Source organism: Bos javanicus, chromosome 7, assembly GCF_032452875.1.
Source record: "Bos javanicus breed banteng chromosome 7, ARS-OSU_banteng_1.0, whole genome shotgun sequence".
Lineage (NCBI taxonomy): Eukaryota > Metazoa > Chordata > Mammalia > Artiodactyla > Bovidae > Bos > Bos javanicus.
In genome coordinates, this window is record NC_083874.1 from 102,287,444 (window position 1) to 102,575,801 (window position 288,358).

At 38.8% G+C, this 288,358-nt stretch overlaps 1 long non-coding RNA gene across 1 annotated transcript; it reads left to right on the forward strand.

Moving 5' to 3' along the window:
* The first annotated feature begins 10,946 nt into the window (after positions 1–10,946).
* LOC133251725 (uncharacterized) lies at positions 10,947–182,347 on the forward strand. Its single transcript, XR_009737759.1, has 3 exons — positions 10,947–11,090; positions 127,975–128,083; positions 179,036–182,347. It is a non-coding gene; the product is annotated as an uncharacterized LOC133251725 (long non-coding RNA).
* Positions 182,348–288,358: the final 106,011 nt, after the last annotated feature.

Sequence of the window (288,358 nt, forward strand, 5' to 3'; positions counted from 1 at the left end):
TTTCCTGCTAATATGATTACCGTGAGGCACTACTATTATACTAGGGAGAATAAGAAAGTCTAATAAAAACTGTTGGGCCAAATAAGATATCTTGTCAATAGTCAGTTGTTTTTTTAAAGTTTTGTACAAAGATAATATATACAATATTTTAAATTTGTTTAAATACCCTGGAAAAGTATTTTTCCTATGCTTTATGTACTTCTACTATTTATCCTCTAGATTTTTCTACAAAAATTCTTGTTTTCCCATTCTTTATTCTCATACTGTAGCTAGATTCCATTCCTTGTGCTTCTGTACTCTCAAATTGCACTAGCATGGAGTTTCAAACAAATGTCTTTAAAATTGTAATTTATGTTAGGTTTTATAGTCAAAGATAATCTGCATAAACAGCAAAGCTTTACTGTATATTGCTTTTAATTCTTTTAGCAGATGACATAGAGTTAAGACGGATAAAGAATGCTTGGGAATCATTTACCTTTAATTGTTCAGCTATCCTATCTCTACATCTCTCTAACTGGTGTCAGAACCTAAAACGTTAGGGAAAATACACACCTTGCTAAAGACCAGAGAGACACACACTGTGCTGGAACACAAAAGTTTTGCACAGATGTGGAGAACGTGTTCCAGCTAACTAGCTCTCATAATCCAGAACCAGATCTTTAAAAACAGCAACAAAAAAAGACGATCCAAAAGTGTGTCCTTGGCTTCTTAGAGATAATTTAAAGTAGAAGCAGAGAGAGACAAATGTGGGGAATACAGAGAAGCATTCAATTTTTCTTTGAGTTAATTCTTATCTTTGTTAGGAGATGCCTTTGTAATAGCAATAAATTGATTGACCCCTATTGCTTTAATTTCAATCCTGGATGAAATTCAGGACCATGAATGAAAATCAGAATTATTTAGAAAACATTCCATGTATGGAAGAGTTCTTTTGGTACTTGTATTTTTGTGTTGGAATATGTTTGGAGAGTGCTTGGATTTGCAGACTCTGCGGATATGTAACCATTTCCTGTGCCACAGTATCTGACAATATGTTGCAGACAACATCTGTGAGTTAGTGACTATTCCCCCATTTGTGGTTTTGAGGTTGAGGATAGAAGAGAAGCTAAAATGATTTATAATAATTTTATGTACCTATGATTTTTCTTGGGTGGAGGGCAAATGCTTATCTACATAATTGGGTGACATCATTTAGGGAAGAGAAATTAGCACACTTTAGAAAAGAAAAGACTATTCCACGGGCAAACAAACCTTTAATGAACATTCGCTGAAACTTTTTAGAAAGTACTTTAAAAAGTATTTTTTTAAAAAGATACTTTAAACGTCCTTGGGTGGACATGTGCGCATTTTCAGACATAGGCTCCTCTCTGGCCTCATTATATCAACACTAAAGGACCATCAGAGCCACTCTCAGGGGAACAGACTTGAGCTGAAAAAAGTGAACACGTATCTCTACTCTAGGGAAAATTTTGTTTAAAATCAGATATTTTTATGCTTTATTGGCATAAAACAAAATTTCAAAGTTTGTGTCTGCCGTGAGTTTCTTTACATAGTTTCCCCCCACACTGCACTTTGATTGTAGTGTGCAGATATACAGTAGTAACTGTATATTTGCATAAATTAGTATTTTTCTGTATTTATTCTGCAAACCCAGATTTAGATATGACACAGTAAAGGAATGAATATTGGTTAATATACATTAGCTGCTCAGATGGAGAATCATTGTGTGTGTGTGTGTGTGTGTGTGTGTGTGCGCCCGTGACTGCTATATTTTCCTAAACGTATTTACAAGAAAACGTATTTACACCACCCTTTTGGCAGAAAGTGAAGAACTAAAGAGCCACTTGATGAAAGTGAGAGAGGAGAGTGAAAAAGTTGGCGTAAAGCTCAACATTCAGAAAACAAAGATCATGGCATCTGGTCCCATCACTTCATGGCAAATAGATGGGGAAACAGAGCAAACAGTGGCTGACTTTATTTTTCTGGGCTCCAAAATCACTGCGAATGGTGATTGCAGCCATGAAATTAAAAGATGCTTGCTCCTTGAAAGGAAAGTTATGACCAACCTAGATAGCATATTAAAAAGCAGAGACATTACTTTGCCAACCAAGGTCTGTCTAGTCAAGGCTATGGTTTTTCCAGTGGTCATGTATGGATGTGAGAATTGGACTATAAAGAAAGCTGAGCACCAAAGAATTGATGCTTTTGAACTGTGGTGTTGAAGACTCTTGAGAGTCCCTTGGACTGCAAGGAGATCCAACCAGTCCATCCTAAAGGAAATCAGTCCTGGGTGTTCATTGGAAGGACTGATGTTGAAGCTGAAACTCCAATACTTTGGCCACCTGATGAGAAGAGCTGACTCATTGGAAAAGACCCTGATTCTGGGAGGGTTTGAGGGCAGGAGGAGAAAGGGATGACAGAGGATGAGATGGTTGGATGGCATCACCAATGGACATGGGTTTGGGTGGACTCCGGGAGTTGGTAATGGACAGGGAAGCCTAGCGTGGTGCCATTCATGGGGTCATAAAGAGTTGGACAGGACTGAGTGACTGAACTGAACTGAACTGATTTACAGAGAAAACAATCGTGAATGTGTGTAATAATTTGCATAAAAGAAAAAGAGAGAAGGACTCCAGGTATAAAGAAGTGTTCACTTGCAGTAAATAGTCAGGGACTCTAGTCAGAGATTACTTTATGATTCCATTAAGTTTGAACATTAATTCAATATCGATTCAGTAATGATTGAACAAGATAGTACAAAATGGAAGAATTAAAACAAGTGGGCTGCAACCCATTTCTCTTCTGACAAATAACTACCAGAGTACCAGACCGGCTGATTCTCTCACAGTGAGAGGAAGCCGGGGACCAACTTCAGGATTATTATAGACATGCCGACAACTCTCCTGCTGACATTACTAGCAGGAGAGTCCTTATCTATGCAATGCTAGGAAGCTTGATGTCCTTGTTTTCAGATTACTGAAGGCACACAAATGCAGAGTCTGGATTTACAGGGCATCCTCTCTGGGTTCCCAACTTACCCTGAGTCAGAAAGTTCCTGGGATTTAGAAAGAAAGGGCTAGTAGAGCTGCCTGGGGTACCCCACAGTTCTCCCTGCTTCGCCCTTGCCTCCTGATTCTGGGTGAGATCTCTAATTCGTTCGAGGGTGATTTGACAGTCTAGACTTTTGTGTCAGTTCAAAAATCATTTTCATTTGTTAAACAGCTAAATTGGACAGCACGTAGTAGTTTTATATACATCCATTATCTCCTTGGACTGGCACAAGGGCTGGTTCATTGCCCTCATTTTACAGAGGAGATAACTGAAGCTCAGAGCGGTTACTAATTTGTCTTAAATTACACAGTGAGTAAGTGGCAGAGACTGGTACCGTGCTAGGTCCCTTGAGGGCAAATGAAAATATAAAACCTAGGCTCTGTTTTCTGCAGTAATCTCCTACTCTCCCTTCAGACGGTGTTCCTGGTTCCTGCCGATGACACGTCAGACTTTTCATGAAAAAGAAACATGAGTATAATGTTACAACAGTAGTAGCAAAAAGGCTATTTAAATCCATGTATTAAAAAAGTCTTGTTGAGAAGGTTTAAGTGGAGAGGAGACTGAGAATACTGTGTAATTTCAGGGAATTTGAGAAAATTTGAACTTTGAGTAGTTAAAGACTAACTAAAGAGTGGCCAACCTCACTTATATTCTGAGACGTATAAGAGGCTAGAAGTGTTTAAATGGAGGTTCGAAATAATTTTTTGCCATCTACTTGGTAGAGGTGTAAGTCTCAGTTTACAAAATCAGGTGTGCTGGAAATGTAACTGCATTTTATTACTTATTTTAATCTACTCCAAGCCTCCCTTTTTCACTGGATAATAGAAAATCTAAGTCAATGAAGTTTTCATCTCTCCCTGGCATGAGTCTGAGTGCTAGGGGACTTTGAAGAGTCCAGACAATGTGTTAAGATTGGAGCCTTTTGGTGCTCAATATCTGCTGATCTGTACCTCATTTAATTGGGTCATTGATCTTTGCATTTTTTCCCAAGATCATTACTATGCCTGTGCCGTGTTGCTTTTGGCTAAGAGGTCTCTTCATGGTCAGCTGAGTCCCCATTTGAATCTTCATTTTTTTCCCTTGCTGAATCATTCTGGTGGACAGCAGAAACTATAAGATGATCTGAGGTCGAAGCTGGTGGGTTCAGGCAGCCTCTGCTCTTGTGCCATGTCTCGTAAGCAGGGAAATTCTGAGGTCTTTCCACCTCTCTGCACTTTCCTGGGAAGCGAGGTAGTTCTCTGTAATCTAGACTTCCTCACAGTTCTTTGGAATTGGTTGTTCCCCTTCTGTATATCTGGTCCAAATTAAAGGGCATGGTTAGTGTACAGGTAACTTTCTTAGGGACACATCAATGTCTCAGCTATCTTTGCTTCTCTTCTTCATGGAGATAGAAAGCTTTATTTTTATCTTCTATATTCTTTATATCCTTGAAGCCGCCTGCACCTTAGATTTTTGACACTTCAAAGCTTATTCTATGTTCTGCTCTCCCAAACTTTGCATGTATGCCAAATGTTTAGGTGCCCAAATGGGAAAAGTTTTAAGAAGTAACATAAAGTAGAAGAAATATCACAATTAGTATTCTTTTACCACCTCTCATGTAAGATGAGAAATAAAAGCTGTGCAGATGAAAGAAGGGAGTGAAGTCAAGAAGCAGAGCCAAGACTGGTAGGTAGAGAGTTCAACTTTCCTTTCTTCCATGGTGACATTGTCCCATTCAGACTCCAAGGACAAGAGAGAAATGTTTTATCAACAGTAGTAATAATGGCTAAGTTTTATTTAAGGCTTCCTCTGTTGGGACTTCCATGGTGGCTCAGACAGTAAAGCATCTGTCTACAATGCGGGAGACCTGGGTTCTATCCCTGGGTTGGGAAGATTCCCTGGAGAAGGAAACAGCAACCTACTCCAGTACTCTTGCCTAGAAAATCCCATGGATGGAGGAGTTTGGTGCAGGCTACTGTCCATGGGGTCACAAAGAATCAGGCACGACTGAGTGACTTCACTTCACTTCACTTCACTTCTGTTGGGAACTCCTCTAACAAGCATTTGTGAACTGTCCACTGAATACTCACAGCAGCTCTAGGAGGTATGTATATATTCTTCATTTTATAGGTAAGAGAATTCATCTATAAATGAGGCACAATGAGGAATACTGAGGTACAAAGAGGGACAGCAACTTCCTCCTGTGATATGATACTAAGCTGATTGTGTAGACAATATTATTGTTCTAGTCATACGTTATTTCATAACAAGCTTAGCAGCTAAACTCAGGAAAACATCCTACAGAGTTTCTATTGGTCAGAGATTTGGGAGCATCTTAGCTAGGGATTCTGACTCAAGGTTTTTCAGCAAATTGCAGTTATGGAGTAGGCATGGTCTGCAATTACCTGATGGCTCGACTGGGACTGGTGAATTTGCGTCCCAGGTGGGTTACTCACGTGGCTGGCCAGGTTGTTCAGGCTCCTGTCAGGGGACCTCAGTCCTTTGCCTTCTGGACCTTTCCCCAGAGCTGCCTGAGTTGTTTCCTCCTTGCATGTTAGTCGGCTTCCAGAGAGAGTGAGTGGAAAGGGAGAGGGAGCAGGAGAAAGAGAGAGACCTTATATGCCCTAGGCTTGAAAGTCTTACTCTTTTACTTCTGCCATGTTTATCTATTAATATCTTAGTTTCATTTCTCTTGTTTGAAGGCAGTCACGAAGTCCAGCTCATATTCTAGAGCAAAGCAATTAGTCTCTGCTGCTGCTGCTGCTGCTGCTAACTCACTTCAGTCATGTCAGACTCTGTGCAACCCCATAGACAGCAGTCCACCAGGCTCCACTGTCCCTGGGATTCTCCAGGCAAGAACACTGGAGTGCGTTGCCATTTCCTTCTCCAATTCGTGAAAGTGAAAAGTGAAAGTGAAGTCACTCAGTTGTGTCTGACTCTTCGCGACCCCATGGACTGCAGCCCACCAGGCTTCTCCGTCCATGGGATTCTCCAGGCAAGAGTACTGGAGTGGGGTGCCATTGCCTTCTCCAATTAGTCTCTACCGATTCTTTTTTTTTTAACTGAAGTATGATTGATTTACAATATTGTGTCAGTTGCAGATGTCCAGCAAAGTGATTTGGAGATATATATTATATTTTCAGATTATTTTCTATTATAGGTTATTACAAAATGCTGAATATAATCTTCACCTTTTAAAAGGAGGCATGTTGATGTGGAGGCATGTTTTAAAATCACAAGGGTATTCCACATTCATGAATGTTATAATTTAGTCCAGTTTGACTTTTAAATTGCTCTTTACACTTACATCTGGTAAAATAGTCTCCTCATAAAGAAACACATCCAAGGCAAAATTGAATCTGCCTACACCTTGTGCCAGAATTATGTGTATAAAACTATCATAGATTTGATGTTTACCTCACTGTACTTGGGAAGATAATTTTTAATTTATAAAAATGACACATTTCTATGAATTGTGCTTTTGTTTGTGTCTCTTCATGATATGTTTTCAATTTTCCCCTCATTTTATTGAAGCTAGTCTCAGTGACACATTCCCTGGATTCAAATCCCAGCCTCACCAGTTATTAGTTTTGTGATCTTGGACATATTGATAGTCTAAGTCTCAATTTCTTCCTCTGTAAAATGGAGCTAATACTAGATAGAATACATGTAATATGGTTGTGATGATTATGTGATATAATTTCATGTAAATTATTTATTGTATTGCTTATAAAGAAAACTGAGCACCAAAAAATTGATGCTTTTGAACAGTGGTGTTGGAGAATACTCTTGAGAGTCTCTTGGATTGCAAGGAGATCCAACCAGTCCGTCCTAAAGGAAATCATCCTGAATATTCATTGGAAGGACTGACGTTGAAGGTGAAACTCCAATACTTTGGCCACCTGATGCAAAGAGCTGACTCACTGGATAAGACCCAGATGCTGGGAAAGATTGAAGGCGGGAGGAGAAGGGGACGACAGAGGGTGATGTGCTTGGATGGCATCACCAACTCAATGGACAAGAGTTTGGGTGAACTCCGGGAGTTGGTGATATACAGGGAGGCCTGGCATGCTGCAGTTCATGGGGTCACAAAGAGCGGGACATGACGGAGCGACTTGATAAATAATTGATCTGTGTAGTTTATTGTACTTTTTAATTGAAGCCTAGTTGATTTACAGTACTGTGCTAGTTTCAGGTGTACAGCAGACAGTGATTCAGTTATACGTGTGAGTGTGTATTGCTTTTCAGATTCTTTTACATTATTGGTTATTACAAGATATTGAATATAGTTTGCTGTGTGATACAGCAGGTCCTTGTTGTTTTTGTCTATTTTACATATAGTAGGATATATCTGTTAATCCCAAACTCTTAATTTATCCCCTCCCCACCCCATTGTTTTTCTAATCGTCTCATAACACAACTGGCATAATGTCTGCCAAAAGATACACTGATACTGCCTTTTCAAAAAATATTTAAATGACAGATAAGATATAACCAACCTTTTTATTATGGGGGTTACAATAATTAAAAAGTGCCCCCTTTTTACGAATAAAGCTTTAGATCAATCGGTTATCAGACACCTGACTTTCAAGCACCTGATTTTCAGATAATTTATCCATATTCTCATACAGTCAGGCCAAATGATTTAATTGACTTCGCCATGCCCCTTTAAGGTCACTTGGTTAATGACAATAAAACACTTTCAACTGTGGCAGAGTCACAGGGTGGACTTCCCGGGTCACCCCAGCTTTATTGAGAGTTTGCCTCTTGTTCTGTCTTCTCAGCCTCTTCTCTATTAAGTGGGTCTCAGATGACTGTGTTATCAATCACTGGCTGCAGCTGTTCTCTGTGCCGAATAATATGCTCAGAAAATCATATATTTTCCTTCATGATGCCGTTCTGTAGTTGTTTTCATTGTTCATGATAAGCAGAGCAATATGCAAGTTTCTATGCTGAGAAATGGAATGTACCAACACATGGAACTGAGTCTCTTTTATAAATTCAGGAATTTTTCAAAGTGGTTAGTTCTCAGACTTTTTAAGATGATGATTCATGAATTGACTCTCAGGAGAAGTAAATAATTTAATTATCTGAATTCACATGTGTGGGCTAGTCTTTCTTATGACGAACATCACTGTCTGATGATGGCATTGGAATATTCTGTTGCATAGGATGTAATAAATCAACCAGCTGTCTTTGAAGGCAGGGTATGATGGATGTGACAGTCCACAGAAGATTCTGTCAGGTAATTTGACTTCAGTTGACCTCTACCAGCCCAGGCCAGTGCATAAAACTACATACCTTTTTAGTATATAAATGGGTATTACTGTCCATGATGGGCTGTGCCGCTTTTGCATACCAGCTATTTTTCCAGGATAAGTCGTGGGAGGGAAGAACACTTTTGAAAACTTTTTCCTTGGGCTGTCGTATAGAGATTCTTAATTCTGAATGTGAGTCAGAATCACCTACTGGGCTTCAAAAAATCCAGATGCCAAGACTCCATCTATGACTTAGTAAGTTATTGATAGAAAACCTAAAGGTAGGGAACAGGGATATATAAATTTAAAAATCTCCATGGTTCATTTTTATGTACTTTTAAATTGAACAGTAATCACATATGCTGAAGTTTTATTGGGAAAAAAATACCAGCAGTCACTTTGCAATTTTCTTTTTCCGAAAGCAAAGAGTAGGAATTAATGTAGTGTCCAGCAACAAACTCTGACATGGGTGGGAATTTTTGCAGAGATTCAAAGCCAAGTTGAGAGAAATAAGGAACCTCTCTCTTCCCATTGCTTGGGTTAGAGTAATTCCTTGGAAAAGCTCAGCTCTTACAGGAAATCTAGTAAATCAATTCCGAGCTATATTTCACTTTTAATTTTGGCAAACTGATTAACATTCCAATTTTTTTGTCCTCATGTTTGGTTTTATAGACAAATCATGTTTGATTCAAAATAAGGTTGTAAATGATTGCATTTGTGTGATATTTATTCTGTTTAGAATCTACTGGATTTTATCATCTTGCATGGGTTATTTGGTAATCTCAAGATTTGACGTCTCAGAATGAATCCTCTGTTCCAGTCGTCTTACTTTCGATTGTAATTCTTAAGGGTAGTTACCGTGCTTTGCTCACAGCTCTGAATCTAGTTGCGTTTCTTTAGCTCACTCTTTTGTCTCTACCTCCTGTGTCTTAGCACAGTGTCTGGCACATGTTTGGACGTTAATATCTGTCAAGTGATTAAATCTTCCAAATCGACTCAGCTTTTATGGTTACTCTGCTTCTTTGTCGCTGTCTAGTCATGCAGTCGTGTCTGACTCTTTGTGACCCATGGACTGCAGCACGGTAGGCTTCCCTTTTCCTCACGGTCTCCCAGTTTGCTGAAACTCACACTTATTGAGTTGGTGATGATGCTGTCTAATGATCCCATCCTCTGTCAGCCCCTTCTCCTCCCGCCTTCAATCTTTCCCAGCAGCAGTCTTTTCCAGTGAGTTAGGTCTTCATAGCAGGCAGCCAAAATATTGGAGCTTCAGCTTCAGCATCAGTCCTTCCAATGAATATTCAGGTTGATTTCCTGAATATTCTGATTGACTGATTTGATCTCCTTGCAGTCCAAGGGTCTCTCAAGAGTCTTTTCCAGTGCCACAGTTTGAAAGCGTCTGTTCTTTGGTGCTCAGCTTTCTTTATGGTCCAACTCTCACATCCATACATGACCACTGGAAAAGCCATAGCTTTGACTAAATGGACTTTTGTCAGAAAAGTGATGTCTTTTTAACAAGCAGTCTAGGTCTGTAACGGTATTCCTTTCAGTTAGCAAGCATCTTTTAATTTCATGGCTGCATTCCCCATATGCAGTGATTTCGGAGCCCAAGAAATAAAATCTGTTGCTGTTTGCACATTTTCCTCATCTATCTGCCATGAATTGATGGGACTGGATGCCATGCTCTTCGTATTTTGAATGTTAAGTTTTAAGACAGCTTTTTCACTCTCCTCTTTCACCCTCATTAAGATGCTCTTTAGTTCCTAGTTCTTCTGGCCTGATAGAAATGCATGACATGCTTTATTATAGTAGGTTTTTGTTTTTTTTTTTCTTGTCATACCTGCTATGACTATATAGTACTTTTGGGAACATGAAGAAACATACCCACTGAGAATTGAGTCCCTCACTCTGTTCCCTTTGCTGTTTCACATGACAACACTTCTCAGAGATGTAGTTTTAAGCATTGAACTTGATATGTTAATTGGTGTATATTTATGAACTGCACAAATTCCTTAAAATCATCACCATCCTGCTCCTTAAAATACAATGAGTCATTTTCCCCTTACCTTTTCTGGTGCCAGAATGCATTTATGTTACTCTGGAAACACATTTTGCCTTTTGTGAAAGATAGTTTGGGAGAATTAAATGTCTGCAAGGTGAAGGAAAGTGACAATAAAAATTACTTTTGGAACACTTTAAAAACTAGTTTTTGAATAGAAAATGAGACACTTTATATTCCTTAATGGTAGAATATATGTAGGTTTTTTATAATTTTTCAATGATTTTGCATATATTGTCATGTTTAATATCTTTAATGTTTAATATGTTTAATATCATTTAATCTTAAAATAACCAGGGATAAACTTGAAACCTTACATTCAAAAGATGAAACAATGGAGAAAGCATTGTGACTTCATTACAGCCGTTCATAGTTTTAATAATATCTATTATTTAATAAAAATTATAGTGCATCAGGAGCTCTACTGATTGCTTTATATATTTTCTCATTTACTTTCACAAACCCCCAAAAGTAGGTGTTATAAATGGGGAAAGTGAGGCTTAGAGCAATTACCTTAGTAATTGATTAAAAACCGTATCACTCAGTTGTGTCCGATTCTTTGTTATCCCATGGACAGTGGCCCACCAGGCTCCTCTGTCCATGGAATTCTCCAGGAAAGAATACTAAACTGGGTTGCCATTTCCTTCTCCCAGCGGATCTTCCTGACCCAGGGATTGAACCCAGGTCTCCTGCACTGCAGGCAGATTCTTTACCAACTGAGCCACCAGGGAAGCCCAAATGGCACAGTAAGTGTGTGAAATTAGCCTCAAATCTATTGGAGCTGAAAGTTCTTGTTCTTAACCACAATAACATACTTTGAAGTGTTAATGAAACTTTCCTAGTAATGAATTAATTTCCTCCATTATATTTAATATCATACTTTCCTTTTATCACAGCTACTATAGATCCCAAATCAATGAAGGCAATGTACTGGCCACATTTATAAACTGCAGATTTGTTTTAAACTAAATAAAGCTGCTTAAAATTTATACAATAATGTATAACGAATTTTATTAATGATGCTAAAATAATTATTATTTGATTTGATTTTACAGTTTTACTGCTCTCTAGTTTGCAAAAACAGTTTGTTGTTTACAGTGAGATTTATTGTTTTATAAACTATAATACTCAGAGGACAAATATTCAAGTATCCCATGCATACCATTATTCACAGATGTATTCTAAAGAAATCCTTTCAGATTATGGTGATTTAAGTAGTGCATTAGAAAATTCACAGAAAAGCATAGCCATGGAAAGGCCAAATAGGCTGGTTTTGAGAAAAATCCATCTTTTTTTTTTTTAGAAAACAGATCCTCACAGTCACCCCTTACCATTGCATGGTGGAATTTGCAGTGCTCCTGTAAATGTGCTGTTTCTCTTTGTCCAATTTACTGGCCAGATGACTGTGTCATAAAACCGGCATCGCCACGTCCACTCCTGGTACTAATTAGCACCCTGCTTGGCAGCTTCAGTCCAGTGGTGAGGACTTGAGTGGCTATAAATACTGTAATACTGTTTCACCTGTGAAAGTAGCTCTTCCAAAGACAAAGCAGAAAGCACAGCAGGTGAGAAGGCTGCATTATTGCCACCTGAGCTGTTCCTTTCTCTGGACAATTTCAAGCTTTAACATCTGTTCTGAACGCTGCATTTATTAAACTAAATAACAAAATACATTCATCTGTATATAATAGTCCTCCCGAGGGAAAAAGATGGGATTTCCCTCTTTTTTTCTATTTTCAAAAAGTGAAACACAGTTGACAGAGTCTCGTGTCTGTTTAATATCAAGAAAAGCTGCCTGGGAAGTAGGAAAGGGAACATGTAAGGAAAGATTTTTCCCCTCTTTGACCGTGGTCAGAGGATATGCTGAGGATATGCTTATGTGTATTCTCCTACAATTTTTAATTACTGGGTTTAATTGTTGGCAGGTGGATAAGAGTTCTGTTACATGTTATGTTTAATTGTTTATCCTTTGCTCTTTGTTGGAAAATGAATGCATTAGTTTGAAAATGATACTCAAGAGGTCTGTTGTGGTAATGTGTTCTTTTTTCCTGCTAGAGGACAAAGTAAATTCAGGTTATAAAGTTCTAATTCTTGCAAGGTCAAAACTTTCCTCACAAATAGAAATCACGCGACTACCAAGTCATATGTAGGTCCCACACTTAACATTCTTAATGAAAGTAAAAAATGCGAGGAAAATATAGCCATTTTTACATGGATAGAAAAGTCTTTTTCTGAAACCAATATATAGAGAGCATTAGTAAATATTCCACCTTTTCTTTCTCTGTTATCTCAGCTACAACTTAGACCTTTATCTTACCTTCCCCTCTTCCCCCCAGCCTCCTAAAGACTTCATCTAGAATAAAGTCTATTAATTAGCACTTCCTTGCTCTAAAGCCTCAATTATTTGTAGACTCTAACCTCTAGGAGGCTGTGGAGCTCAAATCAGGTGCTTGACTTTTAGAAAAGGGACTGAAAAAGTGAAAAAGTCTAAAGGGTTTCGGAGAAGTAAAAACAGGCTGGTTATAGATGTATCAAGAAATCTCACGAAAGATGTGATTCTAGATTATGAATAATCGTGAAGTGTTGGGGGTAGTGGAAGGTAGCACTTAAATAGGATCAGAAGGCTAGGGGGTAAGAGTGGGGAATAGGACTTAACAGAAGATGAGAAATAGTTTTGTGAACCCTAGAAGAAAATATGTTCTGAGGAGGTCGGTGAAGCATTCAAAAAATGAGGGTAAGAGTGTTCAGTCAGTACTTACTGGTCTTGTACCCAGTTGAATGCCCAGGATGAATATCACATGATCCATAGCTACATTATTTTTCACATGACTCATATGATTATACATTTATGATCCATTCATGATGACTGGCTCACCTGTCCAATATCTGTCTAAGTGATAAATGAGAGCTTAACCCTTTGTGAAATTGCACCTGTGGTGTGAAATGCAACAAAACTACCGAGTGGTTTGAATTACTACTTTGACAAAAAATGCCTTGTATATAGCTGAGCTAAGCAAGAAGTGCTGTTATTTCATTTGCAAAGAACTTCTAACTCTGGGTTTTATGAACCCAATGGAAATGTTTAGTTTGCCTGCAAAACACTTATTTGTTATTAGTGATTTGGATTGCTAACCTATTGTAAAGCATCTTCTGTTTGTTTTCTATAAGAAAAAAACTTAGATCATCTAACTAGATTTTTCTCTGTCTAGCCAACACTGATCATTAATTCACATTCTCACATAGTTCATCTTATTCAGTTTGAAATGACTCAAACTGATTCCTTTGGTGTCTGCCTCCATTATCTTTAAAGAACGTCTGTATATTGTGCTTCATTTTAAGACATTATTTAATTGACTTTTCATGAGTAAAGGTAAGGATTTAGTTTATTTTACCTATCACACATGCTTGTTATCATTCCTCCATGTTCCTCGATATTATGGTATAAATTTAGGCATTTTCTCTCATTTTTTCCTTTTTTTGATTTATTATTCCTAGAATATTAATATAAACATTCTCACACTGGACAATAAGGGGAAAAAAAATCTCAGAACATTTACAAATGCAGCTGCCCCTCTATATAACTCTGGTTGTTTAATATTCACCTAACCTTACATTTTTACCCTGGATATATATATATTTTACATGTTTAGATCTACTGTATTTTTGGAGTAGCATTAAAAGAAAAGGTGAGTTGGTTTCAAGATAGCTCAGGCAAAGCTAAGAAATCTGGTATAATTCTTCTAGCATAAAGAAACAAGTTGCGAAAATGATAATTGCCAACAACTCAAGAGGAAAAAATAGTTTAGATCTTAAACATAACAACCATAGTATGCAGAAATCAGTAATAACATATTATTTTTGAAATGAGATTTTACTTAATGAATGTCAACAAGAATTTAATCCCTATATTTCACTGAAAATTTTTTCATCCATTTGAATACATAAGTACGTTTTTTTCTTAATTTGTGGCTTTAAAAAGATTTTGCAGGCATTAAAACAGCTGCCAGTGTTTTAAATTATGATGTACACTAAGTAGAATTGCACTGAATATTTAAAAGGAAAGAAAAAAGAAATATACATACACCTTTATTAAACTGTTCATAAAAAAGCATTCTTCTTGTTACCCCCAAATACATGTAAAATTTCAAAAATGCTGCATGAAGTTATTGTTAATTTGGTTACCTTGGAGGGAAACTTGAGAATAGTTGAAAGAAGGCATTTTCTATCTTGTTTGCAAGATGCTTCTCTATCATGCCTGCTCTTATTAAATAGCTAGTTTTTGTATGTGATGTGTATGTGAATTAGTGATACTTGAAAGATTAGAGCTTGTTCAAAGACATAAAAGGAAAATTTTTTCAGGAATTGATGTTGAAATAGCCTGAAAACTCCTGAGACTGATATTTTTCAAGAACCTTTTTCATCATTTTGGAATTTTGAGCCAGTATATCTACACAGAAAAGCAATCACTCCTAAGTTTGGTTCTCCACGGCTTTATCCTCTATCTTCTTGGTTCTGATGCTGCTGCTGCTGCTGCTGCTAAGTCGCTTCAGTCGTGTCTGAGTCTGTGCGACCCCATAGATGGCAGCCCACCAGGCTCCCCCGTCCCTGGGATTCTCCAGGCAAGAACACTGGAGTGGGTTGCCATTTCCTTCTCCAATGCATGCATGCATGCTAAGTTACTTCAGTCGTGTCCAACTCTGTGTGACCCTATGGACAGCAGCCCACCAGGCTCCTCTGTCCCTGGGATTCTCCAGGCAAGAATACTGGAGTGGGTTGCCATTTCCTTCTCCATCTCCTTGGTTCAGGGGGACAAAATACTTCTTCGTTGATACAAATGGATTATTATGAATCAACTAGAGCAACTGTTCTGCTTAAGACAACCCTGAAATGGAAAGAGCTAGATTTCACTTTTTAAAGAAGTTTTTCTACTTAGTAATGCTGTTTTGTGCATGAGTGGAATTCAGTTACAACTACAGAAAGAGTTTGATATACAATATTTGGAGCCTAGTGGGGACCAAAGCAGACAAGCAATTATCCCCCCACTTATCAAGGAGGTAAAGGATCTTTGCACTTCCTCTATGTGGATCCATTAAAACCAAGAGATGAAAAAAATAAGGCTTGTATGTTGCCAACATATATGCTCATGTACTAAAGCTCATGAAGTGTATTCATGGGAAGGCTTCTTAGATTCTCTCATAGCTTTCATTGTTTGAGTTTCTATTATTGGATTATTAACAATCCAATAAGTTATTTTCTGATTACCTGACTCGTACTCTTTCAAAGACATTTTCAAAGAAGAGGAAGAGCAGTTAGAGCGCTACCTGCAGGTCAGCTGGAAGGACACTGACGACCTGCAGGTGAAGGAGGCCTCGGGCTGAAGAAGCTCTGTGACCTGTGAGGCTAGCACTGCACAGCCAGAAAAATGCTGCTGCTGCTGCTGACAGTAAGAAGGGTGTTAGTGATAAGATAACAGTGGTGACGATGAAAATGGGAGTCCTTGTAATGGCCTTAACTTCCTGAGACGTTTCTATGAACCAGGATATGCTTTTTGTGAACTTTCCTATCTGATCTTTCTGAAATCTATGGAATACATACTGCTGCTTACTCCATTTTATAAATGATGTAACAGAGGCATAGAGAAATAAGTCATTTGTATGAGGTCACACAGGTAAATGAGGCAGAGGTAGAATACACACTCCTACAGCTGGTAAAGAGTCCGCTGGCGATGTGGGAGACCTGGGTTTGATCCCTGGGTTGGAGAAGATCCCCTGGAGAAGGGAAAGGCTACCCACTCCAGTATTCTGACCTGGAGAATCCCATGGACTCTATAGTCCATGGGGTTGCAAAGAGTAGGACATGACTGGGTGACTTTCAGTTTGTTTCACAGATCTATTATGCTCTACTGAATAGCTGTCATTTGACGACTGGGTTCCCAAGAAAATGTTAAATTGTGTTCATCATTTTTGTTTAAGATAGAAAATACTGTAGCTTGATTAGAGGTTAAGTGTCAGTGGTAAAGAACCTGCCTGCAAATGCAGGAGATGTGAGTTCAACTGGGAAGATTCCCTGGAGACGAAAATGGCAAATCCACTCCAGTATTCTTGCCTGGGAAATCCCATGGACAGAGGAGCCTGGTGGGCTACAGTCCATGGGCTTGCAAAAGAGTTGGGCATGGCTTAGCAACTCAACAACAAAGTGTGTGTGAGAGACAACTAAACAAGGCCTGGCAAGGGGTCTGACGAGTGACATTTGGGAAGCCTGAGACAGGGTAGACGTGACTGCAAATGCATTAGGGTTTGATATTGAAGATTTATTTAAGGATGTGCTGTGCTGTGCTAAGTTGCCTCAGACTGACTCTTTGCAGCCCCGTAGACTGTAGCCCTAGTGAAGCCTTTCAGAATTGTCCAAGGGAAAGTTTGTAAAAGGAAAAGCAATCTTGTAAGCATACATGAGTTAGAATGAAATTCAAATGTAGGAAAAATACTTGAACCTTTAAAGTTACTCCTACCACTGGGTGAAGACAATGACACCGTTTTTTCCTCCTGTGAGTGCGTACCGTCTTGGATAATTAAAGAAAAAACGTAGTCCACGTGCCCTATCACGTGTCAGTCTCTTAGTGTGGATGGGTCTGCTTAGGATTAGAAAACACACATGAACAAGTTGTGCTATTTCAACCTCAGAAGTAGGGCTGATTTTCTTTGAAATAATTGATTTTTATCAGTTAAAAAAATTAATAATTTACTAGATGATTTTTGGTGCATGTGAATCAAGATGTACATGATTGTTAAGTAGGATGACAAATGTGTTAAGTCGAACAGATCATAAAAAATGAGGAAGATAGCCAACAAAAGTTAAAATTAAGTCAATAGGAAGTAGCTTCTTGCAAATATATTAATAACCAAAATTTAACAATATGTGTATCATTAGAAAAAGCCTGGCTTGAAAGAAATGTGACTGACAGAGGACTATAAAGAGAAATAAGAATCCCCAAACTAAATCTTAAGTACATACATGGATTTATAATGTTAAGCTTATTAAAAGTTAACTTGGTTCTATTTCTGATAGTTTCGTCGATTAAGTTCGTCCAGAAGTGAAAAAAGTCCCCAGTCAAATGTTCAAATAGGTGTCAAAATAGTAGCTGAATTAGAACACAAAAGAACAGTGTTAAAATTCCCAAGTATTCACACTTCCTCAAACATTTTTTAGAATTTTTTTACTATGCATCTTTTCCATGACCTTAATTTAAATGATGATTTTTAAAAATGACCTAGTGTTCCTGAATGCAACATGGAAAACTTAAAGTCAGCTCTTTGAGGTAATTACATGTTCAATTTTTTTTTTTTTTACATATTGTGGATGAATTTATACAACATTTCTTTCATATTTTATGCCTTCTCCTCATTTTCACTTTATATGCAATGCTGTGGTAGACACTATTCTTTTTTAATGTTCTCAAGTAGAATTGTAGTGATTTATCTTCATAAATAGGCCAAAGTCATAAAGGCATGATTTAATACATTTTCTAAATAACATATGACATTATATAGTTCTATCTGAAGTAAGTTAATGCATAAACAGTGTGATTCTTGTGTGACAGAGTCTTTTATGTAAAACAATGCAACAAAGACTTATTAAAATCTATATAGTTTAGTTTGGTTCCAAGTGTCTTAAAGCCCAAAATTTATTTTACAGTAAATATACTTAAAATATTACTTTTGAAAGAAATTTAGATGTACTTAATAATATTCCAAATAGTATCCAGAGTTGGAAAACAGGTGTTTGAAGCTTGGGGATTGTTGGAGTCTTGAAACAAGACTTGACACACGCTTGGGCACACATCTCCCTCTGTCTCACACTCCTTGTTTTATGACAGGTGATTTATTTGTGCTGGGGATGTTTATCACATGCGGCTCTAACAAAGGATAGACAGTATAGGGAATAACTAGAGGGAATGCTTTTCTTGTGGAAAGGAATTTTTAGGGGGAAGTATGTTGATAGTATATCAAAAGGTTCCTATTATTTTCGGTGAAGTTAGATTTGAAAATAACATATATATCTTGGATTTAGAGCATACCTTTCATGTTTGGATTTACAAATGAAATAGATTATATCCTCATCATAGACAACAAAATTAGAGTTGTGTTCCTCAGTTTCATTTAATCCATGCTTCCCCTTATTGTCTGTGTTCCCCATTTATGATCATAAATTCTGATCCACCAGATTCTGCTACACCCGTCCAACCTATCTTGTGAAATATTGATTTAGAATGTGACTCTGAAAACAGTGACTCAGTTTTTCTTTTGGGAACCACCTTCCCTTCTTTTACTTTATGCAGTTTAGCTGATTTGAATCTAACCTAGCGAGTCAGGAGCAGCTCATGTGGGTTTTTTATTCCTCGTTGCAGTTCAGAGATTGGCACATGAAGATGGTGGATGCACACAATTCAGTTCCAGGAAGAACTCTGCCATGACCTAGAATGAAGAAGCTGTTTTATTTATTTATTTCTGTGGGATTGCTTTTCACAGGGATAATGCAAGACTAGAAGTGTCAGTGCTCAGACAATATATAGAGAGGTCATGCTTAAATTACTGCCACCTCAAAGCAAAACTGAGCCGAAAATGATGAAACTGAGGAAAATGATGAACTACTGATCATATCATTTGAGCCTCTGGGTCCAGCCATGCCTGAAGCTAACATCTACTCTGAAATTTTCAGTCACAGAAAATGGCAAATTAGTGCCTCCTCCATTTTTTTCTTAGATTTCATGAATTGAGTTGACTTTCTTTCCATTGCAAGCAAAAACATCCTAATACAGAAATGACTTGTGGGAATATGCACATTCCACTAATTAATTATTTACTTATCATGTGGGTATAAAATGCAATATAATTTTCCTCCAGCTCGTTACATCTCTTATCCACAAACGCCCTAGCACCATGAATACTGATTACATATTCAATAACCATAATATAAATTATACTTGGAGTACAAACAATCACTTTCTTCAGGTTGGATGCTGAAAGTCATGAACTCTTCCGCCAGTATAGTTCGCTTATTACCCTGTTCACCTGCAACCTCTTTATCATTGAAGCTGGCACTGTTCTTTGTGCTGTTTATGTTTCTCCTTTCAATTAATAGTGTAACTGTGGCTTGACTATTTTATTCCTTATTCTTTCTCTCTCTTTTTTACAACTGGGTTTCTGGTTTTGATGTGTTTTTTTTTTTTTTTTTGGCTTATAGCTCCCTTTCTCATATCCACTGTAGCCCTCACTGAAAAAAGTGAAAGAAAATGTCACCACTGCATTTTTCTGATCTCCTTCCCCCCTTTTCTTTTTCCCTCAACTGGTCTTGAAGTATCTATAAGGAGATACATGTATCGAAGGAGTTTTGTGCATTAGGCATGTTTGAATTTCCTAGCATGGTCAGCTGAAGAAGGCAATGGCACCCCACTCCAGTACTCTTGCCTGGAAAATCCCATGGATGGAGGAGCCTGGTAGGCTGCAGTCCATGGGGTCACTGAGGGTCGGATATGGCTGAGCGATTTCACTTTTACTTTTCACTTTCATGCATTGGAGAAGGAAATGGCAACCCACTCCAGTGTTCTTGCCTGGAGAATCCCAGAGATGGGGGAGCCTGGTGGGCTTCCGTCTATGGGGTCTCACAGACTAGGACACGACTGAAGTGACTTAGCAGCAGCAGCAGCAGCATGAACAGCACATAGTAGACATTCAATGAATGTTACTGAATTGATATAAACTAGGCTTCCCTGGTGGCTCAGAGGTTAAAGCGTCTGCCTCCAATGCGGGAGACCCAGGTTCAAACCCTGAATTAGGAAGATCCCCTGGAGAAGGAAATGGCAACCCACTCCAGTATTCTTGCCTGGAGAATCCCATGGACAGAGGAGCCTGGTAGGCTACAGTCCGCGGGGTCGCAAAGAGTCGGACACGACTGAGTGACTTCACTTTCACTTCCACTTTACCTTATTAAAATAGCATTGTAGAGTTCTACGACAGTTAAAGCTGTGTCATAGCTGCCTGATTTATGCCCAGAAGGCAGATTAGACAAGGAGAGAACTGAGTTAATAATCTTACCTGCAGCGTATTGTGAGTTTTGATGCCTGTTAATTACTCACTACTGTTTGGAAGGTAGCAGACACGTCTCTTTTTTAGTGAGGTTAGGTCTCCTAACAAATGCTCTACGAGCTAAAAAGTGAGACTCCAAATGGTGGTAAGCAGTTGTTTATGTTTCAGTACAAGTCCCTGTATTATTTCATTCATTTTTTAGAGTTTACGTGACTCTGGGGAGATTATTAAGAAGAAAGGGCAGCCGGCCCCTTGTATGGTAAGATGGCTGCGCTCCGTGTTTTAGATCCTCTCCCCGGCTTGTTGACTGGGTTCTGTCCTATAGACACCTCTGATGGCCCAGCTTCTCATTTCCCTCAGTCACTGTTCATTCTGCCTGCACTTCAGTCCTGGCTCAGGTGAGAATTTTGATCAATCACCTTTATACAGTCCTAATACCCTAGCTTTTCCAAATAGCGTTTTTTTTTTTTTTTCCCCAAATGGCCTTACAAATAGCTGTGAAAAGAAGAGAAGCTAAAAGCAAAGGAGAAAAGGAAAGATATAAGCATCTGAATGCAGAGTTCCAAAGAATAGCAAGAAGAGATAAGAAATCTTTCCTCAGCGATCAATGCAAAGAAATAGAGGAAAACAACAGAATGGGAAAGACTAGAGATCTCTTCAAGAAAATTAGAGATACCAAGGGAACATTTCATGCAAAGATGGGCTCAATAAAGGACGGAAATGGTATGGACCTAACAGAAGCAGAAGGTATTAAGAAGAGATGGCAAGAATACACAGAACTGTACAAAAAGATCTTCACGACCCAGATAATCACAATGGTGTGATCACTGACCTAGAGCCAGACATCATGGAATATGAAGTCAAGTGGGCCTTTTCACTATGAACAAAGCTAGTGGAGGTGATGAAATTCCAGTGGAGCTATTTCAAATCCTGAAAGATGATGCTGTGAAAGTGCTGCACTCAATATGCCAGCAAATTTGGAAAACTCAGCAGTGGCCACAGGACTGGAAAAGGTCAGTTTTCATTCCAATGAAATTAAAAGATGCTTACTCCTTGGAAGAAAAGTTATGACCAACCTAGATAGCATATTGAAAAGCAGAGACATTACTTTGTCAACCAAGGTCCATCTAGTCCAGGCTATGGTTTTTCCAGTGGTCATGTATAGATGTGAGAGTTGGACTGTGAAGAAAGCTGAGTGCTGAAGAATTGATGCTTTTGAACTGTGGTGTTGGAGAAGACTCTTGAGAGTCCCTTGGACTGCAAGGAGATGCAACCAGTCCATTCTGAAGATCAGCCCTGGGATTTCTTTGGAAGGAATGATTCTAAAGCTGAAACTCCAGTACTTTGGCCACCTCATGCGAAGAATTGACTCATTGGAAAAGACCCTGATGCTGGGAGGGATTGGGGGCAGGAGGAGAAGGGGACGACAGAGGATGAGATGGCTGGGTGGCATCACTGACTCAATGGACATGAGTCTGAGTGAACTCCGGGAGTTGGTGATGGACAGGGAGGCCTGGCGTGCTGCGATTCATGGGGTCTCAAAGAGTCGGACACGACTGAGCGACTGAACTGAACTGAATATCCTATCTTACATTGTAAGTTAAAACCTATAGCCAGATCTGCTGTGTCTGGATCACCCCTGGCCGATTTATTGTGTTTTATGCTCCCAGGCTAACAAACAGCTGTGTTGATTTGACTTGCTGCGACCTCTCATTTACCTTTAAACTCACCGTGAATACCAAGACTTTTTATTCATGTATCACTTTTCTAACCAGACTTTTCGTCAGTTTCTGTTGCTTCAGTCCTTTCATCTCATTTCACCAGACCCAGTCCTGTCAGATAATCTTACCCGCAAGTTTCGCAAGAAGGACAGAGGTCACCACTTTAGCCATGACTTTGCCCATCTGCCCTCCTTCCTGCTCATCTTTCTTCCTTGCATCCTTCCTTGTCTGAAGAAGGTGTGCCCTTGTCTTCTTTTTTTAGGGCTAGTGACAATCCATTTGCTCCGCAGAGACCCTGCTCACTTATGATCTAGAGCAGCAGTCCCCAACCTTTTTGACACCCAGGACCAATTTTGTGGAAGACCACGTTTCCATGGACTGGGGGCTGGGGGAATGGTTTAGAGATGATTCAAGTACAGTACTTTTATTGTGTACTTTATTTCTAATCTACTGCTGCTGCTGACCTGACAGGAGGTATCTACCAGTCTGTGGTCTGGAGGCTGGGGACACCTAACCTATAACATCGTCAATCTTTCTACCTCCGAACTTTTCTTCCCTATAACCACAAATGTACAAAGGTCTCACCTCCCTTTCACCATTGCCAAAATTTGGGATTCAGAATTAGCAACCATTGTCTCTTCATACTTATAGTTCGTACTCTAAGCCCCTGTTTATTTAGCTTCACTCTATTGAGTGTACTGAAACCCTTTCCTTAATTCATGACAGGAATCCTGTGCTCCTTCAACTAATTTGCTCACTTTGCAAAGGTAGTTCCCATGGTTAGAATTCCTTTTCATCACCTGATGTTTCTGTGACTGGCTAAAGATATCCAAAAGCTTCTGCTAAAATTTCCAAGCACCTGTGAGGAACAGAAATATTAACTCATTCCTGCCTACTTTAAAAGATTTCCTGCCTTTGAAGGGGTAAAGGTGATATTCATTAACTTCTAGATGACTTATAACCAGCATATTGGTCTGTGCTATTGAATATTTAAAGTGTGTCAGAACTGAACTAGGCTGAGGCATCGCCTTAATGAAAAAAACTGTGCCTGTTCAAAATGTCTCACAGCTAGCCTGTGCATTAGGGCATTAAACTGAGCTTCAGCTCATATCTGAAAACTTTAGTTTGAATTTGGTTACTTTAAAAAAAATTAAAATACTCCTACTCATGAAAGTTAAGTAGTTGTTTTATTAGTATTTTAAGAATCATGGCAAGCATTTTTTTTAAACCAAAATCACTGACTTGTGACTCAGCATGTGAAATTTAATCATTTTCCAAGATGTGTTGTTCCTTATCTAATTCTAGAATATGGAAAAATTCACGTTAGTGAGTTTATAATTACCGTATGACTTACTAATATACTCAATCAAAGTCATATGCATTCCTATTTGAAGGTTTTCAATAAGAGAATCATGTATGCTATAAGGAAAATATGTTAGATAAATATTCATTTACCCTAAGCCTGATGAAAGTGCAAAAAATGTAGGATCCTTCAGGTGAAGTGTGTTTATCCAAATGTACAGTTATCCTGTTTCTATATCTTTAATAGATTATTGTTGGTTACAGGTATTATAGTAGGTTAAATATGTAATAAAATCATATTCAGGGCAGCATATTCATGGAAAAACAGGAACACTAACTGTATGTGTACCAGGCACTGGACTTTTGTTATAAATGCCACATCTTGTACACCTGTTTAAAATATGTATGTGCTGTCATTTATGAGTTCTCCGTATATTGTAGTTTATAACCAATACTAAAATAAATACAGTGAATAGAGAGACAAATTTAATTTTTCCCCTTGTAATTCAGCTACACCTAACTTTGTGAACAATTATTGGTAATTTATCTGGTTACTTCAGTTGATTTAAAAAGCTATTTTTGGTATAATCATGTTTTATATACAACAAACTAGCTGTCCTAAATTTTATTGCATTCAAACAGGGATATGAAAATACTGTTTTTATATATTATATATTTAAACATATATGTCTATATAATTTGCTTTCTCTTATATACTCTTTAAAGTTATGACCAACCTAGACAGTATATTAAAAAGTAGAGACACTACTTTGTTAACAAAGGTTCATCTAGTCAAGGCTATGGTTTTTCCAGTTGTCATATATGGATGTGAGAGTTGGACTATAAAGAAAGCTGAGCACCAAAGAATTGATGCTTTTGAAGTGTGGTGTTGGAGAAGACTCTTGAGAGTCCCTTTGACTGCAAGGAGATCCAACCAGTCCATCCTAAAGGAAATCAGTCCTGGGTGTTCATTGGAAGGACTGATGTTGAAGCTGAAACTCCAATACTTTGGCTACCTGATGCAAAGATCTGACTCACTGGAAAAGACCCTGATGCTGGGAAAGATTGGGGGTGGGAGGAGAAGGGGACAACAGAGGATGAGATGATTGGATGGCATCACCCACTCAATGGACATCAGTTTGAGTAAACTCCAGGAGTTGGTGATGGACAGGGGGGCCTGGCATGTTGCAGTCCATGGGATTGCAAAGAGCCGGACACGACTGAGTGACTGAACTGAAAAATTGTCAAAGTTAGTTTTAATTTTTTAAAGTATTCATATATTGATTAGCTGTGTTGGTCTTAGTTGCGAGGCATGTGGAATCTTCTGTTGTGGCTCATGTGGGCTTCTCTCTGGTTGTGACTCTTGAGATCTGTGGTTGAGACATGCAGGCTTAGTTCCCTGCAACATGTGGGATCCTAGTTCGCTGACCAGGGATGGAACCCGTGTTCCCTGTATTAGGAGGCAGATTCTTAACCACTGGACCACCAGGGAAGTCCCTCCGGTTAGTTTTAAATGAACTATGTCCTCCCATAGGAGGGTTTAAGAATATTAGTCTGTTTTGTAACTTAACTGAAACACTTTCCATAATAACCCCAAAATGAACAAAACTTGAAGAGTTACAATATTATGGATCCTAAAGAATCTGAAATATGGGTTCTTCTTATTTCATACTCTTTCGAGAGTGATGTGCATTAATGTACAAGTCACAAAGCTTCTCTGTGGTTAGGATTCTTTGTTGCCACTTAGTGAGAATGTTTATGGGGATAATGAAGTCATATCTTCCACAAAAATCTTCCACTGGTGTTCATTTTAAGATTGTGAGGCGTTGTCATTGTGGTTGGGTTTGGACTTGGAACACATGCGAACTGTGGCCTTTATCAAGTCTAAGGTTTCAGTACTTAAGCCTTCTTTACCAGTCCGTGGTCCTCTGGGGTATAAACCTGACTTCAAAAATAGGTTGGCACAGGAGTGAGGCAAAGTCTTTATGTACTGCAATAGTAACTCTTGCCTAGATGTCTCTGCCTCCCTAGAAATCTGATTACTTGCCTTGCATACTACAGAAATGTTTTTTTAAAAATTTTAACTGAATCACTTTCCGTTGAACTCCTTTGGACAACGAGTCCTCTGAACTAAACCCTAATGTCATGTTTTGTATGTTTAGGGGTCGAATGAAGCACTTCCAGGATGTCTGGAAAATCCCTAGCCACATAGCATCTTTGGAATTACTGTTTCTCCCAGAGTGACTATACGATTGCCAAGCCTGGTCCAGTCTCTGAGATATCTAAATGTATATGGAGGGTCGGCAAGAAAGTGGTTTTCAAGGAAAACTCTCTATTCTCCCTTGTGCGCTTAACCAGTTCACCAGGATAGCAGGCGCTCTCCATTCTGTTCACAGCATGCTGTCCTCTGCCCGGGGCCTGCAGAGCACGGAGGGCTAACAGTCTGCTGACCTGCTCGGCTCGTCTGGTGTGTTTGTACTGTTCCACTATCAGCTGGCTTATATGCTTACCACCGTGCATTCCCAAACCAGTTGTGTCAATGATTATTATAATTACATAATTTGCTTGATAATCTGTGAATTAATGTAGTCTGAGTGTGAAAAGAGGTGTTTCCATGATAACTAATTAGAATGCTCTACGAAAGGCTTGATAAAGGTAAATTGCTCAAAATACTGTGTCTGCCGTCAAATGAGGTGTGAGCAAACCAAATATAAACAATTGGAGTAAAGTTATTATAATGTAGGCTTTTCTGATGGCATTTATAAATTCCTGTCTGAGAGACACTAAGGAATTACATATTATGGTTTATATGTATGAGTAGTGGAAGAAGGAAGATGGGGGATTAGAATCAGACCCATGCTTTATTAAGAAAAGACCTTGTCCTGTATCAAAAGTAGTAGATAATGATTGTGTCTTATGTGGCATAAAGTGAAATATTTAAGGTATTACGTGTGTTTTCCTTGATTTCCTACTTTTTCAGTTATCTGACCAATCACTGTTGTAGATAACTAACATAAGACCCTGTCTCCTGTAACTGCTTTGGTCCTGTTTTTTGCTGCTTATTTAACCTTGGAATCCCCAAATCCCCACAGTAGGAAGTAGATTTTTTGCTCAGTCAGGTTGAATTTCCTTAGTGTACTGAACCCTTCCTAGTTGAGTTTCTACTCTCTTCGCAGCATCCGTCTTTTCTCCATACGTCTCAAGCTGCAGCCACGTCTGACGTCTGACTGTTTGCTAATCATGTCATGGACTTTTTGTCTCTGAACACACTGTTTGGGATTCCATCAGGCTCTTGACTCACCTCATCCATCTGCTTTGGTCACTAGCAAAGTCCTTCTCAAATATTCCAGCTCCTGTAATCACATCTGCTGTATAATCATCCCCACAGAGAGCTCCCTGAATTCTACTCCTCTAAGAGTGAGTACTTCGCTTTAGCACTTACCACTCCCATTGCAAGACGATTTTGTGTGCAGCACATGTCTCAGCCAGAGTCTAAGCTCCTTAAAGGGGAAAAGAAACCATGCATTGATTGCTCCTGTGTCCCCAAATCCTAGCAAATACTAGGTATTTGGTAATGTGTGTAGAATGAAGTAACAAAGAGATCGAATTTGTATCAAATTCAACTCACACCTAGAAGTTTCTGAGAATAAGGCCTCCCTCAGAAACTAGTTAACTCCTTGGTCTTTCTACCCTAAATTACCTTTTCTTCTTTTCCCCTCCTTTTACCATGGAATTTATTGTCTCACCTTCTATACCTCTCATTAATCTTAAACCTGCCGTATTTCAATTTCAGTCCCTACAAATTTATGGGTGATTTTTAAGAAAATAGTAAACAACTACTGACAGGGAATTCCAGAAGGAATTAAACTATCAGATGGTGAGCTGGACCAGTTAAATTTAAGGTTCCCTCTTGCCCTGATATTCTGTGAGTTATCTTCCAGCAGGTATTCGTTCCCTCACAAATAATGGTGCCCTTCACATTCCACCATATGGGCTGTCGTCTCTTCTGCTCGGTAACCAGGAGCCTCTTTTGGAGCCTCTCTTTCATCATCTCATTATTGATAAACAAGAGCAAATGGGTGAAGTGTCCACTTACCATTCTACCTAGCTCTTAAATCCGCAGCCAATGGGACTGGCTCTGCGGAATTGGAAGTTGACTGGGCTGAGGGCTGGGCTTGCCTATATATTTGCATGTGGTGCTCTGTTGTCTGAGATTAGCAGAATGATAAAATTGTGTGTTTTTGTGTGTGTGTGCACGTGTGCATTTCCGCCTTCATATATATATACCCTTCTCTATGTATAAAGGAAATAGCAGGAAGGAAGATTCTAGAGACAGATTCAAATACTAGGTCGTGTGCTACTGTCCACTGTATTCAGATGGACCGGGCTGAAGATGGTCCAATGCATCCATCCCAGTTATTCCTGAGCACAAAAGCTGGCAACACAGGTCTGATAGGGTGAGCGGTTCTCAGGGCTTCCCAGGTGACGCAGCGGGAAAGAATCCCCCTGCCATCGCAGGAAATGCAGGTTTGATCCTGGGTCGGGAAGATCCCCTGCAACAGGAAATGACTGCCCACTCCAGTATTCTTGCCTGGAAAATTGGATGGACAGAGGAGCCTGGTGGGCTACAGTCCATGGGGTCGCAAAGAGTCAGACATGATTAAGCACACACGCATGCCCGCATGAGCAGTTCTCTTGGACAAGGTAGGAATGGGGACTGTAGAATATTAAGAACTACAAATTTGTTAAGTTAGTTGCTCATTCCTGTATGACTCTGCAACCCCATGGACTGTAGCCCACCAGACTCCTTTGCCCATGGGATGCTCCAGGCAAGGATACTGGATTGGGTAGCCATTCCCTTCTCCAGAGGATCTTCCTGACCCAGGGATCCAACATGGGTCTCCTGCATTGCTGGCAGATTCTTTATCGTCTGAGCCACCAGGGAAGCCCTAAGAGCTCAAGGAGAATGTCAATTTCTGTCACAAATACTGTCACGAACTCAGAGATTTCCTTATTAGCAAAGAGTAGCAGCTTTTTTTGAGGGGTGGGCGGCCATTTAATAGGAGTACTGAAATCATAGAAATTACCTATATCCCAGTATTTTTAACAACAGTACTCAGTATCATAATGCTCCATAGAGAATTCTGCTAGTTCTGGTCAATGGGTGGATCATTTCATTTTTTTTGTCAATTATTTCTTGCTGCTGCTGCTAAGTCGCTTCAGTCGTGTCCGACTCTGTGCGACCCCATATTATTTCCTGAGGACATACCCTATAATAATATTGTACCACAAATGGTTAAAAACTCTGAATTCTTATTTTTTGTGTGTCTGATTATACGTAGCTGACAAGTTTATTTCTCTAAAGTCATTTCAATTAAATGGGAGTGGTTTGGTTTAAGATTCTAGGGCAAAAGTGGGAATTTAACCATATGATTTTTTAATTATATTTACAGGAAAACAAAGTTACTAAATTACTTTATGCTGGGCTCTGAAATTTTACTCTTAGTGTGACTGTTGCCCAAATCTTGGCTCCCTGTCTACTGATGCAAATAGAAATATGAAGACAGAGTGTGGAGGAAATAGAAAGATGACTTTATTCCTCTGCCAGGTGTGGGGGGAAGACATCGCAGTCCAGCGCTTCGAGAGCTGTGCCCCCCTCCACGGGGAAATGGAGGGAAGCACGTAGGCGGGGCTCGCAGCCTGGGATATTTGACAAGGAGCAAAGTACTGAGTCTTGTGTTCTTTTCTTCTTGTGTTATTTCAAGACAGTCAGAGCTGGTGTCAGGTAGTAGGGTTATTGGGTCTGCTTCTGGTTTATCAACCTGTGACTTTCTTTCTGAAATTAAAAAGCTACAAGGGCTGTCTGTTACAAGGGAGAGCAGGGAAGGTAAGCACCAGGTACAGGATGTATTTTGCATGAAGTTAAGGGGCAGTAGGTGCAGGATGTCATTTACATAGCGTCAGGGAGTGATAATTAAACCAAGGAGTACAAGTCCACTTACAGACTCTACAGATTAGTAACCAGTAAAATAAGCGATTAATTCTTTTAGACCCATTTATGTTTCTTCTCTTGTCTGTTCACTGCTCCCTTTACTTTCTTTGTTCGTAGTAGAGGAAAAACCTAATTTCAATTTTTGCTGCAATAGGGCTAGAAAATAAACATTTTGAAGTAGTTTTCTGGAAATCTGTTTAATGCTGTCATCACAAATTGTGTGTGTGTGTGTGTGTGTGTGTGTGTGTGTGTGTGTGTGTATGTGTGTGTGAAGGGGGAGATATAAAAAGAAACAAAAAGTAGTAGATGAACCATCTACAAAGTGAAACAGGAGCACTTTCAAAACTTAATAAAAGACCCAGTTGAGGGTATGTGGGCTAGAGGTACAGTTATATCTTTTAACCCCATGAAATTGCATTTCATTTCAAGTTCTTGTCTAACAAGGCTACATATATCAAACACTTAAAAAATGATGCTAGCAGCAGCTGTTGGGTGAAGGTATGAAACCATCCTTCTTGTTAAGTTTAGCTGTTAGCTATGTCTATAACCTGCAGTTAACTGTGAGTGATTCAGTGTCCTTGAGTTAAGAGACTGAAACACCCTGGTAGGTAAAATTATTTGATTAAATTTAGGTTCACGATTTAATGCACCCAAAAATAAGTCACAGGGAAGATAGAAATTAATATACATTTATAATGAAATTACCCCTTGGCTCATTGATGGCAGGGAGCAAAATAATTCTGGGATCAAGGGGAATTCAGGTTAGAGCTGAGGGAATTTGCCAGTTACACAATTATCGTGTGGCCTCGAGGGGCCCGTGTCTTGCCCTAGGCAATACTGTCGCTCTCAAGTATTCGAAAGCCCTAAGCAGCTCTCTCAGTTCTGTCCCCAAATTGTATGCGTAGATGATAATCCAGGGGAACTGGAGATCTCCAGATGCCCTATGATTAATTTCTGGCATACAATATTTCATTCATAAAGTAATGACTTTGGTTCCTTGGACCCCTCGGCAAGAAAGTAAAACAAATGTGACTACACTTTATAATAAGTGACAAATGTCTCCATGCTCCCTTTTGGTATTCGCTGTGATATCATTAATCAGTGCTGAACTCCTGATAATAAATCTTGATGTTCCAAGAATGCAAAAGTGCATTATACCTCTGTTGTCCAGTATTCTTTGTTAAAATCAACCCGGAGGTTCTAGGAAAAACATTTCGTAAAAACTCAGATATTCAACTATTTCACTTTTGACACCATCATGATTACCTTGGGATCTCATTAAGAACTACGAAGATTGCTTTGTCGTTTGTCTGTTTGTCCCTGGAAGGAAAATAAAATTCTTTCTTTTAGATTTTGAACCTGTAGTCTAGGAATATTTACTTTTTCAATCTATGTGTTATGAATATAACACGTTCTAGTATCTATTGCAGATGATGGACATAAAAAGGGAGAAAAAATTATGTCCATTTGATCCACTTCCTAATGGAAACATTATCCATCTGTTCTTAATAAACTGTAATCAGCTCTGCTTATTTTCAATTTTTTTTCCGAAATGAAACTGACAAAGACAAAATAAAAATGCATTTAGGATTTGAGAAAAATAGCTTCCTCATTATGAATCTCTACTAGATCAAATTTGTACAATGGCACAGATCACATCATGAAAGCAGTATCAACAGATTAAAATAACACTTGCACAATCAGCAATCAAAGCAGGAGCACTTGGTATTTAATGTCTAACATTCATATTTACCAAGTGTATTTTTAAATCTAAATAACAGTAACATCTACTTGCTAAAAAAAACATCAAATGGGTTTATAAGATAGAGTTTAGAATGAGTTGTCTCTTGTACCACACCCCAAATCTTGTTTTAAGAGAAACTACATTCAGTTCTTCCAGCTGGTTTTATTCTTAAGTGTCACCCCATATTACTTTATTAAATGGATGTGTACATATATGTTCTTTTTCTTTTAATATTGTCCCAGCAAAACTATATCATGGTATTTGACGTGACTAATATTCAGTCTTCACTTTAATGATTACATAAATACTGTTAACTGACATGCCAAGTAACACACTCTACTTGTACATTCTTGTTGTTCAGCTGCTCTGTTGTCCGACTCTTTGTGACTCCATGGACTGCAGCACATCAGGCTTCCCTGTCCTTCATCATCTCCCGGAGTTTACTCAAACTCATGTCCATTAAGTCGGTGATGCCATCCAACCATCTCATCCTTTGTTGTCCCCTTTTCCTCCTGCCTTCAGTCTTTCCCAGCATCAGGGTCTTTTCAAATGAGTCAGCTCTTCGCATCAGGTGGCCAAAATATTGGAGTTTCATCTTCACCACCAGTCTTTCCAATGAACACCCAGGACTGATCTCCTTTAGGATGGGTGAGTTGGATCTCCTTGCAGTCTAAGTGACTCTCAAGAGTCTTCTCTCTTCTCCAGCACCACAGTTCAAAAGCATCAATTCTTCTGTGCTCAGTCTTCTTTATAGTCCAACTCTCATATCCATACATGACTACTGGAGAAGCCGTAGCTTTGACTAGACGGACCTTTGTCAGCAAAATATGTCTTTGCTTTTTAATGTGCCGTCTAGGTTTGTCACAGCTATTCTTCCAAGGAGCAAGTGTCTTTTAATTGTACATGGTGCTCACCTTTCCAGCAATACAGATATTCTTGGTTTTCCTAGAGTTGAAAATTGCCTCACTTTGAAAGCTTTCTTTCTAATGATCACTAATTCCTTACAGACTCTTTCGTGGAACTGTGAAACACCATTGGGTACTTTTTTCTTTATGGTAAGATCAGATCAGATCAGATCAGTCGCTCAGTCGTGTCCGACTCTTTGCGACCCCGTGAATCGCAGCACGCCAGGCCTCCCTGTCCATCACCAACTCCCGGAGTTCACTCAGACTCACATCCATCGAGTCAGTGATGCCATCCAGCCATCTCATCCTCTGTTGTCCCCTTCTCCTCTTGCCCCCAATCCCTCCTAGCATCAGAGTCTTTTCATAATTTTATCAGTTTCTTTCTCTCTTCTTTTGACCAGGAGGCATCTTATTTGGAGCCCTTCCAAGCTTACTGATGCACGAGGTGACTCGTACCGCAAACCTCCAGGTTTGCATTTCCACTGACTATGATGTAAAAGGTATCCATTGCCCCCATTCCAACCAGAGTGGACAATGCAGTAACTCTCAGTTCTCTTGTATACTTTATTATTGTTCCAAATTACAATAGTTGTTCTTTAGGCCTGAAGCACGACTCACCTGGGTCTTCTTTTTGTCTTTATTCTGAATATTCCCTGTATCTCTCAGTAGTTGTCCTGTTTCCTGAATTTTAGACTTTCCCCATTCTTGATTATCTGCCTCATTTTAGTGAACATTTTAGGAATCATGTAAAGACTGTAAAGCTTGCATGCTTAACAATACTTTCATTCTACTCTCAGACTTGCTTGATAGTTTGATTGGTTATATACTTACAATTTGTATTGCTTTCTTCAGAATTTGATGGCATTTCTCCCTGTTGTTGCTGAGAATTGCTATGTCATATTGTATATTGTGTCATCCTCTGTGTATATTCCTTTAAGTTTTTCTATAGAAGCCTATTATACCCAGTTTTTTAGACCTTTATGATAATATAACTTAGCGTGGGCCTTTTTTCAATTCATTGTGCTTGGTATTCAGTGGTCCCTTTCAATGTGGTTTTTCCCTGGTGGCTCAGAGGTTAAAGCATCTGCCTGCAATGCAGGAGACCTGGGTTCGATCCCTGGATCCCCTGGAGAAGGAAATGGCAACCCACTCCAGTATTCTTGCCTGGAGAATCCCATGGACAGAGGAGCCTGGTGGGCTACAGTCCACAGGGTCGCAAAGAGTCGTACATGACTTCACTTTCACTTTCAACGTGGTAACTAACCTCCAGTTGTTGGAAGTATTGTTTCTTGTTGTTGTGTTTAACTTAGAACATTGGTTAGGTATTTCACTTCCTGCTCTGATCTTCTAATTTTCCTATCCTTTCTTCCTATTTTCCCACTCTTTTCTTCTTCTTCTTCTTCTTTTTTTTAAATTACCTTCCTACAAGATGGACTGGGCTTCCCTGGTGGCTTAGGTAGTATAGAATCTGCCTGCATTGCAGGAGACCTGAGGTCAATGCCTGATTCGGGAAGATCTCCTGGAGAAGGAAATAGCAACCCACTCCACTATTATTGCCTGGAGAATCCCATGGACAGAGTGTGAAGGGGTTTAGTCTATGGTGTCGCAAAGGGTCGGACATAGTGATTAACTCTTTCATTTTCTTTCACAAGGTAGACTATTAAGACTTACATTTCAGTTATTCTAGCATTTCCATGTTCTCTTCCTATTTCGTATACCCCATTAAAAACAAAACAAAACAAAACTGTACCTTGTTTTTTTTTGTTTTGAGGATAAAATAACTTCTTTTATATCTCAGAAAATATTTTTTCTCTATTTTGTGAACTTTCTTTAATCCATTTCTTTTGCATGCTGAAGGCCTTTTTTAAAATCTCTTTTGGTTCTTGGCAGCCATTCAAGTTTAGAAGTGAGGACTAAAGACTGATGGGGAACTTTATGGTGTGTGTGTGTGGAGTAGATTTTATTTATAGAAATTGAGTCTAACAGACGTTCAGAAGATTCATTCTGGGACCCCTGAATGTCTTGTTGGCTTTTCCTCTGATCTTTTTCTCCAGAGATTAATTTACTCCACTGTTAGAGTATGTGACTTCTAGCATAATGAGAATTTAGGTGGGAGAGAAGGCTGTAAACTCATTCTTCAATACATAGAATTTAACTTTATTATCCTCTGCACTGCCTCCCCGAGTTTTTATCCTGTCTAGTTAATTTCTTTAAAGACTAAAGCTCTCCATCTCTTTCCAAAGGGCATTGTTCCTTGTTTACCTGTAGTAGGAGTCTGGGTTTGTGTGAGGGGAGGTTTGTTGTGATGGCTACTTCTGCTTCTAGCTTGCCATTCACCAGGTTCTCCACTTGGGGAGGTGTTTATGAGGCTTCCTGCCTTCATCTCACGGGTGTGCCCCACTGCACTGCTGACATTTTCGCTTTCTCTGCACATCTAAGTGTGTTACAACTTATTCACTTACTTTCCATATCCTGACATTTGTTGACATAGATTGCCCACTTTTTTTTTTTCTCATTTCCCTTGTGGTTTAGAACTATATTATCTTGTTATTTTTATAAGGAGGTAAAACATAAATACCTACATATGTAAAATGTGTCATTTGGAACAGAAGATTCTCTAATAGAATGCAATGTATCAAAGAAATTGCCCTATTGAAAATATCAATTTGTTTATGAAAGTAGGAAAGTGTTAGTTGCTCAGTTGTGTCCGACTCCTTGCGACCTCATGGACTGTAGTCCCCCAGACTCCTTCATCCATGGGATTTCCCAGGCAAGAATACTGGAGTGGGTAGCCTTTCCCTTCTCCAGGGGATCTTCCCAACCCAGATCAAACCCAGGTCTCCTGCATTGCAGCCAGATTCTTTACCATCTGAGCCACTAGAGAAGTCTATCTGTTTATATACAGAGTACTTTTATTGCCCTAAAAATCCTCTGTGCTCCGTCTATTCATCCCTCCCCATCCAAACTCCTGGAAACCATTGATCCTTTTACTGTCTCCTTTTCTGTGTCATAGGACCCGGTATTGCAAAAGGAAAGTGGTTTTGACAAAGAGTGGCCCAGAACGGGGTGATTAGAGCATGCTCAGTTCTTTTTAAACGTATCAGGTTGATAAAGTAGTGACAGTTAGTAGCATAGAGTTGTAAACTTAAAGTCTATGGAAATATGAGGCGTGAGAGATAGTTATCCCCTAGTAGTTTTTATTGAAGTGGGAATGAGACAGTTATTCCCACTTTACACTCACTATTCAGTATTGTATTGGAGAACCTGAACAATGCACTAAGATATCAAAAATAAATGAGGTTTAAAGAATTGAAAAAAAAAGTGATAAAGAACTTTTCTTATTTTCAGATAATAAAATTATCTAAATGCAAAATCAAGAAAAGTGTGTAAAGTGTAAGAAGTTTTAAGATAACCTCACAAAGTTGTTGGATATCATACTGACATTTGAAAAAAAATGGAAGAGACTTGTAAAAAGGCATGAAAGAAAACTTGAAAAGTAGATAAATATAATTGTGAATTTTCCAGGATGGGTGTGTTTTCTGGGTTAATGAAAAATATAAATAGTATACTGGCTTGAAGTGAATCCTAGGAATTGTCATTTTGTAGTTCAAAGAATAAGTATAAAAAGAGATGTTGTGGTAAGTAGAATAATGGCTTCCCAATGATGCATATGTCCTACTACACGAAATCTGTGCATATTTACTATGCTACATGGCAAGTGGGAATTAAGAATACAGATGGAATTAAGCTTGCTCATTAGTTAGACTGCCTTAGATTACCCAGTGGGCTCAAGGTAATCACAGAAGTCCTGTAAACTCTCGGAAGGAAGCAGAAGGGGAGTCAGAGTCAGAGAGAGTGTTGAAGATGCTGTGCTGCTGGTTGTAAAGATGGAGGCAGGCTGTAGTCAAGGACTGATGGCAGCCTGTCAAAGCTAGAAAAGGAAAAGAAAGGGTTCTCCCCTGGAGCCTCCCTAAGGAATGCAGCTCTGTCAGCATCCCGAGTTTAGCCCAGGGAGACCCTTTTCAGACTTCTAACCTTCAGAACTTAAAGATAATAAATCTGTATGGTCTTAAGCCATTATGCAGAGAAGGCAATGGCACCCCACTCCAGTGTTCTTGCCTGGGAAATCCCATAGATGGAGGAGCCTGGTGGGCTGCTGTCTATGGGGTCGCACAGAGTCGGACACGAGTGAAGCGACTTAGCAGCATCAGCCAACCATTATGTTTCTGGTAAGTTTCTATAGCAAGAATAGGAAACCAATGCAGACATATAATTGATGTAACACGAAAGATTTTTAATTCTCAGGCTGAAGTTTCTCTCTCCCAAGATAGTGTGTTGGCTTGGTAGTTTGCCTTTGAGCCTTTTGTTGGGGCTTATTATATGTGAGTGCTTTGTTACTAAGTGCTTTATGTATTTCACTCTTATTTCTTCCCCAACCAATTAGGTCAGTTATTATTATACTCTCTTCATGTAAGAGACTGAACATCAGAGAAATGAATCCGTTTGCCTATTTTTGAAAAGCGAAATAGATCTATCTGAATTTAAAAGTTCTTAAGTATCATATTATACTTTATTTTCATTAATGCAAATACCTGATGTGTGAAATATGCACAAAGTTAGAACGAGGTAAGTAATTTTTTAGTGAGGAGGAATAAGTGGTTTTTAAGAGTCGGCAGGTTAAAGAAAATAATGGGAGAACCCTGGGTTAAGAAAAGTTTGCTTGTATCATTTATAATATTAATGCCTGGGTAGACATTTTTAAAGACGTATTTTACATATTTTCTGATATGCTAGTGCCAAAAGAGAAATATTTTACATGGACTCAGAGTTGTGACTTCTCTTCCTTCATGCTAATGTTGGCCTTTTGTTACACATTTAAAAATTTGTTTGATATTAATTCAAATTGTGACCTTAACTTATGTTGGTTGTACTTTGGGGCCTGATCAAAGTATGAATCATGAACATGAAGAGAAATTGATAAGTGTTCTAAGCAGTTCAGAGGAGTAGCCATCATATTGTCCCAAATGAAGTAAAAGTTACATTTGACCAACCTTAATTGTGTTATCAGGGCTTGCTCATGGAACAAAAAATGTGGTATAATCTGCTTTACTAGTTAATTCTAAAAGTCTCTGATAGTATATTTTTACTGTGTGTTATTCTATTCAAGTTTATTTTGAAACAATCAGGGACCACAGATAGAATGTCTTCTGTGTTATTTTTTGCCTTATCTCCTTTTTGAGGATAATCCCTTTGAGTACTGGAAATATGTCCCATCAACTCTGTCAGGAAAGAAGATGAGCCTTTCTTCCTCCTGTTAGACTCTGCTCTTACTGCAGGGCATGAGAACTCTCTCTTTTGGTCTCCTGACTCCATCTAGCTAAGGTTTAAATATTGTGTGTGTGTGTGTGTGTGTGTGTGTGTGTGTATTATGTCAATGATCATGTAAAGGACATCATATCACAGGAAGCAGGGATAGATACTTGGCTACAAAGCCAACAAATAATAATAGATCTTAGTTTTCTCAACCTTGCTTTACAACCTAAATGTCTAAATGACAGAAAACAGTCATACTTCATTATTTTGTCAACTGGCACTGCGCACTCTCTTTATATGGTTAAAGTAAGTTGAGTTTAGTATTTCCTTTGAGGATTATCCAAGTGACTTGACCTTCCCAAGAATAAAAATACCACCACTGACATCAGCTCAAATGAAACTAGTTCTCTATGATTAAGTGAGAAGTTGCTGAACAGTGACCATTCCAACACCAGATTGTATTGAAAGATGACGCACAGAAGAATTAAAGTAGCTGTTAATTTTAGATTCTAGTTTCAGTTATAAGAAAGAACTTAACTAACTTCAGTTTAGATAGATAGCAGAAGAGAACATCTGCTTTCTTGATCTACAGGGAGTTGAAAATCAAAGTTTTGAGCTGTTAAAATAGAAGGGCTGGGAATCCTGACTGAACTTTATAGCAGAGGAACAAATGTAAGAGTATTTTGTATTACTTTTTCAGAGCTCCCGAGGTGACTAGCTTGAGTTTTTTTGGACTGGCTTGATGGTAGAGTGGGTTGGTTATTAATCAAGTAAAACCCTAAACATGTTCAGCTTTATGTGTAAGTGCCGTGTCATTTAAAATTATGAGTGACCGTCTTAGAAAAAGATGTGAGGAAATCAAGTTTAGTCACTTAGGTGACCAAGAAAGTATATTTACTCACTAAAGTGAACTCTTAATCAATTTTTTTTTTTAAATGACAATGACATTGGAATCGAAGGAAATGAATCTCGCTTACCACTCATCCTACTAATTGGATGAGTAAGCTTTTGGTGCTCTGATGTGCTTAGCTCTCTGGTCTGACTTCTAATCCAGAGAACTCATTGATATGGCAACGCACTGCGCTGAGAGTTCAGCTAGCTAAGAGAAAAATGATACACAATGTATAAGACACTCCTCTGAAATCCAGTTCAGTGAAAAATAGCGTCTGAGGCTGCCTGAATGAATTACAGCAGGGAAGATACTGCTATAAAAGCAGCAAAACCATTAGCATAGACAGTAGAGATGCTAGGTTGGAACGCTTTTATATGCCAATTTAATGTTTGTGATTATGCTACACAGATTCAGTCCTTCATAAACCCATTTCTATGGCAACAGGGAAATGTTGAAAGCCCATAGTGTATAACTAAGACTTTTGAAAATTCTGACTAGTCTAAAGAATACATTATCTTCTTTTAATGCACAAATTTTGAGAAATTGAAAATTACTGAATAACACATGAAGCAGAAGATCTGACATCTTATAGTTAAGCCTGCTGAAAGCCTTATTTGATAGCTTATTAAATGCAGCTGGTATGTTTAAAAGTATGACTAGAGCGGGGAAAAAAGAGATGAGTCTGTAAAATGCTTTAGTCCAAATAGGCCTTCAACACTTTGGTGATAGCAGAGAAATGCAACCAATCTTTCTGCTGGAATTTACTTTCAGGATTCCCTTACTGGTTTTGAATGGAATATTGTGAGATGTAACACAGAGATCTCAATAGCAAATAGAAGATAACCCATGGAAACTTTTAATAATGTGATAGCCTTGTAAATGCTTTCTTCAGAAATTAACTTTGGGGACTTTGACATTTATTTTCTTATAACAAGGGTGAATCGATTATTGAATGGTTGAAAGCACACAGTGCATATTGATTTGTTCACGCGTAGCCACTCTCTCCCAGCAGGCACCTTGCTGCCTGAAACATATTTTTAAAGAGGATTGCTGCTCATTAAATTACAATGACCTGAGGCAATGGTCAACAAAATGAGATTGCCTCAGTTCATCATGGTTTGGAGATTACCATGGACTCTCTGTGGCTTGCTTTTCCTTGTGGAACTTGACCTGAAGAATATACATGGTTCACTGCTTTGATGTCTAGGATTTAGTTACTCTAAACCCCTTGGACTGCAAGGAGATCCAACCAGTCCATTCTGAAGATCAGCCCTGGGTGTTCTTTGGAAGGACTGATGCTGAAGCTGAAACTCCAGTACTTTGGCCACCTCATGCAAAGTGTTGACTCATTGGAAATGACTCTGGTGCTAGGAGGGATTGGGGGCAGGAGGAGAAGGGGATGACAGAGGATGAGCTGGCTGGATGACATCACTGACTCGATGGACACGAGTCTGAGTGAACTCCAGGAGTTGGTGATGGACAGGGAGGCCTGGCGTGCTGCGATTCATGGGGTTGCAAAGAGTCGGACACGACTGAGTGACTGAACTGAACTGAAGTCCCAAATATGTGCCAGTGACTGCAACTTAAGTATGGCCAAAGTTTCATATCATTATGATATGTAGTTTAATGGAATCTTTATTAAACACGACACATTAATCAAATTGCTGATGTTTTGTATAGCAATCTATGGGATACTGATGCAAGAGATGGAAGTTTAATTTAAGGAAAAATTTTCCCTTATGTTTTTTGCTTCTTTGAAATGGTGGTTGTTGTTCAGTTGCCAAGTCGTGTCTGATTCTTTGTGACCCCATGGACTGTAGCACACGCAACCTCACTGTTCTGCCATTAAAATGTTCCTGCCAAAATGGTCAAACATAATATATTATCAATTTAAAAGGATATTAATGGAAGTGTCCAGATTAGATGATCGTAGGAGGATGGGAAGAGATATGATGTGAACGTATAAACGTCTTCCCCCAAGTTGTGTATTATAAGTCATTCTTGACCATTAGAAAGAAAGATAAGTGCCTTATTATTCTCTTTCTGTCTGTATATTATTATTCCATGGTTTAACCTATATTTATACTTTAGCTCATAACTTCTACCTTATCAATTCATTTTCTGATACATGGGCACTTGGTATATGTATCAAATCTTTCTCTGAGAAATTCTGAGAAATTTAGGGCCCAGGATATGACAAAAAATTTGGGGAGTCCAAGGCTTTCTTTCAGCTATCTTGTAACCCTATATCTACCAGGCCTCCCCATTACATACATTTAGGCATTGAGGGTTTGCTCTTGGTATAAAACTCATGTAATCTCTTCATTTCCTCTGAGACACTGGGGCCAAGACCCCAAAGCTCCTGCAGCAAAGTGTCAGGACCATAAGATCAGTCAGACATGCTGAATTTGCTTTCCTTTTAGGCATTGTGCATAGCTGCTGTTTACACTTCCACATTTGATTATAGGTCTACTGTCTCTCTTAAGTTCCGTTTCTTGCCAGATGTCTTTATTCTGGCCTGGCCCTGACTGTTTCATATCTTCTTCAACTATGGTGACTCTGGAAGCTCAACGATGTCTTCACAATTTAGTTCATCCCTTGGGGCTTTAGGCTTGGATGGTTAGAAGGTTAGAGTTCCTTGATGCCTTACTTTCCAGGCATGGTCTTAGCATTTGCATCTTGTCTCTGTATCCAAACTATTGCTTTATATGCACTACCTCTGGGGTTCCGTAATACTACCCCAAGGATCATCCTGTATAGACTGGCCACTTCTCGCTCCATTGCCCAGCCCACTCCAGTATTCTTGCCTGGAAAATCCCATGGATGGCGGAGCCTGGTAGGGTACTGTCCATGGGGTCGCAAAGAGTCAGACACGACTGAGTGACTTCACTTCACTTCCTCTCTCCCACATTGCAGGCAGATGTTTTACCATCTGAGCCACCAGGGAAGCCCCTATAAAAACTTTATCTTATAATTATTTTCTCTCTTTTTCTCTTTAGTCGCTAAGTCGTGTCTGACTCTTCAGCCCCATGGACTGTAGCACACCAGGCTCCTCTTCCATAGAATTGTCCAGGCAAGAATACTGGAGTACGTTGCCATTTCCTTCTCCAGGGGATCTTCCTGACCCAGGAGTTGAACCCGGGTCTCCTTCATTGCAGGTAGATTCTTTACCGACTAGGATATAATTATTTTAGCTGAACAGTTTCACGTTCATACCAATTCTCCCGTTCTGATAATTTAGCTCTGCATAAACAGATAATATCTTCCTTCCAAAGAAAAAGGAATAAGTGGAAGATGAAAACTTGTTTCTACAGAGAAAGATGTTCTTTTGGAGAGTTGTGTTAGGTAACACAAGTGACTGGGAATAATAGCTTTGCCTTATTCCTGTGCTGAATTCACTTCTCTTCCCCAGTGGTGTAAGTATTGTTTAGGTACAAAATATCAAGACCTTGATAATGTAATATTTAGAAAACTTAGCATTTTTTTTTAACCATAAATCCCAGGAGAAACTAACTCCTGGTGGTAGGTCCCATGCAGACTCTGCTGAGGAAATAAGTAACATAATCACTTATCAGAAAGAACTGTCACCACAAAAGGGAGATCATTGCTCAGTCAGGGTGAATTTAAGGACTGGAATTTAAAATGCAACAAATAACGTCAGCTATTTAGAAATAATTGGTCAAATGGAACATTCAGTCTCACATGAACGATTTTAGATTATGAGACACGATTTTATCTCAGAAGTTAAATATTGCAAATCTCTGTGAATTTTAAAGTCTAGTAAATAAACCTTAAAAAAAGGAAAACTAAGCTGGTTAGAGTATAAAAAGATGTAAAAAATTAAAGTTCACTTAAGGATATGAGCAGATGTAACATTCCAGAAAATATCTGGACTTGATTTTTCATTCCTCTATGCTAATCATCATTTCCTTCTAGGAATTGTGTTGTTCTTCTTCTTGGAATTTGTCCATCCCAGATTTTTTTATTCAAATCATACCATACTGAGGGTCTTGTCTAGGACACCTTCTGTGTCAGAATTTATGCTGAGAAATCTCTTCTATAAAATCTGGGAGACTTATTTACATGTCAGACCTCCAAGACTCTAGTTATTTCATTCCTCAATAGGATTGTAAGTAACTCGGGGGCACCTTTTCTTTCTCCTTCCTTGGTTTTCCTTCCTCCTCCTCTATTTTATTATGTTTATTGAAATGCAGTTGACTTATGCTTCCTTCTCCTCTTTTTATTTTGTTTTCTTCTTCTATTTCATGTAACTGTTGACCCAGATAGAGTTCAATATGTTTTCTGTTTTAAGGTGCTTAATACAGTTTGGGAAACGTGGTGCAGTCAAAAGGTTTGGAGTCAGACAGACTTAGCTCTTAATTTCCTGCCACCTGCTAGTTTCTTGACCTTTGGCTAGGTTCTTCTCTTTGTTCTTCAGTGACCTCTTTATAACAATACACCTTTTAGTGTCATTGTGAAAATTAAACTTGATAATATATGCGACCTGTCTGTCATATAGAATGTGCTCAACCACGTACTATCTCTTTGTGTCATTAACTTTACGCATTTGACCTTGAAATGACCGTAATTATTTGTTTGGGTCATGTAAACGTCTATGGAGATTCTAAATGAGAATTTTCTGTCTGATCAGTGTGGCGCTTTTTAAAGGTGTTTGGAGAAGTGGAAGATAAAAAGAAATACGTTGTTAAATGAATGGTTATCTGGAGGATATGAAATGTTTTTATTTCTTTCTAGTTTCTTTTTTTCACCTCCCTTCTTTATTTTTTTTCTTCTTTCCTCATTTTTTTTCTTGCCTTCCTTTCAAAAGTATAACATTTATAATTCAGGGTTAAAAAGCATGTAAAATCTTTAATATAGTAGTTTGTAAAGGTGAAATAATTATACAAATTAACACAATTTTATGATATCTTATACCAAAGAAGTGATGATATTTCCTCTCTTCAATCCCTTCCTTTAGTGTAGCAAAGAGTAGTCAGTATACACATAATAAATTACTTTGACTGAAAAAGTATATTTCTTAGAAATTCAGGTTTGTGAATTTGAAACTGTACTTGGTGCTTATTATGTGTATCTTGCTATCATCTCAAATTTTTATCTAGTTCTAGTGCTTCAACTTGGCATTTATTTCTTACATTTCCTGCTGATTGTTTACATTTCTGATAATGTGCAATATTAAATTTCATTTTTCTGGATTGAATATAATTTTATTTCTTGCCCATATTTCTTTTCACTTAGGTCCATTTGTCTAGTTTCTCTGTCCTTACTAGATTTTGCAACACCATCAAATTTATCATGAACTGGAAGTTTAATAATCTTTCTTCCAAATAATTATTTGATAGTATTAAATAAGACAGATTAATTTTCAGTCTTTTAATTTCTTCCTCAGTAGACTCTGTATAGAGCTTCTCCATCTTTGGCTGCAAAGAATATAATCAACCTGATTTCGGTACTGACCATCTGGCGATGTCCATGTGTAGAGTCGTCTCTTGTGTTGTTGGAAGATGGTGTTTGCTATGACCAGTGCGTTCTCTTGGGAAAACTCTTAGCAAATCCCCTGGTTTACTTTGTACTCCAAGGCCAAACTTGCCTGTTACTCCAGGTATCTCTTGACTTCCTATTCTTGCATTGGGGTTCCCATTGATAAAAAGGACATCTTTTTTTTGGTGTTAGTTCTAGGACGTCTTGTAGGTCATCATAGAACCATTCAACTTCAGCTTCTTCAGCATTACTGGTTGGGGCCTAGACTTGGATTACTGTGATGTTGAATGGTTTGCCTTGGAAATGAACCAATGTCATTTTTGAGATTGCACCCAAGTACTCTATTTCAGACTCTTTTGACTCTGACGGCTACTCCATTCCTTCTAATGGATTCTTGCCCACAGTAGTAGATATAATGATCATCTGAATTAAATTCACTCATTCCAGTCCAGTTTAGTTCACTGATTCCTAAAATGTCAATGTTCACTCTTGCCCTATCCTGTTTGAGCACTTCCAATTTACCTGATTCATGGACCTAGCATTCTAGGTTCCTATGCAATATTGTTCTTTATAGCATCGGACTTTACTTTCACCACCACCAACTGGGTGTTGTTTCTGCTTTGGCTCAGCCTCTTCATTCTTTCTGTAGCTATCTCTCGGCTCTACTCCAGTAGAATATTGGGCACCTACGACCTCAGGGGTTCACCTTTCACTGTCATGTCTTTTTACCTTTCTATCCAGTTAATGAAATTCTCAAGGCAAGACTACTGAAGCTGTTTGCCATTCCCTTGTCCAGTTGGCCATGTTTTGTCAGGCCCTAACTAGCAGGGACATGCCCTTCAGCCACTCAGCATAGTTGGATGACATGCCCACTGCCCTGGCTGTCCCACTGCTGGTCCTCGTTGAGCACTTAAACCTTCACTGGCTGCTGGGTGTCGGTCAATCTGTGTCCAGGGCTTGAGGCAAAGGCCCTGCTGGAGTGGCTGGGAAGGGTGTCCCGGGAAGGCTGGGACTGATGCTGTGTGATGCCCAGGAGCGGAGGGCACAGTAGCCTCTTATTTTTATTATTCTTTCCTTTTTTTAGTAGTCCTCCAAATGTGTTTTATTATATATTATAATATTTTTTGGAGGCCCATTTAAATTAATTTTTGATTAAATTCCATGATGCACAAATAAAATATTACTAGAATTGGAATGTGCTATATTTCCCTTACTCTTTTTTTAAACAAAATTAAAATATGAAGAAATTGCAGGTTTCTTTCATAATGGATCAGTGTTGCTTTGTCTTTTTATAAAAATAATTAATATTTTTCATTTTTTCTTTTGCTTTTCATTTGATCACTCCAGAAATGAAAAGTTTTGTACACCAGAAAGTATGGATAGGATTAGCCTAGCTTTATTTCAGTCTTCAGCAATATGTTTAATACTATGTTTCTTGAGAAAAATTTACTTGGTTGATTTTAAGAATAACTACTTGAGTATGAGAGAGAAAGCCCTGTACTTTTGGGACCCTAATATAACCTTGGATAATTTAGAAACAGTGTTTCTAATTACTGAACTTTTGTAACTTTGACCATAATGCTTATATGTCTAAACTTTTTTCATATTCATATGAACATATTTGTGTTTATTATTGATCCTGTGACCTAATTTTTCTCTCTGGGCCATTTTTTTCCATTAGGAAGAAGATACATTTTCAAAATACCTAATGACCAGAATAAATTAAAAAAAATATTTCCAGCATTAAAATTTTAGTTGCAGCTGCAGTCACCTTTCTTTTGGCCCAAATGTTTGGAATAATTTTGCCTAAAGCAAACTCTTTTTTATTGCTTTCTTACTTGGTACTTAAAAAATATTGCCATCTGAAATTGGCATCCTTCCTTCAGACTTAATGTATCTGCTTAAGAGTAACTGTAAAATCTCAGTTTAAAGTAATTGGGGATCTGCTTCCTATACCAACAAACTCTAATGGAAATGAAAACATTTGAAAGGGGGCATACCAAGAATGATTTAAATATAAAGATTTATAGTTTATATGAAATACTCTGTATTTATCATTTTAATTGCTGTATGGTAGATTTCAACCACTCTTTGCCAATACTGATTATTTTTTCATTTGGCTTCTTTTGGTACCAATTTAAGGAAGGTTTTCTAAGAAGTAAATCACTTTTAAGATATTGTGATTTTTAATGATAAGAACAACAAGTATTCAATCAGAGACTTATAGTCAGAGATTACTTTCAATTTTTTAGTGCCTTACTGTAAATGGGTACTTGCTTTTATTTAATAAAGCTTCTATTTCCATTGCTGAGAGCTAGTGTTTTCAGAATTTAAAATTAAACCAAGTTTTCTTTAAGATGTCTATCCTCTATTTAAATTATTCCTTTTGGATGTTTAACAACTTAGTAACCAGCTACTAGGAGTGTTCATCTCTTGTATTCAGTAAATCTGGGAAAGATTCTAGATTGTTCCAAAATTTTCCTTTCTGCAAGAGTAAGACTTTCTTGTGTTATCTTCCTTTGGTTACTTGAACCCTAACTATAGTAGATCGTGTTAAATTATGTGACCTGATTTATATTAATGTATAAACTCGCCAATATATTGTAAATTTCTAAAGAGTTCTTCCGGTGTCTTACCAATAGGGAGAATTACAGAAAATGTGATTTAATGGTAAAAGAGGTAAATTTGGCCATGTTTATATATATATCACATCTCCCATATCATAACATCTTTATCTGCCATTTTTCCCATAATCAGTTCTATTGAGTAGATTTCTGTGTTAGGGGCTCATCTGGGTTAACTCAACCTGATCATGTTTATCTCATGAGATTTTAATTGGTTTTATGTAAGTATGATGCATTATGCATTCAGTCCAAAGTTAATGACAATCTATCTATGGAGTACAGTATAGTTATTGATTGACTTTATTATGTTTTATACCAGAAACTCAATAACTATTTCTAAAATTTTAAAATTTAAAATTTAATACAGTTTGAATAGGGAATCATTTACATGGCTCAGACATTCAAAAACTGTAAAATAAAGGCAGTGAAAGTTGTCTTTAAACCAGTGTTTCTCAGCCATCTGATTTTCCTCCATACAGGCAACCAGAGTTATCGCTTTGTTCATGTCCATACAGAAACATTATATGCATATATAGACAAGCATATAAATACACACACTTCCTTGTTTATCTTTTTAAAACAAAGGGCATTCAGAGAATATTAGAGTCATTTGTATCAGAGATCGTTATTTCATATTAGTACAAAAAGATCTTGGTTATCTTTTTACTATGGACGCAACGTTTAAATGTACCACAGTTTATTTAATTAGTCCCCTATTAATGGATATTTAAGTTTTTTCCTAAACATGCTAATACAAATAATCCTTTGTTGGATAACCCTGTATGTAACTTATTTTTACCCATCTGAGTTGAAATAAGAGGCTGTTGAATGAATGGTATTCTGTTTGATGTCTTGCCTTATTTAGTTAAGTTCAGTTTCCTCTTAACTGAGTCAGATTTTTAAGCATTTCCAGTTAAAACAACTTTTTGTCACTAAAAACAATGGGAAGTTATACTTTTTCTGAACTGCCTTTTAGAGAATGAGGTGTTAAGTGGTTGATTTAGTTAAATTGAAGAATAAGGAAAACTCATTTGATGTTGATTTTACCAATTAAACAAGTGTAGCATGAAAAAATTAAAACACAAGAGATTTCCAGGGCAGTTTTCTGTAGTAAACCAGAGAATCAATGAATGGGGAATAAAAACTTTTATTCTTTGTTCTAAATCCAATTATAGTAGTTGTGAGTCTGAATGCGGCAAAGTTTCTGGTTTTCTTGCTTGCCGGACTCGGTGTGTATTATGAGAAGGAATAGGAGGAGCCCATTTGGGGTTGATCACTTTAGGATACAGGGACAGAATCGCAGCATTTCTCTTCCTGTGATCACATTTTCACCTCCTCATGCGGTGCACACCTGTGCCTTGTTGGCGACTGTACTCAATGGGAAGTCACACATCACCTACTTTCAGTAAGGGAGGAAATTAGTTTTTTTCGATGTGTGTCCTTTCAGATGACACTGGATGTTTCTTACTGAAGATTTGCAAAGTAAATAAATAAAAAGTCAGAAGAGAGGCTTTAAACAGATTTCAGTGCAAAGAGTGTCTGGCATGATGGGTACAGATTTGCATGCTGTGGGTGATGGAGTCATAATGACTTCAGTAAATGCTCGTGTCTCAGTTTATATAAAATTTAATAGCAATTCAAGGAAGAAAGCGTTAGAATAAAATTATGTGTCCTCACTCTGCACTTTACACGAATTTTGAGGCTGGCTCAGCTGAACAATAGGCTGTGGCCGTGCATTCGTTTGCCACATGAGTTCATTGCCTTCCCCCACCCACCCCCTGCCCAGCCTGCTGTGAAAATGTTTTGCAGCTGTGTGACTTTTCCATTGTTGGACTCTGTCTGCATTCCTCCTCTGTTGGTTTTATCTTGGATTCTTGAAACTCTTCTTTTCCCTGATATATTTCAGCTTCCTAGATATTTAGTATTTTTTTCACTTTGTCTTAACAATTATTATCAGCTACATTCCATATTGTGGAATACCACTGAGCAATAAAAAGGAACAAATGTGATTCATGCAAAATTTGGATGAATATTTAGAAAATTGGGCTGAATAAAAAGAGCTAATGTCAAAAGTCGTATGATTCCATTTGTATAACATTTGTGAAAGGGTGAAATAATAGAAATGGAAAATAAATGAGTGATTGCTTTGAGCTGAGAATGGGAGTGTATGTGAAAAGTGAGTGTGGCCGTAACAGGACAGGAGGGGGGGTCTTTGAGGTGATGGAAATGCTCTGCATCTTGACTGTGTTAATATCAATATCCTGGATGTTGTATTATCCTGGAGTTTCATAACATGTAACTATGATGGAAATAGGGTAAAGGGTATATGGGACCTCTTAATTGCTTACAACCTCAGTAATCTACAGTTATCTCAAAACTAAAAAAATTATAGGAAATGAATTTCTGTGTCCATAAATAATGGACGGTACCTTGTTTAGGATTTTTTTCTTTTAACAAATACTTATTAAACAACTATTATTCTAGGGGAATAAATAGTAAACATACAAAGCAAACAAATAAACAAGATAATTTCAAATAATAAAAACTGTTGTGAAGAAAACAAAAACCAGTGTGAGAAGTTAGGGAGGGATAGTGTGGGTGGTTGGACTCAGGCTTGTCAGACAGATATTCTGTCTGTGGAAGGGACTGCTTCACGGTGCCTCCTATGGGAAGGTAGGAGAAAATCCTGGGGAAGAGCATCTCAAGCCTTTTTTCTAGCAATTACTCAAGGCCCAAGTTGCTGTTTGCTTATAAAGTTTAGCTTGATTGAACCCAGGAACGTGGCTGGTGTGGCTGGTGTACGAGATGAAATTAAAGAGGTTACAGAAACCAAGTCAAATGGGGCCTCATAGGCCCTGATGACCTTGAGTTTAGATTTTACCATAAATGCAGATAAACCATTGGAAGGCTTTAAGCAGAGGAACAGCATTAACTCATTTACGTTTTCAAAAGATCACGTCGACTGCTTTATGGAGAAATGGAAAATTTAAAGCCAAAAAATTAGCAAAGTCACTCTTGTAATAATTTGAACAAGAGATGGTGATGTCTACCCGTACCTCTTCAAACTGAATTAATTAAAAGCGCATGTTAAGCGGATAAAGGGATAGAATATTGAAAGTAAGTGTTGGAAGTGGTTGCTTATTTAAGAAATTCTCTGTGGAAACAGGAACTTAAGTCATGGAGCCTTAGCTCATAGTCATTTCATCTGTTGAGGTCTGAGTATCCTGGGAAATCAAAAGGAGAGAAAGGTTCACGCTAGCGTCAAATATCAAGGTTTGCTTCCAGCGTAGTATGGTGTGTAGTGTGTGGTATACTTACCAGTCAGGGTTCTCTAGAGAAACAGAGTCAATAGGATATATATTCATATTTATATTCATAGTCATCTTCATACCTAGAGAGATATGGAAAGAAAGAGATTGATTTATTTTAAGAAATTGGTTTACAGAATTGTGGAGCCTGGCAGGTTCAACTCTGCAGGGTGAGTGGGCTTCAGGCTGTAAACTCAGGGAAGAGTTGTTGCTGTAGCTTAAGTCTAAAGGTAAATGGCAAGCCACCTTCCTTCTTACATAGGAAAGGTCAGTCTTTGTTTTATGGCCTTCAATCGATTGGACGAAGCCCACCCACATTATAATGCTGATTTAAATGCTTATCTCGTTTAGAAAAGTACCTTCACAGAAACATCCAGATGTACTTGACCAAATATCTGTGTACTCTGGCCTAGCCAAGTTGACACATAAAAGTAAGCATCATAGACCAGTTGGATTCTACATAACACTGCCTTGAAAAGAACATGTATGCCATGCATGAGAACCTCAGAAGTCATCAGTTCAGTTCAGTTGCTCAGTCGTGTCCAACTCTTTGTGACCCCATGGGCTGCAGCGTGCCCGGCCTCCCTGTCCATCACCAACTCCTGAAGCTTACTCAAACTCATGTTCACTGAGTCAGTGATGCCATCCAACCATCGCATCCTCTGTTGTTCCCTTCTCCTCCCACCTTCAATCTTTCCCAGCATCAGGGTCTTTTCAAATGGGTCAGTTCTTTGCATCAGGTGACCAAAGTATTAGAGGTTCAGCTTCAGCATCAGTCCTTCCAATGAATATTCAGGACTGATTTCCTTTAGGATGGACTGGTTGGATCTCCTTGCTGTTCAAGGGACTCTCAAGAGTCTCCTCCAGCACCACAGGAACTGAACCCAGGGCTCCCACATTGCAGATGATTCTTTACCAGCTGAGCCACAAGGGAAGCCCTCAGCAGTGATAGGTGGAGACAAATAAAAATGACCAGAGTAACACAGCTTGTCTTTGGGGCTCCACAAGTCTTGTCACAACCATTCTTAAGGTTATGGATAGAGCCTTGGAAATAACTAAGATTAGATTTATCAACTGCCTGGAAAGATGAAGGCTTATAATTGGCTTTAAGTTGATTTGGAGCAAATAAGGAAATGTGATTCATTTCCCATAATCAACTTTGTGGACTAAGTGTTAAACATTATGCACAATGCCAAAGAGGGTAAGACTAGTTCACAAGTTAGGTTTTAATTTTATGAGAAAATGCCCATTTACACAGGCACAAGTAATACCTCTGTTATTTGTCCTGACAGAGTTAGGGCGTGTGGAGGTCTCTTGTTGCTAATTCTACTCAACGTGGTTCCTATTTCTCCTCTGAGACTTAGGGCACTTGAGAATCAGAAAATAAAGAAAATGATTCTGAGAGTTTTTGATGCTTGTCAGAATTCTCACTGCAACAAGTATGCATTGATCTTTACCTATTCATAAAACACTGCGCTAAGAAAGTGCTCAGGGCAACACAGAGAGATAATTTCTGCTCTGAAGGAATTAACGCCGTAGGTGGGAGGTGAAAAAGCAGGCGGTGTAGCTTTTCACCACTTTGACTTTTAGGTCAGACCAATAGGGGTTACAATTGCCCACTTTAACTAATTGCTAACTATATGTCCTTGGGCAGATAATTTATTCTCTTTGAGACTATTTTCTGGCCTGTAAAATGGTGATAATACAGTGGGTCCACATGTTACACTGAGTTACTTTCTAAAGTAAAAGGTAGGATGATAACGCCATATATAATCAACATTATGCTTGAAAATATCCCATTGCTTATGAAATACTACACCCCCAATTTTGCATGTATATATACATGTATATTATATGGCTGTATGGTACCTCTTATACACTAAAATTTGACAGTCATTAAACTGGAGTAAATGAAGAATTAAAAGAAGGCCTGTAAGCAAATGTTTCACATTCAATCATTTATTACTTTTTTAAAATGACTATCAGTTCAGTTCAGTCGCTCAGTCGTGTCTCACTCTTTGTGATCCCATGAACTGCAGCACGTCAAGCCTCCCTGTCCATCACCAACTCCCAGAGTTACTCAAACTCATGTCCATTGAGTTGGTGATGCCATCCAACCATCGCATCCTCTGTCGTCCCCTTCTCCTCCTGCTTTCAATCTTTCTCAGCATCAGGGTCTTTTCCAGTGAGTCAACTCTTCACATGAGGTGGCCAAAGTACTGAAGTTTCAGCTTCAACATCAGTCCTTCCAATGAACACCCAGGACTGATCTCCTTTAGGATGGACTGGTTGGATTTCCTTGCAGTCCAAGGGACTCTCAAGAGTCTTCTCCAACACCACAGTTCAAAAGCATAAATTCTTCGGAGTTCAGCTTTTTTTAATAGTCCAACTCTCACATCCATACGTGACCACTGGAAAAACCGTAGCCTTGACTAGATGGACATTTGTTGACAAAGTAATGTCTCTGCTTTTTAATATGCTATCTATTTTGGTCATAACTTTCCTTCCAAGGAGTAAGTGTCTTTTAATTTCATGGCTGCAGTCACCATCTGCAGTGATTTTGGAGCCCAGAAAAATAAAGTCAGTGACTGTTTCCACTGTTTCCCCTCTATTTGTGACAGGACTGGATGCCATGATCTTAGTTTTCTGAATGTTGAGCTTTAAGCCAACTTTTTCACTCTCTTTCAGTTTCATCAAGAGGCTCTTTAGTTCTTCTTCACCTTCTGCCTTAAGGGTGGTGTCATCTGCATATCTGAGGTTATTAATATTTCTCCTGGAAATCTTGATTCCAGTTTGTGCTTCTTCCAGCCCAGCGTTTCTCATGATGTACTCTGCATAGAAGTTAAATAAGCAGGGTGACAACATAAAGCCTTGACGTACTCCTTTTCCTATTTGGAACCAGTCTCCTGTTCCATGTCCAGTTCTGACTGTTTCTTTCTGACCTGCATACAGGTTTCTCAAGAGGCAGGTCAGGTGGTCTGGTATTCCTATCTCTTTCAGAATTTCCCACAGTTGATGGTGATCCACACAGTCAAAGGCTTTGGCATAGTCAATAAAGCAGAAATAGATGTTTTTCTGGAACTCTCTTGCTTTTACCATGATCTGGCGGATGTTGGCAATTTGATCTCTGGTGCCTCTGCCTTTTCTAAAACCAGCTTGAACATCTGGAAGTTCACGGTTCACATATTGCTGAAGCCTGGCTTGGAGAATTTTGAGCATTACTTTACTAGCATGTGAGATGTGTGCAATTGTGCGGTAGTTTGAGCATTCTTTGGTATTGTCTTTCTTTGGGATTGGAATGAAAACTGACCTTTTCCAGTCCTGTGGCCACTGCTGAGTTTTCAAATTTGCTGGCATATTGAGTGCAGTACTTTCACAGCATCATCTTTCAGGCTTTGAAATAGCTCAACTGGAATTCCATCACCTCCACTAGCTTTGTTTGTAGTGATGCTTCCTAAGGCCCACTTGACTTCACATTCCAGGATGTCTGGCTCTAGGTCAGTGATCACACCATCATGATTATCTGGGTCGTGAAGGTCTTTTTTGTACAGTTCTTCTGTGTATTCTTGCCACCTCTTCTTAATATCTTCTTCTTCTGTTAGGTCCATTCCATTTCTGTCCTTTATTGAGCCCATCTTTGCATGAAATTTTCCCTTGGTATCACTGTTTTCTTCAAGAGATCTCTAGTCTTTCCCATTGTGTTGTTTTCCTCTATTTCTTTGCATTGATCGCTGAGGAATGCTTTCTTATCTCTCTTTGGTATTCTTTGAAACTCTGCATTCAAATGAGTATGTCTTTCCTTTTCTCTTTTGCTTTTTGCTTTTCTTCTTTTCATAGCTATTTGTAAGGCCTCCTCAGACAGCCGTTTTGCTTTTTTGCATTTCTTTTCCATGGGGATGGTCTTGATCCCTGTCTCCTGTACAATGTCATGAACTTCCATCCATAGTTCATCAGGCACTCTGTCTATCAGATCTAGTCCCTTAAATCTATTTCTCACTTCCACTGTATAATCATAAAGGATTTGATTTAGGATGACTATCAATTCCCAGTAATAAACGGAAAGTTAGAGAATTATTAAAGTTGCTGTTTGATTCAAGTATTTTCTCCATATTAAGTCTTTTTACTTATATATTTGTACTTATAGATTTGTTTTTATTGTGAGAATTAAATGAATAGTAGAATATCTACTTTTATTAAGAGGTTGAAGGAAAAGAGGTTTGTGAGGAATATGTTCTGAATCAAGGTGAATTACATTGTCAGTATTGTATGACTGTTATACAGAGTAAATAAAATACTTAGATGAATCACCTATTATTACATCTGACACAGGATGAGCACTCAGATGGTAACTTTTTTATTATTTTAATTAATTTTTTGTTGTATAAGTAATTTGATCATCCCAAGGCTAGTTGGACATGTTTATAGCCCCATTCACCCTTAAATTCTATTATTTTAAACATTCTGAATGTATCACACATGATATATTTTGTCAGTTTCTATGGTTTATAGAGTATTCTGAAAAAGGAAAAAAATAATTCCTGGTGTGGAAGTCAGGAAAGACCTCGTGGAAGAGGGAGTGTTTGACATGAATCCTTGAAGAGCTAGTGATTTTTTGATAGATACAGAGAATGATTTTGGGAGCCAGCTTTTGTAGTATAGTTACTCCTCTCCTCAATCTAGCACTTCCCCACTTCTGCAAATCAGAAGCAGAAACCTGATTCCCAGATCAGGAGCCCACTTCCCCAACTTTCCTTGCAGCTAGGTATAGACATGTGATACAATCCTGTCCAATGAACTGCTGAGTGACTTCTAGGAGCTCTTTCCTTCTAGATTATAAGAGAGGAAGGATAAGGAAGGAAGGAGAGAGGGAGAGGGGGAAGAGAGAGAAAGGAAAATACTAGCTTTTCCCATGGGTACAAAAATAATAGAAAGTATTTATGTAATGCTATTTGCTAGGTCCTATTTTAAGATTTTTGCAGTTTTTCATATTAAAATAGTAAATCTTCATTTTGTATATATTAAGTCATTAAATCCTATATACTATTTTTACCTACATGTTATAGATGAAAAAACTAAAGCTCAGAGAAATTATGTACATTCTGAGGGTTGTAAAACAGAAGTAGATTTTGAACTCAGTCTAATCCCAGTAGCTGTTTCATTTGCTATTATTTTCTCCCATTCTGAAGGCTGTCTTTTCACCTTGCTTGCAAACAACTAATCTCAAAAGTATACAAGCAGCTCCTGCAGCTCAATTCCAGAAAAATAAACGACCCAATCAAAAAATGGGCCAAAGATATAAATAGACATTTCTCCAAAGAAGACATACAAACAAACACATGAAAAGATGCTCAACATCACTCATTATCAGAGAAATGCACATCAAAACCACTATGAGGTACCATTTCACACCAGTCAGAATGGCTGCGATCCAAAAGTCTACAAGCAATAAATGCTGGAGAGGGTGTGGAGAAAAGGGAACCCTCTCACACTGTGGGTGGGAATGCAAACTAGTACAGCCACTATGGAGAACAGTGTGGAGATTCCTTAAAAAACTGGAAATAGAACTGCCATATGACCCAGCAATCCCACTGCTGTGCATACACACCAAGGAAACCAGAATTGAAAGAGACACGTGTACCCCAATGTTCATCGCAGCACTGTTTATAATAGCCAGGACATGGAAGCAACCTTGATGTCCATCAGCAGATGAATGGATAAGAAAGCTGTGGTACATATACACAATGGAGTATTACTCAACCATTAGAAAGAATACATTTGAATCAGTTCTAATGAGGTGGATGAAACTGGAGCCTATTATACAGAGTGGAGTAAGCCAGAAAGAAGAACACCAATACAGTATACTAATGCATATATATGGAATTTAGAAAGATGGTAATGACAACCCTGTATGTGAGACAGCAAAAGAGATACAGATGTATAGAACAGTCTTATGGACTCTGTGGGAGAGGGAGGGGGGGATGATTTGGGAGAATGGCATTAGAACATGTATAATATCATATAAGAAATGAATCGCCAGTCCAGGTTCGATGCAGGATACAGGAAGCTTGGGGCTGGTGCACTGGGATGACCCAGAGGGATGGTATGGGGAGGGAGGTGGGAGTGGGGTTCAGGATGGGGAACACATGTACACCCGTGGCAGATGCATGTTGATGTATGGCAAAACCAAGAGTTGGACTGCGAAGAAGGCTGAGCGCCGAAGAATTGATGCTTTTGAACTGTGGTATTGGAGAAGATTCTTGAGAGTCCCTTGAACTGCAAGGAAATCCAACCAGTCCATTAGGAAGGAGATCAGCCCCGGGATTTCTTTGGAAGGAATGATGCTAAAGCTGAAACTCCAGTACTTTGGCCACCTCATGCGAAGAGTTGATTCATTGGAAAAGACTCTGATGCTGCGAGGGATTGGGAGCAGGAGGAGAAGGCGACGACAGAAGATGAGATGGCTGGATGGCATCACTGACTTGATGGACGTGAGACTGAGTGAACTCTGGGAGTTGGTGATGGACAGGGAGGCCTGGCGTGCTGTGATTCATGGGGTCGCAAAGAGTCAGACACGACTGAGCGACTGAACTGAACTGAACTGAATACAATATTGTAAAGTAAAAAAAAAAAGAAAAAAGAAAAAAATCCCAGTACTGTGTTCTTAACTATTACACTACGTAATGAACCCGATTGGTGATGATGTAACTGAAAGAAGTAAAACACTAGCTCCTTGAAAATTTTTGTGTCAGAAAATTAACCAAAATATAAAGCTGAGTTCCTCTGCATTTATAGAATTTTGGAGTGTTTAAGGTCTTTATTGTTTAGCTCACTGTTAGGTGGATTTTCTATTAAGTGCAAGTGATGGAAGATTACTTCAGGATTGAGAAAGGAGTGTGTCAGGGCTGTCTGCTCTAACCCTGTTTGTTTAACCTATGTGCTTCGCACATCATGAGAAATGCTGGGCTGGACGAGCTAGAAGCTGGAATCAAGACATCAGGAGAGACATCAACAACCTAAGATATGCAGATGCTGCTACTGCTGCTAAGTCATGTCAGTCGTGTCCGACTCTGTGCGACCCCATAGACGGCAGCCCACCAGGTTCCCCCATCCCTGGGATTCTCCAGGCAAGAACACTGGAGTGGGTTGCCATTTCCTTCTCCAATGCATGAAAGTGAAAAGTGAAAGTGAAGTCGCTCAGTCGTGTCTGACTCCTAGCGACCCCATGGACTGCAGCCCACCAGGCTCCTCTGTCCATGGGATTTGCCAGGCAAGAGTACTGGAGTGGGGTGCCATTGCCTTCTCCCAGATATGCAGATGATACCACTCTAATTGCAGAAAGCGAAGAGGAAGTAAAGAGCCTCTTTTTTTCTTTTTTAATTTATCTAGTTATGTTTAATTTTTTACTGAAGGATAATTGCTTTAGAATTTTGTTGTTTTCTGTCAAACCTCAACTTGAATCAGCCATAGGTATACATATATTCCCTCCCTTTTGAACCTCCCTCCCCATCCCACCCCTCTAGGTTGATAAGAGCCTCTTGGTGAGGGTGAAGGAGAAGAGTGAAAAAGCCGGCTTAAAACTAAATATTAAAAAATCCAAGATCATGGCATCTAGGCCCACTTTTCATGGCAAATAGAGAAAAGGTGGAAGTAGTGACAGATTTCCTCTTAATGGGCTTTAAAACCACTGCAGATGGTGACTGCAGCCATGAAATCAGAAGATGTTTGCTTCTTGGCAGGAAAGCCACGACAAACCTAGATAGTGTTCTGAAAAGCAGAAACATTACTCTGCTGACAAACATCCGTATAGTCGAGGCTGTGGTCTTCCCAGTGGTCACGTACAGTTGTGGACTGTAAAGAAGGCAGAATGCCAAGGAATTGATGCCTTTGAACTGTGGTGCTGGAGAAGACTCCTGAGAGTCCCTTGGACTGCAAGGAGATCCAACCAGGGAAATCAACTCTAAATACTCATTGGGAGGATTGATGCTGAAGTTGAAACTCCAGTATTTTGGTCATCTGATGCAAATAGCTGATTCATTGGAAAAGTCCCTGATGCTGGGAAAGATTGAGGGCCAAAGAAGAGGGTATCAGAGGATGAGATGGCTGGATGGCATCACTGATGCAATGGACATGAACTTGGGCAAACATTGGGAGCTGGTGAGGGACAGGGAGGCCTGGTGTGCTGCAGTTCATGGGGTCACAGAGTTGGACACGGCTGGGTGATTGAACAACAATAGCAACAGACTATAATCTTGGGATTTCTTAACCACTGTTGGTGGTTTTGGAGTTAGAAATGAACATTTTAGTCAGGGAGAACAGCATGAACAGATTCAAGGATGGGTTGTGTTTAGAGGATAGCTATTAGCCTCTTCGCTGGAGCAGCGTCCCTGTGATAGAGTTGTAGGCTTTGAGTCCTGAAATACAGAAAGAACCCTAAGGTGACAACTTTTCATCCCAGTTTTCACTAATTTTAGGCAGACTTTCTCTTTAAGATCATTGATCTTGAGAAAAATAAACTTAGAACATTGCTTTAAGAAAAGCAACCAGTTAATACAGAAGGTTTCTCCTCCTAGGGGTATGGACAAAGTGAAAATTACATTTCATAAACGTGGCCAGAAAGAAATTTGTATGACATCTATAACTGAAGAACTATCTCTGGCTTTGAATTCTAGTTACAGCTTTGCAAATCTCTAAGGGAAAAAAAAAAGTATATTAGGAATATATGGTATCCATTATGTTTACATGGAGATGTTTGATTTCTCACTATTAGCTCTTTAATCTGTTGCAAAATATTTTACAGCAAAGTTGCTTCCATTTTCAAGTTCTCAAATCGTTTTTTTCTGAGAAACCATGTAAAGCACTGCTTCATAGGACCCTGTCTAATGAAACACGACAGCAAAGACTAAATCGAACCCATGCTTTACTTCCGTCCTCCTTTTTTGGGAGGACTGAAAGACAGCACGTGTATCATCACAATCGGCTGTTTTCTCTTTTTAACATCGCTTCTCTTCTCCTGAACATTCTTCTAATGCCAGAGGTAGTGTAGTGTGAGGATTAAAGTAGAGGATTTGATTTAAACAGAACTGGTTTCTAATCCGGCTCTAACTTTTCTAGTATATGTCCTTGGATAAATTCTATTTAGGCACTCCAGTCTTCAGTTTTCTTATTTATAACATGGATATAACACTCCCCTTGTGGGGCTTGTTGTGAGGAATAAATGAGATAATGCACATGTTCAGTAAATGCTGGACTTCTTTTCCCATTTTCTGAATCCTAATGAAAAGGCAGAGGTAATTACTAGGATATTTTGGAAAATATCCTTGTAATCTAAAACAGAATTATTTAGAAAAAAAAGAACCGAGTCATTTTGAGGCTCTTTAAATGTTATTTTTTTTTTTCTTCCAATTTTATTTTATTTTTAAACTTTACATAATTGTATTAGTTTTGCCAAATATCAAAATGTTATTTTTTTTTAATTTATTTTATTTTATTTTTTAACTTTACAATACTGTATTGGTTTTGCCATATATCAAAATGAATCCACCACAGGTATACACGTGTTCCCTATCCTGAACCCTCCTCCCTCTTCCCTCCCCATATGTTTCAGCATCAAGTGTTTGCTTCTTTTGAAAATCTTTGTGTCTTTAAAATTCTTATATTACGTTGATTTTAAAAAAGCTTAACCCATAGTTTTTATTTCCGAAAAAATAACTGTTTCTGCTATACTCTTCTGCTGCCAAGACAGCCACCATCAAATGGTAGCAAAATGGAAAACCACATGAAACATGGAAGATTTTCGTTGTGTTCCATCAGTACTTATTAGTTCTTTGAAAATCAAAGAAGATTTCATTATAGGTCCTCAAGCAAATTCTTACTAAATTTGAGTTTATGTCTACAGATTGATAATATCAAATTTATACCTTCTTTTGACGTAAAGCAACCCCACTCCAGTACTCTTGCTTGGAAAATCCCGTGGACAGAGGAGCCTGGTAGGCTCCAGTCCATGGGATCGCTAAGAGTCGGACATGACTGAGCGACTTCACTTTCACTTTTCACTTTCATCCATTGGAGAAGGAAATGGCAACCCACTCCAGTATTCTTGCCTGGAGAATCCCAGGGACAGAGGAGCCCAGTGGGCTGCCATCTATGGGGTCACACAGAGTCAGACATGACTGAAGTGACTTGCAGCAGTAGCAGCAACAACCACATTTAACAGTGATCCACCTGAGAGAGGATCTCAAAGAAATGGAGCAATTGATGAGATAAAAATCAGTCATTGAGTCAAATATAAATCAGATTTACTGTGATACTTAGCTTTCATTTAATTTTCATGAGTATCTCTATGTCTGGAATTTCCAAATGTATCTCCTGAAAGCCTATGCTTTAATGGTTCTAAACTTAGGGATATTCTGAGCATGAAAGTTCTGGAACTAGGGAGAACCATAGGCAAAGTTATGAGATAAATAAATGTACCTAGGAATGTACTCACTAATGTACTATTTTCATAGGACTGATAACTTCTAAAAAGAGGAACAAAGCTAAAATTAATCTTTGGAAATTTAAAGCTGTGTCATAATTTCCTGCTAAAGAGATGTTAATATAATTTTGACAGTGGGTGTCTAAAATTGGTTTCACCATGTGTCATTCACTACCAAATTCAATACCAAAATCAGATTGATTATATTCATTGCAGTCAAAGATGGAGAAGCTCTATACAGTCAGCAAAAACAAGACCGGGAACTGACTGTGGCTCAGATCATGAGCTCCTTATTGCAAAATTCAGACTTAAATTGACGAAAGTAGAGAAAACCTCTAAGACATTCAGATATGACCTAAATCAAATCCCTTATGATTATACAGTGGAAGGGACACATAGATAGATTCAAGGGATTAGATCCGATAGACTGACTGAAGAACTATGGATAGAGGTTTTAATATTCTACAGGAGGCGGTGACCAAAAGGTTCTGAAAGAAAAAGAAATGCAATAAAGCAAAGTGGTTATCTGAGGACCCCTTAATGAGAGAAAAAGAAGCAAAAGCCAAAGGAGAGAGAGAAAGATATACCCAACTGAATGCAGAGCTCCAGAGAATAGCAAGGAGACATAAGAAAGCATTTTCAAGTGAACAGTGCAAAGAAACAGAGGAAAACAATAGAGGAAAAGAAGAGAGATCTCTTCAAGAAAATTAGAGATACCAAGGGAACATTTCATGCAAAGATAGGGACAATAAAGGAAAGAAACGGCAAGCACCTAATAGAAGCGGAAGATACTAAGAAGAGGTGGCAAGAATACACAGAAGAACTGTATGAAAAAGCTCTTAATGACCCAGATAACCATGATGGTGTGGTCACTCAGAGCCAAACATCCTGGAATATGAAATCAAGTGGGCCTTAGGAAGCATTACCATGAATAAAGCTAGTGGAGGTGATGAAATTCCGATTGAGGAGTTTAAAATCCTGAAAGACAATGCTTTAAAGTGCTGCACTTCGTGTGCCAGCAAATTTGGAAAACTCAGCAGTGGCCATATAACTGGAAAAAGGTCAGTTTTCATTTCAGTCCTAAAGAAAGGCAATGCCAAAGAATGCTCAAACTACTGCACAATTGCACTCATCTCACACGCTAGTAAAGTAATGCTCAAATTCTCCATGCTAGGCTTCAACAGTACCAAGAAGTTCCATACATACAAGCTGGATTTAGAAAAGGCAGAGGAACCAGAGATCAAATTGCCAACATCCGCTGGATCATGGAAAAAGCAAGGGAGTTCCAGAAAAGCATCTATTTCAGCTTTATTGACTATGCCAAAGCCTTTGACTGTGTGGATCACAATAAACTGTGGAAAATTCTGAAAGAGATGGGAATACCAGACCACCTGATCTGCCTCTTGAGAGACCTATATGCAGGTCAAGAAGCAACAGTTAGAGCTGGACATAGAACAACAGACTGGTTCAAAATTGGGAAAGGAGTATGACAAGCCTGTATATTGTCACCTGTTCATTTAACTTATATTCAGGGTACATCACTCGAAAAGCTGTGCTGTATGAATCACGAGCTGGATTCAAGATTGCCAGGAGAAATGCCAACAATCTCAGATATGCAGATGTGTGCTTAGTAGCTCAACTGTGTCCAACTCTTTGCGACTCCATGGACTGCAGCCTGCCAAGTTCCTCTGACCATGGGGATTCTCCAGGCAAGAATACTGGAGTGGGTTGCCATTTCCTCTTCCATGGGATCTTCCCAACCCAGGGATTGAACCCAGGTCTCCCACATTTGGGGGATTTTTTTACTGACTGAGCCACCAGGGAAGCCCCAGATATGCAGATACTACTACTCTAATGGCAGAAAGTGAAGAGGAACTAAAGGACCTCATGATGAATCTCTGGGATAAATCCCCACTTGATCATGCAATATGATTCTTTTAATGCATTGTTGCATTTGGTACTGGTGTTCTGCTGAAGTCTTTTGCTTGTGTTCATCAGTGATACTGGCATATAATTGTCTTGTTTTGTGCTGTCTTTGCCTGATTTTGGTATCAGGATTATGGTGGTCATATAGAATGGGTTCGTAAGTGTTCCTTCCTTTGCAGATTTTTGGAGTAGTTTCAGAAAGATAGACATTAACTCTTCTCTAAGTGTTCTGTAGAATTCATCTGTGAAGCCATCTTGTTCTGGACTTTTGCTTGTTGGGAGCTTTTTAGTTACTGTTTCAATGACGTTACTTGCGATTGTTCTGTTCCTATCTTTTATTTCTTTCTGGTTCAGGCTTGGGAGAGTGTCCCTTTCTAAAGATCATCTGTTTATTCTAAGTTGTCCACTTTATTGCTGTACAGTTGTTTGCAGTAGGCTCTTATGACCCTTTGTGTTTCTCTGTGTGTTGGTTGTACCTTCTCCTTAATTTCTGATTTTATTCATTTGAGCCCTCTCCTTTTTTTTTTCTTGATGAGTCTGTTTAAAGGTTTATTAATCTTTTCAAATGACCAGCTTTTATTTCTGTTGATCTTTTCTATTGTCTTTATTCATTTCTATTTCACTTTTTTTCAGCTCCAATCTTCATGATTTCTTTTACTAACTTTGGGTTTTGTTTGCTCTTTTTTCTCTAATTGCTTTAGGTGTAAGGCGAGGTTGTTTGGGACTTTTCTTGTTTCCTGATGTAAGTTTGCATTGCTGTCAGCTTCCCTCTTATCACTACTTTAGCTGTACCCCATAGGTTTGGGATTGTCATGTTTTCATTTTCATTTTTCTCTAGGTATTTTTTTTTTTAATTTCCTCTTTGGTGAAAAGCATTTTAGATTCAGCAAATAGCAGAGTTTAAAAGGGATTGAGTTACCCTACTCCTTTCACAGAAACAGAGACTGAGTTCACAACAATACCAAGTATTATAAAGGTTGTCCAATTAGATAAGCAATCACTGTCATCAAATTAGTTACGTATGAACATCAATTATAGGGAGAAACTTGATAATAATGCTTTCTTCAAATAGTTAACACAGAAAAGACAAGAAATGAGAATGTAAAGAGAGAAGGATGGTTGGCAAATAAGCATATGAAACGATGCCACACATCATATATCATCAGAAAATGTAAAGTAAAACAGCAATGAGATACCGCCACACACCTATTAGAAGGCCCCAAATTCAGACCACTGATGACTCCAAGTGCTGGAGAGGATACGGGGCAACAGGAACTGCCATTTGTTGCTGATGAGAATACAGAATGGCACAGCCATTTTGAAGACAGGTTGGCAGCTTAGAAAACTAATCATATACTTACCATGTGATTCAGCAATTGCACACTTTGGCATTTCCCCCAAAGAGCTGAAAGCTCACATTTCCACTAAAACATGCACACAGATATTTTTAGCAGTTTTATCCATAGTTGCCAAAACATGAAGCACCATGAGTCTTTCAGTAGATGAATGGATAAACAAACTAGGATCCATTCAGATGATGGAGAATTATTCAACACTAAAGAGAGGTGAGCTATCAGACTGTGAAAGGACATGCAGAAATCTTAGATGAATATTACTAAGTGAAAGAAGCCAACCTGAAAAGCCTCCATACTATTTAATTCCAATTATATGACATTCCAGAAAGGGCAAATCTATGGAGACAGTAAAACCCAGACTGCCCGAGGTTTGTGGGTGGGGTGGTGTGAAGGACGGGAGGGTGAATAGGCTGAGCACAGAGAAACTTTAAGGCACTGAAAATACTGTCTGTGTATGATACTGTAATAACGGGTATATGTCATTAGACATGTCTCCAAGGTCATAAAATGTGCAATACCAAGAGTAAGCCCTAAAGTAAACTATGGGCTTTGAGTTATTCTGTGTCAATGTACATCCACCAGTTGTTAACAAATATACCTCTCTGCTGGGGGATGTTGATAACAGGGGAGGCTTTCAGGTGTAGCGGCAGGGAGTATATGGAAAATCAGGAAATTGCCCTTCACTTCCATTTTTGCCATGGACCTAAGCCTGCTCTAGGGCTTCTCTGATAGCTCAGCTGGTAAAGAATCTGCCTGTCATGCAGGGGACCCCAGTTCGATTCTTGGGTTGGGAAGATCCTCTGGGCAAGGGATAGGCTACCCACTCCAGTATTCTTGGACTTCTTCTGGGGCTCAGCTGGTAAAGAATCTGCCCTCAATGCGGGGGACCTGGGTTCGATCCCTGGGTTGGGAAGATCCCCTGGAGAAGGGAAAGGCTACCCACTCCAGTATTCTGGCCTGGAGAATAACATGGACTGTGTAGTCCATGGGGTCACAAAGAGTCAGACACAACTGAGTGACTTGCACTTCACTTAAGCCTGCTCTAAAAGATAATCTCCATTAAAAAAAAAAAAAAAGGCTAGAAAAGTTTGAGAGAGGTTGTCAGGGATTGTTAATCTGATGCAGATTGTCTTGGTGGAGCTCAGTGAGCTCAATTCAAAGGGTCGGTATCTTCACTCCTATGATGTGCTGAAGAAAAATGGCACTGGACAAGGTGAACTGGCACAGAAGATTTTATTCAAGGCTCTTGTGGTTGTGCTTACTGCAGGAGGGGAGAGACTGAGTTCAGTTCTGCTAAAACGAAAGGGGGAAAGCTTTTGAAGATTGGGGTGAATTAATGGAAAAGCCCTGGAGGACATTGGCAAATGTGACGAGACCATCCGTGCTAAGTATTGCTTCTCAGAGTTCAGCTTCTGCCTTCTCACAGGGACTTGGAGATGGGGCACTATCTTTCTTGATGATCACATCTTGAAAGGATGTGCCCCAGGGCCTAGAGGAAAACTCTCTTGGGTTTTAGCACAGAGAAGATTTAGTTCCCAAAGGGGTGGAGAAAAAGCTTACCATTGAAACTTTTCTAAAGTAAACACTCTAAGGAAAGAAAGATCAGGCATATAGTCAGGAAGACCCCTAGATGTTCAAGCTGAGGATAAAGTTCAGGCTGTCTTGGCCTGTTTCTGCTCCTTCAGAGGTAACTTTTTGTCTATATTCACACATAGGTTTTACAGTTGTTTAGATGAGATATGTGATCCTTATACGAGCTTCCCCGATAGCTCAGTTGGTAAAGAATCCGCCTGCAATGCAGATGACCCTGGTTTGATTCCTGGGTCGGGAAGATGGAGAAGGGATAGGCTTGTCACCATCATTTTGCCATGAAGAATGGGATATTCAGGGAAGTAACTGTTTACCCAGAGTTCTAAAATAAGGACTTGAAGGGAGTTACGTTTAAGTTTTTGGCTGTTAGACAACTAGACTCATTCTCCCATTTAGTTATTTCTTTTAAATAACAACTAATATTTGGGTAATATTTACAGTTTCTACATCACTTTCATGTAGATTATGCAGTTTGCATTTCACACCATGGAAGAAGTAGAAAGACTATTTTCAGTGTTAAACTCTGAGAAATTAAATGACTTTCCAAATAATGAGATTGGATCTCAAATCTCATTTCAAATAATAAGATCCAATCTCCTGGTCACGATAACTAATTAATTAGACATGTATTTAGACAAATACACAATATATGTTCAGATTCTATGTCAAGAGCTAGGCATTCAAAAGGAAGCAAGGTCTCTGCCCTCATGGAGCTTGAAGCCTAATGACAAAAAGAGTGGAAAGAAAGCAACGTAAGAATGAGATAACAAGGGAGCGCTGATGACACGAGAGAAACTGCAGCCTGTCAGAGTGGGTGGTTTGCTTTGGATGAGGCATTGGGAAAGGCTGCTCTTCGCAGTAGACATTTGAGCTCAGGACTGGCATAATATGGCTTCTGAGGTGGGGCTAGTGGTAAAGAATCTGCCCGCCAGTGCAGGAGATGTAAGAGACGTGGATTCCATCGCTGGGTTGGAAAGATGCCCTGGAGAAGGGAAAGGCTACCCACTCCAATATTCTGGCCTGGAGAATTCCGTGGACTGTAGAGTCACGGGGCCTCAAAGAGTCTGACATGACTGAGGGACTTTCACTTTCATATGCATATATGCATGTACATATAGGGTTCATTAGTTTTTACAGTTTCAAGCATCCACTGGGGATCTCAGCGTGTACCCTCCATGGATAAGGGGGAACTTTTGTATAGATAAAGCTGATGTGGAAGAGGGGCATTGGAGTCAGACCCTTCAAGGTTTCCAAGCCGTTAGAGGGAGCTGAGATTTTACTCTACCATCCATGAAAATTCACTATAGTATTTTCAGCTGGAAGCCATAAGATGTGACTTACCTACACCTTCTGGCCTTTTTCTTCCTAATGTTTGATATTCATAATTAGGAATTGCTTCTGTGACCTGCTACCATCAACCTTCTACCTGTGAAAATAGGTGAAGGGAGAGAGGAGATGAGCATGGTTAGGAAGTCTGGGACTGAAGCTGTCCCACTCATTGTTATGTGGAAACACTCCTTCAGAACACCAGGCGATGTGATACAGCATCAGTATTGACAGATGTCTGTGTCCTGCCAACAGGGGAGATCTGCATGGGATGTAAATGCCACTGGTACCTTGCTATTCAAAGGTGTTGGCATGTTGCCCTGCAAATTTATTTATTTTTGGAGAGATCATGTTTATTATTAGTGTGTCAAGGTAGTATATCAAGACCAGATTACAAGTGAAAACAGCCAACACCCAGCACAGGAGATTCAGGAGGAAAGTGGCGATTCTTTCTTGAGTCTGAGCACATGGAGTCTTAGATTGAAATTTAAGATGCACTTGGGAAAGAATGTGATAAATATATAGAAAGTTAATGGGAATAAAAAAATAAAAGGTGTATGACCCACAGTATTACAAATGGATTTTTTAAACATTGTTTCAGCAATTTGTATCATAGATTTTTTAATCCCTTTAACATTTTGAAAATAGAACTTTCACAGACATTGAGTGACTTTCAAGTCAAGCAAATTAGTAGATGAAAGGTGATCATACAAGAATATTTTTTCTGATGGGAAAGGCTGAGATGAATAAAGACCCTTAAGATCAAAACGCTAAAACGATTAAGCCAATTGAGTTGCAATCAGCATACTTTTCTGTATACAGAAGAGTATTTTCAGCAGTGTTCAATGAGATTAAAAAAAGTGCTATCTGAATGATGAAGTGACTATGCAACTATTACAATACGGGAAGGAAAGCTGATGGCACTTCTCTCCCTCGTGATTTACTTCCTTCTGTACGGTTGGTGGTCTTGTTACAGGCAGAAGGGCCCACTCAGGACCTCCAGTGTTAAATATTTCCTACTTAGAAAGTAACATCTGGGAAAGATTGGTGATGAATGCGTCCAGAGATCCGAGCGTCACAGGATGACGCTCACGTGAATACAGGTGCGAAAACGTTTTTTTTCCTGGGAGTAAACAGCCTTTTCCCTTTCTCCCTGGACTTTTATAGAATATATTCTCATGAACATCTAGATGAGTTCTGTCCTTGCTTCACAAACCCTGCTTCTAGGCTGTCTCTTTGGTAGATGCTCACAGAATCTTCATCCTGCCAGGCACGTGCGGCTGTTTTTGATTGTCAACTATGAAAGGTACCTCCTGACCCTTGCCTATGAGGGTAGCTTTGGCAGAATTGTTAAGAAGGGAGAGAAGGTGATTCTGTGATGTAGCAACATTTTAATTGATACAGTTCCTTTCCTGCTCATGTAGGTCTTCAAACTCTGCTGGTGAGTCTTCCCTGGGGAAGTCTTGGGCATTTATTCTCTAGAAGTTCTTGGGGCTCTGGTATATTCATTTGACACTGTTTCTCTTTGATGTGATTTTATGTTTATAAATTACTGGGTATTTTTTCCCTTTGTAATGAGGCACAGGACCAGTTACTAGGGAAGAAAGGAGAATAATTTGTGGGGAAAGAGAAATAGAACAAAACTTTCTAGTTTCCGTGGAGCACTGGGACCCACTGCCATGATGTGGAAGCATTTGTGAATCTGCAAAGATCTTCAAGACTAACTGCAGTTTACCATGTTTTTCTTAATGATTTTCAAAACAATTTTGAATTGTTTTGCAATTTCAAATGCTTGAGGCTTAGCTTAGCATGCATTTCTGGACTTTTAAAATTAGGTCTGTATATATCAGTCTAATGGGTTGATGGAACTTTTATGACTTGTTTTAAGATTTAGGCAAAGGAAAAAGTACTTTATCCTTTTATTTGGTAGTCATTTTCTTGATGGAGAATGAGGTGAATACAAGGGAAATGTTTACTGCTAGGGTATTTTGAATATTTTTGAACTTCTTTGTAATACTGGGCTTTGAAGACTTAGATTCCACTGTAAGAGTTAGATCTTGACATTTTCTTTATCCAGTGTAAAAATAAACTTCATGAAATAAAGAAAAGTTAAGATTTTATGTTGTTTTAGAAGAAATGTATGCATTTTTCACTTAATTTTATCTGCTGATAATTTGGTTACTAAGAGGTCCATAAATTCTCCTTTTATAAACTGGAAAATTATATTGCCAGTGAGTCTTCTCTGTGGAAGTCTTGGGCATTTATTCTCCAGAAGTTCTTGGTGATCTGGTATATTCATTTGAATATATGAATATATATGAAATATATTAAAATTATAGGATGATTTACTGAGGGAAATATATGTGGAACAACATCCAAAGGTTTTATAATCTCTACCTCTTCACTGAGAAATATGGTTTAACATCCTGCACCTGGATAATTTTGTTTCCTGTATCAATCAGACATGTCTCATCTTGTTTCTACTCTCATTGTTGTTTTTTTTTTTTCAAAGTTTTGAGCTTTTAATGCAACTGAGAAACATTTCATAGAATTTTTAACTTAATATGCCTTAACACATCACCACTTTATTGTTTTCCTCTGGGATGCATTTAAACCCTCCCTGACTTGTCTCTTCACCTGTGTTCTCAAATGCCACACCCAGCTCACTGCTCATTTCAGGAGAAGGCCAGCTGCGCTCTGGTGAAGACTTGGCCCTGAGTCTGGTTTTTGCAAATAACATTGTGATTATGGTGAATTACTTTGCTAATAGTCTTTCCTCTACATGTCTCAGAGAGTTTGTGATGGGGAGAGGAGATAAAATACCCTGAGATGCTTTTCAGGATAAAGTACCATGTAGAAGTAAAAGCATGATTTCTGAAGGACAGAATGTATTATATCATCCCCTTCCCTCTTTTTTTGGCTGTGCCACAAGGCATGTGGGATTTTAGTTCCCCACCCAGGGATCGAACGTGTGACCCCTGCAATGGAAGCACAGTCTTAACCACCGGACCACCAGGGAAGCCCCATGTCGTTCCCTGACTCCAAACAAATATTCATTCATTCATTACTTAAAGAATCAATTTAAAGTTTCCTATGTTTCAAGGACTCCAATGTCCTGCCTTAACATAGTCCTCACTTACCTTTCTGATCCTGTTTCCCCTCTCGCTTTCTCATGCTCTCTTGATTCCAGTGACGTTTTCCAAATTCTAAGGTTTATGGGGGTCCTTCCCCAGATATTCAAATGAACTGTTTCATTTATGAGGTCTTTCATGGCACCATTCTTCTACATATGGAAGCAATCTCTCATATATTTGAAAAACAATGTCTGTTTTTCTTTATTTCTTCACTTTCTACCTTTTTTATAGACAGGCCTTATCTCCTATACTATACGTTCTTAAATGAGGTCTTCTTATCCCCAAATGCCTAGAACATCCCTTTGCACATTCTAGCTGCTCTATAAATACTGGAATAACTATTAAAAACAAAAAAGGCTATTGTTTTTCTTTGAAAAAAAGTCTTTTCTGACTTCACTGGGGTAAAACTGACAAGATTGTAAGATACCCAATATTGACAGTGGGTTTCCAGGTGGCACAGTGGTAAGGAACCGGCCTGCCAGTGCCGGAGACACAGGGGATGCAAGTTCGATCCCTCCCAGGGGTCAGGGAGATCCCCTGGAGGAGGACATGGCGACCCACCCCAGTCTTCTTGCCTAGAAAAGGCCATGGACAGAGGAGCCTGGCGGGCTACAGTCCATACCTTTGGGGTCAGTCATAACTGAGCGACTGAGCAGGCCGCACGATCCGATGTACTTACCCTCTTTGTGAAGACTCCTACCGTTGAATCTGTTGAATTAGTGAACACATCTGCCACCTGACACATTTACCCTCTTGTGTGTATGTGTGAGGCATTTTAAGTTCTATTATGAAATTTCAGATACGCGATACAGTACTGTCAACTCGAGTCCTTGAAAGCTCCTTGGGTCTTTTGTTACACTTGGAAGTTTGTACCTTTCTAGCAACATCCCCCTGTTTCCCCGTCCTCAACCCCTGACCCTGTCATCCTTTAACTGAAGGTTTGTTTGCCTGTAGCAGCACCTTCTAGAAATCTTCTCCCATTGCCCCCCAGCCCCAGCCCCTGGCAGTTACTCTTTTACTTTCTTTCTAGGAGTTTGACTTTGCTGTTTTTTAAGGTTCCACACGCAAGTGACATCACGCAGTAGGTGTCTTGGTCTGGCTTATTTCACCTAGCATAATGCCCTCCGTTTTTATCTATAATGTCATAAATGATACGATTTCCTTTTTTAAAGGTTGGATCATATTCTTGTCTGTGTGTGTGTGTAAAAACATTTTCTTGATCCATTCATCTTTTGACAAAAACTTAGTTGGTGTCCGTACCTTGGCTGTTTGAGGAATACTGCAGTGAGCATGGAAATACAGATATCTCTGCAAGATAATTTTTTCATTTCCTTTGAGTATATACCCAGAAGCGGTATTGCTGGATCTTGTCGTAGTTCTATTTTTAATTTTTTGAGAAGCTTCTTACTATTTCCCAGAGTGACTGTACTAATAGTTTGCATTCCTATCGTCTGTGTACCAGAGTTCCCTTTTCTCTACATTCTTGCCAACGTTATCTCTCACCTGTTTTTTTATACCAGCTATCCAAACAGGTATCAGGTTATATCTCATTGTGGTCTTAACTTGTGTTTCCGGGATGATACCTGATGTTGAGCACCCTTTCATGTACCTATAGTCATTTGTGTGTCTTCTTTGGAAAAATGTCTATTCAGTGTCTTTGTCCACGTATTGTTAATAATTTGGTTATTTGCTTCTTTTGCTGTTGGGTTGAGTGAGTTACTTCCGTGCTTTGTGTATTAACCTCTTGCCAGATATGTGGTTTGCAAATAATTCTATCATTTCATAGGTTGTCTTTTCATTTTGTTAATGTCTTCCTTTGCTGAGCAGAACTTTTTAGTTTGATTTAATCCAACTTTTTTTTTTATTTTTCCTTTTGTTTCCTTTGTTTTTAGTGTAAAAAAAAAAAAAAAAAAAAAACCTTACCAAGACCAGGGTCCAAGGAGCTGACCCATATGTTTTCTTTTAGGAGTTTTATGGTTTCATGTCTTACATTCAGATTTTTAATCTACTTGGAGTTGATTTTTTTGTATAGTGTAAAGATAGGGGTTCACTTTCATTCTTTTGTATGTGGCAACCCAATTTTCCCATCATCATGTATTTCAGAGACTATCTTCTTCCCATTGTATATTTTTGGCTTTGTCATAAATTAATTGACCATAAATGTGTGGGTTTGTTGCTGGGCTCTGTATTCTGTTCCTTTGTTTCACATGTCTGTTTTTATGCCAGAACCATAGTTTTGATTATAGTAGTTTTGTAATATAGTTTGAAGTCAAGCAGTATGATGTCTCCAGTTTTTTTTTTTTTTTTTTTTTTCTGTCTCAAGATTGCTTTGACTCCTAGGGTCCTTTTGATATCTAACAGATTTTAGGATTGTTTTGTGTATTTATGTGAAAAATGTCATTAAAATTTTGATAGGGCTTTCTTTGAATATGTAGGACACTCTGGATACCATGGGTGTTTTAACAATATTGATTCTTTTAATCCATGAGCAGGGGATGTCTTTCCATTTATTGGTGTCTTCTTCAATTTGTTTCATCAATGTCTTTCACTTTTGAGTGTATACATCTGTCACTTTCTTAGTTAAATTAAATAAATTACATGTTTTACTCTTTTTGATGCTGTAGTATTGGATTGTTTTCTTAATTTCTCTTTCTGAAAGAGACATTTATTTTCTTATCCCCTTGAGTTCTTTTGAAGAGGTTTTTATGCTTTATCAGTTCAGATCAGTTCAGTTAAGCTCATTTCAGTCACTCAGTCATGTCCGACTCTTTGTGACCGCATGAATCACAGCACGCCAGGCCTCCCTGTCCATCACCAACTCCCGGAGTCCACCCAAACTCAAGTACATTGAGTCGGTGATGCCATCCAGCCATCCCATCCTCTGTCATCCCTTCTCTTCCTGCCCCCAATCCCTCCCCGCATCAGGGTCTTTTCCAATGAGTCAACTCTTCGCATGAGGTGGCCAAAGTACTGGAGTTTCAGCTTTAGCATCATTCCCTCCAAAGAAATCCCAGGGCTGATCTCCTTCAGAATGGACTGGTTGGATCTCCTTGCAGTCCAAGGGACTCTCAAGAGTCTTCTCCAACACCACAGTTCAAAAGCATCAATTCTTCGGTGCTCAGCTTTCTTCACAGTGCAACTCTCATATCCATGCATGACCACTGGAAAAACCATAGCCATAGCCTTCTAGTCAAGGACCTTTGTTGGCAATGTAATATCTCTGCTTTTTTAATATGCTGTCTAGGTTGGTCATAACTTTCCTTCCAAGGAGTAAGCATCTTTTAATTTCATGGCTGCAATCACCATCTACAGTGATTTTGGAGCCCCCAAAAATAAAGTCTGACACTGTTTCCACTGTTTTTCCATCTATTTGCCATGAAGTGATGGGACCAGATGCCATGATCTTCACTTTCTGAATGTTGAGCTTTAAGCCAACTTTTTCACTCTCCTTTTTCACTTTCATCAAGAGGCATTTTAGTTCCTTTGTGCTTTATAGGTCATAAAAAACTTTTTTGTTACTATGATAACAGTGGCAAGTATGTAAAGATAGCAAAAATATACAAATTTGATTAGATGTCAACCTTCTTTTTTTAACCGAAAGTTAAGCACTGAGCAAATCCTTCATTTAAAACTATTCTTCCTTTCTGTGAGGAGATTTTCCAGTGAAGGTTGTCAATTTCCTCTGACAATCCCCTCAAGTTAGTAATTTGTCTCGCTTGGACTTTGTCAGGGACAAGGTGCTGGAATGTTGGAGATGAGAGGTAAAGAATAAGAGAGGTGATCTGGCTTGTTATTTGTTTTATCCCTTGGCCATATTAGAATTAATGTGTATGTGTTTGTAGGGGTGGAGATGAAAGTGTCCCAGGAAAAGTGGGGAAAGGATAGATCTTTAGAACTTAATTGGGAAAATTTTGCAAATTTTTTCATTTGATCTTTCTGACAGTTCAGAGTATTTAATAGCCATCATATCATTTGTGTGTTTGGTGGGACATGATATTCTCTTATTTCATTAAAAGAATCTAATCTGATATACAAGTGTTCCACCATTCCCAAAAGATAATAAAGATGGAGGGAAGAGTCAGATTCATTAAATGGAACATTTTCTACAAGCTCAGGCTATATTTCTTGTATGTGGCTCTTTCAGTTCCTGTAGTTGTGTAATAAAACATCCTGAAAATTAATAGCACAAAACATCATTTATTATATTCACAGTTTTATGGGCTTGTCTCTGCTCCACAGTGTCCATGGCCTAAGCTAGAAAGTTTGAAGGCTGGGGCTGGATTATTTGAAGGGTTCTTTGGGTGCCTCCCTCTGCCTCTGTGGTCTCTCTATGTGAACTTGCCAAATTTGGGGCAAGACCCCGGCGTAACTGATGTCTTATAAATTGGCAGAGGGCCGCTCCCAAGGCTCATGCCCAGAAACAGACGGAAAGCCAGTGAAAGCCACACTGCCTCTTTTGACCTAGTCTTAGAAGTCACGCAGCATCTCTTCTCATGTTGTCCTCCAAGGTGATCACAGTGTCCCACCCAGTTTCTAGAGGAGTGAAAATAGACCACACCTTTTGGTGGGAGAGAGGCAAGGATCTGGGAAGCTAAGTGGGACCAGAAATTTTATCATGACCATTTTTTGGAAAATCCTACCAGTGCCTGTCCTAAAATTTCAACTTAAACTCTGATTTAGGAATAATATTTAACTTAAATTGCAGTGCTAAGTTATGGTTGAGAATCTAAGTCTATTTCAGATATTACTATTCTAGCTTTATTGTTACTTTTTGAGGGAACTGGAATTTAAAAATTTTTTCCTTGGTGAGTTGCCCCAGGATTGCTCATATGCTTGAGAGCAAGAAACAAAATTAAATGGACATTCTTAAACAAGTATATGCTCCTGGAATAATTTCTCCAGAAGTAATGACCATTTTGAAATAATTAGAATTTCAAATTGTGTTAAAATGGGTTTCATTTTGCTGACCTGCTTCAGCAGATGCTAACCAAGCTTGGGAGGACTGTTCTAATTTCAGCATATGATATCCAGAAATGTGAGCATGGACGACATCATGACCTTGAGGGATGGAATCATGCCCTTTCTAGCAGAGCCTTTTATTTCTAAAATGTGTTCTACTTCCAGCAGACCTGACTCATTAGTGCCTGTCCCCTTTCCATGTTGTTCTGGATGGCCAAAGCATCATTATTGAGAACCTCTCCTTTGTGCAGGGCACACTTTTCCCCTAATTGCTTTGCATAGAGATGAGTGCTTTTTTAAGGTTGAAGGCTTTGGATCAGATAAAGACTACTATTGAGCTAATCAGAGCATGTGTGGGAGGGTAAAGGGGTCAATGTTTGTCTCAAAACAGAAACTTTTCTCTGCTTTTTTCTCTTTTCAAATACGGATCTATTCTACAAACCTGAACATTTGCTTATTGTTGTTCTGCTTTATTCCCCTCTGCATATTTGCTTCCTCTTTCACACGAATACCTCTTAAACACACATATGCATGCATGCACACTCTCACACCCATTAATTTTAAGAAATAATAAGTCAGTATCTTTATGATATGGGCTGTCTTTTAGAAAATGATTTATTTTGCAAGGTTGTAAATACTGCAATCATTTGGTATATTTCTGTTAACCCACTCTAAATTTATACTTTACAGAGCTGAAATCAGAGAATACATACTTTGTTGTGCAACTTTATGTTTCTGGAATAGTCATGCTTCTAAAATATATCATAATTTATTAGAGCATAATGATCGGCCCCTTTTTAACAGACTTTACCGATAGGTTGATAGCTTAAGCTTATACTTTAAGTGCCATTTTATTATCCACTATAGTTGTTTTTGTGATTTTGATTTAACTTCTTATATTTTTGCCTTGAGATAATTCATGCAAAAAATGCCATTCAGGAAAGCAGACTACAAACCTGTATAATTCTTTATGCATTTCTTTTTATATGGATGAAGAGAACTAAAGTGCAAATGAATCAATACTGTAAATTTAATTATTTTTTGCAATCTTCTATTTCTCTTAATGTTATTTCCTTTCAGAATCTAAGGCTCTGAAGACATAGGCATCTTATCTCTGAGGGTTTTGAACTTTCTTCTGAAGTCTAGGCTATATCAAACATTTAGTTGTTTGCTATGAAATTTAGGTGACTTAATAATTTTTTTATATCTGACAGTAATATCAACAAAACGTTAACTATCTACTCTGAACCTAAAATGCTACCATATATATGAAAAACAGGTAATTTCTACTTTATTATATATATAGTAAAACTTTGCTTCAAAAAATGATTTTTAATGGGCAGACTCCAAACCACATCTTCTTCATAAAAACTCTGTTTTTTTTTTTTTTTCATACTGTCCTGTCAGTTCTGTTGGTCAGAATTAAGTCATAAAATTTAGAATAATAGTATTTTTATTGTGACTTCTGCTTAGTTCAGTTCAGTTCAGTTGCTCAGTCCTGTCCGACTCTTTGCGACCCCATGGATCTTTCCCAGCATCAGGGTCTTTTCAAATGAGTCAGTCCTTTGCATCAGTGGCCAAAGTATTGGGATTTCAGCTTCAGCATCCGTCCTTCCAATGAATACTCAGGACTGATTTCCTTTAGGATGGACTGATTTGATCTCCTTGCAGCCCAAGGGACTCTCAAGAGTCTTCTCCAACTCCACAGTTCAAAAGCATCGATTCTTTGGTGCTCAACTTTCTTTATAGTCCAATTCTCACATCCATACATGACCACTGGAAAAACCATAGCCTTGACTAGATGGACCTTTATTGGCAAAGTAATATCTCTGCTTTTTCGTATGCTGTCCTGGTTGGTCATAGCTTTTCTAATAGCATAGAAGCATAGCATCTTCTAATTTCATGGCTGCAGTCGCCATCTGCAGTGATTTTTGGAGCCACCCAAAATAAAGTCTGTCATGTTTCCCCATCTACTTCCCATGAAGTGATGGGACCAGATGCCATGATCTTCGTTTTCTGAATGTTGAGCTTTAAGCCAACTTTTTCACTCTCCTCTTTCACTTTCATCAAGAGTCTTTTTAGTTCTTTGCTTTCTGCCATAAAGGTGGTGTTGCTCCCAGCCATAAGCGTGGTGTCAAGACTTCTGCATAACAAGAGATAAAGTTATATGTAAGTCCGGACAAATTTTAAGAAGCCATTCCTTTTTAAGTTGAAAAAGGCTTGAGCTTGTGTTCAGATAGTTGTTCAGTGCGGTTACGGTTTCTTGTTTCAGCTTTGTCGTCTCTGTTAGAAACTATCATCACATCCTTTGCCTCACTAGCCATGTTGTAGTGAAAAGGCCTTTGAGAAGAGTACATTACAGGTCAGAAGTTTATGATACAAGCAAAATCAAGTGGGAATTTAATGGTTACTTTAACATTGATAGCAAACAGGTTGTAACCCAAGTGTTTCCTGCTTCTCCCATCCTCTGCCTTTACTAACCATTTGCGTTTCACACGGGCCCTATCCTCCCACTCTCACTACTCAGTTGTCAAAATCCCACTCAGTGCTGAAGACCTAATTCAAATGCAGCTTTGTTTCCAAAGTTTTCCCTAATACCTCTCCTGCTTCTCCAAATGAAGGAACAGTATTCTATTTTCTGTTTTCCTGTAACACTTTGCTTGACTCTTATAACGCAAGAGTAAGTTATAGTTGATTAGTTGTTTGTTACTTACAAAGTGTCTTATCTGTCTTTTAAGAATAGCCCTAGTATCCTCCTAGTATCCTGGTGACCACAGCCATGAAATTAAAAGATGCTTACTCCTTGGAAGGAAAGTTATGACCAACCTAGACAGCATATTAAAAAGTAGAGACATTACTTTGCCAACAAAGTTCCGTCTAATCAAGGCTGTGGTTTTTCCAGTGGTCATGTATGGATGTGAGAGTTGGACTGTAAAGAAAACTGAGAGCCAAAGAATTGATGCTTTTGAACTGTGGTGTTGGAGAAGACCCTTGAGAGTCCCTGGGACTGCAAGGAGATCCAACCAGTCCATCCCAAAGGAGATTGGTCCTGAGTGTTCATTGGAAGGACTGATGTTGAAGCTGAAACCCCAATACTTTGGCCACCTGATGCAAAGAACAGACTCATTGAAAAAGACCCTGATGCTGGCAAAAACTGCCACACAATAGCACTCGTCTCACATGCTAGTAAAGTAATGCTCCAAGCCAGGCTATAGCAGTACATGAACCGTGAATTTCCAGATCTTCAAGCTGGTTTTAGAAAAGGCAGAGGCACCAGAGATCAAATTGCCAACATCTGTTGGATCATCAAAAAAGCAAAAGAGTTCCAGAAAAACATGTATTTCTGCTTTATTGACTATGCCAAAGCCTTTGACTGTGTGGATCACAATAAACTGTGGAAAATTCTGAAAGAGATGGGAATACCAGACCACCTGACCTGCCTCTTGAGAAATTTGTATGCAGGTCAGGAAGCAACAGTTAGAACTGGATATGGAACAACAGACTAGTTCCCAATAGAAAAATGAGTATGTCAAGGCTGTATATTGTCACCCTGCTTATTTAACTTATATGCAGAGTATATCATGAGAAACGCTGTGCTGGAGGAAGCACAAGCTGGAATCAAGATTGCTGGGAGAAATATTAATAACCTCAGGCATGCAGATGACACAACCCTTATGGCAGAAAATGAAGAAGAACTAAAGAGCCCCTTGATGAAAGTGAGAGAAGAGAGTGAAAAAGTTGGCTTAAAGCTCAACATTCAGAAAATGAAGATCATGGCATTTGGTCTCATCACTTCATGGCAAATAGATGCGGGAACAGTGGCTGACTTTATTTTTCTGGGCTCCAAAATCACTGCAGATGGTGACTGCAGCAATGAAATTAAAAGACGCTTACTCCTTGGAAGGAAAGTCATGACCAACCTAGATCACATATTAAAAGGCAGAGACATTACTTTGCCAGCAAAGGTCCGTCTAGTCAAGGCTATGGTTTTTCCAGTGGTCATGTATGGATGTGAGATGTGGACTATAAAGACAGCTGAGTGCCGAAGAATTTATGCTTTTGAGCTGTGGTGTTGGAGAAGACTCTTGAAAGTCCCTTGGACTGCAAGGAGATCCAACCAGTCCATCCTAAAGGATATCAGACCTGGATGTTCCTTGGAAGGACTAATGTTGAAGCTGAAACGCCAATACTTTGGCCACCTGATGCGAAGAGCTGACTTATTTGAAAAGACCCTGACACTGGGAAAGATTGAAGGCTGGAGGAGAAGGGGATTACAGAGGATGAGGTGGCTGAATGGCATCACTGACTCAATGGACATAGGTTTGGATGGACTCCAGGAGTTGGTGATGCACAGGGAGGCCTGGTGTGCTGTGGTCCATGGGGTCACAAAGAATCAGACAGGACTTAGTGGCTGAACTGAACTGAACTTAAATATCCTCCCTAGGTGGGGCAGGGAGGAGGGGACTTGCTTACTGCTTGATTCTTAACAGCATTTCAACAAGAAAAAAATGCTGGAGAACTGAAATAAACATTGCCATTTCTGTGTGACTTCCTTCTCATCCTCATGTAGTCATTTAATTATGTTTTATTGGTGTGGAAATAGCAAATAGCTGATTGGCATTTTTAGCATGTGCTTTGTACATCAGCAGAAGAATATTTTGGAGAAAATTTATTGATGGAAAGTTTGAAAAATAGTACAAGTAGTCATTATGGGAAAAAAATCCATCTCTACAATAATTCTTTATATCAAATTTATAATTATTTGTGAATAGCAAGTGAGGGTTGGGGATGAGACCTTTTATGCTTCTAAAACTACTAACTCCTCCCTGATTTCCATTCACAGATTCGCAAGCGCCCATTTAGTTTATCTCACAGTCAGACCACTCACTCTCTCTCCTGTTTGATTTTAGTGTGGGTTTTCTCCCTCTGCACCGTGAACAAAATAAATGACTTTATTCAGTGAATCCTTGTCCTGTGACATGGCGTTTATTTCCATGTGTTAATCTTTACAGCTGGCTTTGTCCAATGCCAGGGTGCAGGGCGGTTAGATGTAGTTTGGTTCTCTAGCATAGAACTGAAGTGGTCCTGTTGCTGAGGCAGACACGTGGTACAGAACTGGTGGGTGTTCTCGCAGGGAGGCAAGTCCTTCAAGGGTGTACCATCTTCTCTCTAGTGTAGGCTCTGGGCTTGCTATTTTAATCTTGCCACACAGCAGTTATTCTTTTAAACGTATTGATATTTACCATAACTCTTGTATTTTTGAGAAAGACTGACAAATATTTCTGTCTTCTATAATATGTTTAGTTATAATTTTAGTAGGGAAAATACCTTAAATAATTTAATTTGGGATACACAAAAACTAAATGAGTAGGGACAGAGTTTGAAAGGAAAGTGGAGAGCTGCTATATTGGGTCTTTATTCTTTAGGAAGTTGACTGTTGACGTGTGTGTGAGAGAGAATGTGTTAGGATCCCCTGGTGCCTATTAATGGCTTTCTAAGTAACAACCTGACTTCACTGGTCACTGAGTGCTCAGGGTGGATAGATGGCTAAAGCTCAGATTCAAATGCTACTCCTGCCTGAGGCCCTGGTGTTTTGAAATACTGAGATAGCTTGTAAATTCACTGAATGCAAGGGAGGGAGAAAGTGACTGCTATTCACCAATTAAATTCTTTCCTCCCAGTGCAGAAATCAATCCTGTACTTTAGTCAATGGGGGCAATAAAACTCTAGGACAGCAACCAGATGTGGTGGCCAAAGGAAACGCAATGAGAGTTTAGAGGCAGTAGCCATGCTTGGCTAAAACAGGGGAGGAAAATGGGCTCAAATTGGCATTGGTGTTTGCTTAAGGGCATGTATACTCCATCCTTGGCATAAATGGATAGAATCGAAATAGACCACATGGGGCAAGGAGCTGACTTGAAAAATCAGTTCAGACTGATGAGTTGCCTCCTAGAGATGTGAAGGAGCTTTCTGCGGTCACATCCCAAGGGCGGCAGAATGCAAGTCAGTCCCCACGTTGCTGGCAGTGACTGATAAAGAAAGGAGTGACTGATAAAGGAGATGGCTGTTGGAATAATGAAATGGCCATATTATGGGTGAGTGGTGGCCAGCGGACTGGGAGCATTGTGAACTGAATGCAAAGTGCAATAGAATGAATAACCAAGGCAGTGATTATAACTGAGTGAGATTAAATTGGAAAGTTTTCAGGGACAGTGACTAAGGCATCACATTGCCTACCGGGCTAGAAGAGAACATAAGTGTAAATTCATTGAGCAAATGTAGGCTAGAACATCTTTGATCACAACATCTGTATTTCAGAAATGGTCTTTATGGACAATTACATCTTTTATGGATGCTTCTCCATTATTGGTGGTAGAAAGAATTCTTTCCCTGTTCATTAGTGGAAAGAAAAAGCAACCCAGGAGTACCGCAATAGTGAATTGACTGGAATTTTCCCAGTGTCCAGTTCCCCTTTTTTCTGGAACTCTGCCTTATGGAAACAGGAGCTGTGATTCATCCCTGCCATGGAACGTGATGGCTCTAGGTCCTCCGCCTTATGGAAACAGGAGCTGTGATTCATCCCTGCCATGGAACGTGATGGCTCTAGGTCCTCCGCCTTATGGAAACAGGAGCTGTGATTCATCCCTGCCATGGAACGTGATGGCTCTAGGTCCTCCGCCTTATGGAAACAGGAGCTGTGATTCACCCCTGCCGTGGAGCGTGATGGCTCTAGGTCCTCCGCCTTATGGAAACAGGAGCTGTGATTCACCCCTGCCGTGGAGCGTGATGGCTCTAGGTCCTCCGTTGGAGCTGAGCAGTCTCTAACGGTCTTGTCACAGTCTCACTCTGCTTGCCCATGGATTGGCAGGTCTTTCTGGGTCAGCAGTAGGAAAAAAGCAATCCCAGAAATTCCTCTTTTTAAAATGGTATTCTTAGGAAAATCCAATGTTGTCAGTATTTTACATCAAAGGCCAGTGCAAGAATAGCTCACAGGATTGCAGCCTTGAAGAAGCATGGGGCTGAAGCTTCAGAGGCCCCCGCCTTACTTTGAGTTCTTTTTTGTAAGGCCCTGAATAAGCCATATACAGGGAACATCACAGTGGTAACTGTGGCTTAGTGATCACAATTTCCTACTTTGTATTTTTGAAAAGTTTTACTTCTCAAAGGACCGAGATCAGTAAGGCCTTTAGATCAGACTTGAGCAGAGTTTTTGAAACTTGATTTAACCACAGAAATGGAAAGTTGCCAATGACAGTGGTATGTGCAGTATCTCAAAATGAATTATTTCACATGTTGCACGTTGGAGGAGAAAAATAGATTTCTCTATACCCATTTAGGTTCTTGACTGAGACACACCCTCCCTCTGTAAGAGAGAATAAAATAAATGCTTTAGGAGGCTAAAGATTAGTGATCACCAGTTGGCATTTCCCTCAGGCATATGGGGATGTGAATTACTGCCCTTCCCTGGACCTGAGTGCTGAAAATTTATCAGGCCAAGGACACATTCCAGGAATTCCAGTCAGAGGGTATAGGTCTAGGTTAATGGAGCGACATGTTTACTGAAAACAAGACCCAAGTCTCAGAGTCCTACCATGACTCCCTAGCAATTTCTACCTCAACCCCTTAGACTGTAGTCTCCCAGGCTCCTCTGTCCATGGGATTTCCCAGGCAAGAATACTGGAGTGGGTAGCCATTTCCTTCTCTAGGAGATCTTCCTGACCCAGGAATTGAACCTGTTTCTCCTGCATTGCAGGCAGATTCTTTACCACTGAGCTACTGGGGAAGCCAGTACTTTATACATATTTATTGATAAAAACATCCATGTGTAAATAGACTCACACAGATTATCCACATCATCTACCTTTAATATTAAAGGGGAACAGAATTTGCCTCCCCTTAATAGACATGTTTGGAATAAGAATTATCTTGAGCTCATTATTTTTAGGAAGCTGCAGACCCAGGGGAATTCTGGAAGCTGAAGGGAAGTTACCTTTCTGTAAGAGGAATTCACGTTTATTAGGAATCTCTATTTGTCAGGGTGTCTCCCTTGCAGTCCCGGGAAGAGGCAGATAGCCGAAACTCTAGAAACTCTTTATCACTGGAGCAGGCAACTGGCTTAAATCTGTGTAACAACCATACCTTTGTTTGCTGTGCTTTTCTTCATAGCCTCCTGTAACGGGCTCCCTGCCTCACAATATCTCTTTTGTCTTTAACTGGAGATGGTATGTAAGTTGGTGGCTTGGGCCTTTTGGAAGAGTTACTCACTTTTCCTGGGTTCTCCCATGTACATTGGAGATATACATACTATTAAGTTTCTGTTAGTTTTTCTCCTGTTATTTCAAGGGGTTTCTCAACCGAGAATCTAGAAGGGTAGAGGAAAAATTATTTTTCCCTTTTCCTGCATATAATCTTTCATTCATTCCATTCAAAATTCAAAGCCCAGCTCTCCTTCCCATCTTCCTTCCCTCTCTCTTCCCCTTCCTTCCTTCCTTTCTTTTATCACCCCCATTGCCTTGCTTTCCTTACTTAGGTTGAAAATAGAATAATAACGAAAATAACCTTATCAATAAAAATAATCCTTTTTTTTTTTTTTACTGCCCTTCATTTTGCTTGTTTCTTCTTTACGTGTACCTCTGCAAACAGGCTTATGCTCAGGAGGCATGTAACTATGAAGCAGGTTGCATCAGGAATCACATAGTTGACTATGATCATCTGTTTCTTCTTACTTATTTCTTAGGCTTCTAGCATCTAAGCACTGGATTTGCCTCTTAGTGGGTGTAGAGCCAAAAGATACAATCAAGTCAAAGAGCAAGAGAAGGACCGATTTATTACTTGCGGCAATTAAGGTGAACACCGTTGATAGATCTTTCCTAAAGCAATGTTTCCCCAAACAGCAAAACTGCTAAGTTTTAAGCTAAGGGTATATGCATATTTATTAGGTGGCTTAAGCAGAGGAGAATTCGGTAGTAGAACTGGGGCAGAGGTTGACAGAGTTCACACTCTAGTTAAAGTGATAAGGATTAGAAAAGGTTGACAGTAAACAGTCTACAGTCTTAGGTTCCAGTTCATCTGGTGGTTGAGTATTCCAAGAGTCTGAATTCTGTGAAATAGCTCAAGAATGTCCTTCAGGCTGATCTTTACTATAGAAACAGAACTGGGAGTCTTTATAGCTAATTTATTATCTTTGTTATTATTAAATTATCTCCTTAGCCTGATAATAACTGTTTTTACCTTCTTTTGGCAGATCATAACCCACGGGGACCTATTCTTCTACAAGGACAAGTGCTGTGGCCAGGTTTAATTACCTATTTATTTATTGGCTGTGCTGTGTGGCATGTGAGCTCTTAGTTCCCTGACCAGGGATCAAACCTGTGCCCCTTTGCAGTGGAAGCTCAGAGTCCTAATCTGTGGGCTGCCAGAGAATTACCTGTGGCCAGATTTAGATCACAGAACGGCTTAGACCTAAAATGGCTCCTCTTATGTTAAAAAAGTTATGTCTGGTCCTCTTCCTCTGGGGACTCCTTACCTTATCTGCTTACAGTGGCGAAAAAAGAAAAAGAAAACCTGACATGTAATTTATTCCCTTCCTTGGACATAAAGCCCCTGTTGCAGTAACACAGATTTGATTGTCTCTAAATCATTCAAGATTACTAGATGTGAAAATTGTGTCCAAATTTTATTTTGCATTTTAATTTCCTTTAATTTTTTTGACATGCATGCTGTTAAAAAAATTTGTACAACTGCACAAATACATACACATAAATGTTTATTTTCCTTTCTTATTTACTTAAGTTCTTGCCCTTTCTGAAGTCAATTATATAAGTCCTTATTTTTCTGATAGTGCTTTTTAGATTCATCTGAGATTTGTATTGCAGTATGCTGTATAGTGGGGCTTCCCTAGTGGCTCAGGGGTAAAGAATATGCCTGCAAAGGAGAAGACGCAGGAGACACGGTTTCCATCCCTGGCTTGGGAAGATCCTTTGGAGGAGGGCATGGCAACCCACTTCAGTGTTCTTGCCTGGAGAATTCCATGGACAGAGGAGCCTGGTGGGCTACAGTCCCTAGGCTCGCAAGTAGTCGGATACAACTGAAGAGACAGCAGGCATGCACACGCGCTCTGTAGTGGGGCTTACCGGGGGCACAGTGGTAAGCAAAGAATCCACTTCTCAGTGCAGGAGATGCGAGACATGGATTCCGTCCCTGGGTCGGGGAGATCCCCTCAAGTGGGAACTGGCAACCCACTCCAGTATTCTTGCCTGGGAAATTTCATGGGCGGCGGAGCCTCATGGGCCACAGAGCCTCATGGGCTGCAGAGCCTCATGGGCCATGGTGTTGCTGAGTCAGACACCACTGAGTACACACACAGACTGCAGATGCTATATTCTGCAAACAAGAATTTTTTTTTAATAAATAATTAAATTTTCCCACCTTATCTTGAATAGTTTATCGCTTTATTATTGGTCTCCATGGTCCTTTGTATCACATATTAAATTCTTTTTTATACAAAGATCTGTTTCAGAAATATCTTTTATTTTTATGTATGTAAATTCTCCTGCCAATATAACATTTTCTTATAATTGTAGATTTGTAATTGTAAGGGAGGATAATTTATACCCTTAAAATGCATCTCTGGCATATTAATTGTTTTAAGCTGGTTAGTTTTCTAAGAAATAGCAGGCAGGGGGAAACTCTGAAAACCAACTAGGGATGTTACCCTTTTTTTTAAAGACATTTATCTTTATAAGGGAAATTTCCATTTGTTAAGGTGTCAGCTTCCCTGGTGACTCAGACTAAAGAATTTGCCTACAGTGCAGGAGTCCTGGGTCCCCTGGAGAAGAATAGTTAACCCTCTCCAGTATTCTTGCCTAGAGAATTTCATGGACAGAGGAGCCTGGCTACAGTCCCTGGGGTTGCAAAGAATCTGACACAACTGAGCAACTAACACATACTTCTTTGAACTAATAGAAGAAGATGACCAAATCTCTGGAAACTCTTAACAATGGAGAAGACAATGGCTTAATTATGCATAACAATCTTATCCTTGTTCTCTGGGCTTTTCCTGGTAACCTCTCATAAGCACTTTTGTTTTGAGCTGTGGATGGTATAAAAGTGAGGGCTTCTGTCATTTCAGTGAGTCACTTGGTTTTCCTTGTTCTTTCCTGTGTATACGTATTATCAGACTTTTGTTTGATTTTCTTCTGTTAGTTTTTCTCAAATCAGTTTAATCCTTAGACTAACCAGATGAACCTAGAAGGGTAGAAGACCTTTTCTTCCTGCCTGACATAATATATATCTTAGTATTTAACACAACAAATTTTCCTCTATCAAAAATATGTTACCTGTTAGATATGTTAATTCTTGTAAACTTGAGTCATTCTGCTAACTTCAGAAATTATCCATCTGAGTTTTGTTGGCAGTGGCATTAAACCTAGATATTAGTTTGGAAGAATCTGCATTTTTACATAAATCATCTTTATGATTTATAGAAATGGAATGGCTCATGATTTACTCAAATCTTAATATTTTATATGTTTTTCATAAATATATGAAATACTTAAATTGTGTTTCCTATATGATTGCATTTTTTAAGTTATAGTTTATAGTTTAGTGGAGCAGAATTTGCCTCCCTGCAATATGTCACTTTGGCATATTTTTTTAAATTAAATTTATTTATTTTTAATTGAAGTATAACTGCTTTACAGTATTTGGCATATTGTTTTAAGCTGGTTATTTTCTGAGAAATAGACATGGAAGGTCTCTAAAAACCATATGGCAGTTGCCCTTTTGTAAGAGACATTTGTAAGGGGAATCTCCATTTGTAAGGTTTTTCCTTCTCTATACCTGGAAGTGGAGGATGACCAAAACTCTAGAAACATCAGTGGAGAGGGTAGTGACTCAAACCTGCGTGCCTCATAGTCACCTTGCTCACCGTGCTTTCCCGGCATCCTCCAGAAACTGACGCTGTCCACCCTCAAATCCGCTTCTGTCTCTGGCTAAGTGTGGTATCTAAGATGAGGTCCTTTTGATGAGTTCCTTAGTTTTCTTGTATCTCTCCTGGGTGTTCACGCAAGGTCGTGTGCCTGACACACAGTGAGGCCCAACAAATGAAACGGAGTTTGGAGCAGAGAAAAGTTCATTGCAAGGCCATGCAAGGAGATGAGGGGACACAGTGCCCTCAGAAGCTCGAGCCCCCCAAAGGGTTACAGCAAAGCATTTTTAAAAAGCCAGATGAAGGAGGGGGCCCACAGGGTATGTGATCAGACCGTGCACAGTTCTCTGATTGGCTGATGATGAGAGAAGAGGATGGTGTCACAAGAGATAACTACATCAGTCCTTAGACTCCAGGAGGCCTGGGGCTATGTGCTTATGGTCATCAAGTAGGTAACGTCTTCCATTTGGGGGAGGGGAGGTTTATATTTGCAAAACAACTCACGAAATTTGTATCCAATACTGATATCTAGGGGCTTCTGCTGCTGCTGCTGCGGCTAAGTCACATCAGTCTCGTCTGACTCTGTGCGACCCCATAGAGGGCAGCCCACCAGGCTCCCCCGTCCCTGGGATTTTCCAGGCAAGAACACTGGGGTGGGTTGCCATTTCCTTCTCCAGTGCATGAAAATGAAAAGTGAAAGTGAAGTCGCTCAGTCGTGTCTGACTCTTTGCGACCCCATGGACTGTAGCCTTCCAAGCTTCTCCGCCCATGGGATTTGCCAGGCAAGAGTACTGGAGTGGGTTGAAAGAACCCACCTACCAATGCAGAAAGCATGAGGGATGCAGATTTGGTCCCTGGATTGGGAAGATCCCCTGGAGGAGGGCATGGCAACCCACTCCAGTATTCTTGCCTGGAGAATCCCCATGGACAGAGGAGCCTGGTGGGCTATGATCCAGAGGATTGCAAAGAGTTGGAAATGACTGAAGTGACTTAGCACACACACGCTGTTATCTAGGTACTTCAGAGAGAAGCTAAAGCAGGGGATATGGGGGAACCTGTCCACAGAAGGCCCCGTAGGTCCTGCTGGGTTACATGTATATGCTTCTTATTCAGTTTTTATTTGCTTTTCTTCTGTTAATTTGCCTTACATCAGTTTAATTCTTAGACCAACCAGGAAAACCTAGACAGGAAGAGGAAGATTGTTTTCCTCCGATAGTGATAACTAATTATAATTATTTGCTTTTACTACTTTTCTTATAAGGCTACCCTGCTTAACTTAATTATTGATTATAGTTAATTTGGGCTTCCCTGGTAGCTCAGCAGTAAAGAATCACCTGCAGAATATGTGAGTTCGATCCCTGGGTTGGGAAGATCCCCTGCAGGAGGGCATGGCAACCCACTCCAGTATTCTTGCCTGGAGAATCCCTTGGACAGTGGAGCCTGGTAGGCTACAGTCCATAGGGTCACATGTTGGACACAACTGAAGCAATTTAGCATGCAGGCATAATTAATTTTCTGCTACATTTTAAGGATGTTACCAATAAAGAGTTATGCCAATGAGAATATTTGTTTCCTCCTTTCCAATTGCTATATTTTTCTTCCTGTGCCACAGATTTATGTATAGCACTAAGAAAAATGTTAAATAGTATTGGGAAAGCAGTATTCTAGTCTGCTTAACAAAACCTTTAGAATTTAATTGCCAAAAATACTGTTTTTTATACATAATGATGAATTGCTCATTTCTTAAAAATATGTATAAGAAATAAGTATTGATTATCACATGTGCTTTTGAAGTATATCGAGATTGTCAAAAGCGTTCACTTATTTGAATACATTTCTGTTAAAAGAGATTTCCTATGATTATAAAATCTTTGTATTCCTAAATTAAAACCAACTTGATCATGATAGATGCACTGTTGAGTTTAATTTGCTTATGTCTTATTTGCAAATATTCATGTCTCCATTCATAAGTGAATTTCCTCTAAGCCTATTTTCATTTGTCAATATGTAATATTAATCAAATTGAGGGTAAATTTAAAACTGACTCATAAGTGAGTATAGAACCGTGGCACATTTCAGACTCCTCCTTGTGCCTTTCTCTGCTAAGCATCTGACTGTGCTTATCTCAAGGCAGAATAGCTTTGAAAAGTCACACGTTTGCACAATGTCTTTCCTGTCGTTTCTTTGTTCTTTCAGTTGTACCAAACTAATTGCCTTGCAAGGTTTTTTCCCCCAATTCCTCCCACTGGTAACATTAAGGTAAATGAGGCTCTTCAAAGTTAGAATCAGGGACTTGATAGTAATGGTATACATCCTGCAATGTCCCAGAGCAAGGCCAAAGACTGCTAAGAAACATAACATCGAAAACTTCCTCCCACCACCCCTTTGGTTAATGTCTGTTCTGATTAGAAAGGAAGTGGGAGGGATGATGGAACTTTGACATCTGTACCCTGGTGCTGAATTGGATCTCAGAGACAGAATTTTGGGTGAAAAGAATAACTTTATTGCTTTGCCAGGCAAAGAGGAACATGGTGGGCTAGTGCCGTCAAAAACTCTATGTCCCAACCCACGGATTTTGTGAGGAGTTCTGTAACAGTGGTTCAAGGGCAGGGGTGCTGATAAGCATCGGGACGTGTGCAGGGCCTTCACTGCTTTCATCTGGCCTCGGGTGGTCTCTAGGTGAGCTTCTCCGGTCCTCAAGGTTATCAGATTGTGACCCTCTCTGAAATGAAGAATGCTTCATCAAGTGGTTAACATCTTCCATTTGAGGGGATTTAGTACTGTAGAAGAGCTCAAAGATGTTGTTCTGTGTATCCTTTGAGAAGGGGCCAGGATCTTGCCCTAAGGCTGCACTGGTATTTTTTGACTGCTGCATCCTTTTCCCTATATTACCTCTTTTCCCCAGTCAACAACTATTTGAACCTATCCTTTGGACTTCCCTGGTGGCTCAGATGGTAAAGCATCTGTCTACAATGCAGGAGACCTGGGTTCGATCCCTGGGTCGGGAAGATCCCCTGGAGAAGGAAATGGCAATCCACTCCAGTACTATTGCCTGGAAAATCCCATGGACAGAGGAGCCTGGTAGGTTACAGTCCATGGGGTCGAAAAGAGTTGGACACGACTGAGTGACTTCACTTTCACTTTTTGCTTTCTTTGAAACCTAGGAAAAGTCATGGAGGCTGAAGCCTATTTGCTAAAAACTAGAAAAAAGACAGAAAAAGGCTTCTGTGCCCAAGAGCCCCACTGGGTCCTCGTTGGTTTCAGGAGGGAACCAGGAAAAAGGCAATATTGCTGCTAACAAAGTCTTAAGGGAAGGTATTCCTTCGCAAATGGGTTTGGTTGAGAACACTAATTTTCACAAGGAAATGACATCAGACCATCAACAAACTCTCTTAAGATTCTTCCATCCAAAGTGGCTCTTTCCTGTGCCTTTAATGTGTTTATACCAGTTATCTGTTTCTTGAGGATGTGGAAGAAGTTTCTGATAAAATTTTCTGAGGCTGAGGGAGAGTTCAGGGCAAACTGCTCTAAGATGTGCTGCTCTGGCATGTGGATTATTTAGAGCTGAAAAGAAGCAGGACCTAAAAGACTCAGGAAGAACCTTTGAACTTCACCCTCACTGCCTAAAAAAAATTTAGGGTAGAAAACCTGCTCCAGAAAGGAGTTATCACTGTGGATAACTATATTAAAGTATTGAACTAAGTGTGTTAAACAGGGAAGGACCTAGCAACGCCCATATGATCAAAGTCCTCTCTGCATTCTAGTGTCTCTAGGTGGCCCAGCAAACATCTGTTTGCGAAACATTATTTTCATCTTTCTGTGGATTACTGTATTTCCCTTTGAAGTCACAGACTGCTACCTTCTTCTTCTTAGTCCAGAATAGTATATATAACCTCATCTTGCCTTACTATCTTTGAGATTCTTCATGTTTATGTAGATTCCCCAAATGTAAAAAATAAATTTATTTTTCTCTTGTTAATCCACTTTGTATCACTTTAATTGCCAGCCAAAGAGCTAAGAGGGAAGAGGGGCAAATTGTGATTTTTTTTTTTTTACCACAATTCTTTTTTTTTTCCCCTATAACTTTTGTTTTCTTCAGGTTTTCTTCTTCTATTTGAACTAAATATAACTATTCCTCCTTCCTTTTTTTTTTTTTTTTTACTGCCATTGGGGTAGTGTCATCTGTGTATCTAAAGTTACTGATATTTCTCCCTCCAATCTTGATTCCAGCTTGTGCTTCATCCAGGATTTTGCATGATGTACTCTGCATATAAATCACTCTGTGTACAATATATAATGCATATAAATGTACTCTGTGACAATATACAGCCTTGACATACTCCTTTCCTGATTTGGAACCAGTCTGTTGTTCCATGTCCAGTTCTAACTGTTGCTTCTTGACCTGCATACAGGTTTCTCAGGACACAGGTAAGGTGGTCTAGTGTTCCCGTTTCTTGAAGAATTTTCCACAGTTTGTTGTGATCCACACAGTCAAAGGCTTTGAAGTAGTTAATAACGTAGAGGTAGATGTTTTTCTGGAATGCTTTTGCATTTCTATGATCCAAAAATAGAGCCTCTTGATGAAAGTGAAAGAAGAGAATAAAAAAGTTGGCTTAAAACTCAACATTCAGAAAATGAAGATCATGGCATCTGGTTCCATCACTTCATGGCAAATAGATGGGGAAACAATAGAAACAGTGAGAGACTTTATTTTCTTGGGCTCCAAAATCACTGCAGATGGTGACTGCAGCCATAAAATTAAAAGATGCTTGGTCCTTGGAAGAAAAGCTATGACCAACCTAGACAGCATATTAAAAAGCAGAGACATTACTTTGTCAACAAAGGTCCGTCTAGTCAAAGCTATGGTTTTTCGAGTAGTCGTGTGTGGATGTGAGAGTTGGACTATAAAGAAAGCTGAGCACCGAACAATTGATGCTTTTGAACTGTGGTATTGGAGAAGACTCTTGAGAGTCCCTTAGACAGCAAGGAGATCTAACCAGTCCATCCTAAAGGAAATCATCCTGACTATTCTCTGAAAAGACTGAAGCTGAAACTCCAGTACTTTGGCCCCTGATGCGAAGAACCGACTCATTGGAAAAGACCCTGATGCTGGGAGGAATTGGGGGCAGGAGGAGAAGAGGATGGCAGAGGATAAGATGGTTGGATGGCATCACCGACTTGATGGAGTTGAGTTTGAGCAAGCTCTGGGAGTTGGTGATGGACAAGGAAGCCTGGCGTGCTGCAGTCCATGGGGTCACAAAGAGTCGGACATGACTGAGTGGCTGCATTGAACTCAACTGAACTGAACTAACTATTTCCCCAGATAGGAGTGCCTCTCATTGATGCTTTCACATTTATCATTATAGAATTTTTCATACATAATTAAAAAATCTTCTCTGTTTTTGCTTGCATAGGTCCTTTGACAGTTAATCATTAATTTGGTAAATCATTTCAGGTGGCTCCCTTTGGGCTGTTTTTCTACTCTGAAGGTTTTGTTGAGATTTTTTCCATTAATTTCTAATTACAACATTGGAATTGAGTTCTTTTTGTGATTTTTATTGTGCTATATATGGCAGTTATAATTTGGTACTCTTTTTATCTCGCTTGAATTTCTGTGTCTGGCTGCTGTGTGGGTACATATCTTTTCTTCATTCTGAGTTCTAAATTTGCCCTTGGCAGTAAGCTGTCTCTGTTTTATGACATGCTGATCTATGAGCTATGTCTCTCCTTTGTCTGTTGTTATAAACAAACCTGAGCTGACTAGGAGTATTTCTCTAGTGAATCAGTAGTCTGCTTAACATTCTACAGTTTCCAGCACGACAGAATAAGAGACTCATAAATACCCCGGTTGTCTTGCCTCATCCCTGACTTTCAGGAAATCATATTTAATTTCATATCTTTACTTGGGAATGAAACTTTGGAGGTCTTCTGAGAAGGCTGAAAACAATTTCACTGAAAAATGGTGAGATTCTTTGTATTAGCCAGTAATGCAAGTGAAACATGTCTGTTTTCTAATTTTCGATGTTCTTAATATATACCTTTATTGGATATGAAATTTAATTCCCTCTGTCTCCCTATTGTATATGGTAAATGATTAAGAACCAGTGATTTCCATGAATTTTGGGAACATATCATCTGAAAATGAGAACTATTTTTTTCTTTAATGTAATGATTGTCTTAAGCTGCCTTTTCCCCTTATTATCAAAGGCATGGATCCACCAAGAGGCTCATCTCACTCTTCCAAAAGAGCTTTTCTCTCCCAACTGGTGATTAAAACCTGATTGATTGCTTCCTCTTGAATGGTTCTTTAGTTTACATGTGTAGTCATTTTCTCTCTCAGTTTAATCTATTTAAAATAACCCTACTCATTGTTACACTTTTATTTTTTTGATATACTTCTTCAGTGACTTAAGTAATTTTTATTCATATTTAAATTTATGAATTCTACCAAGATATAAGCTACGAGACACCAGTGGCTTGTTTATCTTTGTTGTTGTTCAGTTGCTAAGTCAGTTATGTCTGATTCTTTGCAACCCCATGAACTGCAGCACACATAGCTTCCCTGTCCTTCACTGTCTCCTTAAGTTTGCTCAAACTGACATCCATTGAATCAGTGATGCCATCCAGCCATCTCATCCTCTGTTGCCCGCTTCTCCTCTTGCTCTCAATCTTTCCCAGCATCAGGGTCTTTTCCAATGAGTCAGCTCTTCACATCAGGTGGCCAAAGTATTGGAGCTTCAGCTTCAGTACCAGTCCTTCCAATGACTATTCAGGGTTGATTTCCTTTAGGATGGACTGGTTTGATGTCTTTGCTGTCCAAGACACTCTCAAGAGTCTTCTCCAACACCGCAGTTAGAAAGCATCAATTCTTTGGTGCTCAGCCTTCTTTATGGTCCAACTCTCACATCCATACATGACTACTGGAAAAACCATAGCTTTGATTATACAGGCTTTTGTCAGCAAAGTGATATCTCTGCTTTTTAGGTTTGTTATACCTATTTCAAGGAGCAAGCATCATCTAATTGTGTGGCTTCAGTCACCGTCTGCATTGATTTTGGAGCCCAAGAAAATGAAATCTGTCACTGTTTCCATTGTTTCCCCATCTGTTTGCCATGAAGTGATGGGACTGGATGCCAAGACAGAGGCACTCCTGTCTTTTGAATGTTGAGTTTTAAGCCAGCTTTTTCAGTCTCCTCTTTCACCTTCATCAAGAGACTCTTTAGTTCCCTTTGGCATTCTGCCATTAAAGTGGTATCATCTGCATATCTGAGGTTGTGCACCTGATTCACCACCCAGAAGTCACTGTCTGCCCTGGGGCCTATCCACTACCAGCTCCATGCTGGGAACTGGGGCCTCTGGTCACTACCTGTGTCTCTGGGGAGATCTTTGCAAAGCTGCTTCCCAGGCCACCAACACCTCTTCAGCTGCCATGGCCCAATACTGCTTATCTTACTCTTTACCATATCTCTGTTGCCTAGAAGTGCCCAGCAATCAGGAGTAAATATTCCCAAATTTTCTGATGTACTTGCCCTTTTTATTGGTATGTATTACTATTGGGCTTCCCTGGTGGCTGAGAAGGTAAAGAGTCTGCTGTAATGTGGGAGACCCAGGTTCGATACCTGGGTTGGGAAGATCCCCTGGAGAAGGAAATGGCAACCCACTCCAGTACTCTTGCCTGGAAAATCCCATGGACGGAGGAGCCTGGTAGGCTCCATGGAGTTGCAAAGAGTCAGACATGACTGAGGGACTTCTCTTTCCTTTCCTTTTCCTTACTATTTATATTTTAAATTGAACAGTCACACTTATATGTATGTAAAGCTATAAGCTACATTAAATGTTTTAAAAAGCGTAGTGGAGTATCTATAGATAATAAATAAAAAGCCAACCAACATAATGTAATTGCAGATAAAGTTTGAATTTTCTTTTCTTAAATTATGTTGTTACTTAAATGATGTCAAGAGAGAGGGGAGATAGATACTCACATGAGCATGTGAACTGGTGTAATTTTTTAAAGGGAGATTTGGTAGTATATATAGCCCAGTATATTGAGCTTCCCTGGTAGCTCAGCTGGTAAAGAATCTGCCTGCAATGCAGGAGACCCTGGTTCAACTCCTGGGTTAGGAAGGTCTCCTGGAGAAGGGATAGGCTACCCACTCCAGTATTCATGGACTTCCTTGTGGCTCAGACAGTAAAGAATTTGCCTTCCCGTCTCTGGGTTCAGAAGATGCCCTGAAGGAGGGCATGACAGCCTGCTCCAGTATTCTTGCCTAGAGAATCCCCATGACAGAAGAGTCTGGCTCGTTACAGTCCATGGGGTCACAAAGAGTCGGACATGACTGAGTGACAAAGCACAGCACAGTATACAACAGTGACATCTTGTCATCAGTGTGAGAAATTCCTCGAGTCATGCCAGTGTACAAAGATTTTTATAAATGAATATTTATTTCAATTTGATTTTAGTAACAAACAAAATAAAGAAAAGTAATCCCCCTAACCCCATGGACTATAAAGTCCATGGAATTCCCCAGGCCATAATAGTGGAGTGGGTAGCCTTTCCCTTCTCCAGCTGATCTTCCCAACCCAGGAATCAAACCATGGTCTCCTGCATTGCAGGAAGATTCTTTACCAGCTGAGCTACCAGGGAAGCCCTTAGTAACAAACAAAATAAAGAACAGTCCCCCTCCCAAAAATCTGGAGAAAAAAATCTGATGATTAAGATCCAGTGAAAATGATCGTGGGATATCATATGATATAATACTATGCACTTGTTTAAAAGGTTTTTGTTTTCATATGTATGTAAGAATAGTTTACTAACAGCAGTACCAAAGTAGCTAGATTCTGTATTTTTAAATGATCAAGAATCAGTTTGTCAGAAACATAAGCCCATTAAAAATACACGAACAGTGTGATGACTTAACTTTGGATGAGTGTATCACAGAATTGTGGATGATTTGCAGGTGAGGATCTCAGAAATCATCCAGTGTAGTGGACGGGAGCTTGACTCAGGGACTGTAGACAGGGCTGATGTCTAGCTCCGACCTTTGCTCACTATTGACTTAGGCTTCTTACTCAAGTTCTTTGAGTCCCACTTTTCTAACCTATAAATTAAATCTAACAAGAATAGTTCACGTGTGTTAAGTATTTATTGTATGATTGGATACCTTTTCTGATTTAAACCCCTCACTGCTAAGCCCATAAGGAAAGTAATATTATTTCTATCTTACAGTTGAAGAAACCAAGACACTGACAAATTAAGTAACTTGCTCAAATTATATGATTAAGGAAGTACTAGCCTTGACATTCCAAACCCAGCAGACTGACTCTGCTTCCTAACCACTAAACCAGCACTCCATACTGCTTCTTGTCCGTGTTAATAGCTTGGTTTTCTAGAAAAATGAGTAGTGTAACTGACTACCATAGCAGAAAACCTGACATTCTGTTAGTCACTCAGTCGTGTCTGACTGTTTGTAACCCCATGGACTATAGCCTGCCAGGCTTCTCTGTCCATGGAATTCTCCAGGCAAGAATACTGGAGTGGGTAGCATTTCTTCTCCAAGGGATCTTCCCAACCCAGGGATCAAATCTGGGTCTCCCAAATTGCAGGCAGGTTCTTTACCTTCCGAGCCACCAAGGAAGGCCAGTAAGGTCTCACTAAATGTAGTTATTATTTTCCTTTCCCAGGGATTATTATACTATATTTCACTGCTAGAGAGCAGTCAACATCCAGGCTTCTGTTTAAAATATTGGACTTGGCCTCAGATTCCTTTAAACGTATGGTTGAAAATAAAATTGTACACAACAAGAAGGCTGTGAAAGTAAAGTTGTTGAAAACAAGGATTTACATGTTATAACTGAAGGAAAAATTTGACACCCAGGCAGGTAAGCTTTCTCCCATAATCAACCAGGTGAAGGCAGAGCTTTTCCTTCCTTCCTTCTTCCCCTCCCTCCTTCCTTCCTTCTTTCTCTCTTTCCCCCTCTCTCCCCCTCCCTCCTTCATTCCTTTCCTTTTTTCTTTCCTCCTTATCCTTTTCCCTTCTTTCTTCTTTCTTTCTTTCAGCATATAGGGATGTAAGGATTGTATATACCTGCAACAAGGGTATATGCTACCTTTAACATTAAAATTAAAACACCTAAGTTTATGAACTGTTATTGAAGCTGCTGCAAGTTTGGTGAACCAGTAAAAATAACAACATGATTATGATTTTGATTTTGAGCTTGGTCATAGATAGCTGGAGGGGTTTCCTGATGACTCAGATGATAAAGAATCTGCCTCCAAAGCAGGAGACTTGGGTTCCATTCCTAGGTCAGGAAGATCCCCTGGAGAAGGAAGTGGCAACCCACTCCAGTATTCTTGCCTGGAGAATTCCATGGACAGAGGAGCTGGTGGGCTACAGTCCATGGGGTCACAAACAGTCAGACATGACTGAGTGACTAACACTTACAGACAGCTGGAGGTGAAGATCTGAGTGTGAGAAACGCCACTATATGGCTGCCAACTAGATAACTGTACATCTACGATGAAGCTGAGTGCCCAGTAAGCTAAGATGCAACCCTGGTAGTCAGGGGTGGGAGACAGAACAAATCCCAAACTAGAAATGCACAGTTTAGATTCGGTTACATATTGACGGTAAACTTAAAGTTGACGGTGGCATGTGAGACGGCAGTATGTCATGGTTATCATGCCTCATGACTAAAGGAGGTTAGCAGAGCTGTCTTGCACCGGTTTAAGGATGGAACATTGTAACTACTGGTGATATAGTTTGTAACAGCCCTATGCTAACATAAGCTATTATGTAATAAAAAGCAACTCTGAGAACCCATGCTCGTTCTTAAACTTTGCCCAGTAGGAGAGGTGAATGACTTCTTGGAGTCCTTCAAAAATGCCTTAAGAATTCTCCAGCATGCAGGAGAGTGGTCAGTGATCAGAACGTGGGGTAGTTAACATTGTGACTCTCGCATGGTCAGTGCTGGACCGGAGCAATCCGACTTTATGTTCTGATTCTTATGAACCAGATGGATGATTGTGCACAGACTTCGTGTGACTTCGTGTGACGGTGTGGTAAGCCTAAAATGATGTTTTATTTCAGTTTGGTCCTCTCAGTCTTCAAAACCTTGATATTGTATTATTCCTTTGCCTATGGTTTTCCATTATTTTACTTTTTTGTAATGTTAATACTACTTATGCTTCAGTTCAGTTCAGTTCAGTCGCTCAGTCGTGTCCGACTCTTTGCAACCCCATGAATCACAGCACGTCAGGCCTCCCTGTCCATCACCAACTCCCGGAGTTCACTCAAACTCATGTCCATCGAGTCGGTGATGCCATCCAGCCATCTCATCCTCTGTCGTCCCCTTCTCCTCCTGCCCCCAATCCCTCCCAGCATCAGAGTCTTTTCCAATGAGTCAACTCTTCGCATGAGGTGGCCAAAGTACTGGAGTTTCAGCTTTAGCCATCATTCCTTCCAAAGAAATCCCAGGGCTGATCTCCTTCAGAATGGACTGGCTGGATCTCCTTGCAGTCCAGGGGACTCTCAAGAGTCTTCTCTAACACCACAGTTCAAAAGCATCAATTCTTCGGCGCTCAGCCTTCTTCACAGTCCAACTCTCACATCCATACATGACCACAGGAAAAACCATAGCCTTGACTAGACGGACCTTTGTTGGCAAAGTAATGTCTTTGCTTTTGAATATGCTATCTAGGTTGGTCATAACTTTCCTTCCAAGGAATAAGCGTCTTTTAATTTCATGGCTGCAGTCACCATCTGCAGTGATTTTGGAGCCCCCCAAAATAAAGTCAGCCACTGTTTCCACTGTTTCCCCATCTATTTCCCATGAAGTGATGGGACCAGGTGCCATGATCTTCGTTTTCTGAATGTGGAGCTTTAAGCCAACTTTTTCACCCTCCTCTTTCACTTTCATCAAGAGGCTTTTGAGTTCCTCTTCACTTTCTGCCATAAGGGTGGTGTCATCTGCATATCTGAGGTTATTGATATTTCTCCCAGCAATCTTGATTCCAGTTTGTGCTTCTTCCAGCCCAGTGTTTCTCAGGATGTACTCTGCATATAAGTTAAATAAGCAGGGTGACAATATACAGCCTTGACGTACTCCTACTTATGCTTAGATGTGTATTTTCAGCAAAATGTTAACTGTAAATTATATATATTTCCTTTGAATCTTTGTAGGATGCATTTTGAGTTTTTTAGGTATATTTTGGTTGTTGTTAAATCATTGTCAAAAGTATTACCAAACTGTCAAACCAATTTGTACTTAAAAAAAATTCCAACAAAAAATAAAAAACACAGAAAAACCAAGGTAGTAACAGTTGTTTGTTTTAGTAGAAAAAGTTTTAAAATACCTGATTTGTAATTGAATATTTTAATACAGTCTAGAACACTAATTAGCTTAGTCTGTGGGCTGTTGCTCAGGTATTGAGAGTAAACGTTTCCAAACACCAGGATAAAATAAAATATTGCATATTTGTATTAGAATTCATTTTATTATAAGCTTAATTTCTGTGCAACTTCTTTTAATTCAGAAAGGCATAATAATTTGCTTAGCTGATGATGGAAGGCTTGCTGTGCTTATTTTCCTTATGTGACTTAATTTTTGAGTTGTGTAGGAAAACAGTAAAGCTTTATTATATCTATTTCAGCTTTTTAAAATTGAAATAACATAAAAATAGTTTCCTAAATGTTACAAGATTCAGTCTCTTCCAACCACAGGTGGGTTATCAGACTTTTACAGTAGATTCTTTTGTCCTGAGGGTTTCTAATGAAGACTGTGACAAGCCTCCTTTCCCCAGGTGAGGCTGAACGCTATTTCTAAATAAAACATCTGCTTCCTAGTGCCTAAGGGTCCAAAGGTCTAAAGGTATCATTTTAACTGATGAAACGTATAGAAGAATTAAAGCTAAAAGCTATGCAAATGCAGCAGGATGCCTTTTGTTTGAAATAAAACTAATATATTAAACAATTAGCAAACACGAATAAAATCCTCTCTCAAATTAAATGTTTACCTAAATTTTAGTTATCAACCATGTTGACATCATGAAGAGCTGTCAAGAGAGCTGACATTCTTAGAAGACAGATCTTCACCTGTAACCTTTAAAGAAAGCTGCTTTGTGAAAGCCCCAGAGGCAGAGTGGTCAGACTGGCATTTGTAGAGTGTGGTGGGAGATGTTAAAATAGCAACGCACAGAACCCTTTCAAGCAATTTTTGTGTCATAGAGAGACTTTTGGAAAGAAATCTGTAAGTAGTGATTTGTCACCGCTTATGTAAAGTGGAATAATTTCAGACGGTTTTTTTTCCCCCCCAGATCAGAAAGTGCTATACCCAAAGTGAATAATAAATCAAATTTGAATCTTTTCGTCTTGATATATACATCTCCGAGGATATTATTTTCAGAGCTAACATTTATTTCTTCATTCTCCGTAGAACTGAAGTCCAATTTTATAACTTTGCAAATTTTCTTCAATCACTGTCTTTGGTGTAACAATTACAAGTGCAACATATTTGTAATAAAACTGTCAACCGTGGTTCAGTTCAAGATGTATCATGGGGAAGTCAGACTTCAGAAGGGGCAAACGTGTCTGGTACTTTTCTTTGAGAAACAGTGAAGGTGGATTCTCGGGATGCTTAAGAATCAAATAGTAATTTCTCCCCCATCAAGGAAGTTTGGAATCCAACTTTTTATAATTCTAAACAAAATCTGAGGGTACCTCTAAACTGTTGTCTCCCCCTTTTAGAGCCAACATTAGTGTGCAGCTTCTTTTCCTCAACTGTTGTCTACCCTGAAAAAAAAATATTAGTTACTGCATGCTGGAGAAAGCAGTATTTAACCCTAAATCAGTTGTGGTTTTCTCATCAGTGGGCCTTTTGAGATCATTGTGATTCTTATGGTTATTTTTGTATGTGTGTTTGTGAAATATAAAAATGAGCCTATCTCCCCACCATCCAAAATATGTCTGGAAGATTTGTAAGTCCTCTATTTTTATTCACTTAATAATTCTGAATATGCACTATAATTATTTACTGAGACTGCCCTCTTGAGTTTATACATCAGAGATTTAACCTTGTTGGGGTCCTGGATAGGCCAACCCAAAGTATTTCTCCATGGCGTATTGATTGTTGTGAATTAAAATTACTTAAGAAACAGTGGGTGCAAGAGGAACACTTTTGATTCTTCTCTGTCTTATCCTAAAAGCAGCAAATAAATCCCTTATATTTAAAGTTTCCTCCCACATGAGGTACAAGGGTGCCCTATGGCCAGAGAGTGGGAATTCGGGCTGAGAAATCTGTACACTCAAAATCGCCTTGTTACTTCTGTAATTTACTATCCAAAGCCCAAGCTCTGTTTCAGGTCTTCAGAAATTTTTAATTAATTAATTATTTTCACTTGAAGCCCAAGTTCTTTTGTGCTAATTGTTCACGACTTTTTTCTTTGTCCAGAAGTGTAAATGCTGCCCACTCTGCTATGTCTTCTGTTCTATTTCTGTGCGATCTTTGTGTGCATGCATTAAACTTTGTTTCTTTATTGCCTTTTAATCTTTCTTGTGTCAGTTTTATTATTATTCCAGCCACAAGGTCTCTAGATAGGTAGAGGGAAATTCCCCCCGCCCCCCACCCCTCTTCCCCCCGCCTGTCAATCTCATTGCCCAAGTTTTTGATTTTGTTTACGGGAGTCAAGATTTCCATGATTCATAAGTAAATGTTTGATGATCTGTAGTGTTTGTCTTGTTCAAGGCTTTCATCCCAGTAACACTTTATAATGTAATTTGAGGATATATTGTCTCTGAGGTTTCAGTTTTCTAAGAGTCAACATTTTATAAGAGGAAAGCAGTCTGGAATCACTGATGATCCTTTTCTATGTAAGCCAGGAAAATATTGTACTTGAATACCCTTAAGGTTAAAAAAATTATGAAGAATTTTGGATACAGTAATTTAATAATGCATTATTGGCTAGGGTTGCAACCATTGTTTACTTAATATATGGATAAAGGTTTACTGTCTGAATGCTGTCTCTTAAAACAAGCTTATATTTATAATTTTCACATTTATGTCTTCTCTTAATTATATTTTAATTCCTAGAAGGGTAAAGGTCTTATTTTCTGCGTGCTTGAATAACTCTTAAAACAGGTGTTTATTTATTTATTTTTTTAATTTAGCAGGCATTTAATTGCCAAAGTAAAGCTCCGCTTCTCTAGTGATTCTGAAGGTTGACTAAATCATAGTGTGGGTATTTTGGTAGGGTATTTGGAATTCCAGAGTTTAAATGTCAGGAGAGTATGAGATTAATTGTAATGACCTCCTGCCTTCTGAAGCAGCCAGGTGGTGGTGACCCTATGTAGAGATTTCCCTGGGCGAAAAATCTGTCCATGGAGTAGAAGTTTAATTACTGATTCTTCTTTGCCACTTTGATCAGTCTAAACCTCTGACTTATATGTAATTTATTACGAAGATATATTATCTAGGAAGTTTCACAGATTCATCTTTAAAGAACTGAACTTCTCAATATGTGATTCTGTCTATTATCGTCTTATGTTGGAAATCAGCAGTATATTAGTGCTAAAAAAATAGCATGAAAATTCTTTTATATTGAAATCCTTTAAGAATCATATTGTAATTTCTTTTAAGTGAAAAGTATGAAAAATACTGTGTTTTCTATTTCTGACTAATGTTTTATTAAAGGGAATTTATTTATTGCTCTTAAGTCTTTAGTTCTGATAAGGGATTCTGTTTCCTAATAGCAACATAATGCTTTGAAATATACATTAAATCAGCTTATGTATTTCCACAACTAGCTTGTTCAACATCAAAAATAAATCACTACATATTAGGAAATTCTTTCTCGTCCAAGGTTGGAATAATGTAGAATGTCATCTCATTCTGAGATAATGGTGACACAACTCTGATCCTTTTAGTTTTCTTGGCAGAAGGAAAAAAATCTATTCTGGAGTTTACACATTAGTGAAGTTACTTTTCTGAGATAGGATTATGTAACAAAGAACAGCCTCTACTTGAGATATTTTAGGCAATGCCTTCTTCTTACAAGTAAGAAATAGACACGTGTGTGTGTATGCATGGGCATTACTTTAGAAAGTATGTATGGAAACTGTGGCAAACTTTTAATTCACTGGGTTACTTGATTGGTGAAGTTCATTATGACCATCCTGTGTAAGAGAGAGTGATTGTTCATAATTGCCTTGGAGATGGCCATATCCTTTTTGGGGGCATGGGAATTAAATATGAAACTTAATGAGAACCAACTGGCCTGATATGCTTTGATGTTTTGTATTCTAGATTTCAGTCTCTCAAACCATAAACCTTTGATCTGATCACTATTTCTGGTATATCTGGACATACTTCAGGCATTTAGTTGCATTTCAATAATTCTAATTATTGCAAACATTAGTGCTGTTTTCCTCCAAAAGAGGGGTACTTAGCCAAGAGCAATTTGTTTGGTCAACACAATGCTTTGTTAGAAAATAAATATTCCTAGTTCCAGGGTTTTTTCAGACTTAAAAAAAATTTTGTATTTCGTATTCTTCCTTTAATCATTTACTTTTATCTTATACTCATTTTGATACTGAAATGTTGTGGTTCTGAAATATAACATACAAATGGACTAATTGGAAAAATTTATTGGAAAACTATTAGACGCGAATATTTCATATTAAGAAGAATATCCTCAAGAATGTGACTTGTGTGTGTATGTGCATAGAAGGTGGTAACATGGCTGGATGGCATCACCGACTCGACGGACGTGAGTCTGAGTGAACTCCGGGAGTTGGTGATGGACAGGGAGGCCTGGCGCGCTGCGATTCATGGGGTCGCAGAGTCAGACACGACTGAGGGACTGAACTGAACTGAACTGAAGTTAGAGGAGTTATGGTTGTTGGTTGTAGACTTTCGTACTTCCTTGCGCAGGGGCCATGCAGTGTTCTCTGTACCATTCCAGTTTGTGCATAGGTGCTGAAGCTAGCTGCTTACCTGTAATTCTTGATTTCTCTTGAAAGAGCCTATCTGGTTTTCGTAAAGTGAACTCTGCTTCCATTTCTTATGTCTCAAGAAAAAGAGGGTCTAGTTCTAAACTTTGTAATGTATGTAAAATGAGAGTTGAAAGCCAGAACTGGGCCTAAGAAGGAGACTGAAAAAATACCACAAGAAAAATGCCAGTGAGCAGGTTACACAGATGTGAGCACATGTGCGTATATGTCCATGTACCCACACATACACACAGAGTTTTCTTTTCTCAGTTACTATTCTGATGACATATTAAATGAAACAGTGCTTTGAGGAAAAGACTTGACTAATAACACTGAAATGCCCTATAAATATTCACAATGGGCTGCAAGCTAGGTGCTGGTCCATTCCACCTAGTATTTTATTTCCCCTGTGACTCCTTTTCAGTGCAAGGAAAAAGATACTTGACTGAACAGACAGGATCAGCATGATACAGGTTCTGGTAAGAGATGCATAAAAGAGTGTTGCCTTGAGAACAAAGTCATACCTCATTGCAATTTCAAAATATTTTTAAACATTCTGTAATTTTGGTCAGTGTGTGGTTTCATATTTGCAGTTATAAAGCATTATATTTATGCATAATTTGGAGACTCAACATTTAGTGAGACTGGGGCTTATCTTATGACATCGGCAGCATTTTAGAAAGCGTATGTGTGTGAAAGCTTATGTGTGTGTAGGGAGCAAGCACATTTAAGGGATGGGTTTCTGAAGACCTAGCATAGTTTAAAATTATCATAATTCAAGAGAATTTCTTAGAAGAATAAATATAAGCAGTGGATGCCTCCTTCAAATGCACATATATTCACGTTTCTCGCATATTTTAAAAATCATTTTTCTTTTCTCAGAATATTTTCTAAGATATATGCTGTGATCTAATATTAACATTATGGACAATCAGGATGGTTCAGTCATAGTTTGTATCAGTTAGAGTCCATTTGGAAGACAAAATCCACTGAGTGATTTGAACAAGGAAAGCTGTAATAAAGAATTAGCCATGACAAGGGACTATAGTTACTAAGAGTTGGCTAATAATAGAAAATTCTAAAAAATACAGGATCAGATGATGTAAAGAGGAGCCCCTATCCCTAGGGGTGAGATAAAGCACCCAAGGAGGAACTGCCTCTTCAAAGCTGACATGCAGATCTTAAAAGACCCAGCCCAGCTGTGGTTTGCTGAATGACAGATAAATCGTTGTGTTGAGGCTCTGGAGGAATTTGCTAGAAATCTGTCCCTTGGAACTTGTCAGGAACCTCCCTCCGAGGGGGCTGGGGAGTGCTCTTGCCATGATGTCTTCAGTTACAGATGGCCTCAGGCAGATGACCGCGGAAGCTTCTGACTCTGGGTGCAGCCCCTACCGCACTTGCACGTGATGGAGCCAGGTGTTCTGGAAGCTTCTGTGCTGCCAGTGCAAGTTCGTGCCCCTGGATAAGCTGCCTCTGCTGCAGGAGCCAGCCTGGGAGCACCCCAGAACCAAGAAGGAAAGGCTTTTTCCCATGCTGTGTTCTTCCTGTAATCTCTCGACAAATGTTCACATCATGCCAGCTAGCAAAGGAAGAAGTACTTAAAGGGTCCTTCTGTTTTTCACAGAGCAGGTGATGCAGGATGCATTTGAATCCAGCAGACAATAAGTTGGTAACAGGCACAGCCTTTGTCTCAATATTTTATTGCCTTAAAATTTTACGACCAAATGATTCCAGGATTTTTTTTTTTTTTAACTCCCTAGTACTATAAAAAGATTTTAAATCATGCTGATGGTAAACGTTAAAATGATGACATAACATGCACCCTGAATCGTATACAAAACACAAAAATGTGTTTCTTACATAGGAAGAGTATTTACCAATTCAAGGAGGTGGGAGGGAGGTTCAAGAGGAAGGGGACTTAGGTATACCTATGACCGATTCATGTCGATATATGGAAGAAACCAGCACAATATTGTAAAGCAATTACCCTTCAATTAAAAATAAATTTAAAAAAGGAGTATTTAATGATTCAAATGAATTTATAATTCAGCCAGCTCATAATCTTAGAAATTAAGCAATTTGTGAGGTATTTAATTTTTTATATTCATATTATTTTCTACTTTGCATAAAATGAGTTATAAATATATTTTTAATCACATTATTTCAAATTTTCTAAGTCAAGTTCATGTAAACTGTGCTTGGTTGAACCATTATCTTACTTTTTGCTATAGGGAGAACAGACAGTGCAGAATGATCACTTTAAAGCTGTCACCACTATAAGGGAAAAAAATTTGCTCATTCTTCCAGTGATGATTCAGTCATTTTCCAACATCCTAAAATTGTTCATTCAACCTGTGCTTGACTCATTCTCAATGCAGAGTTAAAATTATATTTTGAGGGGAATTTCCTCAACGTTTTAGCCATTTCACTTTTCAGAGTTGTACATTATTTTTAGAGAACAGTAATTTGGTGTTCTGGTCCCAGAGCCCAGCATCTATATCCAAACCTCTAATTTGAATTAGTCACTCTGTAAAATTCTGCATGTCGTTTAAGTCTTCTCTTTATCTTCTCAACCTCTGAATAAGAGGCACAATTTTCACTGATCATGCGGAAACCAATATCAGTATTTTTAAAAAATGTCTTCACAGCTAGGAAAAATAGGCTTAAGTTGTATTTTATGAGCATTTTTCTTCAAGTTGAGTTTTCCTTCCGTAAAACCAGTGCTAATCCTACAAGGAGAAAAGCATTTTCCAAGATGGGCACTCAGTCGACATTCCTGGCTTGCGAAAAACAATGATTTCATGTAAGAGGCTGCCAGGTATGCCGTTGGGCTTTATATTAATTTGTGAGACATTCCTTTCATTATGTTCCCCGTTCAAAAATTATACACATTTGAATCAAAGCCCAATGACAGTGTCTAGTAACTGGAAAATATTTATTTCTCCTTGGAAATCTTACCTGCTTAATTACCCAATCTTTTGGGAACACAGCCAAAGCCTGGAGTGAGTCTTTTGTTGTAGGAAGAAAAGAGGAGAATAATTTGGTGCCGAGGGGAAGCAGGTCCCTTACAGGTCTCGTGGGCCCTCTTGTCATGTTTGGAGTTCCCTTGCAAGGCGGCCGTTGTTATGCGGTTCTGTGTCATTAGAGTTCACATCATAGGATAATCCCCAGATAAATCCCCTGTACTACCCTACTTTTTTTTCTTCTGCTCGCAGATATTCATCTCCAACTTGTTCTGACTTGTTCATATTCTGGGAGTAATGGGGTGAAGTTAATATAAGACAGTTAACTCTCTCAATTACTCAGAGGCTAATTATCCAGGCTATTGATTGCACAGTCCAGCCTCTGCTTTTCCTGCCTTTTAAAGGGTGGTTGACTGCCCCTTAGCACTGAAACCAGACAAGAGTAGGGGGTGGAGAGGTAAAGTCATAAAATTCAAATCTATCTATTTTGTAGCTTATTAGCACTAGCTAAGAGCTTAGGTGATTGGCAAAAGTGTGGTTTGGAGACACCTGTATATTTAATTTAGCCTTACTTTTCCTTGTCATCTCTTACCATGGATAATTGAGTTGGCTGCATTACCTTATGTTCATATGGTTAATTCTCAGAAGTTGCGTTTTTATTGCTTTGGAGCAGTGACTTAATTGGTACTTAAGACATCTGAAGGAGGTAGGGTTAGCTATACAAATTTCATTTTTTTTTTTAAATAAACCGAGACTAAGTATTCAAACTGAAAAATGGCAGGTGGAATTGTGGGCTAGAGGTGGAATTGTGGGCTAAAGTGCTTTTTCACTCTTTGGTCTGAGTTCATGGATACACAGATATGGAAGAATCACCTCTTGATAAGTCTTCTTATCTAGTGGTTCCCAGCAGTGGTTTGTGAGTCTAGTATAATACAGCCATGAGGAATTATGGTTTAAGAGTTGGCTTGGGATGTCTCTCAGTTGTACTACTTAGGGCTGGTAGAGCTTGATATATATATTTCACTTTACCAAATGTATGAAATACAATAAATGCTCAATAAAGAGCCTTGGACTACAAAGAAGGCTGTGTACTGAATAATTGATGCTTTAGAACTTTGGTGCTGGAGAAGACTCTTGAGAGTCCCCTGGACAGCAAAGAGATTGCATCAGTCAATCTGAAAGGAAATCAACCCTGAATATTCATTGGAAGGACATCAACATTCATTCGTGGCCGAAGCTCCAATACAGCACCTGACGAGAAGAGCCAACTCAAGGGAAAAGACTCTGATGCTGGGAAAGACTGAAGGCAAAAGGGGAAGGAAGCAGCAGAGGATGAAGTGGTTGGATGGCATCACCGATTCAATGGACATGAGTTTGAGCAAACTCTGGAAGATAGTGAAGGACAGGGAAGCCTGGCGTTTTGTAGTCCATGGGGTTGCAAGGGGTTGGACACAATGTAGCGATTGAACAGCAACAATACACATTATCTGTTCATGCTGCTCAACAACAACAATAAAGAGCCATTTTAATTCAATTTGTAGTAAATATAGTTTTAGTGGGAAGAGTACAAATAATAAAATCTCTGAGTTATTTTTAATATTTCAAGAATAAATGGAACTATACATTTACCATTGGCAAGACCATGAGTTGATTCATGAACGCAGGCTTATGTCATAATTTTGGAGAAGGCAATGGCACCCCACTCCAGTACTCTCGCCTGGAAAATCCCATGGATGGAGGAGCCTGGTAGGCTGCAGTTCATGGGGTTGCTAAGAGTCGGATACTACTGAGCGACTTCACTTTCACTTTTCACTTTCATGCATTGGAGAAGGAAATGTCAACCCACTCCAGTCTTCTTGCCTGGAGAATCCCAGGGACGGGGGAGCCTGGTGGGCTGCCGTCTATGGGGTCACACAGAGTTGGACACGACTCAAGTGACTTAGCAGCAGCAGCATGTAGTAATTTAATCTCAAATTATGGTTTATGAGGTTGTTCCTAGTACAGTTCCCTTACTTTATAACTGCAAAAACATAGGCTCAAAGAGCACAACTGTTTTTTTCTTTTTTTTTTTGAGTTTACCCAACAGTTAAGGGAAGAGATGCCAATGGGATGAAGATGTGGACCAGTGGCTCCCAGCTCAACCTTTTCCCCACAATTGTACTGATGTTAGATCATCAATGACTTGATCCCTAGGATCAGGAAGTGACCTCCACTTACCTTTCCCTCACTGTCCTACTCAGTCCTCAGTGCCTGTGTTCTTAATTTCTGAATAGAAAATGAGACAAAAGAGTAGCTTTTGTGAACTTTATGAGCTAAGAGGCCTGGGAGAAAAAGTGATGGCAGCTGTAGTCAAACAAAATGCAGTGGAATGGAGTGGAAATAATGTAATGCAAGCCTTTTAAAAATAGACACACCATCTCCATATTCTTTCTTTTTCTACTGGCTGGGTGTAGAGAATCACAAAGCCCTTTGGGGTAGAAGACCTATAAAGTAGGTGGATCCTGAATTCCTGAATCACTGCACGGAAGAAAGCAGCTCTCTGCACAGGATTATCAGCATTGAATAGCAAAGTGAATGAGAAACTTCTGTCATTATAAGCTAATGGCATTTGGGGGCATACTAATATTTGCCTATTGGGGGCATAATAATATTTGCATTGTTTTTCATAATAAATGTAATAAACTGTCCATCTCTGAACCATAATATATATGTACATAGGTATTATGCTGCTAAGTCACTTCAGTCGTGTCCGACTCTGTGCTACCCCATAGACGGCAGCCCACCTGGCTCCCGCTCCCTGGAATTCTCCAGGCAAGAACACTGGAGTGGGTTGCCATTTCCTTCTCCAGTGCATGAAAATGAAAAGTGAAAGTGAAGTTGCTCAGTCATGTCGGACTCTTAGCGACCCCATGGACTGCAGCCCACCAGGCTCCTCCATCCATGGGATTTTCCAGGCAAGAGTACTGGAGTGGGTTGCCATTTCCTTCTCCAGTGCATAAAAAGAACAACGTGAAAGTGAAGTCGCTCAGTCGTGTCTGACTCTTCTCGACCCCATGGACTGCAGCCTATCAGGCTCCTCCGTCCATGGGATTTTCCAGGCAAGAGTACTGGAGTGGGGTGCCATTGCCTTCTCCGACATTGGCATTATATTTTCTTACAAAAAAGAAATCTGAGTTTGGCATAAATATTTATTTTGAAGAGGCTTCTTATAGTTGATTGATAAATAATTCACATTAATACTATCAGTAGTATTGAAATATACATTTTCATTCTTCCTAAATAATGTAATGTCAAACAAAACAAATTACATTTCAATTATTTGGGCTAAAAACAATAGTGAGCAGAGCATGCAGCAACGCTCATACTAATGCAAGAATGCATAAAGTCAAACAGGCAGCAATAATCTAGCATACTTTTAATAAGTATAATATCTTTTATTTGACATAGCAAAAGGCCATCAGTGCTATGAAATTTATGTGGATTTCTGTAACTAATATTTCTTTTTCATAGTGAAATCAAATTTGTGATTTCCTCTTTTCTCTATCACTTGATCAGTGTTTTAAAACTGTGTTAATGTTTGCAGTTCCTCCTATTACCAGTCACGATCTAATCATCATATATTCACACTCAGAGATGTGAGTAAACTTTATAAGAAAAAGTTCTTCATTTGACTGTCAGCATACTCTGGATCCCCACGCATTTGTCTTCAGTGCTTTAGCTGAAACCTAATGCCAGCGCTTCATGACTCTCTCTTCCTGCCATCTTATTTATTCCCTGCCATGCTGCTTTTCATTTCAGAGATTCTTTACGATCATCACCAGGGGCTCCTTTCCCAGAAGTTCCAGTCTTAAAGGACTGAGGTGTAGAGCTGACTTAAGCTAAGAGTCTCTGTGTCAAGAGCTGATGGGTGCTCCTGTTAAATCATTCTGCTAGATTGAGACTGACAAACCATTTCTTAGCAGGGCGGCTTTCGGATTCCTTGGCCATAAGTGAACAATTGTGTCAGCTGCTCTGCCCAGTAAAGTTGCATGCAGCATAATCTGAGACGGAATTCTACTTTTCACTCAGAGTCAGTTGCAGCTTGCCCCTCGTAGTGGGCAGTAATCCGCCTGCGCAACTGGAGGGAGCAAAACAGCTCTGGATCTGTGTTGAATTTAGTGAACTGACATCAATGAACAGAATTCTTGATGGTAGATTTTATGTGATTTTCAGCGTATAAGCAGACTTGAGCACCTAAATTCTGAGTAAGACATGGGCATTAGAGTCCCCTAGGATAGGAATAAACAGACGATGTTTGCATGTGCTTTCTTAGGTCCATAGCCTCTTGTGGGGGATCCTTTTCTTTCCCTCCCTCCTTCCCTTTCTCTCCATTCCTCCATTCCTTTTTTCCTTTTAAATGGGAGCAGCTGAATAAGGCTTGTGGAATTGTGAGAATACGTGGGTGGACCTACCTCATGTTGATTCTTTCTGTACACAGTTTCCTTCCATTTCTCTGATACAACAGAACATGCTCGCCTTCAAAACCGATTCTGAGAGGTGGCCAGTTCAATTTTTTGGCGAAATAAAACGTTCCCCACTTGAGCTTCTTCCCAAATGTATCTTATTCCCCCTCTCAGTTTTATCTTTTTTCATTGAACACTATCTTTTACCTCCCCCAACCCTCTAACTGGAGATGGTTTTTTAGATCTCACAAACAGAAGTTTAGATTAAAATGTAAATATCTCAGGGAAAGTCATCTCAACTTAGAATCATTTGTGTTGGGAGTCAGAAATTGCTGTCAGCCTTTGACCTGAAGCAAAGAGCAAGGCGAGTTTGAGGTATGTGCCTATGTTTTAATGTATGCGGTGGTTGGGTGGGGTTGTGGAGTCTGGGGGTAATTCATAATTTAGGAGGATTAGACACCACAGAAAGAAGCTGGGCTTAGATTTCCAGCTTCATCTTTTTGCCCGAGGTCAGCTCTGTTCCTCAACTATGTGGATGCAAATAAAATAGAGAGGCATTGAAAATAAGCTATTGGTGCAATTTACTTTTCCATATGCCTGTGTGATGTGGTTCTCTATCAAGTTACAGGTCTAATGAGAAATTGCCTCTGCAACTATGGAGTGTGTACCAGTGTTTTGGAATAATCCTGCTGAGAATGCAGGAAAAATACAAGCAATGGACAGAGTGTTAAGTTTTCTGTTGTGGGTGGGGGAGGCAAGCCTACTCCATTCCTGCTGACAGGACTCTGGCTCAGAAATAATTATTGACAACATCCCTTTTGTATCAAATACAATGAATAATTTTTTTTCAGTATAAATGCCATAATAAACTTGCTCCGTGAAGAAAGAACCCAGAGATGAATAAAGCTTGGCGTTCCCTGGTTTATACTCAGAGAACAGCCATTCATTGTGTTTTCATTCTCCTGCTGCAAAGTTAAATATGCAAGTTTATCTTTTAAAATTGCTCAGGAAATGACAGTGAATTGCAAAAGATAGCACAAAAACATGGAGGGGAGAAAATAGAGGAAATACTATTTTTTACTAATCAACCGAAATGTCTTGTTTCCCCCCATTGGAAACAAACTAAAATATATAAAATTTTTCCTTGACATACACCTTTATTAATGATCAATAATTTGATACCTTGTCTGTTTGTGTTTTTAATACTCAATTCAATTTCTGGTAGTTTTGCCATCCTAAGTCTGAGCCTGTTGTCATCATTCAGCTAAGGTGGTGGAAGATAAATTTTGCTTTGCCCACGGGTCTAACAAACCTTCCTTCCCTAGTTATCTATCAAAAGACTAAAGACAATCAGTGGCTTTTTTGTTTGTTTGTTTGTTATTGAGAAAAATTTGTAATGGGAAAAGTGACAATTCTGGAAAGAACAATTAATATATTTACTACTTTATTCAATTAGACCTACGGTTTCCTGATGGGCACCCATGGTGTGTATTAACACTCTAAAATTAACATCAAAGACACACAAGACCCCCAAGAAATAGTTTCTGCAACAACAAAAGCAAGAAAAAAATGAGCAAAGAAACAAAATGTGACCTGAGGAAACCCCTCAGTTTGAAACTAGTATGTTAGGAGTATGAAAATGAGAGTGAAGTAGCTCAGTCGTGTCCGACTCTTTGCGACCCCGAGGGCTGTAGCCCACCAGGCTCCTCTGTCCATGGGATTCTCCAGGCACGAATACTGGAGTGGGTTGCCATTTCCTTCTCCAGGGGATCTTTCCGACCCAGGGATCGAACCCAGGGATCGAAGCAGGGATCGGACCCGGGTCTCCCGCATTGGAGGCAGACACTTTAACCTCTGAGCCACCAGGGAAGCCCTATGTTAGGAGTATGTCCAGTTTCAAATCATACCAGGTAGGATATGTACAGAATTGCACTGGAGGAACATCATCCAAACTGAACTTTAGCACTCTGCTTATTCTTTTTCTCTGAAATGCAGTACGAATAGACTCATCTTTGTTATACTCTTTAAATAATTATTAGGCTTAATTGCCACAGTTCATAGAAATTTTAAAATTAGCAAGTGGTGCTTATCTCTCTGCTGTGCTCAGTGTTAATAAAACATGCTGCTCCATAAACACATTTCACATCATATTTGTCCATGATTATTTCATTGTTTTTCCAAGTACAGATGCCAAGAGACAAAGTGTTGCCGAATCCCTGTAATTACCAGCATTCCTCTCCATTTGGGGCCTCGAAGTATGTAGTCAATCTCTATTGTCTTCTGCCTTCGTTTTGAATCTGTCCCCAGTGCAGGAATGTCAAAAACACCATTTAGCTACACAGCCTGCTCAGTTTAAAAAAGGGAAAATCACATTCAAGCTACTAATTAAGAAAAGAAGAGAAGTGAGCTATGAATAAAAAGCACTGCCTTCTAAAAAGGCTTTAAAAGGGAACGTGCAACTATGCTGCATTCAGAAAAGGAATGATTCTTAGTTATCAAAGCTAAATTCTAATACAGCAGTTAGAAGCACAATTTTACTAACTCCTTAATATTTTAAAAGCATCCAAGTGAATGAGAATTCAGGTAATGTTCATTCCTTTTCTACCTTTAAAGGGGAGCTTAATTAATTTTTTTTCAGTTATCAGACACTTCTTTTCTAGAAGCTGCTTCTAGCCCTTTAAGATCATTTTGACAGTTTTAAAAAATATGCATTCCTTTGAAAAAAACTATACCAGTGTCCTTTGACGCGCAGATGTTTGGCAATATTGTTAATAGAATTGTCTGTGTGATATAATAATTTTTCCAAATGATTTATTTCAGCAGCTGCTTAGAACTATTTAGAATAAACTGTGGTTGAGTACCATAGACATAGGGCGAATGATTTAGGTGGTTGGATAAGTGGCAAGCAGTGAAAAAGCCTCCCTTCATTTAATGTTATTCTACAGAACTGTTCCTGCAAGCAGGTGATTAAAAATACCAGGTGTAAATATGGAATAGAATCTAAGTCGGCTGAATAACTGCATCTACCTTGAGAGCAGAAAATGCGTCATATGCTGCTCTCTCACAATTTTTCATTACTCTAATATCTATATATTGATTGATCAAGAATATGAAAAGATCAATATGTTCAGCCATACTTTATGGATTCTTGCCTAACTGTGCAGGAAGAAATACAGTTATACTAAACTCTTTGGACATGTTATGCTTCTTTGTGTTCCCCCCACGAGGCTTTGAACATGGTGGTCTAGACAGCTGCCCTCTTCCCACTCCTATTCTCCCAGAAGTAAGACACCCATTAAAGTCCATCAGTAGTTCACCATGTTTAGGATCCCACTTTCTTCTATCTCAGGACCTAGGTCTGGGGGCACTTACATAGGCAGACCACTAGATGCTGCTAGTATTCTTTTTATTGTTCAGTATTCTGCAAAGAAGTCTTCCTTCCCAGGGTGAGAGTCCTCAGACATTGAAGTCTGTCTTCTCAAATTGGAGCCATTTGGCTTCCAGCCTGAGGAGGAGCTTCAGACTCTTTCTTATCTTGGGTAGGAGAAATTTGAGAAGGTTCAGTTTTTGACACCATCAAATGATCTTACAGGGTATTATCCCAAGACTTAGTCCTTACCCTAATTCTGTGTTTCCCTCATGCCTGCATTTCTGCCTTGGGCCTAATGCAGCGTCCCTGAAGAACTGGATTCTGGGCACTTTTCACTCTCCCTTTTTCCTTTACCCTGAAAGACAGGAGTTTTACTTCTCAGCTTGATTTTGACCACTGGGTCCCAGCTACCTTTTGAGAAATTGCTCTGCCTTTCAGTTGCTGATAAGTATTTGAATTTCCTGGTGGTTAAATTACATGTTCTATGCACACATTCAAAGTTAGTTCAGATGGAAAGGCATTATGGCTTCTCTTTGGCGTCCAAAGCAATACACGAGTTTCAAGTGTTAATCTGGCTACCTGGGAGAGTGTCCTTTTCTTTTCTGTAACCACTGCTTACCCTCTACCAACCTATTTAATAGAAAAAATAGAAGGAGGCAATGTTCTTAGATATAGGAGATTGTTCTTTGCTCAAGGTTATATGAGAAGTATTCCCCTTTCTTATAAAAACATTAAAATTTTTATTTTGGGTCTTACTTGAGTGAGTCATGTTTCCCCAAAATTAAAACTTTAGTGTGTTTCTTAAAATGAGATATTATCTTCTAAAATAGTAACATTTTGAGGTTATTTTAATGTATTTTTGTTTTTGAAACTTCAAAAAGAAATTGAAATAAAGATAACTCCAAAACTTCAATTATCTTTGTTATTGTATGATACTTTTATTTTTAAAATATCTAGACCTTTAAATTATGTTCCTGTACTCTACTAAACCATTGATAAGCAGTATCTCTTTTAAACCACATTACCTTATTAGGTAGGAACAATTATTTACTTCATCTTTCAGGTGAGAAAATACAGTGGTCACCTTCGTTGCTCAGTGTCTTGCAGTTGTTAAGCAGTGGGTCATGAATTCAAATACAAGTTTGATATTGGAGTTCAGTCTGTTAATGTGATATATACCCCTTATTCTACTGTATTGATCAAATTTGTTTGGAAGAATTAGAATAGGTCATAACCCTTTATTTAAATATATTTCTGTGAAAAATTATGAAAAATGAGCTTTGTTGAATTATATTCTTTAAATATAAACTTATTCTTTCTATGTGGGGTCAGGCCGTTACACAGTCTCTTCTCATACATTTTTCATTGGAACTACTTGCTATGAAATGTCTATGAAGTTCCTAAAGCAAAAATCCATCTTTAAAGAAATGTTCATATGATGTTGGCAAAGTTGTTTTTTCACATTGGATTTCTGACTTCCTCAGGGATCTGAGTTTTGTTTAGATGAGTGGTGGAGCTTCAATCAGGCAGATTGATCACCTTTCACGTGTGATGCTTGCTGTCTGTCATTTGGGGGAAATACACAGATCCATTTTGTTCAATGTGGTCTCTAAGGGACAAGTTTGATATGGAAAACATTGAAAAATAATTGGGTGTAGTAATATTTATGGCTTTTAAAAATGTATTCTCTGTAATAGTTGGGTTTGATCTAAAGAGCTCATAGAGAGGGTTTTCCCCCTAATTCTGATGATAACGATTATTTTTATAATTGCTTAGTTAAGAGGAAAGATAAATCAAGTTCTTATAGCTCAAAAAACATAATGATAACTTTGAAATGTATTTTGTATCTGTGCAACAGCTCCATGGGCTATGAAGATAGGAGCACATCCTTCTGCAGCAAATGCTGAGTTTTATTGGGTGGAAAGGGATTGCCTCATATCACTGGTTGGAAAAAGATGACTCAGATGTGGGTGCTACTCTTAAGAATCTTTTTTTCTTTTTTGAGTAAAAGAGGCAAGCCATACATAGAATTTGAGGCAGAAAAATGCTATGTTCCATGATACTTAACATACTGTGGTGTCAGAAAGAGGACATATTTCCTACCTGAGATGATTTTGCAAAACGTTATCAGTGGTTTTGGACAAGGCTTTAATAAATATTTAAAATGCATGCATCCTTGTTGCAAATAACTTAGAGAAAAAATATCGTACATAGCAGGCACTATGGTGATAGATTTTAAAGACTGATGATGTATTTCAGTATTTCTGTCTTATTTGGTGAAATCTGAGCCTGATTTCTTAAATTTATATTAATCAATGTAGCTTGGTTGTCCACAGTAGATATCAAGAATCAGGCTCTATGTTTCAACTTAACATTAACTTATAATAATGTTGTTAATGATCTTTGTGTCTCAGTTATTTTATTTCTAGATGTAGGATACAGTTATTCCTCAAAATCTCAGAGAGAAAATTGTGACACTTTATAGGCAAAAGTTAAGATGAATTGTTCACATGGGAAGAAAATCTACCAGGGGAGAATGTTTAGGAAGTGGGTGGAAGGGCAAAAAGAGAAGTAAGGTGATTAAAACAAACGGTTGGAATAGACAGAGAAAGAGGGCAGAATAAAAGTTGTTCTCAGAAGAATTAAAGAGGAAGGGGAAAAGTTAGAGTTTCTTAGGGGTGGAAGACAGATCCCATCTTTCAAAGGACAATCAGTTAGGATATGACCAATAAAATATATGCAGTTCCTACATGAGTATCATGTTTTAGAGGCTTGATTATGAAGTTAAGAGGATGACCTTGGAGTTTTCAGTGATTCAAATACCAAATGTAAAAACCATAACTTTAGTCAAAATGATATGAATTATTACTTTCAAATTGATGCCTGGAAAAAAAATTAAAGCACTATTTATTTAAGGGACTACTTTTAAGCAGACAAAGAAAGAAATAAAAAAAATACATTTATAAATTATATAATTTCTAGACATCTTTTAATTGTTATAAAGATAGTAAATATTTTACAGTTTTCTAAATATAAAAGTGGTTGATTTCAAATGTGCAAGACTTAGCTCCCACATAAATAGTGAGGCTCTTCCATTTAAAAAGAAAGAGAGCAAAGAAGATAGTTTACATATTGAGATAAAGCATTTGAAAAAATAAGTAATACATACTTTAGGAAAGAAGCTGGTCACAGTATAACAAAAGGATTGTCAGAGAATACTTACGATAGGTCAAATCCATTTCACAAGAAGCAAATAAGAAACTTTCCTGATACTGACAAAAGCCTGGTAAGAGGAAAGAATCCTTGGTTTCTAATCGTGGCCACCTAGCTGAATCATGACAAGCGTTCCCTTCATCGCTCTGAGTCATCTCTAAGAGGGAAGGGCAAGAGGACATTAACCTCAAATATCTGGTTCGAAAGCTTGCTACTCAAAAGATGTCCTCTAAATGGAAGGAAGGCAGTCTGTAAATATAGCAGCAATACTGCTGAAATTTGCCATTACTTTTCTTTTTTTTTTTTTTTTGCCATTACTTTTCAAAAACATCTTTGTTAAAATATAATTCGTATATCATACAATTGACCAACTTATACATTTTTTTTTAGTGTAGTCACAGACTTATGCAACCATCTCCATCATAGCTTTTAGAACACTCCTTATTTTCCAGCCACCCTCTCTTTCAATGCCATACCTGGACGGCCACTATTATCTTTCTGTTGTTTTGCTTATTTTGAACATTTTATGTGGATGGAATCCCACAACATTTGGTCTTCCATGACTGGCTTCTCTAACCTAGCAAAATGTTTTCAGCGTTCAGCTCTGATGTGGCATGCAGCAGTAGGTTTTCCTTTTTTGTACGGAGAGGCCACATTTTGTTCCTTCATCCATTGATGGATGTTCAATTAGTTTCTGCTTCTTGGCTATTATGAACAATGCTTTAGTGGACATTCCTGTCCAAATTTTTGCATGTAAATATGATTTTATTTTCATAATTACTTTTTATATTAGAATTTTAAAAATTATCTGACTAGCTTAAGTCAGATAGATTAAAAAGTAGGACAAAGACAAAGAAAGTTGATAAACAGTCTACATTTACATTTAAGAATTATCTGGTTCCTGCATTGTCCTTTAAGAAAAATAGTTTCTCCAGAAGAAAATTTACAAAGACATGAAATAGTTATAAATGTAGGCATTTTTTGGAACTACTTAAAGGCTAGACATTACTCTAAGTTTATGGTATTTGTTATTGTGACTCTGGACTGGAAAATGGTGTTGAGGTTGAATTCTATCATGGAGGAGACAGGTAGTGTAATTAAAAAGTGTTTTGCCAGTAAAGGAAAACTTCTGTCTCTGATTCGAGAGCATTTGAATTTGTTACACTCGATAGTCTCTGTTGTAGAGCTCGTCTTGTAGAGATCATCTGGCATTGTGTCTTTTAGGGAAATTTGGTCTCCCCAACATGAGGTGAATTTTCAGCATACGGTACCTCCCTTTGGAGCACATTAACTGGGACTGGAGAGCTGTGGGCACGCATTTTCTTGTCACTGAGTGATTAGTCAACACATACATGGTAGTGATTGCTATAAATAAAAATAATAAAAAGGAATAGCCATATTCTGTTTAGATGTGGAAGACATTGTTAGAAAAAGGTTAAAAAGATGATTTATATAGCTAAGGATATACTTAATAAATGGATTACTAAGTTTATGACTTTTTAAAGTCAAGGAAACAACTGAATGTTCTAATTCCAACATGAATCTGGCTTGAATTTAAAGCTAAATGCTGTGATGCTTGGAAAATCTCTGAAATTTTTTTTTTTTAAACCCTCATTTAGGAAACAAATATTGGTCTTACCTTTTCATGCTTCTTGCAGATTTAGGCTTTATTTCCAGATAATTAAAATCACACAAAATTCACTAGCATGCTGAGAACTTCCTGGAGAAGTCCTAATAAACCAATAAACACATTTGAATGTAAAGCAAAACTATGAAAGGCACCGAAAGTCAAATTTGGAAGATCTAAATGCTTTTAATGGAACTGGGTTTTGAGTAGGTAAATTTACTGTAACTTTTGTAATTCTAAGCACGAGGTAATCTAATTGTCTTTGGTCTTCATTTGTCAACTGTTCTCAGACATAGAAAGTATTTAGATAATAATGATTGTTTCTTAGCAATTCATTTTTCCTTAATATTTTTTTTCAGGGGGGAGGAAGTATGGAGCTATTTGCAGCAAATCAGTAAGGAATGCATGGAATGACACAATTTGTTGTATTTTAGAGCTTTGATAGACTATGTAAGTGTAATAAAAATAATAGTAGTTTGCATACTGGTTTCTTTTACCAAGTAAGTTCAGTTCAGTTCAGTCACTCAGTTGTGTCTGACTCTTTCCGACCCCATGGACTGCAGCACACCAGGCTTCCTTGTCTATCACCAACTCCCAGAGCTTACTCAAACTCATGTCCATCGAGTGGGTGATGCCATCCAACCATGTCATCCTCTGTCGTCCCCTTCTCCTCCTGCCCTCAATCTTTCCCAGCATCAGGGTCTTTTCAGATGAGTCAGTTCCTCTCATCAGGTGGCAAAACGATTGAGTTTCAGCTTCAGCATCAGGCCTTCCAATGAATATTCGGGACTGATCTCCTTTAGGATGGACTGGTTGGATCTCCTTGTAGTCTAAGGGACTCTCAAGAGTCTTCTCCAATACCACAGTTCAAAAGCATCAATTCTTTGGCTCTCAGACTTGTTTATGGTCCAACTCTCACATCCATACATGACTACTGAAAAAACCATAGTTTTGACTAGACGGACCTTTGTTGGCAAAGTAATGTCTCTGCTTTTTAATAGGCTGTCTAGGTTGGTCATAGGTTTTCTTCCAAGGAGTAGGCATCTTTTAATTTCATGGCTGCCATCACCATCTGCAGTGATTTTGGAGCCCCCCAAAATAAAATATTCACTATTTCCATTGTTTACCCATTTATTTGCCCTGTAGTGATGGGACTGGATGCCATGATGTTAGTTTTTTGAATATTGAATTTTAAGCCAACTTTTTCCTCTTCTCTTTCACTTTTCCTCAAGAAGCTCTTTAGTTCCTCTTCATATTCCGCTATAAGGGTGGTGTCATCTGCATATGAGCATAAAATAAGCATATAATCTTATTTTTTCACTTTTTAAATTTCCACTTTTTATTTTGATTGCCTGATTTTATGGATTTATATTCTGGTGATGTATCTAACTTGTTCCATATACACTAGTATAATGATAATCATAGCTGGAATTTCTACCTCGTGTTGACTACAAGTTTGGCACTAAGTACTTTCAAATATATTATTACAATGCTTATCATCAAAACAAGCTATAATGAAGATCGGTTTTTCTCATATAAGGAACTGAAGACACAGAAAAGTTAATCATCATACTGTCAGAATATTGAACTCAGGTCGTGTGATTTCAGAGTTAATATGTTAAACATTTGTATATGCATTTGGTTTTGTGTATGTTAATATAATAAGCAGTCGATTTTTTTGTGGATATAAAAATTAACCTTAAATATAGATTCATTTATTTGCCACATTTGCATGCTTGTGCATGTAATGCACCTTTTCCTTAAAATTATTTGCCTATTTGAAAAATAACAAGCATTAAGGTCACCTGTAATGTACATGGTTATTCTGATTTTACCTGAGGCAGAGGAAACCACTAAAGGAAAATGCACAATTCTATACCAGCCTTGCCAGCACCAAAGTTGGATCTGGGAGTGAATTAAATACTCCCAGTCCTGTTCAAAACATGGCACTTCCTTCTAGGAATTAAATACAGCATCCTTTAAATTTGTCAAATCTATAGTTATGTTGTCCACATCTTCTAGGAAAATACTAACCTTCATGAGGCAGAGAAAACAAAGATGTGTCATTTAAAAGAATAGGTATTATAATATTTTAAATACAACATAAATGTCATGTCAACATTTTTGAAGGAATAAGGCAAAAATAAATCATTAATTGGGTAAATTCTCCATAGTGCTTCGGCATCAATGTCCTTTAAGTACATTTTTTGTTAAAAGCTCTTCTGAAGAAAATGTCTTTCATGGCTTCAGTGTGTAGCTTAAAATTAAACATTATCCCTCCTAATATGAAATTCCTTTTAAAATAATATCGGGAATTCAGATTTCATTTTGTTTTCTTTTATTCCAGGTCAGGATGTAGTGACTTTAGCAATGACGAGAAGAATGTGGCAAGAGGCTGAGTTATACTGTTTGCTTCCGCCTTTGCTGGTCTGATCACACAGGTCAAGCAGGCCCCTTTCTGGCACCCCACTCCAGTACGCTTGCCTGGCAAATCCCATGGACGGAGGAGCCTGGTGGGCTGCAGTCCATGGGGTCAGGAGTCAGACACGACTGAGTGACTTCACTTTCACTTTTCACTTTCCTGCACTGGAGAAGGAAATGGCAACCCACTCCAGTGTTCTTGCCTGGAGAATCCCAGGGACGGGGAAGCCTGGTGGGCTGCCGTCTATGGGGTCTCATAGAGTCGGACATGACTGAAGCGATTTACTAGTACTTACCAGTTAGGTAACCAAGACTCCTAACAATAAGGTTTTGTGATTATATGAATTCAGCAGAATCAGTGTCAAGTCATAATTATAATACGGTGCTGTTTTTAACTCTTCAAGGCATTTTCCTCCCTCTTTTAGGGAAAAAAAAAAAAGCCTTTGATGTGCTGTGATAGACTCCTTGGGTATTGATCCAGTCTTAAAAGAAACAAGCCTACTTTACAATAGAAAGATACCCAGCTGTAACAAAACAACAACGAAGAGAAAACGAGAAAGCAGGTGAATTTAGTCACTCGTCTGTATCTATTAAGGAACCTGTCAAGATGACTTTTTAAAATCCAGTAATTAGGAATAAATCCTCTATCTATATAAAATATACAGTGAGTAAATATTTACACTTAGAGCAGTGAATGGAGTACGCCCAGAAACCTGGGAACAGTTTTCTCAATTGTGATTTGGGATTTAGTGATGATGCTGTAGGAAATATTTTTTTGTGGGACTGGGTGTACCAGTGTGGGGTTTCTCCAGGAATCTTGGTCAAGGAGTTTGATTATGCCATCTGAGACTTCACCAGTGTGTTGCAAATATGCAGCCGTCTTGCTCTGCATTGAAATGTTGCCATTAAGGTGGATGATCATGGTTCTTAGCATAGCCATACCATGGAACCAGTTTGCGTTTTACCAAAAATAATAATAATAAAAGTTGAAAATTAAAACATGATATTTTTATTAACAATGACTGGAATATAAGGTCTCAGGACAAAGGGATTATGACTTGAAACGGTGTTTTGTATAGTTTTGAAAAAAATGTAACTACTCAAATGCAAATATGTGACTGATGTGGTAATTCTTTTATCTGTATTTATGCTCTTTTTCTCTCGTAATGCTTTTAATATTCTGCTCTTTGACACAGCAGGCAGCTGAATTGTAAGAACTTTGTCAAAAGCACTTTGAATATTATCCTGACAACCTTGGTGGCTAGATTTTTTTTTTTTTTTTTGGCATTTTAAGGAGACAGGTGAGTAACCTAGAGAGTTAAGGGGGAAAGAAACCCTTTTAGGCAATAGAAGCTACAAGTTGCCAGTCACAAATACCACAATACGTATGAACATTACTTAACCAAAAGTAACTAAGAAAGGAAGAAAGAGAGAAAGGGAGAGAAAATATTTGAATTTGATTCTAATCTCCTATAAACCAGATGACATGCTTTTTAAGGACGGTGAGATCCACAGCTTTGCAGTTCATCTGAATAACAAATATCAATTAGGAGTGCTTTATGAATAATACATTCGAGTATTTAAGGTATACAGTGTTAGGAAGCAAGATGTCTGTAGAGGTAGCTGGCAGGTGTTTCTGGTATGTGTGAAGTTACTTAAAATTGGGCTGTTGGAAAACATTATTCTTTTGTAACTATTGATGCATCTTTATTAGGAATTTAGAAAGTACTTACTATGTTGTCTGAACAACTTCCCAACGTGTAAGTTATGTGGCAAAACTTAGATGTGGTCAAAGATATGATGGATTTGAAGGAGACTTTATATCTTTAAAAGAGAAAGATGTTTAATTGTATTGTCAAAGGAGCTATACTTATTTGAATTAACGGTTGCTAACTTTTGCCTGGGTTTTTTTTCCCAGATGTCAACTGAAAGGATAAACATAATCCTCAGTTATTCTCCTTGCATCTGCCAAGCACCCAGGCCAAGTTCAGGTGAATAGCACAGGAGGCTGAGGGGAAAGGAGTCCTGCGGTCCCTTCACCATTCCTGGAAAGCACAACTGAAGTGAAGTGGCTCAGCCATGTCCGACTCTTTGCAGTCCCATGAACTGTAGTCTGCCAGGCTCCTCTGTCCATGGGATTTCCCAGGAAGAGTACTGGAGTGGGTTGCCATTTCCTTCTCCAGGAAAGCACAGTTAGTGTCACGCTAATTAAAATGGTTTCATTTTGTTTAGAGTGTTTCTTGAAAATTCCGGCACTAGGAAATATCTATTGTTATGCTTTAGTTTGAAAATGGATTTTAAAAACTATTTTAAATAGTGTTGTATTGATCTTTTTAAAATCACAGCTGAGTACACTGCCCTAAATAACAAACATAACAAAACTCCAGTTTTTATCCGTTGAGATTTTAGATCCCAGTGAGGATGAAGCATCAGGATTCCTTGGTCATCTTTTGAGAGGGCACTGGGGAAGCAAATGTCAGGCGGAAGGGTAATGTCTTTCTAACAGTTGGTACCTGATACTGGCATGATAATGTAATAACATGGACCGAGCATTGGGCTTCACAGGTGTCAGTTGCCATTTGCGAAACAGAGAAGTGTTAAGGTCCTTTCAGGCCCTTTCTGGCAGGTCTCTTCACCACCCGAGAGGGCCACATCTCTGCAGGTTCAATCCTACTCTAAATCTGGGTGATGTTTGTGGATTTTGCAAGAAAATGGTTGGATAAACTCCCTTCCCAAGTGAAAGAAGAAACACCTTCAGTTCATTTTTCCTTTTTACTGCTCTTACTGAAGTGTGTTCTCCTTTGCCCCTCCCTCCCTTTCTTCATCCTTCCGTGTCCTTCCTTCATCTCTTCCTTTCTTTTCTCTTTGCTCCCTCGTTCCCTGGCTTCCTTACCTTTATTTCTGTTTTTGGTCTCAGATGCTTATTAAAATCAATAAAAACTACCAAAACATCTGTTTGAGTTAAGATGCTTATTGGTTTACTTAAAAGTTCAGGTGTTATTCTGGGTTCAGCTAGTAGTTGATCAAAGACACCGTGAGTAGCTAGTTTCTTTCCATTTCTCTACTTTACCTTCTGCAAAGTCACTTCTGAATCCAGACCTGTCTTTAAAGATTATCTTTTTGATAGCTTTCATGGGAAATTAGGAAAAGCTTTTGCTCCAGAATTCATCCTTTCTCATAGCCAGAATGGAACCTGACACAAAGCTGAAATCATTGTTATTCAAGGAAATGGAGTTTGTGATTCGCTGAGGCCAAGGAATTTCAGTTTGGGCTCAGTACCAACCCCATTTTAGGCATGGCCTAAAATGAGGGATGTGATTCACTAGAACGAATATACCTGCTAAACCTATTCTCTAGGAAATTTCACTTAGTCCTGAGACTTTAAATTTAACTAAACACTAGTGACTGTATTTTATATTACATAATATATAATAACCAGTAAATTATATAATGTGTGTGTTTATCTCCTGCTGTGTGTATGCATATGTGTATGCATATATGTGTGTATGTATGTGCTGCTGATGCTAAGTCACTTCAGTCATGTCCGACTCTGTGTGACCCCATAGAGGGCAGTCCACCAGGCTCCTCTGTCTTTGGGATTTTCCAGGCAAGAGTACTGGAGTGGGGTGCCATTGCCTTCTCCAGTGTATGTGTGTGTGTGTGTGTGTGTGTGTGTGTGGGTAGGAATGTATGCATGTGTATATGTATGTATGTATATATATACACATATCTCCAGTATGGGACACTCCTCTTTTATTTTATTTTGTGTGTGTGTGTGTGTGTGTGCATCAAGTTTCCTGTTCAGCACTTCTACTCTGACATCTAATTGTTGTCCTTGTTCAGTCGCTAAGTTGTGGCCAGCTCTTTGTGACCTCATGGACTCCAGCACGCCAAGCTCCTCTGTCCTCCACTAGCTCCTGGAGTTTGCTCAAGTTCATGCCCATTGGGTTGGTGATGCCATCCAACCATCTCATCCTCTGCAGTCCTCTAATCCTTTTGTCTTCAATCTTCCTTAGCATCAAGGTCTTTTCCAGTGAGTCACTTCTTCTCATCAGGTCGCCAAAGTATTGGAGTTTCAGCTTCAGCATCAGTCCTTCCAATGACTATTCAGGGTTGATTTCCTTTAAGATTGACTGGTTGGATCTCCCTGAAGTCCAAGGGACTCTCAAGTCTTCTCTGGCACCACAGGTTAAAAGCATCAGTTCTTCGGTGCTCAACCTTCTTTATGGTCCAACTCTCACATCCATACATGAAAACCATATAGCTTTGACTATATGCACCTTTGACATTGAACAGACCCTTACAGTTTAGCATGTCTCAGACCAAACTCCTGAATTCCATCCACTGTAGGCTATTTTCCCTTCTATTCTTTCCTATCAGTAACAGCTTACCCAGTCGCTCAGTGCCAACAGTGCGGAGCCATCTTCTTTTCCCTCCTACTTCGGGCCTCTGTGGCTCCGCACTCACTGAGTATCCTGTATTTCCCTCCCTCCACTGCTCTCGTGAAGCTGCCATCATTTATTTCTGTAATGACCTGGTGACTCTTCTTGGGGCTTTAGCTCTCACCCCCTTACTCTATTCTATTCTGTCTATAAACAGTGATGTTTTAAAAGCATTAGTCAGATTTTCTGAGACTCCCTAGTGACATCCTATCACACTGAGAATAATCTGCAAATTTCTCAGTATGACATGAAAGGGCCTTCATAATCTGACCCTTGGATATCTCACTACCTTCATGTTTTTCCCACTAATAATCTGCTCCAGACACATGCCTTTCTGGCAGTTCCACACCCACATTAAGCACTTCTACTGTTCTGAGCTTCTTCACTTGCTCTGCCTGAAATGCTCTTCCCTAAAGTTGTGTCATAATTCAGCCTAATTCCTCACTTCCTTTTCTTGGTTTGCACCTCAGATTTTACTGTTGGAAAGAAAACTTTTCTGACACTGCCACTGCCACCTAAAATTTCGTACGCTCTCAGTATCTGTAAGTATCCCCTTATCCTGCTTTTGTTTATAAAAATAATTTTTCAACTTTTCCCCAAGTTCTACCTAGTATTATGTGTATGTATGTTCATCTTATATCCTGTCCCAGCCCATCTTACCCTACTGTATCATCATTTATCACACTTGCATGTAGCCTCCATGAATGCAGAAACTTCATTTTGGTCACTTCTGTATCCACAGTACTTGAAACACTGGTTGGAGCATAATGAGTGCTCAGTAAATATATAATGAATAAAAGTCTGTAATGTAAGTTTTCAAACTAAATTCTCATTTGAACTGCAGTTTGAAAGATCAGTACCTGAACAGTATTTTCTAACATCCCCACCGCCCCCCCACCCCTCCCCGGTATAATAGCTAAAATACTTGTTACCCATTCTGGGCACCGCTATTCATTCTATTTTTCCTCTTCTTTTCTTTGAGTGTTTGTGTGTGTGTGTGTGTGTGTGGCTTGTCTTTAGCTCTTTAGTGAGTGCATAAGAAAAACAGTGATTAGAAGAAAACAAGATTATGTATTTGGGAGACTATTTGTAATGATTAAGCATCCATTCTTCTGTTAAAGATAAACTCTTTTTCTTCTTTGGGTGAAGTAGTGTTTTCTGAGCAGAAATAAGAGTCTGCCTAAGTTGTAGGTGGTCACATTCGTGTCAATACATTGCTTTTGCTGGATTCCTGTGTTTTATGTAAGAAATAGTGGGCTGATACATTTTGTACTTCAGCTATTGCACCTTTTCTGGTTGCTTTGTTAAACATGTTCAGTCCTGGTGTTGGGAAGATCCCCTGGAGAAGGGAATGGCAACCCATCCCAGTATTCTCGCCTGGAGAATCCCATGAAGAGAAGAGCCTGGAGGGCTATAGTCCATGGCGTCACAAAGAGTTGGATGTGAATGAGCAACATGACACTTTCAGTAAACATGTCCCAGTCTGTGGGACTTTGTCATTTGTCTTTGAAACAGAAATGCATCTGTGGGAAAGCACTTTTATTTTATTATTTTTTTAATTTAATTTAATTTTTTAACTATATATGGGAAAGCACTTTTAAAAGGCCTCATTATACATCATCTGTTTGTTATGTTTTACCAGTACTTTACTGGGCCTCGTCTGTTGATAAAGGATAAGTAACTATAGGCAAAGTCCAGATTTGGGGATTCTTTCATCTACCATTAGGATAAGAACTTCCGTGCACACCATTAATTATATAGATTCCAAAGCATAGCTAAAATATGACCTGGTGTTAGGATATTATCTTATTATGTACAGTAAGAAATGCATGGTTTAGGGAAAATTTATATTCTTTCTTTTCTCTTTTGGGAACACAATTTTTAGAATGATTACAGATTTATTAAAAGAAACAAACTAATGCTCTTTGATGGATTAAGTTTTAGTATTTTTTCCCTCTTTCAAGAGGTTAGAGTAGTTGGATTTGGGTGAAAAAGTGGAAATAAGTTTTTCTGAAATTCGTCCAAATCCTTCGAATTAAAATACGCAGGGCTTACTGAAATTGCCTTTTGTATGTCTGTCTGTCCCTGTATGCAGCACAGACGGACCACCACATGAAGGCACAGTGGGAAGGTGGCCACCTGCGAGCCAAGGAGAGAGTCCTCAGGAGAAACAAACCTGCCTTGAGCTTCCAGCTTCCAAAAATGTGAGACAATACATTTCCATTATGTGACTGACTGAGTCTGTGATATTTGGCAGTCCTGGCAAACTAAACATTTTTTATCCTGTGTATTTTTTTAAAAATTAGTATCTCTTCACATGACTTAGTGAAAGGTGATCCAAATTATTATGAAACATTTTAGTTCATCCACTCTTAAGGGGAAGAGAATGGAGATTTACCTTTTGAATGTAGGATTATCAAAGAATTCACAGTCATATTTTTAAACTGCAATATTTTTGGAGAGAATGGAGGAGGTAGTTACTGGGAAGGAACATGGAGTGAGGCTTTTGTAGGATACTCTATAATCTATTTCTTTATTGAGTATTGCTTCCATGGATATATTTCTTTTGTGATAATTCCCTGTGCTCTATCTACACTTTTGTGAATTTTTCCATATGTGTGTTATATTACCAAAAAAGAGTTAAAATGCTTAATGCTAATTTTGATCATCTTTCACTAAAACGTTTAGCCATCTGAAGAGATACTTTTAAAGAAAATACACAGGATTCAAATGTTGTTAAGTGTAAACAGGCTAATTAATCATGTAGATGTGCAGCAAATGGTGTACAATAAGTTGATATTTTCTACATCTACCAGAACACCAAATATCCTAGCATAAACTATCATAATATATGATGGCTCAGGGTACATCTAGTACTTAGAATTCATGAAGGCAGTCAATTTTTTTCTGTACTCAATTCCGATTAGTTGTAAGATTAAATATTTTTGTTAAGATTATGGTTATGTGGCTTCGTGGTATATCTTTTTGCCACAGATGCCTCAGGATAAAGACAGATCCTGCAGAGAAGGTGAGTGCTGTGCACTATTTGTACAGAAAGGTTGTGGCATTGTCGCCAATATTGGAGATGCAGGTGTGCCTTGGATTTACTAAAGGATTGCATTCTCCACTACATTTGACTCTGTGTTAAATGCTGCTATGAAAAAGGAACAGATAAGTAAGAGATTCTCTTGGGTGTATGTGAAGGGACATCTTAATGTCAAACCCCTCAATCTCACTGAAACGAGGCTAACACACATGTTTTAAAGACGTAAAGATAAATCCTGCGTCTTTAAGGCTCACTCACTGCTTTTTTAAACCTCTGAAATTACTTCCATGATGATGAATTCTGGTTCTACTGATAGGTGACATTAGAAAAGTGAGAGGGGACCCTTGATAATTATGGCAGAGTGTGCTTTGGAGAGGTCCCGTTTTCTATATGTAAAAGCCACCAGGTTCACTCTTTATATAATTCTGAACTGAAATGAAAATTAATATATGGTAATCAGAGTTCACCTCTTGAGAATACTTACCTTGAGAATACCACTTTTATCTAAGTGTTCATTAGCAAAGGTAATAAATCTAATATTCTCTCCCAAATAATCATGCATTAAAAAGCTATTTCCAGAACCAGAGTATAAATGTGCACCATCTGAATTAACAAAGAACAATTTTAAAGAAACTTAAAGATGAGTTTTAAGCAGGTGCTGGGATTTTATTAACTATTTTTTTGTGTGCCACAAAAGAGAGCCATCTCTCTTTGTCAATCAAGGCTCCTAGGCTTCATTTAGAATTTTTGACATTTGTAGATATAAATAGAGCATCTGAATAAGAGCAGGATATTTAGGTGACTCTTCTAGCAGAGTTCTGAAGGATGGGGTTATACACACTAATAATGTGATTATCAAAATTGTTTTTGATGATGTACAGGATTAAAAAATGGGTCTGATGATTTCTTAGTCTGCACTCTACCTAAGGGAAATGGAAATAGATGAAAAGATGTACAGCAGTTAAAAAGATCAGAATACTGAAAGAGCAGTTATTATTATTACAGTAAATTTGGTCTGGAACATTTGAAGATGAGCCTGAGCCCTTGGTTGATAACCATTGCCCTGAAGAAACCTAGAAATGATTTCCCTTGGAAGTAGGCTAAGGAAGATAATTCCAAAAGGACTTTCTTGATTACAGTTAATAAGCTTTCAGCCTGTAGTGATGTTCATGCACACAGAATGAACAAAATTTCTGATGTGGGCTTCTGAATACAGGGGCCTTCAGGATTTTGCTTGGAAAAAAGTAGTCCTTTGTTTGTGCGTCTTAGCAGTGGCGGTCTCTATGTGTACATTCATTTGTACGTGGAAATTGGAATTCACATGGATGGTCTATCTAGAGAATATGTATTCTCATGTTCATGAACATTCCATAATTTGCAGCATGGGTGTTTGGGAGGTTCGATATTATCTAGTGGGAGTGGCATGCTGCTGCTGCTGCTGCTGCTAAGTCGCTTCAGTCGTGTCCGACTCTGTGCGACCCCATGGACTGCAGCCCACCAGGCTTCTCCATCCCTGGGATTCTCCAGGCAAGAACACTGGAGTGGGTTGACATTTCCTTCACCAATGCATGAAAGTGGAAAGTGAAAGAAGTCGCTCAGTCGTGTCTGACTCTTAGCGACCCCATGGACTGCAGCCCACCAGGCTCCTCCATCCATGGGATTTTCCGGGCAACAGCACTGGAGTGGGGTGCCATTGCCTTCTCCCAGGGAGTGGCATAGTAATTCTCGTTTCATTTACATTGGATACTTTTGTAGCAGTGTCACTTCATGTGTAGTACTTATAACTCAGAAGCAACTCCATTTTAAACCTGCACTTGTGAGTGTATATGTGTTTGTAGGTTTCTATTTTAAGAATATAGAGGTGCTTCTCTCCACCTGAACAGTGTTTTTCAAATGGGGTATCGTGTGGGGCAGCCTAGGTCAGAGAAGAATATGAATGCCATGGTAACGGAAGAGGAGAGGAGGGCTTTGGAGCAAGACAGCTTGACTCTGAATCCTGCTCTCAGTACTTTAGTCCCTACTTTCTTTATCTGTAAAATAATGGTAATAATACCCTACCTCATAAGATATTTTAAAATTAAATGAGCTAAAGAATGAAAAGCGCCTGTATGTTATTTGAAATACACTGAACCGTGAGTAGCCAGCGGACATTATCGCATTTCTTTCTAGATCGGTGAACTTCATGAAAGGGTGGTGATTGTGGTAGAACTGCCTTCTGCTGTGTTTCCAGCACAACCAGCTGCCTCACCATTATGTGCCGTGGGCCACAAGAGCAAAGAGACTACAGATGGCCTGGAACAAGCCATTCCCTCTGCCTGAGACATGATTTAGAGTGAATTCTGAGGTTCAGTCTTCACAATTCATCAATAGTCTATCATTTAATAGACAGAATTAGAAGGCCAAAAGAGGAACGGCACATTTTAAGGCTTCAAAATTTGGTATTCCAGGGCAGTTTGGAAGAATTTATTCGAGATAGACATATGTGCCAGGATTGAAGAATAAAAATTAAGGGCAGAGTTATTTAGAGTACATTCACCATTCCAAAAGGCAATCTGGGTAATTCATAGCAGATAGTGGCAGCTTTATAAGACATCATCATCAATAAACATTTATAAGCATCCACCAGGGCCAAGACCATACCTGGCACTAGAAATTACTGAATAATTGCTTAACTCCAAGTTTCATTTTGGTTCTGGAGACATGGTCACGCATTGGTGCATAAGGGAGTGTTCATGATGGTGAATGATCACAGTAAGATTTTATCATCACTATTGAAAAGCATGCCACATATGATTTCCAATTTATGATGGAAGCAACCAAAATATGGTATGTTCAAATATGTCGTATTATGAAGACTTTATTTAATGTATAAGTTATTCCAATGAAAATTTTAAAAGCCTTGTAAATAACACTTTCTTTGATGCTTTTTCTTTTATCACTTTATACTAGTCAATTTTTTGATGGGTTTTACAACCATTGACACATACTCCTGAACACAGTGAAACTACACACAAAGGGAATTCTCTCAGAAAAAAAGTTTAAAGATTGGAATTTTATTTCAGGCCACAGCAGAATGCTTTAGAGCAGATAGAGATCTAGTGAGTTATCCATTGGCACCAAGACTCTAAACTCTGTCTTACAAATGGACTTGATATAATTCGTGTTAGCCTGGCAGGAACAAATTGACAATGGAAAGTGTGGGCTCACTCATACATTGTACTGGCTTATTGACATTAGTGTACCTTGTTAGATAAATCTACACATTTTCATCATCGGAGGCTCTACAAATGACATTAAAATTATCTTTGAGTTTCAGAAAGGAGTCCTTAATTACTACATAGTTACATCTGTCTTTAATAAAATGTCTCCCCGCCTTTTTTTTTCCTTTTGTAGAAGAGAAACTAAGAGAGAAATACCTTCGACCAGAGGGCTCCTCAGATTATGTTAGATACATCACAGGGATTCATTCTCTTAAAATGTGGATTCTGATTCATTAGGTTTGGGAGGGATATGAAAAATGTGCATTTCTAACAACTCCCAGCTGATACTTTTGCCTGTAGTTCATGCACCACATTTTCAGTAGCAGAACTTGAGCTAACTCATTGGCATGACTTCATTTTAAATGGAAATAGCTGAACTCTAGGGGAAAATGTGCTTTGGTTATGATTGGAATTTGGTTACTTTGAGTGCTAGCCACACCGAGGAAAGACATTCTAACCATCGTCTATGAACCTGTGACAGCAAATTTTGTTTTCCAGGATACTCTTTGTTTTATGTAAGAGTCCTTTCAGATTTTCTAATCTGTGCCAGTAGTGAAGCTGCAGTTTTGTTTCTGTTGTAAATTTATCAGGATAGCATATCAGGAAACCTTCCTTCCGTAAACAAAGTCTGAAATGTTTTATTTCTATTCTTTTGCAAATTAACATAGAAGACTGTTTTCAATCTTGGATGTTACGACCTATTATCTTGTTTTAGTGTCTCATTTATTATGTATTGGTTTAAATTTTTAAAAGAGTATCAGATATAGTTTACCTTTTCTTTATTCTTTACATACTGGAGCGTTTCTCCCAATAAAACTAATTTGAGAAAGTGAGGAATATTGCCCTTTGAAAGAAATGCAGAAGTAATCTTACGGGAATGAATAGTCAAATTCTTGGGGTTTTGAGCTCCCAGGTAGACTTTAAAAAATCTACTGCAAAGTCAGTCATCTGAAAGTCAAAGCTCTTTTGAGTTGGAATGGGTCTGAATATCAAGAGCAAAACCTGGAGGTCTCAGGGCAGAGGGTTTATGCGGGGAACCTCAGAATGGGGAGTATATGAATGACATGAAGGCATTGTGCCCACTTGAATGGAGCTAGCTTTGTTTTGATCGGTGATTAGAAGATCAGAGGGACTGTAGTCTCAGAGGCTGCCTGGGATCACGGTCTGGGTACAGGGGAAGGTAATGGGGTGGAGAGTATGTATGAAACACAGATCTGTTTAGGGCATCGTGGGAGCAGAGAGAGAAACATGCCCTGCCTTGCAGAGTACAGTTGCTGAGACTAGAATCCTCCCTGGAACACTTACGTCTAGTGGGTTTTGGAGGGATAGAGCAGCAAAGACTGAGAGGAATACCTCCGACACCTGGCCTTGGTGGACTCTCTCAAAGTCCTGTCCTCCTGAGTGGGGAAGGAGACCTTTCAGCCTGGATCAGAGTGAGGAGTAGATACATGCTTGGACTGGCTACGACTGAGGCCTTCAGAAGAAAATGGCAGTATCTGATGAAGGAGCCTAGATGAGATGAGTTACATACAACGTGGAGAGTTCAGAGTCCTGGGCCAGATGTCCAGCAATACAAACATACAAACATCCCTTTAGAACATAGCTTACCTCCAGTAGGAGAGGAAGGGGAAGTCAGATGGGGATGGGAGTGCTGGAAGAATCCTAAGGAGTGAATGCAGTTGAACTAAACAGAGATCAACTTAAAGAAGTGACTCTGCTTAACTTGAATTGCAAAGTCTGAGTTATTCTTTCACTGTTGAGGCTCATGTAGTAAATTAAATATAACAGTCAAAAATGGGGGGAAAAAAAAGCACAACCTGAAAGTTGAGAGTTATGTTTTATTCAGTGGGCGAAACTGAGGAATTAAGCCCAGGACACAGCACCTCAGATAATTCTGAGAGACTTCTACAAAGAGGAAGAGGGGGAATATAGGAGTTTCCATAACAAAACCAGGTCGTTGGAATATCAAGGTTAATAACCATAGCTCTGACTGCCCAGGTATGTTTCAAACACTATTTGAGGAAAGAGAATATTTCTCCTAAGAAAACTGTATGAATGTCAGACAACTATTTTTTCCATAAGACCTTATAAATAATAACTAATATTGTGCTAGAGAAAATGCTGTTACTAAAAGAAGACCGGATATCTCAAGTTAAGGCATTTAGCACTTCTCTGTGTATGAGAAGATGTAAGAGTCGGAGCTCACCGAGACCATTCCCTTCCAGAGGCCCCTGAGCTGGCGGGGGCCAGCCCTCTGTGCTTTTGCACCCAGAGTCTTTTCAGGGTATGGCAGTTGACTGAGGGGGTGGGCACTGTTTCCACCCTGAGTTCTCCAGGCTCGCTGCTGGGGCAGCTGTAATGTGATGGCTTGATGGCGGCAATGCCCTTTGTTCATGACAGGCAATATTTTAGTTCTGAAGTGTAGTAATACAGTTACAGTTTATCTGTCTGAGTTCTGTGCCTGTGCCAACTCATAATCTCTGTAGTAAGATGATGATAATAATGCCAGCCCTGCTTACTTTAATTTTAAATAATAGGAAAAACAAAATTCCTATGGAATTTGTAGAGTATTAACTTCAGGGTTAATTAAATCACGTCATCGCCCTTCTTACATTCTTTGAACTCATCTCCTTGTTCCCGAAACAAAGCCCTGTACCTTTCCCCTGGCCTGAGAGACCCACCGTGTCCTGATGTTCGCCAGCTCTGCAGCCCAGGCTTGTTCTGTTGCCCCATAACTATGTTTGTTTGTTCCAACCTCACGTTCTTAGAGTTCCTTAAACTTGACTTGCAGTTTTCCACCTCAAGGCATTTTCAGATGTTATTCTGTCTCCTTGGAAGATCCTCCCACCTGTAGGTCAAGTTTCCTTGCCAAATACTTTGTATCACATACTGCTTCTTTACAGTCTTGATCACAGTTGAAATAGATTTTGGTTGCTGTTGTGGATAATGTCAATCTTCCCTCACAGGTCTAAGCTTCAGTAGTCCAGTTCAGTTCAGTTCAGTCGCTCAGTCGTGTCCGACTCTTTGCGACCCCATGAATTGCAGCACACCAGGCCTCCCTGTCCATCAGCAACTCCCGGAGTTCACTCAAACTCACGTCCATCGAGTCAATGATGGCATCCAGCCATCTCATCCTCTGTCGCCCCCTTCTCATCCCGCCCCCAATCCCTCCCAGACTCCCTCAGAGTCTTTTCCAATGAGTCAACTCTTCGCATGAGGTGGCCAAAGTACTGGAGTTTCAGCTTTAGCATCATTCCTTCCAAAGAAATCCCAGGGCTGATCTCCTTCAGAATGGACTGGTTGGATCTCCTTGCAGTCCAAGGGACTCTCAACAGTCTTCTCCAACAGAGGCCGTGTCTGTTTGCTGATGTAGCCCAAGTGTATAGGATAACCCAACATGTTATACTCTTTAATATTTGGGGGAACACTCAAAATGAATGAGTAAATGGTATGATCTGATACTCTCATTCTACCTAAGATGTAGGGTCTGATGAAAGTGAGTTTTCTCCTTGCTTAATGATAATCAAAGTTGTTTTTAATGATACCTTGGGGAGAGGATGGGGAAAAAATTCGGATATACTAAAAATACATTCAAGAATATTGTCTCATTTAAGAAATCACTAATTACCCCACCCCATAGTGTTCCAGTCTTTTTTATATATGTTTATTTATGAAACCTTCTCTTAAAAGAATCATTGGTTGTACTTCTATTGTATTTCAGATAGGAGGTTATGGTTAGAACATCACAATATTTTATTTATTAAAAGAAAATTGGTCTCTTTGCAGCTTATTAAGTTCTGTGGTTTTTTTAGAAAATGAATAACCATGGTTGGCCCCTGTAGATATTTTTTCCCTATGTTAACTGAAAAGCCACATGATATTTTGAAAAGATGTTTGCTGTATCTGTAGGAGTGAAACAGTAAAGACCAATGAGACAGCCAAGACAGTCAAAAATGTCACCAGATAAATGAATCCCAGCTTGTATTCTTTTATACAAGATTGCACAATTTTAAATTGCACTAAAATGGTACTAATTTGGCAATCTTGTCTCTGATATGCTTCGAGTCTTAAAATTCTACGAACTGTAGACTGGAGGGGCACTCACCCCAGGTTTGAATGAAATGTATTTACAGCACAGTGGGAAAAAAGTTTTATTTTATTCCTGGTTTTCTCTATGCTTCTTAGTGCAGAAGCAGTGGAGCCAACAAAACCGTATCAATATTTAGCATCTCTTCTTTAAAAATGACAAGCTTTAGAAAAATAATTCAATATCAAGGTTAATAACCATAGCTCTGACTGCCCAGGTATGTTTCAAACACTATTTGAGGAAAAAGAATATTTCTCCTAAGAAAACTGTATGAATGTCAGACAACTATTTTTTCCATAAGACCTTATAAATAATGACTAATATTGTGCTAGGACAATAGAGGATTTTCTCAATATCCTCTGGGTGCCAGGTAGAATACTGGCTGTTAGCTTGCATTTATGACAAAGTATTATTTTTCTGCTAAAACAGATGGATTTTGAATTGACATTTTGGCATCACAGGAAAATACATACTGTCCTTTCAAACACCCCTCTTGGGTACATCAGGAAAGCAACTATTAAGTGAAATGTAGGACAGCAGGGCTTCGTTCTACTTTTCTTATTCGTGTTTATTTGTTTGAATTGGCCATAGATAGGTTCCTAAGAATTGGAACTGTGTCAGAAGTGATTTGATTAAAGTCAAACAACAAGCAGAGTTATACCTTATCAAATGACTTCCCAAATGACTTTTTTGTGGGAGGGGCCACCTTCATGGACAAAATGTAGCAAGTTCAGAAAAGCTTTTCTGGGCATTGTTTCATTTGCAAGATGTAGTTAAAACTGGAAAATGACAGGAATATTTGCCAAATACAGATACTAACAGAATAACTTCCACTCCCATAAGTGTGGAAGTATTTAGCGTTGAGTCCTATGTGACAACTTGAAAATAACATATAAATATTACTGAATAGAGATGTTTCCAGAATAATCCTGTATCTGTAAATCTGTAAATGTAGACTAAGAGAAATGTTAAAGTTGTGATTACAGAAATGTTTACTCAGGGAAATTATTACAGTGAGGATTTTATTGTAATTTTATTTTTGGGATTGTACATGTATGCTGCGTGCTCAGTTGTGTCCCACTTTTTTGTAGCCCACCAGGCTCCTCTGTCCCTGAGACTCTCCAGGCAAGAATACTGAAGTGGGTTGTCATTTCCTACTCCAGGGGATTTTCCCAACCCATTTTCCCAACCAATCTTTTCCCAAAGATTGAACCAGCATCTCTTGTACTGGCAGGTGAATTCTTTACCACTGAGTCACCTGGGGAGCCGGTATGTGAGATCGGGTCAATAAAGTAAGACTTACTGATTATTGCATTTATTTTGTTGTTGTTGTTTAGTTGCTAAGTTGTGCCTAACTCTTTTGTGACCCCATGGACTTTACCTTGTCACGCTCTTCTGTCCATGGAATTTCCCAGGCAGAGGAAATGGGTTGCCATTTCCCTCTGCAGAGTATCTTCCTGATCCAGGGATTGAATGCTTATCTCTTGCATTGCAGGCAGATTCTTTATCACTGTGTCACAGTCAGAGGTGGATTTTACTAGGTAAAATTAGTTATGTGCAGTGCAATATTCAAATATATTTTATTTTTATATGAGAATTTTCTTTTTTCCTTCAGCTTCTCTAAGTGTTCACACATTTAATAGATCAGATTTGTTTTTTGAGCCACTTAATTGCTTTCCATTCAAATATGTGACTGTTTCCAATATAAAGCTATACCAGGAGCATTTTGACAACTCAGCTGAAGACTTTCCTTCAGTCATGTTGGCCTTTGAGGGCAGGAGGAGGAGGGGACGACAGACGATGAGATGGTTGGATGCCATCACTGACTCAATGGACATGGGTTTGGGTGGACTCCGGGAGTTGGTGATGGACAGGGAGGCCTCGCATGCTGCGGTTCATGGAGTCGCAAAGAGTCGGACACAAATGAGCGACTGAACTGAACTATACACACTTAACCCTGCTCATGTGAACCATTTTAGTAAGCTACAGATAGTTGTGCCTTTACTTCACTTCCTGTAACATAATTTTCAATCATTTTGATGAAAGCTGTCAGTTTATTCGTTATTCATTTCTATCTTTCAAAAAGACTTGGAAGGCACTGCATTGTCATCTGCATGTCCAGTCGTTCCTTTCAGTCCTGAGTTATTCTTAGCAGTACATTTGCTTCTGCACCATGAACTTCAGACTGTCAAACGATACTGTATTGTTAAGACTTTCAGTAAATATCTTTATATGCAAAATATTATTATTATTAATATTCCAGACATTTAGTTATGATTTTTTTTTACTAACAACTTAATTTGTAAAGCTGTTTAAAAATTATGTTTAGTTTATATTAGCCTTAGCCTTTGGCACCCCACTCCAGTACTCTTGCCTGGAAAATCTCATGGATGGAGGAGCCTGGTAGGCTGCAGTCCATGGGGTCGCTAAGAGTTGGACACGACTGAGCGACTTCACTTTGACTTTTTACGTTCATGCATTGGAGGAGGAAATGGCAACCCACTCCAGTGTACTTACCTGGAGAATCCCGTGGACAGAGGAGTCTGGTGGGCTGCCGTCTATGGGGTCGCACAGAGTCGGACATGACTGAAGTGACTTAGCAGCAGTAGCCTTTAAAAATCATGTTTCTAAAGCTTGTGGTTAATACATTAGTAGAAGAATGTTTTGAGGTACCTTTTCCTTTATATTAAACCAGTTCAGTCAGCAGAGCGAAAGAGCATTGCCTTCTTCTTAGAGTTCTCATTATCTGAATGATCTAGTTTTTACTGTAGTGATCACAGTGAATCACTTGAAAATGAATATGCCAAGGGAAGTGTATGTTCTAGAAAGTTTCGGTATGTTTAAATTGCCTATTCATATAATTTAGACCTCAAATTCATACGAAGCTTATAATTTAATCAAAAGGATGATGTTGTCAAGCAATTATTTTGAATTCCTAAAGTATGCCAGATACAAGCAGTTTGTCATTTCAATCATACAGATGGGGAGGACACACACATGAAGACACTGATGCTCAGCAAGGCTGAATAACTTGCCTAGTGTTCAGTTTAGTTCTGTGACTCAGCTGTGTCCAACTCTTTGTGACCCCATGGACCACCCACTGCACACCAGGCCTCCCTGTCCATCACCAACTCCCGGAGCCTACTCAAACTCATGTCCATTGAGTTGGTGATGCCATCCAACCATCTTCTCCTCTGTCGTCCCCTTCTCCTCCTGCCCTCAATCTTTCCTAGCATTAGGGTCTTTCCCAATGAGTCAGGTCTTTGTATCAGGTGGCCAGAGCATTGGAGTTTCAGCTTTAGCATGAATCCTTCCAGTGAATATTCAGGACTGGTTTCCTTTAGAATGGACTGGTTACACCAGTCAATTGACTGGATTGCCTAGTGTTACACCTCTGAAAATGGCAGAGTGGGAGTCAGATCTGAGTCCTTCTGAGTCCAGAGATGGCGATCCACTTAATCACTGAGTTAGTGTCTTTCATGTTTGCTTCTCTTGCCTACAATGCTAAAGATATTCCTTCAGACTCTTGGCTAGTGAATCTATCTTGGATAGGGTTTTCTTTTTTTCTTCAGCTGCATTTTAAAATGATTTAATGAGAGAAAGAGTTTAGTTGAAACTGAAAATTTAAGATGAGACTCAACATTTCTGAATTTCAAAATTCACACCTTGTCCCCATCACAAGAAACTATCTCTTTTTTAAGTTTAGTTTTTATTGACGTATAGTCCTGGAATGTGAAGTCAAGTGGGCCATAGAAAGCATCACTATGAACAAAGCTAGTGGAGGTGATAGAATTCCAGTTGAGCTATTCCATCCTTCAGGATGATGCTGTGAAAGTGCTGCACTCAATATGCCAGCAAATTTGGAAAACTCAGCAGTGGCCACAGGACTGGAAAAGGTCAGTTTTCATTCCAATCCCAAAGAAAGGCAATGCCAAAGAATGCTAAAACTACCGCACAATTGCACTCATCTCACATGCTAGTAAAGTAATGCTCAAAATTCTCCAAGCCAGGCTTCAGCAATATGTGAACCGTGAACTTCCTGATGTTCAAGCTGGTTTTAGAAAAGGCAGAAGAACCAGAGATCAAATTGCCAACATCCGCTGGATCATAGAAAAAGCAAGAGAGGTTCAGAAAAACATCTATTTCTGCTTTCTTGACTATGCCAAAGCCTTTGACTGTGTGGATCACAATAAACTGTGGGAAATTCTGAAACAGATGGGAATACCAGACCACTTGATCTGCCTCTTGAGAAATTTGTATGCAGGTCAGGAAGCAACAGTTAGAACTGGACATGGAACAACAGACTGGTTCCAAATAGGAAAAGGAGTATGTCAAGGCTGTATATTGTCACCCTGCTTATTTAACTTCTATGCAGAGTACATCATGAGAAACGCTGGGCTGGAAGAAACACAAGCTGGAATCAAGATTGCCGGGAGAAATATCAATAACCTCAGATATGCAGATGACACCACCCTTATGGCAGAAAGTGAAGAGGAACTCAAAAGCCTCTTGATGAAAGTGAAAGAGGAGAGTGAAAAAGTTGGCTTAAAGCTCAACATTCAGAAAACGAAGATCATGGCATCCGGTCCCATCACTTCATGGCAAATACATGGGGAAACAGTGGAAACAGTGTCAGACTTTATTTTTCTGGGCTCCAAAATCACTGCAGATGGTGATTGCAGCCATGAAATTAAAAGACGCTTACTCCTTGGAAGGAAAGTTACGACCAACCTAGATAGCATATTCAAAAGCAGAGACATTACTTTGCCAACAAAGGTTCGTCTAGTCAAGGCTATGGTTTTTCCTGTGGTCATGTATGGATGTGAGAGTTGGACTGTGAAGAAGGCTGAGCGCCGAAGCATTGATGCTTTTGAACTGTGGTGCTGGAGAAGACTCTTGAGAGTCCCTTGGACTACAAGGAGATCCAACCAGTGCATTCTGAAGGAGATCAGCCCTGGGATTTCTTTGGAAGGAATGATGCTGAAGCTGAAACTCCAATACTTTGGCCACCTCACGCGAAGAGTTGAGTCATTGGAAAAGACTCTGATGCTGGGAGGGATTGGGGGCAAGAGGAGAAGGGGGCTACAGAGGATGAGATGGCTGGATGGCATCACTGACTCGATGGATGTGAGTCTGAGTGAACTCTGGGAGTTGGTGATGGACAGGGAGGCCTGGCGCGCTGCGATTCATGGGGTTGCAAAGAGTCGGACACGACTGAGCGTCTGATCTGATCTGCTAGTTGATTTACAGTGTTGCGCTAACTTCAAGTGACTCAGTTATACACATATATTCCTTTTTAAAATATTCCTCATTTGAACTGATTCAAATGTATGCTTTTTAACAGAGTGAAGTAAGCCAGAGAGAAAAACACCAATACAGTATACTAACGCATATATATGGAATTTAGGAAGATGGTAACAATAACCCTGTGTATGAGACAGCAAAAGAGACACTGATGTATAGATCAGTCTTATGGACTCTGTGGGAGAGGGAGAGGGTGGGGAGATTTGGGAGAATAGCATTGAAACATGTAAAATATCATGTATGAAACGAGTCGCCAGTCCAGGTTCAATGCACGATACTGGATGCTTGGGGCTGGTGCACTGGGACGACCCAGAGGGAGGGTATGGGGAGGGAGGAGGGAGGAGGTTTCAGGATGGGGAACACGTGTATACCTGTGGCGGATTCATTTCGATATTTGGCAAAACTAATAAAAATAAAATAAAGTTTTAAAAAATATTCCTTTCCATCATGGTTTATTGCAGGATATTAACTATAGTTCCTTGTGGTATACTGTAGGACTTGATTGCTTATCCATGAAAATATCTCTTAATAGGCCATGGTATTTGAAGATAGCATTTAGAGAATCTCAGTTTCTCAAGTTACAGACGTATTTTACATGATTATTAATTCTTTAAATATTTTACTCACAATTTAACTGTTTGGTTTGCTCCTCCCACTTTAAGGAGAAGCTGTGAATAGCTATCTTGTGGGATGTCCTGCTTACTTTGCTCTTTTTCTCAGGGAGCAATTTTATGATAGTGGCTAGAGTTTGTTCTGAATTTCAGATGATGATTAAAAATGAAATAATAATTAATAGTTGTAGAATTTCCATAAGGTATGTGGTAAAGATGATGAAAAAGGAACACATGTCAAGATATTTGCTAATATACAGATGGCCTGTTCAGACTCGGCTTGTATCATCGAGTGATAGAGGTCAGTGAGTGTGAAGAGTAACCATCCTTCTCTTGGTTGAGGAGAGTGAATTCTAAAGGAATGATTAATTGATCTTAGAGTCGGGAAAAAGCCTGTCTCTTCAGAGTCCATCAGCCAGGGGGCCGTGATCTGAACTCAGGCTGTTTGATGCTCTGTCCTGTCCTGTCGGGCAGCCCAGCGGGTCTGGGTGTCTCTCTGGGAGGCTGCAGAGGCAGAGGCCTGGATCACACAGGTCCTTCCAGAGGTCGTCGGGTCTCTCAGGCAGAGGTTGGGTAAGAGTCGGCCCCCGGCCCTCGCGTGGTGTCCACCGTCGTTGTTGAATTAGCTGCCTTGACACGCACAGCCCTTCTGCCAGCACTGGCCGGTAGTCTGGGCTGCTTCTGCGGAATCACTGGCTGGGACATCCAGCCCAGGACTACCGTGCCTGCTTGCGGAAGCTCTGTGCAGGCAAGTGCGAGTTTCTCTCCTTGGTAAGTCTCTGTCTTTCCCCAGGGGTCGCAAGATCCCTACAAGGTCCGTGCCATGCCTGGTCAGGTACCAGGTTCAGGGTTTTCCCCTTTTCTACAGCTTCACACAAGGCAGAGATTGTGACTCCTGGGAAATATTTGATGAGGATAGAGAAAGGAAGGGGCTTGCTTGCTTTCATACTGTTAATATTTTAGAGAAGCCATGAGTTACATTGATAAAGGGATTTAAACCAAAGGGCCATCCACAAAGCAGGGTCAGATAAGAAACCCCACAGGTAGAAAGAAAGAGTGTGTTGAGGATAAGGTCCCCGAGACTGAGCTTAGGGGCCTGACAGATAGAGAGAGTGGGATGTAAGGGGATGTGAAATCAAATGTGCCTATTCAGCGGCTGATCAGAAAATGACAGATGGATTCACTCAGCAAGCTGAAGAGGCACGCACCCCAGAAGAAAACAATACTATTATTTAAGATAATGGGGACATTCTTCACGGATTGTTTCTGGAAAAACAAGCAGGCAAGTTTATCCCTTGATTGAGGCACTGACTTCTTCTCAATCAAAGCACAGTGAGTTGACTGTACAAAACTTTTAGAGCAAAAGTAAAGAAAAACAGGAGACATTATAAGCAGCGAGCTTTTTACCTCTGTGCAGTTGGCTGTGCTGTTGAGCAGTCACATTAGCCATCTCAAAGCAGTGCTACTCCGTGTCCTTTCAGGGGTTCCATGAGGTCAGACGTTTTTTGGAATAATGCAAAGATATTATTTGCCTTTACTGCTAAAGGCATGGGTACACGTTAAAGCATTTCCAGAGGCTACATGTGATATCATAACAAATTGAATGCAGAAGCAGATACATGAAAGTAAGTAGCTGTCTTCTGTTTAATAAAGATTTCCAAAAATAATAATTAAAAACTACCACTTCTCAAATATTTTTTTGTTTCATTTGGACATATATTTTTCACTAAAAACTATGTTAAAATATGATGGATGTATTACTTCTCTCTTAAAATGAATTGATATATTTTAAAATTCTCAGCTTTAATTTCAAATGTTAATAGACAAAACCAACATCAAAAATAGCTCTTAGGGGAAAAAAAATAGCTCTGAAGGGCCTCTGTTAGGTTTCCCAGGTGACTCAGTGGTAAGGAATCCACCTGCCAGTGCAGGAGATGCAGGAGATGTGGGTTTGATCCCTGGGTCGGGCAGATCCCCTGGAGCATGGTACAGCACTTATTCTGGTATTCTTGCCTGAAAATTCCCCTGGGCAGAGGAGCCTGGCAGGCTTAGTCCAGGGGATGCAAAGAGTCAGACAGGACTGAGCCCAGGACACACACATGCATACTCACAGCCCTCTATAATTTATGAGTATATAGAGATCCTGAAAGTAACAAGTTCAGAACCTTTGTCTTTAGGGATATGAGAATGTTCCTTCTAAAAAGTGCCTGAGTATGACACTGTAAAGGATCATCGTGCCCATTTCTTTTTTTCCTTTGGGAAGCCTGGGAGGCGTACACCTCCTCGTAGCCCTGCGATAGGGCAAGCCTGTGTTACTAGTTCTGGCAGTGTGTTGTGGGCGGCAGTGACATGTGTCACTGTCTGTCCCAATGTTTGATATCTGATAAGAGATTCTGAAGCACTCTGCTCTCCTGCTGTTGAGACTGTGGAAGCGCGTGTTGACATGACGGTGTCAGAGACTAAGGCAACTGGAGTACTGAGCCCACTCTGAGTGGAAAGCCACCCTGGAGAGCCACCGGGACTGGCAGTGGGACTAAGGCAGCTGGAGTACTGAGCCCACTCTGAGCGGAAAGCCACCCTGGAGAGCCACCGGGACTGGCAGTGGGACTAAGGCAGCTGGAGTACTGAGCCCACTCTGAGCGGAAAGCCACCCTGGAGAGCCACCGGGACTGGCAGTGGGCCTAGCAAGAGCTCGAGGAGGACGTTCTTGCTGATACGTCTCTGGGGCTTGAAGGCTGGAGACCACTCTTGCATAAACTAGTCTTTCCTGGCTTACACCTGACTTTTCATGGGAAAACCAGCATGGGCGGACAGCTTTTGGGGTTATGCACTGAGAGCTAAGGGAAAGTCCTCATACTATTAGAATAAAAGGTGATTCTGAATAGTTGTTTTTTAAAGTCATTTGTATTTTTTAGGAGGTAATTATCTTAAAAAATGACATCAGGCTCTGTGTACCTAATATGTCCAATATGGATAATACGTATGTCCTTACTCTGGAGGAGTACGTGAGCTAAATAGTCTTCTGTTATATTATTACCTCTTATATTTACAGACAGCAGTGTCCCCCCATGTATTTATTAACTCTTTGGATAATAGTTATTAAATGACAACTATGCTGTGTGTTGTTTTTTGGGAATGGTGCAGTGATAAAGACAGTCTTCAGTGTCACCACTTAATTTATAGGCAAGAAATTGAGGGAAGGCAAAGGGCAAAGTCTCCATGCCTGTTGGGTTGACACGTTTCAAGGACTTTCCAGGAAGTCCCTCCAAAGACTTAGGCTTACATCTTGTTGAGCTCTCTGAGCTGCGAGGGAAGCTGGAAATCAGAGTGTTTTTTTTTTTCCTCTTGGGCAGCCTGAAGAAAATAGGTTCTTGTTAACAGGGTGGAAGAGTCGATAGCTATTGAGGAGACAGTCAGACACATCTTCCACACTGGCCCTCGGTCCTTTTGAGAATCTCTCCACCTCGGTCACACCATGACCATCTGGACTCACGTGCATTGCCAAGGCATGAAGTCCTGAGTCCCCAGTGCTCCAGAATATCCCCGAGTCACCTGCCAATCTGCCCCTGTGGGGATTTCAGGTCCAGTGGCCCTCTGCCTCTCGTGTTACTTTTGGGGTATGGCTGTCTGAAAACTGCAGACACATACCACACAGTTATCTGGCCTCCTGGACTCTGCTCTGGGAGCCGACCCCAAGTCCTCTCTGCTCTTGGCCCCATAGATCTCTGTTCTCTAACCCCTCCTGCCCCCATGACGGAATATTTTCTTTCTGTTAGCAGGGAAATCTGTTTTCCTTCATGATACAAACCTAGTTATTTTGCCTCCACCTAGAAATCCTCTCCATCCTTTGGAAGTCAAAAGATTCATGGGCTATTTTTCCTGTCTACTCTGATGCAAATGGCAACCCACTCCAGTATTCTTGCCTGGAGAGTCCCGTGGACAGAGGAGCCTGGTGGGCTACGGTGCATGGGGTCATAAACAGTCGGACACAACTGAGCGACTTAACACACACACACTCTGATGCATCTCTCCCTGAAGCACCATTTACATCACCAACTACCTATTTGAATTAAAGAGAGGGAAAAGAAAATTCAAGTTAATATCATAAAGTATCATTGTATCATCTAAGTGATTGTGTTTTCAATATAATGTAAGATTTCTCATATGCATACACACAATATGTGCTGGGAAGCCCTAGGAGCGAGTTCCAGGAAGTCTCAGGCATCCCTGCAAAAGGTGGTGTCTAAATTGAAAAGTTAGTAGAATTTACCCAGTTGAAAATAAAAGAGGCGGGGAAGAGAAGAGGGAGTAAGGGGGAGAATGAGAAGTACTTCAGAAAAAGGAAATGGCACATGTAGAAGCAATAAAAAGTATGACAAATTCAGGGGATTGTCAGTAGCTCAGTGTATGGCTTGAAAGTACAATGTGAAATAGAGATAGATGTGGTGGAGAAGAAGAGAGAGGAGAAAATAGCTTGTTTGGACGTTATGCAGACAGACCTGATTGCCCCAACAATTGTATGTTAGTAAGCTCTCTCTTGCTACAGTATGAAAAATAGATTCAAGCTGTGCAAGACTGGGGCTAGGGAGACCTTTTAGAGGTTTGTTGTAATTATTCCAGCAAAAGATAATGTCAGGCTGACCTAATGTCATAGCAGTGGGAAGGAAACAATTGAATGAATTGGAGAGTTATTATGGATATAGAATAATTGCAACATTGAACAGCAGTCTTTGTCTTTGGATTGGCGGTTGAGTGTGTGTTGGTGACATTCTGAGACCACAAACACAGAAAGAGGATCAAATTCTTCAAGACGACCCCACTGTCTAAAACTCCTCCCTGTTTCCTGCTCTGATTTTTTTAGAATTTATCATTATCAGGTATATTTCATTTTATCCTACTTTGTGCATATGCAATAGAATATAAACTCCTTGTGTAAGACATTTGTGAAAATTTTTTTTCTCTATCATATTGCCAACTTCTAGAACAATGCCAAGTGCATAGTAGCCACTGAGTAAATATTGGGTAAATAATTGTCCAAATGAGTAAGAATTGGCCAGTAGTAAAATAAATAAGGTCAGTATTTGGACCTGCTGAGTGTGAATTGCCTTTGGGATGTGCAGTAGACTTTAGAGATAAACATATTAAGTTCAACTGAAGTCTGATTCAGAAATAAACTTTGGGAAGTCTGCAGAATATAGCTAGCCTTTGAAATTATGAGAGTGAATGCAATGTTCACCCTGTAATTAAGATCTTCATTAAAGAAAATATGCTATCAATAGATATTCTTCTTTGCAGCTATAGTTGCTCCTGATGTGAATTTCTTTTATTCATCAATGAGGACATGAACGATTTGTCTTTGTAATCACCTTCCCTATACTTCACTCCTTTAATCACTTCCTCAGCAGGAATGCAGTCCCTTCATTGAGATGTGACAATTCTTTTAATTTATAACTTACAAATCATCTTCTCTCTCATGGCTTAGGTTACTTGGTACCTCTGGAACCTTATAAAAGTTGGTGATTGATAATCAGGTAGTTCCCAGAGGCAAAGGATATTTATCTTCCATTCTTTGCAATCTTATGAAAATACTCTTGAAAAAAGTTATACTCACCTAAGTATTTTCTTAACACTTCCCATTTTCTTTCTTTCTAATTATTCCTCTTTATGTTACTTTGGCCACTTGATGCGAAGAACTGACTCATAGAAAAGAGCCTGATGCTGGAAAGATTAAAGGCAGGAGGAGAAGGGGATGACAGAGGATGAGATGGTTGGATGGCATCACTGACTCAATGGACATGAGTTTGAGCAAGCTCCAGGAATTGGTAATGGACAGGGAGGCCTGGCGTGCTGCCGTCCATGGGGTTGCAAAGAGTCAGACACGACTGAGCAACTGAACTGAACCGAACATTCTTTAAATGACATATACCTAAATTATTTTTCTCAGAACAAATTTATGACATCAGACAAATATTTTTTTTTCTCTTTTGCTGTGAGCATGCATATAAGTTGCTTTAGTCCTGTCCAACTCTTTGTGACCCTATGAAATATAGTCCACCAGACTCCTCTGCCCATGGGATTCTCCAGGCAAGAATACTGGGTTGGGTTGCCGTTTCCTACTCCAGGAGGTCTTCCTAACCCAGGGATCAAACCTGGGTCTCCTGCATTGCAGGCGGCTTCTTTACCGTCTGAGCCACTTTTGCTGTGTAGCTGGCCTCTAGTTTGCCATTATTTGTAATAATAGGGAATTCAAACATCTGCCAACTAGTCAGAGACAGAGCCAGATTTTGTGAATGAGTCCTGTAAGGTAGAGTTTAGTGGCAGTTCTCTGTAATGGTTGTTTTGGGAATGGCTTAAATTTTTTTTTTTTTCTGTCTTTAGAGTAAATATGAGAGGAGTTCTGAGATACGGGAGAAGTGATGATGCTCATAAAAGCAGGGCATGTGGCTGAGGAACTGGTGGGGGGCAGGAATCACTAGCGTATTGTAATATTTTTGTTCCAGGCAACAAGCTGTACCACAGGGGTCTTAGGAGGATCGGGGGAGGGGGGTATCAAATTGATGATTTTGGTACCAGAAGACGTATTTCCAGATTTCATACAATAGAGTAATTGCTTTCTTATAACTTGGAGTTAGTTGAAACCTGTTTCTCTGTAAGCTTTTAAAAGAGCTTAAGGGTGAGGAACGTGAAAAGGCATATTTGTCTAGTACTGTCTTTCTCAAGAAACTAGGTCATGTCAGGCTGAGCTTCCTTGAAAGTCACCGGGCCTCCTGTTTCTGCTCGTGCAGTGTGAGGGGCGGCCACGAGGCTGTTAGAAAATGGTTCGTGGTCCATCTGTAAATGACTCTGGAAACCTGAGTGAAGCCATTAAAAACTTGGTTTTGGCTTTACCATGTATATTGTGACAGAAAGATCCCCTGGAGAAGGGAAAGGCTACCCACTCCAGTATTCTGGTCTGGAGAATTCCATGGACTGTAGAGTCCATGGGGTCGCAAAGAGTCGGACACGACTGAGCAACTTTCACTTTCACTTTTCTGTATATTGTGGCATTTGTGAAGTCAGGGACTATGCATTCTTAAAAAGAAAAATTATTCATCATGTATCATAGTGCTCTGTATACATAAATAAATTATGTCGATCATTCATTTTGTAATTATACAAGTAATTTAAAATTGTGCTTTAATATACGATTTTTTGGTAGAAACTCAGCATTTACTATATGCCAGGTATTCATTTTTAGTGTTTAAGTACCTAACTTGAACATCTTATAAGTAAAAAATTGAGGTACAGTGTACATCACCCAGAAAATTATCAGTTGAGTTTTAAATAAAACCAAGGATATTATACTCTCTTCTCTTAAAAGCTCTTTAGAGATCGGCAGGTTTTCATTAAGAGGAAGTTCTGGGGATGGAACATGGATCCGCCCATTTCTAATTCAGTTCGTAATAGTTGCTTGAATCTCTCTATACTCCACATCTTACCCTCCTTATCATAAGAAATTCTGACATAGTTATAAAAAGCTTTTAAAGAAACAATTTAATCTTCTCATACCTTTGGGGATAGGTAATGATGAAGTAATTATTGTGTGTAGAAACAATACCAGCTTTTCGTTGAAAATCCAGTGACAAATTGCAAATGAAGCCTAATAAACATCATTTATTACCTTCCAGTTTAAAAGTCCCATGAGTTCCAAAGGCAGATTGTTCTTTAATCCCTATTTGTAAAAGAATTTTTTTTTTTTAATTTTATCCCTAGCACCAGTTCCTACTTTGAATAACATGCTTTTAGATTCAAACCCATTTCCTACCTCAGGCTTAACATTGAAAATCACAATTTTAATAGAATAATTCATTTCAGAGAGGTATGCAGCCAAGCAATCATGTTAGCTACTGCTATTTATTAATAATAAATGTAAAATACCAAGAGAAAATATACATTCTGAAGTTAATCAGACAATGTGGCTTTAGGAATTACAATGCAAAATCTTTCAACTGTTTCTTGAAAACATTGGAGCATCAAGTTCAATATTGATTGAAAAAAAATCTGTAAGCACAGGCATGGAATACACAATGAATTCTCTTTGTAGGGTCTACTCAGTGAATGCATTTTATGCCAGTGTATGTACATGTATGGTACAAGGAATCTGTATCTAGGAAAGTGGGACTTGTGCTTAAGGACTTGCTCGAGTGAGCTAAATTACTTTCAAGTACCTGGCTCTCAGTAATGCCGTAAGATTTAGTGTTGCTCCTCCTGATCCATTCACTTCTATGTGACAGAAACTTCTAAGGAAGGTCAGTGTTCTATCTAAGAGATTATGACAGCTGAGTTATGGTTTCAAACAGGTTTGGCTTTTACACTACCTTAGAAAATGAAATAGCTTTTGATTTATAGTCATTTTACATTAATATGCATTTCTCTCCTGTATTTCATTTGAAATTGGGCAGGCCAGGTTTATACATTCCTCATTACTTCTTGAGGTGCCTACTGAATTACCTGTTTTAAACAAATCATTCTGACTGAGTTGACATCGGGGGCAAACAGTGAGAGAATAAGTAAGAGGTTCTGAATTTCCTGGCTATTAATAGCAGTGTTAATGGCATGGAGATCTCTGCACAACATGCTAGTCCAGATATATTTCTTTGTTAATAATATTGTACCCAACAAAGTTTTAAAAAGTGTACCAGATTAGAGATTCTATGGTATCAGACATGTGATTTTTTCTTCTAAACTATGATTAAGTAGGGAGATAAAATTTTCAAGTTTCTGGGTCTTTGGTGGTAGGAAACCAAATCCCCCATTTTATAAACATATCAGTTGTAGAAAAAGAATGCATTTTCTTCTACATACTAAAAGGTACTATGTCCATATCTGGGTGGTCTTGTGATTTTAATTATTTTCAAAACTATGCATGGTTTACTGGATAAAAACTTCACATCCCTCTGCAACTCTGGAATATTTTCAAGGGTACTGTAGCCCAGGATTTAGAGGGATAGGAAGAATGTCAACTGATAGTCTTGGCACTGTGGTTGACTGCAACTTTTAAGCTGATAGAGTATTCTACTCTGGATTATCTGAAGTCTAGGTTTTTTAGTGAAAAAATAATATGTTTTATAACAGGAAGACTAACGTACATTGACTTTTATTGTATCCTTCACCATCTCCCGGAGCTTGCTCAAACTCATGTCCATTGAGTCAGTGATGCCATCCTACCATCTCATCCTCTGTCGTCCCCTTCTTCTCCAGCCTTCAATCTTTCCCAGCATCAGGGTCTTTTCCAGTGAGTCAGTTCTTCCCATCAGGTGGTCAAACTATTGGAGTTTCAGCTTCAGCATCAGTCCTTCCAATGAATAGTCAGGACTGATTTCCTTTAGGATGGACTGGTTTGATCTCCTTGCAGTCCAAGGGACTCTCAAGAGTCTTTTCCAACACCACAGGACAAAAGCATCTATTCATCTGTGCTCAGCCTTCTTTATGGTCCAACTCTCACATCCACACATAACTACTGCAAAAACCATAGCTTTTACTAGATGGGCCTTTGATGGCAAAGGAATATATCTGCTTTTTAATATGCTGTCTTGATTGGTCATAACTTTTCTTCCAAGGAGCAAGCATCTTTTAATTTCGTGGTTGCAGTCACCATCTGCAGTGATTTTGGAGCCCAAGAAAGTAAAGTCTGTCACTGTTTCCATTGCTTCCCCATCTATTTGCCATGAAGTGATGGGACTGGATGCCATGATCTTAGTTTTCTGAATGTTGAGCTTTAAGCCAGCTTTTTCACTCTCCTCTTTCACTTTTGTCAAGAGGCTCTTTATTTCTTCACTTTCTGCCGCAAGAGTGGTGTCATCTGCATATCTGAAGTTATTGATATTTCTCCCGGCAATCTTGGTTCCCACCTGTGCATCATTCAGGCTGGCGTTTCTTATGATGCACTCTGCATATAAATTAAATCACCAGGGTGACAATATAAAGCCTTGACGTACTCTTTTCCCAATTTGGAACCAGTCCTTTGTTCCATGGCTGGTTCTAACTGTTGTTTCTTGACGTGCATACAGATTTCTCAGGAGGCAGGTGAGGTGGTCTGGTATTCCCATCTCTTGAAGAATTTTCCACAGTTTCTTGTGATCCACACAGTCAAAGTCTTTAGCATCATCAATGAAGAAGAAGTAGATGTTTTCCTGGAATTTTCTTGCCTTTTCTACAATCCAGCAGATGTTGGCAATTTGATCTCTGGTTCCTCTGCCTTTTCTAAATCCAGCTTGAACATCTGGAAATTCTCGATTCATGTACTGAAGGCTGGCTTGGAGAATTTTGAGCATTACTTTGCTTTGGCTCATTCTGTTTATTCTAAAGAAGAGTAGATCTAATATTATTAATTCACTGGTTTATTTAACAAATATTTGTCATGTGACTGGTTTTCTAGACCAGTCTTGTTCCAGAATTTGGGGATACACAGGTGATTACAGCAATGTCCATGACTTTATAATGCTAACCTTTTGCTACCTGTTTAATATGTTATTGGTATTATATATTGAATTAGACTCCAAAATTTGAGTTTCTGTTAACAGGTGAAATCCTTCAATATCGTATTCATAAAAAGAAAGGAACATTAGGCAAGAAGGAATAGTTTTATGTGTGAATAATAGTAGATGAAAGGAAGGGAGAATATCCTCAGGAAGCACTTGCTCATGCTTCATTCATCATGAATGGGCTCTCCTTGATGCAGGGATGTTTTTTCTTAAATTTTAGTTCAGAGAGTGACTCATTACTCACTAAACCTCATGCCTGATATAATTATTTAAATTATGTGGAGTAAACCGTTTTTTTTATAGTATTCAGAATGCTTAGGTTAAAGGAACTATTTTAAAGGACACAGAAAAATTATGTGGCTTTACAGAGGAAAGAGATATGAGACTCTAATAATGATAAAATGACCTGTAATAAAGTTAGTTCACCTTTTAAAATTTCATGAAAATATTCTCACAATCATCTGAAAATATTTAAATGCAACGTAGTTCTTTTTTTAATAGAAAGTTTATAGTCACATTGGTGTGTTAGAAGCTTTTGATCTTAGAGGAATGACAACCAGAAGCTTGTGATCCCCTCTGCAGGAAGCATTTTCTCTTCTTTAATACAGTTTTATGCCTGAATACAGGAAGCAGTTTGTTCTGCTAGAATGGATGATCCTCTCATCATTCTTGTCTCTTCAGCCAAGTCTTCCTTAAAGATCAGGGATATACAGGGCTCCATGGGTTGTTGATTGAATCCTGATTGATCTCCCAGCTCAACCTGTACTTCTCTATATATTTCTTTTTTTTTAAATTGGAGGCTAAATACTTTACAATATTGTGGTGGTTTTTGCCACACATTCTATCTTAATCATCATCATTAATATTTAGGAGTACGTTATATGCTTCCCTAAACATTGCTTTGTGTCTGCCATGTGTTTGAATCAACAAGTTGTAGGCAAATAAGCAAGAAAAGCTCTTTGGCATTGAGGAGTTTATGGTTTAGTGCAGTTAGTCTTAGCTATTGATGAGCACTTTACTTGAGGACTTTACAAAAATATATAGACAGTTATTCCTCACCAAGACTAGATGGCAATGATATCAGTAACTTACAAACTTTCTCCATGTGATTTTAATGCATATTTGCAGTTGATATCTTGAAAGTGGAAGTTTTGGTCTTGACAACCAGTAATCATAGAAGAATGCAACAAATATCATTGTCCAAGTACCATAAACGTGAAGTTACAGATGAGAGTGCCTAGATTTGTGTGCACAGGTCACCTCACTGAGGAAGTGACGTTTGAGCTTAAAGATGATTAGAATTATTGAGTGGAGCAGATGTAGAAGTTCAATATATGCAAAATGCAGAGAGGCATAAAGTAACTCATACTATAAGTATTTTAACATATAGAAAAATTCCAGTAGGATAATGAATACATATATTATCTCCACCTGTATTCAAAAATTGTTGGCATTCTAAAATAACCTTTTGAAAAAACAAACCAAATCAGAACCAAAACCAAACCAAACCAAACAACAAAAAAACCTTTAATTTCTTTATAATGCACATGTCTGGGAGATAAGGGCAGTTGATGTCTCAGTCATGATTTTTTGATTCATAAATAATAGGCTTATTAAAAAGTAATATTCCCCTACCTAAAATAATCTTGTTGTCTTTAGGAAAAAACAGTCTAGTTTATCTGCTCACTTTCTTCTAATCCTAAAAGTTTGATTCTGTGTGCATATGAGGGGGGATATGTTTTGCCAACAAAATACAATAAACGTATGGTTTGCTCTGCATGAATGAGTGAGTGAAAGTCGCTCAGTCGTGTCCAACTCTTTGTGACCCCATGGACTATACAGTCCATGGAATTCTCCAGACAAGAATACTGGAGTGGGTAGCTTTTTCCTTCTCCAGGGGATCTTCCCAACCCAGGGACTGAATCCAGGTCTCCCCCATTGCAGGGGGATTCTTTACCAGCTGAACCACAAGGGAAGGCCAAGAATACTGGAGTGGGTAGCCTATCCCTTCTCCAGGGGATCTTCCTGACCCAGGAATCGAACCAGGTCTCCTGCATTGCAGGTGGATTGTTTACCAACTGAGCTATCAGGGAAGCTTTTGCTCCATATAAATATATCTATTTTAAGATAATGCTTTATGCAAACCTCTCATACTCACAGCAGTCCCAGATTGTGACAATATGTTGCCATATTTCTTTGGAAAACCATTTGATATATTCTAGTACTGAGCTGCTTGCTGGTGCTCCATGAAGACCTATGGTGGTACTGAGGATGGAAAAAGAGGATTAGCAGGGAGGTATTTGAGATGCAAATATACAGCAGTAGATTTCCCATTAGAAGTTTGGAAATTAGAGGCTATTGGAAAAAAAAAAAACCCAGAGTTAATGTTCAAAGTGACAGTTTTTTTTTTTTTTTCCTGGTCCCCCAAAAGTGAAATGTCAAAAGTAGACAGTGTATTAGCTTTCATAACCTTTTTTTCTAGCCATGTATTTCTGATATTCAGGAGCCTGCTGATTATTGTCCGGACCCAATCTTGTTTTCTGTGTTGACTTGTCTGAACTATGCAATATACATGTTTAGAGCATTGATAATCTAATGAAATAATGTTTGGGCAAAAATGTTTCTCAGTTACCTTCTAAGAAATATGTATGTAACATGCTTTGGAAGTTGTATCAAAATATCGTCTCTGTTCATAAATAAAATGATTTAAAGTTTTGGGGAATTATTTAAACTTGTTCATTGATTTTTCACTATATAAGAATTATTTATTAAACAATGCACAATATACATTAAAGATAATGCTCATATCATAAAGATTTATTTGCACTTAGACAATTATTAATTTGGAAAATATATAAGTTTTTGGGACCACTGATACGGAATTTAGAGTTTTACTTGGTGTTAAGCATTATTAGTCATCACATTAAACTGAAGCTATCTTTTCTTGGTGGTTTATTTTTGCTCAGAACAGATAGTGCTTCATGAAGGTAGGTATATGAAACTTCTACAACATTAAATGTTACCAGCGTTTAATGTTTATGACTGTCAGATCAAAACTATCTGATGCAAATTTCTCTCAGGTGTTCATGCAGTCAGAACTTACTTTCAGGATTTTCATGCTAGTCTGAAGCATGAATGAAATGGTATCTGAGGTGATCCCTCTTCTCTTCCTTGGGCCAGGACATAATGACTATCTCTACAGTATACTATGGTGACTCACCAGATGTATAAATATAGTTTGATTTGTGACTCTAGACAAAAATAAATAGATTGTTGGTCCCACAGGCACTCAGACTGTTGGTGGTAAACAAAGATATTCATAAACATTATCACTTGAGGGGGGCACTTGTCCCAGATTTTCCGTGTATCCTTTGCTGTCTAGGTATTGGGAAATTTTAATAGTGTATACATTTTCTTGTATGTATGATAATAGGCATATTTGCAAAGTGAAGAACTTAGAGTAATAGGGAAAATTTGAGGGCAAAAGGAAGAGGGGTGATGGAGGATGAGACGCTTGGATGGCATCACTGACTCAGTGGACACGAGTTTGAGCAAACTCAGGGAGATAGAGAGGGGCAGGGAAGCCTGGCGTGCGGCAGTTCGTGGGGTCACAAGGAGTCGGACATGACTTCACAACTGAACAAACAGTAGTAGTAATAAAATACATTTTTTTCCCTTTCATAATCAACACTAGGAAGTTTGACTAGAGAGGGATAGGTTTTATGTTTTTACTGTCCAGAATCAATTTCCATTTCTTGTCAATACCTTCACTTTTTTTTTTTTTTTTGAAAGGTGATCTCTCTGCTATTGTATGTAGTCTGGAAGGTGGAATCAATTAGTTTTTTTGTTTTTGTTTTTGTTTTTGACGTACTGAAGCTGAAGGGATTGCCACATCTGAATTCACAGTTACAATCAAGGGGTATGTGTGAAACCTAAGTTTATCCAGAAAGATCCTCTCTTTTGGAATTTTAAATCTCCAATGGAATGAAACTGGATGGAATAAATAACTGGAACTCAATTATTTCAGTGGTATTTTTAGTTTTTCAGAAAAGCAGTTCCAATGCGTTCTTGCTTTGATTCTAATCCTGGGTTTTCCAGGATTGGAATGCATTCATTTACTAACACCCTGACAGCCTTCTAATAAATTTCTTTTTATTAAGTTGTCTAGAATAGATTTCTGTGATTTTCAAACAAATAACTTTAATGTAGGATACACTAAAATTAAGTTGCATTGGTAACTGACATGATCAACTTCGGCAAGGAAATAATATGCCTTTTAAGCTGCTAGTCCAGACTTTTTTACCGGTGTCTGGAGTCTATCAATTAGCTGTCACCTTTTTTGAATCTTTTTTAAACTTTGAAAAGTCCTTTTGCTCTTGACCTTCAGAAATGAACAATTCTAATAAAATATTAAAAGATATGGACCTGATTTATTTTAACAGAATGAAAATGAGAGGAGAGAGGCTTTTTTTTTTTCCAGTGTGACAATATCGATGTCTGCTTGCCTCAAATTTTAACGCAGAAGCTGTCAGTGTACATTAGAGACAACTCAGTAAATCTTTACAGAGAAGAGACATTGAAAAATATTCTCCTGATTATCCATTTCCCTCTTGAGCCCAGAGCTACACTGCACATGATATACAGTATGTCTCAACCAAAATGGAAAATATAGCTAATTACCATGTGAGTCAAAGGGATTTGGGGGAAAAAAATGTGAATATGGCCTATTTCTAATTATCCAGAGCAAGAAACTTGCATCTGTGAGTGATGCATTTTCCTATAGCTTCTTATCTTCATCACTCTTCTCTGTTTTTGTCTTCCTGTCATTTGTATCTCTGTGTATGCATGTTACACACACATGTGTGTGTGTTATGACCTATTTTAATTTTTCTGTTGCTCATTTGCCACACAAAAAGAATGCATGAGAAGGATTTGCAGCCCACAGTACTTTTGTAAAGGGTAGGTGGAAAGAAATCCCTTTAGTTGAAATCATGGCTGTTTTACTAATTTCCCTGATACGCATACTTACAGAAATAAGCTAGGGAAAGTCTTTACCATTCCAGTGGTTTTTCACTATCATGGAAGAGTTTGATCCTGGCAAGCATTGCAGCTGCTTACTCTCCACATGATGTTGAAAACACATAACCTGAAGAGGTGTTTTTCAGGACTTGCTTTTTATGCTGTTTGATGAAATGCTTGGCTTAAGAGATATCTAAGGACTTTTTCCCTCTAAAATGAGAATGGTAGATATTCTTGCACATAATTGTTAATATACGCATCCCTAGGAACAATTTCTTCAGCAGAATGAAGTCAAATTCCAGTAACTACTTTTCTGTGGAAAAAGCCAACAATAAAAATTGTGTATAATTTGCTGTATTTCCCCTGTGTTCTTTTTAGGTTCTGACAGACAGTCTCTTCACCATGCAATGCAGTCCTTACTTAAAATATCCCATAAACAGGATGACTCATCTAGTTTTAGAATTAGATCTTGCTGGCCAAAATATAGAGGGCTTCCCTGATAGCTCAGTTGGTAAAGAATCCGCCTGCAATGCAGGAGACCCCAGTTCGATTCCTGGGTTGGGAAGATCCCCTGGAGACGGGATAGGCTACCCACTCCAGTATTCTTGGGCTTCCCTTGTGGCTCAGCTGGTAAAGAATATGCCTGCAATGCAGGAGACCTGGGTTTGATCCATGGATTGGGGCCAAAACATGGTATTTGAATCACATACTCTTGAGTTTTAACTTGAAATTGAAGGCTTATAAGTTTGCTGTTGCTTTTGAATAGTGTATGAACTTGGATATAGGACATTTATATTCTGTCTCCATGTAGAAAGTATTTTACAATATAGACACTATATGGTTTATTTCTCAATTTAATAAAAAATTCTATTTGTCTCAGAATAAGTTTAATTTGACAAACATTTACTGAGTGCCAAGCACGGTGGAAGATGATGAAGGTACAAAACAAAATTATTGCTATCTCAAACCATAGTAAATTATGAGTCTACTTACTGAATATATCCATTTGTTAAATTTGAGAGAACTCTTAGTTCCTTAATTCTCTAATTTTCTGTTTCTCCGTCCTGATTTCATTTTCCTCTGCATTTAATCTTGAAACCGTGAAACCTTCCCTTCATCCTTTTCCTTCACGTCTTTCTATATAGCTGCACTTTCAGGCCCAGTTGTCAACTTGGAGCGTCGTTTACTGTGACCAGGCAACTGAGCACTGTAAAGGAAATCACATTACTACGGGAGTGTTGGAGAGTGCTCCCTGACTCAGGTTTGAACCTGGGTCTCCTGCGTTGCAGGCAGATTCTTTACCACCTGAGCCACCAGGGAAGCCCATTGGAGAGAGCAGATTTACAGCTTCTAGTTTCGATTGGGTGCTTAAATCTTCCTGGAATTCTTACAAGCTTTTCATCAGTCTCCTGTGCATTATTATTCTAAGTGCCCACAATTTTTCTCAGATTCCCTAACCTACTTGTATTCTTCGACTCCCAGAAGTAGACTGTGGCTTGGAATTAATAAGAGAAAACAGACTAGATTAGACTAGGAGGAGTCTTCTAGTTTCTCAGCCTTTCACCTGCAAGATACCTGCATACACTCGAGTAGCCTTTTATCCACTCTTCTCATAAGAAGCAGTCACTTTTTTTCTGAAAAAATACCCTCCTACTTTGCCATGAATCCCACAGCATCCCCATTTCCTCAGGTACTTCAGTTCATCAAGTGTCATGGCTGAGTCTCCTAAGTTGAATGTTTCTTTCTATACTGACTCCTTTTAACAAATTTCTACCTCTCCAACCTAACACAATTAATAAATCCAGAGCTCCGTCTTGTATATTGTTGCAGGCATTATATCATATCATTCTGTCCATTAACAGCCAAAAAGTAGGAAAAGAATATCCTTGGTTCTTATCCTTGCCTCTCATACGTAGCTTATTGTAATTAGAATTCCACTCCAATCAGTGAAAGGACTTTTGCCAGAGTTTTGCAAAACTTCTAATTGTAAAATTGAGTTGTTTATGGTTCTCGTACAATTAACTTCTGAGTAGTATTTGATAGTCGACTTGACTCTTTGATTTTTTTCCTCATTGAGATGCTCTCCTCTCCTGGCATCTTCATTTTCCTTCTATTTTCTGAACTGTCTTTCTTAGCCGCCTCTTTGGACCTGTATCCTCCACCATCCTCCATGTTTCTGTCTTTTCCATGGTTCCATCCAAAGCCCTACTGTCTCCTAAAAAATGTACTGAGTGACCAATATGTAAATTCTCCCAGATTTTCTGTCACCTCAATATGGCCTTTAGCTGCCTCTGTGATCTCCCCTGCCTCAGAAAGGAGAAACTGGGAACTGTGTTTCTGAGGAGACCCATGGTTATAGCAAAGACATAATTTAATGATTTCACATTCCTGATTTGAAGTACAGTTTCCTCCCAGGCATCAAGGTACATCTCCGACTCCTAAGAGAGCTCCTTTTGGCTGTCCGGTGGCACCTCAGCTTGAGGTTGTGTAAGACTGACCTCTTAATGTCTGTGTCCTAAATCAGGCGTTTCATTTTATCCCTTTAGTAAACGGTCCTTCAGTTTGACTTGGTTTCATAAGCTAAACCTTGGGAGGCATTCTCTACTGTTCCAGCCCTACTCTTTCCTACTGTCCACAAACCCTGTCTATTCCTAAATGCCTCTTCGGTGAATTCTGGCCTCTTTGTATTCTTAGACTCTTTCTTAGCTCTGTCCAGCATGATTCTCAACTGTTATTATGTTAATAGTCTTACAGCTAATGTTTCTGCCTCTCATTTAGCTTCTTTCAGTTCTTAGATATCTGTTTGTTCAGATTCTTATGTGATATCTTCAAACTGTTTTTTCATTACCTTTACGATAGAACTCAGACTATCTTGGGTGTAAAAGAAAAGGCCATCTTTTCTGGCCTATTTTCATCTTGTCCTGTTTTCCCCAAGTCATTCTCTACATGGGCCCCTGTTTGGACCAAAGCTTAATGATGTTGTTTGAGTTTTTGCACTGTGACTTTGCACTATAATGACTTAACCCTCTTCTTTGCTTCAAGAATTACTATAAATACAATCTCCTTTCAAAAGCATTTTGATGGTCCTCAGCAATCCATTCTCAACCGCAGTTGTTAAATTCTTTTGTGCCTGCCCTCCTCACACCTTGTTCTTATCTTCCAACATATCACTAATTATGCAGTATTGTATATACTTTTTAATAGCTGTGGAACTCTTACTTAGTTTGTGAGAGTGTGAGATTTTTGAGGACAATGATTATAGACACTTTTTCTGAGTGTCTAGTGCCTTGTATACTACTTACCAAATATAGTTAATACAGAATAAAAGATGGATAAATGAATGAATTCTAGTGGCTTCCAAAATCCAGTGAGAGTACAGATCTATAAAAGTACTTTATACATTTTAAGGTGAGTGGGATTTTAAAAGTGAATTGGTCAGTCATGGACATGGAGTTCTTATTTTAACTTCTCTACCATAAGCTTATAAGTGACACAGACCTTCTCTAATCTCATTAGTGAATATTTACCCATATCAAAATAATGTGAACCAGGTCGGTGATTAATGACTTCAAAGGAAAATACAGAACTTTCACTATTAGGATAGTATAATTTCATTGTCTGGACAGGTAATCAGGTTTCACATAGGAGGAGCTAGGAAGATATTTATTCCTAGTTTTTTCAACTTGGAATGGCTTGTTCAAGTTATCTCCTGAATCCACTTTTTGCTAATGATCACAAGTCATAAAAACTATTCCACAAAACTCCTCCAGTCTGCAATTGTGACTTTCCTGTCCCCTAACTTTATTCTATCTCTTGATTGATCTTATTTGCCCTTTGGAGTCAGTACAGTTTTCTTGCTACCAGCTTGGACAATAAATATTGTGGTTCTAATTCCCAGTTACATGGCCTAAGGCTTCCTTTTGAAGAGTAACCCTTCCCTGGTTAATCCAGGTTAGTGTTTCCCACTATAGCTGTATAGGATATAAATATCTGTAGAGTTTAAAAAACACAGATTAGCAGTTTGGAACCAGGCCAATTAGAGAAATCCCTGAGTGTAAGGTTCAAGCACGAACATTTTTTAAAAGCCAAGAGTGAGTGTTATTGACAGAGACCCTATGGCCTTCCACAGTGACACTTATGTATTCTTGAACCGGAATAAAGCCACCATCCTCTGTTCTTTGGAATAGGGAGTTGAGAGAGTCTATAACTCAGTGTAGAGATATAGGTTTCGATCGAGGCAATGTTCTAAAGGAATTCACAGATAAGGTAGGGGAAAATAGGTTTTAGAATGGTACAATAAACAATTCACAAAAATTACACGGTTACTGATTCAATTTAACTGTGTTCTGAGACACACCAGATGCCCAAAATTTTACCTAAAACTTTTGTTTTAGAATTGAAGCTTTCTAGTATTACATAAATTTTTTATTCTTCTCCTGATTACATTGAGTAGTAGATACAAGATTTTAAGTTTTCAGAGATTCAATTAATTTGTTTCAATGCAAGTTTTAAGTTTAATCTGATTAAACTTCAATTTATTTTTATTATTATTACTACCATTGTCATCATTGTTTTAGTACCAAGCTATTAAAAAGCTATTGAGGACATATACTCAATAGTTTCCAATAATAGCATCAGTACTGTAAAAATTTGTGTCCAACATTTTTGTTTCTGGGAAGTTCTGAAATCTGAAAAGCTAAATCTCTGAATACATTGTTTTTATTTGCAGGACAAAATGAAATAGGTTCACTTTGAAATTAGAAATTGCTAATCCTATTTCCAGAGTTGTTAACAGTGAGTCACTGTTTACAATTGGATTATCCACTGAACCAGAGGCTGTATACCATGTGCGATGGAAATTGAAAAGGCTTGTATGACTGGCTGCCATTGATTTTATGTTACTGCACAATAGGAAATGTGCCATCTCTTTAGCACTACACTCTATAGCATTTTTAAGTACACTCTCACGATTAGAAGCACATGAAAATAGATCATTTGGTGAGGAGACAATTGAAAATACAATTATTAATGGAACTCACTTAACTTTTAGGTACCTCAATAATAATAATGTTTTTTCAGGTAAGCATTTTGTAAAAAATGTGCAGACATTATCAAAGGCACTGTGTTGTGCTGGGAGATAACTTTTTTAAGTTTAATTCCCATCACTGGATAAGATACGAAGCATGAACTGATATCTTGGTGCTCACGTTATGATGGAGATGTTGCCCTCCGTCCTCTTATATGTGTTTTAGTTGGAGCACTGCAGAGCAACAGAATGTGTGTGTGCATATAATGGTAACCATTTGTTTCTAACATTTTTGTACATCTATCTGTCTGTCTGTCTGTCTCTCTCTCTCTCTCTCTCTATATATATATATATATATTTTTTTTTTAAGGGAACAAAATGCAACCTGTAATTCTAAGCAGAGTGCCCCCTCCTCCCCATCGTTATCATATGCATCATGCCCAGGCTTTGGACAGTAAAATACAGACTCAGAGATCTCTATTTTTATCTCCATCTATATAGCCATATCGACATATAATTATATACAAATGCATATTGTAAAGCAGAAAAGCTGGGAGTGTGATTAAGGTAGGGCAGAGAGTTAGGTGAGATACAGTGTAAAGGAGTAGAGCCCCAGTAAATTGTGTACTTTAGGTGTGAGTATGAGTAGGACCTGGGAGCCAGGACACTCAGAAATGCTCCTGTCGCCAGGCCTCTCGATACCATCCAAGGGGGTCTGAAGGCTTGGGTTCTGCCCGTGATTTGGGCTGGAACCGGAAGGTAGAATTGTAGCTGCATCGCCTGGAGACTAATGGTGAGCAAGGGTTTGGTTTACGTGACACCTCCGCTCTAAGCCAAGGTTTTAGGGGAAGCCACGAGTTCAGAGTGAGAGTCTTTGAAGCTTGGGAGGTGCAAGTAGTTCAGTTCAGTTCAGTCGCTCCGTCGTGTCCGACTCTTCGCGACCCCATGAACCGCAGCACGCCAGGCCTCCCTGTCCATCACCAACTCCCAGAGTTCACTCAAACTCATGTCCATTTAGTCGGTGACACCATCAAACCATCTCATCCTCTGATGTCCCCTTCTCCTCCTGCCCTCAATCTCTCCCAGCATCAGGGTCTATTGAAATGAGTCAGCTCTTTGTATCAAGTGGCTGCAGTATTGGAGTTTCAAGTTCAGCATCAGTCCTTCCAATGAATGTTCAGGACTGATCTCCTTTAGGATGGACTGGTTGGATTTCCTTGCAGTCCAAGGGACTCTCAAGAGTCTTCTCCAACACCACAGTTCAGAAGCATAAATTCTTCAGTGCTCAGCTTTCTTTATAGTCCAGCTCTCACATTGCAAGTAGAGGACAAGGCAAACTAGATAGACAGGCAGGGCGGCCTGCCTTTTTGAGGTCTCCTTGAGCTGGAGTTTGCTCTTGCTATAGAGTTTGAGAAGCTAGAGGTCCAGGTGATGGGGGAGCTGTAAAAGGTGAGGTGAGGAGGGGTGCTTGGGGGCACACAGGCTTCTGGAACTTTCTCTGCCTGTCTGGCTGCTTCTCACTATCACCCTCCTCCTTATAGTGCTAAAGGTTCTAGCCATCCAGTGGTCAAGACAGCCAATAGATCTGACCTCTAAGCATCATATTTATTTTTCCTTAGTTTCTTCTGGGAACCTTCACTTGGGAGTAGAGACAGGGAGAGGTCACAAACATAAATGCTGTGTGTGCTTGAGTCCAGACTGGGTTTGCCCTGTACAGTCAGTGCCAGGGATAAGAGGAGGAGGACTGCTCCCTTATTATGGGGACAAAAGCCCATGTCCCACAACCCCAGGGCTGCAGAAGGCATGGAAGATACCCATGAGAAGGCCTCTGCTGACAAGCACCTGTCAAACCTGGAGGCAACTTGGTTTGCCCTTAACTGGTCACCAGCAGTGTTTCATAGGGATAGATCTGGAGGTCTAGGCTTCCATTCTCATGCCTTATAAGCTAAAGTCTGAGAATTATTGTCAGCTCAGCGTGGTTCTGCCATAAGTAGAGAGAGAACAGTTAGACCTTCTACGGTACAAGGAAGTATGGAAAGGGTGTCTGGTCCAGTATGGACTGGTACCCTCTGGAAAGGTAGTGATTTCTCTGTCTCTTCTTTTTTAAGACCATCTTTCCCAAGTTGGACATTGCCTTACTGAGTTTCTCTCTCTAGCACTTCTTTGAGAGCCTTCATTTTTTTCTCTGGAGTCATTATCTTGCTCCTCTTCCTTCTCTTCTTCTGCCTCCCTGTGAGATGTTGTCTGCTTCCTCCATCCTGTCTCCACAATGAAGAGTCATGGGGGGCAGACCAGAAGGCAGTTTTGACCTTGGCCATTTGATTGGAGTCCAGAGCCTGGGATGCAGGGAACTTGGATAATTTGGTGATGAGTTCCTCAATGAAGGGCTTGCTCTGAGGGCTGCCTCCCATGAACTGTCTCTGTGTGTAGATGAGTGACTTCTTGTAAATGTTGGAATCTGGGTACATGGTCTTGGGGTGATAGAAATGGTACAGGCTGCTTCTTGGAGCTAAAATCTGAAAGGTGGTTCCAGGGGCCAGCTCTTCGCCCACACCTCCAGGATGATGGAGATAGTAGGGGGTGCAGGTTTGAGTAACAGTGAGCTCTTGGCTTCTGGGAAGCTCTATCTGTTCCACGAGGGAAAAGAAAGTAGTTTATGAGATCAGGCTGCCCCATGTCCAGGATGGCCTTATCCTTGGGGTTGGCAAGCCAGGTCCTCGTGCCCGGCCTGTGATTGTCCATTGAATTCATGTGCTAGCTCTACTTTTCCAGCTGCCATTAAGATAAATGTATAATTAATGCATTTAAATTTTTTTTTATTTCTGTACTTTGTAAAATAAACCAGGTTATCATCTGCAGTTTGGGAGGGATTAAAGTTTCTCATGATTATTTTCAAAGGACTATGATACCAGCCATCATTAGGAAAGTTTAAAGCAGCTATTTTTAATTTTGTAAATGCCTATGAAATAGGCTATCTGTGGGGGTTTTGTGAACTAGATGCTGCATAGTAAGAAAAATCAGTGGTAAATTTGATTACATAACATTAACAGTATTATATAGGAAATCTAGTCCCAAATATATGGACACATGAATTTATAAATAAATTTAACATAATATATGACATTACTATAATTCTGTGAGTTGGAAAGCATACATTAAAATGAAAGTCTTAAAGTATGGTTATATAAACATGGTTAGAAATACATGTATAAACAGTTTCCCCCACTCTTCAGCTAATAGTCTCGAGTAGCCCTTAGTGCTTATGCTCCACTGAGTCAGGTCTGTGACTCAGCATCAGAATTTGACTGATCAGTCAATTATATTTTTAAAAGACTCCGTCTTTTGCCTCAGTCTCTGAGATTATGTTGTATTACCTCCTCTCCACAATATCCAATTATTTGGATACTTTTATTTTTAGCTGTGTCCTAGTGGTAGCAAGGAGAAGGAAAAGGCAACCCACTCCAGTGTTCTTGAAATGGCAACCCACTCCAGTGTTCCCGCCTGGAGAATCCCAGGGATGGGGGAGCCTGGTGGGCTGCCGTCTATGGGGTCGCACAGAGTCAGACACGACTGAAGCGACTTAGCAGCAGCAGTGGTAACAAAGCAAAACAGCAAGTCATGAAATCAAGAGAACAGCTGAAAGACCAATGCAAGCAGACTTAGGTCAAATTAGTGATGTTCAAGAAAGCTGAACATAGATGTGTTTTCTAGGAAACCTATAGCTACAGCCAAAAGCAAAGCATGGATAGATGAATTGGCAAAGAGATACTTTGCAGATTGACAACTCAGTATTGTGTTACTTCCCAGTTGTCCTTAAGGACAAACAGGGCTCCTTCAGGTTTTGCTTATGAAGACAAAGGGGAAATCATCTGTTTTAAGTAGCGTGTGGCTTATAGAAGCATCTTATTAAAATGACATTCTCCCTGTGGGAATGTGCATTAAGAAACAGTTCACCCAGTCTAAAATCAATTACTTCTGCCTGTGGCAAAGAAAGTCTGAGTTAAACATAATTCTCAGAGGTAGTTAGCATTCTATTGAAGGTTACTGCTTCCATCCAAGAGAGGAGTTACCCAATTTAATCAATTCTCTGAATGTGAAATCTCAGATAGTAAACAACTTAGATTACAGACAGTGCAATTATTAAGTGTAACAGTTAAGGCACTGCGTTTTAACTCGGTAATTCAGAGTAATCAGTGGTTAGCTAGTGAGTTCTGATTGTTTAATACTTACTTGAACTTTTATGGATGTGAGAGTTGGCCTGGGAAGAAAGCTGAGCGCCGAAGAATTGATGCTTTTGAACTGTGATGTTGGAGAAGACTCTTGAGAGTCCCTTAAACTGCAAGGAGATCCAGCCAGTCCATTCTAAAGGAGATCAGTCCTGGTTGTTCATTGGAAAGACTGATGCTAAAGCTGAAACTCCAATACTTTGGCCACCTGATGCAAAAAGCTGACTCATTGGAAAAGACTCTGATGCTGGGAGGGATTGGGGGCAGGAGGAGAAGGGGACGACAGAGGATGAGACAGCTGGATGGCATCACTGACTCAATGGATGTGAATCTGAGTGAACTCCTGGAGTTGGTGATGGACAGGGAGGCCTGGCGTGCTGTAGTTCATGGGGTCACAAAGAGTCGGACACGACTGAGTGACTGAACGAACTGAACTGAATTTTTATTCAGAAGTAAACACAGAACAAGTTTGAATATTAACTTATTTCCATGATTCTAGACCCTCCCCCTCTTGTATGTTCTGCACACTGCAGTCAGTTTTCTTTCTCAGGGAAAAACTTAGGTCTCTGTCCTGTTTCAGTATTCATCTGTTCATCTGTGTTCTCTTGGGAGAATTCAAACAACCTTACACGTCTTAATGGGCCCTTGATCTGACCCTTCTTTACTTCTCTAGTCTCATCTTTCATCTCTGTTCCTCTCAATCTCCTTTCCCTTTCTTCCACTTTATTTCTATATTGTGGTCATTCTGGATTTCTTTAGTTCTGGAAACATAATGTAATTTGACTGCATTCACGATCAGTCGCTAAGTCTTGTCTGACTCTTTGCCACCCCGTGGACTTTTCTTCCAGGGAGCAAGCGTCTTTTAATTTCATGGCTGCTGTCACCGTCTGGAGTGATTTTGGAGCCCCCCAAAATATACTCTCTCACTGTTTCCATTGTTTCCCCATCTATATGCCATGAAATGATGGGACCAGATGCCATCATCATGATCGTAGTTTTTTAAATGTTAAGTCAACTTTTTCACTCTCCTCTTTCACTTTCATCAGAGGATCTTTAGTTCTTCGCTTTCTACCATAAGGGTGGTTCCATCTGCATATCTGAGGTTATTGATATTTCTCCTGGAAATCTTGATTCCAGCTTGTGCTTCATCTAGTCCAGCATTTCTCATGATAAAATAAACAGGGGGACACCATACAGCCTTGATGTACTCTTTTCCTGATTTGGAACCAGTCTGTTGTTCCATGTCCACTTCTAACTGTTGTTTCTTGACCTGCATACAGATTTCTCAGGAGGCAGGTCAGGTGATCTGGTAATCCCATCTCTTTAAGAATTTTCCACAGTTTGTTGTGATCCACACAGTCAAAGGCTTTGGCATAGTCAATGGGTATATGCAGATATTTATTAGGCCCCAGTGTTTATCCAAATAGCATGAATTTTAAACTATAGGTGTAGCTATGGTCCAATAAAAGGTTTTGCCAATGTATTTGCAATAAAAATAAGTTATGGATATTAGTAAGATGTTTAGAAATTTTTTTTTAAAAGTGATTTTTGGAATTATCAGTTTTTAGGGGTAAAATGGGAGAGGGCTTCAGGTTTCTCTTACATTAGTCTTAATCCTTGACGTGATTGCCTGAAGTATTCAGGGAAGCATATGAAGAAAATGCTTTTTTTTTTTTTTTTGCATTGATAATTTGAATCTTTAAACTCAATATTAAAAAACTAAGATGATGGCCCCTGGTCCCATCACTTCATGGAAAATAGAAGGGGAAACATGGAAACAGTGACAGATTTCCTCTTCTTGGGCTTTAAAGTCACAATGGGTAGTGACTGCAGCCATGGAATCAGAAGACAGTGGCTTCTTGGCAGGAAAGCTACGACAAAACTAGACAATGTGTTAAAAAGCAAAGACATCACTTTGCTGACAAAGGTCCGTATAGTCAAGGCTGTGATCTTTCTAGTAGTCATGTATGGATGTGAGAGCTGGACAGTAAAGAAGGCTGAGCACCCAAGAATTGATGTTTTCTAACTGTGGTGCTAGAGAAGACTCTTGAGAGTCCCTTGGACTGCAAGGAGATCCAACCAGTGACTCTTAAAGGGGATCAGTCCTGAATGCTTTTTGGAAGGACTGATGGTGAAGCTGAAGCTCCAATACTTTGGCCACGTGATGTGAAGAACTGACTCATTTGAAAAGACCCTGATGCTGGGAAAGATTGAGGGCAGAAGGAGAAAAGGGTGGCAGAGGACGAGATGGTTGGATGGCAAAGAGTCATACACGACTTGGCGACTGAATGACAACAACAACAAATTCGTTTTTTCACTGAAAGTATAGTTTATTTACAGTGTTGTGATAATTTCTTCTGTACAGAAAGTGACTCAGATATACATGTGTGTGTGTATTTTTTTCTTTTTTCTTATTTTCCATTACGGTTTATCCTTGGATATTGAATGTAGTTCCCTGTGCTATATAGTAGGACTTGTTGTCCATCCATTCTATATGTAATAGTTTGTAAATATTGTATCCATTCTATATATAATAGTTTGTATGCCAAATGACTTGGAAACCACAAGTCTGTTTTCAATGTCTGTGAGTCTGTTTCTGCTTCATATATAAGCTCATCTGTGTCATGTTTTAGATTCCCCATATAAGTGATATAATATGGTACTTATTTTTCTTTCTGATTTACTGTACTTAGTATGATAATCTCTAGTTCCATCTATTTTGCAAGTGACTTTCTTTTGTTCTTTTTTATGGTTGAGTGGTATTCTACTCTGTGTATGTACTACATCATCTTTATTCATTCATTTGTCAATAAACATTTAGGTTGTTTCTATGTCTTGGCCATAATGAATAGTACTTCTGTGAACATAGGGGTGCATGTATCTTTTTGAACTACAGTTTTGTCCAGATATATGCTCAGGAATGGGATTCCTATATAATACAGTAATTCTGTTTTTAGTTTTCTGGGAATCTCAATACTGTTTTCCATATTGGCTGTACCAACTTACATTCCCACCAACAGTGTAAGAGAGTTTCCTTGTCACCACACTCTCTCCAGCATTGGTTACTTGTAGACTTTTATATTCTGGCCATCCTCATTGGTGTAAAGTGGTACCTCACCTATAGTTTTGATTTGCATTTCTCTAATAATTAGTGGTTCCAAATAGGAAAAGGAGTACGTCAAGGCTGTATATTGTCACCCTGCTTATTTAACTTATATGCAGAGTACATCATGAGAAATGCTGGGCTGGAAGAAACACAAGCTGGCATCAAGATTGCCGGGAGAAATATCAATAACCTCAGATATGCAGATGACACCACCCTTATGGCAGAAAGTGAAGAGGAACTCAAAAGCCTCTTGATGAAAGTGAAAAAGGAGAGTGAAAAAGTTGGCTTAAAGCTCAACATTCAGAAAACAAAGATCATGGCATCTGGTCCCATCACTTCATGGGAAATAGATGGGGAAACAGTGGAAACAGTGTCAGACTTTATTTTTTTGGGCTCCAAAATCACTGCAAATGGTGATTGCAGCCATGAAATTAAAAGACGCTTACTCCTTGGATGAAAAGTTATGACCAACCCAGACAGCATATTGAAAAGCAGAGATATTACTTTGCCAACAAAGGTCTGTCTAGTCAAGGCTATGGTTTTTTCAGTGTTCATGTATGGATGTGAGAGTTGGACTGTAAAGAAAGCTGAGCACTGAAGAATTGATGCTTTTGAACTGTGGTGTTGGAGAAGACTCTTGAGAGTCCCTTGGACTGCAAGGAGATCCAACCAGTCCATCCTAAAGGAGATCAGTCCTGGGTGTTCATTGGAAGGACTGATGTTGAAGCTGAAACTCCAATACTTTGGCCACCTCACGTGAAGAGTTGACTCATTGGAAAAGACTCTGATGCTGGGAGGGACTGGGGGCAGGAGGAGAAGGGGACAGCAGAGGGGATGAATGGCATTACCGACTTGATGGACATGATTTTGAGTGAACTCCAGGAGTTGGTGATGGTCAGGGAGTCCTGCATGCTGCAGTTCATGGGGTTGCAAAGAGTCAGACATGACTGAGCAACTGAACTGAACTGAACTGAACTGAATAACTAGGGATATTGAGCATCTTTTTATGTGCCTATTGGCCATGTGTATATTTGGAGAAGATGTTTATTTACATCTTCTGCCCAGTTTTTTATTGGGTTCTCTTTTTGTTGTTGTTTGAGCTGTTTGCACATTTTGAAAATTAAGCCCTTTTTGGTCACAACGATTGCAAATATTTTCTCCCATCTTGAAGGTTTTCCTTTCATTTTGTTTAGAATTTCCTTTGCTTTGCTATACAAAAGCTTATAATCTTGATTAGGTCTCATTTTCTGATTTTTGTTTTTGTTTCTATTTCCTTGGGAGACTGACCTAAGAAACCATTGGTATGATTTATGTCAGCGAATGTTTTGACCATGTTCTCATCTAGAAGTTTTATGGTGTCTTATCTTCAATTCTTTAAGCCATTTTGAGTTTAATGCGTATTCTAACTTTATTGATTTACTTGCAGCTGTCCAACTTTCCCAGCATTATGTGTTGAAAAGACAGTCTTTTCCCCATTTTATATTCTTGCCTCCTTTGTTGAAGATTAATTGACCATAGGTGTATTGGAGAAGGAAATGGCAACCTACTCTAGTATTCTTGCTTGGAGAATCCCATGGCCAGAGGATCCTGGCAAGTTATAGTCCATAGGGTCACAAACAGTTGGACATGACTGAAGCAACTTAGCACATTATGGGGCTTCCCTGTTGACTCAGCAGTGAAGAATCCCCCTGCAATGAGGAGTTGCAAAGGTGCAGGTTCTTTCCTTGAGTCAGGAAGATTCCCTGGAGGAGAAGGTGGAAACCCACTCCAGTATTCTTGCCTGGAGAGTCCCATGGACAGAGGGTTGTAAAGAGTTGAATACGATGGAGGCAACTTAGCAGGCAGGCAGGCAGGCACTGGTTTATTTCTGGGCTCTCTCTTCTGTTCCACTGATCCATATGTGTGTTTTTGTGCCAGTACCACACTGCTTTGGTTACTTTCGTTTTGTAGTATTGTCTGAATTCTGGAAGGGTTACATGTCCTGCTTTGTTCTTTTTCCTCGGAATTGCTTTGGCAGTTGAGTCTTTTATGATTCCATATAGATGTTAGTATTATTTGTTCTAATTCTATGGCAAATGTCATGGGTAATTTGATAGAAATCACATTAAATTTGTATATTGCTTTGGGTACTATGACCATATTAGCAATATTAATTCTTCTAATGAAAGAGTATGGGTTATCTTTCCATTTCCTTAAATTATCTTTAATTTACTTTATTAATGTATTATAGTTTTCAGCATATATATTTCACCTCCTTTGTCAGGTTTATTACTAAGCATTTTGTTTATTTGTTTGTAATTTTAAAAGTTATTACTTTTTACTTTCCTTTTCTGATATTTCATTATTAGTGTAAAGCAATTAATACACCAATTTCTGTGTGTTAATCTTGTATCCTGCTACCTTGCTAAATTTATTTATCATGTCTACTAGTTTTGTGTGGAGTCTTTGGAGTTTTCTGTGTATAGTTATCACATCATGTGCATATAATGGCAACTTTACCTCTTCCCTTCCTGTTTGGATACATTTTAATTCTTTTTCTTGTCTGATTGCTGTGGCTAGGACTTAGAATACTGTGTTGAAGACAAGTGGTGAGAGTCGGCATCCTTGTTTTTGTTTCAGATTTCAGTGGGAAGGCTTTCAGTTTTTCATCAAAACAATTGTATTGGTTGTGGTTTTGCCATAAACAGCTGTTATTATGTTGAGATATATTCCCTCTGTATCCACTTTGGAACAAATGGATGTTGATTTTTGTCAGTGCTTTTTCTGCATCTGTTGAGGATGATCATATGGTTTAGTCTTTTCCTTTGTTGTGATATATCACAATGATTGATTTGTGTACTTTGAACCATCCTTGTGAACTTGGGATGAATCTTTCATGGTGTATGATCCTTTTTGAGTGTGGTTGGATTCAGTTTGCTAATATTTTGTTGAGAATTTTTGCATCTATATTCATCAAAGGTATTGGCCTGAAATTTTGTTTTTTGATGGAGTCTTTGTCTGGTTTTGGTATCAGGGTGATGGTGGCTTTATAGAATGTCTTTAGGAGTGTTCCTTCCTCTTCAATCATTTGGAAGAGTTTGAGAAGGATCAGTAAAAATTTTCTTTTGTTTGTTTGGTAGAATTTTCCTGTGAAGCCATCTGGGTCCTGGACTTCTGTTTGTATGGAGTTTTTGTTTTTTTTTTTTTAAATTATATATTCTATTTAGTTTCTAGTGATCAGTCTGGAGAAGGCAATGGCACCCCACTCCAGTACTCTTGCCTGTCGAATCCCATGGACGGAGGAGCCTGGTGGGCTGCAGTCCATGGGGTCGCTGAGGGTCGGACATGACTGAGCGACTTCACTTTCACTTTTCACTTTCATGCATTGGGGAAGGAAATGGCAACCCACTCCAGTGTTCTTGCCTGGAGAATCCCAGGGATGGGGGAGCCTAGTGGGCTGCCATCTATGGAGTCACACAGAGTCAGACACAACTGAAGCGACTTAGCAGCTGCGGAAGTGATCAGTCTGTTCACATTATTGACTTCTTCTTGACTCAGTTTTCATGGGCCAGGAATCCTGTGGACAGAGGAGCCTGGTGGGCAACAGTCCATGGCGTAGCAAAAGAGTTGGACACAACTTAGTGACTAAATAACAAGTGTTTCTGGAAAGTTGTCCATTTCTCGAGATTGTCTAATTTGCTGGCATATAATTGTTGATAGTATTCTCTTATGGTTTTCTGTATATCTGTGGTAAGAGTTGATGTTTCTCTTTTTCATTTCATTTGGGTAATCTTTTTTTCTTTATTGGTGAGCCTAACCAGAGGTTTGACAATTTTGTTTACCATTTCAAAGAAGTATTTCTTGGTTTTATTGATTTTTTTTTCTATTGTTGTTAAATCTCTATTTCCTCTCTGATTTTTATTATTTCCTTCCTTCTGCTAACTTTAACTTTTGTTTGTTCTTCTACTTCTAGTTCTTCTAGGTGATCTGTATCGCTATGAACTTCCCTGTAATAACTTCTTTTGGGGCATCCCACAGATATTATATCATTGTGGGAAAATATTTTAAAGAATTATTTAAAAAAATTTTCCACCATATATCTTAGAGAGCGAATGCCTTTGTTTTCTATGTTTATGAGTCTAAAGTGTAGTTAACATTACACTATTACATTAGCTTCAAGTGTATAGCTTAATAATTCAGCATTTGTATACAAATTATAACCATTATAAGTCTAGTTACCATCTATTACCATAAAAAATTGCAACTTTCTTTTGTGATAACTTTTAAGATTTACTTTCTTAGCAGCCTTCACATTTGCAATACAGTGTTATTGATAGTAGTTGCCATACTGTGCATTGCATCCTCAAAACTTGTTCATTTTATAATGAGAAGTTTATACCTCTAGATCACTTTTACCCATTTCACCTACTCCTCAATCCTTCTCCCTCTGGCAACTACCATTCTGTCCTTTGTATCTATGCATTTTGTTTTATTTGTTCACTATTCTCTTTTTCTCTCTCTCTTTCTTTTAGATTCCACATATAAATGAAATCATAAGGAATGGTATTTGTTTTTTTCTGACTGACATTTTTTGCTTAGCATGATACCCTCGATATCTACCCATGTTGCCACATACGCTGAGCTTTCATTCATTTTCATGGCTGACTAATATTCCACCGTGTGTGTATGTACATCTTTATTATCCATTCATCCATGAAAGGCCACTTAGGTTGTTTCTATATCCTGGCTGTTGTAGATAATATTACAATAAACATAGAGATACATATATCTTTTTGGCAGTATTTATTTTGTCTCCAACCTTTATTTGGGTATAATTGACAAATAAAATTGTATATATTTAATGTGTGCAACGTGATGGTTTCATACACCTATATGTCATAGAATGACTAGATTGCATTATAAAAGTGCTTGATGTCATTATATTCCCATGTCTCCCAAAAGCACATATACTAAAAATGGGGAAAATATAAACTTAAAAATATACTTGATTTTAATGCAAATTCAAGAATATAATTTCAAAGTTTGTTGTAAACAGTCAACCATTTCTTTTTTCTTTTCATTTCCCATGAGATCTATTGTTTTATTTCTGATTTTACAAGCAATACATGTTAATTGTAGTCAACCAGAAATACATAAAAGCATCAGTTAAGCTCACTTCAGTCACTCAGTCATGTCTGACTCTTTGAGACCCCATGGACTGCAGCACACCAGCTTCCCTGTACTTGACCAACTCCCGGAGCTTGCTCAAACTCATGTCCATCAAGTCGGTGATGCCATCCAACCACCTCATCTTCTGTCATTCCCTTCTCCTGCCTTCAATCTCTCCAAGCATCAGGTGTTTTCTAAAGAGACAGCTCTTCACATCAGATGGCCAAAGTATTGGAGTTTCAGCTTCAGCATCAGTCCTACCAATGAATACGCAGGACTGATTTCCTTTAGGATGGACTGATTGGATCTCCTTTCAGTCCAAGGGACTCTCAAGAGTCTTCTCCAACACCACAGTTCAAAAACATCAATTCTTTGGCACTCAGCTTTCTTTATAGTCCAACTCTCACGTCCATACATGACTACTGGAAAAACCATAGCTTTGACTAGACGGACCTTTGTTGGCAAAGTAATGTCTCTGCTTTTTAGTATGCTATCTAGGTCGGTTATGACTTTTCTTTCAAGGAGCAAGTGCCTTTTAATCTTATGGCTACAGTCACCATCTGCAGTGATTTTGGGTCACTGGCAGTGATTTGGATCACCGGCATTTCTCATGATGTAATCTGCATATAAGTTAAGCAACCAGGGTGACAATATACAGCCTCAGAAACGTGTACATCAAGGCTGTATATTGTCACCCTGGTTGTTTAACTTATATGCAGAGTACGTCATGTGGAATGCTGGGCTGGTTGAAGCATAAGCTGGAATCAAGATTGACGGGAGAAATATCAATAACATATAACCATAAGTAAAAATAAACGATCAGCCTTAATCCCCACCCCCAGAGATAATGATCATTAGCATTTTGATAAATTTTCTCACTTCCTATATATTTCAAGTAATATATATATATCTCCCTGTTAGTTCCAAGTGTAAACACAGTAATTCAATATTTCAATATATTACAAAACGATGATTGTGAATGTACGTTTTATCCTTGTGACTTGTTTATTTTGTGATTGGAAATTCGTACCTCTTAATCTCCGCCTATTTCACTCACCCCCTCCACCCTGTCTTTTCTGGCAGCAACCTGTTTGCCTTTCTATTCTCAGTGACTTTTAGTCTATTTCTGTTTTGGTTATGTTTGTTCATTTTTTTTGACTTTTAGATTCTGAATATAAATGAACTCTTATGGTATATTTTTTTCTCTGCCTGACTTGTTTCACTTATTTCACTTAGCACAATACATTCTATGTCAATCCATGTTACTGAAGATGTTATATATAAGATGTTGTATATATATAAAACACATCATCTTTATCCATTCATCTACTTATCAATGGACACATGAACACTTAGGTTGTTTCCGTATCTTGGCAATTATAAATAACAGTGTCTTTTCAAATTACTGTTGTTTTTTTTTTTTTTTTCAGTAAGTACATAGGAGAGGATTTGCTAGATCATGTGATAGTCACTTTTAATTTTTTTGAGGAACCTCCAAATTCCTCATATTTTGAGGAGCTTCCACACAAGCTGAAAGAGTTTACATCACCTCCAGTAATGCATGTGGTTTCCCTTTACTCTGTAACCCCAGCAACACATATTATTTCCTGTTCTCTTGATAATAGCCATCAGAACTATTATCAAGTGTGAGGTAATATCTCATTGTGGTTTTGATTTGCATTTTCCTCATGATGAGTAATATGGAGCATCTTTTCATGTGCCTGTTAGCCATCTGTAAGTCTTCTTTTGAAGATATCTACTAAGATCCTTTGTCCATTTTTTAAATTTAGTTGTTTGATTTTTTTGATTGTTGAGTTGAGTTCTTTATATATATTGAGTATTAATGTTTTAATAGATACCTGGTTTATAAATATCTTTTCCCATTTAATAGGTTGCCTTTTAATTTTTTTCATAATTTCCTTTACTATGCAGAAATATTTTAGTTTGATATAGTCTCATTTGCTTATTTTTGCATTGGTTGGATTGACTTCAGAGTCAGATCTAAAAATATCTTGCCAGGAGAGATGTCAAGGAGCTTACCTTGTTGCTGTCTTCATGTCCTTTGCATTTTAATGAGCTACATTCTCTTTAAGTACCATTTGTTTCAGGCAATATGAACTCCTAACCTATCTCTGATAGTTATTTTATTATATCTATTTTCATATTCCTTAAAATATTCTCTTTTCCCCAAAAGTCTTTGTCTTTTGTGGAAATTCCTCCATTATTCTGAGTGTGTCCCAATATTACTTTCAGTTTTTGAAAGCATAATTTTTAATTAAAATTTTTTATCACTCCAATTATTTTATATACTTATGGCAATTAACTATATATTTGTGTTTTTCTAAAGATGCAATTTCCACTCATAGAATACATTTTTGATAATATGGACTAATGTCTATTTATCAGTTTACACTGTATAATGAAAAGCAAGACATGTTGAATAGAACTGGAACTAGGTTTTTTTTTAAACTATTGTTTTATTCAGTCTAAGTCAGTGTTTTGTTTCATTTTACAGTAATTAATATATGTCAGTAATCTTATTGGATCACACATGCTGGTGCCATATTAAGTGTAATTTTGAAGCTAGCCTGAGTAAGAGATTTGAAACCGATGCCCAAAGAAGTTTTTGTGATTTTTGTCTAACTTACAAATATCTGAAATCTTTTCAGCTGATCCATTTGAGAATATAAGACCAGAAAGTTTAGATAAGCATCTTAGGAATTATGGCTGTGTTTTCTCAAATGTGGCAGGTGTGCAGCACTTTATTTTGGCTTTCATACCGAATCTTAATCCATGCAGGAAGTAAGCCACTTTATCTGTCTCAGTCATTAGTTCTACTGACACCGCTAAGTTGTGAGATCCAAATGCAATCACGGATAGCAGACATCTGTTTAATACTTAACAGCCCTTGTCATGGTGGCCATTTGAAAATAAGGTAGTTCTAACTGCATCCTTATTCCTGGGCGAGGCGTTGTCCGGTTGGCAGATTTCCCCCCTGAGACGCTTGTCCGACATGGCCTCTGCGTCCGTCATATCCTTCCATCCCTCCATTAAGAAGCAGTCATTCAGATGGAGTTCTCTGCTGCCTCCCCTGGACGCTGAAAGCTCCCTGAACTTACCAGTACTCAGACGCTCCAGGACTGGCTCTTTTGATTTCTTTTTTCCAAGAATGGCCAAGTAAATGTGTGTTAGACCTGGGTTTATGAGAGAGTCAAAACAAAACAGCTTGCTCCACAGCTAAAAACAGAGAAGTCTCACAATGAGTTGTCCCAATTCTCTGAGCTGTGGTTTAAACAGGACTGATTTATTTTAAAAGCTTTTTTGCTCAGATTTCATTACAGAGCTGAAGAGGCTGCCCAGTGTCCTTAGGTTGAATAGGAGAGCGAAGTACAGCCCAGGGAAAGGATTGAGCACAGCCTTCCTGAAGAGATCAGGCCTTTTTATTATCAAGGGCAACAACAATAACAGCAACCACCACCACAGAAAGACAAAGTCTGTTTTTTACTTACTCCCACAATGCCTGCCTCATCAGGTCACACATTTGCCTAGAGAATACCACTGAAATCCTTTCAGACCAGGTTTTGATGTTATTCTTGTCATTATGCTGTAATGTCAGGGATGCGATCTTGGATATTTTAAATATGTAGTTGTAATTTGCTCTTTTTTTCTTTGTTTTCAAAGGTCAAGCATTTTAGCAGTTAGGAAAGTGTTTCAGGGTTTCATTATTTTTTTTTTTAAGGTGAAGACAATGTGTGCCTGCAGCATTCATCATTTAAGAAAATGGTGTTTTTCTCTTTCAGACCCCAATTTCCACTCATTATCAGAGAGCTGAATTCTAAATCAACGATTGTGGAGAAGAGATGTGCAAGTTGAATAAAACATTTCCAGAACAGCCTGAATAATGGTCCTGAATAAAGGGAACTGAAATGTTCTTGAATTGTAATTGGAAAAAAATCAAGTGTGTGTACTCAGGAGCACATCTACTAAGAAGAGGTTAGTTATTATTATTCTTAGTGCTATTTAACGTTTACGGGCCTCAATGGTATTTTTAGTTCTGAATTGAACACAAGTGGTCTGATAAGTGATCTCCCATCCAAATTATCCATGTGGAGATTCACCTGTAATCATTCTCTGTGCAGAGAGAGACGACACTGATAAACAACCCCAGAGCAGGGGGACTGTTAATGCAGCAATATAATCTAACTCAGAGCAAAAGAGTGGGACTAGTTCAGACAAATATGGCATTGGACAGCGTCACTTGGTACTTTCCCCTCTGACCTGGTTTCTCCATGGCTGGACATTCAGAACTTAGTGAACACATTTGCTGGACTCATGCAAAGTTGCTGAGACACTGAAGAAGGCAGTAAGTGTAGGTTGAGGAGGACTGAAGATTAGGGTCAACGTCCGATCGCAAGTATTTTATGCTCCGTGGCTAAGTAATGGAATGTCTTTTCCTCTTTGTCTCATACTGATCATATAGAAAAACAGTGATACTCTTTTTGAGAAACTATCTCTGATACTTGACTCTGAAAAACTATAATAGAAACATTTTTGAAGTAATGACTATTATCGTCCAGAGGAAATTAAAAATAAGAGAGCATATTCCTATAATTAAATGTTAGATGGAATTGAGAAAGGTAGATATATGAGTCATAATGGAATGTGTAAGAATGAATACATGCTTCTGTGTGTAAATTTCTGTGCCAGTTACTTACTATGTACAAAGGAAAAACTGGTTCCAGTACCTAAGATGAAGCTAAATATCAAGCAATTATTATAATAGAGGAGACAGTTTGAATTTTGAGCTAAGAAGTATAGACTTTAAGCATTGGCGAGCTGCTGAAAATTCTGGAGTAGGTGAATGACATGCCCAGAATTACATTTTATGAAGATTAACCTGATGGCATTTTCAGGATTGATTAGCGTGAAGTCTGTATTGTGACAGAACAGATTGTGATAATGCAAGTCTGAAATATGGCGCTGGTGAAGAGAATAGAGAGGAATAAATTGATTTAAAAGATCCATGACAGTAGAACTTTAGGACTTGATTATTAAATATGGGGCCTGAAGTAGGGAGATGTCAGAGATGACTCCAGACACTTTGAGCCTGAGATGAGAAATCAAGAATGTCTTGACTGTCAATGCTTTATTATTATATCCTGGATGCTGTGAATCATGTAGTCAATTGCATTTTAAAAATCCTGGGTCCAAATCTGTTCCACATCTACTCAGTGGCCTGTGTCATCTTGGCATCTGTTTTCTGCACTGTGATCCATGGCCAACCACAGATTTTACATTACCGAAAATTAGAGTGTGTGGGAAAACTAAAGTTGACTGGACCAAGAAATTCAGGAAAAAAATTGCATTTAATATATTTTAAAAATTAAAGCTCAGTGAATAAAAATTATAGTAAAAATCCACTTTCTAAATGAGTCTGAGTTCGAAATTTATATGAATTTATTGAAACCAAGGCACTAATTAAACACACACCCACACCCACACACACACACACACGCACACACACAAGAATGAGAGCAAGCTTTTCTCTGGCTTCACTTTTAGTTGTTCAGAAAATATTGCTGAAGTAGTGTAATCTGCTGAGGCAGACTTTCCCAGAAGTTTTATATTATGCAAAGTGATTTCTTTTTAAAGTTTTCAAACCAACCCTTACTGACTTGAGATTTAATATATCTTATACTTAAATTCTCTTTTGCATTTTTAGTAAGTCTCAGGCAAATGCTTGCAATAACTGCTTGGCATGTTCACAAATTATGAAGATCCTAAAGGACATATATTTATACTTTCTTATCTGCATATTGAGAACATGAAGTTTAAATAGATGCCTTATACCTGCAGTATCCCCTAGACTCATTTAAGTGGTCCGGAAAAGTGGGAAAGTAATCATTCCAGTAGACTATTTTGCTTACAGAGATTCTAACTCTTCTAGGTAGAAATATATGCATGCAGTTTGAAAACTTTATGCAGATATATATAACCATCCTATAGAAAAATAAAAATGTGATTGCCAGAGCCACAAATAAGACATTACTGTCCTATCTTTATTTATTCATGATTTCAAATGTTTTCTACCTTTATTTTCTTGTTTTGAATTTCTCATCTTTATTGAAAACTTCATTTTCTTTTATAGTATGTGGTTTTGTAATTCTCATATATCACTTAGCTGACATTCTCAAACTATAGATGTGTCACAGAGGAAAATAAAGCCAGAGGATAAATGTCAGCATCTTCATGGAAAGTGTGAAACTTTTTTTTTTTTTTTGAGAAGTTTTCAAAGCTTTAGCATTACAATAAACATTTATTTCTGTTGTTGTTTTTGAGTAAAAACAATTCACAGGAATTTAAGTGATAAAGCCAAATTTTGTCAGGTTAAATGCAAACAGCTTTGCACTCTCCACGATTCTCAGAGGACTTGCTCACAAAGTGATGTGCAGCTTTGGTGTCAAGACAGACAGGTCTAGCTTAAGTTCTGAATCCATTATTAACTAGCTGGAACACTTGGTAGTTTACTTAATTTTTCTAAACCTTAGCTTCACTGTAAAAATGGGGAGAATCATAATACTAAGTTCATAGGGTTGCTAGAAAGGTGAAAAGATATGTTGTGGATATAATACTAAAGACCTGTCACAGGGTTAGTGGTTCATATGTGGTCACCTGTATTAATTCATGGCTGCTATTAGCATCATATGGTAGTCTTCAGAGGAGAAACCTATGTGATATTGTGCATTTTAAAATACCTTCCTAGGACATCTCATAGTTGGACAGTTGGCTTTTCTCTTTACTGCTGTATCAACCTTGTACCCTTTCCTTCATTACCACACACATTTCTGTATTATTGTGATTTAATAGGTTTTTTTTGCCTTTGTGACTCCAAGGAAACCATCAGTTCAGTTCAGTTCGTCAGTCAGTCGTGTCTGACTCTTTGCAACCCCATGAATCACAGCACGCCAGGCCTCCCTGTCCATCACCAACTCCCAGAGTTCATTCAGACTCACGTCCATCGAGTCAGTGATGCCATCCAGCCATCTCATCCTCTGTCGTCCCCTTCTCCTCCTGCTCCCAATCCCTCCCAGCATCAGAGTCTTTTCCAATGAGTCAACTCTTCTCATGAGGTGGCCAAAGTACAGGAGTTTCAGCTTTAGCATCATTCCTTCCAAAGAATACCCAGGACCAATCTCCTTCAGAATGGACTGGTTGGATCTCCTTGTAGTCCAAGGGACTCTCAAGAGTCTTCCCCAGCACCACAGTTCAAAACATCAATTCTTCAGTGCTCAGCTTTCTTCACAGTCCAACTCTCAAATCCATACATGACCACAGGAAAAACCATAGCCTTGACTAGATGAAACTTTGTTGGCCAAGTAATGTCTCTGCTTTTGAATATGCTATCTAGGTTGGTCATAACTTTCCTTCCAAGGAGTAAGCGTCTTTTAATTTCATGGCTGCAATCACCATCTGCTGTGATTTTGGAGCCCCCAAAAATAAAGTCTGACGCTGTTTCCACTGTTTCCCCATGTATTTGCCATGAAGTGATGGGACCAGATGCCATGATCTTCGTTTTCTGAATGTTGAGCTTTAAGCCAACTTTTTCACTCTCCTCTTTCACTTTCATCAAGAGGCTTTTTAGTTCCTCTTCACTTTCTGCCATAAGGATAGTGTCATCTGCATATCTGAGGTTATTGATATTTCTCCCGGCAATCTTGATTCCAGTTTGTGCTTCTTCCAGCCCAGCGTTTCTCATGATGTACTCTGCATAGAAGTTAAATAAGCAGGGTGACAATATACAGCCTTGACGAACTCCTTTTCCTATTTGGAACCAGTCTGTTGTTCCATGTCCAGTTCTAACTGTTGCTTACTGACCTGCATATCGGTTTCTCAAGAGGCAGGTCAGGTGGTCTGGTATTCCCATCTCTTTCAGAATTTTCCACAGTTTATTGTGATCCACACAGTCAAAGTCTTTGATTATTTACTTTGGCTTAAATAACACAAGAATTGATTTTAAATTGTACATTGTCAAGAAAGTTAGTCAGTTGTATATAGGATTCTTATTCCAGCTTAGAAGTTTTGAGTATCTAGAGAGTATGTGTTGGGTAGATCTGCTTGCTTATTTATTCTTTATTTGTACATTCAGCAAATATTTAATAAGTTTGTATCATCTCTTTCAATTAACTATAAAATACTTATTATAATATTCATTTTAAAAAAATTGCTAGCTTGATTTTTGTCGATAGCAATAAAAAGAGAAATTACCACCATTGTTAGGTTAAACTATCTTAGATTCTTGGTTTTTTTTTTTTTTTCCATAAAAGAATCTAAAGCAGTATTTTGGAAGTTGTGGGTCCTACGCCTTCTAAAGAAAAGTTTCCTGAGATACTTTCTAAAATGTAAGTTCTCTAGGAGTGCAGTCTGGGAGTTCACACTTTTAACAAGATTTTAGGTGATTTCTATTTGTACTTCCAAAGACTGAGTGCTACTCAAGAAGAAAGTAGTGATTGAGTCTAGAGTTTGTGGAGAATTTCACTTGTCAATGAATGTTAAACACACTCCTTACATTATTCATAAACACAGGCCCATGCTTTGAGGAATAGTGGATTGCTTCTTTTTTTGTTGTTGTCCTCAACTCCCCTCTGCTTCTCCCTTCTCCTTCTTGCTTCAACTCCCTCCTAAAGCAAATACATATAGGTTTTCAACTTTTTACACACAGACTACTTTGAAAAATCTGACTCCTCCACCATTATCTCTTAAAATAGTCTTGGAAACCACCCAAGTGCAATGTTTTGATTCCATTTTCAAAAATGCTTAAGAAGTGAACTTAACTCACTCATAGGTTCTAATAATGGAACCTGAAAAATTGCCTTGTTTCACAGAATGCTACAACTTGAATACCTGACTATGCTGTGAGATATTTTCATTGATTAATTTTATGTTGAGCTGATCAGAAATTGTCAGAGCAGTTGTTAGTTTTAGGATAATTTTTCTGCTACCTCTAACTGTACCCTGGTGAGAAAAAAAAAAGGCGGGGCGGGGGCGGGGGGGGGGGGCGGTGGGAGGAAAAGTTAAACACATCTTGTCTAATGCAGAGATGAATAGCACTGAAAGAGTCCCAATGTGGCGCTTCTGGCATTAGTCAACAAAGCTGAAAAGCAACGTGGGACAAACAAGGAAAAATGGCAATGTGTGGAGGGGAGGGGGATGTGCCCATAAATTCAAAATTAAGTTCCTCCTTCAATTTCCTTGAAACAAACTCCCTGTGGTGAACATCTGGCAGGCCATTAACTTTGTTACTTTATTTTATTAAAAAATCTTAAGGTGAGAGAAATTGCTCCATTTGGAGACTGGAGTTAGCACTGAGGCTGAAGTGGGGGCCATTGTGGTGTCATTTGCTGAGTACCCACAAGCCAACAGACCGTATTGCCCTCACAGCCTTTACCAAGTTTTCCACCAAAGCTTGCAGTTCTTTGTCATTTTAAAAAATCATTACTCCTGAGAGTTATTTTTTAAATATATAAATCAGCTGTTCAGTGGCCTGTGTCTGCTGGGGGGAAAGTGACTGCAAGATTCTTTATGCTTTATAGCTTCTTGCTTGCATGTTTTTTACTGTATTATTTTCTACAGGAGCTTGAACATCAAAACTATTTACACAGAGCTTTTTCAATGATCCATCAAAGGGATGTGAACTGTTGATCGCACCATTTTCTTTATTTGCGCAGCTGCTGTAACCTTCAATCTAAATAATTTTCTTACCTTGTCTTCCCTTTCTCTTTTCTTTTTCTTTTTTTCTCTTTCATGAGCTGTCACTTTCTAAATAAACATTTCATATTCCACCACCAAAACTATTTGTGTATGTTAGCTCCTAAGCCAGGAATTTACTTATTATTTATCAGGTTATTTTCTGTTAAAAATTCTGATTATATGTTAGAGAAAGGAGTGCAACTGGCTTATTTTTTGTTGAATTTAATGTAATTTTTGAACTTGCATCTTTATGTTTCTTTGATTGTGTGCATACATCCATGCATTATATTTTATCAGTCTATAATATATCTATCTTAATTATTCAACATACGATTTTTTCAAACCAAAACAATTTTTAGCTAAAGTATTTATTCAGTTTTATGAATGATTCTAATAGATTTTTCCAAAGTAATACAGATGTATAGTTTCTGTTTATTACAATTAATTTGTCTCTGAACATTCAGACAATAATTGAAACAAACTGCTAACAAATTCTGAATGTTTCACTGAAAAAATCTTAAATGTTCTTTTAGTCTTACAGACCATTTTTGATTATAAGCTTATAATAAAACTTCTGAAACAATTGGCTTTTTTCATTTTACAAACATTTTTTTGATGATAATATTATTTTTGAGATGTAAAAGATTAAATACAAGTAGCTGAATCTTGAATTTTCTTTCTAGATTCTAGTATAGCTGTTTAGTGAGTTATGTTAAAAAAGTATTAGTCATTACATATTTTTGTCTAATAGCCTCAGTTTAACTGAATATCTTCATCTACCTCTATCAATGTATAAAATGTTGTGCTTTTCCAAAGTGAATTTTATCAAATTATTTTGCCTTTGACAGTAGCTCTGGAAGTTGAGTTAGAGGGGAAATGATTATGGAGATGAGAAGTCAAGCAGGAAAGATATGATTTTGAGTAAGGAAAACAGGTTCAGATTTCAAGGACTTAAGTTTGTATGAAGAATAAATGCAAAAGTTCTATGATTCTAAGTGTGAGTTCTTTCCTATACAGAGGGATTCACTGTATTTTTTTTTTTTTTGAAAATTTTTAATTTCACTGAGTCATTTTTAAACACATATACATAGGGGGGTATACAAAGTCAAACAAACAATTTTATGTATAAAATTGGGTCCTGTAAGTCCTTGAGAGAAGTATAGAACCCACAAATAATTTCATATTTGAATGTTTTTAATTACATGAGCAGTACAGAAACACTTTATAAATTATTTCAAACCCAGAACTATATGGAATTAAGACTGGGATAGCCTACTTTTACAGTCTCAGCAGCGAATCCCATTTCTTTCTGCCTATGTAACAATGCAATTTCCTTATCTATTTACTACTCTTCGTTTTTTTTTGTTCTTAAAGTGGGCCTTAGAGTGCTTTTCATATGATTTATCTTGTTCTTTTTAATTACTTTTTGAGTTTCCATAGTATAGGAGCAATATGATCCAATTTTATTTATAGTTCCCTCATTGTTGAGCAATTTGTTCATGTTTTTGTGATGAAGTTGTGCTCATTTGTTTCTTTTTTCGTATGCGTGAGTACACATGTGAGTATTTCTTACAGATATTTCTACAAACAGGATTAATGGTTCTCCGTCACGCTCACTTCTGAGTTTGATTCATCCTGCCACAGTACCTCCGCCATCAACAACTTATAAGTGATCTTTTGTCTCCACCAGTGCCGAGTCAGATTAGTCAATTACTATTTTCTGCAAATGATGACATTATTATTTTAATTTCCATTTACTTGATTATTAATAGTGTTGATCAGGTTTTCAGATATTTGATGTTTCCCTGGGAATTGTCTATCCATATGCTTTGACCATTTTTCTATAAAGTTTCTTTCTTATTGGTATGTAGAAGTATAATTTAGTTGAAATCCAAACATAAAGAAGACAAAAGGGTGAGAGAACTTCCCAGTCCCACATTCTGTCATCTGCAAAATGGGGACAATAAGACACATTCCTCATAGTAAAGGCTGAGTAGTTGTTAGATGTTCTTATTAACTTTCTGTGACTATGAATCTAAATCTACAGTGTGCTTTACAAAGAAGTCTATTAAGACTCTTTTTGAAGCACAATGGTAGAAAATAGGGTAGACAAATTCCCAAGATGTTAATTATATGTATTTCTGTTACCTAACTTGCAGATTCCTAAAGGGAGTCTTTAAGAAGACCTGCTGGTATTTGTCAAATATTAAGTGGAAACCATTGTCTGATTCATTTAATCAATACTGACAAAGGGAGTTTGCTCAGGTCCGCTCTCTAAATATGTATCTATCTGATTCATCTGTCTTAACTTCTTATATTAAATAATTTAGTCAAACACTTGGTGATCTCTAATTAATATATTATTTGTAGATAGAAATAATATTACTCTCAGGAAGTTCAAATGGTAAAGAATCTGCCTGCAATGCAGGAGACCCAAGTTTGATACCTGGGTTGGGAAGATTCCTTGAGGGAGGGCATGGCAACCCACTCCGGTATTGTTGCCTGGAAAATCCCATGGACTGAGGAGCTTGGTGGGCTATGGGGTCTCAAAGAATAATACACAACTGAAAGACTAACAAACACATAAATAATATTGGAGAAGGGAATGGCAGCCCACTCCAGTGTTCCTGCCTGGGAAATCCCATGGACAGAGGAGCCTGATGGGCTATGTTCATGGGGTTGCAAAAGAGTCAGAAATGATTGAGTGGCTAAAGCAACAAGAATAAATAATATACTTACAAGATTTATGATAATTCATTTCATACTTAATTTCATGAAATTCCACCACCATTAAATCTGCTTTATTTGACTCTGAATTTTTAGTTCCACCCTTTATGTATAAGTATGTAAGTCTGTTTGCATATTTAATCAAGCAGAGAAAGAGTATTTACAAAATGGCAGAAAGATGAATCCAGATCAGAAGGCCTATCTTGATTCTGAAGAATAAGAACCTAATTCTGTTGTCCAGGCAGAGATATTGACAGGTGATTTTTCTTTTATGAAAGACCATGTAAAGACTTTTTACCATGTCAACTTTCTTATAATTCCCTAAAATTCTTAATAACCTCCTAAGACTCTTGCATAGTTTTAATACCTTTGCTCTTTTAATCTTCCTTGACATTGCTTATCCTGTTGCTTTTTTTAATTCTGAAACTTATTTTTTACTTCCTTAATCTGCTAATTGGGGTTTTCCCTTCGGTGTGCTCTCAACGTGTTTCTTTACACTCACTTACCCTCTGCCTTTTCATCTTTCAGTTTATATCATCTCTCTCATTCTCTTTTCAGCTGCATTGAGCTTGTTTTATTGTGTGTTCATAGAGGAAAAAAATGCCCTCATGACAAGAAATGTCACCGCTAATCTTATTTTCCATTTCTAGTGTGTATTTTATTAAATTTTTTCTCATTTCTTAACCTACGTACTGACACAGTGCCAGGCTTATTTCAAGATTTTTAACTCAGTCAACACCAACTGGCATGTGTTAAGCTAGGAGGAAAAAAGAAATCAAACAAAGTAAGAATTCCCCGAGATCAACTGTACTTTCTGGATGAAGAACTTTGGTAATTGAATTGTTACATAGCCACTAGGTGAAGGGAAAGGAATACAAAATGCCCAAGATAAAACTGAGGAAAATTATTGAGTCTGTTAAATTAGATTTGAATAATTTGCTCCTGTGATAGAACCTATTCCTGGAGGAAAGCCTCATATGACTGAACTTGAGAATGAAATTACCATCAGACCTAAAGCTCATTTGACAGCGCACAGCACTGCCGGATACATAGCCCTTTAAGTAACATAACCACGGGCCTGCTCATGACTGACCGTCAGCACCAGAACACAAATATCCTGCATACATGTTAGGTTTAGAGTAGCTTCTTTCTTTATATGTATTATTAATAATGAACATATTGAAAGATTTAAAGTTTTTTCTGTTTCTCACATTTTACTGAGTATATTGAGGCTAGCTTGGAATTTTAAAATCTATTGAAAATATATTTTTCAGTGTTTCCATTGCAGGCCCTTTGCACAATTTGGTGTAAACATTTGTTTAAATAACCCTACACATGTGAGAGTGTATCAGCAGAAAAGACAAACAGAGTATCAAATAGGATTATTCTGCTGCAGAAAGAACTGTTGGTTTATAATAATGAAAATGACATTAAATATTTGATACAATGAGAAATACTGATTTAAGCTATATGACAACAGCAGATTTCAATTTCTTTTCCAAAGGCAGAAGTCATCCTGGCAAAATTCTAGTGTTCCTGAAGAATTATGTATACCTTGGAAGCTTTCAAATTAATCTTCTCCTCTTTTTGACATTTGCAGAATACCCTCTACTCATTCAAGTGCTTGAAAACAGTTTTTGAGGGCCAGATTGCTTGTTTTAGTTATAAGGATGGGTTTACCGATCTTCCATAAGAACAACAGTTTTGGATTAATTTTTAATATCTTACCTCCTAAAAATAAAGTTTGGATTTTCATTTTTTTAAATAAAAAATATGGTAGCCTAAAAAATGAACAAAGCACTGAGGTGGGATGAAATTCAAATACAGTTTTACATAATATGGATAGGTTTTTATGAGTAGATCACAATATTAATCTTTTTATCAGTCTGATGTAGATACATATCTCATAAAAATGTTGCAGTTTCCATTTCCATATATTTCAGCATAATTTTACTACTTTCACTGTAAAAACCAGTTAGTTGCCTGGTGAGTTTTGCTTGTTAGAGCTTGTGAAAAAGGAGAATTTATGCTAAGCCCATTCCAGTTTCCCTTCATTTTTTGAGGATTAGTAATTGTCTGGTAGATAAATGATACCAATGGAAAGTTAAGTGCGCTTTGCACTTAGAAAGTTGTTTTTAGAGTGTTAGGCTTGCATCGAACGCCTGATATGTCTGCTTCCAGTGTTTAACACTTTATCAGTATAATCAAGAAATACTCAAGGCTGAGATAGCAAGTGATGGGTCAAGCCCTCAGTTCTGGTGCAGTTTTGGGGACGCAGGTGAAAACCTCTGCTGCTCGGGGCCGCTCAAGCTCTGCTGTCACTGTGTTTCCCCAAATGTTGGAGTCCGGTCGGAACGCCGTTCTGCGTGGGTGTGCACAGGGTAACGGTGCCAAAGCTCGCCCTCCGTATTTTATGATGAAGTCGAAGGAGCAGTAGAGCTAAAGAAAAATGACACATAACGTTTATTATATGCCGAGTACTGAGAAAAACAGGACATCTTCTTATACATTCTGTCACAGAGGCAGAGATTCAGAACACTTGAAGTCCTTGCTGTTGTTGGCATGAAGCAAAAGGTGGTGTTTATATATATTCTTTTTTTTTTTTTTCATTTTCTCCAAACTGGTGTTTCTTATCTTTTCAGCTGACATTAATACTATCTTTTAGATGATTGAGGATGTCTTCCTTTAAGGATTTCAGATTATAATATAGTACTTATGTAAGACCTTGCAGTTTGCAAAAATTTTTCTCATTCATCAACCACTTTGTGTGGGCTTTATTGTTTGTATTTAAGGACTAAAAGTGAGACAGATTATTTAATATACTCTAGTATTCTCCAACAGTATTTCATACTCTTTTCTGTAAAGCAGATTGTTGATCTCTTGAAATACTCCAAAGCTAGAAACCGTAAAGAAAATAAAAGAACTAGTCAGTTTGAATAGAAAATAGTATTTTTTGGCTGGGGGAACATAAAACCAAATGGAATGATGAGAAGCATAGTGATGTGATGCCATATTTTTAATTTGTATCTCTCTATATATTTTTAATTTCTTTCTCCTAATAAAGTTTGTTTTGTTTTTTTTTTTTGTAATTCAGACAGCAAAGCATTCAGTGCTTTTGCTTTAGGAAAGGGATGAGGTTACAAAAAGCAGAGAACACAAAGTACACGAATTCTTGAGTTTTGATATTCAGATTGCCAATTCAAATTAATAGCCAAGAATTATGGTTCCTGTTTACATCCTGTACTCCAAAAAGAAGAGCAGAATTGAAACAGAAATGATTGTGTCATACAAGAACTAATTAGTAGATCAATACATAAATGGCAACCTACTCTAATATTCTTACCTGGAGAATCCCATGGACTGGAGCCCGCCAGGCTCCTCTGTCCATGAAATTCTCCAGGCAAGAGTACTGGAGTGGGTTGCTGTTTCCTTCTCCAGGGGATCTGAAGTTTGTGTAGTTAGAGAGAAATACACGGAGTTACAAAGTATGGTGTTCTCCAGCGTCATTGCTGGAATGAACTATATGCCTGTGGCCAAGTTGCCTTAGTAAATGAGTGAGGCGTGGCTTCTGAAGAGGCGGAGTCGGGATGTGAGGTGGTTTAGCGTTGACCTCTTGTTGTTTAGTTGCTCCGTGGTGTTGGACTCTTTGGCAACCCCGTGGCTGTATGTAGCCCGTCAGGCTCCTCTGTTCATGGAGTTTTCTAGGCAAGAATACTGGAGTGGGTTGCCATTTCCTTCTCTAGGGGATCTTCCTGACCCAGGGATCAAACCTACGTCTCCTTCATTGGCAGGCAAGTTCTTTATCACTGTGGATCCTCAGGGGGCAGCTGCAATCCAGGCCAAATGCACGTTCAGTCCGTCACTTAGTTCTTCTAATCTGTGAACAGGTACTAAGGGTGGTGAGTGGGGAAACGGAGGGATGGTGGTGACTGCCTAATACTCAGCTCTACAGCAGGGAGGAGTGTAAGTTCAAAAGAGAAAAAATGAGTTATTCTATAGTCTTAGTTGCTCAGTCATATCCAACTCTTTGTGACATCTTGGACTGTAGCCCACCAGGCTCCTCTGTCCAAGTCATTCTCCAGGCAAGAATACTGGAGTGGGTTGCCATTTCCTTCTCCAGGGGATCTTCCAAACCCAGGGATGGAACCCAGGTCTCCCACACTGCAGACCAATTCTTTACTGTCTGAGCCACCAGGGAAGGCCCATTATTCCGTGGAGAATAGATCATTTGTGATTGTTATAGGAAAGTTAATGATTTCTCGATCAACTGAGTTTATGGAATGTGACTTTAATTTCTTTTATTTACACATCATTTTATACATTTCACAGCATATTCTTTTTTAATTAATTTTTTATTGAAGCATAATTACTTTGCAGAATTTTGCTGTTTTCTGTCAAACCTCAACATGAACCAGCCATAGGTATATACATACATCCCCTCCCTTTTGAACCTCCCCCCCGCCCCCCATCTCCCTCTCCACCCCACCCTTCTAGGTTGATACACAGCCCCTGTGTGAGTTTCCTGAGCCAGACAGCAAGTTCTCATTGGCTGTCTATTTTACATATGGTAATGTAAGTTTCTGTGTTACTGTTTCCATACATCTCACCCTCTCCTCCCCTCTCCCCATGTCCATAAGTCTATTCTCTATGTCTTTTTCTTCATTGTTGCCCTGTAAATAAATTATTCAGTACCATTTTTCTAGATTTTGTATATATGTGTTAGTATACGGTATTTCTCTTTCTCTTTCTGACTCACTTCACTCTCACAGCATATTCTTTAACTCCAAATGCATATCAAGCAACAGCAAGTTTTAGACATTTTATTTTACCCATGCTTCTAAAATAGAGTCTTTAAAATTAAAGCCTTCTTAAATTAGTACATTTCAAATGTCAGGAATTAGAATTTCTGTTCTTTCTTTTTTTAAAAGTTTAGAAAAAGTCTAGTACCTGAAAATCTATGTAAACCTTAACTTAAAAAAAATTTTTTTTTTATATTGAGGTATAGGTCATGTACAATGCTATGTTAGTTTCAAGTATACAGAACAGTGATTCAGTATTTTGGCATATACTCTATTATTACAAGATAATGAGCATAATTACTGGTGCTACACTTGTATAGCACCCAGTGTATCTTTGTTGCTGATTTATCTTATATATATATATTTGTCTGTCTGTTAATTCCATGCCCCTAATCTATCTCTCCCTACTCCTCCCCCCTTTGGTAACCTCAGGTTTGTTTTCCATATCTTAAGTCTATTTTTGTTTCACACATACATTTGTTTGTATTATTTTTTTAGATTTTGCATGCAGGTTATATGATACAGCATTTGTCTTCCTCTGTCTGACATATTTCACTAAGCACAATATTCTCTAAGTCTATTCTTGCTGCTGCAAATGACAGTGTTCCATTTTTAATGACTAACATTCCGTTGTATATATTTGTTGGTGTTTTTAAGTCACTCAGTTGTGTCTGACTCTTTGCAACCCCATGGACTGCAGCATGCCAGGCCTCCCTGTGCTTCACCAACTCCTAGAGCTTGCTCAAACTCATGTCCATTGAGTCAGTGATGCCATCCAACCATCTCATCCTCTGTTGTCCCCTTCTCCTCCTGCCCTCAATCTTTCCCAGCACAGGGTCTTTTCAGATGAGTCAGCTCTTCGCATCAGGAGGCCAAGGTATTGGAGCTTCAGCATCATTCTTTCCAATGAATATTCAGGATTGATTTCCTTTAGGATTGATTGTTTTGATCTCCTTGAAGTCCAAGGGACTCAAGAGTCTTCTCCAACACCACAGTTCAAAAGCATCAGTTCTTCAGCGTACAACCTTCTTTATGGTCCAACTCTCACATCCATACGTGACTACTGGAGAAACCATAGCTTTAACCATATGGACCTTTGTAGGCAAAGCAATGTCTCTACTTTTTATACTCTGTCTAGGTGTGTCATAGCTTTTCTTCCAAGGAGTAAGCGTCTTTTAATTTCATGGCTGCAGTCACCATCTGCAGTGATTTGGGGCCCAAGAAAATAGTCTCTCACTGTTTCCATTGTTTCCCCATCTATGAAGTGATGGGACTGGATACCATGATATTCATTTCTGAATGTTGAGTTTTCAGCCAGTTTTTTCAGTCTCCTCTTTCACCTTCATTAAGAGGCTCTTTAGTTCCTCTTCACTTTCTGCCATAAGGGTGGTGTCATCTGCCTATCTGAGGTTGTTGATATTTCTCCTGGCAATCTTGATTCCAGCTTGTGCTTCATCCATCCTGGCATTTTGCATGATATAATCTGCATATAAGTTAAATAAACAGGGTGACAATATACAGCCTTGACGTACTCCTTTCCCAATACTGAAGCAGCCTGTTGTTCTGTATATGGTTCTAACTGTTGCTCTTTGACGTGCACACAGGTTTCTCAGGAGGCAGGTGGATAGTCTGATATCCTCATATCTTTAAGAATTTTCCACAGTTTGTTGTGATCTACACAGTCAAAAGTTTTAGCATAGTCAATGAAGCAGAAGTACATGGTTTTTTTTTTCTGGAATTCTCTTGCTTTTCCTGTGATCCAACAGATGTTGGCAATTTGATCTCTGATTCCTCTGCCTTTTCTAAATCCAGCCTGAACATCTGGAAGTTCTCAGTTCATGTACTGTTGAAGCTTAGCTTGGAGAATTTTGAGCGTTACTTTGCTAGCTTGTGAAATGAGTGCAACTGTGCGGTTAGTTAGAACATTCTTTGGCACCGCCTTTCTTTGTATATACACCATATCTCTCTAAACCAATTTTTTGTTGATGGCTTGCCCTCCTGTCCTGACTATTGTAAATAATGCTCTGTGAACATTAGGGTGCATGTATCTTTTTGTGTTAGTGCATTCATTTTTTTCTCTGGATGTATACCCAGGAGTGGAATTGCTAGATCATATTGTAGTTCTGTTTTTAGTTTTTTAAGGAATCTCTGTTAGGTTTTCAGTAGTGACTATACCAATTTACATTCCCACCAACAGTGTAGAAGGGTTCTCTTTTCTTCACATCCTCTCCTATTATATTTGTTATCTGCAGACTTTTTCATGATAGGCATTATAACAGGTATGAAGTGATATCTCACTTCTCCAATAACTAGCCATGTTGAGCATCTGTTTATGTACTTGTTAGCCATGTGTGTTTCTTCTTTGGAAAACTGTCTGTTTAGGTCTTCTGCCCATTTTTTTTTTTTTGCATTGGGTTTGTTTGGGTTTTGGTGTTGAGTTCTATGAGCTGTTTGTATGGTTTGGATATTAACCCTTTATTGGTCCTCATTGGTAAACGGCTGTAATGTTTTTAGACTTTTCTGATTAATGACTATCCCTGATTAGAATTACTTAGAAAATCATTACAATAATGAAACAAATTTAGGAGCTAGACATCAGAAGTTAATTCTGGCTGTTATATTGCCATTAAACTAGCTTTAAAAATAAATTACCATAAACTTGCTTGGATGCTTATCACTATGAAAAAAAATTTAAATCATAAACATAAATCATTTTTTCATAAAGACTTGCTGTTTCACCTTTTTTTTTTTTTTGCTTAAAAGAAGCCTATTCAGTCCTTTGCTGTTCAGTTGCTTAGTTGTGTCTGACTCTTGCAATCTCAGGTACTGTAGCCCACAAGGCTCCTCTGTCCTTTGGATTATCCCAGCAAGGTTACCGGAGTGCGTTGCCATTTCCTCCTCCGGGAGGTTTTCCTGACCCAGGGCTCAATCCTGCATCTCATGAGTCTACTGAATTGTCAGGAAGATTCTTTACCATAGAGCCACCTGGGAAGCCTTAGATAGAAGGGTAGTTTGTTTATTTGAGACTTTTCTTGCCTCTTAAGGCAAGAATGTATTGCTATAAACTTCCCTCTCAGAACTGCTTTTGCAGCATCCTATAGGTTTCAGATTGTCATGTTTCCATTGTCGTTTGTCTCTAGGTATTTTTTATTTCCTATTTGATTTCTTCAGTTATCCATTGGACATTTAGTGACATTATTTATCCTCCATGTGTTTACGTTTTTTGTATTTTTTCCTGTAATTTATTTCTAATCTCATAGCATTGCGGTTAGAAAAGATGTTTGATATGATTTCAGTTTTCCTAAATTTTCCTTTAGAAAAAGCATATATATGGGTCTAGTTTTTGTACCCATTGCGTCAGTTTGTGTCATTCTGTTGGAGTGTCTAATCTGTTTATATTTAAAGTAATTATTGATATGTGTGTTTTTACTGCTATATTCTTAATTGTTTTGGATTTTTGTGGGCCTTTTTTCTTCCCTTCCTCTTTTGTTTTCCTATCTTATGATTTAATAACAATCTTAATTGTTGTGTTTGGATTCATTTTTCTTTTTTGTGTGCATATCTAGTCTTTCCCATTCTATTGTTTCCCTCTATTTCTTTGCATTATTCATTTAAGAAGGCTTTCTTATCTCTCCTTGCTGTTCTCTGGAACTCTGCATTCATGTGGGTATGTCTTTCCCTTCCTCCCTTGCCTTTTGCTTTTCTTCTTTCTTCAGCTACCTGTAAAGCCTCCTTAGCAACCACTTTGCTTTCTTGTGTTTCTTTTTCTTTGGGATGGCTTTAGTCAATGCTTCCTATACAATGTTATGAAACTCTGTCCCTAGTTATTCAGGCACTCTGTCTACCACATCTATTCCCTTGAATCTATTCATCACCTACACTGTATAATCATAAGGGATTTGATTAAGGTCATACCTGAATGGCCTCGTGATTTTCCCTACTTTCTTCAATTTAAGCCTGAATTTTGCAATAAGGAGCTCATGATCTGAGCCACAGTCAGCTCCAGATCTTGTTTTTACTGACTGTATGGATCTTCCCCATCTGTGACTGCAAAGAATATAGTCAATCTGATTTTGATATTAACCATGTGATGATGTCCACATGTAGAATTGTCTCTTGGGTTGTTGGAAATCTGTTTGCTTTTTACTGTGCTTCATGTTTTACTTCAAAGTCACTTTCATGTTTTTCTGGGAATCTCTTGACTTCCTACTTTTGCATTCCAATCCCCTATGATGAAAAGGACATCCTTTTTTTAGTGTTAACTCTACAAGGTGTTGTAGAGCTTCATAGAACCAATCAACATCACCTTTTTCAACATCGGTGGTTGGGGCATAGATTGGATTACTCTGATGTTGAATGGTTTGCCTTGGAAATGAACTGAGATCCGTCTGTCGTTCTTGAGATTGCACCCAAGTACTGCATTTTGGTTTCTGCATTTGTTGACTAGAAGGGCTACACTATTTCTTCTAAGGGATTCTTGCCCACAGTCATAGATATAATGTCATCTGAAATAAATTTTCCCATTCCCATCCATTTTGTCCACTGATGCCTAAAATTTCAGTGTTTACTCTTGCCATCTCCTGCTTGACCACGTCCAGTTGGCCTTGATTCATGGACCTAACACTCCAGGTTCCTGTGCAACGTTGCACTTTATAGCAGAAGACTTTACTTTTGCCAAGAGACTCACCCACAACTGAACAAGGTTTTCACTTTGGCCCAGCAGCTGCATTTTTCCTAGTGTGCATACGTGCTCAGTTGCTTCAGTCGTGTCTGACTCCCTGTGACTCTATGGACTGTAGCCCGCCAGGCTCCTCTGTCTATGGGATTCTCCTGGCAAGAATACTGGAGTGGATTGCCATTTGCTTCTCCAGTGGACCACGTATTATCAGAACTTTTCACTTTGACTTGTCCATCTTGGGTGGTTCTGCCCAGCATGGGTCATGGCTTTATTGAGGCAAGCCCCTTCACCACGACAAGACTGTGATTTGGGAAGGAGATATAATAGATACACACACACACACACACATAAATCCTTGATGAGGTGATCACTCACTTAGAGCCGGATATTCTGGATTGTGAAGTCAAGTGGGTCTTAGGAAGCATTTATACATGCAAAACTAGTGGAGATGAAAAAATTACAGCTGAGCAATTTAAAATCCTAAAAGATCCTGCTGTTAAAGTGTTGTACTCAATATGTCGGTAAATTTAGAAAACTCAGCAGTGGCCACAAGACTGGAAAAGGTCAGTTTTCATTCCAATCTCAGAGAAGGACAATGTCAAAGAATGTTCAAACTAGCACACAACTGTGTTTATTTCACAGTCTAGCAAAGTTATGCTCAAAATTCTTCAAGGTAGGCTGTAGAGGTACTTGAACTGAGAAATACCAGGGTACAAGCTGGGTTTCAAAAGGGCAGAGGAACCAGAGATCAAATTGTCAACATTCATTGGTCATGGAGAAAGCAAGGGAATTCTCAGAAAACTTCTTATTTCAGTTTCATTGACTATGCTAAAGCCTTTGACTGTGAGAATCACAACAAACTGGAAAATTCTTAAATTGATGGGAGTACCGGGCCACCTTACTTGTCTCCTGAGAAACCTGTATGCAGGTCAAGAAGCAACAGTTAGAACTGGACATTGAACAGTTGACTGGTTCAAAATTGAGAAATGAGTATGACAAGGCTGTGAATCGTCACCCTGCTTATTTAACTTATATTCAGAGTACATAATGTGAAATGCTGGGCTGGATGAATCACAAGCTGAAGTCAAGATTTCTGGGAGAAATATCAACAGCCTCTGATATGCTGATGATACCACTCTGTCAGAAAGTTAAAAGAAACTAAAGAGCCTCTTGAGAGTGAAAGAGCAGAGTGAAAAAGCTGGCTTAAAACTCAGCATTCAAAAAACCAAGATCATGGCATTTGGCTCCATCGCTTCATGACAAATAGAATGGGGAAAAGTAGAAGCAATGACAGATTTTTTCTTGTGCTTCAAAATCACTGCAGATGGTGACTGCAGCCATGGAATTAAAAGATGCTTGCTTCTAGGAAGGAAAGCTATGATAAACCTAGAGAGCCTATTAAAAAGCAGAGATATCACTTTGCCAACAGAGGTCTGTGTAGTCAAAGCTGTGGCTTTTCCAGTAGTCATGTATGGATATAAGAGTTGGACCATAAAGAAGATTGAGCGCCGAAGAATTGATGCCTTTTTTTTTTTTTTTTTAGAATTGATGCTTTTGAACTGTGGTGTTGGAGAAGACTCTTGAGTCCCTTGGACTTCAGGGAGATCAAACCAGTCAATCCTAAAGGAAATCAATCCTGAATATTCATTGGAAAGAATGATGCTGAAGCTCCAATACTTTGGCCTCCTGATGCTAAGAGCAGAGTCTTTGGAAAACACCCTGATGCTAGGGACGATTGAAGTCAGAAGGATAAGGGGGCCACAGAGGATGAAATGGTTAGGTAGCATCACCGGCTCAATGGATAAGAATTTGAGCAAACTCTGGGAGAAAGTAGAAGAGCCTGGCCTACTGCAGTCCATGGGGTCACAAAGAGTCAGACACAACTTAGCTAGTAAACAACAGCAGGAACAGCAACAGTAGCCAAAATATCATATATTTTTGGCTTACATTTGCCATGCGCTAATGAAGCAGGGCAAAGACTAATAGAGTTTTGCCAAAAAAATGCACTGGTCATAACAAACACCCTCTTCCAACAACACAAGAGAAGACTCTATACATGGACATCACCAGATGGTCAACACCGAAATCAGATTGATTATATTCTTTGCAGCCAAAGATGGAGAAGTTCTATATAGTCAGCAAAAACAAGACCAGGAGCTGACTGTGGCTCAGACCATGAACTCCTTATTGACAAATTCAGACTTAAATTGAAGAAAGTAGGGAAAACCACTAGACCATTCAGGTATGACCTAAATCAAATCCCTGATGATTATACAGTGGAAGTGAGAAATAGATTTAAGGGCCTAGATCTGATAGATAGAGTGCCTGATGAATGAGGTTCGTGACATTGTACAGGAGACAGGGATCAAGACCATTCCCATAGAAAAGAAATGCAAAAAAGCAAAATGGCCATCTGGGGAGGCCTTATAAATAGCTGTGAAAAGAAGAGAAGTGAAAAGCAAAGGAGAAAAGGAAAGATATAAACATCTGAATGCAGAGTTCCAAAGAATAGCAAGAAGAGATAAGAAAGCCTTCTTCAGTGATCAATGCAAAGAAATAGAGGAAAACAACAGAATGGGAAAGACTAGGGATCTCTTCAAGAAAATCAGAGATACCAAAGGAATATTTCATGCAAAGATGGGCTCGATAAAGGACAGAAATAGTATGGACCTAACAGAAGCAGAACATATTAAGAAGAGATGGCAAGAATACACAGAAGAACTGTACAAAAAAGATCTTCACGACCCAGATAATCACAATGGTGTGATCACTGACCTAGAGCCAGACATCCTGGAATGTGAAGTCAAGTGGGCCTTAGAAAGCATCACTACGAACAAAGCTAGTGGAGGTGATGGAATTCCAGTTGAGCTATTCCAAATCCTGAAAGGTGATGCTATGAAAGTGCTGCACTCAATATGCCAGCAAATGTGGAAAACTCAGTAGTGGCCACAGGACTGGAAAAGGTCAGTTTTCATTCCAATCCCAAAGAAAGGCAATGGCAAAGAATGCTCAAACTACCACACAATTGCACTCATCTCACACGCTGGTAGAGTAATGCTCAATATTCTCCAAGCCAGGCTTCAGCAATATGTGAACCGTGAACTTCCTGATGTTCAAGCTGGTTTTAGAAAAGGCAGAGGAACCAGAGATCTAATTGCCAACATCCACTGGATCATAGAAAAAGCAAGAGAGGTCCAGAAAAACATCTATTTCTGCTTTATTGACTATGCCAAAGCCTTTGACTGTGTGGATCACAATAAACTGTGGAAAATTCTGAAAGAGATGGGAATACCAGACCACCTGATCTGCCTCTTGAGAAATTTGTATGCAGGTCAGGAAGCAACAGTTAGAACTGGACATGGAACAACAGACTGGTTCCAAATAGGAAAAGGAGTTCGTCAAGGCTGTATATTGTCACCCTGCTTATTTAACTTCTATGCAGAGTACATCATGACAAACGCTGGACTGGAAGAAACACAAACTGGAATCAAGATTGCCAGGAGAAATATCAATAACCTCAGATATGCAGATGACACCACCCTTATGGCAGAAAGTGAAGAGGAACTCAAAAGCCTCTTAATGAAAGTGAAAGTGGAGAGTGAAAAAGTTGGCTTAAAGCTCAACATTCAGAAAACGAAGATCATGGCATCCGGTCCCACCACTTGATGGGAAATAGATGGGGAAACAGTGGAAACAGTGTCAGACTTTATTTTGGGGGGCTCCAAAATCACTGCAGATGGTGACTGCAGCCATGAAATTAAAAGACGCTTACTCCTTGGAAGGAAAGTTACGACCAACCTAGATAGCATATTCAAAAGCAGAGACATTACTTTGCCAACAAAGATTCATCTAGTCAAGGCTATGGTTTTTCCTGTGGTCATGTATGGATGTGAGAGTTGGACTGTGAAGAAGGCTGAGCACCGAAGAATTGATGCTTTTGAACTGTGGTGTTGGAGAAGGCTCTTGAGAGTCCCTAGGACTGCAAGGAGATCCAACAGTCCATTCTGAAGGAGATCAGCCCCGGGATTTCTTTGGAAGGAATGATGCTAAAGCTGAAACTCCAATACTTTGGCCACCTTATGCGAAGAGTTGACTCATTGGAAAAGCCTCTGATGCTGGGAGGGATTGGGGGCAGGAGGAGAAGAGGACGACAGAGGATGAGATGGCTGGATGGCATCACTGACTCGATGGACGTGAGTCTGAGTGAGCTCCGGGAGTTGGTGATGAACAGGGAGGCCTGGCATGCTGTGATTCATGGGGTCGCAAAGAGTCGGACACGACTGAGCAACTGATCTGATCTGATCTGATTGATATAGCTGTCTGTATAAATACATGATTGTTTTAATTTGTTGAACTGTTAAAATTAAATGCATTTCAAATACCCTGCATTTGTCCTGTCCTCCTCTCACAGTTCCTGGTTTGATGCTGTATTATTTGTGGCTGTTCTCCTCCCTTATTGTGTGTTTGCCTTTACCACTGAGCTTTCCCATTTGTGATTTTCTTGTTTGTAGTTGTGGTCTCTTTTTTCCCCTGTCTAGATAAGTTCTTTTAGCATTTGTTCTAAGACTGGTTTGGTGGTGGTAAATTCTCTTAGCTTTTGGTTATCTGGGAAGCTTTTGATTTCTCCATCAAATCTGAATGAGAACCTTGCTGGTTAGAATATTCTTGGTTGTTAATATTTCCCTTTCATAGCTTTAGGCATGTCATACCTCTCTCTTAAGAAAAATTTTTGCTGAAAAATCACCTGATAACCTTTTAATATTTTTTCTTTGTATTTAAATTTTGTCAGTCTCATAAATTTGTGTTTTAGCCTGTTCCTCCTTGGGTTTATCCTGTATTGAATTCTATGTGCCTCTTGAACTTGGGTGACTGTTTTTTTTTTCCCCATATTAGGGAAGTTTTCAGTTTGAATCTTATCCATAATAAAAAAGCAAACAAACAAACAAACAAAAAAACCCCCTCCTTTATGTAGGGGTTACTAAGAGCTCTGTTTTCTGTTTTTCTGTCTCTTTATACTTTCTATCCCAGAACATCCACTCATGATTTAGGTACAAGTTCAAGAGCTCTTGATCTCCAAATTCATTGCTCTGATCTTTGAGTCTCAAATTTTCAAGTCTTCCATCTTTTTTCTCTTTTCTTCATCTCTGTCTGCAGGATTGATGTGAAGGATGGAGTTAGGAAAGAAAAGTTGAGCAGAGGTGCTCAAACATTCCTCTGAAAAATTCCACATTTATGATCCTCAGAGATTAGGTGACATGACATGCTCATTTCAACCATGAGATCTAGGACCTCCTTCCTAATGTTTCATATCCTGGTGTAAATGAGTGAGAACACATAAAGGCAGAAAGGGGGTAGATTAATGAGTCTATTAAGGTACTTAGAAGCTTGATGGCAAGCATCATATCATGGGGTCTTTAGAATCCATATGTGAAAAAAGAACTTGCAATTTTAATATTTTTTATTTTCTTGTTTAAGTTTCTTTCTCTTGCTTAATTCATCATGCCATGAGAGTCCCAACAGATCACTTGGGGAAGCAGCGGCTTGGAAACTGAGGTGTTCTGACCCCATCCCCTGCTGGGTTTTTAATTTGCTGTGTATCCTTGAACATGCCTCTTAATATCTCTGTGCTGCAATATCAGGATCTGTTTAAAGAAAAAAAAGTATTAAACTTCAGGCATATTTGTGAAGAAAAAGTAGTAAATGTGGTTGAGAAGCACTTTGAAAATATAAGGTCTTCACCTTAACAAAAAAGAAATCAGTCAGACTCTAGAACAACGGAGGATGGCCTTAAATGTACTTAGCCGTTGATGTAGAGATTTAGGTTTAATGTGAAGAAAATTTTCCTGAGAGTGAGTTGTTAAAATCGATTACTCCTTTGGCTTATATTTTCCTGCTGTTTCACATTTTATTATGTCAAAGACAATCTTCCATCAAGGTGTATGTGGAAAATATAAAATAGAAACCATGTAGTAACCATAGCCAGTTGTATGAGACCTGGTCAGGCTTTGAATACACAGCCTTCAATAGTGGTCAATTTTTATATGTTGTTTAGAAAATCACTAGGCTGATATCAGCCAGAATTTGTCAAGTAAATGATGCTATTTGGAAGCTTTAGAATTTCATAGCTTAAAGCGTTGCTTTTTCTAAGAATGCTTATTATTTGTAGAATTTCAACACTTGAGAAAAGGGGAAGGGTATCTTATTTATTTACTTTTTAGGCAAAGAGTACTTCTTGGGGCTACAGGAACCACATCCAAAGTGGTCATTTATTCTCTTTTTATTTCTAAGTTTGTTACCATACCTGTTTAATGTCTTCCTGAGTAGAGGGTAAAGACTTGTCATATGATATGGGTTGACATTTGGAAGGAAAGATTAAACTAGTGATTTAGGAATTAAAATGTATACATGAAATTTCTTTAAAATGATTTGAAAATATTTGCCTTTAGAGATCATGTAATGAATCCATTAAAACACATTCGTTTCTGGAATGCTAATATTCTCTTGAACTTAAATATTAAAATTTTTAGACCTACTTTTTTATGGTTGGAGTGGCAGTCTCTTGAATCTTTGCTTGATCAAAAATCCCAGCTTTGAAATCAAAGTTTTTGCAGTGGTGTTTGAGCAAGATTCAGATGTTGCTAATACTACTGGAAGTTTCAATTAGATATAAAATCCAATGTAAAATTTCTTTACATTATCATGTGGTTAAGAGGTTTGCTTTGCATTTTTGAAGATTGCCCTAAATATGTTAATCAACTGTGATGGATATGTATAATGTTTCCATAGGTTTATCAGAAATAAATCTTATGATTCTCACATAGAAGAAAGGAGATTGAAGATTGTGAGATCGTTTGGTTTACCCACAGATTTTAAATTGAAATTTTATCTAGCTTATTTTAAGTTTCAGTACCTAACTTGTCCATCCTGGATGAAGAACTGTCAAAGAATTTAGAAATGTGATTCTCAAGAAATCGCTAAATCTGCAGTATTTCCTCATTGAAATCTAAGGTTTTAGACATTTAGCTTTTAATTGTGACTATAGTATGTTGCCGGAGAAGGCAATGGCACCCCACTCCAGTACCCTTGCCTGGAAAATCCCATGGATGGAGGAGCCTGGTGGGCTGCAGTCCACGGGGTTGCTAAGAGTCAGACACAACTGAGCAACTTCACTTTCACTTTTCACTTTCATGCATTGGAGAAGGAAATGGCCAGCCACTCCAGTGTTCTTGCCTGGAGAATCCCAGGGACGGGGGAGCCTGGTGGGCTGCCGTCTACAGGGTCACACAGAGTCGGACACGACTGACGTGACTTAGCAGCAGCAGCATAGTATGTTGCATCTGATTTTTTAATTGTTGAAAATACATACAATTCGGGCCGTTTTAAACATAATTTCATGTACAACTTTCAGTTTCTGAACTATGCTGCTGCTGCTAAGTCGCTTCAGTCATGTCCGACTCTGTGCAACCCCATAGACGGCAGCCCACCAGGCTCCGCCATCCCTGGGATTCTCCAGGCAAGAACACTGGAGTGGGTTGCTACTTCCTTCTCCAGGGGATCTTCCCAACTCAGGGATTGAACCCGATTTCCCGCATTGCCAGCAGACGCTTTACCTCTAAGCCACGAGGGAAGCCCTCCAAATTTACAATATACTTTTAAAATAAAATGTTAGGTTGACTCCTGCTTTACTATATATTTTCATATGTTTAATGTGAACTCAGGGACTCATTTATTTGGGGCGAGCTCATCTTACCTGCATCTTTACCAAGTGAAGTAGCTACTACATATAGGACATGAAGGAAAATCAGTAACGTATATGTCACTTCTGTGAGACTGGTTGAATCTTATCGACTTATCACAAAACGTTTGCTTTGTATAGTATGAAAAGCACTAGTCACTATGTTAAGACTTGCTTGTGTACAATAAATTCTATTGGTCACTAATAATATTAAAACTTTAATTCCCATGATTACTGAAATTGGAGTTATATTCTCTGTTACAATGGAAAATGGAGAACTGACAATTACATCCTGAAATATATTATTTTGGCTGAAAATAAAACAACTAGATAAACATCTTGCCTTCAAATTTAATCTATAGGAAAACTCTTTTCCTAAGACCTATTTTACACAGACCTCACAAGTACATCAAGTTTTACATAGTACATCTTTTTTTTTTTTCTTTCTTTCTTGGTGAGGATTGACTAATGTTTACAAAGTATTTTGAAGGTATAAAATGCTATGCAAGTGCTAAGCTCAATAAAATGTATTTTATACCGAATCTGAGAGCTGACTTGTGCAGCATCCAGCTTTGTGAGTGAATTGAGCAAAGATGATTAAAATCAACATCATTTGTAATTTAAAATACTGTGAACAACAAAGAAGATCCAACTATGGCTTTCGTTTTGGCAGGCTGCAAATATAGATTGCTGAACAGCGGTAGTCTGTCAATATAAAGCATTTAGCACTTCACTAAGCAACTTGAGAGTTTTCTACTTTAAGCAGAAAAATATATATGAAATCTGATTTGGTGTAACGTTATTTTGATGGATTGACTGTGTCATTATTAAAAAGAAAACTGCAACTCAACAAAATCTAAGAAAGAGTCTTCACTATAGAACTTATCAGTGTGGTGAATGTTCAGAAACAGGAGACCGTCCCCATGAGGTTTCTCCACATTCCCATCCTGAATGTGCAGAAGGCTGATGAGAGTAATAGTTGCAGAGTAAAAAGGCATAGTAATCATTCAGAAAGATTTATAAAAGATAAAAGATTGACAGCCGATCATATGAGAAGTAGCTTTGAAATGCATTTGGGTCATTTACACAATCTAATTCCACAAAATGCAAAAAATATTTTTTTATTGAAGTAATAAATGTTGATTGAGTCCACAAAATATTCTCAGAACTTTAGGGGCACGCTTCAATTTATTACACTTTTATAATGACAGTCTTAAAAATAATTTAGTTCTGCTCTCAAGGGATATAAAGTGAGTAAGACACAAATAATGAACTCACAAACTAACAGATCTTAAGGAGAAAGTAACCTTTTTTTCATCATTTTACAATGACAGGTTCAGAATCTTGTAATTTTCTGAAGGCTATATAGTGAGTAAGTGAGAAACAGCATGTGAGCACAATTCCGACACCAGGGTGACTATGAGGCTGGTCTGTGCCCCTAAGGGAACCAGCTAAAAGAAGGCTCCGAGGAGGAGAGGACCAGTGCTTTCAGAACTTAAACTCACCTACAGCTCAGAAGTGATTCACCAACAGCTCAGAAGTGATCTGAAAAGTTCCTTAAATTTGTTTGCACCGTTTTTTTTTTTTTTTTTGGATAAGAATTATGACATGCTATTCTTGATGAAATAATCAAGTTTTGTTAATAAAAATAAGACTTACTAGGGTTTTTTCTAGTACTGTATTAATTTCTCAGCTGAATTTTGATAAGCATATTTTCAAATTGGGACTATCCCAAAAGAGGGTGAAGAAATTAAAACACCATTTCATTAAAGAGTTATAGTAACAGGGTTTTAAGAGCTCAGAGGAGAAAAAAAATGTGTGTGTGCTTTTGAATAAAGGTTATTTGTGGGACTCAGGGAGTTCAGTGAAGGTTTGGGAATGGATGTTAAAGTGAGTGTTTTGAGTTGACCAAAAGGTTCATCTGGTCTTTTCTGTAAGATGGCTCTGGTAGCATAGTCTTGAACTTCATTTGAAAGAATCTTGTATTCTTGTAATGTTGTAGATTGTGTTGTGACAGTTGTCATACCAATGTACACTAAAGAAAACTTATCAAAATCAGTGAACTTTTGTGTAGTCATTTTAATATTGAAGAAGGAAGAAAAACGCAACATTTTCAGCATATTATGCTTTATTATTTGAAGAAATGTAAAAAGGTGACTGAAATGCAAAAAAAAAAAAAAAAAGGATTTGCGCACTGTATGAGAAAGTGCTGTGACTGATCAAATGTGTCAAAAGGGGTTTGCAAAATTTCATGCTGGTGGAGACTTCTTGCTGGATGATACTTCTTGGTCAAGTAGACTAGTTGAAGCTTATAGCGATCAAATCAAGACATTAATTGAGAAAATCAAAGTTATATTATGTGGCAGATCACCAACATACTCAAACTATCCAAATCAAGTAGTAAAAAAATCATTTGCACCATGCTTGGTTATATTACTTGCTTTGATGTTTGGGTTCCACATAAGCGGAAAAAAAAAAAAAAAAAAACTCTCTTGGCTGTATTTCCACATGGGATTCTCTACTGAAATGTAATGAAAACATTCTGTTTTTAAAACAATTTGTGATGAATGGTGAAAGTGGATATGCAATAATGTGGAATGGAAGGGGTCATGGGGTAAGCAAAATGAACCATCACCAATCACATCAAAGGCCAGTCTTCATCCAAAGAAGGTGATGTTGTATATATGCTGGATATTGGAAGGGAGTTCCTAGTATGAACTCCTTCCAGAAAACCAAGTGATTAATTCCAACAAGTCGTTGCTCCTGATCAGGCCAGATGAATGCTGCACTTGAGAAAAAGCATCCAGAATTAATCAAGAGAAAAGGCATGATCTTCAATCATAATGCAAAACCACATGCTTCTTTGTTGACCAGGCAAAAACTGTTAAACTTGGCTGGGGAGTTCTGATTCATCTGCCAGATTCACTAGACTTTGCACCTTCCGTTGTCCATATATTTTGGTCTTTACAAAATTCCCATTTCCTGGAAGACTGTAAAAGGCACATGGGTCAGTTCTTTGCTCCAAAAGATGAAAAGTTTTGAGATCGAATTATGAAGTTGTCTGAAAAATGGCAGAAGGTAGTGGAACAAAATGGTGAATAAGTTGTTCAATCAAGCTCTTGTAAAAATGAAAAAAATTTGTCTTTTGTTTTTACGTAAAAACCAAAGTAACTTCTTGACCAACCCAATAATACTATTTGAAATATTCCAGATTGGAGGGTGGCTTTGTGAAAGTCTGAATGGAAATCTCTGCCATGTGACTTTACACTTCCGACTTAAGAAGAGTGGGTGACAATCCCTAGGAGACCAAATCTAACTCTTTGCCAGAAAGCTCATACAACGGTCTCTCCTATTAGACTTTGTTGTTGTTTAATCAGTGTCTGGCAGCATGCTTGATTTGTAGTCAGCTTTCAGTCTTGATTTACTAAAGCCATGAATGGGTGTTCAAATAAACAGCATACAGGGCTACATGACGAGGAAGTGGGTTCCCATTAATGGAGGGTTAATTTACAGTCTTGACAGGCACTGTCTGGTATACTGTGGAAGGATTCCTAGAGCTGGATAAGAAAGAAGCCTGGCATTGGGCAAAAGGCAGAGGTTTCTGCTACTGAAACCTGGTTGCCAGGTCAGAGTGGAGCTGCAGGCTGGACAGTGAGCTCTGGGTTCCTGCTCAGAGGCCTGATGGGTCCCAGGGCTTGGGGTGGAGCTGAGGCTGCAGACCCACACTAAGAGGTTCCAGCTGTCAGGGAACAGGCAGGCTTTTTACATGGCAGCTTTGATATAAAGGATTTTAGCATTTTGATGAGTTAAGATTACTCGAACACTTGGAAAAATAAAATTGCAGATCTTTTCATAAACTGTTAGTAATTACTAAAAGAAATCATTTCCAGAAATAGTATGCTCAAATCAGTGGCTCTCAAATATGACAGCATAACTTCCAACTCAGAGCATTAATTCTGATTTAGGAGTGGGATGAAATTATTTCCAAGTTAACTTTTCTCTTTTAAAAGAAATTAATCAGCCCCCTCTTGTACTTCCCCCACCAAGAGGATTATAATTACACAGTTTCGAAAAGTTTTGTATGTGTCTGATATAGAGAAAGATTTCTTTACTTACATTTATGAAAGTCAGTGGATTATTCAGTTCAAAATAAAATTTAACTAATTTTTGTTTCTATTATGGGTTTCCTTGTGGCTCAGGTGGTAAAGAATCTGTCTGCAAGCTGGGAAACGTAGGTTCGATCCCTGGGTCAGTGTTCTTGCCTGGAGAATCCCATGGACAGAGGAGGCTGGTGGGCTTCAGCCATGAGGTCGCAAAGAGTCAGACAGGACTTGGCAACTAACACTTTCACTTTTTTTATGTTAAGGTAAATAACAGTTTGGATATTTTCATTTTAATTATTTGATTGAATCATCTAGTAGGTTTTTTTTTTTTTTAATTTCTTCCTAGGAGGCTAAGGGTCTGTTTTATAGTTTTTAAAGCAAGAGAAAAAATTGTATATACTCTCAATATCAGTTCTCCTCCTTTGCCTATTAATAAGAACCCCAAATTTTAGCTGACTACCTTAGCTCAGCTGGTAAAGAACTTGCCTGCAATGCAGGAGACCCCGATTTGATTCCTGGGTGGGGAAGATCTGCTAGAGGAGGGATAGGCTACCCACTCCAGTGGTGTTGGGCTTCCCTGGTGGCTCAGCTGGTAAAGAATCTGCCTGCAATGTGGGAGACCTAGGTTCGATCCCTGGGTTGGGAAGATCCCATGGAGAAGGGAAAGGCTACCCACTCTAGTATTCTGGCCTGGAGAATTCCAAGGGATGTATAGTCCATAGGGCCACAAAGAGTTGGACATGACTGAGTGACTTTCACTTCCACCTTGCTAGCCAGCTCAGAACTGATTTTTCCTTTCATTGGTTATGACCTTGTAAATACATTTTGACTAATGAAAGCTGTTATGTGTAAATTTCAGGAAATATCCTCAAAGATTATAAGATTTCCATACTTATTCCCTCTAATAATTTTTCCCGGGATGTGGACATGATGACTAGCATACAGACAAGCATATTGTGAAAGGAGGCAGCTCAGTAAAGCTGGGAACCTTACCAGAAAACTACAAAACACTCCTGGTTTTCCTAAGTCTGTCACTCAGTTATGATATATGTTCTTCTTGTTTGTCATCTTTTGTTGGTGCTGTTATTGTTATTGCTATTGTTACTGTTGTACGTAGCTCAGCTTGATGCTGATGCACCAGAAAAGGTAATAGTCAAGGTCACACACACGTGCAGTCCCTCACGTTTGTGCAGTTACTGTTGTAATTAATCTGTGTCAGAGCTGCGCAGTAACCTTTAGAGTTGTGACAGTGATTAAAGTTTACCAAACACCTTTGGCAATTTGAACTGCCACAGACCGGCACGAATGACTGATGCATTTCTAGATCTTGCCTTTTTGCAGAAAAGAAAAGCTGCCCCCAAATTCCTGTCCAAACACAGTACTTTCTGGGTTGTTGACATACGTATTTGGAAGGTCAGTCATACATGGAAAAGAGAATTTACAAAAACATAATAGTAAAGTTTTGTGGTTTTTAGTTAAATAAAATACATTCTTGGCACTTTGAAGTCTACAATAATATAAAAAGATTTGTGATAAATGTTATTCTGTTTAAAAACACTACAGTTTAGGCTGTTCATTGAAACAATGTGGAGTAAGGTAGAGGGATTGAGTCCTAGCTTCATGCTTCTGCCCTGTATTCTGGTCCATGCTTACCATGGGTTTCTCTTCAACACAGTTGACTGCAATTCGTTAACTGAAATTTTTCTGAGCACCGTTCATGGACCCTCTAGCTGTAGGCTCCTTCCTGGTTTTGGGTGCTATGGGCATTGTGTTGATATTTTGATTTGAGGTCATGTTTATTCCTTTATTCATACTATTCACAATGCGGCTGCTAAATGTACCCCTGTGCTAAGAATTCCTGCTATTGGCGTAGGTATAGCGAACAGAGTCCAAATTATGCATAAATGGTCACAGGGGAATTGGGCGAGGTCTGTGAAACTATTTCTGTTTTTTTTTAGGCCCTGAGACTGTTTTAAGAACATCTTTAGTAGAAGCATCTAAATTACATTTCTGTTTAAGTCTTGTTTTAAACAATAGTTCATCTGAGGCAAGAGGAATGTGTAAAGATTTTTGTGACTCTGAGAAGATCTATGAAAGAAAGTAATTGAAGAAAGGCTTTACACCAAAAGTAATTTGAGCTATTGTTCTTAAAGCTTGTGTGTCAAAAATAACTTCTGGAAAGAGCTGTGTTTCTCAGAGGTTTGCAATCCACTACTGTGCAAAAACTGCTATTACAATGCACTGCCACCATGTAAACACAAGGCACGTCTGTCCTCTTAAACATTCGTCGACACGTATGAACAGAAAGAGAGAATGAGTTTTACAGTTCTAGTCCAGCTGGTTCTTAGGTGAGACTAAGGTTTGAAGAAATTGACTTTTTAAAAAAAATAACAAATAAAGAGGTCTTATGTCATACATCACAACACTCAAGCATATAGGTACAGATGCATTTGTTACTCACTCATTGGATGGAGGGGCCTGGAAGGCTACCGTCCATGGGGTCGCTAAGAGTCGGACATGACTGAGCGACTTCACTTTGACTTTTCACTTTCATGCATTGGAGAAGGAAATGGCAACCCACTCCAGTGTTCTTGCCTGGAGAATCCCAGGGACGGGGGAGCCTGGTGGGCTGCCGTCTATGGGGTCGCACAGAGTCGGACACAACTGCCGCGACGCAGCAGCAGCACCAGCAGCATTGTTACTCTTTTAACCTGTCAAGTATAACATGCCTACATAAATATGCATATGTTTATGTACATGTAAGTGTACAGCTTGATAGATTTTCATTATCAGAAAATACCAAGGGAACAGGGACTTGCATTAAGTAAAAGAAAATTTTTGACCTTCCAAATGCCTACTCTTGTTCCCTTCCAGTTACAAGCTCACCACAAGGGTGCCAGTATCCTGACTTCTAAGAGTATAGATCAGTTTTGCCTTTCTTAGTGTTTTTATGTGTTTGTTTTTTCGTTTTTAAAAAGTAAGGAATAAAACATTTTCAGTGAAGGAAAAGAAATACAGAAATTTTAAGAATTCAACTGAATACATGTATACACATGTCTATACTTGTGTAACCATCATTCAGATCAAGACAGAGATTTCTATCATGCCAGAAGGTTTCCTCCTATGCAGTCAATAGTCAACCCCTCCCCAAAGGGAACCACCACTCTTAACTCTGTTTCTTCAGTGAGGCTTTTTTGGTTTTAACTGCTAGTCTGGTTGCTCAACCAGTCCATTCTGAAGGAGATCAGCCCTGGGATTTCTTTGGAAGGAATGATGCTAAAGCTGAAAGTCCAGTACTTTGGCCACCTCATGGGAAGAGTCGACTCATTTTAAAAGACCCTGATGCTGGGAGGGATTGATGGCAGGAGGAGAAGGGGACGACAGAGGATGATATGGCTGGATGGCATCACCGACTCCATGGACATGAGTTTGAGTGAACTCCGGGAGTTGGTGATGGACAGGGAGGCCTGGCATGCTGTGGTTCATGGGGTCGCAAAGAGTCGGACATGACTGAGCGACTGAACTGAACTGAACTGAATTGGTTGCTCAAAGTGAGCAACCTAGTCTGCGCTTCCAAGGAATTTATTGTAGAAAATCTAGATCTATAAGCAGGGAATATTAATACTGTGTGCTACAGGCTGTGATTAAGAAGGGAGCACTCTGGAAACTCCCAGGAAGGGCAGCTAAATCCAGCACAAACATTGGGTAAGGCATCCCAGTGAGAGGGACACTAACTAAGAGTTAAAAGATGGGGAAACATCAGCCAGGTAGAAGAATTACGAAGGAACCACAACGGCAACCACTTCTACTGGCCTGGAGTTTAGAAGGACTGGATCTTAAAATATTTGGTGAGGAGTAATAGAACATGGCTTAGAAAGACAGAGACCAGGCTATGTGAGAAATTTGTCCTTTGTCCTGAGCTTATGGCAGATACGATATGATCAAATTGGAACTTCTGAAAGTGCACTGACTGTGGTTTAGAGATTTGGATTGAGGAGAGGATTCCCCCTAGGCAGTCCAGTTTTGAGCTGAGGACAGGAGATTGTTTCAGTATTCTGAAACAGGAGAACCAGAAATAGGAGTAATGAGAACCACAGTGAACGGTGTAGCCACATTAACTAAACCAAGGGTAACTGACAACCTGTGGATTTTCAGCACAGCAATGGGAGGTAGATGTTACCAGCTCCATGCTATTGATGGTAAAACTGAGCCATGGGACTGAGCAACGTACCTAAAATCACACTATAAATGATGGAGCCAAAAGTCAGATTCAGAAAGTCTCTCTCTGGGATGTGCCTCCCTGTACTGGGAGTTCAGTTCAGTTCAGTTCAGTACTGGGAGTAGACCTCTTCAATTAACACCATAGAGTCATTACTAGTATTGCAAGCTTACACGGTTTTTTCCCCATGGGAAGAAACCTATCGATTTTCCTTTTCTTTGACTGGTTCTCAATCTCTACTCCTACATATATAAAATTTTCTCTACTGGGATCTAAGGTGTTATAATAATAAACCTCTGGCAACTTTCTGGTTGATCTGCTGATGTCATACATGATAACCTAAGGATATCATTACAGGTTCCCCCTACCAAAAAAAAAAAAAAAAACCATCCAAAACGAAATAAAACAAACCCCATTTTTTATTCTGTGCTCTAATTGCCATCTGAATTCAGTGCACACTTCTTAACATAGAACTCAAAACCCTCTGAAATCCCGAGACAGTCTGTGGTTACACTCATTCTTCTTACTCCAAAATCCCCACATATCGTGCGTCAAACTCCACTTGAAACTCTTGCTTTTCCTTGGGCTGCCCTGCTCTCTCATCCTTGTTTTTATTCCTGTCTTCAATGCTTTCTGTCTCTGGGTTGAAATCCAAGATACTGTTAAGGGCTCAGCTCTGGAAAACCTTTCCCACCCCTCACCCCTGTCCCACAGCCTCCATTGAGTCTCTTTCCTCTGAGAAATCATAGTACTTTCAGAGTATTGCAATTTTTTTAATACCTTTATAGCACTCAGTGAGAATTCTACTTGGTGCACTTTCAAGGAAATTAGGAAGGACTCCTTGTCTGCTAAAGTGATCTCACCATCTGGCTCCTATTGCCTGAAGTTTTACAATTAAAACCAGAAGTGAATTCACCAGGAAGCTAACAGTGCTTCAGCTTCGGTACCCTCTACCTGAACAGGCCTCCGTGAGTTTTAGGAGATGTAGAATGTTCTAGGTAGAGATCAGAGGTGGACTGCTGTCAGGAAGCATGTTTATATAATTATATTTGTAAATTTTCTAAAGAGATCTAAAAATATAGACAGACACGAATCTCCATGGCTTCAGTGTTTCATTGGCATTGACTTTCTCATTCCAAAGCAATGATCACTTCCATAACTGGCTCCGTGTTGATAATTCCATATTCTTTTTCTTAGTGAGCCACACAAATCATACAGACCTCAAGCCTCAACAAAATCTGGATCCACGTCACATCATTCCACTGACTTAAGTTGTTCAGAGTATTGCCTTGCCTGGTTTCCTCTTCCAGCTTATTTCGTTTTTACTGCTGGGGATATTTAGCCATCTCTAAGAAAAACATTAGGCCTGGTTAGAAATTAGTCCTGTTCCCAGTCAAGAGACTAAAAGCAGTAGTTCATTCTGTCTGCAAAAGCCAGTGATGTATGATCCTTTTCTGGTCTTGTCTGGTTCCAGGAATTGTGTACCTTTTCCTGTTTCTTGGGCTTCCCAGGTAGCTGAGCAGTAAAGATTCTGCCTGCCAATGTAGGAGATGTGGGTGTTATTCCAGCGTCGAGAAACTCCCCTGGAGAAGGAAATGGCAACCCACTCCAGTATTTTTGCCTGGGAAATCCCATGGACAGAGAAGCCTGGAGGGCTACAGTCCATAGCCTCACAAAGAGTCAGAGATGACTGAGCCACTGAACGTGCATGCCCCTGTTGCTTACCATGGCTTGGCCTATTCTAATAACTTAAGTCCCTTTCTGGTTTCCCTATGTCTGAGACCCTGCCTTAAACATCTGTCAGGGAATATAGTCTCACAGCTGGGGAAAAGGACATTCCTCTTGGGGAAGCTTTGACTCAAGCCTGTAGGAAGACTAGACACTGGATTGGTTAAACATACACATAGTAACGTGAAACCACAACATCCATGGCAACAAAGAAGGCAATGTTGCAAGAATAGAGAATAGCGTGGGCGAAACCAGCAAGGAGGAAATGAAAGTCAATAAGGGAGCTGAATTGCTAAGGGTGGGTATTTGTGAAGGGTAGAAGATATCTGTTAGAAAGGTACGAAGACATTGGGAGGGCCTTGATATCTGAAATTGAGATTTACTGTTTATCATGGCTTGTGCTGATAATAGAGAGTTTCTGTTTTTTTTCCCCAAGTTGACCCTTCAATTCTGTTTTGAGATATTCTGAAGCATAATAAAAAGATTGGCATCTATTTGCAAATCTATTTGTGGGTAACAGAAGTACTGTACATAGGATTCAAAGTATATTGATTGTATCAGTATACATATAAAATTATCAGTACATTCTTTTGGCTAAGATTGTGAGTGATTTTATTACATCCTTTTTTCCTCTCCCTTAGCCAATTTTTTTTTTTTTTTTTTTGCACCAGGCACTTAGTACTTTTGTATTTAGGGGAAAGCAAAAGTATTACTGTTAAAATATGTTTGGAGAAAAACACATAAAATAAACATTCAAAAATGAGGTCAAAGGATATATGCCAGTTTATTTACAGTGATTAGATGATTGCAATATGCGGTTTTAAAAACATCAATTTATTATTATTATTTCTTTTATTATTTTGTGTCAGTGAACTGATACAAGTTTTCATAACTGACACTATTTTTGAGTTAGGAAAAATAAATATATTATAGAAGGAAAATATGGGAAGAAATATTCTGAAATATTAAGGATGCTTATCTTTAGGTGGTAACATATTAGAAGATTTCTTTCTTTTGACATTTTATTTTGAACAATTCTATAATAGAAGCCATTAGCAATTAAATTTTGTCTAAAATAAGTTAAATATAGTTTTATGTGTCACTGTTTCTAGAACTAGTTTCAGAAAGCTGTATTACATTGTTATTTACCATATCCCATATCTTCTAAATAAAAACTAACATATTTCCTCTTATAAATATCTTGTTGGCAATAAATATTCTGAATATCTCAGAAAATTGTTTTAAATGTTGGATGAATTCATTTTTTCATGCAGTAAACATCAAGTTAAGAATTAAATATTTACTTCTGTAACAGTATTTCAAACTTCTTTCTTTTTAATGCTGGCAAGGTCATAATAGATGAAAATATTTTCAAGACTGTTTTTATCAGAAGTCACTCTAACACAAGTGGTTAGATAGAAAAGCATAGTCTGTAGTTGCTAAATGATAGTTTTAGTTTTTTCAAAATAGTTTTTGATCTGGGTTGGCTGCTCTTGCAGAAATTTGTTTAAGACTTTAAGACTTGTATTAGAAGGCAGATATGACTTAGTTTTGCTTTAAATTCTTCTTAATATAGTACACAAAGAGAGGACAACTACTCAAAGAACCAGAAAGTATACATCTTAATCCTAAAAGTACTATCACTTCAAAGTGAATTACAGCACTATTTGGAAAAAGGCTTGCATTGTTATTTAAGTTCATCCATTCATTTCAACAGGATTAAAATAGATGATGCACTTACCTCACATGGCATTGAAATTTGTGGTGATGAAAGGAAAGGGTGAACTTCAGAGATGCAGTGTGCAAGATTTAAGATTTGATGGAGGGATTTACTTCTCAAATTGTCATTGCCATTGATTGGATTTACTAATCAATGAGCAAGAATTGACTAAAATGAGAAGCTGTGCCTAAAACTGGTAAATCTATATTTCATATTTTACTTCTGCTTTTTGAAAGACAGAACAATTTGATCAGTGGCTGAGGTAACATTATATGTGAACTGGCTAAACTTATACTCTGGATCCTTACTTATAGCTAGCTATTCCAAAAGATCATCTAAATTTTCCTTCAACTCTAATTATTAATTTGGAAATGTTTTGCTAATAATAATATATAAGAATTCTAGATTTAATCATATTTTGAGTCTTGTGGCCTGACACATTCATCTTTGTAATTTCACATTTTTAGCCTTTTCGTCACATCTGCTTTTTTAATTTTTATCATTAAGCATTTTTTTTCAATTGTTAGGATGATTGTCTAGGTAACCAATCTTGCTCAGTGAAATTCTATATAATATAAAAATGCCTGATCAGTTAGATGAAATTAATCAAAACCACAGTATGGATCGTACAGGTGACAGTGGTTTTGCACTTTCCCGATAATTATTTTAGGCTAATTCATTTCCTTTTAGAAAACACCTATATAACTACTTACTGTAATTATTTTGAGATTGTGTTGAGCACAACTTATGGAAATCAGGATACCAAAAGCATTCTTTAAAAACATTATATTTTTAAAAATAGAGTTTGTGTAAGGAATGATGAAAAGGTTTTGGAAATGATGATGTTTGCACAGTGTTGTGAGCATAATTAACGCCACGGATTTAGACACTGAAATAGCTAAAATGATGGTATCTTATGCTCTCTATATTTTTTACAGTAAAAAGTTTAAGAGATACAGAAGAAAAATTAATTGTATGTTTTATAATCAAAAAGTAACATTAGGTTTAGGGCAGTGCAGATGATTGAGGTTTTTCATTGGAAATTTTAGAAAAGAAACAATTTGTCAGGGGCTCGCGTAAGGAATGTTGTACTGCGTTCAACATGGTTAAGTATCAACTTGATTTTCAGAGCCTGCTGAGTGAAATCTGGCACTTTGAACTGATGATGTTTGGAAATTTTCTGTGTGATTTAGTCAGCAAGGGGTTTGAGAGTGTCCCTCTCCAATGTGAAGTGGAAGTTGAGGTGGCTGGCAACTTGATCCTTTTATGGCTGTTGGCTACTGCCTCATCCCCCACCCCAGCCTCAGCAGCGCCCTCCAGCACTCAGCACCACTCCAGCACCTCCCTCCAGCCCCCAGCACCTCCCCAGCACCTCCCTCCAGCCCCCAACACCCCCCAGCACCTCCTTCCATCCCCCAACAACTCCCAGCACCTCACTCCATCCCCCAACACCCCCCAGCACCTCCTTCCATCCCCCAACAACTCCCAGCACCTCCCTCCAGCCCCCAACACCACCCCAGCAACTGCCTCCAGTCCCCAGCACCCCCCAGCACCTCACTCCATCCCCCAACAGCCCCCAGCACCTCCCTCCAGCCCCAACACCCCTCAGCACCGGCTCCAGTCCCCAGCACCTCCCTCCAGCCCCCAGCAGCCCCCCAGCAGCCCCCAGCACCTCCATCTCTCCACAGCTGAGCGCTGCTTAGAGGCATGTGGGGAACCCAGGAGTGCGACCTTCACATCTTCTTACAATTCTGTCTCTCTGTTTGGACTTGTCATCCCAATCCTTAAAAACATCCCTGAGAAATGGAAAGGGAAAGGCTTGAGAAGGGTGAGAGAAGTGGGATATTTCAAAGTTGTGCCAAAAACAGCAAAGTCGGAAAAGCCTCGGCAAAACAGAAGAGCTGGCTACTTTAACACCTTTCTCATTCCTGGGAGCCCCGGTTAACGGCAAGTGCTACTGTCCCCAAAGGTTCTGTTTTTGCAGGTGGAAAAGCAGTTGGACCAGCACCTTCTCTCCAACCCAAACATTCTTTTCCAGCCCTCCAGGAGCAGCCTGCTCCAGTGAGCTCAGCGTTCAGCTGTCAAATCCCAGAAGGCCCATTAGCCCGTAACCAAATGACAGGTTGTAAAGTTCCTTGGAGTGAAGAATTAGGCTAAGCCGTTAACCTTCCCCATGCAAAGGACAACAAAGAAATTCTAGTAAGAGGTAAAAAGACAGACACTCAATTTACTGTTTCACTCTTAAATCCTCATCCGTTGCTCATGGAAAAAACATGGGCTTTTCACAAGCATTTTCCTTGGGCAGTTGGCATGGGAGGCTCCCTGCAGCAGCCGCCTCTTTGCTTCTCTGCCGTTTATTTTCCCATTCCCACTTGCTGCCTACTCCACTCAAGCACTTTTTATGAAGTGATGCCACTTCAGCTGAAGTGCTAAAATCTGCCCGCCCTAAATGGGATATGGAAATGTGGGAATATTAGCCCTTAAACAGTAGGCTAAAAATTCTTTCATCCATCTATCCCTAAGGCGAACTGGGTTTTCAAGCCAAAATCACAGGTTGCCTTTTGCTTTGTAAATCAACAGTTGGATGTGTAATTGGGATTTATTTTTTTTCTTTTAATGTCAAAATGACTCTTGGGTGTTGATTTGGCAAGTGGAAGTAACATAGAAAGGCTGTATAAGTAGTTTTAGAATGGCAGTTAAAATCTCATAATCTAACTTTAACAATTGATTTTGCTCCAAATTTCCATATTGGTATTATTCAGCTTTTGGCTGGGGTTCTAGAAATGGAACTTTTCCCAGTGAAACTCAGACTAAGTCTAATATTGGACTTATCGTGTTCATAGTTTGGGTAGGTTGATTTTATACATCTAATTTGCAGACTAGTTTATAGTAACATGAGATGAAAGGACCATTTCTTTTATTCCCTTGGTAAGGTAGACGTTTTTTTCCAATACGTTTTGCAATTTACTTTTGAAATTTATGGAGGTTAAGAAAAGTACCATTCCATTATCTAATAGGTCTTGCTAATAGGCAGTTTTCTTAAATACTCAGCTTAAATTTTCCATTGCTCATCAGACTTCATATCTTCATAATTTTCCAATCTTATGGATTTTATAACTTAATGCTTGCATATAGTTAAGAGTGATTCTCCAGATTATGATTTTTAAAAATGTACATCAGGTGATTTGCTCCCTAGAAATTCTGTAAACTACTGATTGATTGAATGTGTGAAACACATTTAGCCCTCTTTCTAAAAGTAAAAACTTTGTTGACAAAGTATCATTGAGGATAGCAGGAAATGGGCTCATCTGTCTAGCTAAAAGATTGATTTTGCTTAGCTTGCTGCTATCAAAGTATTTTTAAGAAGGAATAAGTTGTGAGTTGATCATGCTTGTGGGTGACTTTCTGAGGTTGTGTCAAGAATGGTATATATGGGGGACACAGCAGAGCTAGAGAGTAGGACTGTTTTTCAATCGCTAGTAAACTATGGGGTCTTCAGTCATTGGTTTACCAGTAAAAGGCTGTATCTGTCATCATCAGATCGCTGTAACATTTGGATATTTTAGTATATTCACATTTCAAATCTTATACTAGATATTGAAAGGCTGTCCCTAACACTTGTCAGTTTTAGTAGAGTAGCTCAGTCGTGTCTGACTCTTTGAGACCTCATGGACTGTAGCACGCCAGGCTTCCCTGTCCATCACCAACTCCTGGAGCTTACTCAAACTCATGTCCACTGAGTCGGTGATGGCATCCAACCATCTCATCCTCTGTCATCCCCTTCTCCTCCTGTATTCAGTCTTTCTCAGCATCAGGGTCTTTTCCAATGAATCACTTCTTTGCATCAGGTGGCCAGAGTATTGGAGTTTCAGTTTCAGCATCAGTCCTTCCAATGAATATTCAGGACTGATTTCCTTTAGGATGGACAGGTATGATCTCCTTGCTGTCCAAGGGGACCCTGAAGAGTCTTCTCCAACACCACAGTTCAAAAGCATAAATTCTTTGGTGCTCAGCTTTCTTTATAGTCCAACTCTCACATCCATACATGACTACTGGAAAAACTACAGCTTTGACTAGACAGACCTTTGTTGGCAAAGTAATATCTCTGCTTTTTAATATGCTCTCTAGGTTGCTCACAGCTTTTCTTCCAAGGATCAAGGGTCTTTTAATTTCATGGCTTCAATCACCATCTTCAGTGATTTTGGAAGCCCCCAAAATAAAGTCTCTCACTGTTTCCATTGTTTCCCCGTCTATTTGCCATGAAGTGATGGGACCAGATGCCATGGTCTTAGTTTTCTGAATGTTGAGTTTTAAGCAAACTTTTTCACTCTCTTCTTTCACTTTCATCAAGAGGCTGTTTAGTTCTTCTTAGCTTTATGCCAATAAGGGTGGTTTCATCTGCATATCTGAGGTTATTGATATTTCTCCTGGCAATCTTGATTCCAGCTTGTGCTTCATCCAGCCCAGTATTTCTCATGATGTACTCTGCATATAAGTTAAATGAGCAGGCTGACAATATACAGCCTTGACATACTCCTTTCTCAATTAAAAACCAGTCTGCTGTTTTATGTCCCGTTCTAACTGTTGTTTCTTGACCTGTGTACAGGTTTATCAGGAGGCAGGTCAGGTGGTCTGGTATTCTCATATCTTTAAGAATTTTCCACAGTTTGTTGTGATCCACACAGTCAAAGGCTTTAGCATAGTCAATAAATCAGAAGTACATGTTTCCCTGGAGCTCTCTTGCTTTTTCAATGATCCAACAGATGTTGGCAATTGGATCTCTGGTTCCTCCGCCTTTTCTAAATCCACCTTGAACATCTGGAAGTTCACAGTTCATGTTCCATTGAAGCCTGTCTTGGAGAACTTTGAGCATTACTTTACTAGCGTGTGAGATGAGTGCAATTGTGCAGTAGTTTCAGCATTCTTTGGCATTGCCTGTCTTCAGGATTGGAATTTAAATTGACCTTTTCCAGTCCTGTGGCCACTGCTGAGTTTTCCAAATTTGCTGGCATATTGAGTGTAGAACTTTCACAGCATCATCTTTTAGGATTTGAAATAGTTCAACTGGAATTCTATCACCTCCACTAGCTTTGTGTGTAGTGATGCTTCCTAAGGCCCATTTGACTTCACATTCCAGGAGGTCGCCATTAACCTCACCATAGAGCCACCAGAACTTACACAGGACTGGGGAAACAGACTCTTTGAGGGCACAAACAAAATATTGTGCACACCAGGACCCAGGAGAAAGGAATGTGATCCCACAAGAGACTGATCCAGACTTGCCCGTGAGTGTCCAGGAGTCTCCAGCAGAGGCGTGGGTCAGCGGTGGCCTGCTACAGAGTTGGGGGCACTGAGTGCAGCAGTACATGCTTGGGACCTTTGGGAGGAGGTCACCATTATCTTCATTACCTCCACCATAGTTTTTCCTCAGGTCAAACAACAGAGAGGGAACACAGCCTGACCACCAACAAAAAATTGGATTAAAGATTTACTGAGCATGGCCCTGCTCATCAGAACAAGACTCAGTTTCCTACTCAGTCAGTCTCTCCATCAGGAAGCTTCCATAAGCCTCTTATCCTTCTCCATCAGAGGGCAGACAGAATGAAAACCACAATCACAGAAAACTAACCAAACTGATCACAGGGACCACAGCCTTGTCTAACTCAATGAAACTTTGAGCCATGCTGTGTAAGGCCACCCAAGAAGGATGCATCATGGTGGGGAGTTCTGACAAAACATGGTTCACTGGAGAAAGGAATGGAAAACCATTTCAGTATTCTTGCTTTATGAACCCTGTGAAGAGCATGAAAAGGCAAAAAGTTAGGACTTAAAGATGAACTCCCCAGGTTAGTAGGTGCCCAATATGCTACTGAAGATCAGTGGAGAAATAACTCCAGAAAGAATGAAGAGATGGAGCCAAAGCAAAAACAACACCCAGTTGTGGATGTAAGTAGAGATTGAAGTAGATTCCGATGGTGTAAATAGAAATATTGCATAGGAGCTTGGAATATTAGGTCCATGAATCAAAGCAAATTGGAAGTGGCCAAAGAAGGAGATGGCAAGAGTGAACATTAACATTTTAGGAATCAGTGAACTAAAATGGAATGTAATTTAACTCAGATGACCATTATATCTACTACTGTGGGCAAGAATCCCTTAGAAGAAATGGAGTAGTCATTATAGTCAACAAAGGAGTCCAAAATGCAGTACTTGAATGCAGTCTCAAAAATGACAGAATGATCTGTTTGTTTCCAAGGCAAACCATTCAATATCACAGTAATCCAAGTCTATGCCCCAACCAGTAATGCTATAGAAGCTGAAGTTGAACTGTTCTATGAAGACTTACATGACCTTCTAGAACTAACACCTAAAAAAGATGTCCTTTTCATTATAGGGGACTGGAATGGGAAAGTAGAAAGTCAAGAAATACCTGGAGCAACAGGCAAATTTGGCCTTGGAGTACAGAATAAAGCAGGGCAAAGGCTAATAGAGTTTTGCCAAGAGAACACATTGGTCATAGCAAATACCCTCTTCCAACAACACAAGAGAAGACTCTACACATGGACATCACCAGAAGGCCAACACTGAAAGCAGATTGATTATAGTCTTTGCAGCCAAAGATGGAGGAGCTGTATACAGTCAGCAAAAACAAGACTGGGAGCTCACTGTGGCTGAGATCATGAACTCCTTATTGCCAAATTCACACTTAAACTGAAGAAAGTAGGGAAAACCACTAGGCCATTCAGGTGTGACCTAAATAAAATCCCTTGCAACTATACAGTGGAAGTGACAAATAGATTAAAGGGATTAGATCTGATAGAGTACCTGAAGAACTATGAATGATCAAGACCATCCCCAAGAAAAAGAAATGCATAAAGGTTGTCTGAGGATGCCTAACAAATAGCTGAGAAAATAAAAGATGGAAAAGACAAAGGAGAAAAGGAAAGATATATCCATTTGAAAGCAGAATTCCAAAGAATAACAAGGATGAATAAGAAAGCCTTCCTCAGTGATCAATGCAAAGAAATAGAGAAAAACAATAGAATGGGAAAGACTAGAGTTCTCTTCAAGAAAACCAGAGATACCAAGGGAATATTTCATGCAAAGATGGGCATGATAAAGGACTGAAATAGTTTGGACCTAACAGAAGCAGAAGATATTAAAAAGAGTTGGCAAGAGTACATAGAAGAAGTATACAAAAAAGATCTTCACAACCCAGATAATCACGATGGTGTGAACACTCAGAACCAAACGTCTTTGTCAATTTAGGTGCTTTGTTGTTCAGTCGATCAGTCATGTACGACTCTTTGTGACCCCATGGACTGCAGCATACCAGGCTTCCCTGTACTTCATCATCTCCTGGAGCTTGCTCAAACTCATGTCCATTGAGTTGGTGATGCCATCCAACCATCTCATCCTCTTTTGTCCCCTTCTCCTCCTGCCTTCAGTCTTTCACAACATCAGAATCTTCTCTAATGAATCGGCACTTAATATTAGGTGACCAAAGTTTTGGAGCTTCAACTTCAGCATCAGTCTTTTCAATGAATATTCAGCACTAATTTCCATTAGGATGTACTGGTTAGATCCCCTTGCAGTTCAAGGGACTCTCAAGAGTCTTCTCCAACACCACAGTTCAAAAGCCTCAATTCTTTGGCGCTCAGCTTTCTTTATAGTCCAACTCTCACATCCATACTTGACTACTGGAAAAACCATAGCTTTGACTATATGGACCATTATCAGCAAAGTAGTGTCTCTGCTTTTTAATAGGTTGTGTTTGTAAGAACTTTCCTTCCAAGGAGTAAGCGTCTTTTAATTTCATGGCTGCAGTAACCATCTGCAGTGATTTTGGAGCCCAAGAAAATATGAAGTCTTGTCATTGTTTCCATTTTCCCCCCGTCTATTTGCCATGAAGTGATGGGACTGGATGCAATGATATTAGTTTTTGATCTTGAGTTTTAAGCCAACTTTTTCACTCTCCTCTTTCACTTTCATCAAGAGGCTCCTTAGTTTGTCTTTACTTTCTGCCATAAGGATGGTGTTATCTGCATATCTGAGGTTATTGATATTTCTCCCATATAGTCTCCCAATAAGTCTTGATTCCAGCTTATGCTTAATCAAGCCCAGCATTTCTCATAATATACTCTGCATATAAGTTAAATAAGCACAGTGACAATATACAGCCTTGACATACTTCTTTCCCAATTTGGAATCATTCCGTTGTTCCATGAGAGTTCTAAGTGTTGCTTCCTGACCTGCATACACGTTTTTCAGGAGGCAGGTCAGGTGGTCTGATATTCCCATCTCTTGAAGAATTTTCCACAGTTTGTTGTAATCCACACAGTCAAAGGCTTTCATGTAGTCAATGAAACAGAAGTAGATATTTTTCTGAAATTCTTTTTCTGTTTCTATGATACAAGAGATGGTGGCAATTTGATCTTTGGCTCCTCTGCCTTTTCTAAATCCAGATTGAACATCTGGAAGTTCTCAGTTCATGTATTGTTGAATCCTAAATTGGAGAATTGTGAGCATTTCTTTGCTAGCATGTGAAATGAATGCAATTTTGTGGTAGTTTGAACATTCTTTGGCATTGCCTTTCTTTGGGATTGGAATGAAAACTGACTTTTTATGGTCCTGTTGCCAGTGCTGAGTTTTCTAAATTTGCTGGCATATTGAGTGCAGCCATTTAACAGCATTCTCTTTAAGATCTGAAATAGCTCACCTGGTATTCTGTCACCTCCACTAGCATTGTTTGCTAAGACCCACTAGACTTTCCACTCTAAGATGTCAGGCTCTAGGTGAGTGATCACATCATCATGGTTATCTGGGTAATTAAGGTATTTTTTTAGATATAGTTCTTCTGTGTATTCTTGCCACCCCTTTTAATATCTCCTGTTTCTGTTAGGTCCACGCCATTTCTCTCCTTTATTGTGTCCATCTTTGCATAATATGTTCCCTTGGTATCTCTAATTTCCTGAAGAGCTCTCTAGTCTTTCCCATTCTATTGTTTTCTTCTATTTTTTTTTGCGTTTTTCACGTAGGGATGCTTTTTTCTCTGCTGCTATTCTTTTTAACTCTACATTCAGACGGATATTACTTACTTTCCTCCTTTGCCTTTTGCTTCTCTTCTTTTCTCAGCCATTTGTAAGGCTTCTTCAGCAACCATTTTGCCTTTTTCCATTTCTTTTTCTTGGGGATGGTTTTGATCACCACTTCCTGTACAATCTTACAAACCTCCATCCCTAGTTCTTCAAGTACTCTGTCTACCAGATCTAATACCTTAAATCTGTCACTTCCACTCTATAATCCTAAGGGATTTGATTTAAGTCTGAATTTGGCAATAATCAGTTCATGATCTGAGCCACAGTCCTTTCCTGGTCTTGTTTTTGCTGACTGTATAGAGCTTCTCCATCTTCGGCTGCAGAGAATAAGCAATCTGAATTCGGTACTGACCATCTGATGATGACCATGTGTAGAGTTGGCTCTTGTGTTGTTGGAAGAGGGTGTTTAGGTGCTACATGGACTAAAGTTTTTACGAATATTATCTACATGTTTCTCTTTAATTAAGTTCAGTATTTGGTAATAATAGTTATTTTTATATTTAATACTTCCTGAGTATTGATATAAAAATTATTTGAAGTGCTTAATCAGAACTAATTTACCTAATCTTCACCGAAATCTTGTCAGGTATGTTTACTATTTCCATGTCACAGGTGGAGGAAGTGAAGCGCTGATTAATTTGATTTGCCCAAGCTTTCACCACTACAGTGAGACAAAGTCAGGATTAATTTCCATGTATTCAGTCTCCAGAGTCCATCATTTTAACCACAATTCTACTGCTGTCAAAATGTAAATATTTATACTATTAAAGAATCCTTCACAATAGCACTTATGGAGTATTCTTGCCAAAAATATTAAACATGTGTTTGATTAATCCTCTCAATCCAGTTTCCAATTTATAGGAAATAAAGAGTCTAGAGAAAATATTAAGGAGACACAGGCATCCTGTCAGCAAAATCCAGGCTGTGGGAAACTGGAAAGTAGAAGAAATCCAGTTTCGTTTAGTATTTATGCTGCCATAATGAGCACAAGAAATCTAGTTTTTGTTTTTTTTTTTTTAACAAATGAATTGCAAGGAAGAGAGGGAGAATGTGCATGTGAGAGGAGGGGAAGCCTATAGATTTAGGAACATTAAAATACACATCCTTGTGTTCATTGCAGCGTTGTTCACAATAGCCAAGAGGTGGAAACTGTCTAAATGTCTATACTTTGATGAACAGATAAAGATAATATAGTATATACATACAATGAAATATTATTTGGCCTTAAAAATATGACAGGAAATTCTGCCATTTGCAAAAAAATAGATGAACCTTCAGAACATTATCCTCAGTGAAATCAACCAGAGGGACAAATAGAATATGACACTACTTACATGAGGAGTATTAAGTAGTCAAACTCATATAAGCAAACTCATACAACAACTCATATAAGATTAGTTGTTGCCAGGGTCTGGAAGCAGGAGGGGACAAAGAAAGTAAAAGTTTCCAAGTTTCAGTTATACAAAATGAATAAATTAATGAGATATCCTGTACAACATAGAGTCTGTAGTTAGTGGTTCTGTTTTGTATTTAACAGTATTATATTAAAAATCTGCTAAGAGAATATATCTTACGTTAAGTGTTCTTATAATACACAAGTAAATAAATATAAATAAATAGGGTAGGAGTAAACTTTTGATGGTGAGAGATATGTTTGTGACATCAATTGTAATGATGATTTCACTGGTATATACTTATCCAAATTCAAGTTGTATACATTAAATATGTACCATTTTTTATATTCAGTCATACCTCAACAAAGTGATTTTTTTAAAAAGTCAGAGGTTTTGTAAAGTTAAGCCTCAAGTAACAGCATTAATATGCTTTAAAATAAAGAGAGAGAGAGACTTAAACAATTATTAGCCAGTAGTAATGTGTGGATTTTATTTAGATTCTTACACAAGAAAAATAATTTTTAAAATTACATGATGTCTGGGATTTTCTTCAAAATATTATTGGATGGGACACACGAATTAGTATAGAATATGTCATATTGGCCATAGATTTAAAATAATTGACAATTTGTGATAGAGATATACAGATTTAGTATACTTTTGATCTCTTCTTATATATTAAAATTTTAAAGAAATTAAAACTAGAAGAATAATTAATATTAGTTTGATGCAAAGGTAATTGCAGCTTTGCATTGTTGAACTCTGCCATTTGATATTGGAATACATTCTTAATAAATGTGGTTATGTTATGCACCATTTTAATGCACATTTACCACTTCATGTTTTTTTTTTTTTTTTTTTTTTTGCTAATTGCTTATTACTTGCATGTATTTTATATTTATTTTAGACTAGGGAAATGGTGTTAGACAAATAGCAAACTTGAAGGATTTTCTTACTTGAGTTCAGAGTGGGTTATAAAACAGCGGAGACAACTCACAACATCAACAAAGCATTTGGCCCAGGAACTGCTAATGAATGTACAGTGCAGTGGTGGTTCAAGGAGCTTTGGAAAGGAGGAAAGCCTTGAAAATGAGGATCACAGTGGCGAGCCATCGGAAGTGGATAATGACCAACTGAGAGCCATCGTCAAAGCTGACCTTCTTAGAACTACAGAAGAAGTTGCTGAAGAACTCAGCGCTGATCATTCTACAGTCACTGGGCATTTTTGCAGCAAATTGGAAAGGTGAAAAAGCTCAATAAGTGCATGCCTCATGAGCTGATTGAAAATTAAAAAAAAAAAAAAAAACACATCATTTTGAAGTGTCTCCTCTTATTCTACACAACAGCAACAAACCATTTTTCTATTGGATTGTGATGTATGAGGACAAGTGGATTTTAAATAACTGATGATGACCAGCTCAGTGATTGGACCAAGAAGAAGTTCCAAAGCATTTCCCAAAGCCTAACTTGCACCGAAAAAAGGTCATGGTCACTGTTTGGTGGTCTGCTGTCAGTCTAATTCACTACAGCTTTCTGACTCCTGGCAAAACCATTGCATCTGAGAAGTGTGCTCAGCAAATCAATGTGATGCATGGAAAATTGCAATGCCTGCAGCCAGCATTGGTCAGCTGAAAGGGCTCAGTTCTTTTCCACAACAACACCCAACCACACGCTGCACAACCAGTGCTTCAAAAGTTGAGTGAATTGGGCAACAGGGTTTTGTCTCAACCTCAGTATTCACCTGACCTCTCACCGACTGACTACCATGTCATCAAGCATCTTGACAACTTTTTGCAGGAAAAAGGCTTCCACAACCAGCAGGAGGAAGAAAATGCTTTCCAAGAGTTGATTGAATCCTGAAGCATGGATTTTTACACTACAGGAATAAACAAACTTATTTCTCATGAGCAAAACTTTCTTGACTGTAATGGTTCCTATTTTGGTTAATAAAGATGTGTTTGAGCCTAGTTATACTGATTTAAAATTCACAGTCCAAAACCACAATTATGTTTGAACCAAGCTAATAGCAATTGCAATAACTTGAAAAAATTGTGTGATTTACAACAACATACGAAATTAGTTACTACATAGAAATAAGCCAAAAAGTTTCAAATGCTTATGGTTCTATGTAATGAGCTGCCAATTTGTATATTTGAATTAGCTTATGTTTTCTTTCACAAAGAACCCTGTAAAGCATCACTGTGTCTTTAAGAGTGAGACTATAGTGGGGAAATTTATTTTCAAAAAGAATTGACAGTAAATAAAAAGATTGCAAAAATCCTTCAGAACAGAGAGAGCAGAATATGAAAAGATTTACTGTAAGTGGTACTCATTTACCAAAATTGATTAAATTAGAGTCAGGATGTACCCTGAAGTACCCATTTTGGTAGTCAGGCTGGAAAATGTTTAGGAATATAGAATACTGCACCATCTCTATGCTTTATCCTTCAGAAGACACACTTGTGTTTTTATGACTTGGAAAATATTGATACTTATGTATGGATGCGAGAGTTGGACTGTAAAGAAAGCTGAACGCCGAAGAATTGATGCTTTTGAACTGTGGTGTTGGAGAAGACTCTTGAGAGTCCCTTGGACTGCAAGGAGATCCACCCAGTCCATTCTAAAGGAGATCAGCCCTGGGTGTTCTTTGGAGGGAATGATGCTAAAGCTGAAAGTCCAGTACCTCTGGCCACCTCATGCGAAAAGTTGACTCATTGGAAAAGACTCTGATGCTGGCAGGGATTGGGGGCAGGAGGAGAAGGGGACGACAGAGGATGAGATGGCTGGATGGCATCACTGACTCAATGGACGTGAGTCTGAGTGAACTCCAGGAGTTGGTGATGGACAGGGAGGCCTGGTGTGCTGCGGTTCATGGGGTCGCAAAGAGTCAGACACGACTGAGTGACTGAACTGAACTGAACTGAACTGAACCTGTATTTTCATTGGTGCTTAGGACATGGCACTTGTTGCAAAGAAACACCATGTATTTCTTTTAAAATTGACTAGGTTTAGTTAAACCAAAGGTACTATGTGCACTGTGAGTTTTTTCCTATAGATAAAAGAAGATAAACATCCCCCAAACGGGAATCCCTGACTTAAAAAAAGGTGGTGTAAACATAAAAGCTAGAAACTGCCACAAATGGGAATAGCACCAGGCATAACAGGAGTGCTAACTTTTGTTGGTGATGCATGACTGATTTCCTTCAAGCAAGCTTAAATATATGCTTTGAGAAAACCATGCCCTAGTGGTTATTGGATGTATTTCCCTTAGAAATAATTGCTCTTAAAATTAACTGTTCAAAGTAAGAACTCTAAAATATATAAATTGTCAAAAGTCATATTACGGCTTTGGATAGCCAGAAGGAAATAACTGTGAATTTATAGGGTTAGAGTCATAAATATGTAGCATCTGCAGTATATTACGCTTGTAAGAACTACCTCATCTGCTAGATTTACATGATTGCAATCGAGTATAGTGAAGCAGAGTACTTCTAAACCTAGTTTTGCTCTAGTTTCACTTTTGCACCATGAATCAGCAGTGTTTGTAACTAGAGGGGACAGTTTGAGAGGTGTGGAGTTCCAGATTCTCCTGCTGATTTGAACTGAGCTGAACTTCGTTACTTATTTTGGACACACTGCTGTTCTTCTACTAATTCTGATTCTTTCTCATCAAGAAAAGTATTGTTTAAAGTAAAACATAATTATTAATTAATTTACATTAAGACACTTATGATTTGCTGAAAATCATCTTCCATTATCTGTACATAATGTCTATGAATGCACAATTAGCAAATTATGAAATAAAAGTGTTTATGATGATTTCATGTATCCCTCAGTTCAGTTCAGTTCTGTGACTCAGTTGTGTCTAACTCTTTGCAACCCATGGACTGCAGCATGCCAGGCTTCCCTGTCCATCACCAATTCCTGGAGCTTACTCAAACTCATGTCCATTGAGTCAGTGATGCCATCCAACCATCTCATCTTCTGTTGTCCCCTTCTCCTTCTGCCTTCAATCTTTCCCAGCATCAGGGTCTTTTCCAATGAGTTGGTTCTTCGCATCACATGACCAAAGTATTGGAGCTTCAGCTTCAGCATCAGTCCTTCCAATGAATAGTCAGGACTGATATCATTTAGGATGGATCTCCTTACAGTCCAAGGGCTTCTCAAAAGTATTCTCCAACACCACAGTTCAAAAGCATCAATTCTTTGGTGCTCAGCTTTCTTTATAGTCCAACACTCACATCCATACATGACTACTGGAAAAACCATAGCTTTGACTATAGGGACCTTTGTTGGTAAAGTAATGTTTCTGCTTTTTAATAAGATTTCTAGGTTGGTCATAGGTTTTCTTTCAAGGAGCAAGCATCTTTTAATTTCATGGTTGCAGTCACCATCTGCAGTGATTTTGGAGCCCCCAAAAGTAAAGTCTGCCACTGTTTCCACTGTTTCTCTATTTGCCATGAAGTGATGGGACTGGATGCCATGACCTTAGTTTTCTAAATATTGAGTTTTAAGCCAGCCTTTTCACTCTCCTCTTTCACTTTTATCAATAGGCTCTTTAGTTATTCGTTTTCTGCCATAAGGGTGGTGTCATCTGCATATCTCAGGTTATTGATATTTCTCCTGGCAATCTTGATTCCAGCTTGTGCTTCCTCCAGCCCAGCGTTTCGCATGATGTACTCTGCATAGAAGTTAAATAAGCAGGGTGACAATATACAGCCTTGACATACTCCTTTTCCTATTTGGAACCAGTCTGTTGTTCCATGTCCAGTTCTAACTGTTGCTTCCTGACTGGCATACAGATTTCTCAGGAGGCAGGTCAGGTATTCTGGTATTCCCATCTCTTTCAGAATTTTCCACTGTTTGTTGTGATCACACATTCAAAAGCTATAGAGTAGTCAATGAAGCAAAAGTAGATGCTTTTCTGGAACTTATTACATTGTTGATGATCCAGTGGATGTTGGCAGTTTGATCTGTGGTTCCTCTGCTTTTCTAAATCCAACTTGAACATCTGGAAGTTTACGCTTCACCTACTGTTGAAGCCTTTCTTAGAGAATTTTGAACATTACTTTGCTAGCATGTGAGATGAGAGCAGTTCTGCAATAGTTGAATATTCTTTGGCATTGCCTTTCTTAGTGATTAGAATGAAAACTGACCTTTTCCAGTCCTGTGGCCACTGCTGAGTTATTGAAATTTGCTGGTATATTGAGTACAGCATTTTTACAGCATCGTCTTTTAGGATTTGAAATAGCTCAACTGGAATCCCCTCACCTCCACTAGCTTTGTTCATAGTGATGATTCCTAAAGCCCACTTGACTTAGCATTTCAGGATGTCTGGCTCTAGGTGAGTGATCACACCATCGTGGTTATTCCTCAGAGTTACCAATAAAACTGCAAAAACGAAAGGTTGAAACAATTGAAGATTTCTTTCTTACCTTAAAATAGTTTCAAAATGAGAATATATCATGAGCTTATTTACTAAGTTCTGAGAGATAGTATCATTTATATAATTTTACACAGTGTCCTAAGTTTGTGTCTCTGCCACGAATCCTAAAAGCTGGAAAAAGCATTACTTTGTCACTTTTTAGTTGTTCTCAATTCACAAGTTCCCTTGAAAAGCTGATCCCATTTGAAATGTTTCTGTACATTCGAATGAGATATTTTGCTTCACAACATTTTGCTTATGCCAGAGTGATGATATTTCCTTCTTGGGTTACAAGTTTGCTAACTGCACTTTCCAGGTGATGCATTGATAGAGAATCTACCTTCCAGTGTAGAAGCTGCAGGGGACATGAGTTTGATTCCTGGGTTGGGAAAATCCCTGGAGAAGAAAATGGCAACCCACTCCAGTATTCTTGCCTGAGAAATCCCATAGACAGAGGAGCCTGGTGGGCTGCAGTCCATGGGGTCACAAAGGTTCGGACACGGCTGAGCAACTGAGCACATATTAACACCTGTTTTCACTCTAAAATAACCTGATTAGAAAATAACTTGTATAGTCAGTATATTTCATATGTGTGTATTTGTGTGTGTGTATGTGTGTTAGTCACTCAGTTGTGTCTGACTCTTTGGGACCCCATGGACAGTAGACCACTTGGCTCCCCTTGTCCATGGGATTCTCCAGGCAAGAATACTGGAGTAGGTTGCCCCACCTTCTCCAGGGCATCTTTCCAACTCAGGGATTGAACATGGGTCTCCTGCAATGCAGGCAGATTCTTTACCATCTGAGCCACCAGGGAAGCCCCAGTTTAGCTCATACCTGTATGAATAAGTAATTTGAAAATTATAGTTGATTTTAGAATTCCACCCTGTATGAAATTCTGCCTGCAAAATATATGACACTGAAAGATGAACCTCCTCCCAGGTAGGTAGGTGCCCAGTATGTTACTGGAGCAGAGTGGAGAAATAGCTCCAGAAGGAATGAAGAGGCTGAAGAAAGAGGAAACAATGGCCAGCTGTGGATGTGTCTGGTGGTGATTAAAGTCCAATGCTATAAAGAGCTATATTGCACAGGAACCTGGAATGTTAGGCCCACGAATCAAGACAAATTGGATGTGGTCAAACAGGACATGGCAAGAGTAAACATCGACATTTTAGGAATCAGTGAACTAAAATAGACTGGAATGGGTGAATTTAGTCAATTTAACATTATATCTACTTCTGTGAGCAAAAACCCCTTAGAAGAAAAGGATTAGCCCTCATAGACAGCAAAAGAGTATGAAATGCAGTACTTGGGTACAGTCTCAAAAATGAGAGTATGATCTCTGTTCATCTTCAAGGTAAACCATTCAATATCACAGTAATCCAAGTCTAGGCCCCAACTACTGTTGCTGAAGAAGCTGACGTCAAATGGGTCTATGAAGACCTGCAAGACCTTCTAGAACTAACACCAAAAATGATGTCCTTTTCATCGTAGGGAACTAGAATGCAAAAGTTGGGGGTCAAGACATACCTGGAGTAACAGGCAAGTTTGCCCTAGGAATACAAAATGAAGTAAGGCAAAGACTAGCAGAGTTTTGCCAAGAGAACACATTGGTCATAGCAAACACTTTCTTCCAACAACATGAGAGATGACACTGCACATGGACATCACCAGGTGGTCAATACTGAAATCAGATTGATTATACTTTTTTGCAGCTGAAGATGGAGAAACTCCATGCAGTCAACAACAAAAAGACCAGGAACTGACTGTGGCTCAGCTCATGAACTCTTTATTGCAAAATTCAGACTTAAAGAAAGTAGGGAAAACCACTAGGTTATTCAGGTGTGACCTAATCAAATCCCTTACAATTATACAGTGAAAGTGAGAGATAGATTCAAGGGATTAGATCTGATAGACAGAGTGCCTCAAGAACTACAGATGGATTCATAACAATCTACAGGAGGCAGTGATAAAAACCATCCCCAAGAAAGAGAAATTGAAAAGGCAAAATGGTTGTCTGAGGAGGCCTTAAAAATAGCTGAGAAAAGAGAGAACTGAAAGGCAAAGGAGAAAAGAATACCCGTCGAATTGCAGAGTTCCAAAGAATAGTAAGGAGAGATAAGAAAGCCTTAAGTGTACAATGCAAAAACATCAAGGAAAACAATGGAATGGGAAAGACTAGAGATCTCTTAAAGAAAATTAGAGATATCAAGGGAACATTTCATGCAAAGATGGGCTCAATAAAGGACAGAAATGGTATGGACCTAACAGTAGAAGAAGATATTAAGAAGAGGTAGTGAGAATACACAGAGAAGAACTATACAAAAAAGCTCCTAATGACTCAAATAACCACGATGTGTGGTCACTCATCTAGAGCCAGACATCATGGAGTCTTAGGATGCATCGCTATGAACAAAGCCAGTGGAAGTGATGGAATTACAGCTGAATTATTTCAAATCCTAAAAGATAATGCTGTTAAAGTGCTTCACTGAATATGTCAGCAAATTTGGAAAACTCAGCAATGGCCACAGGACTGTAAAAGATCAGTTTCCATTCCACTCCCAAAGAAGGGCAATGCAAGAGAATGTTGAAAGTACCACACAATTGCACTCATTTCACATGCTAGCAAAGTGATGCTCAAAATTCTCCAAGCTAGGCTTCAACAGAACATGAACCAAGAACTCCCAGATGTTCAAGATGGATTTATAAAAGGCAGAAGAACAAGAGATTAAATTGTCAATGTCTATTGGATCATAGAAAAAACAAGAGAATTCCAGAAGAATATCAACTTCTGCTTCATTGGTTACTCTAAAACTGTTGAGTGTGTGGATCACAACACACTGTGGAAAATTCTTAAAGAGATGGGAATACCAGACCATCTCACCTGCCTCCTGTGAAACCTGTTTGCAAGTCAAGAAGCAACAGTTAGAACTGTCATGAAAAAATGGACTGGCACAAAATTCGGAAAGGAGTACCTCAAGGCTGTATATTGTCACCCTGCTTAACTTATATGCAGAATGCATAATGCAAAATGTGGGGCTGGATAAAGCATAAGCTGGAATCAAGATTGTGGGGAGGAATATCAATAACCTCAAATATGCAGATGACACCACCCTTAAGGCAGTAAGTGAAGAGGAATAAAGATACTCCTGATGAAAGTGAAAAAGGAGAGTGATAAAGCTGGCTTAAAACTCAAGATCAAAAACTAAGATCATTTCATCCAGTCCCATCACTTCATGCCAAACAGATGGGGAAAAAATGGAAATAGTGTCAGACTTTATTTTCTTGGGCTCCAAAATCACTGCAGATGGTTACTCTAGCCATGAAATTTAAAGACACTTGCTCCTTGGAAGAAAAGTTATGACAAACTTAGACAGTATATTAAAAAGCAGAGACATTACTTTGCCAACAAAGGTCCATCTAGTCAAAGCTATGGTTTTTCCTGTAGTCATGTATGGATGTGAGGGTTGGATCATAAAGAAGACTGAGCACTGAAGATTTGATGCTTTTAGCTGTGGTGTTGGAGAAGACTCTTGACAGTCCCTTGGACTGCAGGGAGATCCAACCAGTCACTTCTAAAGGAGATCAATTGTGAATATTCATTGGAAGGACTGGTGTTAAAGATAACACTTCAGTACTTTTGCCAGCTGATGGGAAGAGCCAAATCATTAGAAAAGACCCTGATGCTGGGAAAGACTGAGGGCAGGAGGAGGAGGGGACGACAGAGGATGAGATGGTTGGATGGCATCACCGACTCAATGGACATGAGTTTGAGTAAATTTTGGAAGTTGGTGATGGACAGGGAAGCCTGGCGTGCTGCAGTCCGTGGGGTCTCCAAGAGTCAGACTCAGCTGAGCCACTGAACAACAACCTTGAAATGAATCTTATGCAATTATAATCTGAGTTGTGATCTGTAATGGAGTTTAGGACACATACCCCCCAGATATGAGGCTTCCTTCATAACTCAGTTGGTAAAGAATCTGCCTGCAATGCAGGAGACCCCAGGGTCAATTCTTGGGTTGGGAAGGTCTCTTGGAGAGGAAATGGCAACCCAGTCTAGTATTCTTGCCTGGAGAATCCTATGGACAGAGGAGCTTTGCAGCCTACAGTCCATGTAGTCACAAGAGTAGGACACAACTTAACTACTAAACCACCACCAACCCTCAAAATGTGGTACCTTGGCATATTGAATATTTTAAGCTGAAGGAGTTTACGAAAATATTAATAGCAAAAGCAGGAAGGTCATTTGGACTTTTCTCCCACCCTTCTCCTCTGAAACATCTTAGTAAGCCTTCATGGGAGATGTTTCTTCCTTATTCCTGGAGGAATGGAGCACCCTTGGTCAAAGAAAAAGAGATACTGAGAAAAATCCTAACAAACAGGTTTCCTCAAGTTGAGTACACTTGCCTTATACTCCGTCATGTATATTTCTCCATGACTGTCTGTTCTTCTTCAAACCTAGCATAAAAATACTCAAATATGTTCTTAAGTCTTCCTGTCTTTTTGCAGGTTCCCATGTCACATAGGACTTACATTAAATACATTTGTACAGTTTTCTTCTGTCAACCTGCTTTTGCCAGTTTAATTTTTGCACACAGCCAGCGACTTGAGAAGGGTAAGAACTTTTACCCACTTTATATTGGTGCTGCTTTTTCTATCAGTGTAAAGAATAACATAAGAAATAATGAAAATTTAAAGAACTTTAAATTATAATTTTTTTATCAGACTAGACAATATGAAGTAGAACTTACTATGTTAAACATTCATATTTTATTAATTTTGGTGAAAAAGTAGAGCATAATAAGTTGTAAAAAATACAGTTGTGCAATAATGCATTAATACCTAAGCATATGGACAGAAATCTCTCAACTAATGTGCATTAGTCTGACAAATACTTCAACCAGTATTTGCTCTGAAGCAGATTGTTCAGCAATGTCATTGATACAGAATATTAAAAGGAGAGAGAAATTAAAATATAACTGTATGTATTATGTAAATTCTGTTGGAAAGTTAACTTTGTGCATATATATTTTTCAGTGGGTCAAGAACAACACCTTAATTGATCAATGGAGAAAGCAGCTTTGGCATTTAGATTCACCCATGACCGCATGTAAAAATAAAGGGATTGTTTCTTATGCATTTTTTTTAAGGACATTGGATTGGCATCAGTTATCTCCAGGGGGATGGAAAACCCTGAACTGACACTTTAAAGGGTAAAGAGCCTTGTGGGCAACCTCTAAAGCATGTTTGAGTAAGCCATGCAGATTGGTGCAGTAGAATCCTGAATGTAACTTTCAGAATGAAATCTGGATAATAATTAAGTAAAATGTTAGTCTGAGATTTTTATTCCCAGATGGTTCATCACTTTCATATTCTAAATTCCAGTGCCCTTGTAGGTCCAATTAAGATACTTAATTGAAAAATTCCAAGTAAGCAGACTGTCCTGGCCCCCAGAGGGGATTATACCAGTGATGATACTTCTGAACTAAAAAGAAAGAATACTCACAGATGTTAACAGAGGTACGGATATTTAATAATGGAGCATTTATTCTTCAAGTGTAAAGAAAAATCAAGCCTAGGAATCAGGCCTGCTGTGGTAACTTAGAATGACCTTGTTTCCTTTTTTCATGTCTAATTTCAGACTATCCATCCCTCATTCTTTCCCTCACAATCCTTTGATTCTTAAGTAGAGGGTAAAAATACAACGTGTAGTGGCAAATTTTGATTTTTTAGTACCATTTCCCAGTTACTATCTGTAACGTTTTTTGAAATGCAAGATGAGGCAAGCCATTCTATGACTACCAGTTACTCCTTCAAGTAGAACTAGTGAAATAGTTCCACTTTGGTTTTAAAATGCACGTTAGCACCCAGTTATGCCTTATGGTGACTGCAGCCATGAAATGAAAAGACGCTTACTCCTTGGAAGGAAAGTTATGACCAACCTAGATAGCATATTAAAAAGCAGAGACATTACTTTGCCAACAAAGGTCTGTCTAGTCAAGGCTATGGTTTTTCCTGTGGTCATGTGTGGATGTGAGAGTTGGACTGTGAAGAAGGCCGAGCGCCGAAGAATTGATGCTTTTGAACTGTGGTGTTGGAGAAGACTCTTGAGAGTCCCTTGGACTGCAAGGAGATCCAGCCAGTCCATTCTGAAGGAGATCAGCCCTGGGATTTCTTTGGAAGGAATGATGCTAAAGCTGAAATTCCAGTACTTTGGCCACCTTATGCGAAGAGTTGACTCATTGGAAAAGACTCTGATGCTGGGAGGGATTGGGAGCAGGAGGAGAAGGGGATCACAGAGGATGAGATGGCTGGATGGCATCACTGACTCGATGGACGTGAGTTTGAGTGAACTCCAGGAGTTGGTGATGGACAGGGAGGCGTGGCGTGCTGCGATTCATGGAGTCGCAAAAAGGAGGACACGACTGAGCAACTGAACTGAACTGAACTGATGCCTTATGTTGAGATACCACATTTTTATAATGCATTTTAATTGTCTATGTCAAATGGCATGTTTTCTGAACTGTGGATGAATACCACATAAAACATGACGGAAAGTGAATTACTTGTGTGGTATTTACATCTCTCTGACATACCATATGGAAATAGTTGTGTTGTGTCTTTAACATTCTCTTTTATGGTTTAATTTACACCTTATTTGTGAGTCATTCCTAAAACAGGAAGAAAAAGTAATCAACAATAGAGTATCACTAACCTTAATTTAGAAAGTTTAGAACTCTATCAATGATATAAGAAAAAGATGAATAAAATATAGGGTGCAAAGGTATTTTAGTAATATTTTTGCAGATATAATTGACTGTGATCATTAACAAATGATATGATGAGAACCAGTATTTGTGTTTCCTTATAATGAGAGGAAAGCTAAACCTGGATTATAGATGTTTTCTTTGTATTTCTGTCTAAAAATAATTTCCTTTTAATATTTGCTTTTCGTGAATTGCAAACAATTGTGAATAATTTCCTTGCTCCCACTGCCTTGCTCTCCTTGTTAAACCCTCCCCTTCTATCTGAAGGTCATTCTTTTTTTTCATCCATTGGCATGCTAACCCAGTACTCAGACAAACCAACTTCTCTAATTTCCATACATTAATTTTCTGTGAGTGTGGCAACAATGGTGCTGACGCTCTTCTCACTGACCCAGCAAATATTGGGAGTCCTTAGTCCCCACCCAGAAAGAGTCCCTGCAACACAACTCGCATATAAAATTGGTGCCCTAGCTCAGGGGACAAAGGACAGCACTGAAAGGGTATTTATATCATTACAGGGCTGTCTGGCGGTCAGATCCTCTTTTTTATTGCGGGTTTCCAGATTTGTCTTCTGATTTAACACATTTCAGCATCATCTATCTGGGTTAGACAAATACTGCTCACATTCAAGTATTCTATATTGGTCAAGAAGTTAAAAAATGTTGGAATTAAATTGCTCCTTAGTCTACGTACCTCTAGAGGAACAAGAGCTAGAGAAACAATTATCATGGTTTTGAAGCCAGTTTATACAGGTCTTTTTTGCTTAATTGTATGAGGACTTGAAACAGGTCTTTTCTTTCTAGAGGTGATATGTTGTGCGTCTTTAAAATATACAACCAAGAGAAAATTGCTAAGAATATAGTTCAGTCACAGTTCAAACACTTCCTGCTGGAAAAGCCGCTTCATCTGACATAGGTGTTTATCTTCTGTGTACTCTGAGAGAACAAAACTGGATGTAGTTTTGCTTCCAACAGGCGTCATGACAGAAATTTTCAAAACTGTGTGTCCTTTGTTTTATATACAGCTTTCACAATTTGTTTCAGTCTTTCTGCCTATTCCTCTTCTTGATAATTGTATCCTTATAAGAAAAAGCTTCCTTAAGCCGCCTGACTTTTAAATTATTGGTTAGTTAATGACTGCTGTCAGGTGTTACTAAGACTCCTGGAAACAAACTTGGTTAAACAGAATATAGAAAATTATGGAAAAAGTAGAATGCTAAGAGTATGGTGCATACCAGGTGAGAATGTTTCATCTCAAAGAGGTCGCTTTAGTTTGTGGTTGGGTGATTTTCCCTGGAGAAGGCAATGGCAACCCACTCCATTATTCTTGCCTCGAGAACTCCATGGACAGAGGTACAGTCCATGGGGTTGCAAAGAGTCAGACATGACTAAGCGACTAACACACTTTAGTTGATTTTGGTCCTGGAACATATGATCAGGTGTAAATAGGATGTCTCAGTTTTCATTGAGAGTAAACAATGCTTATTAAACATGATTTTTATTTTGTATGAACTTGTCTTTAACTTCCTTATTTCAGAGACAACAAAGTTTAGCACATCTTTCCATTCTGCCAGAATTTTAGTCCATTGACATATTTATTTGCTATCCAATAGGAGTGAGAAAGTCTTCCAGGTGCTGCCTTATCAAGAGGGCATCATTACAGACAATTTTTGCCTCTTATCACTATTATTCTCAAAAGTTAAGACAAAATATAAGCAGTTGAGAAATTCAATATCTGTCTGGAAATTAAATTTGAATTGAATTGTTTCTTATGCAATACCATTGTACCATGGTTTATTTTTTTAATGATCACACCCATGCAAAGTGTATGTGTGAATGTGTGTGTGTGTTGTGCTTGATGAGGAAATGTAGTGTATCAGTTAAGTTCATTCACTCAGTCGTGTCTGACTCTGCGACACTATGAACCGCAGCATGCCAGGCCTCTCTGTCCATCACCAGCTCCCAGAGTTCACCCAAACCCATGTTCATTGAGTTGGTGATGCCATCCTACCATCTCATCCTCTGTTGTCCCCTCTCCTTCGGCCCTCAATCTTTCCCAGCATCAGGGTCTGTTCAAATGAGTCAGCTCTTTGCATAAGGTGGCCAAAGTATTGGAGTTTCAGCTTCAACATCAGTCCTTCCAATGAACACCCAGGACTGATCTCCTTTAGGAGGGACTGGTTGGATCTCCTTGCATTCCAAGGGGCTCTCAAGAATCTTCTCCAACACCACAGTTCAAAAGCATCAATTCTTTGGTGCTCAGCTTTCTTTATAGTCCAACTGTCACATCCATCCATGACTACTAGATAAACCATAGCTTTGCTAGACAGACCTTTGTTGACAAAGGAATATCTGCTTTTTAACAAGCTGTCTAGGTTGGTCATAACTTTTGTTCCAAGGAGTAAGCATCTTTTAATTTCATGGCTGCAGTCACCATTTGCAGTGATTTTGGAGCCCAGAAAAATAAAGTCTGACACTGTTTCCACTGTTTCCCCATCTATTTCCCATGAAGTGATGGGACTGGATTCCATGATCTTCATTCGTTGAATGTTGAGCTTTAAGCCAACTTTTTCACTCTCCTCTTTCTCTTTCATCAAGAGGCTCTTTAGTTCTTCTTCACTTTCTGCCATAAGGGTGGTGTCATCTGCATATCTGAGGTTATTGATATTTCTCCCAGAAATCTTGATACCAGCTTGTGCTTCCTCCAGCCCAGCGTTTCTCATGATGTACTCTGCATATAAGTTAAATAAGCAGGGTGACAATATACAGCCTTGATGTACTCCTTTTCCTATTTGGAACCAGTCTGTTGTTCCATGCCCAGTTCTAACTGTTGCTTCCTGACCTGCATACTTCAATTGATGTGATACTAGAAATGTTTTAGGGTTTAATTTTTCAGTATTTAAAGGCTATTTATATCTAAGTTTTACATTGCAAAATAAATTTATGTTTAGTATAATTAGATCAATAACAAATAAATATGTATTTAGAGCAAATTGTTTATAACTCTTTTAGACAAAGCTTTGTTTTCATTTACTTTTAACATCTTTAAAAACACTGTGAGTTAATAGCAGCAAATATTAATAATTCCTGGAATTTAAATTGAATATACTGAATTCAACACTTTTGCATCTGGAAAAAAAGCAAAATACTAAATGATTCCTTACATAATGTACAAATCAGTTGCATAGATATTTACGTTTTTATCGTTAGAAAGTGCTAAGTCTCTTATTCTTTGCAAATTCTTATAATAAAAAAGAAATGTGTAGTATCTTTTATTCAAATGTGTGTTAGTCACTCAGTCATATCCAACTATTTGTGACCCCATGGACTGTAGCCCCCCAGGCTCCTCTGTTCATGGAATTCTCCAGGCAAGAATACTGGAGTGGGTTGCCATTTCCTTCTCCATTTATTCAAATGGCTGTAAGTAAAATAAACAGTTAGCCTGACTTTAACTACTTTAACTCCTGCATTAACTTTGTACATACTTGAGAATTATAGGCACAGCTGAGTAAATTACTGGAAGAATAATAAGAAAAATAAGAACAACAGGTGATGATTTGATCAGGATATGAAAATCCTAAGTTATTAATTTATTTATCTATACTTTTCCATTTCACAGTTTTCCTGTTGTTATTGGATACTGTGCTCACTCCCTATTGCTCATTTTAATGAATATTTAACAATATGAAATATTTGTTCATTTCAACAAAATTCCCTCTGGTTTCCAAAAAGAATGCAAAAGCCATTTCAGAGCTTAATTAGGGAGACTTGGAACCGCTATGCTAGTTCATTCAATTTTATCACAAGTAAAAAGCATTTTAACTATTCTCTTTGTCTATACAATCATTTGCAACCCAGCAGAAAATTCCATTCCTTCCACAGTAAGCTTAACCAAGCAGGACAGCCAGTTGGAGTGAGGTCATCCTGGAAAGTGTTTTTTAAAGGGCTTTCTAAACCTTTTAAAAATTTAAGTTAGGTTTTAATGAGCATTGCAGGAGAGTTAGATCCCCAGGGGGCAAATCAATTTTGAGTGTTACACTGCCTGTTCCTTTTAGCCTCTGAAGTACCACCTTAACTGACTTCTCCCTGGTTATGTTGAGCCAGATATTCAAGATGAAAGAATGCAAATATACAGCCTGTGAATTTCTGTCTCACCCAGGGGTCACCAAATCCTTCAGCCAGTTTATTTTTTCAAGTGGCGAAAGGTATAGGGCAGATGGAACAAAGTGGTTGGCTGTTTCAGCCGCTAAGAGAAGTGTGAGTGGTCAGGCGGGCTGAGGGTTTGGGAGCCTTCACTAGGATGTACTTCATGACTTTCCCCTGTTGGGTCCCCATCAGCTCCTGATGTACAGAAAGCTTAAATTTCAGCCTGGGACTCCTGGGGTTTAACGTGGCTGCCTACTGGAGGATAAGGAAAACCTGCCCATGAAGTTCAGATCCACGTTTGCTTTTGCTTTTCCCCTCATGGGTGTATTGTTTGGGGGATTTGGGATTCATCATGCTAGAGATGTAGGCATCTCCCCTACACAGTTGCACAATTGCTTCTTTTTCATATATTACCTCAATATACTAACACCACGCGTCTTCCTAAAAGGGCATTACGCACCAGAGTGTACTTCTCTGGGCCTATTTACTACATTCTGCTGTCTCCCTGCAGAAAGGAAATTATGTATTAAAGAGTAACTGAGCATATCATTTCCTCTCTCCAGGCTGCCGTAAAGGAAGTCTCCACACTGCTGCTCAGTGTTTTTGCAGCTTACCCCCGTGGAAGAAAAATTTTGAGACTGGATGAGCCACATGTTCTTTATTCCATCCATGAATCAATATTTAGCCCCCTACAAATGCTAAATAGTGCACCCTATTGAGCCCTTGTTCTAGAAGATCATTTTATTGCTGTGTTTACCTCATATCTTTTAAAATTTTTGCTCCAGGGTTTTCTCAATGAGGCCTCCCTGCATGAATTCTCTCAGTCATGTCTGACTCTTTGCAACCCCATGGACTGTAGCCCACCAGGCGCCTCCATCCGTGGAATGTCCCAGGCAAGAGAGCTGGAGTGGGTTGCCATTTCCTTCTCCAGGGGATCTTCCCAACCCAGGGATCGAACTCAGGTCTCCCACATTGCAGGCAGATGCTTTACCCTCTGAGCCACCAGGAAGCCTCTGACCATCAGGCCTCCCTGACCATCCTATTTAAATTGGCAACAAGAACCACATCCACTCTTCATTCTCCAACGTTGCTCCATGTTTTTTGTTGTTGTTGTTCTCACGGCCTTTCTTATCACCCAGCATAGTATATCCTTTTTCTTATTAATGAAATTGTAATTGGTAGATACAGAGACAAAATATAAATCTATATAAAGTGAAAGCATGTAATACTGTACTCATTTTTCACAGCTGCATTTCACACGATTTCATATTTATACCAAGCCTATGGGTAGCCTAAGTCCCATTTCATTGAAGAGAAAATAGGTTAAATAACTTGTTTCAGATCATGTAGTTTGTAAGAGGTCAGGATGGTAGTTAGACCCTTTACCTCTGACTTAATTGTGTATGTTCTTTATACTTTATTTTTTACTTTATGTACAGTTGTCTCCACATCTCTTAAGGTTTCATTTTTTGCCATTTCAGTTACCTGCAGTCAACCGCAGTCTGGAAATATTAAGTGGAACATTCCAGAAATAAACTATTCATGAATTTTAAATCACATGCTATTCCAAATTGCGTGATGAACTCAATGCTATCATACTACTTCCTGCCCAGAATCCCCAACCATCAACATCTTCTGCTCCTGATGTCCAACCACTGACATCATGATAGCTGGATGATTCAGGATTACCTGAAATAGATGTGTAGGCAGAAGGAGACTAGTAGTGGCCTAATGCTACATCACAGTGCCTGTGTCACTCACCTCCCTTCATCTCACCACGTAGGCATTTTGTCATCTCCTGGTAGGGATGGGGTAGCCTGCTGGGCTGCCGTCTGTGGGGTCGCACAGAGCTGGACATGACTGAAGTGACTTAGCAGCAGCAGCAGTATCACAAGAAACATGAGTGTAGCACAAGATATTTTGAGAGAGAGAAAAAAAAATCACAGTCACATAACTTTTATTACAGTATTGTTATAACTGTTCTATTTTATTAGTAGCTCTTGTTTTCACTTATTTTGCCTAATTTATAAATTAAGGTTTATCACTGATATATTTGTGTTGGAAAAAATGTGCTCTATATATAGGGTTTGGTATTCTCAGAGGTTTCAGGCACCCAGTGGGTATCTTGGATCATATCCCCTGAAGATAAGTGAGAACTACTGTAATCATATTAATGTGATTAAACCTTGAGTTCTGAATGGATTTCTATTGATTAGAAACTTGCTTTTTTCCTATCTGAATTTGCTTTGGATGTTTTAGTTCCACTACAGTAGACTAAATAATCCCCAACTTTGAGTAGCTGGATTCTTCTCAAAAATAGAGTCTAATCACTGGCCAAAATTCAAAGCTGAATTTAAATCTGTTGGCTCCTTAGCATTTATCTGACTTTTATGTCATCTTTAGACTTCTGGTGCTATGTGGCACTAAGGATGACTGACATCTTATTCTGATACTTAGATATTTTGTAAACATTTTGTAGCTGCTTCATAAGAAATTGCTTGCAAGTATAAGAAGCCTAAACAACAAAAATCATAGCCAATTTCATGTAATTTTCTCTGGGTGAATTATTTTAAACGTCTTTAGAGTGAAGGTATAATTTCTTTTAGACTTTGTGATTGCATCTGTCCTCTGGTTTGGAAGCACCATGAAGGACACATGCTATTTAAAATCTCATCAACAGGGGAAAAAAGATTAAAAAGTTGGGCTTATTCATGTGACTTTTTCAATGCATTCTTCCATCAGACAGGGTAGGTTAGATTATGCTGAGGTAACAACCTGAAAATGTAAGTGGTTTACAACAAAACATTTCTGTCTTTTTTTTAATATAAATTTATTTATTTTAATTGGAGGTTAATTACTTCACAATATTGTATTGGTTTTGCCATACATCAACATGAATTCGCCACAGGTATACACTTCTGTCTTATGTAAAACATCCTTCACTGGTCAGCTGCAGTTCTGTTCTAACCTATTTACTCTAGGACACAGGCTGATGGATGACTGTCCAGAACATCACCACCCATTGTTTCAGAGAGAGGAAAGAGATTTGGCAACTCACATGCTGGTTCTTAAACCTTTTTGTTTAGAAAGCACACTTCATGGGCCTAAATGAATCACCATGTTCATGTGAGTTCAACAAAGCAAGGAAACAGGAGTCACATATCACAACTGGAGGGTGGTGGGGAAAGGCTGTATAATAATTTTGAAGGGATATGAAATAATGTTAACCATTAATGAGATCTACTTAAATAATCTTGTAAAATTTGACTCACAGAGTTTTAAAAAATTGTTGCTGTCTCGAAGTAATATGAGAATACTTTCTCTTAGTTTTTGCTGTATTTTAAACATAGCTAGTGGGCTTCCCTGGTGGCTCAGATGGGAAAGAATCTGCAACGCAGGAGACCTGGGTTCGATCCCTGGGTTGGGAAGATCCCCTGGAGGAGGGCATGGCGAGCCACTCCACTATTCTCGCCTGGAGAATCGCCATGGACAGAGGAGTCTGGTGGGCTGCAGTCTATGGGGTTGAAAGAGTCAGACACGATTGAGTGACTAAGCACAGCACAAACGTAGCTAGTACTCTAAGTGCTATGGACACACTTGTATAACTCTCCAAGATTACCAGTGCTTTCCACTGATGTCAATTCAGTTAAAAAGCAGCATTCCCTACTACATGTTTTGGAAGTGCCTACATTTACATTGATAAATCTTCTGTGTTCTGGAAGTTCTCCTGTTTGGAGAGCCCCACTCCGCTTCCCCAGTCTCCAGTGTCACCTCACAGGCTTACACATCCACGTTTGTTGGCATACTTCTGTCAGAATGGAATAATCCGTGTCAGCCATGCTCGCCAAACTATCATGCATTCTACGTAATGAGAACCCAGCTGGCACAGTGGCTTGATTCCATACACTCTGAACATATGGTTTAGGGAAGGCCAGAGGCACTCTGATCAGGAAACTTGATTCCAATTAGGAGAGATGTATTACAGTCCATAGTCCTGTGAAGAAAAATATTGTTTTATAAATACAGGCTTCATTAAGCACCTGTCTGCACCATTTACTGAGGTTATTCAAGTTTAAAGTAAGAATAGCAATGAGGGATTATGCTTCAGTTTGAATATCAAAATTTATTTTGACTAAGGTCAAGACTACAAAGTGAAGTAAAATATAAACCTCTTTCATGCACCTCTAACTCCTGGCAGTCTGAAGATTGTCTTCGGTATCCCTTTGGGTTTCCAAATCACTGAGAGGTTACTATTTTCCCTCTTTGTTCCAGGAAACATTTGGGCAGCATTTGTCCCCTTGCTGGAGGCATTCAAACAGTAAAGGTTACATTCTTATTACAAATTATTATGTGCCCCGAGAATGGGCAAGGGGTAGGTAGGAGGGATAGAAACATGCACAGTGCCCTGTGGGCTTCACGCCTTTCTTAGTCCCAGCACAGAATCAGGGGACTCCTGTGTTACACCTGTAATTCCAGGCATCACTGGCTGCCCTAAGCTTTGGGTACTTTGTTACACAAACGTTTCCCTCAGTGTCAGAGCCAAGTATTAGAGTTCTGTCAACTGCTTCCAAAGGCTTTCCCATGTTAGTCTTGAACTCCCAATATCCTTAAGAGAAAGCTATTCCAAGGGAGTACTAGCCAATAATTGTGTGACCACTTTTGAGAAGTAGCAAGCAATAATCTTGGGGGTTGATTCTTCCTCTCCCTGGTTAATGGATTGCTTTATTCAGCAGTTTTACCATCTATAGTGCCTTTTAGGCACTACGTTGCTGAACATTATTTCTTCAGGCAACAGCTCCTTAGGAAGCATTTTTTTAATTAATTTATTTTTTATTGAAGGATGATTGCTTAACAGAGTTTTGATGTTTTCTGTAAAATCGAACATGAATCAGCCATAGGTATGCATATATATATATATATATATATATATATATATGTATGTATTTATCTCCTAGAATTGCCTGGTCAAGTAAGATTTTGAAAGCAAGCATGAGATCCTTGTATTTTTTCTATAGACCAATAGTTAAGGTGATTTCCAAGACTGAGTGCCTTAGTGTATATATTGAGTATGGGGGTCAATCACTCCCTCTCTTCAGTGTCTCCCTTTAGAGATTTGAGATCTAGAAATATGAGGTCTTGTGCACAGAACTTGTTGATGGCTCAAGGAGTGGCTCTCGGTTTCCTACATCTTATGAGAACATTCAGAATACTAAGATCATGGCATCTGGTCCCATCACTTCATAGCAAATAGATGGGGAAACAGTGGATGACTTTATTTTTCTGGGCTCCAAAATCACTGCAGATGGTGACTGCAACCATGAAATTAAAAGATGCTAGCTCCTTGGAAGGAAAGTTATGACCAACCTATGCTGTCTAGACAGCATATTTAAAAACAGAGACATTACTTTGCCAACAAAGGTCCGTCTAGTCAAGGCTATGGCTTTTCCAGTATTCACGTATGGATGTGAGAGTTGGACTATAAAGAAAGCTGAGTGCCAAAGAATTGATACTTTTGAACTGTGGTGTTGGAGAAGACTCTTGAGAGTCCCTTGGACTGCAAGGAGATCCAACCAGTCCATCCTAAAGGAGACCAGTCCTGGGTGTTCATTGGAAGGACTGATGTTGAAGCTGAAACTCCAATACTTTGGCCATCTGATGCAAAGAGCTGACTCATTTGAAAAGACCCAGAGGGATGGGATGGGGAGGGAGGTGGGAGGACGGTTCAGGATGGGGAACACGTGTACACCCGTGGTGGATTCATGTTGATGTATGGCAAAACCAATACAATATTATAAAGTAATTAGCCTTCAATTAAAATAAATTTATATTAAAAATAATAAAAAAAAAAAAAGAAAAGACCCTGATACTGGGATAGATTGAGGGCAGGAAGAGAAGGGGATGACAGAGGATAAGATGGCTGGATGGCATTAGTGACTCAATGGACAGGGGTTTGGGTGAATTCTGGGAGTTGGTGATGGACAGGGAGGCCTACTGTGCTATGGTTCATGGGGTCGCAGAGTCGGACATGACTGAGTGACTGGACTGAACTATGAGAAGACAAATCATATGTCCTAAGGATTATCCAGGAATTCTCTATTTATCCTTCCAGATCCATCAGTCTCCTCCTTGTTCCACAGCCTGAGAAGTTGTCATTTTGGACTGTATGAGTGGGTACCCTTGACCTCTGGCTTCCGATTTGGCCAAGCATGTCACTGGCAGGACATTTGAGGGAGAAGGTGATGGAGACAGGGACACTGAATCCCACAGCGCACTCTAGCGTTCCTTTACAACGGCTGCTCTCTCAGTCCTAAAGCGTGCATGACTTTTCACGTGGGCCAGCGCTGGTATTATGCATCACGTCCTCTCTTCTTGGTTTACTTTAACGCTGTCCACAGTTTGCAAATAGACCCTTAGGTAAGTGTTCCTCCCTTACTCCTTTTGTTATAGTATCTTTCCTTCTGTGACTTTGACAGATACAAGGGCGTTTTGTAGTCATATGATTGCAGTTGAGAATAACTGATTCAACCCATATGCGTCTTTACCAAGTATGATGCATTCCCAAAATGCTTTCTACACTCTGTGGATGCAACGGATACTGTTTGTGTCTCATCAACTTTTGTTCTAGAGTCTGTTCTTAGTTTCTTGAGATAAGACATCTCCCTTACCTTACTGCACAGTCTTCAGTTTTGATAATGTACGTTCCTAGATTTGGAATCCAGCAGTGTATGGACACTAATCTTCCATGACACTGAGCAGATGTCACTATTTGTTTCCAAGAGAGCTGGGGGAAAGGATTAGAATGTGAAAAGGGTCGGCTGGTTCTCTGATTTTGTAACGCTGAGCCAAACTTCTAGCATCTCTAGATTTTAATTTCCAGTTAAATGAAGTAAGAAACCTGGGTCCAGTGAGTACTTGTTTCTGTGAATGCAGTTTTATTCCTTTATTAAGCCTTGTCAATACGCCTGGTACTCAGAAGACTGATCTTGGTGTGTTAAAAATCTAGAGCAACTTGATGGAGAATCATACTAGGAAGTATCATTTTTACCCCTAAATTATGTTCCTTGATTCTTACATTTCCTCACTTGGGATCCATTCTTTTTTTTGCAAAGTTCATGGATAGTCTTTAGGCAAGGTGTACAGTCCCTTGATTTTATGTTGGAAGACTGGCTGGGCCCATGTACGTTTCTCTGGGGTGAGTGTCCATATCTGATACTGGATGCATGATTTTTTCCTTTCCAGCAAAAAAAATTAAGGATTACTGTCCTATTCCTTTTCCTCACACCTATTCCTGGAAGACATGGGGGTGCTAAAGTTCCAGGCTGCCAAATATATAATTAATACATGACCTACTGCCTTCATACATGCATTTATCAGGTACCATGAGCCATCTTCTTTTCACAGGTTTTCATATTTCTTTAAAGTATTCGGATGTATTTTCAGATCAACCTTTGACTTGTAGAAATGATAAAGAGGCTTTTTGTCTATGTGACTTTCTTTTTAACTATAAACAGCAGGCATATTCAAGGATTCTTTTAGGATAAAGAGAAGAAAGAAGAAGGTTGCTCTCACAGAAAGAATCAGATTAGGAGTCTTTCAGATTCAGTGTCTAGGTTGTTTTCTGAGTGTTTTTCCTTCTCTGAAGCACTAACTTGTCTGATGGAATTCTCATTGAAGTTTCTGTCTCTATCACACTGTTCTATCAAGCCTTTAGTTTCCCTTTCATTGATTTTTTTCCCCTCCTGTTTCTCCTTATAAAAGATGTCAGGTCACATCTATAGGATAGTAAGTGGGGGTAATACTTTAGTATTTTCATACAGGATCAAATTCTAGAGGAGGCAGAAAATAAATTTGCCTATGGGTGATGTTTGTGTTTCAAAAATATATCCCTCCCTCCAATACATTTCAGTCTGGTTTCCATCCTCAACATTTACCCAAACCACTTCAGTTAACTTAATCAATTATTGTGTATCTGTCTCTCTACCTGCCTATCTCTCTTTTATCTATCTAATCTAATTTTCTGTCATCTATCTCTATCAACTCATAAAGCATTTTGAGACAGTGTTCTAAGTGCTTTACAAGAATTACCTAATACTTCTTAAGGATTACCTTATTTTATTCTAAAAACCCATGATTCTTAAAATCAATTTATACTCTTAAAATTATCAAAGATATCAAAGAGCATGTATTTACATAGGCTTACTATGTTGACATTTTTCATATTCTAAAATAAAATTGTGACTACTTGAAATATTTATTTAGTAGTTAGTTTGATAATAATGATAAAGCCATTATAAGGAATGTAACAAATTTTTTATGAAAATAAAAATATTTTCCAACACAAAAGCAATGTAATGAAAAAAGTGGCACTCTTTGATATTTTTCAATTTTTTAAAAAATAACTGATTTAACAAAAGACAGCTAGACTCTCATATCTTCTTTTGCATTCAATCTGTTGTGATACGATATTTTGCCAGAAACATATAAAGAGATTCCAGCCTCATTTAGATATCTAGCTAGGAATAGAGAACTGTTTGTTATTTCAATGTTGAATTCAAAATCATGTCAATACATTTTTCATAGTCTGTTGCATTTGAACACTGGAGTGTTTTAAACCTCAAATGGATATTTTTGCTTATGTGGAATTTTGGAACATTATATATTAGACATTTGGTTCACTGAGATACACAGGTGTTGGCAGTATTTACACATTTCATTATATAATATGGAAGATCAAAATACATTAAAATGAATATTTTTACTGATTCATCCATAACATTCTTTTACGAAATTGACTTCTTTTTTTTCTTTTACCTGAAAATCGACTATGGAGAAGAATACAATGGTGATAATATATTTTACTGCTGCTTTCTTGGCTTTGCAGGTCAAATCATTCAAAAAGGCAAATAATGAATGGGCATTATTATGAAAGTAGTTTTGATCTCACGAATCTCCTGAAAGGGTCTCCAGAATCTCCTTGTGACCACAGAGCATGCTTTGATGAAACAGCTGTTCAACACAACTGTACTGCAGATGAGAAAACCGAGGCAAGGAGAGTGTAGGTGGCTTCCTCTAGGGTACAGAGCTAGCAGATGAACGAGGTGGGATTCTCACTGGGGGATCTGCTGAAGCCCTGCTCTTCAACTCCACTTTAACAATCAAGCATCTTTTTCGGCTGTCACTGTATTTTGTCAGTGTCGTTCGTCATCTCTGCCGTTGCCTCTCTCAGCGGCTTTCTTACCTCAGCTTTCACAGTGCCAGCCTCTCCTCGTTGTCCTGTACCACGTAGGCGGTTCTTTTTCTGCCTTCTTTGCAGTTACTTTCTCCTGTAACTACATCCTCAAGCTGAAGTACCTTCGGGTTTCCTCTTTCCTCTTGTCTCTTGCCCACTTTAAACTCCCTCTAGGCAGTATCCATAGGCCTGCCTTCATTACACTGATATGCAAATGCCTCAAAGCTTTACATCTCCAGCTCTCATTTCTCACCAGTAAAACACTTTTATTTTTAACTCATTTTGCATGATGTCTTCCTTCAAATATATTCTAAACGCTATAGGACCGTAAGTAGAACTTGGCACCCTTTTCCCCGACCTCAGACTAAAGCTGCTTATTTTCTATATCCTACTTAATAAAGTTCTTACCATCTATCCAGTTGTTAAGACAGGAGCCTAAGACTTACTGTTTCATACTCCCATCCTCGAGTTTGCTCCTGTATCTTGTATGGTGACTGCAATATTCCCTCTCTTAAACATTGATGGTGACTGCAATATTCTTTCTCTTAAACATTTTCAACAGTGGGGACAAAGTATCATACACATTCAGATCTGTTTCCTTTCTGCTTAAAAATTCAAGGTCTTTTCACTGCCTTTCTGATAAAGCCTAATACTTTAGGGTAGCCTATGAACAGAATGACTATAGGCCTCCAGTCACTCAGTAACTGGTAAGTCATCCACGCCTAATATTATTAGTAGAAACCCATTTCACTCTGAAAAGTGCCTTGGTTTGCATGAGGAGTGTATATCATCACCATGCCTATGAGTGTTCTGTGTACTTGGATCTCTGATTTCATCACGTACAAAACTCTTCCTCACTCTAAACTTCAACAGAAGGCTTTCTTTAAGTTCTTGAACTACAAGCATTTTAATCTACTTACCTCCTAGTGTTTCTTCAGATTTCATTTCAGTCTTCACATTTTTGGGGAGACTTCCAGATTTTACCTGATTCAGTCCCATGGCACCATCAGCATTCTCTTTATAGCTCTTGTTTCATTCGCAGTGAATAGTTCTGTGCTGAATTTCCATATCGTGTTTTAGACTATAAACTGCAGAGGCACTGAGTGTGCCCTCTAAGCACACTGTTGTGTCCTCAATATCTTTCAATATTTGAACAAAATGGGCATTCAGTAAAATTATTTTGAAGAAGCAATCAATGCCTGAGATAGTAATTCATAGATTTTTACTAACATCTGTGGAAAAAATCAATATTTCACTATTTTTGAACACTCTTTAAAATGCAAATATGAATAGCTTTAAGCGTTGTTATGCTGTCCTTTTTCTGAGTTCGTTCATCAGAGAACTTTTCATCTTTTATAGGAAGAGCGGAGGCGATGAAACTAGTGGGGTCACAGAAAAGATAACTCAAGAATAGTGGAGTGGCAGGAGTTAAGAGTGTGCATATGAGTGTGTGTGTGTATTTGTATGTGCGTGTAGAGTTTGTTGGTGGTATGAAACTATTGGGAGGTGATTATAGGTGATTATTTTTCTCTCTTTAACTGCTGCGTGGCAACCTTGTGGGACAAAACCTCACAACAAATCTATGAGCCCTGCCATGCAGGGTCACCCAAGATGGGTGGGTCATGCTGGAAAATTCTGACAAAATGTGGTCCACTGGAAAAGGGAATGGCAAACCATTTCAGTATCCTTGTGTTGAGAACCACATGAACAGTATGAAAAGGCAAAAAGATATGACACTGGAAAATAAACCCCCTCAGGTTGGTAGGTGTACAATATGCTATTGGGAAAGAGTGGAGAAATAATTCCAGAAAGAATGAAAAGGCTGGGCCAAAGTGGAAACAATGCCCAGTTGTGGATGTGCCTGGTGGTGAAAGTAAAGTCCGATTCTGTGCAGAACAATATGGCATAGGAACCTGGAATGTTCGGTCCATGAATCAAGGTAAATTGGTCAAACAGGAAATGGCAAGAAACGTTTTAGAAATCAGTGAACTAAAATGGATGGGAATGGGAGAATTTAATTCAGATGATCATAACATTTACTACTGTGGGCAAGAATCCCTTAGAAGAAATGGAGTAGCAAGAGTCCAAAATGCAGTACTTGGGTGCAATCTCAAAAGCAACAGGATGATCTCACTTCATTTCCAAGGTGAGCCATTCAGCATCACAGTTATCCAAGTCTGTGCTCCAACCTCTAATGCTGAAGAAGCTGAAGTTGAATGGGTTTATGAAGACCTACAAGACCTTCTAAAACTAACACCAAAGAAGATATTCTTTTCATCATAGGGGATTGGGATGTAAAAGTAGGAAATCAAGAGATACCTGGAGTAACAGGTAAGTTTGGCCCTGGAAATGAAGCAGGGCAAAGGCTCACAGAGTTTTGCCAAGATAATGCACTGGTCATAGCAAACACTGTCTTCCAACAACACAGGAGATGACTCTACACATGGACATCACAAGATGGTAAGTACCAAAATCAGCTTCATTATATTCTTTGCAACTGAGGATGGAGAAGCTCTATACAGTCAGCAAAAACAAGACCTGGAGCTGACTGTAACTCAGATCATCCTTATTGCTCCTTATTGCAAAATTCAGGCTTAAATTGAAGAAAGTTGGGAAAACCACTAGACCACTGAAGTATGACCCAAATCAAATACCTTATAATTATACAGTGAAAGTGACAAATAGATTCAAAGGATTAGATCTGTTAGACAGGATGCTTGAAGAACCACAGATGGAGGTTTGTAACAGCATACAGGAGGTCATGACCAAAACCGTCCCAAAGAAAAATGCAAGAAGGCAAAATGATTGTCTGGGAGGCCTTGCAAATAGCTGAGGAAAGACTAGAACCAAAAGGCAAAGAAGTAGATGCAGATACCCATGTAATTTTACCCTTTACAATTCAATTCAGTTCAGTTCAGTCTCTCAGTTGTGGCCAACTCTTCGCAACCCCATGGACTGCAGCATGCCAGGCCTCCCTGTCCATCAGCAACTCCCGGAGTTTACTCAAACTCATGTCCATTGAGTCAGTGATGCCATCCAACCATCTCATCCTCTGTCATCCCCTTTTCCTCCCACCTGCAATCTTTCCCAGCATCAGGGTCTTTTCCAGTGAGTCAGCTCTTCACATCAGGTGGCCAAAATATTGGAGTTTCAGCTTCAACATCAGTCCTTTCAATGAATATTCAGGACTGATTTCCTTTAGGATGGATGAGTTGGATCTCCTTGCAGTCCAAGGGACTCTTAAGAGTCTTCTCCAACACCACAGTTCAAAAGCATCAATTCTTCAGTGCTCAGCTTTCTTCACAGTCCAACTCTCACATCCATACATGACCACTGGAAAAACTATAGCCTTGACTAGATGGACTTTGTTGGCAGAGTAATGTCTCTGCTTTTTAATACGCTGTCTAGGTTGGTCATAACTTTTCTTCCAAGGAGTAAGCATCTTTTAATTTCATGGCTGCAGTCACCATCTGCAGTGATTTTTGAGCCCAAGAAACTAGTCTGTCACTGTTTCCACTGTTTCCCCATCTATTTGCCATGAAGTGATGGGACTATTACAGTAAAATATCTTGATTGAGGCAAGCCAGTGGACCTTCCTTTTTTTTTAAAAAAAAATTTTCCTTCACTCTGTATAACAGGCTCCAGTTTCATCCACCTCATTAGAACTGATTCAAATGTATTGTTTTTAATGGCTGAGTAATACTCCATTGTGTATATGTACCACAGCTTTCTTATCCATGCATCTGCTGATGGACATCTAGGTGCACTGGGACGACCCAGAGAGATGGTACGGGGAGGGAGGAGGGAGGAGGGTTCAGGGTGGGGAACATCGTGTATACCTGTGGCAGATTCATGTTGATATATGGCACAATACAATATTGTAAAGTTAAATAATAAAATAAAATTTTTTTAAAAAATGAAAAAAAAAATTTCCCTTGGTGAGAGAGTTCATTTTTGGCTCACTGGACCCCCTGGCACCGTGGCGTTTATTGCAGTTCACTGAAGGAGAGGCAAGGGAAAATAGTGCAGTTGTGTGCCAAGAGGGTAGTCAGAGAGGTCACTGTGTGTAGACTTGTTTAATGAGCACATGGAGGACACTGCCTCTGCCCCCGAGTTATCAGAATTTTCCAGAAGCTGAATGCTGGTTTAATACCGTGAGTCACAGGTAGTTTGAAAATGACCTCTGTTATGAATGCCTTGAAGAAGTCTTCTTCAAACAGGGCCACTCTGGGAGCCTGCTCAATTCGGTAAATGTGCCCACATATTTTACCCAATGTTTGCTAGTGGATCGAAAAGTGTAAACCCTGATACTAATGGCAGGGACTTTATTTTTAGCTAAAATTATGAAAACACCTAGTGATCTCTGTCCTACTGCTGAGTAGGAATCATCACGTTGCGTTGCTGACTTTCAAAGTGGCACATGACTCCTGTAATTGGATGAGCCCAGGCTCCTCCTAAGCCACTCTGCTTCTACCTTGAAGACAAATGATGTAATAACTACACATCAAAACATCTGAGACTATGTTAAAGGTCTATGCTACTGACTATAGTTAGCCCCAAGGTGTGGTATGTAATCTAGTCCCTTGGAAGGTATCAAACACAGTTGAAATAATTTTTTGTGTTGTGCATTTTCTGTGGTTTAGTGATAGTTTTTGCTTAGCAGTTTGTAGAAATCTTCTCAATGTCTAGGGCTCAGTTATCAAGATGATGACTAAAAGTGAAGAACTGACGCTTTTGAACTGTGGTGTTGGAGAAGACTCTTGAGAGTCCCTTGGACTGCAAGGAGATCCAACCAGTCCATTCTGAAGGAGATCAGCCCTGGGATTTCTTTGGAAGGAATGATGCGAAAGCTGAAACTCCAGTACTTTGGCCACCTCATGCGAAGAGCTGACTCATTGGAAAAGACTCTGATGCTGGGAGGGATTGGGGGCAGGAGGAGAAGGGGACGGCAGGGGATGAGATGGCTGGATGGCATCACTGACTCAATGGACGTGAGTCTGAGTGAACTCTGGGAGTTGGTGATGGACAAGGAGGCCTGGCGTGCTGCGATTCATGGGGTCGCAAAGAGTCAGACACGACTGAGCGACTGAACTGAACTGAACTGAACTGTGCAATTTAAGTAAAATGTTAAACTTTGCCTTACTTGTTGGGTTTCCCTGTAACTCAGCTGGTAAAGAATCTGCCTGCAATGCAGGAGACTCCAGTTTGATCCCTGGGTTGAGAAGATCCCCTGGAGAAGGGATAGGCTACCCACTCCATTATTCTGGCCCGGAGAATTCCATGGGGTCACAAAGAGTCAGACATGACTAAGTGACTTTCACTTGCCTTACTTGTTATTTTTGTTTTATAAACAAAGCCAAATTTATTTATTATTAATTTATTTATTTTTATAAATTATACATTCATAAAATTTATACAATTATAAATTTCATTTATTATAAATATATTTATTATTTATTTATTTTCAGAAATAAATCTATCTTCTAGAATTAAGACTAAGAAATAAATAAGATAATGTATGTGTAAAAACTCAAAAATCTGATCATTTTGAAACTTTTTGCTTAGATTTTATAAATGTTATGTTTTCCACTTAGACTATAAATTATATGCCACCTCTGAACATTTTTTGAAGTAGATAATTCATGTTTAAGTTTCACTTTTAGTCTATACATTGGTCCATGTATTCTAGAATAAATGTTCTATTAATATTTCTTCAACAAGCATTTATTAAACACTATTAATGTTGAGAATCATAATTAAATCATACATCTTTTCCAGTCAATATCATTAAATAAACATTTTGACTTTCCTTTATTATAGAATGTGACATGCTAATTATCCTTATTTCTTTAGGTCTCTCCTCATATCAAGTATAAAAACATCTTTTGGAATAATATTGTGGTTTATTTAAATTTGTGTCTACCAAACAGGAACTCAGTAACAGCTTGTTAGATGGGTAGAATATCTATAAAATGCACATAATCGTAAGGGGGCAAACTTACCAAAGAGGGACTTGACCACTGAGGACCCAGATTCAGACAGGTAACCCCAAAACAAATGTGTCAGCAAAGAGGTTGCTGACATGCTGCGGAATCAGCAGAATTGATTCACTGCTTCTTGCTTCATGGTGTGTGTGTGTGTATGTGTGTGTGTGTGTGTGAGAGAGAGAGAGATTTTGCAGATAAAAGGGCACTGTCATCACTATAGGGGAGGAAAAATGGAGTCTGAACAAGCCATATGATGTTCGAAATTCAAGATAGACTTAATTTGAGAGACATCATCCTAAAAGTTCATCAATTCATTCAACAAATATATTTTGAGTGCTTGCTACATGCATTATTTTAAATCATGAGAAAACAGCAGTGGACAAACAGAGCCCTACTCAGAATCCACATTTTAGTTAATAAAAAATAAAAAATATTTGGAGGATAAAGAGAGTTCTTTGTTAGAGAGACAGTAGAAAGTTCTTCTCCTTGTAAATCCAATATTTTAAATCATGTCTGAAAAAGATATGGCTAAAGAAGAGTTCCAGAGTTTCCACCCAGTTCTTTCACTACTCAGTAGATCTCTCTGGAAAGAAACTATTCCCCTTGGTTTATTTAACCCCCACATGCTACAACTTAAGCTAGTTTCCTCAAAGTCTGTGTCCATAATGGGAATGAAGATAAAGAAAGGATAAGCACTAGGATGAAATAAAGGTCAGGAGAGGCATTTTTAACAGGAAAGAAAGTGTGAAAATGAATCGGTAGTCACTCAGTCGTGTCCGACTCTTTGCGACCCCATGGACTGTAGCCCACCAGGCTTCTCTGTCCACGGGATTCTCCATGCAAAAATACTGGAGTGGGTTGCCATTCCCTTCTTCAAGGGGTCTTTCTGACCCAGGGACTCCCGCATTGCAGACAGATTCTTTACCATCTGAAAAATGAGAAAAATGAACAAGAAACTGTATTTAGGTTTATTTCGAGAGCAAGGGGAAATGAGAAAAGATGTTTGTGAAAACACCATCCCTACTTGGCTAAGACTCCAGATAATTATATTTAGACCTAGATATTAATTTTCACAATCTCTCATATTTATTTTACTCAGTTTGGTAAACAGATATTCTTTAATCTATTTTTATTATCTGTTTCTCTTTAAACTTAAACATATAATCTTCTTTACCATATAAGGGTAGATCTCATTGACTATCTTATTTTTCTTCGGATATGCAAGTCCCCAAGTAGACCATGGTCATCTATTTTGCAGAAAATTGTATTTCTTACTCTGTCTTATTTTGTGCTTCTTAGAAATAATCTTTCTGTTTTAGATATTAGACGTAGTATATTTTATAGTAAAGGAGCATTGAGATGTCATTGGCAGTTTTCTTGAAGTTATCTCTTTATGAAACTCTGTCTTGACATATAATTGAAGAAAAGACACTTGCCCATATCCAAACTTGGGCACGAATGGAGAATGCAGGAGGGGTTCATCTTCCCCAGGTGATGTGACCAGTATACAATGCCTGTCTCAGTAACGTAGCTTTGGTGATTGATCACTCTGGTTTCTGTATCATTCAACATCATTCAAAAAATATTTTCTTGTGCTGTTTAATTTTATTTACTTGATTTCCTAGTTTTTTTCTTTTGTTTTAAATGCATTTTAATGAATTTCCGCCTTCTCAAAATGTCCTTCTAAAACAAGGTAAACATTCACTGTGACCTTTTCTGTTTCTCATGATACTTCCAGTTCACCTATTGGTTTCCATGTACAATGGGTTCAATTAAAATTTCCTGCTTCTGCCTACACACCCAGTCTTCTCTCTGCATAGTCTAGCTTTATGAGGACAACAACTTTTTCTGTAGGTAAAATCATCAATTCACTGAAAGCGTGCAATTCATTAGTCTCCAGTCTGTGTAAATTTAGGGACTGAGGTATTCTTAATCTCAAGTTCAGCTGATTAAGCCTAAGGATTTAATAGTTAATACAAGTTACACATTTGCACAGCCATCCCTAATGTTAATAAAGGTGTACATTTTACATAACATTTGCATTGCTCTTCTTGTCAATCAGCTTTAGCTATTCTTAGTCTGATGAGGCTAGACAGGTGGTTGGGGTATGTACACAGTCATGAGGGTATAGGAAAAGCATTTAAGCGTTATTTGGTCACATAGATGTGTAGAAAGATAAAGAGGAATGCAGAGAGAGAGAGGCAAGTGTGGTTTCCTTAGTGACTGTAAACTTACTGAACGTCATTCTTTCACCTTATTGAGGGCTGTGAGTCCAGCTCTTCATTTTCTTCATAGACTTGCACGTTCTAACAAGAGTATTTTTACTAACTGTGGTTCTACTTTGCCCCTTTAAAAAGCTACCTTCCTATGTGATTACTGTCTTCCTTTTCCAATGATAGCGCCCAAGATAGCAGTTTAAACTGTAACCTCTAAAACCACTCACGCAGATCTCACCTATAAAATGGAGTGTGTATCCTCACCACAGTACATTCACATTGGCATTGGAAAAGTAAAACCTTAATTTTTAGAGTTATGGAGTTGAAAGGCTACCACCACAAAAATGTGCATGATGACATTTACACAGCCTCAATGACATGACACTTCAGAATGGGAGCGCCGAGTCTCCTGACTGTGGCCCACCTGCAAGTCATTATAGACCATCATACGTTTCTCAAGTATTTATAGAGCTTGGCCAACCTGTCAGAGAATAATAACAGCATTTTATACTTCTGGTGTGCCCTACATCTCAGTGTTCCTTACTAACATGAATAAATTCCTGTATCACTTCTGTGCGATATTGGATAAATATTATGACATCAAGTTTTACAGATGGGGAAGTTAGAAAATGAAGCACAGATGTTACATAATTTTCTCCAATCCCGAGTCAATATGTAGCACTTTTCTACAGGCTGCATAAATAATACCAAGGATCAAAACTGATGTCCAGGGAAGTAGAGATGGGTGGCGGGAGGTGGGGCTCATTTAAGCCAATTGAATGTGGAAAAGCCACAGTGGGAATAGTTAAACTAAGAAGGTGATTAAAAAAAAAAAAAGAGGTATTAAGTCACTATGATTTACTTATAGCTTCTAGCCTAGTGACTTCCCAAATGAATTTCCAGTTAGAGAATTAGGATTCTCTTCTCCTCTAAGGTATTTCTGCAAGAAAAAGAATGAGAACAGACACTAGGAAGAAAATTGCATTAGACTCCTAATGAGGGATTATTGTTCAGTTGGTCTGGACTGATAATGAATTTCCTTAGATGGACTAAGGAAATAATTGATTGAGAACTCATATTTGTGATGTCTTTAGCACTAGAACTCTCATCTTTGTTCTTTTCTGTCCCCTTAATCTTTATCCACATCTGCTCATGGTTACATACTTCCTGTCTTTGCACAAAATATATTGTATATGTAATATATTTATACATATCTACATTATTCAATATATATTGAATACAAACTGGATGTATTCTTCTATATATAGACACTGTTTTTTTGTTTTGTTTTGTTTTTGGTCATTTTTTGTTTGGTTTTGTTTTGGGTCATTGTTTTTTAGACACCACTTTTACGTTCTTAATAGTTTGATTTTCTCAGGATCTCAGATTAAATCAAAGTTTCTTGTGCATGCAGATTCCACAGGATTAAAAGAATCATTTGTATAGTTATGTCTTTAATATCCATCTCCCACTGTAAACTCCTTAAGAATAGCAACCATCTGTCAGGTTTCCACCCTTTCTTCTACCTTTGGCACATACCAGAGGGTCTGACATATAGTAGGTGCCCATTAAAAATTTCATGAAAGAGTGATTGGATAAGTGAAAGAAGGAAGCAATGAAATGTTGCATTTGAATGGATCTTGATCAGAGTCTAAGGAAACCCCCAAGACTGGAGCCATGACTGGTTTGTGAAATTCCCTGCAATTTCAAAAGCTTACTAAGGCTCCCAGAAGGATAGGGTGTAATGTGCCAGTGGATCATGTAAGACACTTGTGGAAAGTAACTTTAGGATAAGAGTTAAAGGGATTAGCTTTTTTACCTGTGGAGAACCTAGGCTTCGAGTGAATAGTCTAAGCAGTTTGAGGGAACCACTTGAGAGCAAGCTCTAAAATTAAATTAAAGAAGTTTGTCATCATTGTAAAAAACAAATTAGATGGGCATTTTAGTTACCCAATTTTCTAGAAAGCAAAGGATTAAGTGGAAATAGTTATTGCACACCAAAGACTGTGGGTGCACTGAATTGTGAAGATGGCATTTGGTTCTATTAAAACACTACAAATATTTTCTTGATTACTCTACAATATCATGGATACCTTTTCAGTTACTTTGTTTTAGGCAGTGGAGATTCACTGGCAGTCAGGATCCCAGTCCTCCTCGAGGCTACATACAATCACATAGAACCAGACATTACAAACATAAATATATAAATACGGTCATTTATATCATGGTAAGTGTTAGGAAGAAAGTAGCATAGTGTTTTAGGGATTAGACAGTGACTAGGGTAAAGATGGAGGTGGATGGCTTTTTCAATGGCACCCCACTCCAGTACTCTTGCCTGGAGAATCCCATGGACGGAGGAGCCTGGAAGGCTACAGTCCATGGCGTCGCTAAGAGTCGGACACGACTGAGTGACTTCACTTTCACTTTTCACTTTCATGCATTGGAGAAGGAAATGGCAAGCCACTCCAGTGTTCTTGCCTGGAGAATCCCAGGGACAGAGGAGCCTGGTGGGCTGCCGTCTATGGGGTTGCACAGAGTCGGACATGACTGACATGATTTGGCAGCAGCAGCAGCAGCAGCAGCAGCAGCAGCAGGATAAAGGTGGAGGTGGATGGCTTTTTTCAATCCAGTTGCCTGAAACAGTTTCTATAAGTACATCAAAGATGAATGTGAAAGGATAAAAAAGGAGTTATATATGTTAAGAACTGAAGGAGGAACTCCCTGGGATGGAGGGTAGGGTGGAGACTCTTAGCCATAAATGCAAAGGCCCTGAGGTGGGAAAGAGATTGGCAGAGTATATTTGAAGAAGGGAATGGGAGGTCAGTGTCATTGTGAACATAGTTGGGAGAAGGAACTGCTACAAAGGAGTTTGGAGGTACAGGCAGCAGGCCTTGCTACTCAAGGCATGGCTCATGGAGGAACAGTGAATTTACATGGTTTAATTTACTTTTATAAAGATTCACTCTGGGAGAAATTGAATTTGTATGAAGACCATAGCAGAGGGTGAGTTTCTGGCAGAAGTCTGGGTGACATTGTGGTGATTAGGAGTAGGCAGATGGAGTTAGAGGTGAGGATACAAAGAAGTGAGTATCAGTAGAATTAGGGAAGTACTGGTGGGCTGTTTGGCTAAGAAAATGTTTAAAGAAAGAAATGTCCCATAGACACTTGGCCTGAGCAATGGATAGATGGTAGTATCATCTGATAAGATGTGAAAAGACTAGAAAAGAAACCGATTTGGATGTCACAACCACAGATTTGAAGTTGGACATACAAAAATATCAAATTGGTCTTTTTAAGTCAGGATTTCCTAATAGATAACTGTCCTGGAGATATATCCTATTTAAAGCCAGTGGACTATGTGAAAATATCTAGAGATGAAAAGAGAGAAATGTACCAGACTTAGGCCCTGAAACACCCTAGCATTTAAAGATTCTGTAACTCATAGTTACTCAAACTATGCTCCGTAGACCTATAGCATCAGCATCGTTTAGAATCTTACTAGAATTGTTCAATTGCCAGATTTACTGATTTATCATTTGAATTTCTATAAGAAGTTCTATTGTAGAAGATTATATTATAGTAAACAAGGAAGACAGAAATGGCGTAATGATTGAAATAGAACATTTGTAGCATGTGTTATCAGAAATATCAAAAGAGGTAAGTGCTTTAGGCAGGAAGGTTTGGTCAAACCTGTGGAATGCCCTGGTAGGTCAGATAAAGTAAGGACAGAAAATCATTCTTTGAATTTTATCACAAGTTATTTTCTGGCAAAATCTGTTCTACATTTATCCACATTATTAATAATCTCCATCAGCATAAAACATACTCTATTGGCTTCCTTTAAGTCATTTTTAAAAATTTCACACCCATGTCTCCTACTAACTCATTATTTTTGTTCTTTTTTATTGGAAAACTTATCAAAATAACTGATACAATTAATATGATTTGTGTCTTCATTTCTTATTTCCTCTTCAATCAATTCCAGTACGGTTTCTGTCTTTATTGTACCAATTATGGAGAGTAGAGTTACTTAACAGCTGGACTGGTACAGTTAAATGCTTTTATCTAGGAATTCCTAGGTATTTTATTTAAATATAAAAAATATTTTATTTTAAAATACTTAAATAGGTACTGCTAGATAGGCCAATTTTATGTTCATTAGGGGAATAACTTCCATTTCCACAGACCAGTCATATCTGGTATTAAATGGAGCGTCCATGTACAGAAGCATATAAAAATGAGTTGGAACAATCACCTCCATGGTGAAGTGGATAAAATTAATACTGCGCCAAGGGATCTGTCAAGATAAATAAAAAGAGGAAGGTGAAGATGTTGACAGCTATATCTATCTGGGCCATGTGTTGATGGAGCATTTAGCAGAAGGAAAAAGCTAGAGTGTGTAAAAAATAGTCTTCATCATTAGGTGAAAAGCTGCCCCCCAAAAAAAAGAGGAAAGAAAAAATTCAGAGAGCCATATAATTCTGCCATTCTGTCTCCAGCTGTACAAGTGCCGCATGTCTGAAAGATACAACTAAATGCTGGCTGAGAACTCTAGTGAAAGGATGTAATCTTTAAGTAACTCAAAGTGCAATCGAACAGAAAAGGCACTCAGCGCTACTGACCTATTAAACAAGGGCTGAGTTACAATCAGAATGTGGCAGTTATGGTTACAGGATAGGTGATGAATAATTCAACTGAGTTTAAATCCTTTCTTCAAGTTATAGAGCTAGGTACTGTTCTGGCTACTGAGATTTTTAAATCTGTGGGATCAAGTTTAACGGCAAGGAAAAAAAGTGAAAGTGAAGTCGCTCAGTCGTGTCCAACTCTTTGCAACCCCATGGACTGTAGCCTACCAGGCTCCTCCGTCCATGGGCTTTTCCAGGCAAGAATACTGGAGTGGGTTGTCATTTCCTTCTCCAGGGGGTCTTCCCAACCCAGGGATTGAACCCAGGTCTCCCGCCTTGCAGGCAGATGCTTTACCATCTGAGCCACCAGGGAAGCCCATGGCAAGGAAAATGTCTTTTTATCAAAACATTACTAGAGACAGCAGCAAATACAGTTTCCCAAAGGCAAGTGCAGGTCAAGTAGTGTGTGTGTGTTGGGCATGAGCTGCTTAGGGAAATGATCATAATGAGGAATCATAAGGAATAATCATAATGAGTCATTGGGGTGAGGAGACATTTCCATGAATCAGAAATATGCAATTTCGTGCACCTCCAAAACCAGTCATAAGACATGCTATGTAGGCACACACAAAATAGAGGTTGAGTGCATATCTGAATGAGCTAAAAGTTAGGAAAGTTTAAGAAAGGCTCCAAAATATGGAAGTAGAGAGGAGAAATGTGAATAGGGCACCAGCGTAGCCATTCATAGGGGTTACTCTGGAGAAGAGCAGATGATCCACTTTAACAGGGACATACAGTGTGCACGCACAGGGATGTTGAGTGCATGGTTGTGAACCTTGCGATAGCCTGACAAGCTCTTCTAGAGGAGCCGTGTGCCCTGGTGGATGATGTGCTCATCTAAAGGAAGGGACATTTTTCTTCTTGCAAAGGCAGTCACGTCCTCTGCCTAAACTTTTACCTTCAGGCTTTTATCTTCCCAGAGATAGTATCTTTTTTTAATTTGAACAAACGTGCCCTGTAGGCTTGGGGGCTCTTATATAAGAAGATAGTGTGGGATTGGTCTGGCAAGAGAAGTTAAGGCCATATCGCAGAGGATCCTGAATGTTTCTAGAAGGGATGTTCTTAATTCAGGAGGCTAATCACGATTAGTATGTGACTAATCACAAGTGTTTTTCAGCAGAGATGGGGCCATGTTTGGAGCTTTAAATCAGACCTTAGCGTGAGTAGGATGGGGAAAAAATGGGAGTGGTAAGACCAGAGGAGTAGATCACAGAGCTTTACTTAATATAAGAAGACAATGTATTTCATGAATTAGACAACAAAGATTACGGTAAGTATGAGATGCATGAAAGTGAAAATGAAACTGACAGTTGCTCAGTCGTGTCCGATTTTTGAGACCCCATGGACTATACAGTCCATGGAATTCTCCAGGCCAGAATACTGGAGTGGGTAGTCTTTCCCTTTCTCCGGGGGATCTTCCCAACCCAGGGATCAAACCCAGGTCTCCCACATTGCAGGCAGATTCTTTACCAGATGAGCCACAAGCAAAGCCCAAGAATACTGGAGTGGGTAGCCTATCCCTTCTGCAGTGGATCTTTCCAACCCAGGAATCAACCCGGGGTCTCCTGCATTGCAGGCAGGTTCTTTACCAGCTGAGCTATTGGTGAAGGTCCTGTGATGTATGATTTTGGAGAAATAAGAAAGTACATCTGCATTAGTAAACAGGAAATCAATGTCTATGACTAATAGAAAAAAATCAATACACTAATATATATCTTCTCTTCATGTTTTTGGAATCTAATTATTTTTAAGTTAAATGTTCCCATGTTGATGGCAAGATAAGAGTGTCTTTTAATCACACTCAGTTCCTAATTTTCACTGTTATTTTACTCTTTCAGTTTTGCATGAGAAAATCAACTCCATCAAAATGGTGTTGGGAATTCTCATAAGAATTAGATCTAAATAAATAGACATTAACCTTTAAATCTTACATATAAACATTAGAGAAATTTATGAATATGTTGCTCTTGATTCATAGACTGGAGTGCCTTTAGTCGTTAGTCTACCACGTTGTCAATGGAAACATACGATTAAAGGAGATATGCATTGAGACATGTAAGTCACTACATTTTATGTTGTTAGTCCAGGTGAGGGGGGCGGGATTGTTAGATAGTTTCCATTTGTCCCTCCCAGTTTCCTCTCTACTCCTTCTCATTCTGCTCTCAAAGCCAGTGTCCCATCCACATGGGCCACAATGGTAGGCCCTCTGTATTCCAGTAGGGTGCAGACTATGGGAAGGCTGTATCTTCTCCTGACTTCCTTGTTGCAGGCTTACTTGGGGTTTTCTACATCCCTCACAAGTTCTCTGTTCTTCCAATAGCAACCTTCTCTGCTGACCTTCATCTTACGGACTCTGGTAACCGTTTCCCTCTCTTGATCCTGTGGACTTTCTAGGATGGATAACAACCCTGCTTTTACTAGCCTAGGAGAAGGGGATGACAGAGGATGAGATGGCTGGATGGCATCACTGATTCGATGGACGTGAGTCTGAGTGAACTCCGGGAGTTGGTGATGGACAGGGAGGCCTGGTGTGCTGCGATTCATGGGGTCGCAGAGAGTCGGACGCGACTGAGCGACTGATCTGATCTGATCTGTTATCTCACTGTTACTTGTGCTGTTCTGAAATTTTGTAAATATTCTCTGTGTTAAACTCTCTTCAAAGTATCCTCATGTGAAAATGACATCTGTTTCCTTTTGGGGACACTAACTTAGGAAACAACTCTAAAGCTGGAGGTTGTAACAGTGTGTGCGGTATGGAGTGGAGGGTACACCCAGATATTGCCTGGAGGACAATATCAAATATTAATGTTGGGAACACAAAGCTAGGTGAAGGCATGGTTCCTTGGAGAACAAAAGTTGGAGATTAGAGAAAATAAGCTGATCTAAAGTTCTAGGAAGATATCAGAAAATAAAAATTAAAATATCAGGGCAAAACATAAAGTAAAAGAGATGTGGCATCGAAAAACGGGATAGTATGGCTATTACATTATTCCCCATTTACCTGAAAAACTGTAGGAATGGGAACAACATGTATTTATACATGTATGAACTCCTGATTCAAAACACATAGCTAAACTAAGACAGTGGAGGTTTTGAAGATACAACAACAACTTTCTTTTATATTGGCAGATCAAAACAATAATTTTCTCTGTCCTTTAAATTTAATGAGTTTTAGAGGAAAGATTGAAGGCGGGAGGAGAAGGGGATGATAGAGGATGAGATCCTTGGATGGCATCACCGACTCGACGGATGAGTTTGAGTAAGCTCTGGGAGTTGGTGATGGACAGGGAGGCCTGGCGTGCTGCAGTCCATGGGGTCGCAAAGAGTTGGATACAACTGAGGGACTGAACTGATACTGAGATGCATATATGCTGAAAGTGAAGTGAAAGTGTTAGTCGCTCAGTTGTGTCTGACAATTTGCAATCCCATGGACTGTAGCCTACCAGGCTCCTCTGTCCATGGGATTCTCCAGGCAGGAACACTGGAGTGGGTTCCCATTTCCTTCTCCAGGGGATCTTCCTGACTCAGGGATCGAACGCAGGTCTCCTGCATTGCACGTGGATTCTTTATCACCTGAGCCTCCAGGGAAGCTCCCATATGTATGATGATTCCCCCACATATCTTCCAGTTCTTATACCAAATCTGAATCTTCACTTTTTGTAATGCTCTGAAGACAAGATACGTTGTCATTCAGTCGCTAAGTCATGTCCAACTCTTTGTGACCCCACGGACTGCAGCACGCCAGGCTTCCCTGTCCTTCACTACCTCCCAGAGTTTGCTCAGACTCGTGTCCATTGAGTCAGTGATTCCATTCAACCATCTCTTCCTCTGTCACCCCCTTCACTCCCGCCCTCAGTCTTTCCCAGCATCAGCGTCTTTTCCAATGAGTTGGCTCTTTGTATCAAGTGGCTAAAGTCCTGGGGCTTCAGCTTCAGCATCAGTGCTTCCAATGAATATTCAGGATGGATTTCCTTTAGGATGGATCAGGTTGGATTTCCTTGCAGTCCAAGGGACTCTCAAGAGTCTTCTCCAACACCACAGGTCAAAAGCATCAGTTCTTGGGTGCTCAGCCTCCTTCATTTTCCAACTCTCACATCCATACATGACTACTGGAAAAACCATAGCTTTGACTAGACGGACCTTTGTTGGCAAAGTAAAGTCTCTACTTTTTAATATGCTGTCTTTGTTTGTCATAGCTTTTCTTCCAAGGAGCAAGTGTCTTAATTTTATGGCTGCAGTCCATGTCCACGGTGATTTTGGAGCCCCAAAATAAAATCTGCCATTGTTTCCATTTTTTCACCATCTAATTGCCATGAAGTGATGAGAATGGATGCCATGATCTTCATTTTTTGAATGCTGAGTTTTAAGCCAGCTTTTTCACTCTCTACTTTCACCTTCATCAAGAGGCTCTTTAGTTCTTCTTTGCTTTCTGCCATTAGGGTGGTATCATTTGCATTTCTGAGGCTGTTGATATTTCTCTAGGCAATCTTGATTACATCTTGTGATTCATCAAGTCTTGGATTTTGCATGATATACTCTGCATATAAGGTAATTAAGCAGGGTGACAATACACAGCCTTAACGTACTCCTTTCCCAATTTGGGACCAGTCTGTTGTTCCATGTCCACTTTTAATTGTTGCTTTTTGACCAGCATACAAGTTACTCAGGAGACAGGTAAGATGGTCTGGTATTCCCTTTTCTTTAAGAATTTTCCACAGTTTATTTCACACAGTTTGATTCATAAGGTCAAAGGCTTTAGCATAATCAATGAAGCAGAACTAGATGTTTTTCTGGAATTCCCTTCCTTTTCCTTTGATCCAACAGATGTTGGCAATTTGATTTCTGGTTCCTCTGCCTTTCCTAACTGTTGAAGCCTAGCTTAAAGGATTTTGAGCATTATCTTGCTAGCATGTGAATGAGTGCAGTAGTTTGAACATTATTTGCCATTCCCTTTGGGATTGGAATGAAAACAGACCTTTTCCCATTCTGTGGCCACTGCTGCATTTTTCAAATTTGCTGCCATATTGAGTGCAGCACTTTAACAGTATTATTTTTTAGGATTTGAAATAATTCAGTTGATATTCCATCACCTCCAGTAGCTCTATTCATAGTGATGCTTCCTAAGGCCCACTTGACTTCACACTCAAGGATATCTGGCTCTAGGTGAGTGACCACAATATCGTGGTTATGTGGATTATTAAGACCTTTATTGTACAGTTCTTCTGTGTATTCTTGCCACCTCTTCTTAATCTTTTGCCTCTGTTAGGTCTTGGCCATTTGTGTCCTTTATTGGTAAATCATAGCAAATGAGATTTGGGAGAATTATTTAGATGATGTGGTATGAAATATGATAACTTCCAAAGATGTCTACACCATAATCCACAGAGTCTGTGAATATGCTTCCTTACTTGACAGAGGGACTTTTTAGCTGTGATGAAGCTTAGAATCTTGAGATTAGGAGATTACCTTGATTATCTGTTGGGCTCAGTATATTCACCAGAGTTTCTGAGAGTAGAGAATCTTTCTTGGCTATGGTCAGTGGAAGGGATGAGAAAAAAAAAAAGAGAGATGTGAGGTGTCTGGCTTTGATGATGGAGAAGAAGACCACCAGCCAAAGAATGCAGGATGCAAGCAAGGAAACAGATTCTTCCCTAGAGTCAACAAAAGAAAATACAGTCCCACTAAAACCTTTAGGCTGATAAGATCCATGCCGGGTTTATGGAATCATAGATAATAAATGCGTTAAGCTTAAAAGTTTATGAGAATTTGTCAAAATAGCGATAGAAAACTTATACCATGATGGATTTACAGGTCATAAAACTTGAAAATTTTAGATAAAGAAATAAAATACAACAGCTAATCCCAGTTGTCTTGGAACTAAGTTGATAAGAGTAAATGCTTATGGAAGAAAGACCCTATACAGATGTGTGTGTTGGGGAGTGGGGTAGGGGGCAACTTAAAAAAGAATAGTAAGTCAGCAGGTTAATGGTCAGTTCTGCCAATTAGCTAACTACATGAAAAGTCAATAATTTATGCATAGAAAGTTTGGTATTATTCCCAAACTCAAGAATATCTACCCTTTTCACTTCTGTAGAATATGATAGTGATGGAGAGAGAGAGATACCTTGGAGGAAGGGATGGAAACCCACTCCAGTATTTTTGCCGGGAGAATCCCATGGACAGAGGAGCCTGGTGGGCTGCAGCTCGTAGGGTCGCACAGAGTGGAACAGGCACACCTGGAGACAAAGACCAAGGAACTTAGAGTTCACAGCTGAGCAAAAGCTCACTTCTGCCACCCGAAGTCGCCCCAAACATCCACTCTCCTGCTCACTTCTGTGTGCTCTTCTGTTGAATAGTGTACCTGTTTATGTTTCTTAATTGCCGTCTCTAGGGGTGAGCATGCACATTTGGTATACGATTTCCAGGAATGAAACTTAGGCTTGCATTGGGAATGATTATGGAGATTTTGATCACACTCTCAATATTTACTTTGGTTTTGATTCTATCATTTTAATACTGATTTCTCAAAAATTATCATGAATTTACTTCTGCATTTATGAAGAAATAAAACATTCTGACACCTTGTTTTGCCCGTTTCAGAAGGAATGACTACAAGAATCTTGATATGCTGTAGAGATTGATTTTAAGAAAGTGACCCATAGGTTCTTTATAGCCAGTGATTCCAGGAGAGACTAGAGAGTTGGCAATGAGATTCCTCCCTCATTTAGAGAGAGGAACCAAGCAGGTTTCCAACACTTAAAGGAAAGAAAGGATAAGATATGTTAATAAAATAAATCCATGCATGCAGTTCATTTCAACAGGTCATAACTCAATTTGAAAAGAAGTTATACCAGGAGAGAAAGAATTTTAAAACTTCTTCTAAAGGCATTCAATATTTTTTGAAAAATTGATGCTTTAGATTTTATGATGAGGATGCTTTAAAAAAACAGAAGTCAGCTGGATAATTCAATGCCTGGAGATTTTTCTCCCCACATTGTCATGTTTCAATACAGTTCACAGCTGTATAAATAATGCCATTCATAAACAGAACTCGGGCAAATTCAACTCTATTTCTATTAATGTGGAATGTGCTAAAATTTTCCATTTTTGTTTGCTTAAAGGGCATGTAAGTCTTGGCACACAAAAGTTCTCTTGTGTTCACATAATTGTTTCAAAAAAAAGTTAAAAAGCCACCTCAAAATCCTAAGGGCACCAAGCAGTCATCCTTCCAAAGAGGTCTATATTTTCAGACATTACGTGTATTACTGATTGTGGAACAAAATCCACTGCATAATTTCTGTGGTTGTATAAAACTGACAAAACAGCTGGGAGATAAAAACTTACTGGTTGCTCTTTGCCCAGATTTTCTTTCATCTCCCTCTGAAGAATTTGTTTTCAGAGCATACACAACACAATCCGAAAAGGGAGGCTTTTTTTCTGAATGAAACATTTTCTGTCTTAAGCAAGTTCTAAAGTGGTCTAAATGAGCAGCTTTAGAATCTGATGATACCTACTCCACGGAGGCCTGACGGTAAGTCATGTAATACATCGATGAGTTTATGGGTTTCTCGGTTAGTAATTCCAGATGGTGAGTCTGTGCTTCAGCTGTGCACTCTGTGTAAATCATCTCACTCACAATCAACAGATATCCAGAAGCACTTTAAATGGAAACATTTATTTTTACCAGTTATTTATAACTTTCAATAGCATCTCCTTCAAGAATATGGAGCCCCTTGTTTTTCCTAAAATTGAGCGCTTTCTCTGGACAGCAGGTTTTGGCCGGGTATGTGCTGCCTGAAACAAAGTTTTTCCTGAGGTTTTTGTGCATTCAATATATTTGTGGTTTAATCTGAAGAAATACGGCTTACTGAATCTTCTGTCTCCCTCAACACTACCTTCTTGCCAACTCTTATTTTGGACTGGAATGTACTTCAAAAGGAAAACGTGTTTGCCACAGTTGAAAAATGATTGCTGTTAATGCCAGGGTCTTGGTATCAGCTCTTCAAACCACTATCATTAATCTTAATTAGAAAACTAAAGCAAAGGTTTTTACCATTTGCAATTAATACGGGACCTAATTTGGATTCAGATTCCAAGCTGAACTCACTTGTCTGCCTGTGTTGGAGAGCGTGTTTTATACCTGCCAGTACCAATATTGTTTTAGTGACCGAGGAGAGAGCAGTGCCTTGACTGACATCAGAATAATCTGTGTCGACCGTAAGCATTAATCTTATTTAGAAAGTGAAGCTGAACTTTGTCAAAGAAGAAAGATCTAGGGGGAAAAAAAAAGAGGAGAGAAATTGACTTCAAGGCTCCACATAGTATCAAAGCACCAAGGTTTCATCTTTGACTTTTTTCCGTGGGAGAGGTGGTAGATTTGGCCATTTGTAATGAAGGTCTTGTCCTGCACTCTTTCGTGTGTTATTCCTCATTCTTCAGAGGAGACATGTGACACTTGAGCTCTTCATGGGAAAACTGTCCTTTTTAGATAGTATTTTAGAGAAAATATCTCTAAAGTCTTAGAGACATTACCTCCAACTTGGTACACGTTTCAAGTCACTTTTAATTGAATTTATCTTAATTTACTAAACACAGACATATCTGTAAGAAGCTATTAGCCTAGACTATTTATTATATATTTATTATATTAAAATCACCATTGAGCTCACCTTCAATGTGAACCTCTAAACATGGATGGACTATTCTTTCCTAAAGGTCTGTGAGTGAGGCTGTGAGTTTCGTATCTTCTCAGGAGTGTAGTGGCTGGTTGGAAACTGAACTGTGGTGCTTAAAATTTAAATGAAAATTGTCTGATATTCAGAAGATTTTATTTTCAAAAATTTTACCAACTGCTGTAGTAAACTGATGCTTGTATCCATGTAAATAAGCATACATATATATACATATATACGTATATATATATGCTGCTACTAAGTCGCTTCAGTCGTGTCCGACTCCGTGCGACCCCATAGACGGAAGCCCACCAGGCTCCCCGTCCCTGGGATTCTCCAGGCAAGAACATGGGAGTGGGTTGCCATTTCCTTCTCCAAAGCGTGAAAGTGAAAAGTGAAAGGGAAGTCGCTCAGTCGTGTCCGACTCTTAGCGACCCCAGGGACTGCGCCTACCAGGCTCCTCCGTCCATGGGATTTTCCAGGCAAGAGTACTGGAGGGGGGTGCCATTGCCTTCTCTCTCTCTCTACACACACACACACACACACACATATATATATATTTATATGTGTATAAATTAAGTTTATCAAAGCCTGTGTGGATATACATGTCACATGATTTACACATTTTTTGAATATGAAAAAAGAAGATTAAAAAAGGGTATATAGTAGTAGTCAAATCAGGATGATATTCCTTGTATCTAATTTTTAGTAAATTGATTATTAACTTGCTTTTCAGTTTTAAAACACACAGACAAAGCTAGGATCAATATCTAAATGTTTTATCTAAGTTTTATTTGACTGGAAATATGGAGTCAGACTGCTAAACATTCTTGTAAAAAGGTTTTAAAATAGTTCTCATATTGTCTCTATTTAATTAAACTTTTTATGCCTTGATCGTAGTAAATAAAGAGTACAAAGCATTAACATGACTGAAGCTGGGTGTTCATATATGGGTATTTATCATATGAATTTATGTATATTTTACCCATATTTGAAAATAAAACATTAATGTGGTCAATAAATATTGATTGACAAAGAGCAAAATTAAATAGAAACTTAAACATGCCCTCTGACTGTACTGACTTCAAAATATATCTCAAATGTATACCCCAACATAAATCTTTCCTCAAAATTCACCCTTCTTACTACTTGTGTGGACCCATTACCTTACTCTAACCAAACAGCTGAATTTCAGCCACCATGAAACACCCTGGAAGGAGCACTAAGGGAGATTGGCGACTGGCAAGAATTTTTACTTGTTCAAAGTGTGTTCACTTTTGCCTGGTCAGTTTCACCATGGGAATGGTGTTTCTGTTTATATAATCTGGTTTTCTGTGTGTATACAAGTGACTTTTCAATGTTAGAAATTTCCCATCAGAATGCTCTTAAATAGTGCTATTCTGGCTCTGAAAGATGGTGGATGAATTAACATGGGAACCTTTGCGTAGACAATATTCATTATTCTTAGTTAGAAAGTCATATTTTCTGATGGCCATGAAAGGGTTTTATTTTGTTTCTGAATTCTCAGCTGGCAACTAAATCAAAAACCCATTTCCAATAACTGCCAGTACATAGCTCACATATTCCTATGCTTCATTTTCTTCAGCTATCCTATAAGGAGTAAATGTGATACAGCTGCTGAATAATCTTCTCTTGCAAAGGGCATTCATAGACATCTAGTTTGTATTTTCTTATCACTCAGTTTCTCACTAAATACAGCTTTGTCTTTATCTTCTAATCTCTAGTTATAAACACCTTCATTATAACCTGAGGGAACTGTGCTAGTAAACATGGTGAATTGGGAAATGTCTTTAAAATCTGTAGTTATTAAATAATCCCAGAAACAGGGAAATACTTTGTAATATATTTGAAAATACTTTAACTGTGGAATACATTGCCTTCTTCTTTCAGAGTTTTTTTTTTTTTTTTTAACTTATTATTTGTAAGGTTTTAAAAAAGTGAAAGGACCATATCAGAGGTAATTTTGGCAATCCCAGAGGTAGCCCCTGTTCTGCATATAGTACCATCTGTAGAAAGATACCAACGACAAATTGCCTATTAGGGCAAGTTGTACACTTTTGTTATTTCTTGGGGTCCCTTTCAAATCAATACTATCTTTTCTTTAATCATAATAAGGAAGAGATCCAATGGATTAAAGTTGAAATAGCATTACATTTTAAAAATGTGAACTAACTAGTCCAGTCTTTCTTGAAGAACACATTATTAAATTGGCTCATCAACTTAATTACTTTTTTTTATTTAAGGTCTTTGAATACACAGTGACTCTGGACCACGATGTAAATGGCAGGCTTTCATACTGAGCTAAGTATAGTGAGATTCATTTTGGCATCTGTCCATCAGCTTATTTATTCTGCCTAATGTAGTGTTATGATATGTATGTTTCAGAATTTTAGGTAAAAAACCCAGGTAATCTAGAAAAAATACTGTCTAAATTAAATTATTTAAAATTTATTTTTGAATTAAAGGTAAAAAGCTTATAACACTCTTAAAAATTTCTATATTTTATTATGTCCTTTTGAAAAATGTATCATTGACTTGCAGAAATACTTTCTTATAAAGTCTAAATATTGATACTGACCTCTGGTCGGGGGGAACAGCAACATGAAGAATAGAATAAATGCTTCCATATTATTTTCTTATAAATTTATGTTTAGAAATAGTAACTTTGAAACAAGTGGGGCCAAAGTCTAAAACTGTCAAATAAGAGAATTATATTAACTCAAAGGGCTTCTCTTGTGGCTCAGCTGATAAAGAATCTGCCTGCAATGCAGGAGACCTCGGTTTGATCCCTGGGTTGGGAAGATGCCCTGGAGAAGGCAACAAGTACCCACTCCAGTATTCTCCCTGGAATATTCCAAACTGTTTAAGTTAGAATAATACCCAGCATTTTGAGTTTTCAATCTCAGGAGATAGATTTGTTCAGTCTTGCAATATTTTCATTGTATGCTTTTTCTAGACACCACTAGAGGCCACACAACTCCAAAAATATATAAGTGATAACATGGATTGCTAATGAAAGCATAAAAGAAAGTAGAAAGCTAAGTGGAAGGATTACCACTGTCTGCATGGTAAGATTTTAAATTCAGATTTTCCCTGGAAGACTTTAGATGGCCCTTGTGAACTCATTAACACTTCTGCACCTTTTATCTCCTTCTCTATTGCAACATATTCTAATGTTGCACATCTCTTATACACATCCACTTACACAGAACATATATGTATGTGTGTGTGTGTTAGTCGCTCAGTCGTATCCAGCCCTTTGGCAACCCCATGGACCTGTAGCCTACCCCATGTAGCCTGCCAGGCTCCTCTGTCCATGGGATTTCCCAGGCAAGAGTACTGGAGTGGGTTGCTATTTCCTTCCTAGGGAATCTTCTTGACTGAGGGATCAAACTGAGGTCTCCTGCATTGCAGGCAGATTCTTTACCATCTGAGCCACCAGGGAAGCCCATAAATTTATATATATGACTGCCCACAGCAAACAGAGTCTTGAATGAAATATACTTCTGAACCTTCTGAATTATCCATTAGATAACTGAATTTTAAAATGTACTGTATTATAGATTGCTAAAAAGTTGCTTGCTTTCTTTTTATGTTTATTTTTATATTAGGAAAAAAAGACTTTAAATAGCAGTTTATATTTGTGACAAAAATATGGCCATTCTCGGTGTCAAACTTTACATTATGCCACAAACATATTTTTATAATAATTATGTGAAGACCCGCGGAGACAAGCTACCTTCTTTCTCCAAGAGCACACCTCCTCCCACATGGTCTGAGAATAGTGTGGGGATAATGTTTCATTGCCAGTAAACAGACCCGTCTTCTGGATCTTTTCTTACATCCTAAGTAAAATTAAATGTAGCATTTTCAGCCTGGTTTCTAAATGTTGTGTCTGCCAGTCGGCAGCTTGTCACCTTGAGCAGACTTAACCAATTAGTTCAGTTCTCTGGTTCCTGGCTAGACTTGAATCGTAGGAAGCTTTCACAGCATCTCTGCGGAAGTTTAAAAAGTGGCCTTTATGGTGAATAAGTAGCGTCTAGGCTCTGGGAATTTGTTTTGTGAAAAACCAGGAGCACCTGGGCTGATTTTTATAGAAGACATAATATTTCCAGGCTTTTCTCTGAGCGCCGTTCATCGTGCGCACCTCTGTTTCCCGATGAGTAATGTAGTTTCCCCTTCTTTTTCAGCTAGAGAAAGAGCATACATGACATCATGATAGCAAAGCAATATCTAAGGCAGAGTTCCCCAGATTTTAAACTGCAACTGCTCACACTGACAATTACTAAGTGATGGTATTTCAAAATGAACAGATCTGAATCCTACAGGACTTTTCTTCTATCCAGAAGGATGTGAAGACTCCTCAGGGGATATAGAGGCACATGAGGCCCAGTGTTTCCTCCCAGGAAAATAACAATATAGATATAAACTTTAGAGTTTATCTTTAATAACAATCTAACTGCATGCTATTTTCTGAGATACATCTGAAGTAGTTAGAATAAAAAACTAGTAAGAGATAGAGAATTATCACAAGCAAGATAGGAAAGCAGAATGGCAATACCATTCTTGAAGAATTCAAAGCAGAAAGTGTTAAAACAAAAAATAAGTGCCTACTTTATATCATTAAAAATGACTATAGAATTTAGGAAAGCTCAAAAAATTAATATTTGCCCTCTAAACAAGATAGCTTTGTGACACAAAAATATGTTATGAACACAATGAAATATAGACAAAGACTATTGATAAGATTCTTTGAAACAACTTTATCAATGTTTGAAAATTAAATGAGCTAACATTAAAGAGGTATAATGACTCAAGTAATTTAAGTAATTTTGAGATATGTAGATATCCTTGAGAGATATATATGCCGCTGCTGCTAAGTCGCTTCAGTCGTGTCCGACTCTGTGTGACCCCTGAGACGGCAGCCCACCAGGCGCCCCCGTCCCTGGGATTCTCCAGGCAAGAACACTGGAGTGGGTTGCCATTTCCTTCTCCAATGCATGAAGGTGAAAAGTGAAAGTGAAGTTGCTCAGTCGCGTCCGACTCTTCGCGACCCCATGGACTGCAGCCTACCAGGCTCCTCCATCCATGGGATTTTCCAGGCAAGAATACTGGAGTGGGGTATATGTGTATATATATATGTGTTATATATAATTGTCTTCGGATATGTGGCTGCTTCTCATACCTAATATATTTAAGTATATTTTGTGTTATATTTATACATCATATAAAATTATATTTTTATATATTATATAAAAATTATATTATATTATAGGTATCTATACCTTTTTTCTAAATAAAAAAGCTTACATGAGATAAAAAATCAATCAATTCCAAAATTCAGATATTGTATGTTTTTTGCTTTAAACACCTTAAAAATGACTGTAAAGTATTAAAAACTTTAAATATTGATAGCTTTTGGCACTCATAAAAATTATCATGCCAAGTAACTCTTATATAATGGAGAAAGAAATGGCAACCCACTCCAGTATTCTTGCCTGGAAAATTCCATGGACAGAGGAGTCTGGTGGACTACAGTCCGTGGGGTCACAGAGAGTCAGACACGAGTGAGCGACTGAGCACAACTCTAACATGAAGACATAATTGAAGAGATATTTAGTGTTCATGTGCAGCGGTGCAGGAGCATTTTATGTTTTAAATGTGTCAATACTACCTAAATCTAGACTTAGTGTTGCTCAGACAAGCTGCTTCTTAAATGAATATACACTGTTTCTAAAATCTATATAGAAGTAAAGGGCCACCTTACCAGTAAAAGAAAATAAAATAGGGAATCAGATTGAAATCTTAGTATAAAATGGAAATATTACTGTGTGTAGGTCATTCTGGGATAAGTAATTGTCAGTAGAAGAAAGTGGAGGATTATTAAAAAGACCCCTGCTTCTGAGAAATTTTGCTTTATGACAGATGTGAGATGGTAGAATTTTGGGCAAAGGAATGACTGTTAGCTAAGTGGACTTAGAAAACGCAGGTTTCTGGACCAAACAGCAATAAAACGATAATACGTCAAAGACTGTCAGATTTTATTGTATACAAATTAAGAACTTTAGCTTGTGAAAATATGTTTAGTGAAAAGACAGAACACAAACTGGCGTTAGATATTTGCAATATATGTAAACAATAAAATATTAATTTTCAAATATATAACTCTTACAGGACAATCAGTAGACAAGTGAACAAAATTGAAACAGTATTTAGGCATGAACAGGTATTTTTCAGGAAAAGTAATACAAATGCCTAAAAGAGGTGTGAAGATGTGTAATAATCACAAAATTACAAATCAAGATAGCTATACGATGCTATTTTAGATTCATTCATTAGGTAGAAGTTAAGTCTGACTCTACTGAGTTTCACATGTGATGTGCATCAGGGGGTCAATTATGCTGGTAGAGAATAAATTGTGTAGTAAGTATGGGAAACAATTTGACTTTGTCTTGTAAAGTGAACTTTTGTTTCCCCTATAATCCAATAATTTAACTCCTAAGTATTTGCATTGTACAGGAGACAGGGATCAAGAAAATCCCCAAGAAAAAGAAATGCAAAAAAGCAAATTGGCTGTCTGAAGAGGACTTACAAATAGCTGTGAAAAGAAGGGAAGCAAAAAAGCGAAGGAAAAAAGGAAAGATATACCCATTTGAATGCAGAGTTCCAAAGAATAGCAAGGAGAGATAAGAAAGCCTTATCAGTGATCAATGCAAAGAAATAGAGGAAAACAATAGAATGGGAAAGACTAGAGATCTCTTCAAGAAAATTAGAGATACCAAGGGAAAAAGCTAGGGAGTTCCAGAAAAACATCTATTTCTGCTTTATTGACTATACCAAAGCCTTTGACTGTGTGGATCACAATAAACTGTGGAAAATTCTGAAAGAGATGGGAATACCAGACCACCTGATCTGCCTCTTGAGAAACCTGTATGCAGGTTAGGAAGCAACAGTTAGAACTGGACATGGAACAACTGGTTCAAAACAGGGAAAGGAATTCGTCAAGGCTGTATATTGTCACCCTGCTTATTTAACTTCTATGCAGAGTACATCATGAGAAACGCTGGGCTGGAAGAAGCACAAGCTGAAATCAAGATTGCTGGGAGAAATATCAATAACCTCAGATATGCAGATGTCTTTGCTGCTGCTTCTAAGTCACTTCAGTCATGTCTGACTCTGTGCGACCCACTAGACGGCAGCCCACCAGGCTCTTCTGTCCTGGGATTCTCCAGACAAGAACACTGGAGTGAGTTGCCATTTCCTTCTCCAGTGCATGAAAGTGAAAGTGAAGTTGCTCAGTCATGTCCTACTCTTCGAGACCCCATGGACTGCAGCCCACCAGGCTCCTCCATCCATGGGATTCTCCAGGCAAGAGTACTGGAGTGGGGTGCCAGTTACTACTCCAAGAGTTACCACTCTGAGAGTGGCTTGTGGACAGGGAAGCCCGGTGTGCTGCACTCCTTGGGGTCACAAAGAGTCAGACATGACTGAGCAACTGAATAACTCCAGGGGATCATCCTGACCCCGCGATTGAACCTATATCTCTTGCATCTCAGGCAGATTCTTTCCCCCTGTACCACCTGGGAACCTCTCCCCCCTCAAAAAAAAACTCTGAAACACCATAAATGCTTTAAATAGATGAATTCGATAGATAAATAAAAAAATAATAGTAAATAGATAAATTTTACGACAATCACAAAATGGAATATTATGCATCAGGAAAATTAAATGAATTACAGCTGTATGCCATAACATAGATAATTTTGATATGATAGTAATGAGGTGGAAAAATAACATGCAGTATGATGACCTTTATATAAAATTCAAAAAAGGAAATGTAAAGAAGATTGTTAATATAAGAAATATGACTAGAAAAATAAAAATGAAAGTTAATGAAGTGCTTAGTTGAGCAAAGGGTGTGTGGTCAGATTAACAGTGTATTCACTTTTGATTAAAGAATAAATGAACACATTCTCCCTGAAAAGCAATTTATTATTATCTAAAGACACTTTAAAGCCTTTTCTTGGAGTGGTGATTCTTAGAATCAGTTCCTAGAAATAATCAGTGTACAAAGTTTTATAGGTAAAGATATCCATCACATTATGATTGACAGTAAAAATTAGAAATAAATGAAATGTAAACTATTATGATCAATAAATAATAGTGTATACATAAAATGGATGTTAAGCAATCATTAAAATGATGTTTTCAAATTTTAGAATAATCATTTAATTATTTTATACAAACTAATATATATATAATAAAATTATTTTAAGGATCAAGCAGAAGAATCAAGAGAAAGAACATACTATATCATCATCCACAAATTGCACCTTGGGCAAATATCATTCCTAGTTTGTGTTTCTCTCTCTCTCTTCACATACATATGCACATATATGTGTATATATCTTATATTTATTTACATAAAATAAATGAGTGTTTATATTTTATATGTGTATATTATACACAGGGAGATCCCCTGAGTTTATTAATTTACAGGAATATCTTTCTATTGCCACTGTATATGTGTGTGCTAAAGTGCTCAGTTGTGTCCGATTCTTCGTGATCCCACGGACCATAGCCTGCCAGGCTCTTCTGTCCATGGGATTCTCTAGGTAAGAATACTGGAGTGGGTTGCCATGCCCTTCTCCAGGGGATCTTCCCAACTCAGGGATCGAACCTGCATCTCTTACATCTCCTGCAGTGGCAAGTAAGTTCTTTACCACTAGTGATACCTGCATTGTTTTGGAAATACAGAAAAAAAAAAACATCTCAATTGTATAAGTAAAGAAATAATTATTTGCATTTTGCCATATACAGTTATGTTTTTTTAAGTTCGCATGTAATATGCGATCAACTGGTAGAACCTTGTTTATGAAGTCTATTAAATGTATGGTATAAAGAAAGGTTAAATACAGTAATGTGCAAATGTGAAAATTTTTGAGGGCCAGAGGATGGTTTAACCTTAAATGAGTTTCATAAAATCAAAATTTATTCCGTTTTATGTCTAGCACCCACTGCATAGGAAGTAAACTCTCTTTGCCCGCCTTCATTTTCCGAGTCTCCATGCTTGAAGAGAGCGGTGTCTTAGTATCCTGCAGCACTCGTTTTGCTAACCCACTATGACTTCTGGTTCCCAATGACCAGGCCCATTTCAAACCCAGTGCTGGATCTGGCAGAATATTGCCACCGTTTTAACAAGCTCCAAAAATGAAACAAAGATATGAGTAGCATCTCTTTTCACCTTCTTAAAGAAAAGATTGTATTCATATATACCTGAATCATCCCAAATAACTATAGGGCTCTGAAACACAAGAGCCATTTATCACATTTGGTTTCCTTCACTTCAACAAATGGAAAACAGGACACTTTAAGGATTTCCCCAGAAATTTAGAGGGTTAAAGTTTCAGTATTCAAAAGTGAAGTTACTCATTTAAGATTGAAAGTTTGCTGACAGTAAGTTCGGGAGTCATGATGGCCTCAAAAACGTATAGTTTGATCACAGACTATTGGCTTGTGGAATAACTACAGTAAGAAAGATTGGGCTTTTGAGTCTGTGTTCCAATGTGAGGTATATTATATATAACACACTACTCTTCGCATTAGGAGGTGAGAGGTGTATATCTTGACTTAATTGGAAATATCCTTCTCCCCTGGAAGAGATGATTCACAAAGCCCAACTTGGGCAAGGACGTTCACAATTCAAAATACAAAGCAGACTAGTGCAGTCATGGGAACAATAAGGAACTGAATGGACTGCAGGCACATCTCTTCAGTTCATTGCAAACGGAGTTAGGCCTGGACTATTTCATTTTGGATTGTTTTTTGTAACCTCATAATCTCTTTAATGGCAGTAATTTGTTAATAAAACAGTGGTAATGAAACAGAAGTATCTGTTTACAGCAGTGCCCATGTATTTCTTGTGCTTAAGCCTGCTTTCATTATTTACAGGGAAAGGTACACATTGGCTCTGGCATACATCAGTAATAGAAAACCACTTTATAGGAGGATAGGAAAGGACATCACCAGTAGAGTATAATGTGTGTCTGCAATCATTATTGCCCCCTTTGGAGTGTTTTTTCAACCTTAAAGCAATAGATCTTGAAGCAAGCTAAAAGCTGCAATACAAATATAGTTCATCTTTAGTCCTTTAAACGATATTTCTTTGACCTGAATGGGCTCTCTGATCAGCAGTTACCTCTTCAGTCTTTCTCATTTCTTGACTTGGGAACCTACACTCTAGTCTGAACCAATAGTAATTCTAGAAACAAAATTATATTTCAAAGATATTTGAATTTTATTTTTTATTCTGTTTCATGTCTATTGATAGCACAGTAGGTTTGTGTCTATAATCTGTATAAAATACTAAGGATTCTTGACAAAACATCAAGAAAACAATCACAATTCTCCAAATCTAAAATACCAATAACGAAAAATTCAATTCATTGAAAATAAGTAATATAATAATTGATACTCTGCAGAGAAAGACCAGCTTTTTTTTCAGTTTTGGAAAATTTATTTTAGTTAAATTTAATAAATAAATTCAAATATAATATTTTTAAAGACATTCATTATTTAAAATATATTTTGCATTTGATAAATTTTTCTCAGTATGACAGCACAGAATACTGTATGAGAAGAAAGGCTATCTAAAATGCAGTTCTTTAAGTCTACCCTTTATAATACAGTTTATGTTGTAGTACTCTGTCATATCTTTCATAAAAATCTGAATTCTTTGAAAGTTGGTAGACAGTTACAACAGAAGGTTATAAAAGCTTTATCTATTATGTCAAAACATGTTCTATTAATTAATAATGGATTGGCAAGAGAAGTCTTCTCATTTTAATGATTCCAAAATCATGGATTTTCTGTATCATAGGACTTGCCTAAAATGCCAATCTGTATATGTCATTTTGCCGTATATCAACCATGATCCAATTCCCAACTACAGTCCACTGCATGGCCGGTGGCACAGCATAACCCTTTTTAGTCAGCTTCCTCATATATAAAAAAGAACAATGACAATTCCTGCCATAGATGGAATTTATTCCTAAAGATCTTGCATCAGAACACAAAGTGGAAATAGAGGAAACGTTTGTTTAACATTAGCTTATCAATAATATATTTCAAGGAAGTAGTGAAGTCATCATTTACAGTGGTATTTATTGGGCTGTATATTCATGGCTTGAAACTGAGATTAAGGGATGGGGGATTTTATGTGCCTATTAAAATTATTTTCCTGCGACTAATTCTATAAGATTGTAAAACAAACTGTGAAATAATTCATGAAAACTATGAAGTCAGGGTACTTTGGAGAAATTGTTCTGTTCATAAATGTTGCTCCTTTCCAGTCACCAGCCTTACGATGCCACAGGCAGGCACAGACACAGAACTATACCCACGGGAAGGGAGGAGGCATGTGTCTATGGAAGAAAACTGGGATGTTCTTATAACCTCCTGCAGAATCTGCCAAATGCACGTGAGTGGTTTCACCTCTTCAGATCATCTCCTGCGGCTAAGCGCTGAGAGAAAGATCAGCTACCTAATTTTCCAGGCTTGGTGCAAGTCGAAAATGTAGGACCTCTTTCTTCGAATAGCGGGAAACAAATGCTAGCCAAGGTATGTCAAATAAAATCCCTTTCTTCTGTGCTGCTTCTACCTCTTTCACAACCTGAACTATATATATATTTTTTTAAATTTACTATGTAGTGGCCTGCCCTTTGGGCATGGGGATTTCTGGCGGGCTAGTGCAGACGTTCACAGGCCCCTCAGAGGCCTCTGCTCTGTGTGACAAGTGTGCAAGTGTGCAAGGCCCGCCCCCTGCCCAGTGCCCACCTCCTGCCAGACACCAGACCAACACTCTGACTCTCATAGTGAACCAGGGGGTCAAGCAGGCTCAAACTACGGAGGACAGACAGCCTCTGGGGTCACTGTGACCTCTGCCCCCGGAAGTATCAGCTGCCTGGATTGCGGGGGTGGGGGGTGGATAGTGAGAGGTTGGGGGCGGGGGTTGGTGGAAAAGACTGGCCCTTGTGTGTCTCCTGCGGGTTGTGCCAAGGAGAGGGACAATCACCCCTTGATCTCACCAGGACCAACCTTCACCTTCTGGGCACTGGTGACCAGCCCAGGCTGGCAGTGCAGGGCGGAGCCTGCGGCTCAGAGAGGGAGAAGGGGTTTGAGTTTCTAAGTCTCCGGGGGGGCTCCCTTGCAAATCCCACGTTCAAAGCTAAAATTCTTCAGAATTGCAAAGAAGTGACTGAAGATGCCGGAGAAGGAAATGGCAACCCATTCCAGTGCTCTTGCCTGGAAAATCCCATGGATGGAGGAGCCTGGTAGGCTGCAGTCCATGGGGTCGCTAAAGAGTCAGGCACGACTGAGCGACTTCACTTTCACTTTTCACTTTCATGCACTGGAAAAGGAAATGGCAACCCACTCCAGTGTTCTTGTCTGGAGAATCCCCAGGACGGGCGAGCCTGGTGGGCTGCCGTCTATGGGGTCGCACAGAGTCAGACACAGCTGAAGCGACTTAGCAGCAGCAGCGGCAGCAGACCGAAGATACCTTAAACCCCAGGTGCGGGCGCGGGGCGCCTGCAGAGTTTCTGCCGCTGCTCTGGTTGCGGGCGTGTGAGGACAACCCTGGCCCAGAAGAGGCACAAGGTATGGAACCCGTACTCCCGGGCTTCTGAACAGATCGCTCCCGATGTAAAAGACGTGCCTTCCCGAAGCATCAAGAAATGTTGAAATAGTGGTATTTCAATTAAAATTATTTATGAATCAAGATCCAAGCAGCATCCTCTGAGTGAGGGTCCTGTGGAGTAAGACTGTCTCTGGAGCTGTTGCCTGGCCCGCCCACGACCTGGCTTCCCAGCCAGTCTAACTGCCTTGGGGACCTCCCCACAGTGGGGGTTATGTTTATTACCGAACTGATCCTCCTGCCTGCCTCTCCCACTGCCTTCCTTGACTAGGGTCACTACATGTTTTTCCTCCTGTTTCAATAGCCTCTATTAGAATTCTCTGTGTGATTTAATTAAACAAGGTGCTCCCTGGAATTCAGAGGCAAAGTCAGAAAACACTTTCTGAAATGGAAACAGGAATACCATGAAATATGTGAAATTAGGTGGAAAGATCTCAAGGCTGCTGTTTCTATTACTTTTCTCTTTAGAGAAATCTGCTTATTCTCTCCCCCCTCCCTGCCTCAGCTTCATCCAGAGAGTGAGGATAGGAATGTGTCTTCCACTCTTGACCAAAAGGCCTCCTCCTTGCCTGCTCTTGCCTGCTCAGGACACTGCTTTGTCCCACCCACTCGAGACAACTCTTGCCATATAGTCTTTTGAGAATTTGGCAACCAATTTAGGGTCCTGTCATTACTTCAGGTCTCTCAGGTGATCCTGGGAAACTCAAGGGCTGTTTGCGTGATGAATCCAGCTCCAGGGCCATTTGATTTTCAAGGTGAAAGCACTTTATCTCTTCCGAAGCCACTCACACCTGAGGTTATCAGTGCAGCTAGTCTTCATCACAGCTCTTCCAGATTTGGAGATCCACTGCTCCCATCATACCCAGCACCCAGTTTCTTTAGGTATCTCACCAGCTTGCTCTCCTAACATTTGCTCTTCCACACCCATCACAACTTGCAGAGCCTTGCCTTCCCCCCGCTCCTGAAGCTTCTAGGGCCCTACTGTGGTGCCCTTTTTTTTCATTTTGCACTCTCAAATCCTTGGGCTCTCACCTAATTCTTACTGTGTTTTTGTTGTTGTTGTTTTCAATACAGCCACTTGGCAAAATTTCAACTTTGATTCCACTCACATCCTCCTCCTCTGGTTCTGTGCCTTGTAAGTGACATAATGAAGGAGGGAAAATCTTGAGTTTTGCTTCAAATCTATGGTTTCAAGTCTTCATTTGAGCCAGACCTTCGTTGTCCTCCAGAGTTTAGTGTTTGTAGCCATAGCCAGCTTTTGTACCCATTCCCTGGGTGTGCACTCACTTTTTTGCCCCTTTCCTCCCGTACTGGAGTCTATCTAAGTACACCCAGCA